At 41.5% G+C, this 271,315-nt stretch overlaps 16 protein-coding genes across 27 annotated transcripts; 9 read left to right on the top strand and 7 right to left on the bottom strand.

Annotated features, from left to right (window-relative positions):
- Nucleotides 1-7,064: 7,064 nt before the first annotated feature.
- satb1a (SATB homeobox 1a) lies at nucleotides 7,065-20,821 on the top strand. The gene is given in 12 exon segments (XM_040121852.1): nucleotides 7,065-7,281; nucleotides 7,663-7,839; nucleotides 7,930-8,056; nucleotides 8,675-8,798; nucleotides 10,270-10,381; nucleotides 10,824-11,359; nucleotides 12,823-13,020; nucleotides 13,848-14,003; nucleotides 16,037-16,240; nucleotides 18,593-18,893; nucleotides 18,896-19,363; nucleotides 20,793-20,821. Coding segments are annotated over 12 exon segments (2,649 nt in total).
- Nucleotides 20,822-23,633: 2,812 nt separating this feature from the next.
- On the top strand, nucleotides 23,634-45,808 carry tbc1d5 (TBC1 domain family, member 5). Of its 2 annotated transcripts, XM_040121751.1 has the most exons (23): nucleotides 23,634-23,764; nucleotides 29,002-29,053; nucleotides 29,464-29,582; nucleotides 30,363-30,420; nucleotides 30,592-30,700; nucleotides 30,932-31,021; nucleotides 31,362-31,436; nucleotides 32,647-32,714; nucleotides 32,794-32,896; nucleotides 33,337-33,425; nucleotides 33,604-33,654; nucleotides 33,902-33,971; nucleotides 34,929-35,101; nucleotides 35,200-35,342; nucleotides 36,155-36,261; nucleotides 38,767-38,852; nucleotides 39,649-39,962; nucleotides 40,951-41,013; nucleotides 42,314-42,522; nucleotides 42,859-42,958; nucleotides 43,608-43,687; nucleotides 43,802-44,059; nucleotides 44,522-45,808. In XM_040121751.1, the coding sequence occupies exons 3-23, from the start codon at nucleotides 29,483-29,485 to the stop codon at nucleotides 44,819-44,821; spliced, it is 2,646 nt and encodes an 881-aa protein (XP_039977685.1). In that variant the 5' UTR covers nucleotides 23,634-23,764; nucleotides 29,002-29,053; nucleotides 29,464-29,482; the 3' UTR covers nucleotides 44,822-45,808. The 2 variants fall into 2 exon arrangements, with proteins under 2 accessions (XP_039977685.1, XP_039977686.1); XM_040121752.1 differs by lacking the exon at nucleotides 40,951-41,013.
- A 1,062-nt stretch (nucleotides 45,809-46,870) lies between these two features.
- On the bottom strand, nucleotides 46,871-72,205 carry LOC120786324 (inactive phospholipase C-like protein 2). Of its 2 annotated transcripts, XM_040121727.1 has the most exons (13): nucleotides 72,162-72,205; nucleotides 68,901-69,206; nucleotides 60,571-60,672; nucleotides 60,229-60,378; nucleotides 59,881-60,041; nucleotides 58,914-59,382; nucleotides 57,548-58,771; nucleotides 57,035-57,284; nucleotides 56,569-56,855; nucleotides 55,261-55,464; nucleotides 53,197-53,272; nucleotides 48,310-48,419; nucleotides 46,871-48,109 (listed from the first exon to the last, which is right to left on the bottom strand). In XM_040121727.1, exons 2-13 carry the CDS (start codon nucleotides 69,144-69,146, stop codon nucleotides 47,927-47,929), a joined length of 3,462 nt encoding a protein of 1,153 aa, XP_039977661.1. In that variant the 5' UTR covers nucleotides 69,147-69,206; nucleotides 72,162-72,205; the 3' UTR covers nucleotides 46,871-47,926. The 2 variants fall into 2 exon arrangements, with proteins under 2 accessions (XP_039977661.1, XP_039977662.1); XM_040121728.1 differs by lacking the exons at nucleotides 59,881-60,041; nucleotides 60,571-60,672; nucleotides 68,901-69,206; nucleotides 72,162-72,205 and having other exon boundaries at nucleotides 60,229-60,316.
- A 15,242-nt stretch (nucleotides 72,206-87,447) lies between these two features.
- Nucleotides 87,448-112,526, bottom strand: dnah3 (dynein axonemal heavy chain 3). Its single transcript, XM_040122265.1, has 63 exons — nucleotides 112,329-112,526; nucleotides 112,143-112,174; nucleotides 111,677-111,778; nucleotides 111,359-111,566; nucleotides 111,131-111,176; nucleotides 110,869-111,031; nucleotides 110,574-110,766; nucleotides 110,222-110,417; nucleotides 109,716-109,841; nucleotides 108,289-108,484; nucleotides 107,978-108,157; nucleotides 107,723-107,853; nucleotides 107,518-107,623; nucleotides 107,229-107,407; nucleotides 106,946-107,130; nucleotides 106,603-106,726; nucleotides 106,265-106,418; nucleotides 105,919-106,063; nucleotides 105,555-105,766; nucleotides 105,305-105,396; nucleotides 105,072-105,186; nucleotides 104,697-104,813; nucleotides 103,540-103,719; nucleotides 103,309-103,445; nucleotides 102,780-102,981; nucleotides 102,505-102,597; nucleotides 102,186-102,296; nucleotides 101,940-102,054; nucleotides 101,642-101,840; nucleotides 101,371-101,479; nucleotides 101,156-101,269; nucleotides 99,933-100,109; nucleotides 99,699-99,790; nucleotides 99,365-99,584; nucleotides 99,118-99,252; nucleotides 98,899-99,010; nucleotides 98,495-98,736; nucleotides 98,218-98,318; nucleotides 97,991-98,096; nucleotides 97,732-97,861; nucleotides 97,404-97,640; nucleotides 97,198-97,301; nucleotides 96,832-97,126; nucleotides 96,529-96,708; nucleotides 96,308-96,431; nucleotides 96,055-96,211; nucleotides 95,820-95,963; nucleotides 94,535-95,201; nucleotides 94,288-94,453; nucleotides 93,974-94,190; nucleotides 93,693-93,875; nucleotides 93,378-93,576; nucleotides 92,770-93,283; nucleotides 91,039-92,666; nucleotides 90,723-90,948; nucleotides 90,390-90,634; nucleotides 90,102-90,218; nucleotides 89,532-89,689; nucleotides 89,074-89,241; nucleotides 88,801-88,943; nucleotides 88,482-88,686; nucleotides 87,977-88,114; nucleotides 87,448-87,869 (listed from the first exon to the last, which is right to left on the bottom strand). Exons 2-63 carry the CDS (start codon nucleotides 112,158-112,160, stop codon nucleotides 87,516-87,518), a joined length of 12,132 nt encoding a protein of 4,043 aa, XP_039978199.1. The 5' UTR covers nucleotides 112,161-112,174; nucleotides 112,329-112,526; the 3' UTR covers nucleotides 87,448-87,515.
- Nucleotides 112,527-113,880: 1,354 nt separating this feature from the next.
- On the top strand, nucleotides 113,881-120,449 carry dazl (deleted in azoospermia-like). Of its 2 annotated transcripts, XM_040120979.1 has the most exons (10): nucleotides 113,881-114,102; nucleotides 114,874-114,996; nucleotides 115,999-116,090; nucleotides 116,508-116,559; nucleotides 116,652-116,718; nucleotides 116,861-117,000; nucleotides 117,544-117,624; nucleotides 117,852-117,902; nucleotides 118,428-118,495; nucleotides 118,965-120,449. In XM_040120979.1, the coding sequence occupies exons 1-9, from the start codon at nucleotides 114,100-114,102 to the stop codon at nucleotides 118,470-118,472; spliced, it is 654 nt and encodes a 217-aa protein (XP_039976913.1). In that variant the 5' UTR covers nucleotides 113,881-114,099; the 3' UTR covers nucleotides 118,473-118,495; nucleotides 118,965-120,449. The 2 variants fall into 2 exon arrangements, with proteins under 2 accessions (XP_039976913.1, XP_039976914.1); XM_040120980.1 differs by lacking the exon at nucleotides 117,852-117,902 and having other exon boundaries at nucleotides 113,886-114,102.
- Nucleotides 120,450-121,259: 810 nt separating this feature from the next.
- Nucleotides 121,260-146,187, top strand: rftn1a (raftlin, lipid raft linker 1a). The gene is made up of 10 exons (XM_040121950.1): nucleotides 121,260-121,500; nucleotides 127,593-127,744; nucleotides 135,197-135,380; nucleotides 137,211-137,319; nucleotides 140,847-141,594; nucleotides 141,695-141,898; nucleotides 142,957-143,066; nucleotides 143,352-143,455; nucleotides 143,924-143,999; nucleotides 144,301-146,187. Exons 2-10 carry the CDS (start codon nucleotides 127,597-127,599, stop codon nucleotides 144,724-144,726), a joined length of 2,109 nt encoding a protein of 702 aa, XP_039977884.1. The 5' UTR covers nucleotides 121,260-121,500; nucleotides 127,593-127,596; the 3' UTR covers nucleotides 144,727-146,187.
- Nucleotides 146,188-146,195: 8 nt separating this feature from the next.
- oxnad1 (oxidoreductase NAD-binding domain containing 1) lies at nucleotides 146,196-154,301 on the bottom strand. 2 transcript variants are annotated; one of them, XM_040121952.1, is made up of 8 exons: nucleotides 154,125-154,301; nucleotides 153,383-153,495; nucleotides 152,688-152,754; nucleotides 152,464-152,567; nucleotides 150,311-150,452; nucleotides 148,541-148,786; nucleotides 148,223-148,331; nucleotides 146,196-147,999 (listed from the first exon to the last, which is right to left on the bottom strand). In XM_040121952.1, exons 2-8 carry the CDS (start codon nucleotides 153,487-153,489, stop codon nucleotides 147,842-147,844), a joined length of 933 nt encoding a protein of 310 aa, XP_039977886.1. In that variant the 5' UTR covers nucleotides 153,490-153,495; nucleotides 154,125-154,301; the 3' UTR covers nucleotides 146,196-147,841. The 2 variants fall into 2 exon arrangements, with proteins under 2 accessions (XP_039977886.1, XP_039977885.1); XM_040121951.1 differs by having other exon boundaries at nucleotides 152,688-152,784; nucleotides 154,125-154,300.
- An 8,621-nt stretch (nucleotides 154,302-162,922) lies between these two features.
- Nucleotides 162,923-164,902, top strand: LOC120786698 (proline-rich protein 15). The gene is made up of 2 exons (XM_040122259.1): nucleotides 162,923-163,241; nucleotides 163,660-164,902. The coding sequence occupies exon 2, from the start codon at nucleotides 163,680-163,682 to the stop codon at nucleotides 164,070-164,072; it is 393 nt and encodes a 130-aa protein (XP_039978193.1). The 5' UTR covers nucleotides 162,923-163,241; nucleotides 163,660-163,679; the 3' UTR covers nucleotides 164,073-164,902.
- A 1,075-nt stretch (nucleotides 164,903-165,977) lies between these two features.
- Nucleotides 165,978-173,456, top strand: wipf3 (WAS/WASL interacting protein family member 3). Of its 4 annotated transcripts, none has more exons than XM_040121850.1 (9): nucleotides 165,978-166,257; nucleotides 167,290-167,366; nucleotides 168,564-168,661; nucleotides 169,491-169,626; nucleotides 170,573-170,725; nucleotides 170,832-171,533; nucleotides 172,402-172,539; nucleotides 172,664-172,765; nucleotides 172,862-173,456. In XM_040121850.1, the coding sequence occupies exons 3-9, from the start codon at nucleotides 168,581-168,583 to the stop codon at nucleotides 172,900-172,902; spliced, it is 1,353 nt and encodes a 450-aa protein (XP_039977784.1). In that variant the 5' UTR covers nucleotides 165,978-166,257; nucleotides 167,290-167,366; nucleotides 168,564-168,580; the 3' UTR covers nucleotides 172,903-173,456. The 4 variants fall into 4 exon arrangements, 3 of the variants coding, with proteins under 3 accessions (XP_039977784.1, XP_039977782.1, XP_039977783.1); XM_040121848.1 differs by having other exon boundaries at nucleotides 172,357-172,539; XR_005706720.1 differs by lacking the exon at nucleotides 172,862-173,456 and having other exon boundaries at nucleotides 172,305-172,539.
- A 1,238-nt stretch (nucleotides 173,457-174,694) lies between these two features.
- LOC120786408 (peptidyl-prolyl cis-trans isomerase FKBP14-like) lies at nucleotides 174,695-177,516 on the bottom strand. The gene is made up of 4 exons (XM_040121851.1): nucleotides 177,204-177,516; nucleotides 176,197-176,348; nucleotides 175,589-175,716; nucleotides 174,695-175,294 (listed from the first exon to the last, which is right to left on the bottom strand). The coding sequence occupies exons 1-4, from the start codon at nucleotides 177,395-177,397 to the stop codon at nucleotides 175,136-175,138; spliced, it is 633 nt and encodes a 210-aa protein (XP_039977785.1). The 5' UTR covers nucleotides 177,398-177,516; the 3' UTR covers nucleotides 174,695-175,135.
- Nucleotides 177,517-178,466: 950 nt separating this feature from the next.
- On the bottom strand, nucleotides 178,467-185,521 carry wu:fc38h03 (acetylcholinesterase collagenic tail peptide). Its single transcript, XM_040122102.1, has 17 exons — nucleotides 185,419-185,521; nucleotides 185,186-185,295; nucleotides 184,957-185,076; nucleotides 184,643-184,687; nucleotides 184,501-184,527; nucleotides 183,443-183,514; nucleotides 183,207-183,269; nucleotides 183,082-183,108; nucleotides 182,935-182,979; nucleotides 182,544-182,579; nucleotides 182,386-182,466; nucleotides 181,671-181,767; nucleotides 181,407-181,546; nucleotides 181,173-181,292; nucleotides 180,569-180,698; nucleotides 179,920-180,022; nucleotides 178,467-178,566 (listed from the first exon to the last, which is right to left on the bottom strand). Exons 1-17 carry the CDS (start codon nucleotides 185,519-185,521, stop codon nucleotides 178,497-178,499), a joined length of 1,389 nt encoding a protein of 462 aa, XP_039978036.1. The 3' UTR covers nucleotides 178,467-178,496.
- Nucleotides 185,522-187,044: 1,523 nt separating this feature from the next.
- Nucleotides 187,045-190,718, bottom strand: LOC120785943 (cytochrome c iso-1/iso-2-like). 2 transcript variants are annotated; one of them, XR_005706648.1, is made up of 4 exons: nucleotides 190,452-190,718; nucleotides 189,819-189,996; nucleotides 187,908-188,778; nucleotides 187,045-187,767 (listed from the first exon to the last, which is right to left on the bottom strand). XR_005706648.1 is itself a non-coding variant. In XM_040120958.1 (3 exons), the coding sequence occupies exons 2-3, from the start codon at nucleotides 189,985-189,987 to the stop codon at nucleotides 188,633-188,635; spliced, it is 315 nt and encodes a 104-aa protein (XP_039976892.1). In that variant the 5' UTR covers nucleotides 189,988-189,996; nucleotides 190,452-190,718; the 3' UTR covers nucleotides 187,045-188,632. The 2 variants fall into 2 exon arrangements, 1 of the variants encoding a protein (XP_039976892.1); XM_040120958.1 differs by having other exon boundaries at nucleotides 187,045-188,778.
- A 1,998-nt stretch (nucleotides 190,719-192,716) lies between these two features.
- npvf (neuropeptide VF precursor) lies at nucleotides 192,717-194,212 on the bottom strand. The gene is made up of 3 exons (XM_040122424.1): nucleotides 194,051-194,212; nucleotides 193,001-193,377; nucleotides 192,717-192,786 (listed from the first exon to the last, which is right to left on the bottom strand). The coding sequence occupies exons 1-3, from the start codon at nucleotides 194,210-194,212 to the stop codon at nucleotides 192,717-192,719; spliced, it is 609 nt and encodes a 202-aa protein (XP_039978358.1).
- Nucleotides 194,213-240,243: 46,031 nt separating this feature from the next.
- On the top strand, nucleotides 240,244-246,017 carry nfe2l3 (nuclear factor, erythroid 2-like 3). Its single transcript, XM_040122273.1, has 5 exons — nucleotides 240,244-241,160; nucleotides 242,914-242,994; nucleotides 243,581-243,694; nucleotides 243,890-244,349; nucleotides 244,467-246,017. The coding sequence occupies exons 1-5, from the start codon at nucleotides 240,645-240,647 to the stop codon at nucleotides 245,234-245,236; spliced, it is 1,941 nt and encodes a 646-aa protein (XP_039978207.1). The 5' UTR covers nucleotides 240,244-240,644; the 3' UTR covers nucleotides 245,237-246,017.
- A 757-nt stretch (nucleotides 246,018-246,774) lies between these two features.
- Nucleotides 246,775-249,902, top strand: cbx3a (chromobox homolog 3a (HP1 gamma homolog, Drosophila)). 3 transcript variants are annotated; one of them, XM_040120896.1, is made up of 5 exons: nucleotides 246,775-246,904; nucleotides 247,960-248,113; nucleotides 248,333-248,489; nucleotides 248,891-248,985; nucleotides 249,248-249,902. In XM_040120896.1, exons 1-5 carry the CDS (start codon nucleotides 246,892-246,894, stop codon nucleotides 249,372-249,374), a joined length of 546 nt encoding a protein of 181 aa, XP_039976830.1. In that variant the 5' UTR covers nucleotides 246,775-246,891; the 3' UTR covers nucleotides 249,375-249,902. The 3 variants fall into 3 exon arrangements, with proteins under 3 accessions (XP_039976830.1, XP_039976832.1, XP_039976831.1); XM_040120898.1 differs by lacking the exon at nucleotides 246,775-246,904 and adding an exon at nucleotides 246,911-247,024; XM_040120897.1 differs by lacking the exon at nucleotides 246,775-246,904 and adding an exon at nucleotides 246,929-247,066.
- A 3,846-nt stretch (nucleotides 249,903-253,748) lies between these two features.
- snx10a (sorting nexin 10a) lies at nucleotides 253,749-258,163 on the top strand. Of its 2 annotated transcripts, none has more exons than XM_040120900.1 (7): nucleotides 253,749-253,983; nucleotides 255,382-255,429; nucleotides 255,661-255,747; nucleotides 255,856-255,956; nucleotides 256,534-256,632; nucleotides 256,859-257,053; nucleotides 257,152-258,163. In XM_040120900.1, the coding sequence occupies exons 2-7, from the start codon at nucleotides 255,397-255,399 to the stop codon at nucleotides 257,282-257,284; spliced, it is 648 nt and encodes a 215-aa protein (XP_039976834.1). In that variant the 5' UTR covers nucleotides 253,749-253,983; nucleotides 255,382-255,396; the 3' UTR covers nucleotides 257,285-258,163. The 2 variants fall into 2 exon arrangements, with proteins under 2 accessions (XP_039976834.1, XP_039976833.1); XM_040120899.1 differs by having other exon boundaries at nucleotides 253,750-253,983; nucleotides 257,149-258,163.
- Nucleotides 258,164-271,315: the final 13,152 nt, after the last annotated feature.

Here is a 271,315-nt window from a genome sequence, read left to right as displayed (position 1 = left end):
GATTCCAGTTTCTTTTGATAGCATTACATTTCGTAAACAACTTGACGGTGGCGGAGACGGAAAAGAAAGACAAACTCTGGGAACTCAGAACATGTTTTCATTCGTTCAGAGAGAAATGCCTATATTATATTTATAAAGGCCATATTGGAAAAAATTTGACAGTTGTGCAATTATTATCATGATATACAGAATACTGTTATGGGGCTACATAAGCAAACAACGCTGCAAATGAACCCTTAGTTGTTCTGTATATTTGTTCAGACAAATATAGAAGCTCTGCTCCCAACTAGGGCCAACATTGCTAAAACATATAAAATTTGAAAACACTTAAATTTCGGCATCAGAGCCCATCCTGTAACAAAGAAATGCTAAAAAATTTTTTTAAATATTTGGTCTTCACATGGTAAAGACTATTAATGAATTAATTCTCCCGAAATGATGGATAGCTTTTTTGCAAATGAACACTTCGAAATTCTGCACCATGAAATCATAACTAATCATATAATCCTAATTTGCAAACCCAGACTCTCTTCTGTAAATCCATAAATGGGAGTGCATCCAAGGTTTTTCCATTAAAAGCCTTATGTTACACTTACAACACACCTCAAGCAAAAAACAACAAACCTGGAGTACATTCAAACACATACACCTAGAGTATGCAGGCAAAACATAACAGATGCAACTCAACTCCAATCTAGGTCAATCCCATTACCAAGAGTGCTGCAGCATCGGACCAAACACCAGAAGTCAAGCACTGTGCCTCCTACTCAGATCCTCCACAAAAGTGAAGCAACTGTTACAGCTGTTATATCATTTGGACCAAGTGAAGTCATCAGGTGCTCCAAGGCTGACTGCTGTGAATCATATATCACCTCACTGGCATCAAACAAGCAAAGAAACTGTGTATGCATACATACACCCATACACACATACAGGATACACGTAAGGAAACAAATGAATCATGACCCTGAGGTGAGAGGTGTGAAGTAGTTAAACACAGACAGATACCTCCATAAACATGTCAGCTAATAAAATGAAAACAGACAGCCAGCACACAGTGATGCTTCACCTGAGTAATGAAGTGCCTAATGCATCATTTAAGCCTGATCACCGCTGCAAACACAAATTTTATGTATGTATGTATGTGTGTGTGTGTGTGTGTGTGTGTGTGTGTGCGTGTGTGCGTGTGTGTGTGTGTGTGTGTGTGTGTGTGTGTGCATAGTTAAGTTCATAGTGAAGTGACAGTTAAGTCAAAGTGAGTCATTGTTGCTCAGGGTGCTGCCTCACGAGAGGCTCTATTACACCTCCACAAATTAGAGTCTTTTTACTCACATCACTCCATTTAATGTTCAGGAGTCATGCAATCATCACTCAGTTATTTAATGCACTGACTGAAAGGCAAAAGCTAAAAGCTTTATGTCTTTGAAAGCTGGTGTGAAGACAGTATAGGCAATATTTTAAAACCAGGGAAAGGAAATAAATATAGTTTAGGAAGTAATCTAACACCCTAATAAAATTTTAGAAACAGAATAGAAAATTTAAGTAGACTTTAGAAGAAAGTGTTAATAAAACTAACACTCACATCTTTATTTATATAGCACTTTTCTAGTAAAGATTACAAAGTGCTTTTCGAAACATTTCAAGAGTGAAATGCAGTTTTAAAAAAATAACAAGAAGCTAAAGAACTATGATTGAAATTTTCAGCATTTGTTAAAATAGTCAATAAATGAAAATAGAGACAAAAGAAGCTGTAAATACAAGAATAGACTACAAAGTCAAACTGTAAGCTACACCATGTCCTTAAAAGCTCTTAATATAATTGTGAAAGCTATTCACATAATTTTTAAACGCATTATTACACTCACAAGTAACCAGTTAAGAAGCTATCAGAGTGTAACGCGTTGTCATCTTCTGGAGTAAGTTAAAAGCTTGTATTCTAGATCACTGGGTCTGATGTCTTTTTTGATGCCACCACGAGGGGTCGCCAGAGTTGACGTACAAAGATGCGTGTTCACGTATGAAAGAAAATCATGTGCACATTTCATATCTGTTTTAAATTTCACCAAAGAACTTCGAATAATAGTCCATAACTGCATTGGATTTTGGATGAGTGATGTGCTTCTCTACGGTAATTTCAACTCCACTCCTCTGTCTCTCTTTTTCTTTGGTTTCGTTATGAATGGTCCTAGTTAAACTCTAATAAGATCTGGCCTTGTGCCTGTATAGCATACAGTTGTGCATTAATGCTTAAAAATACCCTTGCTGCGTTGCAAAGGCTACACTGTGCTGACATTTTTAACTTAATGGTTTTTATGATGCCCTCTGGTGCTATACAGGAAATGAGCATGGCAGTTTAAAGATACGGTATAAGTTCATTTTACATCCATACTTTGACAAAGCTAATAGCCCATACTGTATGTGCAGTATGTACACAGACATTTTCACATTCACAAAAGCATACTGTTGCAATGGCTCACAAATCACACTGCACAAACCCTTCCAATACAAGAGGATATAGGAATCTCACATGACATAGGCCCATTTGCACTCTTCTAACCCAATGCTTCCACCTTCTATCTTTTGTCCTTTATTCCATCTTGTCATCCGTGTCTCCCCACGAAACAAACCCATCAGTTTTTAAATCTAGTGTGTAAGGGGGGCACTGCCTGAGCTCACAATCTTATCTGAAATCTGGAGGTCCCTGTATTCAAACTTGAACGTCTTTTGTCAAAGACTTTCTGGCTTTTATCCATGCATCAAAACCAGCTTAACCTCAGGGTATGTTTTTCTCAACCAATATTTGATACTTGTACTGGTATGTTCACAGGCCCGTGAGCCTGTACACAACCCAGATAAGAAGAAATCTGAGGAGACACATCTGCCTTCAAGCTTGGCTCTAGCTCAATGTCAGTGTTAAGATGATTGTATGGATATCTAATATTTTTGAAGAGAGAGATTTCTGGATTAGGATGTTTCAGATTACAAGTATGACAAGGACAGTGATGGAAGCAGTAATCCTTAATTTACAGCAATGTAAAAATGTTCTAAGTAAAAGTCCTGCATTCAAAATCCTACTTGAGTAAAAGTAAAGCATCATCAATGAAATGTACTTGAAAGATCAAAATTAAAAGTACTGTCTCTGCAGAAAAACGATTGATAAATGATAGTATACTGTATCTGACGCTATGTTATCCTACATGACATTACTAGATTGTTAATAATGATGCATCGAGGTGCAAGCAGCATTTTATTGCTGTAGTTGGTAAACCTGGAGCTAGTTCTTTTTTATGTAAAATCTTAATCTGTAGGGTAAAAAGTAACTATATCTGCCAGATAAATGTAGTGGAGCAAAACGTACAGTATTTTTCTTGCAATGTAGTGCGGTAGAAGTACAGTATAAAGTGTCATAAAATGGAAATTCCCAACTAGAATACAAGTATCTCAAAATTGTATGTAAGAACGGTTATTTTCCACCACTGGACAAGGAGATGAGGATTTACATTTTGAGATGGCAGATCATTTGGGGTAAGTTTGTATGATGAATGTGTCACGGTTAGGTGTTTGTATCTGCTTATCCCTCTGCACAATCACATACATCCATTTGTCAGTGTCTCTGTGTGTTTTGCATTAAATTTTGTACATACGATTGTAAGCATTTGTGTGTATCTGCAAACATACTTCAGATCAAGGAGTATGCATGAGCAAGAGAAACAGAGATGTGCAAATACTGAGTGTTAGCAATCCATTTCCCCTTTAACACGCCAACATGATGCCTCCACCCATCTAACGGCAGCAGGCTCACTAACCATATCATGAGTTTATAATAACCACATCACATCCATGGCGAATGAGGTGGAATAAAAATCTAACCTAATTTGGAGAGATACACGACTGTGTGAGTACTAGGGTGTCCCCTGAGATGAGGCTCCGATTGAGGGAGCCTCTGTGAGCGTGTAATGGTCTTAATTATCATTTAGCATCCCAGCCTCATTGACGACGTATCAAGCAGAGGGTGACAGAGAGAAATGTTAGCATATGAACAGTTAAAGGCACACGCACAAAATTGTAGTAGATATCACTAAAATACACACACACAAAAGAATAAACTTATGGGGGATGAGGCAAACACACACCCATGTACACACACATTTCCACCCAGCTGAGTGACATCTCTCTCTCTGAATTAGTCACGATGAATGATGTGTAACCAGCCATGAATCACTCTGGCTGGGGAGATAGCTAATTCACTTTGTTTAATTAGTCAAAAGTAGTAGAGCATGCTCTCTCTCCCCAAACATACGCTCCCATTGCACAACATCCACCCATCTACGTGGCTGAAGAACAGGCAGACCTGTAACCACACCAGGGTAACATTTCATTAGGGCAATCCTTAACTCTTGTCTGCCAGAATGAAGGATCTCTGACTCTTCCTCTCTCTTTCTGTCACAGACAGACAAAAAAATACACACACACACACACACACACACACACACACACACACACACACACACACACACACACACACACACACACACACACACACACACACACACACACACACACACACACCTGCCACCTTTTGCTTTGTGATACCTTCACAAGATTTCATGTACCATTCTGCGCGGGACTGCCTGGGGGAGGTCCGCTGATAGTTTGCTGCAACTTGAGGTTTCTACAAACAAGGCAGAGGATAAGCTGTTGTCTATGCTAATTGACTCAGCTGCATCAAAACCTTGAGGTATAGTGATGAAAGTTTGTCTTTTTTTGAGCTTTGGGTGGTTTTGGTGGTCCTACTAGGTATTTTACAATGTGATTTAGCTAGCAGTGTCAGAGATAAATGGTTAGACTAGAGTAGTATAGTGTAGTATAGTGTAGTATTATGCATAGCCTATTATAGTAGAGTATAGTAATAGTATATATATATCATTTAGTATAGTAAGGGCAACAATATTGTTCTACTACAATATTTTCCCATATATACTATACTCTACTTTACTATACTGGCAGTACTATGTATGCTCATACTAATATATATAACCTACTACACTGTAGTTTATAATATAGTATAACAAAATTTAGTGTAGTATAATAGTTTAGTATAGTATATCTAAGGAATGCTGTACCACTACAGTATACTGTACTATAGACAAACCTTACTGCTGTTTACTATACTTTACTATACTACACTACACTATACTATACTATAGTGTTCTTGTAGTATTATAGGTCCCATTAAATCATGCATTGCCTATTACACAATGGTCCAGTCTAGTCTAGTCAATTATAGTATAGTAGAGTAGAGAAGAGTAGAGTAGAGTAAAGAATACCATGCTGTATTACGGTAATTGTAATGAGATAAAGAGCACATTCGTGGCTGCATGGAGTAAAAATTGTAATTATCTACATATTAAACACAAGCTATGATCATGTGACAATAAATCATCGCCGTTCAAAAGTTAATATCAGTCAGCCACTTCCACCTTGCCCGGCTCCACTTTGTTACCATGGAGAGCTCCAGTACCCTAAAGACAATAATAAGTGCGTGCACAGCATGCGGCAGAAAATAATAAATAGATTTATGCGCAATTGTCACATTTAATACATTTACGGAGCGCGCTAGTGAATTCATTATTACACCATATGCTAATGCAGCTGGGTCCGTGTATTTATGAGTCTCTGTGTGTGTGAGAGAGAGAGAGAGAGAGAGTGTGTGTGTGTGTTGGGGGGTTAAAGGGGGGGGGGGTCTCTCTCTCTCTCTCTCTCTCTCTCTCTCTCTCTCTCCCTCTCCACCTCTCTGTCTCTCCGCGTGCGCACAGGGCTTTGAAGTGTAACCAACAACTGCTGCCCCGGCGCCAGTGCTGTAGCCCAACACATGAGAGGGAATGTACTCCGGGAGGTCCAAGCCGAGCATTGTTCCCTCTACAGCTTGATCCACGGTAGCAGCATGTCCCGGCGCTCTGGATGGGAGGTCGCTCCGAACTTGCACTAAGGCCAATTGGTCGTTACGCCGAAAGCTAAGCGCGGCCGGTGAACGGCGTAACAAGGAGGGATAGGGGCAGAACTACTTGGACAGTAAACGCGAGACAATCTCGACGTTAAACAGCCGATTAATGTGAGTACAAGGGGGCATCAGCATAGGAGCGTACAGTCCGACAGCCGAGGGAAGCGGGTCCGTTCCTCGACCGGGGATCAATGGAAGCGAGGATAACCTATGGATGCAGTCGATGTCTACAGGAATGGGCTGCTGATGTATGATGGCAGGTCGGGGATGCACGTTGTGTCGCCTGAAACAGGTTGGTTGCGCCTCGATCAAACTTCAGGAGAATCGGACGTGGGACGATTAGCGCGCATTTAGGTGCTGAAGATGAACTGAATCACTGTCACTTGCAGCGGCGCGCCTGGAGATGACAGCAGGCTTATTAGGAAAAACTGCGCTGTAGCATTCACTGGACTTTTAGTGGATTTAGAGGGTTACCCCAATCGCTGCATCTGAGTGAAGGTCACCCCCTAATACTGCTCCGGATATCCTTCAGATCTGAGTGTGTGTTTGTTTGTGTACGTGCGTGTCAAAACTGTGCTTTCTAATTCTCTTATACAGACCTGTAAATGACTGACACAGGTCTCTCTCACCCACCACATATCAGATATACCTCTACTATATATATATATATATAGTACAACTATATATATATATAGTACATATATATATATATATATATATATATATATATATATATATATATATACATACAGATGTACCTCTTGGTGTACTTTGTATTCTATTATGTGATTACTGGAAATTCTGGGCGCATGTAACCTATTCTGTCCAGATGAAAATATTTTTGCAAGGACACTACCTATGTCATTGAAAGAGTTACTTTAAAATATATGTAAATTATTTGCTTGGAACATAATAGGTTAAGCTACCAAAGGGTCGCCATTAACTCACTGCTGGCCACCCCGCAGATATACTATCAATATAATATTAGAGATTTTCATTAGGTTACCTTGCACAGTCTTTGATTTTTAAGCATCTGTGTCTCTCTATTAGTGTGAGACCACAGATGGATGCCCTGTGTAATGGAGTCAAGAAACCCGAGGGCAGTGATACCATAGTAGACCCCAGGCCCCCTCCTGCCAAGCTGGCTCGACTGGAGCAAAACGGAGCGGGACCCTCAGCCCAGGAGAGGAGCAGGCAGGGGAGTCCTGTGGCCAAAAACCACTGCCTGGTCCAGAAGCCCACCGCAGTGAGGCCCCAGGGCAAAAGCTGGCACAGCAGAGGTACATGGGCTGATGCGGGAAAGGGTTTCAGAGGTTACATGCAAAGGAGGAGCCCAGTGGGTTTTTTGCTTCTAAAAGATTGTTGTAGTTACACTTACAGTGAATATGACTCCTATGTGTCATATGAGGTGTCAAATTATTGTCACAGGTTCACTGGGGGAGAAGTCCCGCCATTACAGTGAACGATTAGGATTGGGTCTGATGAGATTAGATTTTGGAGAGGATTACAAGCTTGGAAATTCAAAAACTTTAATTTGGTTAAAAAACAAACAATATATGGCTTGATAATGAAAAACTCATTACTTTGTAAGTTTTTGAACTACCTATGATTACATTCTCAAATGTCATGCTGTATGAAATCGTTTGTCTCCATTACCACAGGGAGCCTGCTGCCGGTGTTCTGCGTGGTGGAGCACAGGGAAAGCCCAATGGAGGGAGAGAGAAGAGAAGAACATGCGGAGTTTGTGTTGGTCAAGAGAGATCTGCTGTTTAACCAGCTGATAGAAATGGCCCTGCTGACACTGGGCTACTCTCACAGCTCGGCCGCACAGGCTAAAGGTACACAACACACACATGCACAGAGAGTCAGGGACAAAAGTAAGTCCATTTTTAAGTTTTCTCACAAATTTCACATGTGTGCATGTTCAGGTCTGATCCAGGTAGGCAGGTGGAACCCGGTACCGCTGTCCTGCGTAACGGATGCTCCTGACGCCACAGTGGCTGATATGCTGCAGGATGTTCACCATGTAATCACCCTTAAAATACAGCTGCACAGGTAGAGAGCAGACATTACATCTATAAATCCATCTTTTTAAAGTCAGTCAGGTTCTACGGTTCTACTCCTTGTCCATTCTGTGTGGAGTCTATGGACTCTAAACTATCTGTAGGTGTGAATGTGAGCTTGAGTGTGGCTGTTTGTTTGACCTCTGATGGACTCAAGACTTGTTTAGTATTTCTCAGCCTTTCAAAGCTTCTGGAAAAGACTCCAGCCAGCCTCCATCCCTGGTTTGAATAAAGAAAAGAAAATAACCAAAGGGCATGGACCAAATCAGACCCGTACAAAATCGGTTTTCATAGACAATCTCCAGCAGAGAGTGATAAAACTTTTCTTCATAATCATCATCCTTTTTTTTTTTCTTTTGCCATTTTAACGTCATTACATGCTGGGTAAAGAACTTTTAGAAACATCTTTTTTTTAAAGAGGCACTCCAAACCGCTGTATAATGTCTGCTGTGGCTCTGAAAGGAGCTTTCTAAAGTCTGAAAAAATTACATTACATTATGGGACTTTATTTATTTATGGAAGTGTAGTACTAAATTGCTGGAGTACCCCTTTGAACCGTAATATATGGAAATGCTGCTCTTCAAGTCTTTTTACTTTGCTCTTTGTCTAGCTGTCCCAAACTGGAAGACTTGCCAGCCGAGCAGTGGAGTCACTCCACAGTGAGAAACGCTCTGAAGGAGCTCCTCAAGGACATGAACCAGAGCTCCCTGGCCAAGGAGTGTCCACTGTCCCAGGTATAAGACACACACATATACGCACACACACATATATATATACCTGTAATTCTTTCTTTGTGAGGACACTCAGTGACATAATGCATTCTCCTCCATCACAACTAAATGCCTAATCCCAACCCTCACTCTAACCTAAAGCTAAAACCAAGTCTAAGCCCTCAAAAAGCACTGTGAAGGTGTCAGGATCGGCCAAAATGTCCTCACTTTCCGAAAATGTCCCCACGGTCAATAACTCAACTATAATATAACTGGTCCTCACAAAGATAGAAGTACAAGTACACACACACACACACACTTGTGCAGGACATGGAAGGGTACAGACATTACATGCACACTTGGAACTTCAGTCCTATTTCTCATCTTCTCTCTTCTTGTATGCATGTGTGCGTGCGTTTGTGTGTGTTTGTGCCTACTTTGGTGCATGAGGAAGAGTAAGCGTGTGGTCCAATAGTTATACAGGAAGTCAGGATGCAGAGGTAGATAAGGTGTGGGGGCAGAGCGCAGGAGAGAGAAACAGATAACGAGAGATGGCTATCTCTTAAAAAGCCACACTGCCTTGGCTGCTGCCTATCTTGATTCTGACGACTGCCGACCTGTCTGCCTGTCACCCTATCTGTCTGTCAGCCTCACCCACCATCTTACTCTCACACAGTCTATTTGTCCATCACCCTCACTCTTTGCTGTTTAGCTTTTTCCGCACCCTTTACTGATTCAGCAGTAACGTTGAAATCGGGGTTTAAGATCTCATTCAATTCGTGTGTGCTTAATTAAGCAAATACAGACACAACTGCAGAGATAATTTTTCATTAATCTTGCAGTATTTGGGGATGGCCTCTTTATGAATATTCATAATTATCAACTTAGTCTATCTGGTATTTTGCCTAAGGGGGCTTAGGACATCTACAGTTTGATGAAGAGAAATTGCTCACTATCTCTCTCTTTTTCAGATTCTTTCCTTCTTTGCAATGTTAAGATCTTATACAGGCCAATCCCCCCTCCCCCACCTTTCCTCCACCATCTCTCGCTTTCCTATCACTCCCTTTACCCCCTCTCTTGTTTGTGAGAAGCAGATTAAAATAAATATGAGAAGATGAAAGGTGTAATCAGATGTAAAGATTGCACAGGACGGTCTTCGGGGGAAAACTGTGTGTGTGTGTGTGTGTAAGTGTGTGTGTGAGTAAGAGACAGTGAGGCATAGTCTCTGATGACCTCTAGTGTTTTGTTTGATTACGCACACACACCCACACATACATGCATGCATGCATACACATGCTGTACATTTACATGCATACACACACAAACAGCTCACTTACTGACACACTCATCTGTCTTTATTATCCTATTTACCTGGGGGTCTTTTTAATAACACAGATCTGAGTTCATTAATATCAGATGTGTGAACAGCTGAGACACTCAGGCAGGAGCTTGGAAAATGTAATGAATTTCTATTGTCTTTCCCCCTCTGTTTCAGAGTATGATATCATCTATTGTAAATAGCACTTACTATGCAAATGTCTCAGCTGCCAAGTGTCACGAGTTTGGTCGATGGTACAAGCACTTCAAGAAGACCAAATGCTTCAAGGGTGAGGGATTTCAATCAAGCCTGCAAACGTTAAGTGTGCACGATAAGTCTTACAGCAAGTCCCGAGTCCATACTTGATACTAATTCTACACAGTATATACTGCATACTAATAGTATACTGTTTCAGCTGGCCAAAAAATCAACACGTTACCATTTTATATCGACAAGAAATTATACAAAAAGTGCAACGTCAGCAAAAGTGCAATTCGGAATTTAAAAATTAAAGAAAAAAGCAAAATGTCTCTCTGAAGATGTAATACTTTATTTGTTTTGTTCTCCAAGATGCTTCTGGAGGTGTTAATTTTGCCACTTTTCTGGTGTTAATACATGACAAACGAAAAAATTGCTTGGAATTAGTAAGTAGTATGGATTTAGGGTTCCCCTTTAGTATTTAATGTGTTAATAATTGTACTTCTATCTTTGCTTTCCTTTTCCTTCACCAGAGATTGACAGCTTTTCTGAGCAGTCAGCACATATTACCCTCAGCCAGCAGCCAATCACAGGTAGCCCTGCTGAGCAGAGCTCGACGCTTCTTTTCCCTCGTGGAGGAGTAGCCAACATGTGTGGTCGCTCGCCTCTCGGTCTGTGCCCTCCCGGGCTGGTAACCCAACCACTCAGCTCCCAAATGGTTAACCAGCAGCTGGTGATGGCCCAGTTTCTCAACCAGCAGTATGCTGTTAGCCGTATGCTAGCTGGCCAGGGTCTCTCACCGTCCCCACAGCAGTATCTCAACCATCCCCCTGTAGGGAGGGCTCCTGCCAAGGTCTTCTCCAAAGCCGCTGATTCCCAAGCCCCACAGCAGGCACAGTGTGGCCCAGGGGGAAGCCCTGCAGCTGGGCCGCAAAACCAGACATCGGCTGGGTCTTCTGTGGGGCCGTGTGACGTGCCAAGTGACATCTACCAGTGTGTGAGGGAGGAACTGAAGAGAGCAGGCATCTCACAAGCCATTTTTGCCCGGGTTGCCTTTAACAGGACCCAGGTATGGAAGGAGCAGGGGGAGCAACCAGTGTCTATGATCTGAGTCAAAGGTGTTAAAATTCATAAGAGGTGACCGCTGTTTTCTGGTGATTATCTGTTGGAAAGTGTTTTGTGGTGTTGCAGTGTTAGGTAAGTGTCTTGTGTGAGAAGGTGTGTTTGGTGGTTGGCACATTGGCATGTCCTTTGCCGCAGTGGCCCACCCCCCCCCCCATGCATGTGTGTATGTATGTGCGTGTGTGTTTGTGCCAGCTCTCTGCAGCACAAAAGCTGGTGCCAGCTCTGAAGCAGCTGCTGGGCCAACTAATCACAACCCCTTGGAGAAATACTGTCTCCCTCTCTACCTCTCCTTCTATCTCACTGTCTCTCCATCTTGCCACCTTTCACTCTGGCAGCCCTTCTATTCATTTAAAATCTACCTCTTATTGTCAGTGCATCTTTTTTTTTAATCTCACCCTTTCTCTGCCTAATTGTCCCCTAATTTCGTATCCATGTCTCCCTCTACCATTGCCACTAACACTAAAATGCTACGTTATCTGTGTCCATCATCGTACATTCACCACCACACCCACAGAAATGGAGCTCAAAGGACAGGCTAAGCCCATTGTTGTTATTATTATTACTGTCATCAGTTATTATCCACCCCCATGTTTCCCCGTTGCCAAATCCAAGGTGCTCTGGTGCCAGCCATTCAAGTTGGGCATGATGCCAAAATGCCATCTAGAAGTGAGGGAAGCATTTGTCATTTGGCGATTCATGTAAAGCCTCCATCTATTTGGAAGACGGAGTTTGCTGGGTAGATTCAAAGATGATCCAGGATTTGAATAAGAATGCTGTTTCCTCTCATGTCATTTCACTGCCAGCTTGAAATCTGAGATATTTTCAGGAAGGAAACCCTACAATCTATGTGTGACATTTGAACGCTTTCCTGCATAGAGAGATACTCGCAGAATAATGTTAGCACTACAGGCGAGTAGTGTGCTTTAGCAGGGACTGGGAATTGGCTCTATATCATCAAAAGCTGTGAAACACTTTAGTGCAGGAGCTTGTCAAGGGGCCTGTTTGAATGAGATCCAGAGTGGGATATTAGCAGCTTTAGCAAAATTCTTTCTGGTGCATAAGAAATGTTATACTTGCAGTCTTTAAACAAACATACTGGAAAAAGATGATAATACAAGATGTATCATGATATCAGCTGTATGTGTGATGTCCAAGTGTCAAGACACACTGGTCAAGCAGTCACTATTTGAAAGACTGCTTGTGTTTTTGAACTACATAATACTGAACCCTCTGTATGCCTAAATGTTGATTTTAATATAAGATATGCCTGAAACCAATATACGGCAATATGCCCGAATGAATTTGAGATTGCGTACATGTGTCATTTTGTATCCATATACATGTGTGCGCTTGCTTGTACCAGTCGGTAAGTGTTGATTTGTGTGTGTTTGTGCATGCCCTTACCAGGGCCTGCTGTCAGAGATCCTGCGTAAGGAGGAGGACCCCAAACACGCCTCCCAGTCTCTACTGGTCAACCTGCGTGCCATGTACAGCTTCCTGCAGCTCCCCGAGACGGAGAGGGAGCGCGTCTACCAGGAGGAGAAAGAGAGAAGCCTGACTGGATTCACATCCAGCTGCAACAACACACCACCAAGATCCACACAGGTTAGCCAGCAGACAGCTACATAAACTCAAACGTCAGTGTCTCAAAGCTTCTCTGAAATGGGTGTGTCTTTGGGGTAGAGCAGTGAAATATTGACGTGAGAGTAGTGTTGTTGAGCTGAATTTTTACTCAAGGAGAATTCAAATCACTGCTGTAAAACTATATCTTAGCGAAAGAAAAGTGTTGCTGATTATAAACATGTTCTGCTATAAACAACAATCTTTCACATATATTGTATGAATGGTGAGAGAACACAGAAATAGCTAGGTTATTTTAACAGAGACATTTAAAACGTGAAGGAAACAAACAACAACAATAACATGAATCATAATTTTAGGCGTTGTGAAGCTTACTGATTTTGGTGATCTCCTAAACTTTCCTGGATTTCCAAGAAATTTATGCTCCCCTTAGGATGAACTGTAATACATTTGGTGATCCCTTAACGCCATTGTTTTTTGGGTTTTTTTTGATACAAAAAATACAAAACCATGGACATTTAAATCAGCCTCAGCTGTAATTGGTGTTTAGTGCTAGTTGGCAAATGTTAGCATGATTTTTTTGACTGTGTTGGTTTTTTCCTCGTTTTCTCCCAGTACGGTATGGCCAAATTCAGGCAACTTTAGGGCCGCATAAAGAATGTGATCCCTCCCTGGCTTTTTAAAATGTTTGACGGATTGCCTGGCCAAGCCGGACTTGTCTGTGCTTTGTTTTAGATTCATCTCGCTCAAGAAATGGGCATGCTGCAAATGCTCATTACTCTGTGTTTACTGTAGCTTGCATTTAAACCCAATCTCTTTGTCTTTCTGGCTTCCTGTCCATCTCTTTTTAGGCGAGACTGTCTCCAGTTACAGCAGACAGAGGGCTGAGGACAGAAAGTTGTGTTCTCAATGTCAGTTCTTCTATCTATGAGGAGATCCAGCACGAGATGAAGAGAGCCAAGGTCTCTCAGGCCTTGTTTGCAAAGGTGGCCGCCTCCAAGAGTCAGGTACTTGCTTGATTGCTGGTGTGAATCTGATGAAGATGTCCAATTTTAAACACACATACTGCACCCAACCGTTTCTATTGCTTGATTGCCCAAATTGAGCATCCATGATGAATCCCTCTCTCCAGTTAAAGCAGGGATGGCTAGTGTGTGTGGAGCAAAGCCTAGATAATCAACCAGCAGCTGTACTCTGTGGAGGACTATCATCAGTGCATCAGACTGCTATTGTGTCCTAAATTATCGCTTTAATAGTCGCCATACACACATGCATACATATACACCACTTATTTGTGCACATAGGCATACTGTATGAGCACATGCAAGTCCACGCATTCACACAAATGCACTAATGGACATACACACAAGCATGATTTGAGTGTTTATTGTTCTCATTTTTATAGCAGCCCCATAAGCCTGTTATTGCCTTTTGTTTTGAGGATAATTTCCCTTCATGGAATGGGAGGATTTTAGCTGTCTCATTTTCTCTTCCTCTCGTGCATGTCTCCATTTTCTTTCTTTCTTTCTTTCTTTCTTTCTTTCTTTCTTTCCTTTTTTCCCCCTGTAACTTACCACTCTATCTACTCATCATCAAGGTATTCAGAGGTCATCCAGCGGTCACGACAGTACAGACAGGTGGTCCAAAACCCCTGAATTTCTTTTTCTATCTCTTCACTGGCCTCCGTCTTTACCTTACTTTCTCTATGTTCTCTTTACCTCTCTCTTTCTCTCTCCCTTTTTCTCTTTCTCCCTCTCTCTCTGTCTCTATCCCTCTCTCTTTCTCTGTATTACCCGGTTGTTTGGCAGGCAGAACCATGCTGGATCTCTCTGTTCTATCTGCACTGTGCATCTGGATGGCATTGTGTGCTAGAGTTGGGCTGCAGCCAGGTGTGTGTGCGTCTATGTGTGACTGTGTGTGCATCTATGCTGGTGTGTTTGTGTGAATCTATGTGTGCACATCAGCCTGCTTGCAAACGTAATCATGCTCTAGTTCATGATTCTGAAACTAGCTTGGCTTCATGTTCCTCAATCTGCCACTCACAGGTCTATTCCCTCGCCATGCAGAAAGAATTTCTAGCTAATAAGAAAATTTCACCATGACCTTCCAGCTTTGCCGTTAGAGCATCTTTGACCATAGCAAACAAGACACAGACAAGAAGTTTTACAATATCAACCCATTCTGAATAAACGTGAAAAGTAAATTATTGTGGTTTATAGGTTTGTAAACCAAGAAAAAGCGGAACACTCTCATTTGTTGTTTGTTTCTGAATTCAGACCTTCAACTTTGCAGTTATCACCACTTATATCTGCTTAAATTTTAATTAGTCACAAAACATATAAGAGAGTGGGTGTAGGGGGGTGACATGAATCAAAACTCATTATATACATGTCCATGATGTTGCCATGGCAATTTTTTCCCAGCACAATTTTGGCCTTACACCAGAGGTTCACAGTACAAAAGAGATCAAATGATTACATTCTGATTACACATTTTCCTTTTTGCCTACTAACCTAGTGTCACACAAATTTAGAAATGCCATTTTGTCTGTGCATGCAGTTTGAAGGTATACTGAGCTTAGCTTCGCTTAGCTCTATAATCAATTGTGGGATCAAGATAGTACAATATTGATATCTGAGTTATATAAGATGACCTTGTTGATGTGGGAATATTCACTAATTAATGAACTAATTAACAGGATTATTGACTTGATTAACATGGCTAATGGATATGTTTATTACATTATGGCAGGACATTAGGCAACTGAACAGCTTTTTTTTAAACATTATAGCTGATCACCAAATAGACTTTTTCTCCTTTTTTTCTCTTTAGCTACAGAGTTATCAGATCAGGTCAGATAATTCTGACCCACAGGAGCTCACTGGGTGTCAGGGTATTTTTTAATGACTCCTCAATATATATAATTGTGTACTGACAAAGAGTCTTGACCTCTGGGTGAAGGACAGAACATTTCATCATTGTGGGTTCAGTCTGACAGAGTGGGTTAGCTGGTCATCTCATGTGTGTGTTCCTCCTCTAGGGCTGGCTGTGTGAGCTGCTACGCTGGAAGGAGGATCCCAGTCCAGAAAACCGGACCCTTTGGGAGAACCTGTGCATGATCCGCCGATTCCTCAGCCTGTCCCAGACTGAACGGGATGCCATCTACGAACAGGAGAGCAGCAACCCAGCGGCACAGCAGCACTGCTCTGACAGGCTCACACTGCTCAGCAACGACAATACACAGGTGAGACTATGAAAACAAGATAATCATTACACACCGACTGCCGTTCTAAACACTCGGTAGGTCTCTGGTAGATGTTGCTCGACAAAAAATCTCCCGTTGAACAGAGTTTGTTTTTTTTATTATTACTTAATTTTACCAGCTATAGAAATAACTGTTTGTAATTAATTTGGAAAACATTTAGAATTAAAGCTGCAAGCAGCGTTGAACGGGCACTCGAAATTTGAGCCCGTGGGGGAAGTGGTATATATATGACATGAATTTGCATGATCGTCGTAGACAAAACCAATGAGTTTAACAAAACTTACTGTGTCCACCAGTTGCAAATTTGTATCATGCATATAGGCAGGGACATGCAAAGACAGACCCTAAAAGGGACCAGAGCCCCTGTCTTTTGACGTTAGACTTGACAAGCTTCACAATATAGCATAATTTAGGTCTTAAAGCTGTTAAGCTTAGAGCAGTTCTTTCTGAGCTAATGTGACATGGATTTGGTCAACCTGCTAGGAGGAGTACATGAAAGTGTAACACGCTATGTCATAATGCCAGTAGGTGGCGATATGACTATGGCTGAATGTTTGGCACGTACTTGTCTTCAGAAACATTGAAATTCACCATGCCGCCAAGGACACGCCGCTAAATGGAAAGTCAAAAGCTTGGCAATTTAGCATTGCAGAGGTCTTAAGACTTCACTGACCAAATCTGAAGTCAATCTGATAAATTCTCTAGGAGGAGTTTGTTAAAGTACAACACCTGTAACTGACAAAAACTGTGCAAAAATTGCACAGTAAATTCAAAATGGCTGACTTCCCGTTGGGTTTAGGTTATGGCTCCAAGAGGCTTTTTTGTAAGTCTTTGGACATTTCATGTGCCTACCAAATTTTGTACATGTAGGTGAAACATACCGCGAGGGCTACCCCATTGAAATTTTGTTGGGGGCGCTATTGAGCCATTTTTCCACACCCATATGCCATACCCATACAATATGTAAAGTTTCACCAAGTCTGACGCATGTGCAAAGTTTTGTGAGTTTTCGAGCACCTTTAGTCCCTCAAAAATGTGATTCATTTTTCCTACTAATAATAATAATAGTATTCATAATAATGATAATAATAATAATAAACATAGAATTTTCAATAGGGTCCTCATACCTTTCTGTGCCTGGACCCTAATAAATAAGCAGCAAAGGCTACCAGGTAAATAAGCTTTGAATCAACATTTTCTCAGTGGGATGGCAACTTGACTTTCTTTTTTGTAAAGCAGTTAAAAACATCTAGAATGTGCAATGGAAAAGCAGCACAGTAATGACAGCTAAATGCCAAAGATGTCAGAGAAAAAAGATGATTACCACATTAAGCAATGATCCGTGAGGCTAATTAGCTATTTTTCTTCACTTCCATAGCTAGAGCATGGATTGATGGCTTGATTATAGCGCAGACTCACAGTTAACACGTGAAAAAAAATGGATGTGCATCCCTCTGTTTGTGAATGTACAGTATGTTGCATGTAATAGAAGTGCATTAATAACAAGACAAGAAGACTTCATAAGCACTGGTTCAGCCCTGATCAGTTCTGTAGAAATGAGCCCTGGATGGTTGCACTGCAATCTACATTTACATGTGCTAGCAGATCCAGATCACACAATCTACACTACCTTTGATTTCTTTCCAAATCCAACCAGCATGCCCTGTGCATTTGCACATCTTGCTACCCAGACATTATCTACACACTGCAGATTTGGGTGGATACTGTAAAAACCGAGTGGTAAAAAACCCCATTGACATCGCCAGTGTTAAGGTTAAAAATTACCATATCAAGAAAAACATGACATGGTTAGATAGGAATCAATCTCTACATGTTCTGCAAAGTCATCATTTAAACTGAGGTAAAATGAAGGACAGAACTCTCACTAATTTATATATTCAGATTATTTACAGCTCTCATGAGAAACATGACCACATATTTGAAGTCAAACATAACCAGCCAATAATAAAAAGTCAAGTATGTTTAGTCTCGGGTAATATATAAGAGCAAGTCAAATACTAGTGATACAAAATCTGTAATTTAAAGCTGGAAATTTGCTGCCAGTTCTCTTTAACACATTACTGCCAATCCAAAATGAAAGCAGCACATTTCTTTAAGCAAACATATCTATTATTTTAGCTACTATTTGCACATTTTTATATACATATCTTTCTAGACTGATTTCACTTCACATCATCTACCATTAAAATGACACACAGTAATATCCACATTTACACAATGTAAATTAGTTGGTGTTGAAAATATAAAATCCAAAAGATCAAGTATGGTTTTTTACTCTGATTGCTTCTAATTTCTCTTTTCTTTCATTAGTACCAACGCAACTCCCCTCTGCCACAGCAACACCATCTTCAACCCCATCAACCCCTGCAGCCTGAGGCAGGACCTCACCTGTCTCCACGGCAACCATGCGCCGCATCGCCAGCCGAGTCAGAGGTTGGGGTCAACTGGGGGCACTGGAGAGTACGTGTCCAGAGCAGGGGCAGTAGCAATGGCGAGAGAGGGGACAGTAAGGACTGGGTTGAGGGTGGACGAGGAGAGAGGGGCAGTTTGGGAGGGGACTGGGGTTGCACTGGAAGGGTGAGGGATAAGGGCACAGAAAGCAAGGAGCAGGCGGGGATGGAAATGTGGGTGAGGAAGGCATAAATGAGATCACTGGAGACAGCAAAGAGGCCAGGGTTAAGGAGAAGCTGTCTGTGAAGTGGCCTAGCGTGAAGAATGAGAACCAAGGGAGGGCTGGGTATTGTTCAGAGGCAGATAATAATGAGGCTGAAGGTGGAGACGAGGTGCAAGGTGAGGGGTTAAGCGTGTCCCACGAAGCCCTGGGAATCCTGCAGAGCTTCATCCAGGATGTAGGCCTCAACCCAGATGAGGAGGCGGTCCACACTCTGTCAGCTCAGCTGGGCCTACCCAAACACATCATCCGCAGCTTCTTCAACAGCCAGAACCAAGGACAGAGTCATGAACACAACCAGTATCAACACCAGAACCAGAGCCCAAAACAGAGTCGAGACAACCAGCAAGGCTGTACAGACACACACCTCTTCCAGGCAGACATATCTACAGAGAAACAGGAGGAGGAAAGTGATGGAAAGACTGAAACAGAACAAAAGGAGGAGGAGAAGCAAAGAGGGGGAAATGAAGCAAGCGAGATAATTGTTTTGAAAGAACTGGATGCTGGCACTCAAACCATTCCCCCTATGAAGGAAGAGCAGGAGCACTACATCTAACCCAAATACATCCAAAGCTTGGATGAGCCATATCTTCCCTGTGAGCTATGAGGTGCTTACACTACATCGTTGGTCCACTTGTAACTCAGCCACTGTTACATACTGTACATGTACTGACTCATAGTGTTTTGGTCTCAGAGCGTTATATAGGCGTTTGTCCTAAAACTCTGAGGAAAGGCTTAAAGTTGACTCATTGTATGTGTTTATACCACAACTTTCATTACCAGAGACTTACATTATGTATTTACTTTGAAAGCTGTTCTGTGATTTGAGGATCCCTAATGCACTTGAGACAGAAAATAACTGTGACTGTATGTACAGATGATGTTAGTACACGGGTTCTGTGTGTAAATACATACGTCTGGATTAATAGGAACCAATACAATGAGCCTCAGATTACATATCACTGTTTAAAAAGAATAATTGTAGTTGGGTGACTGATGTGAATTTAGATATGTTCATGCCAGAAATGCCTTGTAGACAGTAGCACTGCCAGTTTGCTTTTCTATGATCAATACCTCCATCTTTCTGTTTGTTTTTTTACTTAGTTTTTAAGAGTGCTTTTGTGTTTTGAATCAGAATTCGGTCATTTAAACGTTAAACAGTTGCCGTCAGGAATCTCACTGTTATTTCCTACTGTGTTCTTGTCCATGCTTGTTGTTCACGTGGTATTAAATATCAGGTTTCTGTTGTTTTTTTTAGAATAAATGTTTATTAGGAAGGGAAAAAAATCACACATAATATAGTGCAATTTTACTGCAGTGCTGAATGAATCAATAAATGAAACAATGGATGAGTTATCAAACTGATCAACATAATGACATCTAAAATATCCCTACTGCAAATTCCTGTTCATATTTCTCAAATGTGTTCACAGTATCAAGTTTGTTATTCTTATCAAAGAACAAATTTAATTCTGAACACATCATAGTTTACATACAGTATTTCTATTGATGCATGAATTTGTAAATGTCTCAAAACAGCTATAAGTGTCACATTTACATATCTTGTGGTTTTTCTATTGCACAGATCTATCACCATGCAGAGCAAAAGGCAGACAATACAAAGATAAAGGATTAAGTTTGCTTTTACACTCAATTGTTCTCATTTTGAGGTTCACACACTGTGCTGTATGGAGCTGAATGCACAAAGACTGTGGACTACAAATGTAAGACTGAGGCTGTGCAGTGTGTACATGAAACATTTAAACAAGATGTTAGCACTTTTATTTGCAAAAATTAAGACATTAATTCTGTCATAATTGTATGTTTGTGTTACGTCAGTCTGTTCTAACTATCTGATCTTCCAGTAGAAAATCATTTTTTCACAAACAATCTGAGTTAGATTAATAAAGATTTATGTGTTTTGAGAGTAAGGCTGGACTGAAAACGTTTCACATTTAAAAAATTCAGTTAACCGCACGTAATTCCTTCCATGTTGTTTGACAGACATTTCACAGATCCCTTTCACTGTATATATTAATATTCAGATTGAAAGTGGAAACTTTTCTCACCAATACAAACTGTGACGCACGATTTTTCTCACCAGCAAACTCAAGTTTAAATCCTCATGTGATAAAAACTGCAGGAGCACACATAGGCTGAGATAGCTGGGAGGGCATTGTGCTATTTCTGTATTCTGAAAGATAAAAAGATGGTTTTAGATTACTTTTCCTAAGTAGCATAATATGCGCAGATTTACACTTTGAAAATATTTAGTTGGGATGATTTAGCAATGTATAGAACTGAGAACCGTCTATGAGAAAAGACTCAAGCAGAGGAGTGACAAAAAAAAAGGGAAGAAGCTGCTCTTTTAAAACGAGCAGAGGCCTGCTGCTGTAAAAGACCCATTAAAGATTTAATCAATGGTTCGAATGTCCACTGTCTGTATTAGTGCTATAGACTTAGGACTGGTGATTTCCTCTTATATGACTGTGTCTGTGTTGGTGAATTGCTGTCATTGTTTTCTAGCCATCAGACAGTATTCCTCTGTGCTGATCACCAGGAATCTCTGTACCAGTGGATCTGTGTCTCTCTGCAATCACATGCCCCTTCAGTGCTGCCACTGTGTTTTCTGTCCTCTGTCTCTTTTCTTTCTCCTTTTATCTGCCTCAACTGCTATTTCTATCTGTGTTTTTGTCTCTCCCTCTCTGCCCCTCACTCTCATCTGTCTCACCTCAGGACTTTTCACGTTGCTGTTCCCTGCTCAGACAGTGCAACATTCAAGCCCCATTTGGTCAGAACAGCTTTACAGAGTAATTCAATAAAGCTATGTTCTATTCTGTCGTCTGTTTCCATGACGATACCTTAGTTAGAGCCAACAAGAGACCGTGAACGCCTCAGCATCAGTAATATTAGCTATAATAATGACGATAATAGCGCTCTTGAAATGCCATGCCTGTGATGATGATGGTGATGTAATGGTAATGAAGACCATTATAACTGCTTTGTGTTAACCCTCACCGCCACACAAATACAAACCGATGCACACATTAGACTCATTAATGCTATTAAATGTCACCACCTGCCTATATTTTCACGTGGACTCCTGCCTTTTCCCATCATGCCCGTCATGCTTGTAGAGTTTAGTTTGTTTTTGGCCTTGCTTTTGTCTGTGGGAAGCACTTTATGGTAAAGGTGTTGGTTAAAAGCACTCTACAGATAAACTTGACTCGTCTGACCTCAGAAATTGCTGCAATTAAGTCTCCATAAAACTGTCTTAATTAACCCTCACGCTGAAGAGCTCCTTCAGTATTCTTGTTTATTCATGATGTGCTTTTCTCCTTGGTGGTGCGGTCCACCACAACCTTGTGCTCTAACAATGCAGTAAGATTCGTTTTTAGGCTCATTTTTCGCTCAGTTTCCACTGCATCTCCTCTTTTTCCTTTCTCTTTCTTTCTTATTTTTGATTCTTTATTTCTTCGCGATCTGACCATCTTTTGTTGTTTGTTGTTGTTTTTTGAACTAGGAAATATCTTTCCTCTTTTATGGTGTAGATTAAGACACAGAAATCTATGCATTTGTGTGCTGATACATTTGCAACTGAATTTGAAATCTCCTATGCAATATTTTCTTAGGTAGTTGGACACCCAGAAATCTCAGAGTTGTTTTTCAACCTGTCTGATGGGATTGGCACCAGATGGAGAAGGACGGTGAAAATCCAAGTGTAGGGCTAGAGTAAGCAGCGCAGGGTGCATGCGTGATGCTTGCCATGGATCTCGCAAGGGACTATCTGGGCAAAGATATGAGTCCAGTTTGTGGTATGTAATACTATGGAATCCTTGCTACGCCTGCCAGGAGTGGAAGTACAAATATCAATTATTTGAAATATTACCAACTCCATATGTTTGTATGTCTCGTTTTTGTTTTTTGTTTATTTTACCCTGTTTGCAAATTACCAACCATAATCATAATTCTCTCAATCAGCAGTTACATCTGACAGCAAAGTACAATTTAATTTTGGCTTACACAAGAATAGCTCCACAGTTTGTTTGTTTTTTCAACATAGGCAGGCCCATGTGCTTATTTGGTATTTCAAGAAAGCAGTGGTGGCAGAAGTATTTAGATTACTTAACTACAAACCTAATAATCCCGTGTACAAATACTGTTACAATCCTGCATTTAAAAACGATAAAATAAATAAATGTTTAAATATTGATAGTGAAAGTGCCCGGTATGCAGTGACATTATTATGTAATGTATATGTTCCACGACATTAGTGGATATCATTGATACATTACCATGTAAGCAACATTGAAGGTGGTTTAGATGTAGCATTTATTTAAAAAAATCTTAATTTGCGAAGTAATTAGTAACTAGCTGCCAAATAAGGGCAAAAGTACTATATTTCTCTACGAAATATAATGTAGTAGCATGAAATGGAAATAACTCAGTAAAGTACTGAACACAGACTGCCAAAAATGTTGACTGAACTTTTAGGCCAAAACCAAAACCCCAGAGAACATTTTGAAAATACACACCAAAATTAAATAGACCACTAAACACACTTTTTGTCCGTTTGGGACGGAGGCCTGCATGAGTGAAAGCTCAGGAGGTGCTAGTTCGACTCGACGCACACTGAACTACGGAGCAGCTACCTGCAGACAGAGGACACCATCGGCTTCAGCTCCCCCGGTCATGTGATCAGTCAGCTGGTCTTCAGCACATCCGCCTGACCCGCTACTGTTTACAAATCAGCAGAGAGTCCGGCACAGCAGAATGAGGCGTCCTGCATGAACACTGAGACCCCATAACTGGTAACGGATTTTTCTGTGCCACTAGTCATAGTTGTGTCAACCTGTGTGTGTGTGTGTTACACTTTGTCTCGTGGTCTTACAGTAGCTGTGTGTGTGTGTGTGTGTGTGTGTGTGTGTATCGGAAGTAACGACAGGCCCGTGCATCGGCTCGGTTACAGCTTGCTAACAGCCAGGCTAACGTTACATTAGCTTATCTGCTTCCTGTCAGCTCAAGTCATATTCAGTCAACGCAGACCTGCAGCATGTCGCTGTAAGTTTATTCAATTAGTTTAGCCTTCATCTACCGTTGCTAGCCGACACACGATGCAAGCTATCCTAGCTGTTGTTTGGCGTTGTGCCCCCCCCGGATCGATAATCCCTCTGCCTGTCACCAATCGTCGTGCATCACAGACGGACACTGTGTGCATTTTTTTGTCAAATTATAGTTACTTTCAGCGATGGCTATAAATTATAAAGTTAAAAACTGAAGGGAAAAAAAAATATGGCTTCTGCGGTGGTTTGCTTGTGCAGTGTGCCTTCAACCCATTTCCCCGGGCTGGGCCACCCTGCATGACAGATTTAGTGATGGGTTCGGGGGCAGTGCAGAGGGTTGGCAACAGCCAGCACCGCCTGCCTGCACGGTTTAATGCGTTTTCACACACCTCTCCACACTGCCAAGAACTAGTACACAGTTTTAAAAAAAAAGAAAGAAAGGAAAGGGTGCTAGGAGACTACAGTCTGACTGTCTAGAGGCTATTTTGGACTAGTGAGACGCCCACGGGCTGTGTTGTTGACCCTTAAAAGTCTAGAAAGGGACACATTTAGTGCATACACCAGCAGTGACAGTGAGGGGAAATAGGTTGTGGATCAGTAATGGGGAAAATTTGTTAAACTCCAGAGTCTGTTTCTGCAAATCACAGAGGGCTCCTTGATGTTAAACTGTTTCTTCCTTGTTGTTGTTGTACCGCAAGTCGCCTTTAGTGCAGTAGTTCCTGACCTTTTTGGCTTGTGACTTTTTTAAAACAAAGCTCCTTCCCACTCCTCGGCCCGAGTTGCATAAGTCAGTGAGTTTGAGCACTTACACCAGACTAACCCCCCCCCCCCTTTTTTTTTTTTTTTTTTTTTTTTTTTTTAATAGTTTTGAGAGTCCCCAGGGGGTAAAATTATTCATTAATTCACACCCTTCATTTATCTTGTGACTTCTTGTGGGTGTCCTGACCCCCAGTTTGGGAACCACTGCTCTGGTTCTTGTATACAGACAGATGCCTGTAGGATTTCATCTCTCTTCATCTATTTGGTAATTGAATCAGTCAAGACCCAGCAAGTTCACGGTATTTTGCCAAGGTTAAGGTCCCAAGCATGTTCTCAGCGTTTTTTGGAGCATGTGACTGTGAAGGCTCCTGGGCTCTCGCTGTGTGCTGAAGGAGAGGCATGTGAGGTTGTTTAGCTGAAGTGTTTCACATTTGAATAAACTGCAATCTGCCGCTCCGACTGTAGCCGTTAGTGACAGCTTTTCTCATCGCCGTTTTCTGAATTCTTTTTCAATTTTCATCCTCTGGAGAGCCCATGCGCTGCTTCTTTTCCTGAATCTACTTTGCATTAGACTGCTCTGGTAATGGTTAAGATGAAATGAGGACTAGTGGAATCGTTCAGCTGATGAATAATGTCATAAGTACATTTGTAAAAGTCTGGACTTGTTTGAGAAATAGTGGAAAGCATTTTCCAGAACTGAAAACATGGCTGCAGCCTATTCATTTCAGTGGAGCTACAGTTGTAATCCAGTCAGATGTCTCTAAATGGAAATCCTGCAGGCACTTCAGCAAAACATTTAGTACAATTGACTAATCTGGGTTTAGTTTCAGAATAGTTTAGCCCCTGTGCCTTTTGGCCAATGAGCTTGGAGCACGCTGAAGCTTTTCCTTGTGTTTTTTTCATGACACCTCAACTTGAAAATGAGATCTTTAGCTTGTGGTTGTCCAGCCAATATGTGACCAAAACCTGCTTCTACGTCCTGAGGAGTTGAAGTGAATTTTACTTTGTCAACTTGGCAGCAAAATTGAGGTGAACTCCTTGCCCCTGTTGCCGTTCAGATTAAATGCGGCTCTGAAAATATTCTCACGACACTAAAGAATGTGAAGTGGAGTTTTAGGCTCAAATCCAGTAATAACTGTGGTCCCTTCCTGATTGAATGTGTGTTAGAGTAAAGGGAAGGTGAAGTACAATGTAGTGCACATTAATAAGGATTATTGAAGGAAGAGGCTTGGAGTGAGGCTGTCTGACTTGACATTGGTATGCTTTCAGAGTGCTTTACACAATCCAAAACGTTGAAATTGCTCCTTTGAAATCATGCTTGAGGCGATAACTTTGAAAAGAAAATGGTTGAAAAGTATTAATGTTTGTAACTCGATAACATAATGGCTACAGTTTGGATTTAGCCTCATGAGCTGGTTGTTGTAAATCCCAGGAACAGATCCTCTAACTCAGAACAGATGGACGCAGTGTTATTTGTCTGTTGATTTATTTATGCATTTCATTATGTATTGATTTGATTATTTAATGAAAGATTCGTGTTTTGAATTATTGAGGTGTCTCCAGGTGCTGTGGAGTAAATTATGCAGAAGCTAATTTGCCTTGATTATTATGTAGTAAAGTTAGGGTGTCATTTCACGTTCGACTCTGGGAAGAAGTAATGAAGGCAGCAGAAGGCTAAGAGAAGACTTGCTTCAGGCAAGCTTGTGCTAACATGGCGAGGCCTCCAGTCTTCTACCCACATCATCTTCCACTCACTCACTCACAAAGGCTTAGACACACACAAGTCATACCTCCTCAAAGCACAGTGAGTGATCTATGAAGGCCTCTTTGGAAAGTTTAGAATTACTCTTTATTTTTGGAAAAAAGGGACAAAGCACTGGATGTGTTTGCAGGCCTTTAGGGAAAAATGTGCCTTAAAATATCTTCTGACACTTTGTGCATTAGACAGATAGTGATAATATGAATTATTATTCTGTGTGAGGTGACTAGTGTTATATTTTCGGTTGCTCGGGAGACTTTAAATCTTTGATGCCAATCTTTTAAAGTAAAACTAACAGAACAGGCTATTATTGGACGTACCTATTCACAACATTCCTCTGTTTTTCCCTATAGTTCTGGATTAGTTACGATTATTTAATGGTATAATGTCATTTTTATGAGGGAAAGGAGGAAAACCGCGCTGACTTAAGGAGAGCATTAGTCTTTGAGGAGAACAGATGCTTCCTAAGAAAACAGGCACATACATTATGCATATAAAATAATTTCTATTTTGATGGCATGTGTAGCTGATTTATCGAGCACTGTTCCATTCACATGGTTAATAGGTTTAAGAGATGCCTTTGTGTTTATTTCCACAATTAATAAGCGAAAAAAAAAACATAATGCTCTGTGGAAGCGTGCTATTCTGTAGGCCTGTGTATTAGGCTACCCATATTCATAAACATGGGAATAATCCCAAGCCGGATAAAGAGTGGAGGCAGAATTGGTTAACCTAGATTGTGATGTCTCACAGAGAAAGTTAAACTTTTCTCAGAACTGGGATGGTTGGCAGGGAGAAGTTGGCTCAGGGTTTACCTGGTGAGAATTCTAGGTATATTTTACTTTTAATGTTTTGTTGTGTTCATTTTAAACATTAGTATTTGTGGTTAGCACATAATTTTTCACTAATAACGAAGACACTCAGATTATTACAATATTGATTTTTACATGAAGACTGCTTTGTCTGCTGCTCAACTGGACTATTTGACCCAAAATCATTATAAATTGACACATATACTGACCAACGGTCTAAAACCCAGAGATATTCATTCTACATTGATATAAAGCAGAGAAAAGTAGTTTGGAGTCACTTTAACCAGAGAATGTTTGGAATTCTTGTTTTGAAAAATATCTGAAACGATTAATCATTTATCAGAAAAGTAGCAGATTAATTTTCTGCTAAAAGTGATTTAATTAACTGGCTGTTCCAGCCCTATAATTAATTAATGGTTTAGTCTATACAATGTCAGAAAATATTGAAAAAAGCCCATTGGGATTTCTCACAGCACACAGTGACGTCTTCACAGTGCCTGTTTTGTCCAACCAACAGTATGTATCATGTATCATGGGGGATACATACATTTTAAATGTTGCTGAATAGCACCACAAACACCATTAGACCATTTTTAATTCATCAGCGTATTAAGACAGTAGTCATAATTAGTTTTATGAATTTATATTATGATCTACTGAAAGTAACTCTTTCTGACATATAATTACTTACCACCTGGTCACCATGTCCTGCGCCAGTGTTGGCCATGATGATTTCTGATCAGGCTGACTAAACAATGACACATAGCCTGAACCAAGTCATGTGAACCAGATACTAACACCAAACAAGACTTTGGATAAATGATAACTTGATCAGGTGAAAACCTTCAGTCCTGTCCTCTACATGATGTTAAAGAGTTTGTATCTCCTGGTGCACTTCTGGTTAGATGTCATTGGTTGTTGTAGCTGTTACCTTTTGTAAAGGTTTCAGAGCACTTATTTAAACTATTATGTGCGTAAATGTAGCATTGTGTTTATACTGTATACAACAGATTTTCTGGAAACTGTTCAAAGTTCCTTAATCATTTTAGATACTCTGTACTGTTTATATGTTATGTGAAGTCTGTCGACATCAGAAAATTTAATTAATGCATTAATTTGCCCACTTAATGACCTCATTAGCATTACTGCTTGTGTTTAATATATCACAGTGAGCATGGTGGAGCATCAGGCAGCTCAAGTGCTTCTTGTTAATTTAAGCCATTCTTCACTGACTGTAATCAGTGTCAGTGTTTTGTTTTATGCTGTGAAGTTCCGTTAAATGCAAAAGGTGAGTAAACTGTAGCCTTCTGTTTAATCGTCACATTGTAAAAAAATCGCAAGTGTAACCAAAGTTCTGTGAAAAGTAATAATTCATTATTCATGCATTATTTAGCCCAATCTGATCCGTTTTACTACGTTGTATAGTGAATGTGATGTTCAAATGGTTGATTCACTATCTCCCTGATTCTAGAGCTACATTGTGTTTAAAGGCCTCTGAGGTCACTATGGACACATTTGTTTTTAAGCTGCTCTAAGGTTCTTTTTCTGCTGACTTTAATGATAAGGAATCCTATTTTGACCCTTTAAGAGTCTTCTTCTCCATTTCTCCTCGTGCTGAAAGTGTTTACTTTCATTATTGTACCTTCTTCTTGCAGAATCATCGTTCTCTTCTGAGTCTTGGCTGTGGAGAATCACAAGGCTGTGACGGTAAGTTTTGAGATAACAGTTCGAGGGTGATTAGTTGATCGTTAGTAGTAGGGAAACTTTACTGAGGTCAGAGGTCGGGGTCAGCTAGAGAACTGCTCTCTTGCTGGAGAGGACTTAAACCGGAAAGATACCTGTCAGCAAACTCTCTGATCGAAAGTCAGTCTCCTTATCAGTAGAGCCAGTTTAGAGGAAACCTATTGCTCTTTATCACTGGGTCTTTTGGGATGAGACTTTTGGGAGTTCAAAGGTCATTTACAACATAACACAAGATACCCAACGTTTGTTTTTCTAGTTCTTTTAGTCTCTTGATTATCTGTTATCTATTGTTATCTATTGTTTTACTTACCTGTGATTTAATTGTTTTTTTTTGTTTTTCTGTTTTCTCTCTACCTTACTATCTCATTCTCCAGGTCCGGCTGGGTCGCAGTCATGCAGCATCCCAATTTCGAGACTCGCCACCCGCTCCAGACAGATGAGCAGCAGGAGACGGGGTTTGACCCACTGCATAATTTCAACAAGAACCGCACTAGTATGTCAACTCTCATTGACATTTCTCAGGGTTAAACTTTTTCATACAACCTCCAACCTATACGACTGTACAACCAAAAATAAGACCTATAATTACATCTTGTAGGACTTAGACCGTAACATACTAGTGCTTCCTCTGTATTGGGACTGTTCTTAATTGGGTCCTTGTTGTGTTTTGTGTACATTTTAGAGAGCCAGGGGCCGTAACAGAGGCTCCTACCAGTGGACAAGGCATAGAGTATAGGAGACAGTCATGATAAGTTGAAGTACTTGACATGAAGAGATAATAAAAAAAGAAATTTTTGAGTTGACTGTGAAGTGAGTCACAGATGTGGCTGGCGACACCCCCGGGCAGAGGTGTTTTTATGTTTACACGTGAGAGAGAGAAAATGTTGAGGGTTGGCATGTTGTGGAACTGATGAATATTCATGCTGAGTGTCCCTGTGGAATGATCTACTCCTGTAACTAATGTTGATAGACAGCTCTCTGACTTGAACGCGTGTTCACCTGCAGGCCAAATTAGACATATTACCACCAATAAAGACAAAGAGAAGTACTTTCTGTCATCGCTATGCCTGCTTCTGGCTCTTTCCCATCCCCTACATGACTTGAAAAAGAAACACCAAAAATAACTTATGGGTCATTAGGAAGCAGTGAGCAGGCCAGTTATTATGGTAGTTGTTTGTTTATGATCACAAGCTTTAAGAAATAATAAAGGGGGTGATCTAAACTGGTTGTTTACATCACCCCCTTGTGGTAATGTCTGTGCCTGTTTTAACAGGAGGATCTCTTGACAGCAGCAGTTACTCACAGTCTCAGTCAACCTTCCTATCATACAGGTGCGTATGTCCAGCATTTTCTTGTGTGAGTGTATCATAAACTCTTGGCCCAACCCGCTGCTCTGGCCTCCCGGTTTACTGCCGGATGACACATTAGATGGAATACCGTGCCCATTTTGGGTTGAGAAGCTCATAAATCTCCTCTACCTCTGCCTCCTCTCCTCGGTGCAGGAAAGAATGGGACGACTTGTTCCTCAACAGTAATTACCTGGCCAGGATCCGGCAGGCAGGCATCAACGGTCGACTGAGGAGCAGCCGCTTTCGGAGCGTATGCTGGAAGGTAAGTGCCAAATGGATCAAGCAGCCCTATCCAGTTTGATTTAAGGGGCTTTGCCAATTTCCCTGCCTCAGAAAAGTCAGCAATTCTGGAAGCTTGCAGTCCTTTTTTGGTGGAAACAGCGGCTTAGAGTTTAGTTTTGAAAGTGTCAAATTTCTGCATGTTTGTGACTTCTGAGAGAGGGAAATTTTTGTTAAGGTAACATGAAGTAACCTGTGTACTGTGTGTCTGCAGTTGTACCTGGAGGTTCTTCCCGAAGACAAGGGGCAGTGGATCAACAAGACCAAGGAGCTCCGAGCCCAGTATGAGAAGATCAAAGAGACGGTGAGAGCGCCACTCTGTGGCCATTTCCCTCAGCATGAAAAGAAAATGGCCAAAAGTTGCAGTAGCTTTCATTGTTTCTGGAGAAATTTGTGAAGCAATAGATGTTAATAATCTTCTAAATTATTTTTCTTGGTTTGGTGGTCAAATTGCATTTCTAATTGTATTGAATTATTTATTTTATCCATTATTTTTGAGGAACTAAGTCACCTCACACTTTCTCAACTATCAAAGACCTTAACTAAATATAACTTATAGCTCCCTATATGCTGCTATACTTAAGGAAACTCCGATCACAATGTTGACTGTAATTAACGGCAGTGCATTCTGTTTTTTGTCTCAGCACATCACTAACCCTCGCAAGGCTGCAGGCCAGCAAGACCTGGTGGTCAACAACCCGCTGTCCCAGGATGAGGGGGTAAGTGTGTTTGTAGTGTTCAGTCACCGTCTTTCTGTCAATCCTACAGTTGTTTTAAATTTAGATGTAAAATGTGACTGTGTCATTACAATAATTATAGGCTGTTTCAGTGATTCATCATCATTGAGTAATTAACAGATTTATATTATAAAGCCATTGAACTGATGTTGGATTAAATAAAAAGGTTTAAAATGACCAAAAAGCTAATGCCCTTTTTTCCCTAAAAAATTGTTGTTGTTTTTTAAATTTACCACTCCCAGTTTCTGGTTGAGTGATGGCATGCACCCAGAAAGCCACACTGATAATAACAATGAGACAACAAGACATGACAGTAACACACCGTAGATGGTATAAGGGCGTTTGCTGCAAAGAACTATGCACTTTGGTACTAACCACAGAGAAAATAGTGCCTTTTTTTTTTAATTTTTTTTTTTAGATGGTACACTTACAATCAGTTAGTTAAATTAAGAAATCTTTTAGTCAGTGTTGTGAAGGAAAAGGTGGTTTATCATTTATTCACTTTCGGTGATGTTCCTATAGAATGTTCAGGGTGTCTCCCAGGGGCCTTAGACAGAAGTTTTATAAGTCAAGGGGGGCTTAGCTATGAAGCCTCACTAAAAATGGAAATAACCCAAGCTAAGCTTTGTCCAAGCATCAATTTATGGCCAGTGCATGTGCGGCGCGTGGACATTATATATATGTTTCTGTCTTATTGGATGATGTGTTTGGTTGAAGGAAACATAACCAATTGGGATTTAGTTCTTTGTCTCAAGAAACACTATAAAGATGATTGTAAGACTCTTTCTATTGAGAGACAAACTGCTCTGACTTCTTGTGATAAGGTTTGTTTGTCTCCTATATTGTAACTTACAATATATTTCACTTTAACCTTATCAATGTTTTGTGTGTTTAATTGGGTTCAGAGTCTTTTGTAGAAAGACGTAGTATACAGCAGGTCTTCTTTAAAACAACATGCAAAAATGTCAAATTTCTCTTCATACAAGCATACAGTTCAGTAAGAATAAAGCTTCCAATAATTAATGAGTATTTCCTTTACTTTTTTAAATGACGATTCTTTAAAGAAAGTTTTCTAGTTATAAACCCAACACAACTACCAAGACTCGAATGCCTCGTCTCTTTGTTACTCTTCTTAATTGATGCGGCAGCACTCGGTTTATGACTCTGTCTTATTTTTTCCTCTCCAATCCAGAGCCTATGGAACAAGTTCTTCCAGGATAAAGAGCTGAAGGGGATGGTCAAACAGGACGTTCTGAGAACGTGAGTATCATTATCTTTCTGTTTATTTATTTGTTTTCTGCTGTCAGCATGACCGTAAACCCCTTTTCTCTTTTTAAAGGTTCCCTGAGATCCGTTACTTCCAGGATGAGGATGTGAGGACCAAGCTGACGGACATTCTCTTCTGTTATGCCAGAGAAAACGAACAGTTACTGTATAAACAGGTACTGACACATTGTCCCTACAACTCATTCACATAACTTAAAGGTAAAAGTCTGAACATCATTGTATTTTTGAAAAGTGATCCTTTAATGCCTCTGGGTGTTGATAGTCTACGCATGTGTGTGTGTGCGTGGGCTTGTCAGTGCCCAGTTAGCTCAGACAAAAGAACAAAACGCCTTTGTGACCTAATCATTATCAGTGTCTGTAACAGGTGCCAGCAAATGAATAGACGGCAAGTGCAGCATCTTTTTTGCAAACTGGAAGTGACATATGGCTGGGCAGCAGCTAACAATATCTAAATTAAACCTGTCATCGCAGATTAGAAACCTCGTGCATCACTATTAACGAAAGACTGACCACAAATGAACCATATTTTTTTTCTCCCCCTGCCCTCTTACGTCCTACACTCCCTCTACCTCCCTCTCTTCCTGTCTTTCTGCAGGGGATGCACGAGGTGCTGGCTCCCATCGTGTTTGTGCTGCACTGTGACCATCAAGCCTTCCAGCATGCGAGCGAGACGGCCAGCCCCAGGTCAGTTCCTCACAGCTGTGAAACTGAAACTTTCACCCTTTCGTTACCATAAACACCCTCAGACCTGCCTGGCCTTCAGTAGCTTGTGCTCTAGTCCGAAGCCAAAATAGCTCTGCGTTTATTTGGGGAAAGATCAATCTATAGCGTCTCTCTTTTTTTTTTTTTTTTTTCTCTACAGTGAAGAGATGAAGTGTCTGCTGAACCCAGTGTACCTTGAGCACGATGCATAGTGAGTAATGTCTTAATAATGGACGAATAGTTGATGATATGATATGAATAGGAATAAGAATAATATGCTCAGATTGAGAAATTTCATTAATTTTCAAATGATTAGAATTGGTTTACATGTCTATTTCCACCTCACACTGTGTCCCTTTTGTGTTTTCTCATTATTTACTGTCTCCCCACACACGCACACACGCACACACACACACACACACACACACACACACACACTCATACACCTCTCTCTATAGTGCCATGTTCTCACAGCTAATGGAGACAGCAGAGCCGTGGTTCTCCAGCTTTGAGAGGGAAGTGAGGAAGGTCAGTTTGATCTGAAGAACTGCTTTTGAGATTGTAATTGCAAAAATTGTTTGTGCATTGCACCACAACATCAGCTGACTGCACTATCATGACGACATGACATTATACTTGATATGCCCGTGTAAGGCTATTAAACCTTTAAATTAATCCTCAAGATTTCACTTCTGTTTGATTTGATAACAGCTGCGGTTACCGTAGTAACAGAAAGTGTGGTTTAATACTACAACGAACACTAACGGAGGCTCCACCTCCTTGGTCTGTTACTCCCTGCAGTATTTAAAACTGATCAGCTGTCAAACAAATGCTGAAAATGACCGTCGTCTTGTTTTGTAAATGCACTGTTGATGAACTACCATTGTCAGCCCTAACTTTTCTGACAAATACATTGTGTTCCCTGTGACTGTTTCACAATAAAAGCCACCTTGTGTTTCTAATCGGATGCCTGTAATTTGAACTAACAGCAGAAGTAAATGTTGGGTTTGCATTAGCAGCAAACAGTGAACAGTGAGGCTGTTGTTCATTAGAAAATTGAGCTGGATTGTGAGCATGCATCGTTTCCTGTGAATCCCTCGTGCCTGGGTATTAATTTGAATCCAGCATGGGAATGCTGGACTCTGCCACTGACATTGAGAACTATTACACAGAGTAATTATTGAATATAAATACATTGAATGACTGTTGCAGAAAAATGCTGCCCATAAATAGTATCATAAATTGGATTTGATTTCATACAAATTTAAGGATTATAACTTGGGGATGTAGTATCTAAAAAACAAAATCTGCATAAAGTAAACTTTTGTTCAAACCCAGACAATTGTATGCCCTCCTTGAGAGAAACCCTGTATTCACCACTATTGCTTCTTTTATGTGGTAAATTTTTTTATCAAATTGCCCCTGATGCTGCTAATTCATGTTTACATAATGAATTGCTAATTACATAATGATCTACTCCTCAAGGGTAAGGAAGAGATGCTGACCAGCATCCCGTTCGCTCGGCCCCAGGACTCTGGGCCATCTGTTGCCATAGTGACCAAAGTCAACCGCATCCAGGACCAGCTGGTGAAGAAGCACGACGTGGAACTGCACATGCACCTCAACCGGCTGGAGATCGCGCCGCAAATCTACGGCATGTGAGTTATTAACACCTTCAGTTCAGTGTGCCCCATCCTTTTCTTGACCCCTCAGCTGTACACACACGCAGTACCCTGTTTATCTTTCTGTCCTTCAGCCGGTGGGTGCGCCTGCTGTTTGGTCGTGAGTTTCCGCTCCAGGACTTGCTGGTGGTGTGGGACGCCCTGTTTGCTGACAGCATCACTCTGGACCTGGTGGACTATATCTTTGTAGCCATGCTGCTTTACATCCGAGACGCTCGTACGCTCCATTTATTAATGAAATAATCCAATAACGCCATGTGTTGTCTTTGTAGCATGTAATTTCACTAGAAACGCTTAACTGGAAGAATGTGATTTCCTCCACCTCACTTAATCAGATGGAGTCATATTGCTTTAAATAGAATACAGTAGTAAATCTTTGCTGCCATGTGTACAGGCAGGATATGGGTTTGAACTCTTGTGGGCAAACCTCGTCCCTTCTCAAGTGTCTTTTTATAAGACACTCAGTCCCTGCTGCTTTAGAAAAGACGCCAAGGAAACAAATACACATGAATACAGCATTTCAGAAGACTTTTCAATCAATCTGCTCTTTCAAATTCATGTCTGAGCGTACTTTGAGAGGGATACCCTAGATAGAAATTCCAAGTTTCCAGTATTGAACACAAGAGGGCTGATTTTGTTGACCTGCAGAATTGTAGTGCCGTTATAACCAAATGTTCTCGGAACAAAGAGGAAGCTGTTCATCAGAAAGGGGCATTTCCGAAGAGATGCAGGTAGAACAGGTGCAAGGACGGATAAGAACACTTAGAGAAATCATTTTTGACACACTTGATTGTGTGCTGGATCCTTGATGAAGTTTTTGTTTGCATTCTCTAATACTGTACAGGAGCTGAATTGGGAACTTAGTGTTTGAGTGGGAGGACTGTCCCCATACTGGAAAGCTCTGAGGTTTAATCCTAACAACGTGTGTCCATATACCATATAATATGTGCTTCACTTGGGTTCTTTGGTAAGATTGTTCATCAGTTTTCAGCATCACTAATACTGCATTTATTCATTTTCCTGTTTCAGTCATTGCTAGTAACTTCCAGACCTGCCTGGGCTTGCTAATGCACTACCCTCCAATAGGAGACATCAATGCTCTGCTCCAAAAGGCTCTGTTTCTTCGAGATCCCAAAGTAAGCAACACACTAGCATAATTAATTTAAAAAGCAGTATACATGTTGATTTTTTTTTTTTTTTTTGATTTTTCAGTCGTATGGTTAAGTGATACTGTTTGTGTTTGTTTTTACAATTCAGTTTCCCCTGAAAGTCCCGGTGTGGTATTATAAGCACTTTCATTATGCCTGAGTGGTCACAAGTTAATATGGAGAGAAGAAAAGGAGAACTGTTATAAATAAATACATACAGTGTCCAAAAGTCTGTGCCCACTTTGCCATTCACTTGAATGGGGAAGTGGTCTCAGATTTTTTGACCCCTTTGTACATTTTCCTGGAACCTGACTTTGGAATCACTCTGCCAACTCATGCTTTTCATATTCAGTAATTACAGCAGAGGAGACACGATACTAACAGAACGATTTCCCTTGCTTTCTGTTGAGGTGAAACACATACCCAAACACGAACCAGTGGGCGGAAATTCTCGAAAAGCAGTCATGTAGTCAAGACCAAAAAGTCTTGCAGCTTTAATGATCTGTGAAAAAGTGCTTAGGTGTAAAAAGTAGAATTAAAATTAGCAGCAAATGTTTCAGTTCCTCACACTTCAGCGGTTACATGTTAATGAATTTTAGCGATTTACAGTAAATACATGAAGCACAGATGGAATCAATGAACCGGTCGTTGTTAATAAGAGGGATCATAGTTAATGGGAAGAAGTTTCACAGATAAAGTACATACATGTTTAACATTTACATGTAATGAGAGGGCCTCTATATACACTATGTAATACATGAATAGAGGTAGTTAAGACCTGAAACATTTAAACACTACTCAAGATTATCGTTGTGACAGTCACAGATGTCTAGTACTGTTTTACCAATAATGCCTTGCATATATTAACCAACAATTAACTAATTCTGCAGAATTGCTTAGAAAAAATACTTCACAGCTCTGCACAGAAAATGTGGGAAAAGTAAGAAGTGTTGTTGATGTGTGTCTAAAGGAAAAAAGACCGGTTTAGATGTTCATTTAGGCCCAGTGGTTGTTCAATCAGTTCACAAAAACTAAATCCATTTACACTCTTGTTGAAGAGGCTGTGTCTTATAAGACACTGTATCTTAACAGTGTCACTTTACAAGTCAGCTGCATCTAAATTTTTAGAATTTCCTTTTCTCACAGCAGACTTAAGTACCCTCCAATTGATTATTCTCCCATGTTTAGTAATTTGGTCTCTGAGCTGACAGCTAGTGTCAAGAGGCCCCTCAAATTTGGACACTTATAGCGGTATAATAGATACAGTTAGGACAAAATTTTTAAGAACGCAGCCTAGTCAATTCCGAACTGCTCAAACCGCCAGCAGAAGGATATACAGTTTAGTGGCTTCACTTGCAAAATCCTCTTTCGTTTTACAGATTTGTTTCAGATGCATGGATTTGCATGTAGTTGAATTTGCAATTGTGGGCAGGTAAGATTTTCAGCGCACCATCTCTGAACATTATACACCATCTTTGCAAAAACATGTATATGACCCGAGTGGAAAACAGTGTAGTGGCCCTGTGTTAGAGAGAAAAAGCTCTGTTCTGATTTTGAACATGAAAACATTTTACTTCCTAAAAGCGTTATTGACTAATTGTGGAGGCTGCTTCCTTGTGCGATGATGTAATTATTATTTATGATGTTAGATCGTTGTGACTGCAAGATAGTGAGGGTGAAAACACGACTAGGTGCTGCTACCTAAAGAACTTCCACTTGGTTAATGTGAAATATACTAAGTTACTAAGTGCAAAGACTTGGTTTTATTCCTGAAATTTGAAACGTATTCAGGATGTAGCAGTCTAAATGAGGATTGTAATTTTTTTTGCCTTTACCTTGAAGCCCTCAGTGTATTCTTCTGTTGCACACTTGCTTCACTCGCTCTTTCTCTTTTGCAATCACACACTCGCACACAGTCGAAGGCCTTGTTCTCTGTCACTCTCTTACTTCTCCTCACACACAGAGGATTTATATGAAAACCGGTCGTTGACGTGTGTGCACGTTAAATCCGACATTACCAGTTCTTTGACCTTAGCTAACACCTCACGGTCCCAGTACAAACCATCTTCTGTTCCTCCTCCCAATTCAATGACCCATAAACCCAAACACAACAACTCGCCACACTCCTGTCCACTGCTTTCCCGGGATGAAACTCCAGGAAGGTACTGATCCAACATGACAGTGTTTCCCTCAGGTGAACAACCATGTCACACCACGTCCGCATCACAGTCACACCTGGGGGGTTATCATCCCTAATTACAGAGGGAGGGGAGGGGGGGGTCAGGAAGGAGGCTTGTTGCTCATATGTACTGACTCAGAAACATCAGGGGCACACGAGTTTGCTTGTTTACGTAGTCAGGCATAGACACAGATTTTAAGTTCACCTGTTTACTCTCCTATGGTACTTGTTTATCACACACAGCAGGGACATTTTTTCTGACTTGTAAATGTGCTGACACAAAAAATGTGTCTATTGTATCCCTCATATTGTAGAGCTATCCACGACCTGTCAACTACCAGTTTCAACAGAACCTGGATTACTACAAAACAAGAGGAGCTGATCTGATGAACAAGACACGGTAAAGTACACACACATCTTTTCTTCCCCCTAACCCACACAAACACTGGGTGCATCAAAAGGTAGTGCCTCCTTTCAAATTGTTGACTTTTATCGTACATTAACAGAATTTGGGTGCAGTTTCAAGATGGGCTTATTTCACAGCGGCCACAAGAGATTTCAATATACATCTATTTTCACATTGTGCAAAAAAGGTACCAAAATGTTCATAGAAATTTCTAAAACCACTCCTGCAGTATAGTCAGCTTTTCCACTGTACATCCATTGGTTCCAGTGTAGCATATATCATTGACAAAGTATGGCCCAAAATTCACTGCTCATACAGGCTTCCATTCTCCTGCAGCTTTGGGTTTGCACTGACTAGCCTACAGCTTGTTTGCATGTCAGTCAAACAGTTAATTAGTCAGTACATTACCATTTTTAAGACAGCTAGTCTTTATTAGTCATTGTGTTATAGAAATTAACTTACAGAGACTTGAAAGTTGCTTAAGATGGGCAGTGAGCACTTTGACATAAAACATTGCAGGGTAACGCTATTGCAAGTAGGGACTGTTGAAAACAGTCTTCTTCTCGTTAGCGCATTTGAAGGACAGAACACTGACATTCAGGACTTGAGAGCACAAAACAGCAAGCTTTTTAAAGCAAATAAATCAAAAAATTAATAAATAAATCCGCACCTTGGAAAGAGGTCAGCAGTAGTGAAGGTAAAGGTTTAAAACATGAAAAAAACACCACTATTGTTCATCTGTAGGCCTTTGTTTTTCTTATCCATATCAAATTAAATTTGTTTTTATCAGTTCGAGCTCCAGTACAAAAACAGCTTCCCTCAACATCAACAAGGTCTCCAACAGCCTGCTGAGCTTCGGTAGGAAGCTCATCGCTCCGGCCATGTCGGGAGGGTCCGGCGGCATCTCGCCAATCAACAGCGAGGTACACTCCTCCTCTTCGTCCTCCCCCTCCACGTCCCCTGCCTCAGCCCCTGTGCCCACCCTGCCTCACCCACTGGCTGAGCCCCCATCAGGACATGCGCCGGTGCAGACCCAGAGCCACGCCCAGAATCAGCACTATCGCCTGCTCAAGTCTGAGAGCATGCCTGTGCACCTCAGCAAAGGTGAGTGACAGGAGATGCGCACAACGGTGAATGGTTCCAGTTTGCTTCAGACTCCCTACTAATTTGCTAATTTTTGTTGGCAGTTGTGTAACTGGTTAATTAGCTGCATCTTCACATTAACATCAGTACAGATTATCAGAATATCCATTAAAGGTTTAATATGTAACATTTCCTCATTTAAAATGTCAAAAAACAACTAGACCAATGTTATATATTTTGTTGACTTGTGTACTTACATTATCCCAAATGTTTCCAACAATGTTCAAACCCAGAGAAATCCATAGTTTTATTCAATATAACTGTGTGTTTCATTTTTGTCGCCTGTCAATCCCGTCATATCCCCTTTACCCCCTCTAGTTGCTAATTTCTATAGTTGCACATGCCCTAGGATCAGTGTAAATCATACAATGTCACAGAATTACACTTAGTAACAGTAGAACAGCATTTTTTCTGCCACACACCTTATTTTTTCATAGTAATCCAGTAGAGAGCTAATTTTATTGATATGATATTTCAATATTGATATAGCTTGCTATGATATGCGCCAAGTGGCTCATGGAGATAATGCACACAGTAACATTGTAACATTACAACAACGTTCAACATGCTCATAAAGTTATTTTTTTTATGATTGTTTTGACCGCGGAAAACAGCGCTGGGCTACCCCATGATTGAATTCGCCACATAACGTTAGTTGACATTACCTGCGGCTATTTCATCAGAATGAAATGACATAACGTTAAGAAAACTTAAATACATAACCTCGGCTGTGATGGGATTTCTGCCCGAGTCATGTCAGTTTTTCATTAGCAGTGGTGGTGAAGATAACAACTCCCATTATCCAATGTTACTTCACAGTTTCACTAAACTATATCTTTTGTTATTGTTCTGATAGACAGAAATTACATACTGTGCGTTTTTTTTTTTTTTTTTAAATGCTGGTTTGTATGGTTGTGGCAACATCGGCTTTGACTCTGCTGTATGATAGATGTAGTTTCAGGTGGAGTGTCTCAGGTCTCTCTCCCAGGCCAGACTCACACTGACACACAAGGTAACCGCTGCCATGGCAACCGCTTGTGTGATTTAACCCCCCCAATCATCTGCATTTGTTTCACTGCCGTTGCACGTCTGCACACTAAGTTTGTCATCCACTGTTTGTCATCTGTTCCTGCTGCTTGATTAGCTGTTATTAAGGCACATATTACAGTAAATGGACACAGCATGTTATAGTGAACTGTGACCAGCAGAGGGAGATCACAGCTTGATCTTGAACATTTGCTCAAGAGCTTCTATGTGCTTTGTTTTTTTTCATAACACAGTGGCTGTAAAGATTGTTGTTGTTGCCTGTCACGTGTTTGCAAGTTTGCCTGTGTCCTTTTGCATTTACAAAGAAGTTCACAGACAATGGTTTCCTCTTGTGTTTCTTCTATGGAGTCTAGAATAATTATAGACCCCCAGTTTTTAATTAAAAATCATTTAATACATAAATAAAAGGAAAAGGGTATTAAAAATGTATTGGTTGAATTTGCATTTAAATGATGGATAATTAACAGAATTCAATCTACACATGACTAACACACAACAGCTGGCCAATCACCCACTCTGTGGGTTGGACGTAATTTGATTATTAGGTAGCACACTGTTTATCTTTACATTAGTCAAATGGAAAAAGTTAAAGCAGGAAACAAAAATAATTGTGAAAGGGAATGTAACATACTGTATAAGCAGCCTTAATATGGAATAACGAAAAATAAAAGTCAAATAATAATTGTGCTACACCATTTTAAAATTAATTTGTTAATTCATCATTTAAAGACAGAATAAGAAATCAGAATTATCAATTGGCAAATGTAATGATCCTTTTTTTAATTTATTTTTTCTTTGAGTTGACTTATGCATCATCTAAATTAAAATTTAATTTATGCTTTTTTTTTGCGTTTAACAATAATTAACAATTAAACACTGAAAAAGTCTATATATTATTACTATGACTCAATCCATGTTTCGCATTCTTATCATACCCTTCTACTCTTTAATTAAATATTAAAAGAAGGGAACCATAACATCTCATTATTTCTATAGGCACACAGATATTTTTAGCATTGTGCCTCTTCTTTTAACCTTCGCGAACAAGATCCACACACTAACTTTTTCCAACTTTTCAACCAGATCTTAGGATTTCATCAGGAAAGGACTGACAAAGCTAGTAGTAGTATTATTCTATCAGAAATTCAGATCACACAGTCAGGAATAAAAAGTCCATCCTCATGCAGTATTATTCGGTTGTAAAAGCGGAAAGGGTTTTTAGATCATCCATTGACATTTCCTTCTGCCTCCTGTCCCTATCTCAGGGCAAGGCTCCAGGACAGTCAGCTCCTCTCCCAGCATAGAAAGTCTCTCTGGTGGGCGGGGTCAATCCACCGCCTCCCCGCCCCTTCCCCCCTCCAGAGGCAGTGATGTCAGCACTTCCTCACCGCCGCTTTCCGCCACCAAGAAAGAATCTTTCTTCAACATCACTCGCTCTCGCTCCCATAGCAAGACCATGGGCAAGAAGGAGACGGTGAGCTATCCGACCTGCTGTCTGTTCCAGTAATCTTTCTTTTTTTTCGCTCTGTCAGACTGCCCACATGACTTTGTGTCCCTCTTACTCTCTGTTTGTCAAACTTTCTCATCTTCTCTCAAAAGTTTCAACCCTAATCCCTGCTCTGTGGTTTTCCTGTCCTTCTCTTTGCCGCCTGTTATCAAGATCCTTTTTGTCCCCCTCCACTTTTGCTTTATACCTCTAATCTGTGTGTGTGTGTGTGTGTGTGTGTGTGTGTGTGTGTGTGTGTGTGTGTGTGTGTGTGTGTGTGTGTGTGTGTGTGTGTGTGTGTGTGTGTGTGTGTGTTATCAACAGGAGGAGGACCTGGAAGCCCAGGTATCTTTCCTCCAGGGCCAGATCAACGATCTGGAGGCCATGAGCAAATACTGTGCTAAGATGATGAACACACACATATGTGAGTTCAGCTGTAGATGGTCAAATCTCCATAAACATTTTCAGTCTCTAAAACAGTAGCCAGTTCAAATGGTATTAAACCTGGACATGCCTCTGTTTTTAAAATGCACTGGGTAATATAATGCCTATTGCGTGTTAGTGTCTGAAAAAGGTCAGTCCAGCATTTTATTTAAATAAATGTATTTAGATTTATGTGGAAAAATAGATTGAATGAATTGGATGGACGGCTTAAATGTGTTTATAAAATCCAAGCTTTAATTCATTTATTGTTCCATTTTATGTTAGTTCAGTTTTCTATCTTTGCTTAGAAATACTTACAAGGTATTTATTTGTTTAGACTGTAAATTCATTTTTTTTTAATGCCATTGTTAATGCCAATAATTGCACCTGCTTTGAACAGTACAGCATATTGCTCCATTGTGGGGATTTTTTGAATTTCATCTATAGACTCTGGACAACAAATTGGAGAATGTAGTGCACCATGTTGCAAGTAGGGAAAGATTTTGGACATGGAAATTTTATGTTCCAAAACATTAAAAAAAATTCATTTTGTTCAGATTATGTAGTAAAGCGGTTTAGAGAAGTTTCAATTTTACACAGATGGATATTTGTGTGGCTGATTGCATAGCTCATTTATTATATCTCCACAGGTAAAATCCAAGAAGTGATTCTCCAAGAACACCTGGAGAAAGAGGATGAGGTCCTGGTGTCACTGGCTGGACTGAAACAGGTGAGCGTCACCTAGTACGAGTATGCACACTGATCACTAATGTTTATGGTATGCTTTTGTAATCGTGCTCCTCTTACATGGGCACCTTTTCTGGTTGTCTGGTCATCTTGTCAGATCAAAGACATCCTGAAGGGGGCACTGCGCTTCAACCAAAGCCAGCTGGAGGCTGAGGAGAACGAGGAGATCACCATCGCTGACGATCACTACACCTCCACGGCAGCCGCTGAGACCACTCTGAGCGCCAACAATCACCACAGTGACCACCAACAGCATAGAAACAGCAGGAAGAGCCGGGACTGCGATCTGGACGGGAGCGTGAGCACGGACGAGAAAGAAGAGGAGGAGCAGACGATGACCCCACCTGAGCAACAGGTTAATAAACGATCAGTCCTCTTCCCGGCTACCAAATTAAGAGCCATGCATTTACTGTAGCTGCATTGGTATTAACTACAGGCTAAAGCTCAGTTCAGACAAGATTAGTTTTCAGTTCCATTTTCAGATCCAGTATTCAATCCCTTTTTAAATCTGATCATTTTCGTGCCAACAAATTGCACCGTGTGGAAAAAATGATCCAGTGTTTGTACCAGAATATTATTCTTTGCAGGATTAGACCACGTGACACTAAATCTGTCCCATTAGAAATGGATCAAAGCAAGAATGATGCTTCATAATACAATAGCTGCTTAACGAAATGACTCACGTCACATGTTCCCGTGAGTCAGAGTTTTGTTGCATTTGAATACATTGAGCTTTAGGGTCAAACGGGCTGCAGATAGTGATTATACAGCCTTTGGTCATGCACACAACTTTTAGCTATGTCCATTTTGTGTGCAGGTGGCATCTTCCCTCGGCTCAGAGGGTAAAAACTGGGACGACTACATCCTTGTATCCCAGGATGGAGATTTGCAGGCCGCTGAGGGAGGAGGAGGGGGAGGAGGAGGAAGGGCGGCAGCTGAGCACACCCCCCCACTTAGGCGAGGGCGCGGCCTGGTGCGAATGGAACCTGAGGGAGCAGCCGGGACCTTCCACGACCCACTGATGGCTGGTACCGCCTCGGGCTCCTCCAGCCCGGACGAGGGCTCCACCCACAGCAAGGACTCTGACTTCACCATCGTCAACCCGAACGACCTATAAACGAGCAAATCACCCCTCTCCTCTTCCTCCTCTTATACCTGTATCATATCCCATTCTGAGGGTATGATAAAAGAACACTGACTTGGGATCAGAGGGGCGAAACTGCAGTTTTTGGTGGAGCACCGCTGGAGCTACTGTTGGCTAGAAAATTGCACATGTGGACTGTGACACTTTGAGTCACAAAAACCTTATACTCTGTCTCTTTAACTGTCATGTGCCACTCGAGTCCTGTCTGAGCTGATGCTGTATGCTGTCTCATCTGCCTAATGTCTGTCTCCACATTATGTTGTTTCCTGTCACTCATTTAATTGTAGTGCTCTGCTCTACAGAGAGATGGCACCATTGAACTGCTTACCCTGTCTTTACATGATTACTCTGAAAAGTTGGACCTCAAACTGCAATTTACTTTCAGGGAAGGACTCTCTCCCCCTGAGCCTGCTGTACTGATTGAGAGTGTGATACTGTTTCTTCTGAATGTGGAGACCATACCCCTAACTAAGTTATGTTTGTCTGTCTATGTCCTTACAGTGGACGTTCTCTTCTCTGATAATCAAAAGGAAAGGATGATGTCCTCCTGTCAGTTATCGAGGGCAGCTTTCTCCCCCTCCTAAACCAGTGCCTCTGACTATTAATTTTCTCTCAACCAAACAAAACCTGACTCTCTGATCTTATTCTTTTTGTTAGCTGTTTATTTTTATTTTTAAGACAATATTTTTAACCCTTAGACCTTTTAGTTTCCTGGATAAAAATGATTAAATTATGGAATAAGTCTGTTTTTTCCTTTGTTTTTAAAATTGATTCCAATGTGGACATTTTAATGTGGTAAAAGACACTTCTCATTTCTCACATTACAGCTGAGTTGTTCTCGTGTCCTGTGGAAACCATGTAAAGCGGTGCACACACAGAATGTCCCTCTAGCTGCCCATAGAGCATAATTAACTCTAGACCAATAAAATTACATCGCTCTTGCTACATACTGAAGTTAACGTGTTTGTTTGGGGAATGCTTTTTTTTGCTTTTAAGACACTGATGTAAACCTTTTATGTGTAAGTATCGGGGCTACACAGTTAGTACACAATCATATTAATAATCATATTATTGTTTCACTTGTACCATTACCATCAAAGGAAGTCCTGAAGTGCTCAGAAGAAAGACTGGTTAGCAGCTCTTTGAGGTGGTACTTAGCTAACATTAGCATGCTAATATGCTGTTTTCTTTTAATGTTTACCATGTTCACCATCATAGTTTAGCATGTTAGCATGCTAACATTTGCTAATTAGTACTAAACCCAAAGGCTGTTGGGAGTGTCATTAGTTTTGCAGGTAATTAGTCATAAACCAAAGTACTGGACATTTAAAATTATGACATAATGTTGGTGCTTGAGTTCATCCTGAGGGGAACACAAATGTCTACTAAATGATGGAAATTCATCCCATAGTCGTTAAGAACTTTTACTCAAAACCACAAATTTGAACCTCATGGAAAAATAGGGATCACAAAAGTCAGTAGGATTCATTTTCTGGGGAACATAAATGTCTGTACAAAATTTAATGGCAATCCTTCCAGTAGTTGTTGAGATATTTTAGTCTGGACTAAAGTGGTGGACCCTCTAACAACACAACGGAAATCGCTATCTCAGCCATGCCACTAGCATGGCTAAAATTGGAAAAGTGAACATCAACAATTCCATGACAACTTGGCAAACTGGACTTCATGGTGAGACTGTTTTCTCAAAGTTGAAGATACTAACTGTAGGATCAAATGTGCTGTAAAACCTTATTTTGGTTGAGATTTTGTCTAATCATCTGTCAGCCTGAGTGAGCATTGAAGCTATAAATTGAAGCTTACTGGAGGCTATTTTCACTGCATATTACAGCACCATAGGTCTGTTTCCGATATACAGTGGATGAGCGTCTCCAGCTGTCATCTCAGCACTACACAGAACTTGTGTCAGTATGAATAAGTGCCCATTTAAAGTAAGGCTCTTGCAGCAAAACAACAACAGACACGAGAATCAGTCATTTAAAAACTAGTTTATTTCCATCCTGATTGTTACGGAAGGTAATCATGAACTGCAACCTTACAGAGTTGAACATGTTTAGCCTCATCTACTGCACCAATAACGTCTTTATGGAATGTTTTCATTCAGGATCAATAACTTATTTAAAATATTCTTTACAGTAAAAGGATAGAATTACATAATAAAATACTGTACAGTGTTTTGAACACAAATTAAGCACTTTCAACAAAACAGTATTTGTTCCTAGAGGCAGACATTTACAGCAATGGAGTTGATCATTATGGCAGGTAGCAGTGGTTTAATTACCACAAGGGTTTGAGGAAAATACAAAAATATACAATACTGTATGTAAGACAATAGTTAGAGGGTGAAGTGGAGAATTGTGTGGCAAGACAAAGGACCTCATGGTGACTGGATGAAGATCAGCGATCCAGGACCTAAAAATGCTTCATGGAAAAACTGGAGAGAGCATATAGGGGTTGCACTGGTCCAAGACATTTGAATTTAAAATACCTTCCTTACTTGATATTGCTAGGTACTATAGCAGCTTAGTGAAGTACAAACCACCAGCACGTGGAGGTGGCTGATTTCCAAAAGATTTCAAAAGGTTTTTAACATCTTTTGACTAAAGTCATTCCAGACCGTGCTAGAAAAATGACATTTTTTCCTCCCTGTTTATGACACAGTTCAAACCTCAAAAACATTGCACATAAGATAATAAACATTTGGTATATTTACAGTTTAATACAGTACAAACAGTGGAACCTTGGCTTCAAAACAAACTACATTTAACTCTCAATTTTTATTTGTATCTTTTGTCTCCTCACAGCAGCGCTCTGACGTCCACAGCTCCCAAGTGTTCAGCAACAGGTGGGTGGAAAGTGGCAGCTTTTTGAAGACTTTTACATTCATCAACTCTTCTGTTCTTCTTTCTTATAAACGGGGTACTTGCTATTGTACTCCCACAACATTATGAAACTCTCCCACTGTGGCAGACTAATACGTTGGAACAAATAGACGACAGTAGGAGGGTCTGTCACAGCATCTAAAATGGCAATTTGGTTGTGTCCTCTCTCATTTGCTTGTTATGCAGAGGTTCCTCTAGCATTCGTGGCGGGTCTGTCATCCTGGCCTCGTCGTATTTGGGAGCGGACTCTTGTCACTCCTGGACTCTCCTTGGTGAGGTTTCCAGTCAAAGCCGCATCATGGACCTGCTTCATGTTCTCCTGGACTTCAGCCTTGGCATGCTTCAGTAGGTCAGCCTGGCCCTGGATGTGAAAAGGGAGGTGAAAAGGGGAAATTAGGGAGGGAAAGGAGGGAGGACATGGGGTGGCAGGGTGAGATGTGGATGGAGGGAGGTTGAAAGAGAGCAAAGAAATGAGCAACTAGCTTAAGGCCAAAACATGATCTAATGGTCTACCCCTTAGGCTGTTTGGGTTTTATGACTGCATGAGTGTGTGTTGCTGACCTTAAGGATCGTGATGTTCCAGCTGAAGCTCTCCAGCGCTCGACTGACCTTGCGACCTTTCAGCCCCTCCTTCGCTGCCAGGCTCTGCAGCTTCTCATGAAACTCCATTGCTAGAGCCGAAAACACACACAACCACAACAGATTAGAGGTCCACGCTTTGTACTTTAGAATTCAAAGATTTACAGGAACGAACTGTATTGTTCACCTTGTGTAAATTTGACTTGTTGTAATTCTTGACCACATATAATCTGACTTCAAAAGTTGTGACCTAAAAGTCACTATAGTCACTTAACAACAGTGAATGTTCAAGAGTTAGCAATAGAGTACAGAGCTGGACGTTGTCAGTGTAGCAGTGGAAATGGAGCAGAAACAGGACTGAAATGGTCTGAACATATCATTGAAGATGAGGTGGGCTTTGAGTTAGGAGGCGAAAACCAGTATTTTTGACAGAAAGAGGTTTATGCCAGGTTTCAGTGAGATATAGGAAATCTGGATTACTGTCCCTTATAAATTCATTTAGAATGAGGCTTTTCTTGTTGAGTGAACAGATGTTGAGCAAAGCCAGTTTCAGGTGGAGTTGCTTTTTGATTGATTGTGAGGATCAAGGCATGGGATAGAGACGGAAAGATTGACCACTCCGGTAGCAGGACAACAAAGTCAGACAGTAAATCAGTCCTGGAGTCCTGGAACTAGCAGGAGAGGGAACTTCTTAGAGGGCAAAATAATGATGTGATCTGGAGATGCTAATCCAGTGAAAGTGTTTATCTGAATTAGAAGGTAATTGGTATCATGTGGCCAGAAACTCATGACATTACAACATTACCAGCCAAGTTATAGCGTCAAAGGCCTAGATTAAACGGCAGAGCTTAGATTCAGAGGTGGAGCGGCAGCCAAAATGTGCCAGTGTCTGCCATCTTTGAAATACACTTCCAAAATTGGTAAGGTATTTCTCTCTTAACCTTAGTATTGTTATATGCTTATAATTAATCTCTCTTTATTGAAATTCAAACTGAAGCCAAGACTGGATCTCTACAAACCTAACACCAAAAGACAACTGGGGAGGAGCATGCCCCTTAAAAAATGAGTTAACCATTGGACTAAAAATGCCATTTTAGCCATCCTGTAACCAGTAGATACCATAGAGAGAGAAACAAAGAAACAAGGAAAGCGCATTGAACGATGCTGTAAAGTCGATGGAAAATCTGAGAGACAGATGAAAAAAGATAGAGCGAGAGAAAGAGAGACAGTGTCATTGAAGTCAGGCCGCCGGCTAGTTATAGCGCGTGCAATGAGTTGTATTGTGTGTCTGTTTTCCTCTGGCCGCCCCAGGCCACTGTCCCACTGTTACCATGGAAACCCGGAAGTGGGTTAACACGGGGCACACATTACTGGGAGCCATCAACCAGTGCCCAGACATTAAAAAATGCCAAGTTGTGGACCTCACACACAAACTGAAGAAAGAGTAAACAGATTGGGTGCGAGTATAATTTACAAGTTCCTCACACATGGATACACACCTGCACACACATATGTTGTCACTGCTCCACATTCACACACACCTACAGAAGTTGCCTTAATAACAACGTTTACTGTGTAGTTGCTAGGCAACTCAAAGCCAACGTGCCAATGTAGTGTGTGCCTCTGTGTGTATGTGTGTGTGTGTGTGTGTGTGTGTGTGTGTGTGTGTGTGTGTGTGTGTGTGTGTGTGTGTTCATGCGTGTGTATCTATTTTCCTGTGAAACCAAGCAAAGCCAATGGAGCAAACACTATTTCCAAGCCAGCACTGGGACAGTGTGCATATACAGACAAACACACACAGAAAAACAGGGTCCCGACCCAGGGGCCAAAACAACTTCCAGGGCCAGCAAATCAGGACGTAGCAGGAAGTGCATCACCTTCACTTCCAGTCCTCTATCTGGACTCTGAGCAAATTTGATAAGAAAGAGAAAACCGACAGATCCGACTTCCATTCTGATGTCAATAAGAAACAACCAGGCCAGGAGCATCTCATGAGGTGTAAAACCTACACTTCCAGTTGTGAGTCTCACCACTATACAGTCAGGGCCCTGGAGGAAAAGCAAATGCCCAACTGAGGTTCTTAAAGGGCCAGTTCACCCAAATTACAAAAAAAAAAAAAAAGAAAGAAAGAAACATACTAGAAAGACGAACAGCATTCTTCCATAGGGTATCACCATTTTGGTGATATTGGTAGAGAGTGCTGTCTGACACTTTGCACGTACATCTCCCATAGGTGCTCAACTGGGCTGAGATCTGGTGGGTGTGAAGGCCATGGCATATGATTAGCATAATTTTCTTACTTATCAAATCATTAACTGAGCCCTTGTAGCCTGTATATATGAAAGCATCTCCATGTTATGTTTTTACACTCAGTTATTTAGGCTTTCTTTACATCACTGACAAGTTTACTTTTCAAATATAAAATGTCCCTTTCAGCACATATGGCATTTACAATTCTTTAACAGCCAATATTAAGGGGACCTTATCAAAAACGTTTGAATGTCATGAGTCTTTTTTTAAAAAAATGAACATTTCTCAGTATATTTTAAATAGATTTTTTAAACTCTGAAATATCAGTATCAATATCTCCCTAAAAATCTAGTAATAATGGGGTTCTATCTGTCAAACTCTAGTGGTCATCAAGCTAGACAGATAGTATTCATGTCAAGATATGTCTCAAGGGTGAGGTGAATGTAATTTTGCGGTGAACACAGCATTGAAACATTCAGCAGCAACCTTTCTTTCCAGAAACAGTGTCCGTGTTACTCCGAATAATGCATAGACTCATTGTAATTGCTTTTCATGATATATTTTCTACTGAGAACTGGTCCCAAAGAAAACTATAAACAGTGTCTTCTGTGAATTCCCATGATGAGGACATTGTTTCTAGGAAGACACCAGGTGTCACTGAAAAAAACCCCTCCAGGGTGTAAGTGTACTCCAGGGTGCAACAGAGCACACGTGTGACCAAATCCACACTGATGCTGGCTGGTAAAAATAGACGTGAGACTTTGTTACTCTTTAAAAACAAATTTTCATTTAGAAAAAGCTATAAAGAGACAAATATCTCAAAACCTGGCAAAATAAAACCAACACTATCTGAATGGCTATATGCCACTACAAGTGAGTTTAGTTTTAGTAAAAACAATAAGTGTTTTTGCAATTTCGGAGAACCACCCCTTTAACACACCAGCACACCATGGTGTTCTTGTCTTCCTCTCAGCGTTGCATCCAGCCATCTATCTCTGCCATTCATCTTCCCACGGCTTTCTTCTCCCTCTGCATTTCATCTCTCTGCTCTGATGTAACTTCCAGACATCCATCCCTGCCACCAGCTGTCCCATGGCTGACTCCAAGTGACCTGTTTATGCTTTATTCGCTGATCACTCCCTCTTTCCAGACTGAGGGGTGGATCTCCGCCTTGGGATCACCTGATCGCAGTCTTTACTCTATACACACAGGAAGAGCTGTGGTCATGAGATCAGGCCTCGGGCTCTGCAGCAGTTCTTTATCAGATGAACATACTGGCACCAGGACAACAGCACGGGGCTGAACACTTATAAATCTCACTCTGTTTATTAATAATACTACATGTGATCACATTTAAAATAAAGTACCCAAGATAGAGTATAAGATAGTAATACAGTGCCTCAGCAGCAGTTAGCCTGCACTACAGCCTTAGTTATAAAATGGATGATTATGTCACAGATTATTTGATCAGCGAGTGGAGCTTTGGCTCCTAAAAACCGAAAATAAGTTCAGTCGAGGATGAGTTGTCTGGGTGCAGAGTGGAGCAGTCTGCAAATTTGTAAACAATATTCATTTCTGTCAAACACTCTTTCTCCACAGTGGCCCACAACTGAACTATCATCATCGTCTTGCAATATGATTCAGATCAGGTTTATCTAAATTTCTCCTTCATTTCCTCTTTCCTATTTGCACATCTCTCGAGGGTGGTATTGAAAAGCTGATGAGTTTGCGCACATTTCAGCTCAAATATATCCCCAAAGAGTTCTTCTTAAAGAAAAAACTTCCGTAACTGCTGCTTTTTAAAATCCAGCACCTAGAAAAACACATAAATAATGTCAATCATACTGTCTCCTGGGTGACAGTTGAAGACTGAACATGATGTGGCTAATGTTTGTGTGTACTAGTGTGTTTGTTAGGTTGTTTATTGCCACAATGACGACAGTCTCGCTGACTTATGTCTGAGGAACCAAAGGGGCAGGTTGAAGTAAACAAACCTCTGCCTATGATCACAGAAATGATATAAGCAGGTCGGATACGGTGCCCTTCGCTTAAGAGACTAAAGGGTGAGCTGTGCCAATTTCAACCCCCTCCATCCAAATCATACAGATGAGCCAGGGCAGTAAAAAGATTAATCTAACCTTGTGTAACACTAACACGGATGTTTGCAGAAGATGGACAGGAAAAAATATGGTGGGAGAGGAGAGGAGGAGAGGAGAGGAAATAGAATAATAAAATAAAAAGAGAGATATGGTAAGAAAATGAAAGGAAAGAAAGAGAGGAAGGGAAAGGACAGGAAAGAGGATACAAGGAGAGGTGAAGAGAGGACAGGGGATACAAGGAGAAGCAAGGAAGGGAAAGGAAAAGAAAGGAAAGGAAAGGAAATAGGAGAGGAGAGGAAGGGAAAGAAAGGGATTTAAGTTAATGACAAAAGCAGCCACTGCAGTATGGATAACAGCACTGCTAAAGAGGCTGTGTGGGAGTTGTCACGAGTGGACTAGGAATATGGGCACAGCCTGGTTTCCTCTCATTACACACAACATAACACACGCTCTAAATAGCAGCATCTCTTATACACACTCACACAAGTAAACCGACACACACACACACACGCCTACACACCCGTTGTTTGTATATGCAGGATCCTGTCGTAGATTCCATCGGAGAGCTCGATCACTGGTCTGCTCGCCTGGACCATCTGCAGACAGGGAAACATCTATTAGCATGAAACACATACACACACAGTTGTGGTGCAGCCTTAACTCATTTTACCATCTTGTTTTTTTTGGTGAGTAAATCCCACTGTCATGATCATATACAGTCTGTTTTATTATCTGCTGTAAAAGAACACTGTATTTTACAAGTTAAGAGTGAGAACAGGTTGGTGTAAATCAAATGGGAGGTGAACATTTACAAACAAATAAAACACTATTGTGATGTTTTCCATACATTGGTGGTTGTTAAAATTATGGAAATAGCCAGTGGAGTTTGCAGTGTAGGCAGCCATAAAATACACAGTAGACACAAACATATATACACATGCATGTAAGCGAAGGCACCCTTAGAGACTAATGTGAAAGCTCTATTAATGACCACACAAAACACACACTCACACACACACACACACACACACACACACACACAGGAATGGCATGAGTATCCTCTGCCTGATTAATTCCGCACCTCCTCTCACAAACCCTGCTGGGACATGACCCTGCTGTGTGTGTGTGTGTGGGGGGGGGCTGTTCGACATATAAGGGATAAAATACAATTCAACAACACACACACACACACACACTCATCCCCATTTCCTGTCACTACCTCCAGGCATCAGGATTGAGGCGTGGAATCCATTTAGCCAAACGATGTTCAAATGTACGCTAATGATATTCAGCACCAGGGTGAGCTTTTTCAATTCTGATCCGCTTGGCTGGAAATGGAAGTGGCTAAACATGCACACATAGAGACACACAAGTTCTTACTTAAACACTAATTCAAAAACACACTTTCACAGGTCTGTGCAGTTGCTAGTTGCATGGCAGTGACAAACAACCTCAGCTAAATTAAAGTGTCACAGCTTATACACCGAAACCTTGATCATTACTTAATAAGAGTACAAACAGATCAATTTATCTCCACTAAAGTCAGTTTCTGGCTACAAACTTGAGTGACTCTCTCCCTCACTACAATGAACATACAATCGCACACATCACATATGCTCTCTCCACAGTTTCACTAAATTGGCAATTCATACTGACTGTCCATCATCCCACCCAAGAGACTCCTGGGGAACATCTATTATGAAACACAAAGAAGTGCACTGTGAGCAAATATCAATTTTAAAAGTATTGCAGCAGCCAGACAGATGGAGAGGCTACCACTCTGACAAATGCAGGACCACAGCTGTATGGACACCGCTTATATTGGGCAGCCACAGTCCTACAAGGCCCAGAGGGAAAAAGAGGAGGAGGCGTGAACTGGGAGAGATGAATGAGTAAAAGAAGGAATGAGGCTGAAAGACGCAGATAGAGACCAAAGGGAAATGTGTTGAAAATGAGATATGAAAAAGAGGACAGAAAGAAAAACTGACATTGTGTCCTTGCAGCAAGCCTGAGCAGCCTAATCCCACTCAGACACACTGATTCATCCCGCTTTATTGACCGGCTGATGAGTTAACTAGGGGGCCAATTGACCCCTCTCCTGCCCTTGTCCTCTCTTTGTGTTTATTTTCACAAGGGAGTTTTTCTCGAGGGCTGGATTCATTTTTTGACATCATTACATAAATTAAGTAATTTAAATAACTTTCTGCTTGGTCAATGAAAGTCTGCATTTTTTTGGGGTGGAAACACACAGTGGATTCAGGCCAAGGTGAGGATGTTGCTAATGTGTTTACGAGCCCTGTTACGGCTAGACCAAAAGGGGATGTTGTCTGCTACATAACAATGAGAGCTCACTTTGTGTTTGAGGGCATATCAGATAAAAAGGAAAGCTTTTGTCTGGGAGGGGGATTTTCATTGTTAGGTCAAGTGCACAGGAGATGGGAGGTTGCCGACTGATCCATGATCTCTTTTGCTTTTGTTTGGTCTTTCCTTCCTTTTGATGAATTCCAGAGTTAAGTACCATGTATAGCCTTTTATACATGCAAGGCAAGAAGCATATTAACTGTTTAGTCTCTTCTCTCCTCACCATTTCATAGGTGGAGACGACACGGCGAAGGACATCAGGCAGGGGCCCCTGAGGCTCCAGGGTGGGGTAGTGGTCCCGGAGGTCAAACAGTACCAAAGGCGTCCCGTCTGGTCCTGACACTCTAGAGCTCAGAGCCAGTACGCACTGCATAAGGTTAGCCACAGCCGACACCCCACACAGCTCCCTGAACACTGCTACAGAGTTCTGTTTAAAGAAAAAGGAGGACGGACAAATTAAATCTGCAGATTTAAACATGAACACTCCTTTCCCCTTCTTTCTCTCTCTTATTTCTGGGCCTGGTGGAAAAACAGTACAGAGTCACTGAATGATATCAAAACCAAAATGATCAAAAAAATCTGGGAAATCTCTTCCTCACTCTGTCTCCAGTTTGATTTGCTTTCACTCTCCCCCCTCTCTTTCTCTCTCTCTCTCTCTCTCTCTCACACACACCCACACACACACACACACACACACACACACACACACACACACACACACACACACACACACACAAAGAGGTAATCAAAAGCGACCCCTGCAACAGAGGTATTTGTCTTTTCTTTCAACTACTGATTTGCTCTCCTGCACTTCTGCTTTTGCTGTAGTTTGGACTTAAATGGAAGAAATCAAGAGATGTGGATCTTACCACCACTACTGACTGAACATATAAGTACTGTTTTATTTCCACAGGGTGACAAAAGCAACCGCAGTCCGGTCTCTTAAGTTGTATAGACAATCATAACTGCTAAAATTTTAATCGGCTGATAGGTAATAATCAGCAGAAATTAGATTCACTATTCACTAATAATTTTTAATTTGTGTATAAACTGTATAGAAAATTTTAAAAAACTACCCATCAAATTTTCTAGAATCCAATGTAACATTGTTAAAATGCTAGATTTGTCAAGTTAACAGCCCAAAAGACAATGGGATTCAATTTACAATGATATAAAACAGATAAAAGCAACAACTTCTTCCATATGAGAAGCTGGAAACAGGGAATGTTCGGCTTATTTTGCATAAATGACTTCAATATAATAAATTATCAGAATAGCTGTTGTGTAACCTAAAACTATATAGTTATTTCAGCACAACAATATATTCTATGTATTCTTTAAATTGTGCTAAACATTCATTGTGCCTTTGTTTGGAGTAGAATAGCTATTAGAACAGAATCATGTTTATTAATGACACATTTTTCATTAAACATGGTTCCGAATACATCTCATTGTTCTGTGCTATGATAAAGTGTCCACTATATGAATATTCAGCCAAAGTCCCACTCCCACCCTCTACGATCTTCCTCACCTGCATGTTTTCCCTCAGGTCAGTGGCCTCTCTAAGCAGTGGAGCAGCCATCTTGAAAACCTCGTCCACAGCCCGGACTCCCAAGTCCCTCAGAGCTGTGTAGTCCCTCCCCTTCCTAGCCTTCCGCACAGACAGGCCCCGTTTGTGAGGCTTTCCCCCTCCTCTACGATTAGTGAGGGCCACGTGCACAAATAGTTTGGCGTGGGGAAGTTCCTCTCCTGTCAGAGACTGAAGTGGTACATGTCGGTAACCCGGCTGAAGACACTCTAAAGAGATGGTATACTGACCTGTTGTGGTAGGAAAATCACATTTAATTTTAAAGCATTTCAAAGGAATAAGAAAACCTGTGTGGTAATAGCATTTAATAGTCTAATCCACTATTTTAAGAACTTAAACTATGAAATTTTTGTGTTCGAGTTATGTGTTGAGTTCATTTACAGTAACCCATTTGATCTCTGACTCTGACCTATAAACTCATCCCCTATGAAGTCATCATCCAGCACCACGAAGCGAACCATAGCAAGCTCTGGCAGGTTGATCTGGAACTCAAAGCTCTCATCAAAGATAGGGTTGTCCCCGTTCTGGGTCACTGTCCTGGTGCGGCGCTCTGTGCAGTCAGCTGGAATGCCGTGGATCTCCACATACACGTATGGGTCCACCACATCCCCTTTGGCCCCAGAACCCCTTGGCTTGGGCAGGTTCTGGCCACTTATCACCTGGAAGAAGGATCAGCTTTTTTGGCTTTTAGAACATAATCATGAGTTTAGAGGATTACTCGTGTTTATTAAAACTTTATTACAACTCTCAGATGTTATCTTTACTCAAGAGAATGATGGCCAAAACTACAAATTAAGACCCCATCACAAATATATTAGAATTACTGTTTAAGTTTCAGGAGAAATGTGTCCCAAGCATGAACAAAGATAGGGCTCCCTAGCAGGGACACATTTCTCAGAGTGTATACATTATCCTGCCCCACCTTCACATGAAGCAGCTGCGGAGACACACCGGGCACTGTGTCTCTGGTGTCGGCACTGAAATAAGACACTTCCTGCCGCATGATAGCTGGCCGAAGAACGTAACCACAGTTCCCATTCTGCCGGAACCAAGCTGTGTTCAGGTCCATCATCAGTCCTGCTGTCTGAAAATTCATAGACACAATTTGGCACCCACACTTCCACAGGTCCTGAGGGTTCATATTGCTTGAGTCGATACGCATGGGGCTTGGGTACACCCGTGACAGGAAATGCTTGTTATGATTGACAAAGTCCCCAGGGCTCTCCCCTGCAAGATGCACAGCCAGAGACTCATGAAAGGAACACAGTTCCCAAGGTCTTTGCGTTTTGGAAGATGTTGGAAAGTCAGTGAAGCGCACTGAGTGGCAAAGAGTTACTACATCAGACAGCTCCTTCAAGAGCTGGAACCGTTTGGAAGGAAGATGAGGAGGATTAGAATGACTGACGGCTGTGAAAAGGACGATTTTCTGCAACATGTCCTTCTCACTTCCTCCAGGCGCTGCCCCTCCACTATTAGCTGCTTTCATCCTTTGACACATCTCCGCCCCTTCATCCTCCTCACTTACTTCCCCATCCTCCCCATCACTACCTGGCCCCAGCTTCTTACCCTTCAGTAGGATTCGATGCCTTAGGCCATGTGGCGATGGTAAAAACAAGTCCCCTTCATGTGGGGGATTTGTGTATAACATCTCTCCTAGTATATCCATGAGATGTTGCTGCATCACTTTCTGCTGTCGCAGTGAACAGTGGTTCTCAATACATAAAATTAAGGGATACTCTGATGCCACAAATGCAAATCTTCCAATTGCTTCTAACACACTCAGCAGGGCCAGTGGTGGGGAAAGGGTGTGACCGGTGCACACCACTGGCTCCTCATCAGGGCCGTCCCAAACATCCACCTCCACACATCGACAACCCATTTTGAGGGCGCGAATGTAGCCAGAGATGTCGGAGGGACCTTTAAACTGGTCTTCAATGAGGTATGTGTTGTGGGAGGAGTTGATGTAGTAGTGGGACAAAGGCTGGGACATGTCCTGGCACACAGTGTCATGCTCCCTGTCGAAGAGGTGGCACTCTGCCGAAGTGAGGTAGCTGGTGAAGCCATCCAAAGACAGGTATCCTTGCTGCCGGCCCTCCTCCGATGGCTCGTGGGACTGGATGAGTTTCAAGCTGGTCTCCTCACTCACCTACAAGACACAGTGAGAGAGGAAGCCTGAGAGATGAAGGAAAAATTAGACCCTTAGAAAGGGAACACTGGGATTGCATCTGTCCATGTACACCTTACTTGTTTTCTGCTATCTGTATGTGGAATTAATTTGTGGTACCCACTTGAGCCATGCCCTGCTCAGCCTCAAGGAACCGCATCAGGTCTTTGCAGTCCAGGAACTCCTTGTTGCTAGAAAACTGCACCAACAGAAAGTAGATCTCCGGACGAGTGCAAAAGTCATGGAAAGCCTCGATGAACTCCTGCTTGGTGACTCGCTCATTTCTTCCCATTATTCTTTTGGTTTCATTGTGATCTTTAACTCCAGATCCATTATCTAGGGTAAGCCCACGCATCCTCTCCCTAACTCTTTGAAGCTCTTTAAACCTGTGCTCTACTTTGCCACTGCTCACCCCAGGGTTCACACTCTGTATCAATTTAATGGCTGACTGCAAGTGAATCCCTTCTTCACCATCTTCCTGTCTGTCCGAATCAGCAGCAGAGGAAAACAACTGCTCCAGCCAGCCGAGGCGAAGACTGTTCTGACTGCTAGCAAGCATGTCCAGGGTATGTTTCCCATACTGCATTAGATACCTGGAGGCAGATGAGAGAAGAATAGACAAGGTTGATGCAATAAGACAGAATGTTTCCTTACAATGCTGCATCACAAACATTTCCATTTCCATCTCATCAGTCAGTTTAAAGACAAATCTTTTACTTGTATAGCCTTTGATAACAAAGAGGTCTCAAAGGACTATAAGAGCAATCGGCCCACCAATATCTCACTGTTCATCATAATCAAATTTGGAAAAAAAATAAGGAAAAGACTCAGGATATATTGTTGGACTGACATAAAAGGATGAATCAGTCAGTCAGAACATCAGATTGTAAGTAGACAAAACACACACAAAAGTACACTAGAACAGCTAGTTATTTTTTTTGTACTGTCTTCAGTATACAGTACTGCTGTAGGACAATGCTGATGAAATGTTACGTGAGAAGGAGCTGTGAGAAGAAGAAAAACAATTGTTTAATATGTTTCTGGTAGATTTATTAAGTACAGGTGTACAGCACTTCTTTGTTGTGTCACACCTTAGTCCAGTCACCCAAATGTTAGCCACTTCAGCAGAGTTGGCCACCAGGTCCAAGTTTTCATATATCTGTCCATAGATGATGGAGAATGCACAGTCCTCTGAAATCTGCTCATAAACTCCACTGGTACGGAAGGTTTCTGTATTACGACCTGTCCGTACCTAGAATTTGAGACCACAAGAGATGCAATAAACCCATGTCTGATACAATGAAAACAAATCAACTGTTATCTTCCATATTGTTCAAAGTTCTAAATATATCCATGGCCTTATTCTAAAAGTATCAGGTAAGTCATAAAGCAATGGCCATGGAGGGTTCATTTAGAAAGCTTTTCTTCTGGAGACTGACCTCTCGTATGGATGCGAGAGCGATCCGGGCTTTGTCTGACTCCTTCTTGGATGGCTCCCAGCACAGAGCCTGGAGGCCTGTGTCCAGCATGTAGTAGCGCTGGTAAACACGTGAGTTGGGCCGGATTTTCTTCAGCTCACTCCCCTCAACCTGGAAGCAAGATATGGATGAAGTTGTCACACACTGACTTTCAGTGTAGAGCTCAGTCCATCTCACTTCTGAACATGTTTCACGGGCTCAAAAGCCTGTGATCTACCAGTAACCCTCAATGTATGCATTTCACATGCACAGGTATGTTAAGCTTATATTCTAAGTAAAAGGGCCACATTGTTGCTGACCCACCATGGAGTGGATACAGTCAGCAGCACTGCTTATCTTCTTCTCTGACAGGCTGCTGCTGAAAGACACCGTCTTCTTCCTTTCCCGACCCACACGTGACCCATCCTGATGAGGAGGGAGAGAAGGAAGGATGAAAGGACGGGACAGATAAAAAGAGGAGGAGGGTGTATAATGAACAGAAGCAAAATTAATTAAAAGACAGACAGACAGACAGTGATCCCTCTGAAACGTATTCTTTGCTTAAGCATGACATTTTTGCCATCCAGAATGGATCCCAAAGGTTTAAAAGGCATATCATCTTATATAACTATACACAAACACGGATTATTTGGTCTAACATATAGCACTTCCTCTTCCCAGTCTGTTATTGTTTTCCTGATACCATGCTAAAAGCCTTTGCTTGCCCTTGCCCTTCACCATTACACCATTAATCATACCTGCCTAGACAGAGGCAGCAGGCTGCAGCATTCTGATTATGCCCCTCCACAACAACACTGGCAGAACAAATTAGTTTATCTGAGCTCACCATCATAGCTCATCCATCTGATTTACTGACCAATCAGATGTCCCCCCAACAGACGTCCTTTGACTAATAGATAAGAGCATAAATGTGGGCGAAGTTATTCAATTATGAATATATTAAAGTCCTGATAAAATCAAATCAAAGACTTAATTGAAGCTAATCTAAAGCAGAATAAGCAGTATAACATAATTGTAGTTGATTCAGTCCAAAGTACAGTGATTGAAGGCGAAAAAACCCCACATACTCAACATATTACTGTCATACTTACATCCCGTATGTATCAAAGGGAGGGAAGCAAAATCTAAAATCTGCAAGTGATGATTACTTTATTATAGAATATTTTGCAACGTATTTTTTCAATTAATTGATTGTTTAGTCAATAGAATGTCTACAAATGTCTCATAACAATTTGTCAGAGCCCAAGGGTCATTTTCAAATTGTTTGTTTTATCCTAACAAATGTCAAACACCTAAAGAAATGTAATTATTACATGCAATATAATAATATATATGTTAAATGTTCTAATACAAATGAACAGTTTTTTAAAGGATTTATTACAAGAATAATATCACGGTCTATTTTTATTTCTGTCTGGAAGTTGTTTTGAAATGATGACTAAATCAAATCATGTTTTAGAAAAATAAGTGCACGTATGTTTTTCAGTGGAAGACCAAATCCAGTAGCCTGTTGCTCTGAGGTTGACAAATACATAAAACTCATATTTTTATCTCTCAAAACTGTAAAAATATGAGCATTTAAGAGGTCCAATTGATCATCAGTAGGCTGATGAACATTTTCACATTTATAGTGAACATCTGCAAATACTGATTTGTGGCTGATGAATCTCTACTCATCTGATTTCATTCATATAATCCTCAAGAGCACTTAGATCTTTTGAGAAAAGAGAGGAGGGAACCCTTCATATGAAATAAATCTGTTGGATATGAAAGGCAAAAACAGAGAAGAAAGAGAAAAAAAGGACCTGACCACGTGAAAGAGAGGAGGCATAATTCACAGAGGATGAAAGGGTTTCCCTCAGAGGGAAGGGCTGGCATCTAACCATCACAAATCCTCATAGAATCGCCTCAGTAAAATGGGGAAGTGTTTCCAATGGCGACAAATTTTTTTGAGCTAGCGTAGTAAGGGAGGGAGGCAGTGCTCTAAAACTACCCCTGTGCCTTGGGGCATGAGAGGGGGAGTGTGTGTGTGCGTGCGTGTGCGTGTGTGTGTGTGTGTGTGTGTGTGTGTGTGTGTGGTGGTGGTGGGGGGGGGGGGGGGTGACACGGGATGAGGAAGATAGTAAGCCTTTCTTTTAAGACCCCCCTTCCAATCCAATCTATTAACAAAAGAAAATACTGACTTGTAATTGAGCTAATTGATTTTGTGTTCTCATTAAAAACTTGCCCCCACTGGGACGCTACAGCAACACCTCAAAATTTAACTCTCAGATGCAACTTTAGCTGGGAGAAAATGTGAAAATAAAAACAGGCTTCTCTCTCTTTCTCTCTTTGAAATAATTTATTTTGAAAGCAGCACCCAATTTGAAATGTTTTTAAAAGCTAATTCTCCTGTGACCCAGAATAAGGCACAATACCAAAGCTAACTGACTTAACTCATAAATACAGATACATGCACCTTTACACAGAAGCATGTAGTACCATCTTATCATTCACACTATCCTTTTCTTTCATGCAGTGTAGCCAAAAGCACCGGATATTAACATTGGCCTCAGTCTATATCTCTTCCTCTGCGTGTGACATTAGCAGTAATGGTCCCTCTGTGGCTGTATCAGCACCAATCCCTGTCCACACCTTACCTAATTAGGCAACTCCACATAAATAACACGACCAGTAACAAACATCCCGGCCATCCCTGATTAATAGACAAGCAATGAACAGAAATCATATTGAAGCAATGGATACCTTCCCGTAAAAACTAATGAAGCTCACAAGGTGTACGCCTATCAAAAGCTGTGTTGGAAGCCGGGGAAATACCAGGATTCTCCTGCACTTTCATGTCTGTTAGCCTAAAACATAAATAGCTGCTAGAGACGGAGATAGAGTTCCAACACCCGACCAAACAACGCTGACATCACTCTTGACCCTGAATAAATTATCCTGACAAGATTTTAAAAAAAGAGGGCACAAAGCAACCTGCAAGTAGATGAACACCTGAATAAAATACAAAAGGTAAATGTATTGATTTTTCCATTCAAAAAGGCACAGTGTTCTGACAGATTAGAGTAGCTACACACATAGCAAAACAAAACAGGCCCAACCCCCAGCCCCTAATGAAATTTAAATTCCGATGTACTTAATCTATTAGAATGCACTGTATATGTCACCGTCGAAATAACCCTTTTTTTGTTTTTCTCACAAAGAGGAGGACTAGTCTCCAAAACCACCACTGCACTTCAAAACAGGAAGCAGTCTGACAGCCCATCACAGAGAGCTTCCTGTGTCTCCACTGAGAGCTGAGTGGAGTGACAGCACAGAAAAGAAAGAAAGAAAGAAAGGATTCTTGATACGGTGATACAGTATGTGCGGATGTCACTGTTGTGAGAAAACTTTATCACTTGTAACACTCCTAACACACTGTTTTCAGGTTTGACACTTTGTGACCCCAACAAGTGACTAACATATACACCATGAAAACTTTGCAAGCCCCTTTTTATAGTTAATTTACTATAGTAGCCATGTAGAAAAAAAATATTGTCTTAATTAATAAATACTTTTTTTGTTGTTTTCTGTCTTTTTTTTAAATTAAAACTCACTGTAACGGTATTTTACAGAGGTCAGGTATTTAAAATAAAAAATAAATAAAAAAGGCTAAAATAATTCAACAATGTCTAAACATTCATTATTATCTGCTAGTTTTCATCTGCTGGAGATATACAAAAGATGATGATTTTGTGACTGTGAGATTAATGATGTTCTTGATAGGACATCTACACTGCTTGAACAGATGGACAGATATCAGGATGGATGGAGGGCGAGAAAAATGGGGGTGGCATGGGTGGCAGAACAGATCAGATAAACTGATCAGAGTAGGACACACAAGATGATAGAGAGACATTACAGAAAGTTTCAACTTTTTGTAATGTGGAAATAATGTGGAAATAGATAAACAAAGTAGCCAAAAAAATGTGAGCTAGGGGAAGGATGGAGAGAAATAAATAAAGAAGCTCTTTGGGAGATTACTGCCCATCTCTTATGTGGATAGTTAGAGCTTCTGCCCCTGTAGGCATCCGCATGGCCTTACGCTTTCATTAGCCAGCTTACATGCATGCTTGGTATGATGTATGAGAACGTATGGTTATATGGATACAACATGCCTGTATCACTAATTACAGCATCTCCGAGTCAGCAGAATGAAGATGTAGGTCATTTGTTGGGGGTCGTCTTTGATGCACTAATGAAGACATATAGAAAATCAGAGAAAGAGAGATGGTTGTTAGGTGAGAGAGAATAAAGAATAGAGGGAAAATTGCTAGGAAGGCTGAGCTGTCTTGCCCGTGGCCTGTTTGACAGCAGATGATGAACAATTAATGGTATGGTTTCACCCTGGAGCTCAACACCACTTTGGGGAAAGGGGTGGGGGATTTACTGGGAATTGTGAGATGATGTTTGGAATGTGCAAAAAAAAAAAGGCAGTCAAAAGAGAAAGTTAGGGACTTTACCATCAAGATTCACCAAAATAATGCATCGCTAGTAAAAATGTTTCACATTTGCTAATTGTATAATTCTAGTTTTTCTAATGTAATGGTTTGCTGTGTCTCTCTTTTTTATGTCACTGTATATGATACAAAATGTTACACCTTTGTGTTTTTCATAGTTGGTCAGATAAAATAAGGAATTTTAAGATGTCACCTTGGGCTCAGGGAACATCTGATGGGCTTTCTTTTTTTTTTCTTTTTTTTTTTTTACCATTTTCTGACAATAACTGTCAGATGAATTGATTGTGATACTACTTGTTATTTGCAACCCTAATCAGGACATCTTCATGCGTTATTACTTACTAATCACAAAGTGTGCCATGCTCACACACTGTGTCTTGGGAAGGAAACTGGGGTAAAATAGGGCACAGGAAGCACTACGTGGTCAAGTTACTCTGTCAGCAGCTCAATGTACAATATATGAATAATATTCAACAGAAAATATGGTAAGTCTAACTGTAAACCCCTGCCCTTGTGGCAAGTAGAGCAGCAGATGCTCTTTTACGCTTGAAACCTTTGAAGTCCCATGTGCACACAAGCACTCACATGCGCAAACACACACACAATCAACTCACACACCACCAAAGTAAAAGGTTGAATTGAAAATGTCATCTCGTCGGAGAGCTAACCACAATTTCAGCTGACAAACGTCACAGATGCGTTTCCTGAAGATCGGAGGGCAACTAAAACCAAGAACAGGCGGTTGGAGCCTTGAGTTAGGCATCAACTGTGAGCATGAACTTAGCGATTAGCGTGCCGAGCAGAGTTTCCACACGCATCACTGATGACTTTACTTAGGCTAAAAAACAGGCACACACTCAGATATCCATGCACAAACGCACACACACACATGTCTCTGTAAAGCCCCACACAAACATGGCTGGATGTATATCACGAATGTGGATTGTATATGTGAAACGACTCAAGCACCAGAGTAGTAGTATTTCCTGTGTCCTCATCACAGTCACTGAGAGGGTTTATCCAGTCTCTGTGCTCTGCAGGGCTGTGGTCTAAAGTGGTTTAAAGCAGTCTAAAGATGTTGATTTGAACTGCAGGAGGTGCTCAGGGCTGCTCTGACTCAAACAACTCCCATCCCCAGCTGTTTGCTAACGCCTCTGGCTAATGCTACTCACGCGGTCTGAAAAACACACACATCCAAGACATCCAAAATGCTCACACACACACACACACACACAAACCCATTAGACATGCATAATGACAGGGGTAAATGCAGACACAAAAACACACACAAGATTTACACTCAAGCACACTTGTGTAAATACGTTCTGAAATATACAGCTGTCCAGTTAAAAACATGATGACCGTTAAAGAAATAGTACAACTTTTTGTACCCTTATGTGCTTTCTTGCTGAGACTTAAGATGAAAGTATCGATACCCCTCTCATATCTGTCAAAATATAATATTAAATATAATTTCTGGGGCAGGAGATGGTTAGCTTAGCTTAACATAAAGACTGGAAGCATTGGGGGAACAGCTTACCTGGCTCTCCATACACTTTGTTTTAGTATGAATTCAAACAAACAAGATATAACGTATGATTTCGTGAATTGTTATTTTTGGACAGATCCAGGGAAGCTGTGTCCCCGGTTTCCAGTCTATGTGCTAAACTAAGCTAACCTGGTACTCCATACTGAACGGACAGATACAAGAGTGATATTAATCTCCTCATAAAAAGGTTTTTCCCCAAAATGAAAGACTACTCCTATAAGTATTCAGCTAGGTATAAGTATTACCGTCTCCCTTATGAGGTGAAACACCCCTTTAAAAACTCATTGGATTGTATAAAAATTGTGTTATCTGCCCTGTTTTTCTTGGCTAATGAACAGCTGAGATTATTGAGATGGGTGCTTTTCACAGGACAGCAGTGTGCATACACATACACATTCCAACCATGTGTGTTTTATGTTGGCGTGAGTAATGAGAGAGATTGGAGGCAGTTATGTGTTGTGCTTAGCTGTACTTTCCTAGAAGGCAGGTCTGTGCAAGTGTGTGTGTGTGTGTGTGTGTGTGTGTGTGTGTGTGTGTGTGTGTGTGTGTGTGTGTGTGTGTACTTTAAACTAGAAAGAGAGAAAGAGAGCAGAGGTTATGTAGCTCAACTTGAAACCGACCTAAACTGAGTGGGCACCTGATTCTCCAACTCCTTTGCGCACACAAGACCAAGACAGAATAAATGAGAGGAGAATGGACAACACCAAGTACATACTGATGAAATATAGTTAAGGTTACTCTCATTACCTCAGCTGAAGTGAGCAGGAGCGCACACACACATACAGACACATATTGCACATAAATCCCCTGACTCCTGTTAAAACCGGTCTGGAATGTCATGTTTCCCGTTCATCTGCCTACATACCATCCCAAATCCTATTGTGAGCAATCCTGAGTTTAACCATAGGGGTAGTTTAGCAAACAGCAAAACAAACTATTATGTTGACAGGTGGACTCATAACTCCCAGGCTCTGAGACTGACCTCTGTCTATCTAAAGCCTCAGGAGTTTACAATTCAAAACACAAGCACGTTTATGGTGAAAGAGCGAATGTATGTGCACTGCTGCGCTACTCGGTTCGTTGATAACTGAACATTTCAGCATTAACTGTGCCCACTGAACATACAACAGTCAAACACATCACTGTACTACCAATGCATGCCAATTTCTGCTTCAATACATGGGATACATGTGCAGCGAGCAGCATGTTTTCCCACGCTGTCCTGCATTACCACTCTTTAAAGTAAAGGCAGTGCCCAGGGAACGGGGGATGTTCTGGAGCCATTAAACGTCACGCATCAAACACGGCACTGCATATCAGGCGCCGCCTTTGGCAGGAGTTATTCAGTGCCATTTCTGGACCCAGCACGAGACGCCAGATCTGCACTGAAGCAAACAGAATGTTTTTAAATCCCCAGTGTCAGGCTCACTGCACTGCTGAAACTAACAGAAGAAAGACAAGAGCAGGCCTGTGTGTGGGCAAGGAGGTGAGAAATGTTTGTGTGTGAGTGTTCCAGTGAAAGGGAGGGCCACGGAGAAAGTGACGTGTCATCACCAACTGCTCATAACTTAATAGCAATATTGCAACATGAAGAGTGTGCAAGGAAATTGGCCAACTGGCCAGCTTCCTGTCTTGCCATATTGGGGCCAATCACACACGGATGAAGCCATGTTCAAATGTCTTTGCAGGCAGTAGCCCTTGAGACAAACAGCAACTACAGATCAATATAAAACTTTCCATATGCCTAAAGGCAGAAACTATAAAAGGCCAAAGTCAGAGGGTGAGTTATTGATTAGATGTCAATGATATGAAGCTCCTTTAAATGCCTTTTGGTTCCTAAACCAATATAAATTGGGAATAAGTGTGATATTTCAATCAAGGATTATATACCAATACACTTGACATTTGCTCACATGTGAGCTCAGATCAGTGTAGGCAGTGGAGTTAATTGGACAGGGGTATTCAACTGTGAGGCACAGAGGGCAGAGTGAATGCATTTTCTCATTCTAACCAAACACTACAGCAGGTGGTGGCACTTATTAGTTCCTCCTCCTCCTGCTAAAAAGTGACATCGCCTGCTGTAGTCTGGCTGGAACAAAACCTTGCCTGCTCATGAGGCTCTGAAACTATTATTCCAGACTGTTTTTAAGTCCTGTAGGCTGAGTAGGTCACTATCATCTTAAGTATGACATCATCAGACTCGACCTCTAGATTGCAACAGGTGAGGTGGGATGAGGTGACTGATAATTCTGATATTCCACATGTCACATCTGTATATGCTTGACTCAGTAGTGAATTTGTATTGACTTAACTGTATTTTGATGGCCTGCTTTTTTTTTTTTTTGGTTTTTTAATTTCCCATCAGCATCACATTCCTTCAGGGGCTTATAGTGTTGCTGTGTAATTCAAGTATTTTTTGAGTAACCATGTCCTCATTAATGTCATATTTGATCTAACTAGTACACGGGATTGTTTTTTTGAGGTCTACTCTGGACTTGCAACAGTTTGCATGCATTTTTAAATTTTCCTATGATTTATAGAAACAAGGTAAGATGTTTTTTGTCTTGAGGGAAATTACGGCCTACCTTGATCAGACTGCTGCGTCGCGGGATTGGTTTGGAGGCTGAATCTGAACCTGTGCTCTCCCACGTTGGGGACTCGCAGCTGGATTCGTTTTGGACCCTCTTCGCGGTGTCTGACACGCTGCAGTTTCCGTTTGACACCGACTCTCCCCGGTGCGTCTCCAGGCTCGTACCGGCTCCTCCTGACGCAGCTTTCCAGACAGCAACCGGTGGGCCGACGGCGCTCTTTTTCTCTCCGAATTCAGCCATGGTGACTCTTGTAGATTTCTTAGTTCTCCTGAAAGCGGCGGGGCTCCCAATGCAACAGAGCTGCACACGGATACAGACGTGCCATCGTGTGAAGGGAGTGATCGGCGACCGTGCGCCAGGAGCGGTGGAAACTTCTCTCTCTCTCTCTCTCTCTCGTAGCTTCTTCCGCCCCCCCACCCCCACCCTCACACACACACACACACACACACACACACACACACACACACACAGACACTCACTCACTCACTGAGGGGGCTGACAGGCGGGGAGACAGCAGAGACCGACACACCTTCCAGACCTCCGCCGCCAGCACTCAGCACATCAGCCCCGCGACAGCTGGGTGTGCGCTTGCGTTCGGGGAATTTAGATGCTACGGAGACTGACTGCTCTGCCGCAGCCGCCGTCCAAATCTAGGTCCTCACCACACTGTGCCACAGATTTGTGTAGACCATGATGATTTTTACGTTTTGCCCACCTCTTGCTGTCGTCCCCCCCCAGTCTGCCTCGCTCCCAGCCTTCATCCAGCGCCACTAGGTCTCTGAGTGCAGCAACAGCGGGCTAATACAGTCATCACCTGTCACCAGTCTGTTAGACAGACGGAGGGGTGGTTATGCCTTTGCGTCCCTCCAAGAACTAAGTGCACACCCACGATGGGATTTTTGTACCACTTTGAAATGAGGCACCCTTTTTAAAGGAGTTACAAATTGTAATGGCATTATTGGCCAATTGTTATTAAATGCTTTACATATAAGTTATAAGCCACTAGTAAGAAGAACTTTTGGATTGCCAGGTTATGAAAGTTCCCTTTGACTGGTTGAAGTTTAACAATTTACGTCGTTTCCCCATCACATTATAAGAGGAAACATAGCTGCTCAGAATAGTTGCTGTAGTTTCCTGTAGCCTTGTGTAGTTTAAAAGAATGCAAACATGCAGTCTGAACGTATGTGTGCATGTAGGTGACAATGCTTTCATTTGAAATGATTACATCCAACAATATGCTATATCACTGATAGCCTGTTGTCCTACACTGTCAACAGGTTACTGTGTATTGATACATTTCTTATGTAGAAATCATGGTTAAGATGTTCTTTCATATATTTTGACAAAACAAGCTATTGTCACTATGTGATATTTATAGGGTAATTTTGAAGTTCAGACTTGCACTCTACGGTGGCCTTGATCGTCAAATAACAACAACATTTCGCAATATGCTACTTCTCGTTGACTGCAGTACCAGGCTGCTGCAAACAGCTTGTTCAAACAAGAAGCCAGCCCATGCCAGGGGCTGGGAAGGGTGGAGGGGAATGGGAATAGGTGAAAAGTAGAAGGGGTAAAAGGGATGAGAAATAATCTCAAATATTAAACATTCGGCAGATACCGACATGGACAGGCAACTTAAGAGCAGGAAGACGGAGATGCCTAAGGGGGGAGAAGAGTTCAAGGTGCGTTTTAAAGTAAAGGATGGATGTGCAGGTTTTGGATCAGTAAGTCTACTCAAGCTGTCAAGCACCATAAAACGAGAGTTTAGGAGATACCTGACATGCTAAAACCCTAGTAAAAGGAATGTTAATGGAGCACTGCAAGTCAGCCAATCAACAAACCAAAGCCTGTAAAGTGAGGAACTTAAGTGGTAAGAGTGTAGAGGATTTTATTCCCCGGACGTCAGTGACGTTAAAGGAATTATCTATAATGTGTCTTCAGAAATCTCAGAGGAGGAGTTAAAAGTCAATTCGAAAGGAGGGAAAGTGCTTAAAGGTACTCGCCTGAGAAAAAACGTAGCGGAGAAAGGCTAGAAAGCTCAGCTATGTTACTGACGTTCCAAGGAGATGAGCTCCTGGAGAAAGTTATGCTAGTCTATTTGTGTTTCGAAAGTAAAGAAGTATGAAAGACCAACCACAAGGTGTTATAAATGTCAGAGATTCAGCCACATAGCAGCACTATGTAAAGGAAAATGTAGATATGGCAAATGCTGTGAAGATCATGACATTGAACATGTTGAATGCTGTAATTGTGGGGGAAACCGTGTGGTGGCATTTCAGGGATGCCCGTGTCATGCAAAGGCTGAACTAGCACAGAAGGTCAGGGATGAAAGTAAGGTTTCATAATCAGACGCACTGAGAGGAGGACGCACACAACCAAGCCAATTAAAAAATGATTATCAAAGAAGGAGTGGGTTGGCAGTGGGTTGTCCACACTAACTGACCCCTGGCCTTCAGCAAGTCGGTTTGCGGTGCCACTACAGTAGAAAAACTCTAACAGAAACAATGGTAATACCCCACCATCTCCAGAAACCTCATATGCTCCTTTTTAAAGGCAGGCTGCAGAAACTGCTCAACTGCCAACACTTTGGAACACACAGGAGCCAAACGCCCCTGTCCAACCAACCCAGCCCAGGTGAGTCACAGCCACATGAGCAAACACACTTTGGAAGACCACAGCAATGTTTATTTTAGAAAGAGAAACAAATATTGTTCATTGTATTTAGAACATTTCAATTGGTTTGTTTTTGTTTTGTTTTTTAAAGTAACCTTTTACAACATTCTTATTTTGCCTTATATGTAAATACTTCTCACACATCCATTGTTGAAAATACAAAGTCCATCTTTGCCTGAACGAAGACAGAAACTGTTTTGTTTTTGTTATTTTTTTTTTTTTGTTGTTGTTTGTTTTACTGTTTTTCTTCCTACCACAAGGAAAAATAAAAAGCGTGTAAAAGGTTTCTGTTTGGAAAACAAGGACCAAATCAACTGAAATGTTCCAAATGTTCCAAAGGCAATGAACAATACTTGTTTTTCTTTCTCAAAAAAGCAAGAAAAAAACATTGTTGCGTTCAATAAATGGTCATAAATGTCTAATTTATGTTGTACTTGGCATTGTGGTAGGTATAACGCGGATTGCATAATGAAATGCAATACAATGACGATTGAGGGATTTACAGATAAATTACCTTATATACCTGCCTTTTCATATTTGATACGCACATTTTCAACACGATTTTACTATAAAATGAAATACCTTTCAGAACTTCTTCAAAACTAGCAAAGATTTCCCTGCTAAACATGTCACTACATGACGGCAGCCATGTTGGATATGGCAATTAAAGGCCCTCTACTGCCTGCAGTGCACGGATAATCCACCAGAGGGCAGAAGACACGTGTCAGATTGTATACAACAGGTTTTTCAGGAAAGTATTGATCATGTTGATCTGGCCAAGGTCTCAGAAACCCATGTAGCAAATATGATTAAGCTGGCGTGATGTTTTATTTCCTGCAATGGATTGCTGGGACTCCAACAGCCAATGGTCAGGAATTTAAAAGGTTTATTGATGCATTTTTTGAGAAACCTCATTTGATATGTGTACAGGAGACTTAGCTTAAGACATGGTGAAATTTTGTAATTCCAGGATATGAATACAAACAGAGTTGGGGGAGGGCATGCCACATTTCTTAAGAAAGGCGTACAATACAGAAAAGTCGAGATCAGCACTGAGCTTGAATGTGTGCTTGTTAAAGTGTGGTCAGCACAGGGAAAGATTTCTGTCGTTAACTTCTGTAAACCTGGTCTACAGTTGGAGGAGGAGAAAACTGGAAGGTATAATTGATAAATTCGAGGTAAAAGTAATATGGGCTGGGGATTTTAATGCACATAGTGCAGTTTTGGGGGACTAAAACACAAGACAGAAGAGGAACTGCGCTGGAGGATTTTCAAAGCAGACACAGCAGAGGTTGGAAATGCAAGTAGTGAGGATGTGGATAGGTGGAATAGATCATTTTGCAAAATGCTAACGCTGGCTGCAGACCAGTTCATACCAAAAACACAAGGTCCAAAAGAGCGTCAAATTGTACCATGGTGTAACGATGCATGATATCTTGTTGTGCGTGCTCAAAATAAAGCATACGGGCGATGGAGGGACAGTCCACTGGAAAGCAATGCAATCAAATATAAGAAACTCAGGGCAAAGGCCAGGAGGGTTATAAAGTAAGCAAAGAGAGAAAGTTGGCACAAAATTTTGAAGTATTTTAGGACCGCAAATAGAGGTTAGGAGCTTATGGGCTTTGTTGCATTGAGAGGCAGGGGTGTACAGGAAAATTATGGAATATGTGGTGGGGCTTTTAGAACAACACCTATTAATGCTCTTTTAATTGAAATGGGGGAAACTACTTTAGAGCTGAGAAGGAACAAATTGTCTCTGAACTATTGGTCTAAGCTACAGAGTTATAAGTCCTTAATACCTGCTAAGTGTTTGTTGGGGGAGCACTGGGAGCTTTCAGGGAAGGGGTGGAAAGTAAGGAGGGGGAGTCTATTAAATTTGATGGGTGAGAGAGCAATGGAAGTGGGAGTGAAAGATTTGTTGATGAGCCCGGCAGTGTGCTGGCCACCTGTTCCACCATGGCTTTTGGCATAACCCAATGTTTACTTTTACGTATTAGACCAAATAAAGAAGAAGCTTGCAGGTGATCCTGTGACTTTAGTTAATGGACGACATAAAGAAAAATAGGTAAATTTCATACAGCTTTACACGGATAACACCAAGACTCTGAACAGTGGAAAAGCTGGAATAGGAACAAGCATTCCGCAACTACAAATAGAACATGGAAAGAGGATATCAAATCCTGTGTCAGTCTTCACTACAGAGCTTGTAGCAATCTTGTGGGCACTTGAGTGGGTGAAGGATGTTAGACCAGGAAACAAAACTATATGCTCATATTCTACTGCAGCACTAATGGCACCGAAGGGCGGGAAAAGTGGTGCCAGACCAGATCTAAGAGTTGAAATTTTGACCGTGTTATATCGGGTATGTAAGTCTGGGAACACCGTTAGGTTTCTTTGGGTCCCAGCGCACGGAGGAGTACAGGGGAATGAAGAAGCTGATAGAAGTGTTGAGTGTAAGAGCTTAATAAAACAATGAATATCGAAATTATGGCAAAAAGAATGGGTGAAGTGAAACAAAGGCAGATTTTATTTTTCAATTCAGCCCAGACTGAAACACACACAAGAATGGGCAGAAGGGACAGTGTGGTAATAATTAGGTTGAGACTGGGTCACTGAGCACTAAACCATGGGCTGGCAATGGAAAATGCATCTGTGGAGAGGCAGAAAGTGAATATCACGCCTCGATGGAATGCGCCAATTATCACACAGAGAGAAGCATCATGCAGCCAGAGCTGTCAGAAATTGGAGGATCAGATCATTCATTGAAACCAATACTCATCGCGGAAAGTTTTGTAATAACAAGACCCTGGCGTACGATGGTCCTTCCTATGTAGAAAATCACTTCCTGCTCGCTCCTTCTTCTTCTTCGTACGTTGAAATTTACTGCAGACTAGCCGCAGCAAAGGCGTATTTCTACCCCCCACTGGTCATTTGCAGAATACCATGGAATATTGAGTCCTTACGTTGAGCGCAGTACGATGGAGAAAATTAATCACAAAGTGCCTCTGGTTTGCGTCGTTTACGGTTGATCAAATCGATCAGACCGAGAAACCACGAGGAGCTTTTATCGAGTGCCAAAAGTTGTTGTTCATAGGTGGAAAATGACGAAAACTGGCTGAAAAGCGCCGGCAAAAAATGGCCCCGTTCCCCCCGACCGGTCGAGGGTGCAGTGACCTTTTCGTCAAAGATAATGTAACTTATGAAGCGACGTTTATGTAGATAACTCTTTCCTTACTTTGTAACAATAAAGTCATTGGTTTTTTTTCTTTTCATTGTTGGAGTTTGTATCTCTGTAACTGAACAACAAATCGTAGCAACGATAGCTAGGGCTAGATAACTTCAGGGTGTTTTGCAGGGTGCAATCTTGTTGCTGCAAGCGTTAAATTTCGGTTTTGTTCTTGTTAGGCTGCCCTGTTGAGTCTGTAGACCGGGATCCTACGGGGAACGTCGGTTATCCTAAATACGAGGAAAGCAGAGGATGAAGTCCAGAGACGATCAGCGCAATGAAGGTGCAGAGGCTACGCTGGATCTCCATGAGTCAGCTGACCAGAGGACATGACTGAGATGTTACATGGTCGACGGGGTAAATTAATTGGATTAATAGATGTAGCCAGTATCAGAGATTATAGATGGATAAGGCAGACGTGATTCTGACAACAAATAATGTATGTAATTTAGGTTTACACAAGTTCTCAACAGTGGAAGGAGTATTCTGAATCCTTTACTTAAGTGAAAGTACCAATACAGAAATGTAAAAATACGTCTCTGACATATTTCTTCCTGCCTGGGGATGGAGAGTTAGCGATAAACAGATTACTGAAGAGAGTGTCCTCCTATAAAACCTGTAACCCGGAGATGTTGTTCTAGCAGACCGTGGGGGGGGTTAATGTTTGGGATAGTGTAATATTCTACTGTGCTTCACTGCAGACAGCTGCATTAACTAATGGGATAAGACAGTTTACGACAGTTATGAGTCGTAACAAACTACAAAAATAGAGACGGGTGACAAATTTAAGGAACAACCCTAAAAAATAAGTGAGAAACAGGATGACAATGCCCCCGTCCAGAGGGCAGAAGGGGTCACGGAATGGCTTGATGAGTATGAAAATCATGTCGCTCATATGCTATGGTCTTCGAAGTCACTAGGTCTCAACCCAGTTGAACACCTATGGAAGATTTTGGAACGATATGTTAGACAACACTCTTCACCACCATCATCAAAACACCAAATGAGGTAATATCTTTTGGAAGAATGGTGTTCATCCCTCCAGTAGAGTTCCAGAGACTTCTAGGATCTAAGCCAAGGGGCATTGAAGCTGTTCTGGTGGCACGTGGTGGCCCAATACCTTACTAAGACACTTTATGTTGGTTTTTCCTGTAATTTGTCTCCCATCTGTATCTAATGAGCATATTCACGTCAAAAGGGTTATAGCATTAGTCGTAAGGAAATATCAGATTCTGCAAAGTAGGGCCATGCCCATCGAGCACATGGCAACAGAACCAATCTGAGTCTGTTGTCCCACTGGAGTAAGAAATTATGAGAATTAGAGGAACACAGCCTAAAGACTAGTCAGGGTTTGTAAAAGTAAAGTTGTACTAAGTGGTTGATCTGTCATTTCAAGGTGAAAGTAACAAAGCAAAGTAGTGCAAGCTAATCCAATAATTGCTGACAAAAGCTATGAAATAAATCAACTTCTGATCATTAGCAATGATAAATGACTTTTTCGGTCTAAGAACACATGCCTGAGCGGTTGAGATTTCATTTCATAGTAAAAAAAAAAAAAATTCATAACAGTTATGAACTTAAAAAAACGTTGGATCATTACCTGCTGTTAATATGACATAAATATATGATATAAAAAAATTGGTTTACTAACAGAATAATAGCGTTCTAACTATATATTGTATTTTAATTAATGTTATATATAGGTGCTAAATTCAAAGGTACTGCAGAGTCCTGCAAAGTTTCCTGCGTGGAAATAAACCTAAAATTAGCTATAATCAGTTAAACTGGGTGGACGGTTGATCTAGCTATTCACAATTCCAAATCAGTGTGAACACAGGAAGATAAAAAAGTGCAAAGCTCTGCCATACTCCGTAGTACCTTTGATTAAATTTTGCCCTAGGTTTGAAAAGTTCAGACTTTGATGAAACTGAATCCAATTGATAGTTGTACATTTTTTTAGTTCTTGTAAATAAGAAACCACTAATACCTTTGTTTGATTAATTTATCTCAATAAACATCTGATTGCCAAAAAAAAAAGGTCCATTCTTGTTAGTCATGTGTTTTACATTTGCAAAATATGACTGAGCTGATGTCAGCTAGTGCCAATGCTGTTTTGTGGGGTGTCCCTGGTACCCCATTTGACACACAGCCTTCTTGAGCCATGTTTCAAGATGGGTCAGGTGTGTTGCCGACATTGCAGCAAACCTCTGACACCTTTTTCTGGTGTATGGGGGCGAAAGACCAATCGAACAACCTAGTAGCTGGTTCCCTTCAAAGTTTCACCCAGGGTAGACGTCTTTCAGAGCCTCGCAGTTCTATCTGGTAAAGCAAATGATTAGAAGTCTTTTGGCTGAAACAATCAGACCGAAATCTCCCATAGGTATTCAACTGGGTTGAGATCTGTTGACTGTGAGGGCCATAGCATATGATTTACATCGTCCTCATACTCATCAAACCATTCAGTCTTGCCTCAAGCCCTATGGATGGGGACTTTGTCATCCTGTTTCTCCACTCATTATTCATGTTTTTCCTTTACATTGTCACCCGTCTGATCCATTTTGCCTACATCAAAGAAATATACCGTAACATCCCAAATGAAATATATCCATCCAAAGAATACATTTATAATTAGATTTAACTTAGATGTAAATAACCTTTTTTGTGCCTTTTTTGTAAATCTGACACTGAAACATCTAAACACTTATTTTAAAACTGTCAATTTATCAAGTCGTAGTCAGCAGATGTTCATCAGTGGTTCAATTCTAAAGAAAAATACAGTATCTAGAAAAGTTTACATTTAAGAATATTCAATATGGGATAATTGTGGACTACAAAGAAACTGAATTTTTTGCATAGGTTGGCCTTCTGGTCTAATGTGGCCAAATTCTAGTTAGCTTCTTTAGCCTTTCAAGATACGAGGAGCAAAAGGAGAAACTTGAAAGCATTTTTCTTCATTGTTTCAGCAGAAGTTTTGGACTGCTAAGTATTTATGGATTTGTGAAAGAACTTAAGTAAATCTGTATTAACTTACTGTGTCTATGTGAAGATCTGCTGTTTATCTTTTCTTCTGTCTTGTCTGCAGTAGTCCTTGTCTTACAGACAATGTAAGAATTGTGCTAGTCAATAATGAGCAAAGTGGAAATTCTGTGACTTATCAAAGCAAGGAGACTCAGTTCAGAGGAATCTGGATGTGATGTCATGGGTGACCCTGACTGGAGTTTGAAGTGTACTTTGTAGTTTTAGATATCAATCTTATTTTACTGTTTACTGATCAGTCGAATTAGAACTTGCAGGGGCTTTTGCTTTGTCACTTAACATCTGAATAGCTTAGCTGCACTTTAGAATGGGACCAGCCAAACAGGAAGCTGCAGGGGTTTAAAACATGTACGCGTGCTAAAATAGACCTGATGCTGTGTCAAAATGAGCACAGGTTTAGCTGAATAGGAGCTTAACTGCCACTAAACTGGCTGTTTGAGCCATGCAGCACAGGTGAGCCAGAAAACTTCATCACTGTGTAGTGTATTGGGAGTGAGCTAGTCTGATGGCTTACCATCAGGTTTGAAGGAATTTTTCCTTCTTTAGGTCTTAAATTAGTACTAGGCTTATAAGTCTTATATAGTATGTAGGCCCTTAAAAAAGGTTCTCTTGTTTGTCTCCAGGATAGCTGTCTGATAGAATTCAGCTGGCTCATGCCCATCAGCAGTGGCCAGAGCAACCAAGCTTATAGTGGGGGCCCTCAGAAGATAAGATGTAAATAGCCATAACAAACAGCATCTCAGTGTCTCTGTGTCTCATGGTCAGTTAGTTACATAAGTTCTTTCTTAAGAGGTATTGAGACATTGCATTTTGGTACAGAAGTATTTGCACACTGACACAATTTCCAGAATTTCGCCACTGTACGCACCACAGTGGATTTGAAACGAAACCTTCAAGATGTGATTGAAGTCATCACACAAACCTCCTGGCTGAATTTCTCTGGGAACGTTGCTCAGGATGTATGTGCCATACTAACATCCAAGTGGATATTCAATCAAAATTCATAAGTTTGAAGTAAGCAAAAAGAGAGAGAAGTCAAGTGGGCTGAAGTGTGGTTGGACTGATTGCGCATTTAATCTTATGCATGTTATGTTTAAACTTAAATGCATGAAGTGTTTATGTCAGTGGTTGGTTAGTAAATTTGAGAGAAACGACTTTGGTTTGTGTTATTTTTTAACCCCGACACCACCAACAAAACGGTGGTTGCACTTGACCCAAATAAGACCTACACTGAGGTTATGCCCTGGGGAAGTGGTTCTGAGGTAGCTGAAAAATGCTTATCTCTTTGTAATCATGACCGGTGGTGAGTCTGTATCCATCAGGAAAATAAGGTTATGTTTTACTTTGATAGTCTCAGAAGCAGAAGCGCTGAATGGCAGAATGTACACTCCGTGGAAATACTTTCTGAGTTTTCGTCTTATAGTCTGTAATTGCCACCACTGATAGACAGTGGCAGGAAAAGTTTGGGCACCCCTGGTAAAAATTTCTTTTAATGTGAATAGTTAAGTGATGGACTGAACCCCAAATGCATAAAGTTAAAGATAAAACATTCTTTAAACATTTTCAGGAAGATTGGTGTTGGTTATTTTTGTTTTGTACAATGTTAGAGTGAGGAGAAGGAAAGGAGCGCTATACAAAAGTTTGGGCACCCCAAGATATTTGAGCTCTCAGATAACTTTTAACAAGGTCTCAGACCTTATTTAGCTTGTTAGGGCTATTGCTTGTTCACAATCATCATTAGGAAAGGCCACAGGATGCACATTCCAAAGCTTTATAAATACTCTTGACTCCCCAAACCTTGTCTTAAAAATCAGCAGCCAAGGGCTCCTCTAAGCAGCTGCATATTTATCTGAAAATCAAAATAATTGATGCCCACAAAGCAGGAGAAGGCTGTAAGAAGATAGCAAAGCATTTTCAGGTAGTCATTTCCTCAGTTCATAATGTAATAAAGATATGGCAGTTACCAGGAACAGTGGAGGTCAAGTTGAGTTCTGGAATACCAAGAAAAACTTTCAGAGAGAGCTGCTTGTAGGATTACTCGGAAGGCAAATCAAAATCCCCTTTTGACAGCAAAAGACCTTCAGAAAGATTTAGCAGAATAGTAAGTAGGCAAAGAAGTGTATGTGTGTGTATGTGTTCCCTTTCACAGTGCTCGTGTGATAGTGTGGAGCGAAGTTTCTTCCCAGCAACAAGGAATGTTTGGTATGAATGTGGGAGTGAATGAAAGGTGCTGTGATGTTGTAAGTTCTGAGGAACTGAGAAAGTGGCGCTAACTGTTTTGCTGCACATCACATGCCTTTGCTGGAAACTCTGCTGCAAACTAAAGCTGACAAAATTTAAAGTTAAAAAAAAAAAAAATTAAAGACTCAGTAAGTAATCAATAAATGAGCAGTAGTGAGGTTGAGGATAGCAGAAATTGCCAAGTTTCCCTCTATTCAAAGCTGTCAGATGAGTCAGGTTCAGAAAGAAACAGGCAGATGAAGACTTTCTTTTGCATGGTACAGCTGCTCTGTCTCAGAGATGGCAAGCTGCTGAGAGACAGGCAGAGGCCCAGAGACAGCGACATGAATGGGTCGGAAACACAGATGCTTCTGGCTCAGATTCAGAGACTGAGCCACACAAGGAGGAGCCACAGCAGTTAGGAGAGACACACACACACTTACAGACACAGGGAGCATCATCATCACAGGCAGCTCCTGCCTGCAACAGGACAGTGCAGCACCCCACCCGCTCTCTTTCTCCTCTAAATACTGTAAGTCTCAAGAGAAACATAAAAAGGATGGCATACATGTAACAATAGCCCCTAAAATCATGATTAGAGAAGTGCCTGTTTGCAAACCTTGGACGCCATCTGAAATTATAGACATGGTTAGGAGGGTTGCCAAATCCAATTAGTTTCCCAGATGGGTAACTGACAGGGCTTAAACGAGTGTGTACTGTTTACAACTGTCTAGTACCTGATGTGAAGCAACTGATCGCATTTACATATGGTACTGAGTGGGTTTTGTGTAAGGAGGCTTTTACTTTCCCCGAGACTGAAGAAAATAGCCAATGGCCTACAAACAAAACACTGACTGATTGGTTACCCAGTGATGCAAAAAAGGAAATTACAGATTGTTCATGATACCACAGGGATTTTTCACAAGTTATACAGAGTCATACATGCTTATCAGGCTTAGGGAGGCCATGGAGGGTTTGGAACACAGCAACCTCCTAAATTACAAGCAGCATCGATTTCATACCACATTTATCTTACCACACATTCCTTGACACTTTTCTACAAATCCCTCTGAAGATCCACTAAGCCAGCTGAGGATAATGGTGTACTGCTGTTGATATTCTGATAGATAGTGGAGCTACTATTTCAGCAGGTAAAGCTAACAGTAACAATAACAGTTAAAGATTCAGAGATCCAACATTCCTTCCTTGTCTCTGAGAAAAGGTGAATCAATTTAATGGGACAGGATTTGTTTTGCAAACTGCCTGCTATCATTCACTGTACTTCAAATGAACAGAGCACCCTGCTACATTATGCTGATGACTTGTTGATAGCTTCTCCAACAAAAGAAGCTTGTCTTTTTGGCTCTATCTTGCTCCTGCTGAGTGTTGTCACAGAGCTTCTTTTGCTAAGCTGCAGTTTTGTCTGCCTGAAGTAACATACTTGGGAAATGTTCTGAAGAAATGACAGTGTCTCCTGTCACCACAGAGAGTGAAAGTCTTGAACGACCTTAAAAAAGAGATGCTTTCATTTCTGGGGATGGCAAATTACTGTAGACATTGGTTTTATGATTATGCTGCTATGGACTGTTTTGTGAGCAGCCACATTGCAAACTGCCCCTCCTACTGTGAAATAGACAGAGGATATGTACAAGGCCTTACATGAACTGGAGCATGCCCTCACCACAGCACCAGCATTGGGCCTGCCAGATTATCATCAGCCATTTCATATGAGCAGGATGGCTGTGCTACAGGCATCCTGGTGCAGAAACATGGGTCACATTACCGGCCTGCTGCGAATTACTTGTCTCGACTTTCACCAGTTGTCCTTGGTATGGCAGGCTGCCTTAGATCTGTAGCCACAGTTGCCATCATGATTGAGAAATCTTCACCCATTGTACTGGCTCATGATCGTGTTGTTCACGTTCCTCATGCAGACATTGCGCATGATTGTATCGCTAGCATGGAGACATGCACGTGTCAAACACCAAGATTGTTGCAGACAATAGTACCAAATTCTGACATGATTCTTTACACTGACAGTTCAGCTTGTAGACCATCTCACAACAAACACCTTGCTGGCTATGCAGCAGTGAATGACTGGGAAGTGTCAGAAGCACGAACATTACCTAATGGTACTTCAGCTCAAGCAGCAGGATTGTATGCTCTCACAAGAGGTTGTATTCCAGCTAAAGACAAAGTTGCAACTATTTACACTGATTCCAGATATGCTTTTGGTGTTGCTCATGACTGGTCAGTTATGGAAGATGAGAGGTTTTCTGACATCCTCTGGACAACAAACTCAACATCATACTTTGGTTTCTAACTTGTTAGGGGCCATTTTGCTCCCATCTCAACTTGCAATTGTCAAATGTGTTTATCACACTATGGGCTCTGATCCTGTAACATGGGGAAGTTCTCTGGCTAAATCTGTAGCCAAACAAGCTGTTATTTCCTCCTCCTCTATGGTACATCAATGTACTTCTTCACAACCCACTGATCCAATTTGTGCAATCTGTGTTCCTTTAATGATGTGGTAATGCAAAACAGCACTGATGCTAGGGAGCAAAACATTTGGTTGCGTAAAGGTTGTACACGTGATCGGGAGTCTGGCTTGTGGCTCCACACCGATGGTCAGCCTGTTTGTTCCCATTCTCTACTCCATGTGCTTGCACATGTTACACATGTGGCCACACACATGTAAGAAAAGGGGCGATAAATGAGGTAATTTATTCACAATGGTTTGCACCAGGCATTACACAAGTCTCAAACACACTAGTGAACAGATACATGACATGTCAGCAAACCAGGTGAAAAGAACCATCATCAGGTCACTTTGTAAATATGCAAAGAGATTTTGTACATATGCCAAGTTGCCAAGGTTATAAATATTTGTTGTTAATGGTAGATATGTCCTCCAAATTAGTAGAATATCCCACTAGGAGAGAATATGCAAAAAATGTTTGTTAAATTCCTGCCTAAAGAAGTGATTCCAAAATTTGGGGTAAAATAGGGAATAAACAGCGACAGAGGCCCAACTTTTGTGGCAAAGATATCTCAGAATCTTGCAACAGTGCTAGGATTTCAGTGGCAGTTTCATATATGTGATTTATCTTCCTCTTCCTGCTGGGTGCATTAGTGCAAGGGACAGAGCAAGGAGATCCAGCAGATCCACAGCACAAGTGCACCCGATCTCATATGCTCAACACCAACACAGATAGAGATTTTGAACCACACACGGAAAGACGCTCTTTGCAGTGCGTTCCAAATGAACTGGTGAAGAGAACTAATGAAGACAAGGTCATTTTTGTAATTAGAAAACATAAAAAGAACAATTCAGAAAAGACTGATGGACATGCTCTTCCAGATCTCATTCAGACAAAGAGAGAAGTGGATCCTATTGTGTTTGAGTATTCCACAGACAGATGTAAGATAGAGGACTGTTTTGTCCCATATCCAAAGCACTATGCTAATGGAAAAATGGTGGTGGACTATACTTGCCCCAGTCTGTTGAAGTAGTACAACTTCCACCAAAAGTAATGGCAGTTCAGTACATCTATTCTACCCCAATGACTGACATTCCCCACTGACAGACTCTCCAGTTAGTCTCTTGACTGTTTGTGCCTGCTGTTTACCTCTAGGCACGTAGAGCAGAGCAGAGTTGGGGAGTAAATTGATAATGATTTTGCCACTATGAGGAATTCTTACCGGGGTAAATCAAAACTAACGATTAATGCAGGTTTAAAGGGATTTTACTTTTCACCAGTCTTGCATCACTTTTGCATCACTCCATTCATGCCTAATGATTGTCACATTGGTGGTAGTCATCATTTAATTGTATTGCTCTAATGTGATTTTTCACACTTGTAAAGACATGTTATCCACTTGTTTGCATCATCAATATTTGCAAACCCAGGTGTGAACCAGGCTTACATTTTAGAGAGTACAAATACACAAATTTTTTTTTTAAGAACATGAACAGTGTAAGTTAACCATTTAAATTAATACATTAAAGTTTGTATGTTTTTTGAATTGATTGTATGTGCACAACTTTACATAATATCTTCTATCCTAGGTATGAATAAAAGAAAATAAATTAAATCTAACTGCGATGAAGTTCAGCCATATGATTATTATCAAAAATTGCATCTGTACATGACAATACTGTTTTTCGGGGAGGGACATCTTTTAGAACAAATCAGCAACTTACTTACTTACTTAATAGATTATGCCCTTATTTAAAGCAGGTTAGAAAAAAATTCTATCCATGATTTCCATCATGAATCAAGGGATTTATTAGGCTTAAAGGTATAGTCAACGATTCTAATCCAATACACTTTTTGTCAAATTCAGTGAATATCTCCTCGCGGTCCACTGTGCGTGTGCACTGAAGAAAAGAAATCCTGTAAATGGGAAACATACAAAGTGGCTAGGATCGAGCCACAAAACACTATTCCAGCTAATCAGCAACAGGGGGCGTTCGTGCCCGTGCACAGGACAGGCTGCTGGAACCAGTTGCACGACTGCCTCTGCCGCCTACTCTCCTTTTTCCATTTCCATGCCCATGAGGAATGGAGCTATACCACGATAGTAATGAAACCTAAATAACATCAGAGAATATTACCTTGCCACGAGATCGCCTGTGTAATGTTACTCATCCTGACTATGTGGTCTTCTGTGGAACAAAATCTATGTAACGTCAGAGATATAACTCTGCCATCCTATGTTCTTCCTTGATGTTTTATAATTCACAGTAAACCAAATTGCTCCATGTATCACTGACAGTAGAGTATAAGTTGCTGTTACTGTTGAAGTTAGTAGCGATAATGTTCCCCATACACGGGCTGAACTACTCCTCAGCTTCGACTTTGGCTTAGACTAGTGTCCATATTCCCTTGGCTGCAGTGTCACTGTGACTCTACAAGACAAACACCCTGGTCCAAATAGCTGAAATGACTTTGCTTGTTGACACACAATTATTCCTATGCTTACACAAATCAAGGTCAGTGCAGCAGTCACTGACACAAAACCGATGTGGTGTGTGATTTATGTGATGAAGGTTCCCTCCATTTTCAGTGTAATTCACCCATATAAAACATACCGTGTCATATAGAGTTAAACATATAGGAGGAACCTTATCTGAAGAGACAGGAGGTCCATCCATTTCATTATCAGCTCAGCATTAACATAATGTAATGGCTGCCGTAAAAGCTGTTCACTGCCATGTCCTTGCTCAGAAAACTGAGGTGGAATTTTTGTAACACAATTCTGAGTAAATAGCAGTGTCTCACACTCATAATGTGTTGGAAGAGATGTCTTTCTTTTGCTCCTCTTGGCACGCACAGTTCAGTTCGGTGATTTTCATTAGAGGGAAATGATCATCTTATTCTCCGCGGGGGTCTTTCTGGAGGACATACGCACCATAGTTTAAGGCCCGAAGAAACTACACCGAGGAAAACACACAGCCGGGGTCTTTCTCCGATGTTCTCAAGAACTCTCTGATTCAACTTTAATTTAGCATAGGTGAAAGCTGGAGCTGGAGTCAGACTTAACTCCAAAGTTGTGGTTTTAGAGGTCCCCTTAGTTACAGATTGGATTCTGGAGGTGCGCAAGTATGGCTCCCACACACCCATAAACACACACTGAAGTTAAGAGCTTCTGCCCCAGGAACCTCCATCAGCTGCATTTTAGAATATATAGATTTAGTGCTGCAATATTTTATGCACTACAATCTAGAGTGGTTATTGATGCAGCAGCTGAATATAGATGAATTATATTTGAACCCACAACTGCTGACTATGGAGAACATCAAGCAATCTGTCATAAATAAAGCATCAGCCTGTCAGCACCACTCACCAGCCATCTGATATTAAGTTATAGGACTGAGTATATGAAACTATTCCGCCAGGATTTTAACAAAAACGTCTTCTTTTCCACAAAGGTCTGTTGACTGGGGCTCAGCGGCGATTTGTGGCATCCTGTGTTCTAATGTATATCGCCTGTATGGAGGGAACAGCTTTCATCCTGTACTGAATCTCAGCATTTCAGTAATCAAGTCATGAATTTGCTTGTCAGGACAGAAAATCGTTGTCATACTCCTGGCCAAACCTAAATCAAGGACGGTGAGGCAAGTACTTGGCATCATTCTCAAACTCATTCTAAACTGTAAATTGTTAAGTTAGTCTATGGATCTCTGACATTTCTTTGTTACCGTACTATAAATCAGCTGAAGATGTCATCAGCACAAGCAAAGGCTTAAAGTATTTGTTGGTATCATCAACCACTTTTTGCTCTTCACGTCAGGCCCCTATGGAATACTGGTTTGCCTTTGCTGCCATCTAGTGTTTGCCTTGAGAACACACGGCTGGTAGACCTGTGAGTTTACATTCTACTATATCAGGTGCTTTCATAGTGGAATTTGATTCTGACAATTGTGATTTTCACAATCAAAATAAATTTTGAACAGACATTATGGTACAGATTTAATCAGGAACATTGACGTGCACATGGACATCAAACAGGGATGTTTGGTCTGGACTGCAGCTGCTCTTAAAGGCGCAAAGTAAATGCTGAAATTTATCCAGTTGTTTTGGCATTATATTGACTTTATTAATAATATACTTCTAAGTCTTTATAATAACCCACCATCCATTGTAAAAAAAATAGGACCATATAGAAAATAAACTTGTGGGATCATAGTGGATCATATTGCAAACACACATCAGTACTGGCTGTTTTTATTATGCAATGCCACCAGTTACTTGTCCCTTTAACCAGGATATGTACAAAAACTTCCTCTTAGTGCCTCTAAGTTTTAAAATTAATTAAACACATCCACACAGCAAATCTAATACTTGCTGTGTACGACAGAGCTAAATAGTATATATTATGAACAGTGTTTGGTGTAAAATCTTGGGAGACGATTGTCCAGAAAAATCTGAAAAAAATCAGTTCCTAGTGTCAGTGTTAGTCATTGTAATGACTGACCTAAGTTATAGTCTGGATATTACTCTATGAACAATGAACTTAAGAGTGAATCTATGAAATCAAATGGATTTTACATACACTGCAGGTTATTACAGCTACAAGTATAACCTTCACCCCCAGTAAATCCTGCCAGATATGCTTAGTCACATTGTTTTGGATTCCAGACTCTATGGCAGCATCCAGTACACAGCAAACTAAAGGCAACAGCCAATTTTTTCTGTCTCTTTCTGGTTCAGTAATAAAAAATGTCCAAGGTCACACGGATAATAAACAGTATTTGCAGGCTGGAACCCAGTGATACTCTCCCATGAGAAGTATGGTTTCAATAGAAAACATACATAAAAACAACAGTGTCTTCTTCAAGATATTTTTATTTTAGTTTTGTATGTAAACACATCGGCATTTCTTTGGTATACACAATAGTTATATAGTTTAAGAGTTGTTGAAAAAAAATCAGCTGTTTCTAGCTCTTAGTCGTCCAGCTGGCAGAGGCATGCCACCCCGCGATTAATCCAGTGTTTCTGTGGCTTGTCAGAGGGCAGCTCGATGGACAAGACATAGTTTGTGGAGTGGCCTGTGGTGGACAAGGTCCCTCTGCGAGCGCTGGTCTTGTAAACGGGGCAAACATAGATGTTTTCATGTTTAAACTTGGTCATCTCTCCAGGTTTAAGTTTGACGATGGGCAAAGAGTCAAAGAGGATCTTTGGGAGGGACTCTCCAATGATCATTTTCTCCCTGTCCCAGCGTGCACCCTCCATGAAAAGGCCCCTAACATAGGCTCCATCCTCTGGCTTCTCATCCATGTGCATCTCCTCTTTGGTTACCTGGAACACAAATCAGAGCATGAATATTTACCCAAAATAAACCTATATTATTACATTATTATGATTGAATATGAGAAAAAACACAGAGGAAAGTTGGAATTTCGTACCTCAAATTCAAAGCCAATGTAGTCTATGGGGATGGTGTACTTCCTGGCAAAATTCTGGGACACTCCAGTGAGGAATGACTGGGTGAAGTAAAAGCCAGAAAGCCAGAAAACTGTAGGGGAGCCATTATCTATCCAATCCTGTCAAAAGAGACAACCAAGCACATTTATAGTTCTAAGCATATTGAAGCATATTGACAATGAATGTAGTTCACTCTCTACACATCATCAAGTGTCTATTCACAAAAATCCAATGAATTAGTTTGGTGTGATTTCACCTTTATTCAGTTTTTGCTCCATTTATATTAGAGATAAATTTATTAGTGTACATGTACAGTGGGGTCCAAAAATCTGAGACCACTTTCTCAGACTTTTGGACCCCACTCTACGTTATTGGACTTTAATACTAAAACTACATAGTATGTGCTTCATTCATCTTGCCAGTCATATTTCAAATGTGTTCCCTTCATTCAAGGTCTGTTTGACCTGAAACAACCATTACTCTTACTTGTAGGAACTGCAGCCTGGCTAACAGATCAATCATGTAGCTCCCCATTGGCTTAAGAGAGGGGTACGACTTGGCTGCCCACATAGCAGGCACCTTGCCCACCAGCACGCTGTTAAAGATGTTCTCAAGTTCAGCAGACATAACAATCTGGCCCTTCAAAGCTTTGCGGATGTTCACCAGGCTCAACCGCACCACATGTGTGAGTCTGACAAGAGGAGAGTTCGATTAAGAATTAATTGTAAAGGATTTCATGAGTGTATCCTTCAGAGAATCCTGATGAACATTTGTTCAATAGTTAATTACATAGCAACATAAGTACCTGTTGAAGCGGATTACTTCCTGCCTCAGAACAGTGTTCATAGAATCCTCATACATGACAGGGTATTTATCCATCACCGTTTGTATGTCAAAGTCTGCTGGCAACTTAGACAGGATGTCTTCTGCAAGTTCATCTACTACTTCCTACAATATAAACAGAAGACAACATGAAGCTTGCATATAAGACAACAAGTTTACAAATACTGCTTCCTCAGGGAAATAAGCCAAAATTTTAAAATAAAAGTCTGACAGTTTCAGACTGCAGACTGCAAACCTGGGGAGATTTAGCGCCGCCTCCCATTTGCCTGGGCAGAGTTAGCAGTACTCCATCCAGGAGCTGATTGGTCTCTTGATTATCCTTCGTGATGTCCGCGTTGCTGTGAAGTCCGAACACACAAGGATCGGCACAAATCGGTAGACTGCGAATGTATTTAACATACATCTGGAATAAAGAATATCATTTTAAAAAATAATTTCTGTATCACATAGGATGATTGTAGAATTACTTGATTTATAAAACTGATCTTCAACAGTGTGCCCTAAAGGCTGAAGATTATCTAGATTTCATTCCAGTCAAATATTTTAAACGGTCTTCTGGGTAAACTGTGAAATCAGTTGCCGTGTTTTTTGAAATGCAAGCCTATAATTATGTCATGTCATGACTGAAAATGATGGAAATGGTAGCCTTACACTGCAGCGTTAATTAGGAACTGACCAGCGCTCTGACAGTACCTGATAGGGGCCATGAGCTGGGACGTAATACAGATCTCCCTCACACAGGTGGTAGCGTTCCTGCTCTATCAGCTCCCAACAGTAGAAGATGGACAGGAGCGAGAGCAGCAGACGTCTGTCTTTATCATCTGTCACCCTGCCTCCATAGTTGCATTCCCCTGTGAAAAGAATAAAAGCAATTATTAAAACCAAGTAAGAAACGATATTCACGTGATGCTTAGTGAAAGGTTTTGTAAAAGTTTTGAATCATGTTAGACATATAATAACTCTATGTTGAGAGAGAACCTTTGTGAGACATAGGTCACTGCCCAGATTATATGTTGTGTCCCTAAGAGCTCTAAGTGGCTTGGACACCTACTATGAGAGTTCTTTTGAAAAATCTAATAAATACTAATGATATTGGTGCATTTCTTCAACTCTAAAAGGACCAAATATAACATAGGCATAAGTTATACAGCAGCATATATCAGTCTATTATTCAAGGGTGACCTACCCACTCAGAATATCACGCTGCCCATGTCAATGGGCCAAAGGAATCTCCTGCTGTGCTAACAGCTATGAAACTCTCACCTGTAAGGTATGTGAGGGCCTCCAGGGGAATCTCATCATACTCATCCAGGAACATCTGGATCTGCCTGATACTGATCCTCAGGTCAGACTCATTAAACTCATAGGGAATATTCCAACCTCGAGAGAGAATGGAGCAAAAAGCACATTTTAAATAAAATGACGGACTAAATGTACAAGAAGCAGAATCTAGAATCTCCAAAAAAATGCTTCAAAATGAAAAAAAGTGTAAAAATATGTTTCATCTCACACTGGTCAAATAGCAAATAAAAAATACATTATATGTCTCACCCAGCGGTCCAAAGTTCCTCCTTTCCTGTACTAGTGCATGGAAGAAGGTGAGACCAAACAGGAACTTCTGCCAAATGACTTGCTTCTTGGACCTGCCAAAGAAGGCAGGGTCAGAGATGGGGTGACTCAGGTAAGAGCGCAGCAGGTTGGCTCTTATTCCTTTAGGAGGCTCATTGGTCATCTTCAGCCCATTCTGCAGGATACTGACTGGGAACTTGTCGGACGGATAACTGGTTAACCACAACCTGGAAAGAAGAGCAAATATGCTTGCATTTTGCATTTTCATCATGCAAGAACATGTTTCAGTGAAGCTCATTGCTTAGAATCTGTTACCTAAAGTTAGTGTGTGTGTTCTCTGGGATGATGGTTTCCTCACAGATCATCTCAAGAGTGGGCATCCAGCTGGTGGCAAGGTGGCAGTTCTGCAGTACCACCCAGGTGCCCTCTTTGATGGCTTTGTCAATCATCTGAGCTGCTATGGGACCCTGTCCCTGCCCTAGGGAAATGGTTTGGGTCTTACTGCCCCCCATTTGTAGGTCATCAGCAAACTTCAGGAGACCTGAAGGAACACAGCAATGTTGTATGAAAGACTTTTGGCATTCAAAAATAAAATCAGGAGTACAGGGGGGAAAAGTCTTCGGTTAATCACCTGCAGTTGGATCAGATCCTGGTGACAACACAAAGATAAGAGGAGAGCAGCAGTTTGAGTCTTTGTAGCTCCCTGCCAGGTCAAAGGTAGGTGGTTCAATGTAAGCCTGACCCATGTTATCTACTATAAAATCCTGCACAGCTGGGACCAGTTTATCTGGCCTGAAGCACCTGATCACAACCATTCGGTCCATCCCCACCAACCCACTCCACTGGTCAGGCAGCTGGTCTTTATGGGGCTTTCCTGAATCATAAAGCTTCCTCCATTTTGAGATGTGGTCTAGGACATGTTCGAAGAAACCATTGAGGTGTGGAAGTTTGGAGGCCCTGACAATCTCAGACCAGGATTTGTCAGACAGCCACTCTGGAGCAGGGTTGGGATAAGGGTTATCCAAAGCAATGCCACCTGTTAGGAGGAAGCGCCACACTTGGTCATCAACCTGGCCCTTACCCTGCATGATGCCTACAGTGAGCAGCAGGGAGAAGAGCAGCTTATCCTTCTCAAAAAGTGAGCGGCAGACATTATTATAGATGCAGAGGGTAAAGTGGTCAACAATGTTGCTGATTCTTTCAGCCACATCATCACTTTTCATGCTCTCAGCGATTGAATACAGGTAGAGGTTGATGAACCAGGTCAGGGAGTACTGGTACATAGGCTCAATGTTGGCCAGCTCTGAGATGCAGAAAAATAAAATGGAGGAGTGCTCAGCCACAGGACGGTAGCCCATGCGAGTGTCATCAATCTCTTTCTCAGTGACACTTGCAATTTTTTGCTTCTCAGAGATCTCCTCAGAGAGGATCTTGGAAGAAGACAAGATCTTAATTGCGGTCTCATCCTCCAGGATGTTCCCTTCAGAAGAGGAGAGCACTTGCAGTATCTTATCCTCAATTTCCTTCAGTTGCTTGTTGTTGGCAGCACTCTCCAGAATGAGCTGGTTCTTCTTCTCTTCCAGCTCAGGTTTCTCTTTGGCTGCTACAAGTCCTAAAAGCTGGTCCTGTAAGCCTTGTGGAGTGATCATAAAGTTCAGCAGACAGACTTTAACAGCCACTTCAGGGAGGTAGTGAGGGTTCCTCAGTCCCGTGGTCATGTAAAACAAAAAGTCTTTAGAATATTCCACAATATTCTCTCCTATTTTCATGTACTCAACACCCTGCTGTTTGAAGGTCTGCTTCAGTAACACAGGTTCAAGTACAGGATCAAGTTCCTCTCCAACATTCTCCAAAAGAACAGGGTTACCAAACTGGATGCAATTCTCCAAGATTCTCACATAGTTTCCATCTGAGAGTTTGATGACAGCAAGCTTATTTGCCTTCTCCATGTTCTTGATCCACTTGTTGGCTTGACCTTGAGGGTCAATCATTAAGGGCCAACGACGAGAGTTGAACACAATGATACCGTTGTCTGTTGAGAAGGAGTCCACTGGCAGCCCAGCAATCTGCCATGCCCTGATGGCTACCTGGTTACCCAGAATGTTGCTGAGGGTAAAGTCTTCGGAGCAGGGGATTTTCTTCTCTCTGCACAGGATGTGCCACTTTTCCTGGCACTCTATACGGAAATCTACTGTAAATGCTCCAAGGTAAGAAGCAGTTCCTGAAGAGAGAAGTATGTCACCTGTCAGGTTGGTGTATCTGCAGAGGGAAAATATTGTATCAAGCTGATTAATATCAAACATCAGGCACACCCACACATGACTCACAGATTAATATAAAGTATATTTATATTTTGATATACCTAATCTCTAGTTGCCTTGCAGCCTCGGTCCACCTGTCCTTCTCTCCACCCAGTCCTCCAATCAGCTTCTCTGCCCTGATCAGCTTCTGAGAACACAATTCAATGTTGTCTTCCAGCTCTTTCTTCTTGTTAATCATGGCTGCCAAGTCATCATTCAGGTTCTGCAGTCTATCCTCTACTGTTTTCAGCTCAGCTCTCTTCACAGCCAACATTTCCATCTGTACAGCCAGCTCATCCTCAGCCAGCTTCAAACTCTCCTTCTTGGGAGCTACGACTTTGGCTACACGCTCATACACTTCCATTGCTCGCACCCATTTACAGAGACCCTCACAAGCAGAGGAGACATTTTTAATAACAGATGGCTGGAAGTCAGGGTTGTCGATAAACTTATCTCTGATTTTCTTAATGTAAGGGGCAGGAATGTTGTCTTTGTCATAGGTTTTGAGGCTTTCCAAAAACTTCAGGTCTCCGAGGAGCTTCTTAGAGGGGCCCCAGAATTCCTCAATCATCTTACCTGTAACACAAATACTTGATGCAATTAATCTTGCAAACCATACTCAGAATCTTGCATTATGAAGATCATTCTTTCAAAGCTTAAAAGATCTTACCTGAGCCGGTAGGATCAGGTTTTCTCTCAGGTTTCATGCCCTTCATTATACAGATTGACTCCATGACTAGTTTGACTGGACCAGGTGGGTTCTGCATAGACTTAACTACTGTAATGTCTGCAGGTTTTAAGGTGTCCAGGGCTGACAAGGCAGCTTCCAACGCAGGCATTGCTTCCGCTAGGTCTCCCTCACACTCATCCTGAAAGACAACCGGGATACCATAATCTGTGTCTAAATATGTTAAAGGCTGCAAACCGAAATACTGACAATACCTGACTAGCAAAATGTGCAATTGCTCCTGAAGTACATGTATACCTTAATGGCTTGGGCTGCAGCTGCTGCTTCATTAGCCACTTTTTCATCAGCAGAAACTAGTTCTTTCTTAGCGTCCACCTCCACTGTTTCCCCTTCTATCTTAACCATCATCTTATCTGTCTCAGCTGAGGTCTGAATGAGCTCTGGTTGCAAGGCTGTCAGCTCCTGCTGCATCACTGAAACCTGTAAACATAGTATGAAATAGGATGTATCAATATCATTCATTTGGTCGGAGAAACAAGTTAACATTCATGATAGTATTACTTCAAAGAGTGAATCACCTGGGATGCAGCAAACTCCAGTTTCTGGAGACCAATGATATAGCGGTTCCTTGCAGTATCAACTTCATTCCTCTTGACATTGAGCAGAGTCTTGAAGGTGAGGATGAGTTCAAGGTAGGAGGTGGGCGTGACATAGTTGTGTCTCTTTAATCTGGAGAAGTACCTTTGAGACATATCCACAACACTTGTCTGGAAGGTCTTGCACACCTCCACCACCCTGAGACACAGAAAAAAAAACAAAATATGGGGAAACTGCACAGTGTTAAGCAACTGGAACAAGTATTACTTCTTTTCATGAATATTTATGTCCTCACTCTTGTCTGATTTCACTATCCATTTCCACATCCTCTAGGAACTTGTGGGCCACCATCTCCAGAGCATCATTTGGCCATGCGTGAAACCAGTCAATGGTGCAGCAGTTGATAAGGGAGGGGAACATCCTAAGACGGTTCCTAAATGAATCACCAATGGGACTCATGGCTGTTGAATACAATGATTCCCAGTTACAACTACTAGTAAAACTTAAATCAAAAAAGAAAAAGGACATGTAATGGTGTCTACCTAGCACAATATGAAGGTTGGCTTTCACACGGTCAATAAAGAAGTTGAACACTGAGAGTGGAGTAGCATCAATCTTTCTGCCTTCCATCCGGGCAATTCCCTGCACTTTCTCAATAATGTCAGCACGTTCATCAGCAGCGAAGATGTTAGGCACATCACCAGTGTTAAGTAGCATGTTGATGTCTTCCAACATGGCCTCATCCTTAATTTGGCTGTCATTAAACAGGAACACTAAGCTCTTGCCTTCGATGCCTGCTTCAAGCATCATCTGCTTCAGGTCATCTCGCCAGTCTGACATGCTGTAGTTTTTGGTCAGCTCAATCTGAAACAAGACATAATCATTGATAAAGGTGCCCAGCTTAGTGGTGCTTTGACGCCCTGAGCCACCAATGCCAACGATTAGAAGGTGGCCGTTGTCTTGTTTCAGCACACGGCAGATGCGGGAAATGTGCTCGATAGCAAACTTGAACATTACAAGAGACATGGGTGCCTTGCTGCAGTTGTTGAACTCATCCAGGTAGAACTCCATCACTTTTTGCAAGGAATGCAAGTCTGTGATTTCATCGTAGGCCTTATTGTCAGAATCAGGCATGGCATAGTCACCGAAAAACAAGCTACGGATGCTCTCATCCGCTACTTTACCATCTGGGCTGAGATGGCTCAGGAGCTAGACAAAAAATGGAAGAGGTTTAGAATTAAACATAAGAGTTACAGTTTTAAATCTATTCTTCTCTAAACTGAACAAATTAGCAGCTTCTCATATGTATATATTTTTTATTGTTTATGTTTTGTGTCTGACTTTCCGAAAAAAACAAAAAACTAGCGACTGCAGTCCTTTTTAGCAGCTGACTTAGTTTAATTTATTATATTTTTTTTGTCACGGACCATGTACAAAAAACATTAATTTCATACAAAGAGAAAAGATGTATTGTACCCCCTTTAGCTACAGTACTAGCTAATTTCCATCTTTATATCATTTCCACTTGGAAGTCCTTAGATTTTAACTTTCTAACTAGATCATAAATACAGAAGTAGATCGTGAAGGACAAAATCTATCTAATAGCAGACACTGGAAACTGATTTCCGACTAAATCTACTAAACTGATCTTTTTGCATATTTGTTCATAATTTGTGAGATAATATACAAAATAACAGGGATGAAAAACTGTTGTTTTAACTTAACAAAAATATTCTGAATGTATTTATATGGCCCAAAATCACAAATTTGCCTCAAGGGGTTTAACAATCTGTAAATTTTTGAGTTTGTGTTTGTGTGTGCACTCACCTTTTCCACACTCTGCTTAAAGAAGTTCGAGGTACTCTCCTTGACAATGTTAAAGAACGTCTCCTTGTCCTTGTTGTCAATGAGTCGGTCATAGAAAACACGGTAGACTTCGTGGATCCACAGGCGGATCAGTTTGTCTCCATCCTGACATAAATGACCAAAATACATGAAGAAGAGATGTTAGAGCAATTCACAACAATTTATTTAAACATCTCACTATTGATTCCACTCTTACCTGCATGTGTGTGTGTGGAGCCAAGAGTACACCTCGTATCACTCGAGCAAAGTCTCGCAGGTTGAAGATGTAGTGAGATTTAGATGGAGTGGGGAGGAAGCTGTCTATGGCATCCTTATAGACTTCCATGGTGGCCTGGACCATGATGTTGCCTAGCCTAGAACATAAGACAAAATGTGCTCTTGTAACAAAGATAATTCATGGCATTTGTCTAATGTACAACATTCAAAAATATATTTTAAATATATTTTACCTGTAGAAAGAGGCATCAAACCCGTTGCTAAAGTGCCAATCAGTGATGGAACTGAATATCTTGGTCAGTGTTTCATCATCGAAGCAATCAATTGAGATGACATTCAAGTGACGAGTGAAGCGGCCTAGCAAGTTGATCAAAGTAAACTTTATACAGTAAGTGACGCTTTCTTCATTAAAGTCCCTAATATTACAGAAAAACAAGTAATTATTTCAACATACCTGTAATGTCATTCTTCCCACCACCAGGAGGCCCCATTGCCGACATAAACAGCACATCCACTATGTTCAATCTGGAGGTGTCCTTCTTATCATACCAGTGGTGGTGGTCAATCCACTGCCTCAGCAGTTCGATTGGGGGCTGGGCACCATAGATTTCTTTAGCTGGCATGTTAAGGTCATCTATGGATAAGAGATAACAATACCTGTACAATCTGTACATTAAAAACAAATAACCTTTAAACATCTCTTGATGTGTGATATCCTCTTTCAGTAATACTATTAAGTATGTGCGACCAGCTTTACCAACATAGACGACACACTTCCTTCCCACAGGAGGTCCAAACACACCCTTCCTTCTTCGGTCTAGCTTTGCCATGATGATATCTTGGGTCTGATTTGCTGAGGTACGGGCTGAGAAGTTGATACAGTTTGGTGTGTACTGCTCCTTAGGCAGGTTTACCAAGAAGCTTTTGTTGATGACAGATTTGCCAGTGCCAGTAGGCCCCACAAACAGCATGGGTATTTCATGTGCCAGGTAGGTACGCAGGAAAAAAAGCTGACGTGCTGTCTCCATGGTTGGAATGATGAGATCTGACACCTGGTAGGGAAAAACAGAGCTTCAGAAAACATGGCCAGCAGCGGTAGCCTCTGTGACCTCAACACACTCACATTGGCTGCAACTGGGATGACATTCTCTTCATTTGTGATTGAGTCAGTCCATACATTCCACTGTCCTTGTCCTTCCTTATGGAAGTAGTAGTCATAGACAGTGCCTTCAAAAAAACAAGTAATCATCATGCATTACTAATGTTTGAAAAGATATTTTTTAATTGATATAATAACTATTTACAAAATGATTGTGGACATTTTGTGACCTCTCTCAGGGAAGATGTTGTTCTTTTTGAGTTTAATACTCTTAGGCCGAGGGTGCTCATCGTCCATGCCCATGATCAGATTGCGGTAGAAGAAATCAAACTTCTTACGACTGTTCCCAGTGATGGTCCCACCCAAAGTCCATACAACTGCGAACAGAAAGAGGCCCTGCAGCCACGTGGTTATCTGCTGGCTGGACATATTCCGTGCGCAATCGGTTCCTGATGCAGAAATTTCATCTGGACATAGACAGGAAAGTTAACAAAAACACATAAAAAAAGAAATATGTATTGATTGATCAATGATTAATTAAATGTCATTCTTACTAACCCATTAGGCAGGTATACAGCTTCATGAGACTATAGGTCAAGTGGATGGGAGATGTTTGAACCACAAAGCGACACTCCCTGTCTATAAAGTCCAGACAGGGCTGAACTAACCAATCAAACAAGTCCATGATCTGTGGGATGTTTCGGCCAAACAAGCAGAAATAAGACACATCATATGAGATCTTTAAGGACATAAAAGTAACAAAAAACATAAAAGGCCATCAATGAGCCAATCAAGACATGTATGCTTGTAATTTCACCAGCTCTCTATGTTCAGTGCTCAGACTTTCAGGTAGTGTGTTCATATAAGAGTCTTTGAGTGGAGTCCAGCCCAGCTGCTGAGGTTCCATGTAGATCATTCCACACCTTCAGACATAAGGTGACATACAAAAACAACAATAAAGTAATTTTTTCTAAAACTTTCAAAACGTATGCTTTGGATTTATAGACCACATTTGCTGGTGCAGCTTCTGTCTGTGTTGCTTACCTACTGACGGTAGCCGGGGAGGCTTGCTCCAGGTCAGCAGATTCGAAGATCAGACTCATCTTGGGACTCATCTGGATGATCTCACCACTCATCAGACAAAGCTAGCAGAGAACAGAGTGAAGAAGACAGAGGCTTCTTGTTTGAGATGGTAAAGCAAATGGTAAATCCTTTACATACCATGAATAGCCACACCAAACATCACGATTATCTGGTTAGGAGTTGTTGAGATTAAAAAGAAAAAAAACAATAGCAAGAGAGACATCAAAATGACCAAGACCTTCTTGTTGTCATCCAGAACAGTATTCATGTTCTCAATCCAGACAGCATCAATGGGCCCATCAAAGATGATCCACTGTCGATTTTCTGAGGTGGAAATTGCCTGATCCCTGTAGGAGGTGGCCAGGACACCATCAGACCACTCATGGCTGACTGGATCAAAGCAGCCATACAGCTGGCCCATGGTGATGGCCTTGGGGTTGATGATGCAGTAGTTCACTGGAAACTCCTCCATCAGCTTGGCTAAATGAGGAGAAGTAGAGAGCATAAAAAGTTATACAGAATAATAGCAAAAATTTAAAACTGAAATTATATTATATCTATAAAATAAAAGTTGTTTCAATCAGTGTGTGACTGACTTGCTAGGGACAAGCAGGTGATTAGTAAATAAACTGAATAAGCAACCTTTGTAAAGGTCTCCAAGGGCAGCAGCAAGGACTTTATAAGCACAAGTTTTTCCTCCGAGAGGGTCCCCTATGATCATAAAGCCATGGCGTACCAACATCATCTCATACACCTATACACAATCACAATCAAAGTACAAGTATTTGGTTGAAGTATAACAACTAACCAAACAACTTTTATGAGTCTTAAGCATTACAAAACAATACTCCTCCTTGGTACCTGGATAATTTTACCAATGAACCACGGGACAGGTTGGAGGTTGAGCTTAGCTATGTTGTCATTGAGAGCCTTGAGGAGGAGATCATAGTCTGGTTTTGGAAGGACAACCCCAGGGAATAAATCAGAGATGATACCCTGTGGGCAGCAGCGGGACAATTTAATTGAATAATTAGTAAACCAACTGATGCATACATTGACAAGAAAAGCAAACATTAGCTGTACTTGGATTTGGTACAGAATTTGTCACCTGAAACAGAGGCACATCCTGTGCCAGAAACTTGGCCAAGTTTACGTCCATCAGTGCCCTAAGTAACAGCACACTCTCGTTCTCCTCTGGGTACTTCAGCTTCAAATTCCCTGCTGCAGTCAGCACAGACTTCACAGCTCGCATACCGTAGTCATAGTGGTGCTGGGAGGACAGCTGCTCGGAGCACAAACGGTAGGTGGCCACAATTTTCTGGGCCAGACTGTCAGTAAAATTGGAATAAGAGGTTTGGTTTGGTTTATGAATCAATCAATTTTTGCTTAGAAAACAATATACTCACTAAAAATAAAATACTTTTTTTTTTTTAAACTCATACCTGCGAGATTCAATGAAGCCCATGGAGTATAGTGAGATCTCTCCAATGAGACAATAGTCTGGAACCATCATAGCCACTGTGCGGAAAAGAGCCTGCAAGACATGATATATATATATATATCCAATTCCAGCATCTTATTGCCTACAGCATGATATTTTGAATCTTTACTAATTATATATTACTCATCAGGGATGTTTAACACCATACTACGGTGCTACAGGTGTACTAATGTACCTTCAGGTTGTCAGGGAGTTCGGCTCTGCCAGCATAACCAGGGTTCATGGTGATGAAGACGGAGCAGGTTGGGTTGAGTGACAGCTCTGTCCCCTCAAATACGAAGGTCTTCAGATTCTTCGCAATGGCCTGTTGTATGCAGAGGACCTGCTGAGCCACCACAGAAAGCACCTCCACCTGTGACATACACACAAACACAAAGTAACCAAGTTAACAAATTTGTCAATGAATATGTATTGCAATAAACTGTAATAAATAAACATAAATCAGTGCTTTGAGTATGAGTTAAGGCAATCGAGGCAATCTGACTGAGAAATAATAATAATATCATCGTCAGCCATAATCTTTATGAACTTCATTTCTATGTATATATCAAATTCAATTTCATAACATGGAACGGAAATGTCTCTCTCTCTCTCTTCTCTCACAAACTCACATTTAGCAGGCTAAACACTCCTCAAATTGTAAGTATTAGCTGTAAGTATATTTGTAGGTGTGTTTACTGAATAATGCTTGGATACAAAGAGTAGTCTGATGTGTATTTAGTTGAACATAAAACCTTTTCTGTGCAGGTAAATCATTGCAAAGTTCAGATGCACGCTCATTATATGATACATTTTTGTAGACAAAGATCAGAGAGTGCACGTCAGGTTATGCATGGACAGATACACTGACATAAAAAAGTTCAAATCCACAGAGCTTCAAAATCCAACAAAAAAAAAATCTAATCAATTCTATAAGAAAAATGAGCCAGTGCAATGCAGAAATGGCCGTTATATAAAGCTTTTTTCAAAATAAATCTCTAGCAGCAATGTTTTGTATGAGTTGTAATCTGTCAGTTACTCTCTTTGTTAAGCCAGTTTAACATAAAAGCAAAAGCAGCATCTCTACAGCCTGCTGGGTTGCAAATAATCCAAATTTGGCTAACTTTCAGAGTTGGAAAAAAACTGATTTTGTTAATTTTCCAAATCTATGATGGCTCACAGATCTTAAATCTTATCCTTTACATGAGGAATCAAACTGATAACTCAACTTCTTTTTAGTCAAATTTTTCTACTGTACTAAACCTAATATTAATGGGATATTTGTTTATTAATTTTAAACTATATATTTAATATATTTATTCTGACTATATATTTAATATATTTAAAATAAAAATGTTATTTGGGTCAAGTTCAACAGATATACACAGATTTGATCACTATAACGATGGTAGTGCCCACCTCAATACGATTGAACTCATCAAAGCAGGCCCAAGCTCCAGACTGAGCCAATCCTTTGAAGAACTTACTCATGGCCTTGTAGTCCAGACCATCGGAACAGTTAAAAACCACACACTAGAAACAAATAATAGCTTTAATGTCAGTACTGAAAAACCCCCAAATAAAACACAAATAAAATGCATATCAGTGTTTTACTGAAAACAGTTTTAGTGTACCTGTTTAGCCAAAGCTTTTGCCAGATCTTTTGTGGTCTCAGTCTTGCCAGTTCCTGCAGGACCCTCAGGAGCTCCTCCTAAGTTCAACTTCAAAGCCCCCATTAGAGTTCTGTGGTAATTGACCAAATGATATTATGAAAGAACTTTACGTCTTGGATAACTGAATTAACTTTAGAAGTTACAGTATGTTAGAATCTTCCTAATTTTTACCATGACATTGTATATTGTGGCTCTCCATCCATAGATAAAAGAACTAGTAACTGTAATTTACCTGTAGCAACGGTCTGTAAGTGGTGTGATGACCAGACGAGGGGAGTTGCCCAAATATTCATAGCCATATTTCAAGCATGTAGTGATCATGCGCAGCATCACATCTCCATCCTGCCAGAAGTAACGCAGCTGAGAAATCCATGCAAAGTCATTCAGAGAGGAGATGCTGTCTTCTGCCAGTTTTGCCACAACATCCCGAGCTACGAGAGGAAAAGAGTGGGATTTAATGAGGAGAATACACTTCATCCCTTTCAAATGTCTGATAAGGATTGACAGAATATTTGATATTTGGATATTACCATGAACATCAATCACAGTAAGGGCACCAAGGGTCATCCTTGCCCCTCCTGGGAGCTTCCCACGCACTAACTCCACAATTTCAGCAATCTGGGCATTACACTTCTGTACATAGGCCTTTGGAATTGAAAGTCAGCACACATATTAGACTACTGTGTAATAACTGCAGTATTTGGTCACCTTAGAAGCTGTCTTTCTACAGTGTGTGGCATTTAGCAGTAGATGTATGGGTGGATCTAAAGACTGACAGGCAGGGAGTTAGTCTGGATGGCTTCAGACACTTCACTCGTCCAAAAAATGGAGGAAGCACAAATGACAACTTGGCCTGGCCACTGCAACACCCACTTCTTCCTGGGCACCTGCAGCAAAATGATAAACATTCTGTCATTATCTTTTTTCACCCTACATTTTAATAGTCATCCAGAGGAGGTGATGGCTGGTTTCATAAAAAAAAATTCCTCATAAAATGATACCATTCTAGTCATAACTAGACTTCAGTGTTAGCTATGATTTGCCTAATTGTCTATTGTCAGTGAACCTAAGTTCATCAGTGATATCCCCAAATACCTCTGCATACTGAATAACTCCTTGATGGATGACACGTCGAACACTCCTGAGCATTAGGTTCTCCACCTGCAGCAGCCACTTCTCCACCATACCCTAAAATAAAATGGTAACAGTCCACCACATACAGTATATTCACCATGTTATGTGCAGTAAACGATTTCTAACAAAACAGAAATATAAGAATATAAAATAGATATGATACATACCTCAATTTAATATAAAAATATATAAAACAACTACTGACATAATTTACACAAACACTGTCTGTTCTGTACCTTGGCTTGGGCTGGGTAAATCTTTTCTATGAAGGGCACAGTCTCCTTCTCGGAGCTGATCATGCCAGTGATCTCCATGCCCTCAGTGAACTCCAGTTTGGCGATGCCCTCAAAGCACTTCTTCAGGTGAGGCTGCACACACAGGGGGTCTTTGGTCTGCGACAGAATCTCCAGCAGCTCGTCATTTGACAGAAAGAAGAACCTGGGAAAATGATGAAGATGAAGAAGACAGAGGAAACCGAAATAAACACTCAACAAGACCTTGAAAGATGTCATCTGAAAGTTATGTTTCAAAGCAGTCCATTTGAGCATTCCTATATACTCAGCTCATGAGTATATATAAACAGTTTCGCAATTTTACCACTGACTGACACACTATTACTTTTACTGCAGACCTCACTGATGGGTATATAATGTAATCTGAGAAACCTTGAGTAGATCCTTAATGTTCCCGAGTAGCAATTTGGCTTACAAACAAAATAGTCAAAAGTATCATTAGTTGTATTACTACTTGTACTAGTAGTAATACCTTGGGAAATAGAGCCTCTTCTTTTCCAGATAGGTATTCAGGCCTTTTTGGATGTCATCTAGGAACACATTGGACTCCTGCAGGCGTTCCAGCATGTTGGGCTGGCCTGTAGCCACCAGCACATGTGTATCTTTAACCTGGATCAGTATTATCACAAAGAAGTCAAAGCAAGGTGCATTAGATCCATTTATTAAACTAAAACAAGAAAATTATGTCTCAAGAGGGTCTTACAGCCTCCGCAATGATATTCTTCCAGTAGCTATCCACAATGGCAAACTTGCGTCCCTCCTCAGGCATCTGGGCAGTGATGTCCTCAGAGCTGAAGATGGGTTCGAGATAGAGCCAAGTAGCCTGACACTTCAACATGGAGTCTAGGATGTCCTGCATACTCACCAGCTTTTCTTCCCATTGCTAAGGAGAATAACCTGATTATAACAACTATCACATTATTGTTGTATCTTGTAGTTGTAGCATTTCTAAAGTAAAGTTTGCAAAATGCTTAATCAAACAAATGTAAACATACTCAATGATCAAAAATGTAAAATAAGAGAAAAGAGTAAAAATTATACAACACCCAAAAAACTGTGAAGAATGTTTGTAGGTAAATCACATAAAAGCAAGTGTATAAATAAATTTGGATTGAGAGGATTACTGTGTAATTATTCCATTAGCCTACAATCATCTTCAAGCCTTTTTTTTTAGTAATTTTATGGCTTTGAACAAAGCCACTTTTGGGTGGAATGGCAAAGCTGAGGTTGTGTTACACAGATCAGGCTATTTTGTTGCTTGTGGCATGAAAGTGTGCTTGCATTTCCTTCTGCTCAGACCATCTCTTATTGCATACACAAGTCCAAAGAGTTATTTGTTATTGCTTCATGTGGCAGAGGCAGACACAAAAACTTTGCCAAAATCACACAACCTCTAATATATGTTGGATTTTATTCATTTGACTTTGAAATACATTTTTAAAGCAGCATACATTTAAATGAAATATCATATATCATGTTAGAATGATCATTCTTACAAATACTGTCATCCATAGCTGCCAGTTGGATGCATCGAGTAAAACACCTGGATCCAATGTACAACAGCAAAAGTGATATGTGTGATTCATCTGCAGTGTCTCATTTGAAAGATTTGTGTAATTACACACAGGTCACCCTATTTTTGGATGTGGATTGACAGTGCAGTTTGAATAGCCAGTGCCACTGTTCCATTCTTTAAGCAAAGAAAGAAAGGAGACATCAACAGTGTCTTCTCAAAACCAAGTTCGCTATGGCTACATATAGTATTCAAACCTACTGACCTACAGAGAAAAAGCCTTATCCCTTTACTTATGTGTCACCTTCTTAAGTGAACTGAGCATGTTTTGTGTTGCCATGTCTTACCTTACATTCAGTCTCTATTGGCTTAATGAAAGGTGAACCTCGCATTGTCTGTGCCTTAATAATGTGGTCATCCAGAAGCACTTGGATGTCATCCACAGCTGATACAATATTGGTACCCTATGATAAAATATTAAGTGTATTTAGTACAACTTACTGTTGATGTACTGTATGACAATTCATGACAATTCAGTTTGAGTTAAGGATAGTGACGCCAACATAGCCAGCCTAACATGTCAATGTCTTGCAATAATTCAACATTCAAGATGTACTTCCTTGGAAGAAATTTCAATGACAGTGTTTCAGCATTTCAACATGGGAGATGTCTATTGTGAAAGTGCACTGTGTGATTATGTACAGTATGTGTGTTTATCTTACTGTATCTCTGTATGGAGTGAAAGAGAACCGGAGGTCAGCCCATTCATTTTTCATTTTCTCCATGGATTTTTCCAGAGAGTACTCCTTACTGGCTGATGCTCCAATCTCTTCCATCCTAAAGCAAAAAAAAATCCATCATTTTTTCTTACAAGCCATGGTTTTTTAATTATGGTGCTTTCATATTTCTCTGTATGTGTACTCCAATGTGCTATAATGAAAATAAAGTGTCTTACTTATCAGAGAACTTGGACAGCCCCAGGTCCAACATGTTCAGCAGTGAGCTGTTCATGTCTGGCTTGACTTCAAAGCCCACAATACTGTTGATCTGCAGGCAGACAAAAGTGTCATGAATTATTCACATCAGTTTCATGGATCACAGGAGATGCGGGACACTTGGTCCTTACAAAGTGAATCTGACACTGGATTCTATCAGTGTCAGATGATCTAATGAAGCAAAAAAAAAAAAAAACTGATTCAGCTGACCTTTTCCCAGTGGCGGTCTTTGATGCCGGGGTTACAGATGGTTGTCAGGATGGGTAGGTGCTGCTTGAAATGGTCTATCTTGCTTTTGAAGCTTTTGGCCACATGACAAGGCCCAGGAAGACTAGAGAAAGACTTGGTCAGTTTATGCATGGTCCTCCACATGTTATCCAGCTCATCAGAGATTTTCTCAGCATCCAGATGTAGGAAAGGACCTTTAATGATAAATGAAGTACATCGATGGGAAAATAACTGTGCATTCTGCTAGCACTTGTGTGTGCCAGTTGTCATAATTTGTGACATTTAGAGTTTTTAAAATGCAGTCACACTGTAGCTGTGAAAAAATAGAAGTGAGTGTGTTATCTACCATTCATCCACACTTCTGACATGCTCTGAAAGTTTAGCGCTGTGCTCCAGAGCTGTTCATATGGCTGTTTGTCAGCTATCAGAATTTGCAGCATTGGGAACTGGCTATGGTCCTTCTCCAGCAAAGTCTCCTCCTTGTTGATATCCTATAGAAATGATGGGGGTTTTATAATTTTCCAGCCACCATCAGATTCGATTTTCAGAATAAAAAAAGACCATGTTTTTCGTGGGTAGCGAAGCTATTTATACTGTTTCTGCGTTTTCAAAAAAAGGATAACCACATTGGTATTTGTGGTATCTAAAACATGTACTTTAGTTTTGCACCGCAGAAGTGCAGTGTCTCTTACCTCTAGTTCAGTGACAGCAGTCTCAAGGTTTGCAGTGATTTGAGAGAGATTTCCCACATTGTTCTTCAACTCCTCCATGTTCATCACTTCTTTTTTCTTAAAGGCCTGTATCTCCTTGTCCACATCCTGCAGCCTCTGGTCAAAGTCTAATATCCTGAGATAGTCAAATGGAAATATAGCAGTTGTCATTTCAGTTGTCAGCTTTTATGGTCAGTTCCATGTGTCAGGGAACACTGACTAACAATTTCTCCCATACATGCTAGTAACATCTATTCAGTTATGGTTGCTGGTTGCACTTTGTGTGAGCCCAAGGGTCTGAAAAGTGTTTATTCTTTTACCTATTTTGGAGATAGTCCTCAGCCTGTTCTCTCATGGTGGCCAGACGAGTCTTGCTGTGATCAAGCTCAGTCAGGATCTGATTGGGCCACTGAAAAACACGGGAGTTCAGCCTCAAATCATGAGCTGGAGAAAGAAAGAACAGACAGCCAGAAAGAGAGACAGATATATTAGCAATTGTTTTGTTCCAATAGTGGTACATATTATTAGATGGATAGGGCTTAGTTCTAGGTAAAAATATAAAGGAAAATTTAAAAAATATATTTCATCTATGGCAATATTTGTGTAGATTACACATCGTTTCTCTCAACTGTAATTGCAAATACAATGAAAGGTTTCACATACATGGCAATGTGGCATAGTCCAGGAGGAAGCTGAGGCGGTATCTTGCTTCATCAATCTCATCTATCAGCTTGTAAATGGTCACCTCACTGGTCTTTTTAATGTACTGGTTGAGGGCAACCAACTCCTCTGTGGTTTCTGGGGTGCTTCTGATGGTCTCGGTAATCTCCTCATACTTTTGACAGATGCTGGGAAAGAAAAATAGCTGTCAGGTGACATTTTGTTGCTTCTGATTTATTTAAAAAAAAATGCATACAATATGTTAAACCACAGAGTTTTTTCTTACCCCTTGTTAAGCTCTCGGTTCTCCTCCACTTCAAACATGATGATCTTGTCTTTCAGTCTCTCAACACGGTCACACAGGTCTTCATTCAGCTTGCCAGCATACAGACAAAACATGGACAGGGGCACTGTGACGGGCAGTGAGGCAATCTCCTTCCACAAGTGATTATTGCTCTCGATTGTCTGAAGATTGAGAGAGGGAGAGAGGACTTTGGTGAACCAAGTAGACAGAAAATGCCATTTGAAAAACAGAAAATGTTCAGTGTAGATTTTAGATGGAAGGGTTTATTTACCCAGGTAAATCTTTCTAATGAGTGTTTTTCTTTGAGGAACACTGATATCTCCTGCTTTGCTGTATTGTCCAGTAGATTGCTGTATTTTTGATACACATTCAAATACCTAAAGAATGAGATGTAGTATTAGCAGTTCATTTACACTTGCTGTTTCATCAAAACAACCCAAAGACACATACAGTAAGTACAGTTGATGTGTCATTACTTTTTAGGTCCAACAGTGTTCCTGTTGAAGACACCGTTAGCTTTGTTGATTAGGTTTGTAACCAATGATTCATCAGGACTGACGGTGCGCAGGTACAAGTTCTTGATATCAGGAAAGAGGTTACATTCCACCTGGCCAAACAAGTTTGTCAGTCATATATTATAGGCATGTGTGGTATATAAAAATTATTAAACATAGACAACATTTTGTAATATAAAATGGATAGAAATTTGTGGTGCTGAGGGAATACTATACCCTCGGCAGCTTTTCAGCACTCTTGACGATTTCCATGAAGGCTCTATGAATGACAACCCAACATTCCTGGAAGCTCGGACAAAAGTCAATGTCAGGCTCATCCACTTGTAGCTTAACCAGCAGGACCTGAGACTGAACATATTTCATCTCGTCAAACACCTCGCCAAAGTCATTGCCCTCCTGACAAACACAGAACACAGGGCAGATGATGATAAGGATCACAGTCAAATCAAAAGTGAAGTCTGAATTCTGAAAAGTAACAGCATCTTTGGGTACCACTTCGCATAATTTCAACAACCATTTTAACTAACCTCATGTATTGTGAAGTAATATAGCAGGTCCTGTAATGATTCTATGACCAGGCTTCGGAGCTGCAGTGACATTAGAGCAGCCATACAGTTGAATAACTCCTGGACGCCAACTGGAGACCCCTGCTCACTCTCGGGAATGAGGGGCAAACACAGGTCCTTGAATGTGTCAAACAGTGCTGCACAGCGAGGCAGCCACCTGGAAGATGTTTGCGATAAGTTTAGTTGAAGCAATTTTTTGTGTTTAATATCAAAGCATAAGAGAAATGGAAAGTTCATATCAACAAAAATGAACACATTAATACGGTTGCAAGTTATATGGGTATAGGAATATCCAGAAATGTGTCAATATTCATGTAAAATTTTTCCAAAAAATTTTGGAAACTCGATTAAAGACACCCATAACAAAACAGTTTTACTGAAAAACAAATTTAGAAAAAAATTGCAATGTAACATCTCTGTACATTCATTATTTCTTGTTTTTTTACATACGTAAAATATTACATACAATCATTTTTTGGAGTGTTTTCTCAACATTGTGTCTTAGTATTACTTTATATTACAGTTGTTGCAGTAGAGCTTCATTTATTGTAAAGTTTAAAGCGGGAAAAATCACAAATATTGGTAAATTAAAATCAGAGTGAAAACTGGCTTTAAACCAATCTGGGTTATTTCTGGGTTATTTTTTAATGAAAACTCAAATTCACAAATCCAAACCAAATGTGTGCTAGACTGGATTTTTTTATGTTACATAAGACTGGGGGTCATGATTTTGTTTTTTATAATCCCTTTCCAAGAGCACGTATGGCAACAGAATACCTGAAGCACTCTCTGCACAGTTTTCTGTTTCGAATCCTACCAAATGATGTCTACTCAATAAATATCTCCTGACTGTACTAGTCACTGCAATTGTTTTACTTATTCCCAGGTGCGTATTGACATTTATCCAGCCCCATAAAAACTCATTATGTCCCCTGGATTGAATATGGCTGGCATGGGAAACTGAGCTACAGCAGAATAATGGTATCAAAGCAGGTACAAATTACAAACATGAATATAAACAATCAGCAGCTAGTTTCTACAAATTACAGTGGCTCATTATTCATTCATGCAGCCAGACATTCAACAGGGTTGCTACATGTTCTAACAGGCTATACAACAGGCATGCAACAAAGGATGCAATGCAATCTTCAAGTGAGTGACTATGTAAAGTAATCCCCTGAAAGGCAGCCTGACATGGGTCTCGCAAAGTGGACAAGGTGGAAACATGAGCCTGCACCTACAACCGCATTAGCTGTATTGGCTGTGTACATACTGCAGACCTATACACCAATGAGAAGACTCTACAATGATTAAGTCTGGACATCAGCTTATGGTCTCACTGACAGACTGGCTGTTTCAAAACTGTCTGGTAAGGTGGCATTACTCACTCTTGGATCAGTTCTTCTCTGGTGGTTTGGCACTGTCTCTGGACAAACTCTTCAAACTCAGATGGCAGGAGGGGGAGGTTAGTGGAGACAAGGTCCTCAAGTCTGACAAATCTCAAGGATGAGAAGCTGAAACAAGATTTAAAAAAAAATCAAAAAATGATGAGTTATTATTCAAAAAGTATTTGTTTTACTTCAAGATACTTTTTTACATCAAAACTGTGTTTTTGTTTGTCAAATATCACAAACTAATACAGAAATTCAACTTCACACCACCATGTCTATGTTGTGTATCGATACTACTTAGTGGTTGTATCTGACACCATATTCCATGTGTCAAAGAAGAGTCATAAACTCTAGTGATCTAGCTGTAAAGGAGTATGAGCAGTATTAGCTGGAGGGAGTATGCGTTTCCTGTGTTCCTGTGTCCATGCCATTTACTCATTCAGTTAAAATACAGTATAATCTAACATTCACTGAAGGGACACTACATTACACATCTGTATTACCTGTTTAGCCAGACATCTTGCAGTAGGATCATAATGTGACTGACAGTAAACAGATGTTGGCTTTGCCACACGTGGGCCTCCTTGTAACTAGTTGCCCATGGCACTGGCGCACGAATCACCCTCCTCGGTAAGGGCTTGGGGATGCTTGATATGGACAGTCGCTGACGCTCAGAGGGGTCCATCAGAATGTAGTCCACTGGAAAGGGACAAGATGGAAGACAAAACAGATTGAACAGATGGTCAGAATGTCTATAAAATCAATGCTAAAATTTCCAGCTGGTGTAGGCTTGGGACGTCTAAATAAAGCAATACTACCATTAACTGAAGAATTACTGTCACTATAGTTTTATACCTATGCTCCTCTTGAGACCGAAGTAATAATCTCTTTTGACCTCCTCTTCCATGTTAGCCCTCATAATCTGGATGTTTTTACTACTATCCTCAGTGTCAGGAGGCAGCTGGAGCAAAATGTTCATCATCTGCTGGCATGGCAGTGGGGCTAGCACAGAGGTGGGGACACCAGTGGTGATGTAGTACATATATCTCTGTGTGAGTAAAGTCCAGATCATCAACGTGTCAGAAAAATGAGACTCAAAAGATTCTAATCAACAACTGACTAGTTCATAACTGAATCCACTGATACTTGCTTCCAGGTCTCTCTCATTAGGTTCTGCCTGCATGGCCCTCATCTTCTCCTCTTGTCTGTGCATGATATCCAGCTGCTCGTTAGGACTCATTGGCCGGCTGCTGGGAGTGCGAAGGTTTCTCGATCTTTGTTGAGGTGAGAGTGAAGAACGAGAGGATGTATCCCTGGGAAAGCATGAACAGATCAGATCAAGTGCATCAAGAAAAGGAGCATCATAAAAGATCAGCTATTGCTGAAATGAGCTGCTTTAAGGGCACAACTACCTTCTCTTTGGTGTAATTGCTTGTCTCCTTCCAGGTGGGATAGACGCTAAAAGCCTCATTAAGATGAAAAATTTATTCCGAGAAGTTTCCAGAGCAGTATTAAGTGTTCACAATCTAAATTATAATCAGATACCAAAGTAAAGAACATTCCAATCTCAGATAGTTTCAGACAGGCTTCCCTTAGTTACACAGACCATGATTTGATATGAGAGGAACTTCAAAGGATACAAGTCCCTGCTGATTTTGCCAAGGTCTGACGGAGACTGTGTTGTCTCTGCTGGAGTTTAATAATTTTCAGGTCCCTGGCACGGGGGCTGTAGTTGTTTGCAATAGACTCACTGGGTGTACGGTGGTGACGCTGCTCTTTAAAAGGAACTGCCAGAGTCCATGAATTGGTCTGAAGGATGGGTGGGTGATGGCTGTGCTTCAAGACCATCTGAGGTCAAATAACAGACTGAATGTTAAAGTGGTGGCACAGGGGTTAACAAATTACCAAATATTTGAGCAAAAAAAGTTCATGTGTGATACAGTGATTGGCATTCTTACTTGATACAGCTCTGAGGGTTCTGCGTTAGAAGTCCTGGGCAAAGGAGGGGGAACAGGATATCCTCTGCTCTGACTCATATTATAGATAGAGTCATCCTCCATCTGTAGTTTAGACAAAAACACTGAGGGTGGCAAAAGGACCACTGACATTTTTATTTGCACATTGTATGAACTACCTCTTATGATCTCCCAACTGATGATTTTTTACACAAGCCTTATTGATTCAGAAGCTATACAAGATTTGGTTAAATGCCATATTAAAACACAATGCATTTTTTCATTGCAGTACCTAAAATGTAATATTTTATTTACTAAACACGATAAATACACATGCCTTTATTTCCCCTGCTTCTTCTCTTCTACAGTTTACTCTGGCCCATATATTAACATTGTTCGGGGAAATTGCAACTTTAATTTTTTCAACTGCAAACCTGACAAATACAAACACAAACTAGCTCAACGTTACCTGCTTCAGTCGTTCCATCTCGCTCGGCTTTTCTATCAGTATAAGGACGGAAAACAGACAAATAACTTGAATGCATGAATGGAAAAAAAAGATAGACATTTCTTTTTTTTTTTTTTTATCCATGTAACCTAACAAAGAAAGAGCAAGCAACACCGAGAACACGGTTGTACCGTTAATATCCGTTACCTTCTATCGGTCGCTGTAACGTTCTGCTGCCAGGATTTCATTCATTGCTGAGTGGCATTAATGTTTAATGGAAAAGTTCCCGTCAGCAGCAGAAGCTGAAGAGTGTGGAAGTATTAATCTGCCACTTACCTCTTGTACATTTAACAGAAGTTTTCGAAGCTATTGAGAGTTTGGGTTTGCCCTGCCAGCGCTTTGACTAAGGGAAAGGCATCACGTTGCCGTAAACTAAAACACCGATGTCTCCCGGGAACGTCTCCATGGTAACACCGACTACCTTGTTATTATCGCAGAAGCTGTGCTGGGCGGTGACCTGTGCGCCTGACTCCCGATACAGTTCGCACGCATTTCTGAGTGACATATAGTCACAACAAAAAAAACAATACTGCCACACTACCACTTTTATTTAAACGAAAGTTGTTCCGTTACATTCCATTGCGAGAACGGGGCTCTGGGTTGGGTTGGTGGGCTGTCTCAACCGCTTACCTGGGAGCAGCATCATCATCCGGCAGTTGTGTTCTGCCCTCTGCTGGCAGGCTCCTCACCTCTCCCTCGGGATTTGCCCTGAGATTGGGAGGGTTGGATGTATGAGGCCAACCATCTAGCCCCGAATATATATTTTCGTAGAAGAAATGCAGCATCAATACACTTGCATTATTGACTGGCCTGTCAAATGATTATGTACAGGAATTACACGACTTTAAATTTCAAATATACAATACTCAAATTATTTTCTTTGTGACGAAGATAGTTTCAGTTTTCAAGCATGAAAAGTTTAAAAAATAATAATAATAATATCACAATGGTTTGGTTAAGGTCAGGACTAGGGCCACCATAGCCAAGGTTAAGACAAGTCAAGTTCATTTATATGTCCTTAGTAATTCAGAACACCATATCTGTAGAATTTAAACAAATAAGCCGGCACTCCATTTGAACAGTGATTTTAGTCACTTGATGATTGATTATCATTCTTTTTAAATAATGGCGTTTTACCCTTTTTTCATTGTTTGACCACCAGCTGTACATTGAAAAAACATTTTTTTAGGTTCAAAACAATAACGAAGTACACGGTAGGAAAAAAATAGAGTGAATTACTGTTCACAGGCCGTGACATGTTTTTTGATTTATTAATTTTATTTCCAAGCATAGCATGGGAGAAGCAATTATTAAAACATTAAAAGATTATTCTAATGTCATTAGCTCGTTAAGGTGCAATGGGCTCTCACATTTTTTACAAACAAATCAATTTTAAATTCTAATCAAATTTACATAGACGCACTCTATGTCTATGGGCTTTTATATGATGATTTATGGGTCAACGACAGTACATAGGAGGAAGACTGTGATCTGATTAAAAAGACCCTCAGGGATATAAAATGTCACTCAGAAAAATGTTTCAGGGGTCGTGTAGGAACTAACCAGGTATTGTGCATTACATTAAATTACATTTACTCATTTGGCAGAAGCTTTTATCCAGAGCAACTTACAAGTGAGGGACAACACTAAAGCTTGTCCAGGACAATCAGTTGTTTTGCGGGGCTTTTTCTTGAGGCTTTTGTGATAAAACGCCATATAATTATGTACAGATGATTAAACCGGAGTTCGTAGCTAACCTTAGTTGAAATCTAACATTTGCTAGAGCGCTAGATTAGTCATGTGAACGGGGCGTGGTTTGGTTTTGGCTGAAGTGAGGTGGCTGTTGTCGGGCAGAACAAGTGCCGCGGGTCTCCTTTGAGTGTGTCTGGCTAATTTATTAGTTTTAATTGTTTTAGATATGGTGAGTTTTGGTGACAGTTTTATGTGTTCAACGACTTAACTGTTACATTTCCAGCCATACAGTTGCTATGTTTAGTTGAAGGGATTCCTTGCCTTGTTAATCAATATCCTAGCTAAGTGCTTTGCTAAAATTTTTTTAGCTAACTTCATATTTAGCCATCTTTACCTGAAGAACTGAAAAGGCGCACTGGCCGCTGGTAGCAACATTAGCTGGGGCCATCACAATTTAGCTAAATTTAACATTAGTAACAACTAGCTAATGTCGACGATAACTTATTACCGCGGTTCACCGCTGACTTTTTTGTCGATGTTAATTTCGTAACTTTGCAGCAGCACCACTGTTGGACAGATCCAAGATTGCTTGTTAAAGTCGATGTAAGTTAGTGTAAGACCAAGTTCATATTTAGCTCACAATGTAAACAAACAAAAAAAACATTTTTACCAAAGTGTTGTGTATCAAGGTTAACTTTAGTCATATAAAAGTTAAAAAAAAAACAAAAAAAAAAAAAACAATTTTTAGGTATAACGTTAACTTGATCCAATCTGAATTCAATGGTTACCTTGATCAATTATCACATAGAAGTGGAAGCATCGCCAGAATAAGTAATTCAAGGTCATAACATGCACAAGTCCTTTCAGTCTCATGAGCTTGTAGAGAATTGTATTTGACTGAGTATTCATTGAAATACTTGCCCTGTGAAAAAGTATGAAATTACAGACTGGTATTTTCCTGTCATGTAACTCAAGAATTCAAACCTTGTTTTATTGTAAGGATATTCACAAGTCCAGGAGCAGCAACCAGACTTCACCTTCCCTGAAGTTGTCCAATGGATACATTCTGCCTGAGGGAAAACTCACTCCCAATGCCCTCTTTGTTGGTGGGATAGACATGAAGGTAAGATCAGACCTATTTAGTTTGCATTTTCACTGCCTGCTTAAAATGTTTTTTTGCCCACATGTGGCAAAGAAGAAAAATATGATGAAGTAAAAAGAGGGAAAATTATCATTTCACCCAAATTTAGAAACAGTCGTGTGGAATTAAATTTGATAGTCACCAGATGTACACATCCAAATTTCCAGGCCATGGCTGAGGTCTGCTTACCTTTTTAGAAATGCAAACTCTGCAAAACTAAAACCAGCCAGATATTTTAATGATTTCTTGGTAGAATTGCTGTTTTAGATAGATTGTTAATAGCTATTCAAGGCACCAATGATCCTGGGCAATTGCACTTTTTCTCTCTGGTGTCTCGGATATAGTAGAAGGGGTTGCGCTAGTAGTGCCCTCTACCCAGCTAGCAATACATGCTGCAGCTGACATTTGATCTATAGCCCAAGCTCTTATGCAAGCTAAAGATTGTTATTTAGCTGTGCATTTGGGTTGGGCTTCTGGCTTGAGCTTTTTTTCTTTTTTTTTTTTTACCCACTAGTGTTTAACTGACTTCTTTCAAGCATATCTCTAGTGAAATCCTGTAGCTTTCCTTAATGTTCGCTGCCCACAAATTTATATGAATAACATATATTAATTTTAAATTTTTATACTGCTGTACATTTTCAATGTTATTGCACCTCTCAAGGTGTCACCACCTTACCCCAGCAGATTGATGCTTAGAATTGAATTTTAAATTATGTGAGGGGAACTTAGGCACTAAAATTATATATGCAGTTTCATAGTTTTGTGTAACTTCAACTTTGTGTGAACACTTTAGATTATATAAACAAATTATGTTTCCTGGGTGAAAAAGGTTGAATATCTGTGTTTTGGTGTCCTTGAATCATACCTAGTGGACATTGTACAAGTGCACTGCTTTGCTTTTCTTCTATAGTACATTATAGAGTGAAGATTGTCAAGTCAGCCACCAAAATCCAGTTTTTCACTTAAATTCATTTTAACCTTCAGGTGGATGAAAATGAAATGCGGGACTTCTTTGCAAGATATGGTGCTGTTAAGGAAGTAAAAATTATCACATACCGTGGAGGGATCTGCAAAGGGTGAGGTTTTGCCATTTTAGAGATGCTCAGGTTAAGATGCAAACTTTTGACTACTTTACTATACTGAGTGTCTTTTTTTATTATTATTTTCACAGTTGAATGTTTTTACTACAGTGTTAAATGTTAAAAACAAATGTTTTTACAGATCAGCATTTTTTTTTTAAATTCTGTAATTCAGTAATAGTTTTCTATCATTAAATTTCCTCCTTTAAAGATTATGATCTCTACATTTGTTTAACTTATCTGTAAGTGCATGTAAACTGGCAGATTGTTTATATTCATATCAGTTTTATGAATATTCATTAGCTTATTTCATAACTTGTTCTTAACTCTAATGTCTTTTTTCCATATTTTCCATTGGATATTGGTATTTAGTCAGTGCATTTTTGGATTCTGAGTTATTTTGTTGGTCCCTAGGTATGGCTTTGTGTACTTCAGTGAAGATGTCAACATTCAGTCAATCATTGAGGTGAGTGGATGTCTGTGTGTGGAACTCTGGTTCTATTATGTTTAATTTCCAACTGAGTAAAATATTCCCTCTGTTCATGTCTTTTGCCATAGCAACAGATCAGTTTTAAGGGCAGAAAACTCAAGCTGGGCCCTGCCATCATGAAAGAACGGAGCTCCCGTATGTATTCTGATACACTTCAGAAGAACTTAATTTGGATGTTTGGTTCCCAGTGAAAATGAAATATGTTGCCTCTAAATTTACGCTTGATATTGTCATACATACATTTTTTTTTTTTTTTTTTTTTTTCTTCTTCATCCAGGGTCCATGCCATCCCGTCTCGTTGGTCCAGCTCCTTGGATGAGCCCCACCCAATACTTCTACTGTGCTTGCTGTTCACCCATAGGAGGGGGTATGGCACAACCTTCGCCTGTCCTCAGTGGGGGCAGCCCCTACAATCAGGTAACACAAACACACGTAGACAAGCTATCAGTAATCTCATCTCATTAGGCAGGCAGACTAAATTAGAATAAACTAAGATGTCAATCAAATAAACATAATTAGTGGTGTGTGGCATTAGTAATGCTGCCACACAGACCTTCTTATTCTGTTACTCTAGGTAAAATATAATAACCTCATTTTCTCTAAGGGGAAGTGGTTCATTATCACAGCCAAGAATAGAGGTGCAAGGTGGAGAACAATGTATCAAATTACTTTTCAATTTACCAGAAAGGATAGAAAATAAAGTTGGCCACGGTATGATTAATGTCACTACTAATAATATCCAAGTTGTTGAATTATTCAGACAATACCAACTGTCAAAAACATCAGTAGTTACAGTACAGTCCTTGCAAAGACACTAAAATGAGAAAAAGAGAGCCTTGCTGGAGCCTTTCAGTCTTTTTCATAATTTTCAGTATTTATTTTAACATTTTCACAGCACTGTCTGCGATATAAACCTCTCTGTAGTGTGTTTTAATGTGTTCTTACTGGCTCTCTGTACAGTCGTACTCCTATTCCAACTTTGGAGGGGTGGTGATCCCACAGATGCCAATGAACTACCCACAGAACGTCTATGCCTACCAGGTACATGCACACACACGCCCACACACCAGTTGGTCAGCAGCATCCCATGCAGGGTCTCCCAGGCGCTGCACATATGCTCCTGCATATGAAATGAAGGGCTCAGCCTGGTGTAAGTCAATCTGTGCCTGCGTAGCCCACACTCCACACTCCCCGTCCCTCCTGTCGGGGTGAGTCTGGGTTTGCCTGTTGCCCTCTGTTTGACCGCTCACCCCTTTTCCCACACGCAGTACACTCCACCTCACTGGACGGCGGACCAGAGGACACGGCCTGTCAATCAGGTGACTCTGCAGTTACTGGGAATAAGAGTAGATGTCAGTATAATTTAGTTTCAAAGCAACTCAAATCACTTGTCATGTGAAATTCTCACATGACCTGTTTTCAGGCCAGTGGGCTGAAAACATTGCATGCACTTTGGAGAATTTCAAATTCCACTTGATTATGATAAATGTTTGTTATATGAATAATGTTTTAACCTTTTATTAATTTCTGAGTTTCTTATTAAATTGTTTACTCTTTTTTCTAGTGGTATTTGTGCCAACAAATTGTTCACAAACTGCAGTGTCTGGGGCTATCGCAGTCTAGTCTTTGCCACTAGATGGTGTTATCAGGCCTATTTTGACATCTTGAATGAAGTATGGGATATCGCAGTGAAATCATCTGTTTCATCTGATTGTGTACTTGACAACTTTTCGCAATTGCAGTGTTTTGGGGAGCTGGTTTTATGGCAGCCGTTCATGTTTTTTAAGCTTCTCTGTAAGATTGCTCTCAGTAAGCTCATTTTGTAATGTTCACTCTCTTTCCAGAGCTATGTGGACTGTGGAGTCCAGACTATGTTGACTGTGCTGTAGTCCACAACTAAGCCTCTTGCCAGGTAAAACAATACTCAAACAAAGTGCTATCATGCCAGGGATTCTGTAGGTAACGATGTGTCATGGAAGGCCAAGGGTTTTTGCAGGCTAGCAAACCTTTTCTCAAGAAGGAGGAGGGAAATTTGTACAGTCACTTTATGATGTAGTATTCGGTTAGGGAAAAAACTGCATACTGTTATTCCTCCATTTCACGTGGTTATCTATCCCTGTTTAACTGTTTCAGAACCACTTTACTCCTCTTGCATCTCTGATGTTTTGCAGTCGCGCCCAGCATTAGTAATATTCTGTCCTCAACTTTTCTTCTTCTCATTCTTTACTACAGTTATATAAACACACAGCAAATATCAGGAATTTGGTTGAAATGTTTTAACCAACACTTGTAAAAAGACTGTTATCCCGATTGGATGTGTAATTGAAGGAAGGAACGATTACTTGCGTGCGATTAGATTTTTCTGTCTTCTTCTCCCTCAGGTACATTCTACAGAGAGTCAAAATGCAGACAGGATGACATCTTGATTTTCCGGACAGCTGGAAGCAACCCAACTCCTTAGACTGTTTTCAGTATGCCCTCCTCTGTCCTCCCTTCCCTCAATTTCTGAGACCCATTTTAACACCAGACTGCAGGAGCTCTCCACTTTAACTGTATTAGTTTGATCACAGTCACTTTGACCACAATTGGTAGGGTGGACCTGTGGCCAGCTGCTTTTAACCCACATGGATCACTGTAAAAATCGCACAGGAAGAGCTCCCTCACCGTACCAGCTGATATATGGGCTCACGTTCTTCTTCTTTTTTGTTTTCCTTTGTTAATTATCCCAAACAAAAGATGGAAAAGACTTTTAAGCTCACCCTTTGTGCCTATTTATATTTTATGTTTTATTATTTATTTTTGGAATTATTTTAAATGTTTGTTTGGTTGGGGCTTTTTTTTTTAGCCTCTGCTGGGGCTCTCTGTACATAAAAGCTACGTTTATAGATCCCGTAACAATGTCTTGACAGCAATCTGGTTGTTTCAGCATAGAAGTATGCTTCTTTAAATCCAGCCCAGGTCTAATGCTTCTCCGATTACGAATTTGCATTAACTTGTCTACTACAGCATAAGAGCACGTGGTCATTCATTAATTTCAAGCACTCACATTTATTTTGTGCTCCATTTTTATTTCATAGGGTGTCGGTTGAGGTGGTAAATGAAAGGCAGTTTTATCACATTAAAGCGCCTCATCAATATCACTGATTTCTTGTCTCGGTCAAACACCAGACTTTTCTAGGTTAGTTCCACAGAGCATGTTTAGGCACACGGATCAACTGTGTTACATTTCTAAGCTGTCCCATCTTGTGACCGCTCTTTCTCAAATGATTCCAGGGGTTCACACTCGAGGACAATCACGGCATCAATTTTGTTTCCCATTACTCATCAATCAACTTTTATTTGGGGGAGAAAAAAAAAAAGGTGGAAAGTAGTTTTAATCCACACTCAAAATGAAGGACATGATTTAAAGTAAAGTGCTCTATTACATCTGTTTGGGGAAAACGTTCACTGTACATGGTTCCCTTTATACTGGTTTGTTGCAACATTTTGGGTTTTAATCTAGCTGCAGGTGATCTTACAGGTGAGACCAATACTTCTTTATACTTTTTTTTTTTTTTTTTCCAAAGTAAGTGCACATAATTTTTCTGAAGTTTAATTTTAGGAGCAGCTTTTTATGGTTGGAGATGCACGTTTGGTGTATGGTACACATGACAGCTGTTATCTTTTGACCCAGTTCTGTGTAGTTTTACATTGGCCTTGACCTCAGGGTCTCCTGTGTGCAGACATCTGATTGTATCTATAGAATTGTTTTGTTCAGAGAGCCTTGGCACCACACCTGTTAGGTTTGAGTTATTGTTAGTGTTCATGTTTTGCAGGGTTTGGATATTTTTTTGTTAAAATAAAAGTTGAAATGTGTTATCATTTAAGCTTGTGAAGGTCTTAAGTTTTCAATGCATCAATTTTAGCACTGGTTGTGTATTTTTAGAAATATTTATTTCCAAACTGACTCTATTTCATACTTTGAGTTAGCAGGTGATAATGTTGGCACATGGAGCTTTCAGACTGCAATGTGCCCACCGCTGCTGCCCCCAGCCTCCATAAGCCTGTCAGCCGGCTGCTGGTTTTCAGTCAGGGTTGGATTGCCCATCTTCCCTGGCAACAAGCCCATCATCTTTTGGTCACAGAGCGTTTTGTTTTTTGTCAGTCTAATGGTGTGACTGGGCTCCCCAGGGTGCCCTGTCCAGCCCGTGACCACCCACCTACCCCCTTGTCAGACATTTCTGAATAATGGATAAGTCTGGATAGCGTCTTATGAAATATGAATTTTCCAAAGGAGACTCTTGAAAAACACAAACACGCCCAACCCCGATAACCTTAATAAAATACACACATTGACCTGTGACTAACACACACAAAGAACCCTTTACCTTTTCACTACTGGGGCAAACATTTCTGGGAACAGTGCAAGTAGCACATCTCCATGTAGTTTGTTTACTTATCCGCCCTCATTGGTTCGTTTTCTGTCACTTTTATAAGAATTTTACTCTCACTGGGCTGGTCTTGTCAATGCAAAGTCTCTTAATACGATTCATATTGTTTTCCCGAGGTGTTACAGAGGATCCGGCTCGGTGAGCAGCGAGTGTGGAGCAGCCGGGAGGAGAGAGGATGAGAGTAAACCGCCCTCCTTACCTCTCTCCTCTCCACACGCGCGCCGCTGACAGAAAGAGGAGAGTCAGACGGAGCGGCTATCACGAGCTGCCCGTGAGATTCGGCAGCAGTCAGCTGTCATTTCTAAATGGAGGATTCATGTTTTTGTTTTCTTTCCTTCCCATTGGATCGCAGTATCACTCCTGCAGCCGTGACAGGGGACAGATCGTAAAGGCATCAGAGAGAGGAGGGACGCACACCGAAGGACTCAAGTGTGAGGAGGCTTTGGGTCCAGCGTACACTTCGTGCAGACTGGGAACGGTTTCATTGGTGAGCTTAACTCTTGGTTGCTCATTAATTTCGGGCATAAAAAAGAAAGAAATGCAAAGTCCGTTTTGAGAGATTTAGAGTTTAGAGATAGTTTACTCTTTACAATACGAGTGACCGGAACTCATTTTAATATTTCCAAAAAACATTCTGTCTCTTATTACGGCATGTGAATTTTCTCATAGTGGTATGAAATTTTAGAGTGATTTAGCTTTTAATAAAAAAAACTTTTTGCCCTTTAAAAAAAAAAAAAAAGGAGTCTTTGGAACCCTTTCACAATAAAACTCCCGTGATAGGGAGAAATCCCCATGGTTCAGCCCGTCGTTTGATTTGCGCGATGTTGTTTACCATTTTTATTGGTGACGGGACGAAATGAATAAGCCCTCTGCTCACTGTCACAGGCTGAAGTGGACTCAAGATACGCGTGACGGAGTAAATGTGCCGAGCGCAGATTGAAGAGGGGGGTGGAGTGTGTGTGTGTGTGTGTGTGTGTGTACACTTGTAGGGCTATGCATTATGAGGACCAGTTTGAGTTGTAGACCTTTTGGAGTGAGTACATTTTAGCTGGTCCTCACAACTTCAAAGTGCTGTTTCGAGGGTTAAGACCTGGTTTTAGGATCCAGGTTAGAATCAGGTTTAGGTTATGGTTAGGGTAAGGGTTGGGGTGCATTTAGTTGTGATACTAAAGGTTAGGGTAAGGGACCTAGGGAATGCATTATGTTCAAGAGTGTCCTCACAAAGATGTGTGTGTGTGTGTGTGTGTGTGTGTGTGTGTGTGTGTGTGTGTGTGTGTGTGTGTGTGCGCGTGCGCGCCCGCCCGCCCGCGTGTGTCGGACCAAGAAAGATTTGGTTCGTGAGCGACCTGTCATGCATCATTTCCCGTTCACTAAAATACCTCCGTTAACAGGCAGCAACTGCTAGCCACGTGTTGGGAGAGAGTGTGTGTGTGTGTGTGTGTGTGTGTGTGTGTGTGTGTGTGTGTGTGTGTGTTTGGCGAAAGGTTGATGTAGAACGCACCAAAGAAGTAAAAAGAAAACCAGAAACATGTAATTTCAAGCTAGGCTGCACCCACAAAATGCATGAGGCATCAATTAGTTACATGGCTATGTATGGTTGCTTTCCATATAGCGTGGAAATCTATTTGGAAGCATTTGAAAAAGCACTCATTAGTAGAGAGTGACATCCAGTTGATCATACTGGCCATGAAAACATTAGAATAATATTCATCACTTATTTTTACTTGTCAGAACTTGGGTTTACAATGTTAAATGATGGATTCAAGTACCTTAAGAGCCTGTACCTCAGGGTTAGTAAATCGGTACCCCAGTCTTTTTTTTTTCTCTCTCATAAACTTTTCTTTTTAGAGCAAAATAGGCTGTACAAGGAGCCACACGACAGCCCTATACATCAATGTCATAATTTGTTTTTATCCTCCACATGCAGCCTCATTAAAACACTGTTTGAGGTGACTATTTTGTTGCTTGGGGGAATCGCACCTCCCTCAAGGCAACTTGGCACACTCCCAGTCTGCTCTCTGTCTGTCTTTCTTGCATTGTCTGTCTCTACTGCCCCCTCCTTCTCTCATCCTCCTCATTCTGTTCTTGCACTCCTTCTCTTTCCCCATCATCAGCATCCCCCATCCCTAGATAGAGACGGAGTGTAGCTCCAACCCAGTGGGAGGGAATCCCACACCTCAAGGCTCAGTCTGTCACCTCTAATTTTGAAATTCATTGAAACACATACAATGCAACACAATATCGTAAATAATAATGCAGCAGCTTTCACTGGAATAGTTCTGTTTTTTTTGTTGCCAAACGACCATGCAACCATAAAAAGTAAATTAATTTAGATTTATTATTATTTAAGCATTATTAAAACACGGTTTTTGTTTCTTTTGGCAAAGTGCATTGGTCAAATTGTAATAATGAACTTTGAGGTGTCCTGACTTAGAACATATTGGAATTCGCTTTTACCTTGTCCATTATTTCACTATATCTGGACAACTCATCATGCATTAATGCGTAACTATTTCTCAGCATAACAGCTGGTGTAACCTGTAGCTAGTCAGCCCAGTTGTGGGATATGATTGGTGGGTTTAATTATTTATTTATCATGTACAGTGTAAATTTGTTTGTTTTTTTTAATAGTGGCAAGGGCAATATAAAACTAAAAATGTGAATTTTAACTTTGGAACTATTGGAGAGGCTCCTCAATGGTTATATCTATATTTACTCTGAATCTTCCTAAAGATATTTACTGTGAATCTTCCTGTGCCTGTCTGTAGTCTCTCTCCCTCTGCTGTAGATGAATACTACTTCTTGGAAAGAGGCATCCCCCCCTGAGTGGCGTGGGAGGTAGCAGAGCAGTGGCATAGCGCAAACGGATTATGCTCTCGCATAAATCCGCTGTCATTTCAAAACTCTCCGTTTCAAGAGATTCTCTAATGAGAAGCCCTCTGCTACTCCCGTCTAGCTCCCTCTTCACTCCATTCTCTCTTTTTCGCTTCTTTTATCTGTCTTTCTCTCCTGTCTCTCCATGTTTAATTGACGTTTTTTTTTTTCCTGTCAAGGCCCTTTTCTGCCTGTGTGTTTTTGTGAGAGCAAGTGTGAGATTCTGTTTGAAGTCAACATGTAGGGAAAAGGCCTCATATTAAGCAAAAAGGCCTCAAGTCTTGAACTCGCTGGAGTTTCCACCTTGGTTTTTTTCTTTTGACGTTGTGTCCAATTACAAAGTTCTGTTCCTAAACCTCAGTGACAGGAGTCCATCTGTTTAAGCGAGGCCTTTGTTTTGAAACAAAACTGTCAGTGTACAATGAAAAGGATGATGACATGTTGGATCAAACAGTAGAGTTGTAGGCTAGTCAAGACCAAGACTACAACCAGTCATGTTTTCTTTGAGAGCAGTGAATCCAACTGCCGCAAGCAAAATAAGCATTACAAATGGTTATAATTTTTTAGGACTGCATAATGCGTAGCCCATAAAGAAGAGTAAGGACAATAAATGAATATGATTTTTTTTTCTTTTAGAAAATTGAGGTAATTTGCATAGGAATAGGTTAGAAATTGTATTAAAGTACTAGAGATAAGGTGAAGGGCGAGAAAGTTGAGAAGTGGATATACGGAAAGTGATAGGATGAAAATTATTTTCCATGGACATTTCTTTCTTTCCCTACATGTTTCTCTTAATATCCTCGTTGTTGGAAAGTCATCACCATTATCATATTTTGACCACATCTTTCTCCTCTATCTTATGCTCCACCTTTTAACACCCTTTTACCTGACCAACCATTTTCACATTAGGGCTGTTATCTAAAGATTAACTTAATTCGCCAGAGTGCACTTAGTGCACTTTACCTGCCCATATTCATATGATTTCCGAACTATATCAACTGGTGAGTACAAGAACTATTGAGGAATATATACTCAAAGCCTCAAGCATTAAACAGGAAAGGTGACGGAGCATCCTAATGCAGACAAGTTAGCCTGCCGTTTTTAGATAGGCTGCGGTTTGCAAACTTTACAGTCAACTTTTTTGTCATCCGTTTAAACAAAATGCAGCCAGTCTGAAGACTTCTTGACATGGCGTCAATTAGTTTGGAGCCGACTGCGATGAAATGTTCGTAAACGTTAAATAAGTGAGACCTGGCCGTGGGCAAGTTCAAAGTTGTGAAAATGGGTGGGTGTTCTTAACCCCCCCGTTTTCACAGGTAGTCTTTTCCTCCGAATGCTGCAGTAAATAATGGATTAGGCTGTTGATGTAGTGCTTTTCTCCTTTTGAAAGTAACAACAGCGATTGTCCAACCGATGAGAATTTGGTCAGACGTGAGCAATATCAATCAACCAGTCAAACAGTTGACCGGGAGACTACAGCCCCACTTCACATTAACCTGCCTTTGTCCCCACAGCAGACAGCGCATATTAAAGCGCAGGCCTGGAGAGAAAATGTTTGGGAGTGGATCTACATGCTTTATCTTAGACATAACCCAGGGCCCACTTGGCTGACTGTCTGTCTGGAGACCTTGTAATAGTTTTATGGGACTTAACAGGCTCAGCAGGGGAGCACTTCCGCTGCAAAAACTCTTTGAGCTCCCAGACAGAATTACTGAATGGATGGAGGATGGAGAGGGTTGGAGGGCATGCCAAAAGGAAATGTTCTGTAGACATGCAGTGATAGAAAATAGTGTGGAAGAGTACAAGGTAACATTATAATGTAATGATAGGAAGGATCAAAGAGGGTAGAAATGGACGCCGTAATGGTGATGAATTAAAGGATAGAATGGAGGAGGGGAGAAGAGTTTGGGGAACAGATTGAATGCACAAGAGTGGAGGGAAGTTGACAAAGTGAAAGCAGAAGGATGGAGTGAAAGTCAGGATTAACTGATAATGAGAGAGGGAATGTTGGGAATTCTTGTAATCAGATGGACACAAAAAGAAATAATGACAAAAATGAATAGTTTTCTGTAAGACTAATGAAGGCCATTGTACATATATAAAGAAGGGAGTTGTCCTAATCAAGGATGGTGGACGGAAGCAGAGGAGAGGCCGAAGAGAAAAAGGGTAATTAAGGCATGGATCAGACAAGGAGAGAGGGTTTTGCATATCATGAACAAGACAAGTTGAAGAGCTAATGGTATGAGAGTTTAAGAGGAGAATAGACAGGTCAAGAGGAAAGAAAAGTATTCTGGAAGGAAGAAGAGAGGAAAGACAATCAGATAAGATATACGGTTGTCTTGCTCTGTGTCCTTCTCCAAAAGTCTCATCTGTCCATCTCTTCTCGTTTGTACTCATTATGAAAGAACATGTTGTATTGAAGGAATAATGACTCTTAATTGCTTGTTCATTGTAACATTTAAAATGACAGATTGTACTGTCTCAAGACAGCTGAGCTATGAAAATGTATCGAAAATGCTGCCTTATGCAACTTTCTGACCTTTGGACATGCATGTTCCACACATGCAAAGCTGTAAGTCACCAAACATACACACACACACACACACACAGACACAGACACACTAGGCTTAATGTAGTCTGTTAGGATCGTTAGCCGAGTTAACGTCCATGCACTTGGCCCAATGGGAGTTACTGTGTCATTCCGCATCCTCCCCAAACAGATGCAGATATAGACCTGCCTTTGGGGAAGACATGTGCACACACACACACACACACACACACACACACACACACACACACACACACACACACATACACATACACACACAGACATGCAGATGTGCACCTCATTGTGTGACACTTACAAGTCATGGCAGATGGGATATTAATTGTAACTGTGGTGATGGTTTGAGAGTACCAACACTGTCACATTAGATTAGCTTGATGATATTTAGCCACACGTTTCTTCTCTTGTCCCCTACCCATCTCACGTCCTCTCTTTTTACACCCTCTACCCATTTGTCATTCCTCTGCTTTCCATTCCCAATAATTTGTCACAGAAGCCACTTCAGTTTTTTTGTTTTGTTTAATGCAACTCAGATCTTTGGGTCTAAATTGCCTTGCTTAAAATGAAATTTCAAGCTCCCTTCAAATTGTTTTTCCAATCACCAATCCTGAACTTTATCGACTGGTCCTTTATACAGTTCTAAAATAACTGACTTCTTTGTACTCCAAGACTTTCCCTTTCCTCTCCTTTCCTCTCCTCTCCTCTCTTGTATTATGTTGCTCTGCTTGACAGGGCAGGAAATCAGTCTCATTTATGCTTTAATTCATCCTGATCAAACATGTCGCTCCCAATCAGCCCTATTTGATTAGGAGATGCCCGTATCACAGCCCACTAAGCAGGTAATGGCTGACACTCATATTTCAGTATTGTTGGTGTGTGTGTATTTGTGTGTGTGAGAGTTAGATGCACACATTCTTTCCCACAGCTCGAGCTTGCACGGGAGAAATAGCATTTAGGCTTGTGTGTGACTATCACGCATGCACTACTGGAAGTGATAATGCGTTCCATATATTTAGAAACTTTATCAGTTCCATGTCTCCCAGTCAAGTCTTTGTTAGCAACCTCTGTTATTTTTTTTTTTATCTCCCATAATTTTTTTTATTCTCCTCTCCTCTCCTCTCCTCTCCTCTCTATCACAGAGACATGGGGTGTAGGCTCCCTAAGCTGCGGAAGGCAGAAGAGACGCGAAGCCCGGGCAATATCTACTCCACCCTCCGACGGCCTCAGGTGGAGACTAAAGTGGGTGTGGCGTACACGTACCACTTCCTGGATTTCTTGTTGGGGAAAGAAGGTCAGGATACTGTAACGGTTGAGAATTTTATTCGATTCAACCATTGCTGGTGTCAGGTGAAAACCTCCAAATAAGTAGTCATCTTGAAAGGTTTTCATAAGCTCACAGGTAACGTAATAAGATTTATGTTGAAACATTAAAGCTGCACTAAACAATATTTATCGATATCAATATGTATTTACAATGGAGCAAATAACTGTAATGCAGTGACAAATCCGTAGATAATTATCACCCAACTAGACAGCTCCCTTTAATTTTGTGGAGCGTTTTTAGCATCTTTCAGCTTATTGTTTCACTCTCATATGTGTTGTTTCCACACACAGGAGGCAACTGTTTTCAGCAAAAAAGCTCTAAAAATCCACTGTACACCACCTGCCCAGAACCATACAGATAACAAGTTAAGCTGGTGAATACAGTAGAGTAGGGCTGCAATTAATGATGATTTTCATTTCTCTATTGATCGTTTGGGCTACAAAATGCCAAATAAATAGAGAAAGGAGCCCAAGATATTTTTCCAGGCTCCTTGTTGTTGTCTTTAAATGTCTTTATTCTGTCTGGCCAACACATTCTCTATATCAGCTTTATAAAGTAATAATACACTACCGATCAAAAGTTTTAGAACACCTCAATTTTCCAGCTGTTATTTAGAGTTACATAATTCAATGTCTACGTAATTCTGAAATTAAAGCTTAGAACCAATGAAGAACTAGAGATTTTAAAAACAAGGAATTATGAAATCTTATTGTTGAACTAATTTTAATCCAAATTTTGTGACTCATCCAGCAGCTGAACACATTTGTGGCATTCTTTTTACAATGGAAATCAAAAATTGTTTAGAAAGTTCATTCCAACACTGTTGCAGAAGTTCTCGTGTTTGCACTTGCAGGTTATTTTGCTTTTAACCTTTTGTCAAGTTCGTCCCAAACCAGCTCCATGGGGATTAAGACTGTAGATTGTTCTGGTCTTCCATCATGTGAAGCCATCGTCTGGTTCTTTTCTTCTAATGTTTTTTTAATCATGGTTAAACTTGAAAAACACAAGGTCATATAGTCAAATTTCCCTTTAAATAATATTATCTTATTCCCTTTACCTCTGAGATTGATTAACATTAACCTCCTTGCTTAAGTCATTCCAAAGGTTCCCTCACTAATTTAAAAATTGTAAAAATGAGGTAGTATTCATAGTAGTATGTATACTAGTTTATGCTAAAAATCTCTAGAAATGACTCACAGTATAGTACCTTATTTGAGTGTTTTATTAGGGACTGTAAGGAAACAGTGAATTAATGAGTGAGGGGGGGAGGCAGTTTGAGACACAGCTCAACTGAAAAGAACAAATCTTGGCCATCAAATGCAGCAGGCAAGCTTCATTCGGATCTGATTCACATTTGTCCCAGTTCCAGTCTGGAGGAGGGAACAGGCTCCAAGGAATGTATCTTCACTTTTGGTTAAAATCCAAGTTATTCAAAGGAATCCTTTTTACTGTGCACCTTGTTCTGTTTTGAAGTACAACGTGGTTGTTTACTTAAGTTTTCTGTTGAACTCTGCTCTGCTCTGTCATCCTGAACTCTGGCTACAGTGTTTGTATGTGTTTCACTCATAAAATAGCCACACTTGCTGTTCCAACTTTTAACAAGTTAAATGAAATGTTTAAGTCAGCAACTCTCTGGTGCTGTTTTTTTTTTTTTCCTCCTTCTTCCCTCATCATACTGTAAGTATCTCGAGGGCAGAAAGTGGCTTATAAACTGAAGTTGTGTCTGTTTGTGGCTCCTGTTGCAGGGAGTTCAAAGAGTTCTCTTCAGATTCAGCTATATTGTGCATGCTGTAGCCATGCCCTCCAACTTCCCCCTGCCTCTCCCTCACACAATGACAATATACTAAAGCTGATGTGTGTTTGCATGCTGTCTCGAGAACTGTGTGTGTGATTTTGTGTGTATCTGTTTGTGAATATGAAAAACTGTGGTTGTGTGTTTATGTCTGTGCAGGCTCACAGCGTCTTGAGAATGTTTGATGAGAATCCTCCAGAGGCATCTGGTTTCTAAAAATACTAATTCTGCCATTGTGTCGGTGTGGACTGTGAAGAGACAGAAGGGAGGGACGGAGCGAGGGAAGAGAGAGGCAAGGGGAAGAAACAGAGTTAAATTAGATATTTAAAAAAAAAAAAATCACCTCTTTTTCCCTATGGCTTAATGTTTCTACAAGCCGGCGCTGTGCACTCCAATCACCCGACAAGCTGAAGCTTTTTAGAAGCGTTTCCAATGCGGCACTGTAATAGACAGCAGGCACAGCACCACAGCCGAGTGGCAATGATCCGGTTACAAGTAAGCATCATTTTCAGCCAGTCCTGTTATGTTTGGCAAAAGGTTTAGGCTGTAGTGTTGGCTGAGATCTGGCAACCCAAAATGGTGGTGGTGACCAAAACAGACAACAGACATGAGGATTGCTCGTCTTTCTCGTTGCTGAAGGCAGCAGCAGATAAATTGTCTAATCGCACGGGCAACAGCAGCACCAGCATCACACATATAAATATGGAAAGACCACACACACACACACACATAGTGTTCATACAAGCAGCCATGGTGGCTCATTCACACTCACACAAAACACTTTATAGCACTTAGTCAACAGAGTTAGTGTTATCTTTCAATAGACAGGCAGGTCATTTATATGGTAAACTCAATGTTGCCACCTGAGCTGCTTAAGATGGGTGTACTCTATTTTAGGATAAACACAGCCACTATGAATTGAGTGTGTGTGTGTGTGGGGTTGTGAGTGGATGTATGCCTGCCTCTCTTCGTCTCTCTCCCTCGCTTCATTTGTGATAGAGAGACCAAGAGAAGTGAAGGATTCCTGAAGGATTATCTGATTGTTTGTGGAGATTGAGAGACCTCATTCCCAGCAAAGGGATTTATTTGTATTTGTGTGTCTTGGTGTGTGTCTCTCTCTCTCTCTCTCTCTCTCTCTCTCTCTCTCTGTGTGCGTGTGCGTGTGTTTGTGAGGCAGATAGAGGAATCTGTATGTCAGTCCATGACATTGAGGAAACCCACGGTCAAATCCATGCTTTAATTCAATTTGGCTTCCATTAATAATAATATTTCCTTGCCAGCGTGACATTATGACTCCTACACAGTAATGAAAAACAAATACCTTTGCTGGTGCCCCTTTTGAGATATGTGAGACTAGATGGCTGTGTATGAAACTAAGTTGTGTTGTCAGGAAGAGGAGCTTAATGATCAGACTGAAGAGGAGTGCAGATTGGTTTCTAACTTGACCTTTGACTGGTGAGTGATGAAACTCCCCAGACACAGTGTGGCCGATGATACAGTGTCAGTCTTGTTTTATGAGCTCTAGCAATGGTTGAGCTGAAATATATTTCCTTGTGACTAAGCCCAGCTCTCTCACACTGGCTCACAGCGACCCTGTGGTGGATTCAGGGGGGATGAGGAGAAAAATGTTCAATTTTTCAGGCATTCGGCCTGCGGTACATGCATGGACAATTTATTTGATTTTTCAGCTCCATCTCATCATATGACCTACAACCAATGTCTTACTCTACTGAGCGATCTCCAGTCTGTTTCACCATGACACATCGACCACCTTCACAAAAAGTGCCATGATCTCAATTATTCCCATTGTAGCATTGATTGGTTAACTTGACACGTCAGCATGAATGTACAGTATGAAATGTAACAGCCAGGTGTGACATTTTAACCCAGCCTCCTTTGTGTCGAAGCTGCGCACAGATAATGAGCAGAGGAAATGGAGAGAGCGGAGAACATGAACAGAAAAGATGTCGGAAGGAGAAGAAAGCAAAGTAGAAGGGAGGAAGAATAAAGTCAAGGAGGTGTAACGGAGAACTGTGGGTGAGGGGAATGAACAGCACATGAAAACAAAAGATATGGCGCGCGTTACTCAGGTCTGGAACGGGGAAGGAAATAAAGAGTCTTGAGAGCGAGGGGAGAGGAGATGTCGAGAGAAAAGAGAGTTGGAGGTGTAAGAATGAGCGAGCGGGAGTCAGGAATCTGTGTATGTGTGAGGATGGAAGTTAGGTGTGATGCTGTGTGACTAACGCTGGTCTCCGGAGCAGACAGTGAGGAGTTGAACTCTGCTAATGACATTTCTTCCGCCCTGCAGAGATGGAGACCCACTCGGCTCATTAAAATTTACAACATGTGTCTAATTCTCATATGTGTTCGGTGTGTGTTTGTGTGACGCTGGTTTTATACTGTACACCTGTGGGCAAGTTTAGTTTGCTCATGCGCATACACTATGTTTTTGTGTGTGTGTGTACGTAATCCATGCCTAAAATGTTATGATAGATATTTCCTCTGTTGACAAAGTTGATGCATTCCTTCTACCTTACATGATTTATCTTTGCTGTCGGAATCTGTGTGTGATGTATTTGGCTCAGAGAGCCGGCGAAGCACAAATCCATCAGTTTGTGACATCTGCACTGTCTGATGCACTTTTCCAGGTAAAATATTTTTTTTTTTTATGACAGATTGTTGAAAAATGCTGATCTGATATAGTTCACACCATTTTTCTGTGCAGTTTTTTTTTTTTTTTTTTTTTTAAATTTCGTTCCAGTCTTATTAGCAAAAAGCCTGTTGAGTATGCCAGCCAAGGTGGCAGAGAGCTGCTATGTTTCAAAAGTGAGCCAGACTAGAATTCACACCATCACAAGTACATGGTATGCGCCTTAAGCGCCACAGTATGTTCTCACCACAGCAAACCTTTTTTCTCCAGCCTGTACTTGTCAGCCATTTTTGTGAACCCAGCGCTCCTTCTGACACATTTATTGTAAAGCAGGCGCTCTGACGAGATCAGACCTGATTTCACAAAGCTCAGATGCTGACCAACAACAGTCATAGCCTGTGGCTGCATTCCCCAAACAGTGGGGAGCTCCTGGCTCCAGGAAGTTGATTATTTTATAGTCACTGTTTTGGCACCTATCCTCGCCTAAAACCTCTGCAAGTCATTAGAAGGCTATTTAAATAAACGTGAACCTCCACCAGGCAAACGGATAAGCCTTGAGGGTGGCTGTGAGTAGTAATCCCCATGCATCACCTAGCAGGCTTAGTGCAAACTCTTTCTCATGTGCACACACTCAGACAACACTGGCAAAAAGATGGCCCATACACACTCGCTAAGATACTGTGGCACACATAACCCCACAAAATATGCTTTACGGTCACATGCAGAAATTCAGGGATTTGTACAAGGAATTAATAAGCTCTTCCAAATGGCTACAGGGAGGGGTTAACTCTCATACTCTGCATACAGCTTGTGAAATCCAGGGTCAAAAAGTGAGTCGGCGCTCACAACGCACAGTGGCTGTCGTGGTCAAAGCTGGGGGTTGAGATGGAAATAGCAGAGCGGGAATCAACAGCTGAACAGCCACTCAGTCGCTTCTTTTGTCTGTTAAACAATGCACCCTTGGATGTGCGTGTCTGTATCTCTGACAAACACCTGTGCCCTCTCTATTATATACATGCACGCATGCGCATATGCACTCACATACACGTACTTTACCATGCCTCTCTCTCACCCTCAGAGTCACAATAACACTAATGTAGTTGCACACACACAAAACATACACAGCTACTCCATCACACACCTCAAACGCTCTTAAGCATGCATGCTTGTGCTCCTACACTCCTTTGCAGAGTCACACTCTTTACCACTACACCGCCGTGCCCTCCCGACCTGGCACTATAAAACTCCACACAGCTTTTCTGCCCTGAGCCGTTCCCCTGTTCCCATTTTGAAGCGGAATTGCATCCTCCCTCTTAAATCCCACAGTGGCAGGCCGTATAAATGAAGTTGCTTCCCAGCCTAAAGCGCTGCGTAACACCCTAATAACTTCTGCATGCCTTGCCTGAATTAGTTGCGATGCCTTGCCTGCGTCTTGGCGGTGGGTGAGTGCAAGCCGTGCAGAGCTAATGACAGCTAATGACTGTTTACAGTGACAGGATCGTTGTTATCCCCCCCACCCCACCCCAGGCTCCAGCTGTTGTTATTATTATCACTGTACTGCTTTTGATAAGTCCCCACAGACACCCGTTTAAGTGTTTGCTTGATGAAAGGCCCTCCTGCTTCCAAGCAGTCATGCCAAGATGATGTGATGGTCGGATTTTCTCAGGGAGTTTTTTTCTCCCATTGTTTAACTGAGATGGGGGTCAGGAGAGTGTGTGCTCGTGCTTGTATCCTACCATATTGGCCAGCCTCTCGTATGTGTGAACACGCCAGATGATGGAGAACAAATTGAAAATGAGATGGCTTGCACATCTTTTTTTTTTTTTTTTTTCCCCCCCTGCGCGTGTGTGTGTATATGTGTGTTTTGTGTGCGTCTAGTTAATTTATTCAGGTTATTTTCTCTTCTCCAGACCCATGCAAATGAGATTGAATGGGAAAGGATGACGAGCATTCAGGCACAGACAGCCTCATCTCTCTCCCCCCTCTCCAACACTGCTCTGCTAACTGCCTTTCTGTCTCCCTTTTCTTCACCTCTCTCATCTCTTTTTGCATCCTCCTCTCTCACACACACCTGGCTTCACTCAGACGCACACAGCACATACATGCATGTGCTGCCTTAAAAGCCGGAGAACAGAGAGAGCGCCTTACTACAATGCGCCAACCCTGAGAGGGCGGTTCTCGCAAACACTGTGCTCTCCCTGGTGGATTTGCCGTGACAGTTTGCTTCCATAAGATAAGCTTCGCTAAACATTTCCACCGAAGTGAAGGGGGTTTTCTTGCCATTGTGTTTGGTAATAAGGCGACCGGTTCTGTGTTGGCGATTGCTGCTAATACCACACACCCAAACAGGCAATGTGATGGCATTGTCTTTTAAACCTTTTGATGTATGTGTGTGTGCATTTTATTAAACTGTGTCTGATAGTGTTAGTAAAAATGTTTTAAGTCTGTGTCTGTTAATACAGATGAGTGGGTGTTCAAATGAGCACATCCCAGCATGCATATAAATGTGTCTTTGCACACTTGTTTGTGTGTGTGTGTGTGTGTGTGTGTGTGTGTGTGTGTGTGTGTGTGTGTGTGTGTGTGTGTGTGTGTGTGTGTGTGTGTGTGTGTGTGTGTGTGTGTGTGTGTGTGTTTTTTTCCAAAAGCCAGACTGTGCTGGTGACAGTGAGGACAGAGGCTAATAGTTCTGGTGTAATTAGTTTCAGATTTAGCGTGAAGATGCCACGTGTTGTTGTTCAGTGGGAATTATCATAATGAAACATGCTCTCTGTCTTTGTTCCTTCCCTTCCTTTGTCCCTTCTTCTCTTTTCCCCTCTTTTTTTTCCCTCCTCCTCTTTGTTCTAGCTTCTATCCACTTCCAATTACCTCTCTACTACTTTTCCCTTTCTCTCACATTCTTGTCTTGACCACTTCCCATTACCCCTTCTTTACGAAATTGCTTTTCTCCCTCTCCTCTCACCCGTTCCCCTCCCTGCAGAGGTGCCGGTGTCATCGGTGCTTTGTCTGTCCTCGGTCAGAGAGCTACCGGTTCAGGTCAGGGAACTCTACGCGCAGGGTTTCGTCCTGGTCGCCGTCCACCCATTTGTTCACCCCTGCGGCCCTCGCCATGCACACATTCAGCGCCAGCTTCACCGGGCCGTGCTGGTCCGGGAGATGCCAAGGTATACAAACTTGACACACCCTTGCCCTCAGCATCACTCTACTGAAGAAGACAGTTTTGACTATAAAGATCTACATTGCAGAGTGATTAGGATAAATGAGATGATTCATTTGCAGTCAGATGTAGAGAACAGTTATCAGGCTCAACAGCTTTTGTGACTTCATTGTTTGGAAGCCAATTGAATCTCATTATCACAAGCAAAATTATGCTCCTCACCTCCTACTCTTAGCTATTTCTTCTGTAACCCAGTTCTTCTTTTTTTAACCCTCTTCCTTTGGTGACACTAAAAACTACAATATTTGCCACCATATTTGAGCAGAGTATAGTTTTCATACCTCACCCCTCTCACATGACAACAGAGTTTTTTTTTTTCTCAATGTCTCATCATGGAAGTTAATGACAGATCGGATCCAAATATAAACCATATAGTACATACAGGCAGAAACCTCCTTAGACTGTTCATCAGTCATAAGGTCCTGTCGGTGGATTCATTTGTAGCTCCTTTGCGTTTTGAGTCATGAATAATCTCAAGATTTTTTCCCATTTTCTCCCAGTTTTGCTGCTTGTAGTCTCAAGTTATGCCAGTTTTTCTTTTAAGAAAATTTTCTTAATAATTACTACCCATTGGCACTTTACATACAATTTCCCAACACAAAGGTACCCTCTGACATTTTTGAAAAATCTACCATACATCAAATGATCAACGTTCCCTCCAGCATATAAGATTTCAGTTTAGTTTATGATAATTTGGATGAGGAAAATTTCTTGTATAGAGACGGGGACCCCTGTGGATCAGTCTTTGTGTCCTTTCACTCAGAGAACCATGGTTACATATATGAAACCTTTCATTTGTTGTCACTTACTCTTTGCAATTAATTTTGCTTATTCTAGAGTTTTAGACATCCTCCTGAGTTCAGTGCGCTCAATGTGAATTCATGGAATAGCGCATTATATTCAAACACACACAGAAAGACACACACACATTCTAGTGCACAGGCAGGTGCCGGGCTGCTCCTTTGATGCCCCTCCTGCCAAGTGGTCCTGCTGCTTCCTGGCACCTGTCACCGTGGAGATGGCTGATTGCATCATCAGCGCTCGCCAGAGGGGAACAGCACGCTGAAAGAGAGAAACCATCTCTCCATCCTTTCATCTGCTTTCTTCAGAGATGGCCACCTCCCCCTTTTCTTTTGTCCTCCTCGCCCTCTTCGTCCCCTTTACTCCGCCTTTTATCTCCCCATCACCACCATCCCCTTTCATCCAAAACCCTAAAAGTGAAAGAAGAAAAATCTGACAGATCTACTGTTTTAAATCTAGCTGGGAATGTCACTCATGCCTCAGAGCACAAGATATTACCATGGCCTTCCCACTGACCTCAATCCAAATCTGAAGAGGCGTATCTGAATACTCCTTTTATGATGGTGTCTTGCAGTGGGAGCAAGAGGAAATTCAGTCCCCTTTTCTGTCTAATAAGTCTATTGTGATTGTGGTGAATGTGTGCTCTCCTTAAATGGAAAATTCACCCTGTTCCAGAATTGACATTATGTTTCTGCTGCGATCGTTGTGGGTCAATGAGTGCTCATGAGCATGAGCATGTCTACCAGAAACTATAGAGTCCAGGCCTGTTTAGATTGTAATGTTACTGAGTGCTGGAACTGCTCTGGTGATAATGAACAGGAAAATGAACCTCAAGTACACAGTCCAGGGTAATGTTATAATAGTACAAGTACATTTAAGGCTTTCTGGTTCATAAGAACAGAATTGAACTGAAGAAAATCAAATATGATGTATAGACTGAATATTTGTTTCATTATTTTCATTGCTCACCCTGTAGTTCAGAGAAAAGTCAACTGAGGTGGGCAAGACATCGTCTGGAGACAGATGTGTGTGTGGCGGGTCACCAGGCTGCTGACCCAGACGTGATCCAGAGCTACGTCAAGAGGGTGAGTTCAAGGGAGCACAGAGTCATGCCAACAAAGGTAGTTTGGTCTCACATAATTCACTTTTCATGGATTTGTCTTCAAATAGTGATTCCTGAAGGTTGGGATAAAAATAAGGATTTTTGTTGTGTTATGCAAACAAAAGAGTCAGTATTCTTCAAATAGAATCTAGGGGCTGGTAATCACTCTTTGTCAGACTTTAATTTTCAGGGTTATTCAAATAGGATTTTGGTGATGAGAATAGATGCCACATTTTATTTTGAGGACAGCCATTGTGGCGAATACATGCGATGTCAACTGTAACTGAAGCACAATGAATGTTTCAGTTAAAAAAAGACAGGATTATTTTAAATCTACACATTTTATTTGTTTAATCCAGTGTGAGGGTATTAGGAAGGCACTGATCCATCTTTTTCCCTCCTGGTACTGATTCTTATGCCTCAACTAAGTATCTACAGATACAGAGTACACAACCCAACGCTAGTGCTATCTTTTTCCCAAATTTGAAATACGTATACCTCTCTGTGATTAGCATCATTTTTGTGTAAGGTAAAGAGTTCAAGGATTGCTGGGGCACTAAACACTGAGTTGGCAGTCAGGTCTTCTTGAAACATGTTTCATTAGTTTTGCATAGGCATACCCAGGTAGGTTCAAAATCACATGAGAAAACGTACCTGAAAAATATATTTCAAATAAAATATCAGTTCCAAGGGCAAAAATCCAAACATAAAGGAACCAATGTTCCCTAGCAACCCTAAACTCCCCAGAACCCTATCACAGGTCATCCCATAGACCTAAGAAGTCATCCACGAGGCTGAAAAAAATGGGATGGGGAGTAGGTAGAGGACACCACTAATAAATTAAATAAGACAATAGAATAAAATAAAAAACAACCACCACCTAGTCATCATCAAGTTGAAGAGAGGCTCCATTGAGATAATTTAGAAGATGGTTTAAATGTGATTCTAATGTAAACTCTTTTCTAATTTAATATTAAAAAGAATGTCTTTCAGCCAGCTAACATAGGAATGGGGGTGAAGAGTTTTTCCATTTAAGTAAGATAAAACAGCTGGCCAATAGGGTTGTAAGAACGGCACTGTAAGGCAAGTCATACAGTGTCCATTTGTGACTTAATGAATGTAACTGGTAGCAGAAACACTGAATTTTATAATGACAATGACCCAAAAAATGGATTGGTTACATCTTTGCTGATGCCCAATCTGCTTAATGTGGTCAGTATCTGCACTGATACTGATCTGACGTATTGGATCAGTGTATCCCTAGAGAGTATGTTGTGTTTGATAGCAATGTAGAGATCTGTTGAGAGGAAGAGGAGGTCACATACTACAGGCAGGTGGTCCGATGCTCCTTTAATTCAGTTATCTTTTTAAAGAGTCCTGTAACTTTTGTTGGAGGTTGCCCTTTTAATTTTGTATCTAAGCACCACAGCTGAGAAAATGCTGTTATTTGTTATCCTTATCCACCATATTCATGTCTGCACACTATACAAGGTGGAATGGTCAACTTAATAAAGTGGGTGATAGGTAATGTGCAGTCCTAATAGCAAACATGCTAGCAGTAAATCAGTGCAAAGACCATTTTTGTTTGTAGATTTTTTTAACGTAAATTTCTCTCTTTTCTCATAATTTCTAGGCACATTTTGATATTTTCAATGCCACTTTCCTCCTCCTCTTCTTCCTGGTTTCTTTCTCCTGAAGTGCAATGCTAAACTGGTGGAGTCCGCTTCTACCAGAAGTCATCTGAGTAGAATCCACCCCTCCTGCCATCTCTGTCTCCGTACTTGTTGCACTGTGTTTTCGTGTGTGCGTTTTGTGTTGGCGCAGCACTGCTGTGCCAGTGAAGCAAACATTATTGGGCTCAAAAGGCTGCAGGCAACTGCCTATAATTGCATGTCTGTGCCATATGGTAACCCTGCCTCTGGTCCTGGCAATGCAGAGCTTCTCCAATTCAAACGTAGCAATTGTGATAAGAGGTTTTCCATTTCAAAATTTTGCAAACTCACCTGATTGGAAGGAGTTTAAGAATTCATCGTGAGGGAAGCTGAGCAAGAATCAAGTCCAGTTTTAATATGCTGAACCCAAGTGGGCTATAATGAAAAAAAAAAAAAAGATGGGAAGAGTAAAAGAAACTAGTAAAACATACTGGATTCCAACTATTTGCATTTTCTGCAACAATGTTCATGCTCCTTTAACCCAGAAACAAAGGGAGGATCTATAAAATGAATGGAGGGTTACAGTAGTTGGGGTAAACTATAGTGAGAGTTAACTATAAGATAACCAACTGTCAACCACAAACCAGAGTCATCACTGGCATTTATCAGCTGTAAAACTCACCTTTAGTCTCTGCTCATGAATTTGCCAGGTCTTACAATGGGAAATGAAAATGTGCTCTGTTGAATAGATTTGCATCTGAACACCCAGAGAGCACAAAGGAAAACCTGATTGGATGGAAATGCACATCACTGAGTATAATGTGATAGGCTCCGGCAGCGTGACATGAATAACCAATCAGATCACAAGCTGCCAGAGAGATCGAGATAAGAACCCAGGAACAGTACCGGGGAGACAGAAAGTGTGTGTGTGTAAGAGTGTGTGAGAGTGTGTGTGTTTGAGAGTGTGTGTGTGTGTGTGTGTGTGTGTGTGTGTGTGTGGCCTGACTTAGGTTAGTTTTGGGGACAAATTTCAGACTAAAGACCAGTTAATTGTCCCCAACTTGTACAGTTGGGGACAAAAGCCCTGTCCCCACCTGGGGAAAAAGCTGATTTTTGGGTCAGTGGTTATGGTTACGATTTAAGGTATGTCTCCAGGAAATTAATGCAGTCTCTGTAGTTTCCCCAAAAGTGACAAAAGTAAACGTGTGTGTGCGTCCAGCTTTGAAATTCTATACTTCCATTTTTCCAGCACCCACTAGCCCACTCACTCTCAATCTGTCTCCGGACATACCCATCAGATAAAACTGCGTGAGTGTGTTGGATTTAACAGACAAACTGTTTATAAATGGGGTGTGTGTGTGTACAGACGAGTGAAGCGTCAAAGGTAGTGGATAATAGGGGAAGATATGTCTCATTATTGTTCAGTGGTAGTTTGCGATCTGATTTCCCTCCCGTTGAGCCTGTCTAAAACTGTCAAATATCAACTGACAATTAACCACCAGAGCTCCATGGGAGGGAGCGAGGCACACAAGCATGCACACAAATGCACAGACTGTCACACGTGTACACACAAGGATGCGTTGAGATAATGAGGTCCTTTTGTCATTTGAATATTTGATCTTTGGAGATGATTAAGTAGGTTGTTATTTTGCAGAATATCTACTCTGCATACATCAGTCTTTGTGTGTAAACGAGGCTTTGTTTGTCTGATTGTAATAGAAGAGACTCTGTAAATTTATATCCGGTGCTTTGAATGACGTCTTTTTATATTCATGTGTCACTCAAATTAGATTCTAATAGAGGTTGTGGGTGTGTATAAAGTGATAACATTGTGTATGTGTGTGTTTAACCCTTACAGATCCAGGATGTAGCAGAGCAAGGGGTGATGTTTGTAGGCTTTCTTCAACAGCCAGGGGGTGGACCCTGCTTCTTGGGGCACTGGGACCCTGAGGAGCTGTCGTCCTTACATTCAAGCCCTTCGCCCATACATCGACACCCCTTCAGCACAAACACCAGCCCAACTGATCCAACAGAGCCACATCAAAATGGCGTAGAACATGACCATCACCCCTTTGAACCTCAAGAGCTAGATCATGAAAATGTAGACTGTAACATGCAGCCTTTGGTGCCCAGAGAACCAGACTTCAGCCCTCTGAAACCCACCCAGAGTTCAGAGCTCAACACAGAGGAGTCTAATGAACAAAATCAGACTTCAGAGATCAATTTCAGAGAGTCACTAGAATCAACAAACCAACCTCAAAATCACAGTAAACCTGGTTTGGACACAGTTCAGTGGTGTCCAAGTCCAAACCTAGCAGATACCCCAGGGAGCCACCTGTGTCTAAGCCCTTCAAAAAGTACAGGTACAGTCAAACAGCAGGAGCGTAGTCTACCGGAACACCAAGAATCCCCAGAGAAACAGTTTAACATTCCAAATCAGAGAGAGAGACAAGATTCAAGCTCAGACAGCTGGCTCAGCTCTCCAGAACTTGATCGCAACCATGAAAAAAAGTCCAGCTCCAGTGTAACAACCCACAACAACAACCATATTCATCTTAAGAGTTCAGAGAAAGATAAGAATACACCTTCACCACCAGCGCAGGCTAGTAAGTAACCAGTACCCTTTTTGCTGCATAGTTTGACAAATCATCAGGTAGTGGATCTCTCTCCCCAGTTGTTGAATTTCCTATTTATTTGTGTCTGTAGGGATGCAGGTCTTTGCCCTGTACAACCACACAGGGGAGCTGAACACTTCTCTGAGGTTCTACTCGCTGAGGGTGCCACTTCGAGTACAAAAGGAAGCAGGGCTGATCACAGAAGTTGACGCGCACTGGCTTGACCACATGACTCAGCATTTCACCAGCGGTGCACACCTCATCGATGGGTTTTTCCACCTTGGCGATGGCAATGGTGTGTTTCAAGGGTATAGCAATAAAGAGTAGCAGACTGTCATTTTGGAGTTGCTTCCATCTCATGGTCAGACTACACGCAAAATCAGCAGATCGACCAAAATAGATTCAACTTTATTCAAAGGTAGCATGAGTGCACAACAGCACCAGAGAGTGGTACAGCAAAAAATGTTAGTGCATCCTTGCAGAATATGTGATGCTGGAAATTTGACAAAAGAGATACCGGGGAAGCTGTTTCTCCCTGCTTCCAGTCTTTATGCAAAGTTAATTGTTTCCTGGCTGTTGCTTCATATTTACCATACAGATATGAAAGTGTTATCAAACTTCTATCAGCAAAAAAGTAAATAAGGGTATTTTCCAAAATGACAAACTAATCCATTAAAGTTCACCAACATTGAACCTTAAAGTTCGAACTTTATGTCAAAGATGTTGGGATGGTAAAGATGGGATCACCAAAGTTAGGACAATTCATCTGGAGGGAGCTTGAATGCCTGTAGCAATATTCATGACAATCCTTCCAATAGTTGGCGAGGCATTTCACTTAAAAACAAGATTGTTAACAGCAAGGTGGCACTAGAGGAGAAGTCATGGGATCACCAAAGTCAGTAGGATTCATCCTCTGGAGACCATGAATGGACAACTTTCATTGCAAACCATTGTGGTGGACAGACAAACCAACATTCCCGTCCCTAGAGCCATGCTGCCAACATGGCTAAAAACAGCTGTCATTCCTCTTTTACTTGATGACTTCTTAAACGAATGGCTCAATCTCTTCGAGGTATCCCTTTGGTTTAGTTGCACCAGTGCTCGACAACAGGAAAAAGCTGCTCAGGCCGTAGATCTCTGCTTCACTGCTGGGTAATGGATGATATGCATGGCGTTATGTGGCATAAATCCACGGCTTACACCGTAAGTCACTGTTCAGTCACCCGTGGAATAAGCAGGCTTAAGCCATGAGAAAGGGGGATCAATAGTGAGAGATTGGAGAGTGGTTGAATCACATTACATCCTCCTCTGTTTATCTGACTCTGTCTCTGATTTTCCCCACTTTCTCTCTAGACAATGGGGTTTCATCCGTGGATAGTGTGTTCATCTTCCAGAGCTCTGCAGAGGAGACCACAAACACGTCCTATGATGCTATTGTGGTTGAGCAGTGGACCGTTGTTGATGTGGGTCTTTGAGTTTTTAATACTCTGGAGAAGATGTGCACTTTGAGAAATCCTTTGTGACTGAAGGCTTAAGCTGTTTTCTATCAAACGTTAAGTAAGAGTGGAGATGAAGGAAAGTAATGTGCATGTGCTTGTGGCTGAGCTTAAATTTGCCAACCTGCATGCATACTGTAATATGTTTGGGAATTTTTTTTCCTGTGTGTTTGCATACATATATGTATGATTATATACTATTGGTGTGAGTGATTTTTTTTTTTTTTTTTTCTGTCTTTTTTTCCTTCTCAGGGTGTGGTGGTGAAGACAGACTATATCCCATTGCTCCAGTCTTTAGCTCCGTATGGATGGAGACTAATGTGTGTGTTACCCACACCAATTGTCAAGACCAACAGGTACAGGACTACGCCCAAAGATATCACTGTTTTGCAACCATAAATCTCTACTAAACCTGTCGTCTTCTTTTTCTGTACATTTGATCACTGTGAATAACATCACCTAAAACCAGCAAAGACTAATTACTGCTTTGTTGGTTTCAGTCATTATTCTTTTTCTCCTAGATGTTGCCTTTCTCATTCTGTTTTGGGATTAGGAGTGACAGTGTAGGTTAGATACACAGGACAGATGGTTTGAGGTCTGACAAATCATGATCATATCCTCATCTCAACATGAAACGGCGTTTGAAATCCGCCGGAGCTGCGAACAAAAACACTTTCGCTGAAATACTCTTGTCTTGTAACCTGTCACTTTAAAAGCCGCGAAGAACAGAACCTGGATTTCAATACATGTAGCAATGTGCAGGCTCATCAGATAATAAAATAACAGGTAAAAGTAGTAAAAGTGCTGCTCTTTTCATTCTGCAGTGATGGGAGTTTGTCGACCAAGCAAATCCTCTTCCTTCAGAGACCCATTTTGCAACGCAAGAGAAAAGACTTCAAGGTTTGTTCCCCATCCATCCTTACAGCTAATCTGTCATTTGTCTATGATATGCCTTTAGGATACGTGACTTTGTCACAGAAGATGCCATTAAAAAGTTACGTTACTAAATATGGGATGTACAGCAAATATAAACCTGCTCAGGAAAAGCCTAATAATAGGCAAAAAGTTGCCCTCAAACTTTACAGAAAAGAGGCATCAATGAGAGAGGCTTTGTTGTGGTTTGTCAGGTGTCGGGAGAGGTAGAAAGAAAAAAGGCACAGCACAAAGCGCAAAACTGTCTGACGCATCTATTTGATTTCAGATGCTGAACCTCAGGGGTCGCAGCAAGGCAAAGAAAAATTCTACAGGAGAGGAGGAGAGAGAGGACAGGTCCCCCGTGATGGAGGCAGAGATGGACTGGTTGAGAAGAAACACAAAAGAGGAGGAAGAAGAAGCGGAGGCGAGGAAGAGCAGGGATGGTGGACGGAGCGAAAGGGCTAGCCCTCAGGAAGGTGGAAAGGAGAGGGAAGAGGATGCACGACATCAAAAGGGCTCCTTGTTCCTATCGGCGAGCAGGGTTTCTGTTGAAGACCAGGAGGAGGAAACTGACATTGACAAGACCACTATGTCCAACCAGGAGGAGTCGGTGAGATGGACAGATGCGTGTCAGAGAGATGTTGGAGGGGTCAAGGAGGAGGTGAAGACAGAAGAGCGGATCAAACAGCAGCTGTTTTCCGGCGTCTGTTGACACATTGGGCACAAAACAGGGAAAGGGAAGCTGACACCTGGTTTCTTTATCAAAAAAGTCTTTTAAGGGAATCTGTTGTTGATCTGGATGTTTAGTTCTTCTGTGGACATTCCAGATGTAGTCATATATTCTGTATTTATATCATGTACTGATGTTAACGCTTCAATCTGCTCTGTTTAGGACGCAAGTCTTTGAGTTCCCATAAATGGGAAAGTGTTGTGCAGTTTCTCTGCTTTGGGTCAGTGTCGCTATACGAAATGAAATGAGACTGTACAAGACTTTACAGTACAACCTAGAACAAGTCTCCAGTCTAAGCCTTAAGTATTATTTTCTAGCCCATTGTTGTATTTTACTACTTTCTTGTAATAGGACTGTTAAAAAAGGAGAATTGATTTCACTAGGCTCATTGTATTTTTATATGTAACATATATAAATTAAGATAGAAAAGAGACAGGGAAAACAGTATGACAAAGTTTGTAGTAAACTGCATGAAAGCCCAACTGATACATCTGCATTGGCCAATTTTAGCTTATTACAGACATCAGGCATCACCTTATATGTTGGCCAATAAACAACAAAAATTGTAGTACAGATTTGCCAAAGGTGTTTGAGGTAATTAATAAACAGTTGTCATTAGCTTATTTGGAAAACTTCACTCGGTACATAGCTTGGTCAGAATTTTTCCAATAACCAAATTTCGGGAACAAAAAAATTAGTCGAAAAAAATAAATATCAACCAATATGTAGTTATCAGATTTATTAAAATATTCAAATTTATTCGTCGCAGCCATAAAAAAAAAAATAAAAAAAATAATACAGTATCAGCCTGGCTCTACACTGCATTTAAGTATTATGTGGTTCATTTTACTGGGTCTCTAAATGTTAGAGGGTAAGTTCGTATAATTTACTAGTAGGAACTAGCTATGCTGAAAGTTTTGGTTCATTGTGGCCAGGTATTGAGATATGTGTCTGAGATTTACCTCAATGTGATGGAGGCGAATTTTTTTTGTGGTGCTCAAATAAGGCTTTAATAAAAAAAAAAAAAAAAAAAAATCAACATCTCTTTCCACAGGGGATTTGCCTGTTACTCGGGATTATACACGTTACATGCAATTGACTTTCCTTAGGGACTTAATCTTTGACACTTGGTTGTTCATTTTTTTAAATGCAATTTTTCAATGCTGGAGCATCACTAAATACTTCCATTCACCTCCATTGTGATGGGGTGGTCTCAGAACCTGGCCAAATCCAACCAAAATTGTGTATTTGGCAAGATACTACAAGTATTGTGTGAGAAAAAGCTTTTTAGTCATTTGACTGAACTGACCCTTTCAGGGTTTCCGCTACAGAAAACGTATACATCAGAAATCAGCTATTTATTATTTCCCAGACCACCTGTGTTGTGTGTAAGTTGTGTGATATGTAGGCCTTCATATAAAAGCAGAGGTCAATAAAGTGTTAAAAAAACAGACTGACTCAATTTTCTTTATTACCTTTACATCTCACATTACCAGCAACCCTTTTCCTCACATGAGGGAAAAAAAAACGCAGACACTCGAAAATGGTTCTCTACGGCGCAACCCCTACTGAGAGACAACAAGAAGAAGCTTGCAACCATCTCTGAGGGATGTTCAGTGATCCAAACAAATCAGACCACCTGGAGGTTCCATTATAGTGCACCATGGGATACTAACACCACTCTGGGATGAGAAACCGTTCATGGGTATGTGGATGTGTGTAATAGTGTAAGTGAGTAAACATGCAGGGACACTGGTCAATATGTGGGAGATTAAGTTCCTGACTAAAAATACACAGAGTGGTGTGAAGTTTGCATGTGAGTAGAATGTAGAAACAATCACTCCATTTTAGCTCAGTCAAACTCATCAGCCAAACAACTCTAAAATCTTCAGTTCTGCAAATAAATAGCTCTGAGATATTTCACTAAGTATATATACGCATGGTCTATGCTAGAAGAAAATGAGTCACTCAAACACTTATGTACAGTGTAAAATTACAGTACATGTTGCAATTGTTTGCACTGGTCCTCTAAGTTCTAGAGACTTTAAAGCAATAGTTTGGCAGTTTGGAAAATATGCTTATTTACTCTCTTGCTGAGAGTTAGAAGAGAAGCTAGCACAAAGACTGGAAAAGGGGGAACTGCTAGCCTGGTAATTCAACACAGTACACATCACATTATATTTCATCCATACAAAAACCAAAGTGTAAAAACAAAAAGTTGCAGTTTTAAGGGGGGGTTTATGTGCCAGACTACTTGGGTGCAGTGACTTCCTGGAAGTTCAGCAGATGCCCCCCCCAATAAAACCACAATGTGTTGGTTTCACACTTTGTTTTTATTTTAACAGATTAAACAAATGAGGTTTGACACGTTAATTAGTGAGTTTTAGAGGTGCTACTAGGCACATTTTGTCAGAGAGCCATATAAACTGTGTCCCCTGCAAACAGTCTGTATGCTAAGCTAAGATAACTGTATGCTGGCTGAGGCTTTATATTTAGCTGACAGTGGTATTCATCTTCTCATCTAACTCCTGGCAGGAAAGCGAATAAGTGCATTTCCCAAAATGTCAAACTATTCCTTTAAGACATGCTTGCATAGGTTACTTGGTGCGTAAACATTTAGGTGAAAATTGTGGGTCAAACTAAACATCACCTATTCATCTGTTTAAGCAGAACATTAGTCAAGCAAGTTCAGGCTGGAAATGAGATCGAATATGAGGGTGTGTAATATTTGCATCAGAATGTGTCCATCATACACATGAAGGGAACACTGAAGTTGCAGATTTGGTGCATCATTCAGCAAGGCAGTGAGCTGTAAAATGTCTTAAAAGCAATGATTTTACAGTTCGCTCAGTCTTCCTGTTAACATCATAAGACCTAAAACTCATTTCTAATGTCTTTATGAGGCAGCTGCTAGCTGAAGAGTGGGCAGTCCCAGCGGTCTATCACAGATCAGGTCGCAGCATCAGGGATTGGAGGATGAATTTCCTCAACTGCTTGAGCACTCATATTAATTTCCACATCACTGGAATACTTCAGTTGCTTTCCATTCTCGCCACACCCCATGCATCCTGTTGATTTCTGGGAACTGTTGGAGGTTCTACCACCACTTCTCATAGAGGATCCTGTCTTTTGGGAGGCCGAGGTCCATGAGAGTTTTTGAAATTGCTTCGATCATGGGCGGGGGCCCGCACAGGTAACACAAAGTCCTCTGCGGGTTCACGTGAGCCCGCAGCTCCTCCTCCGTGACTCTCCTGCCTGGGGAGACACAAGGGCAGTCAATCAATTCATCAAAACTATGTGCTGCGGCACCTATTCCCTCTGAGTCTGCCTCGATGAGCTTTGATAGTGCCTGTTCTACATGACGACACAGATAAATCAACAAAGACAGACTGTGCTACAATGTGACATTCACTCAGTCATTCCAGCTAAACAAAGAAAAGTATGTGTGTAGGAGTGTGTGTATATGGGCATTACTTACGGTTGATAAATGGCTGGAGTTGTGGGTCGACATCTGTGCTCTGTTGCGTGACATGAAAGTCACAGGAGAACTTGTCAGGGAACTCCCGACACGCCTCAATGATGGAACTCTGGGAACACAGAAGTTATGTAATAATACATTTGTTATATCCTTACATACTGCAACACACCTTCCCTTATATCACGGACATACATGTGAAGACTGCTGACGGCCTAACTCAGATATTCAGTTATAAAAATCGGCAAAAAAAAAAAAACAGGCCAAAAGTTTCCTAAATTTCCTCACAACGATTTCCCAAAACACAATACATTAACACACCTTGAAAAGCAGCTCCTGGGTGTTTTTGGCACTGTAGCATAGGTGAACAGAGCCTATGTTGTAGTCCCGACCGCCCGAGGCGTGGTTAAGATGCAGGAGATCTGTGGTGTGCAACAGGATGGAGTACAGAGGGTTGATGCCTACGCCGCCAGCCACCAGCAGCAAATCCAAGGAGGGTTCAGAAGGTGACGGGTCGAAGAAGAAGTCCCCGCCAACACGCATGGCCACCTGGGAACCCACTGCGCACTGAGATGAGGGAGAGAAGGGAAGCATTCAAAATATAGACAGAAATTGAAAAAGGTGATGGCAACAGACGGTGCTAAGATGGACGCTTGGACTTCCAACATTTCTTCGTGCTCAGCAGCTGAAATTCACTTTTTCTAAGACATGAAAAATAAATTCTGTGTCAAGTACAGTATTACTTTAACTACATTCAAGACAAGCCTCAGGAAACAGTAAAAAGACACTTTCAGATCAGCATGCATACACATAACAAACCTATGCCAAGGTGAAAGCGATTTCACAACTTGCACAGTGAAGTTCTTTTGAACTCAAAAGGATAATGCTCGCGCGCTTTATCTGCTGTCACGGCCCCAACACTTCTCCTGCCTCACAGAGAGGAGTCTGAGCACTATGTCAAACAAAAGGATCATCAAACGATCCCAGGGCTGAGAGCTGTAAGTCTCAGAATACTCAAAAACATCACACCGCTCTCTGTTACTTATTTACACACGGCATAATAGCTCAAAGATGTTTATTAGGACGCATCATCAAACACTGAAGCTGCCAAACAAACATGCAGAGTAGAGAGAGTGAAAGGCAAGCTGGAAGGAGACTTTGTTCATATTCATACAACAACTTGCACACAGTGGATGAATAAAGAAAAACATACTTGAATTACATGTTCTTGGTAAATACAATAGAATGTTACGCAGCTATTACATATTTTGCATGAAGAATCTATATTCTAATGGCCTTTTTTCTTTTTAATTTTTTATATACCCTGCGTAGACCTTAGCACAACTGCATTTTTCAGAACGTTCTACTCTACAGTTGCACGGATAAACGCCAGCTTCTATTACAGTTTTACATTAGACCTACCATACAAGCAGCTGCAAATTGATTACTCACTTTAACTCATCCTTGACTAGCAATTAGCAACCACTGAAACACATCAGGGGTCATATGGGTAAAAAAAAAACAATAATAAAAAAAAGCAAATTATGAAATGGAACGGAATCATTTCAGGGGTTGAATGAACTAAATGTTCGAGTAGAGTCAATTACGACTTTTTAATTTAGCCTTTTAGTACAGTTAGTGCTTCTGCAGGGTCAGACACAAAGAAAATAAATTAAACAGATTCTGAACATATCGTCTTATTTGGCATTTTTATTCTGACACTTCACTTTTAGAATAACCACGGGTGTGATTATGTAGCAGTGTTCATTTCCTAACTATATCACAACTCCCCTTCTCACCACCCTGATCCGTTTTCTCCACTCATTTGCTTTCTGAATCTCTTTTTTTGCGCCTTTCTTGCACACACACTAGCAGTTGCAATCTTCCAAGCCATTAGACAGACTTGTGGATGACCAAATCTACTTTTCAAGAACATTTCTACTCCTCTACTCCTTATCTTTCCAGGTAACTCTCAATAATTTTCCTGGGCAACTGACCACTCACAGTAACACTGAGAATTTCCAACATTATAATGAGATACTTATAATAATAACAACTGTAAATCGCACAGAGGGTGACTACCCCACTCACCATAGTGTGGATCCAGTGGGCCGGGGGGTGTTTGGTGTATTTTACGGCCAGTTCAATGACCCCTTCCCGCTGCAGCAAACCCGGGCTGGAGCACATGGAGAAACCTCCCACCTTCTCCACCCCGGGGATGAAGAAATCCACCCTGCAAACACAACCACAAAACATGATTGTCAGATGATGATCAGCTTGGGCTAAAACCCACTGGCTAAAAAATGTCTGTTCCCTGTAACATGACAGTACTAAGTCTGACTGTGGTTGTGCTGTTTTCAAATATAAATTGAATTGTATTATAAAAGGCATGCACATCGTTATAACCACCATGTTATTTGGGCTGGAGATGGAGCTGACTTTTCAGATTTCTACACAATAGTCGATTCAAGAGTCAAAATGTGCTGAACTGAGGGTCAAAGTGTGAATGAAGGTAGAGTGGTGACCTCTGACCTCAGTGAAGGGGAATGCATAGAGAACAAAACCAAACCAGATGGAAAGTTGCCTGCCAGTTAGTTTATTCAAAGTGTAACATCCCAGTCTTACACCCAACGTGGTCGCATCTGTCCATCAACAAGCAGAGCGGAGTAACCGCCCAAAAGGAAAACAGCAATGCTAAACAGTTGGGCTAATGTTCAACACAACCAACACAATGACCCACTGTAACTCTAGAGAGAGACACTTACTCCACAACCCTCAGAGGCATCATAAATGTGGATCTGCTGTGAAGACGCACACATATGTTCCACCCACCTCCTCCTCCTCCTCCTCCCCCTTCTCCTTCTCCTTCTCTGCCTCCTCCTCCTCCTCCTCCTCTCCCACCTGGAAACTAAATGGCCCTTTTTCCTCAGAAACACTGAAACTCAAAGATTTCCATCTATTTGCATTCATTATCAGTTGCCTCAGGTCAACTGGCTGCCGGTTTCGTATCTCACCACCGCCCACCTACAGTATGGCTGCATGTACATATTCTGCATGTGCACGGTGCACTAATTAACACTGGCAACACAGAGTGAAAGACACACCCTTGGGGAAAAACGCTCTGCAATCATCCAAAAAGTACTACATTTTCTATTATGATTATAAGAGAGTCACTGAAAGTTTTGCTTGAAAACATACCCTCCAGCAGAGCTCTGTTAAACAAATGCTTGAAATAGGATAGTTATGTCACTTTCACTTTGATGTACTTTGGAACATTATGTTGTTCACGGTCTGTCTTTAATTGAAATGTATTTACTTGTCTCACAATTGCCACAGATACAAAAGGAATTTCTGAAAGGATAATAAACAAAACTAACTAAGCTAAAACATTTTGCAGTGTTAGGCATCAGTCAAAAACAAGTCGCTGTGTCTCAAGCACCTTTCAAGTCAAAGCTGCAAATGTACATGCAACCCAGTACATACAAAAGTTCCCTACACGAATCTGTGCGGTAACTTGATCTTATGATGTCCCCAACAACTATTTGGTTTGTCCTTGTTAGACAACAAGCTTTGATCCTAAATTTCGTTGACGCGATACATTCCTTGAAAACAATTGTCTTCCTCTTTTCAAAAATAATCTTGAGCTGATCTACATGTTGACTGTGAGGTCAGATTGTAAACTGTACTGTAACAGTTTTGTATAAGAAAAGAAAACCACCAGGCCAATGGTAGGACAGATCAAGCACCAGACTACCACCTCGTGGTTACTATGAGCACTACAGGCACTACAAAAGGACTCAGATTGAAGTTTTACAAAGTGAGCTCAGGTAATCTATGTTTTTGGCAATTTCTGATGATCTCTGTTTTTATGAAGACCTTATTACTATGTTAACTTCTTTTTTAAACCTAACTGGTCAGAGACAAGTTTAAGGAGACTAATGTAGTATTCACACAATGTCAGCAGAATGGGAAAACCAGGAAAACCTCCTGTTAATCCTACTTGGGAGTGTTCATGCATTTTTCTACGATAGTTACCCTGACTGCTAGCCTTCTATTTTATCCATTTGTCCCAAGAAGAGAAGTCACAAATTAATTTAATAAAACACATCTAAGCCAGAGTAACTTTCTCATTTCTCTTGGTCTCCCCAGTGCAATACATAAAGGAGTCCCAACACAATGTGTTCCTTAACATGACAGAAAGTTTTTAGTGAGTTGGTGAACACTTAATGTTAGCATCTACTCACCACTGTCCGGCTTTGAAGCTGAAGTCTGCATGGACGGCTATCCTCAAACGTTTTACTGTCTCTGACTCACTTATGATTCCACATACTTGAGCTGGATACAGAGCCTGTTTGGAGTTTACGAAATGATTAATTGTCATGGGTTGTCAGTATCTGGATGCAGTCACAAAGGGACACAGTTGACATACAATCAAGGTGAACATATTTATTACAAAATATCAACTTACATTTTGTCTGGAGTTGCTTGCTGTCCTCTCTAGATGGTCCATTTGTCTCTTGGAGGACATATTTCTTCTAATAAAAGTGAAAGTTTTTGTCGCTTGCCTTGAATGACAAATATCCTCTTAGACAGTTGGTTCACGGGACAGTAGTCTTACATGACTGGAAGTTTTGAAAAAAGCAAGTGGACTTTGCCCTCATTGTCAGCAAGCTTGAAATAACTTAAAGGGCCAGTTCACACAAATTACCAAACAACATATTTTGTCACTAACACCTCGTTTCATCCAGCTGTGTGGATAGTTTTTTTTGTCATCTGTGTTTAAATTATGGGCTATTGGCCTCTACCACTTCAGACGCTGCTGCTGCTCTGACACAAATCGAGGTGAGAGCAATTTCATTTCTGGTGGTGCCCAAAGAACTGAAAAGTTAGATTTGAAAAACACCAAACACCACTCTAAAACTATCTGTCTATGTAGTCCTACAGTTAAGCGGAAATATCTATATTTGGTGATTTGGTTGAACTGACCCTTTAGGATAAATCACACTTGATACCTGAGAGGTAGATCCGGCTGAACTACCAACAAAACATTTCCCTGGATAGTGTCAAAATATAGTTCCTTTGTTGTCAGTCTCTACTCTGTCTTAGGAGTGAACAGCCAGGACAGCAGACCGCAAAAAACACAACAAACCAGATGAAACTCACCTGGTGACGGAGCTAGGGCCCAGTAGCCGGCAGCAGAGCAGACCGGCGACGGGACACCGCAGTCTGAAGCCTCGGGCAGCGGAGGACAAGAAACATGGGACGCTCATCGCGAACTGGGTTGATATCAGAGAAGAGCAGAGAACATCTGGCTTTAGCTGTCATTCACACTTAGCACCACATATGGAAACACTGGCAGTGCATTCATTCACATTGTTTCCTTTAAGTTCCTCCTCCGTTGACCCTGTGTACTTCAGCTACAGATTCAACAGCTGAGCCCCTCAACAATGTGCTTCGGCATAGCCAGACCTCTGTCCGCAGTGCTGTGTCAGCGCTGGGACATCACCCCTCCGGGTGGGAGGGCATCGCACACCAAACTCCGCTCACGGAATAATCTAGTATACCCTTACATTCATGTCAACTACATGCCCACCCAACTACACCAGAAAACGTGCCTTCAGACTCCGGCAAGAAGGACAACGCTCGCTGCCACCCACCGGGGATTCTTTTGATGGACGAGGATGAAGGGAATAAGAGGCGGGCCGATTGTAAAACTTTACACACTGATTAAAAATCGGTTAGGTGTAGTATCATCATTATTTTTTTTTTAAACGGAGTTTCGCGTCAACTCCTCCGTCATGCGGCTGATGCTTAGCCCACTAGCTTAAGCTGCTAGCAAGTCAATGCCGGTGTTTACAATTTGACAGAGTAATTTCACTATTGTAAAAAACAACTTTTTTCTTACCGAGATAAGATGAAACTCTTTTGGTCAAATGTCGTTCATACTTTTCTCCAATATCTTCGGCATAACCTTGGTCTTGTTATGATTACATGACACTACCTACGTCTTCGAGGTTGTACAGTAGCCGGCGTCTTCTTCTGCACACTGGGGCGATTTGCATTCAGTTTGTCGCAGGAGCGCCCTCTACTGGACGATTGGTCTATAGCTCCTAGGCCTCTAGGATGGAGTAAAGACCAGACTCCCATCGCTTTTCTACCATTTGCTGTATTTTCTTTGAAATACATCAGTATTCAACAAATACCTAAACACAGTAGGCTATTTATTCTTCACATGTTAACACATGTCTCCAAATTTTTCATGCTTGAAAGCTGCCGTGCTTCAATATAAAATACACAAATTCAAGATGTGTCAAACATTTTTTTTCTGGTAACTTCAGTAACTTGTCAGGACTCAGGAGTTAAAAAATCCTCACATTACTCTTAGTTTGCTACAAGAGATAAAAAATCAGTGGAAGAAATTTGTCACATTTATAAAAAAGATGAAAAAGTAATATTACAATACAGCATAAAACACAAAAAATATATGATTATCTAATTTGCCGTTTTTCCTTAAAGAATATCTTCATTATTTGAATTACAACTTCAGACAGTGGTTTGTCTGAAGTTGTCTGTTATGGTATGACACTGAACTTTTATTAATGCACTTTAGTGAAATACTTATATTTCTGCTCATGTTTTGTGCAGTTTCATGTCTGCCCTTTCAATAATGTAGATTTTTGATGTAATATATCTTTCTTCAGCAAGTGGCATGTCATTTTGTTCTATGAATATGCAGCAGCTTTCTTGTGAGTTTTGCCATTAAAATTTATTTTTTTTGTATCACTGCAACCTCTGCTTATTCAGCACATACTCATAGCTGTCATTAGATACATCTCTCTCAGAGATATATACAGCAATCTAATACATAGTCATTGAGTTTTGTTCAAAGTTTTATCTGAAGACGTGAGGTGGTGTAAGGCAGTGCGTCAGTCTGTCTCTGTCAGCACTAGATCTTTGGAGTGAGCTTGGTGTTTCTGGGTCCTAACTTTTCAGTACAAATGTTTAGTCAGACAGATGGTGTAAGGCAACAAAAAGACCAAGAGAGGGAGCGCTCACACTGATTAAACAAGGAGTGGTAGTAAGGCCAGGCACACCAGATGCACATGGAACAGTCAAGATACCCTGCATGTAAGATAGGGACAGAGGAGTTGTTGACATTCTTATGTGCGATGACCCCAGAAATGGCCACTATTAATGAAACAATAAATCGGTTATTCAAGCAGGCAAACAACTATGATACAACATTTTGTGTTTGTGATCCATTCTATTTGATTTAATCAAATTCATTTTGACATTTTAACCAAAAACCAAACGTAAAATAGAGATGGATTTATCTACAGTCTTTAGTGATAATACGCTCTAAATAGTTGCAATATAAATTCCCAAACATTACATTCTATTGAAGTATTTTCCACCCAAACTGAACTTTGCCTCTTAATCATTATTAAGTGATCATGGTCAACTGCCAAATTATTGTTATTTAAAGATTTACTATAAATAAGGATGAAAAAAAAATACACAGAATATACCTGTGATATAACTGGAATAATGCTGATTATGAAATTCAATATCAATAATAATCACCTAAATAACTGATGAGTAAAGCTTGTTGATGAAAAATCAACATATGTGTATCACTCAACAGATCATATTCTGCTTTTCTGCTGTATAAAAAATTGTGTTAATATTTTTAGGATAGTAAAAGGAGGTTAAAATTTTGTTTGGTTTTTTTGGTGAATTTTGTATTATTATTTTTTATTATTATTATTATTATTATTATTATTATTATTATTATTATTATTATTATCAGCTACTAAATGAATCAGCCTATCAATGAGCTGAAATGAACATTGAAATGTGATGAATGGTGAATGAATGTGAGCAGTGAATAAGACAGAAAATGAAATCTTGAAAGTGATCAATAGTTTCTGGTTCAAGAAGGATCCTGTGATGTCATTCTGAGTACAAACCATGTTGAGATCCATGTGTTCTTTTGCCTTGTTATCAATTGCTGCTTTGTTGCCTTGTTATAACTTCATAACCTACTTTATTATTTTTTGTATTTTTTTTTTGATTTTTTTGCACTTTTTTTTTCAAGTGCTGGTCTCTTCTCCCTCTGCTCCCGCCCCCCCCCCCTGCCCCCCCCCAGCCCCTCCCCCTGTCTGTGCTCTGTGCAGTCAGCAGTGACCTGGAGGAGGATGAGGAGGCATGCTGGCCAGAGAGGCTGAGGCTGCTCTGCTCCCTGGTGCTGGTGCTCACCTGGACCGGCAACAACCTCTGGCACCATGTCTGCACATGAATGCAGTAGAAATTTCTTGAGGTCCCCCAGTGTCCTGTCCTCCTCTGGACCTCCCTCCCCCTCACCCTCCTGCAACACATGGCATGCTGCTTGTGAGCAGCCTCACGAAAAGATTCAGCACATCGATCATCCAAGGTGAGCAGGAAGAGCAAGAAAGTCCTGAAAAGAATTCCATATTTAATCATGTAATCTGTAATGTCCTCACAACAAAACAAACACAAACAAACAAGGCCAATCAGACAACCCCCACCCCCCCCTCCAGATGAGAGCCGACGCTCTCAGTTTCTCCCTCAGTCTCAGTCTGAGAAAAAAAATTTGAAAAAAGTATGGATTGGATTGTGATGGATCCACAGCTTTCCTTCATGATTAAACGATGAGGAGATCCTGGAGCTCCAGCTCCTCCTGCTGTCTAAAAAAAAAATGTGCAATGGGTGGCAAAAAAAAAATTTAAAAGTATGATTTGAATGAGTGGAGGAGGGGAAAAACTGGGATAACATTCCTCCTCCTGAAAGGAAATGCTTATTATCAAAGTGGAGACCAGGGGCTTGTCTCCACCACAGAGGTGAAAAATCTTCAGTCTAATTCAAAGTCTCAAACTGCCTCAGCTCTGTTCTTCTCCAGCTTATGGCTGGTGACTCTGAAACAGAGAAGACAGACAGGGCTCCATCATCCGATGTGTCCTGGTGGCAGTGTTTCGGTGTTGGGATAAAAACATCTAAAAACCACAGCACCCAAAGAATATGGCCTCCTCACAAGGAGACTGTGGAGCACATCTACTTGTTCCTGAAATATGAGAAAAACTGAGTCTTCCTCCAAATCATTAAATGTCTTTATGACCCCAGGCAATAAATTAAACTGAGCCGGGAACTGTTCCAGCCATAGAGGGGCTGATGAATGAAGGTAAGAGGGCCTTTTTGGCCTGCAGCCTCATAGCTACAGAGTCATCTTTAGTTCATTTTTTGTGTTACATCGTTGCTTTTAATAACCATGTGTGTGTGTGAGTTAGAAGTTTGAAATTGATTCTGTATTGCATAGGGAGCCAAGGAAATGATTGAACTACTGGAGGACTATGTCCATGTTCAAACAAAGTTTGAACTCGACACTCGCTGGGACTCTGTGAGCATAGTGAGTAAATGGCTGCATTCGAGGTTAATACAATGGTGCATCAAACGTGCAGTCACACATTGTGGTGGAAATATTCAGATGTGGGAATATTTTGAATGTTTTGAAGTTGCTTACCTGCATAGGATCAACTACACTGTTGTGAAAAGGAAAGAACCAGATTCCGCTCTGGTTTAAAGTTGCATGGGAGGGAGTCAATGGTGCAGCATGACAACTGGTATCATGCAATGTAGCAAAATGTTGGGCCTTTATGAGAAATAGTGAGTGCTGACATCAAAGGCTGACCCCCTGCTCTCACCTAACTTGGTGACACAAGCTGACACACCTTGAGAGATGCTCTAAATGAGTGTTGGCATAATATAGCTTTCAAATCTGCAAAAAGTAATGCTTGTGTTTTACGCTCTGTAGCTTATAGTTTCATTTTACAGCTTCAATTATGTCTTGGATCAAAATATACAGTATAACATGCCAAGTTGTCAGTCACATTGATAAAATGTGTAACCTAATTTGGAACTACTTAAGGGGACTTGTGGCAAAATTTGAGGTTTTCAGTGGTCAAAATTCGTTCAGAAAGTCCCCAGAGGGGGTCAGGACTGAATATTTGATACAGGTCTTTGTGGTAGTGTTTCTTTACTTCAGCCATTACATGAAAATATTCTTGCACTTGAAAGTAGTAAAATGTTACTTGCAAATAGCCATAGCAATGGCCCTGCAACAGGTTAGTTTTGTTTTGGGACTTTTGGTTTAAAGTTAACCATGTAGTGGTGTGGGTCCTCATCAGTACAGTATCTAAATCTGTGCGTGTGTTCTTCTGTTCGTCTCTCTGTTATAAGATTAGCACTTAAGAGGAAACCCACAATAAATCCAAAGAAAATAACCAGTAGCCTAAGTGTTGGATTCCTTTCTGCATTCCTGAAGGTTTCCTCTTTGGCATCTGCGGAGCTAATAACAGCTGAAGCGCAGGTGAGTTTCAGCTGGGTCGGCCTGCTCCGCCCTAATGCCCTGGACAAGACAACCGTTTATTTGTCCAGTTTGTACAATTCTTCCACTATGTCTGACCCGTAAAACCCTCAGTCGTGAGCTGGAACACACACGTTTGTTTATCTGTGAGCCAACCAGTGTTTCAAGGGGCCCAAAAGGGTTTGTGTTGTCTGAGCAGTCCAGTATACCAGGTCTGCATTTGTGTGTCGTTACTATCCTTAGATACACTAGCCACTCACTTCCTTTGACTTTTTTTTTTTTTTTTCGTGAGCTGACTCCACCAGTCCAACTGGCTGCCTTCCTGTTCTCTCGCCCAGGGTTAGCACACCTAGGTTCAACCTGTTGTTCAATACTGCACAATGACAAAAAGAGATTTTCAGGTTTTTCATTTCACAATGACTTACTGGACTCATACGCACACACATCACATAAAAAAAAGACACGTGTAGACAGGCGCAGGTATTCTGAACTGTGTGCCTTTGAGTCAACATAAATATTTATACATGGTTGAATGAGCCACTTTCGTGTGTTCAGTGTGTCCGTAAAGGCAAATTTGGTGCTCTCTCATGGCTGCATGCAGTTGTCAGGGAAAAAAAAGTGACGATTTATGTGGTTTGTATTGGCAGAAGGTCAACCATTTCCCAGACAGAGAGAATACAGTTGCAGGGAATACCTTATGTAATCTCAGTCAATGTTTCAATATCTCTTGACAACGTTATTTAGCTTTCTACACACATTCTCTACATACCTCTCTGTCTCAATGGGCAAATACTCAGATTTCACCCTTAGGAAATCCTTCAGTTCAATCAACCATATTTTCTCAGGGTGGGGAAACTAACGTTTATGGTGCAGGTCTCGGACCAAAAAAAAAAAAAATCTCTAAATGGATGTTTTCTTTATCTGGTGTGGGTGAAGATAATGATCAACTTTCAGTGAGGCTATTGAGGTATTATGGAGAGGAAAGCAGATTTGGAGATATGGGAAAGCCAAAGCAAAACTGAGAGGTGATATAAACCTGTGATTATGATGTTGTGTAGACCACAAGAAGCTGTATCCATGTGGGCTGTGGGTCAGTGTGGAACTAGGCAGATATGATTAGCTGATTATTTCGACTCTTTTGATCGTTAATTTGTCAGCTAAAAATAGCATAAAGGAATAAATGTGAGGACTTAATTTATAAAATCATTTTAAATAGAAGAGCTCTGGGTTTTACGCCCTTGTCTGGAAAAAAAACAAGCAACCTAAAGATGTCATCTTGTGCTCTGGGAAATCGTGCATCTTTTCACAATTCTCTGACATTTTACAGACTAAACAATTGATCTATTAATTCGAAAAACAACCAGAAGATTAATCAATAATGAAAATAATTGTTAGTTGTGGCCCTATAATAATCTGCTTCTGCATCATCAATGTGGCTCTATATAGATCAACCCAACTTGCACTAATGTACAATGTATTATGGTGTATTAGATCACCATCATTGTACAGTATAATCAGCACATAATATGGCTATGGGTCTATTTTAAGTCTTGATTTTTTTATTATTTATATTTATCTTTTATTTTTATACTTTATTTAGACTATTCAGTTAGTGTATAGAATTAAGTCTTTAATTGCACTGTTTGTTATTTACCTCATTGTTTTTGTGATTTATGTGAAATGGCATCTGCAACACTGCAATTTAATATTATATAATTATATCTATCCATCTATCTATCTATCTATCAATCAATCAATCAATCAATCAATCAATCAATCTATCTATCTATCTATCTATCTATCTATCTATCTATCTATCTATCTATCTATCTATCTATATTGAAATTTGTGCACACTTCAGTGTCCATTGCGGACCTGTATGTGTTCGCAGGTAGAATAAAATACAATGAAGGACAGATTTCTGTCTAGTGGAGTGAGGAAATGACTCCGCAGAGTTTCGACTGGGATGGGAGATGGCAGGAGAGGGAGAGACAATAATGGAAAATATTCATGTTGTCACAATAACAACTTTCAGTCCAAAGTTCAGAGGAGGGAAACAAAAGGCATTCCCTATTTCCTCCCTCCTATCTCTGTTTCTGTTTCTGCTGCACAACCCAGACTTGGTCTTCCCTCTTGGCACAGAGCCATACAGAAACTATTTGGCCAGGGATTACAAAGTCATAACAGGAGAAACTGATTTTCTTTCATAACGTTGTTTCTCAAAGATGTAATTTTCTCAGTCACGAGGAACCAGTGACACTTTGTAACTTCGCTTTCACGCAAAAGAAAGATTAGGAATGAAAGATCAAAAATAACTTCTTCAGAAAAAACTTGCACACCTGTACTCTATATGGTGAACATTTCACTGATGAGAATGTTCATAGTTTTACAGCAGTTTTTTATTACTGAGATTTTTCAGATTTATAAACTGTACATATTTTGCCTTATATAGTGTTTTTGTCATAAAACCTTGTGCAAATTTTAATGAGAACAATAAAGTTTACTGGTGTATCGTATCATATTGTATTTTTTATTTTACCAGTACTCCTTTTCTTTTGAAAGACACATTTATCTTGTGATGTGAACCACCACTTAAAAGGTACCGGTAATGTCTAACTGGTAATTACTAATGTTTTACCAGTCAGTCATAAGGCACAACAACAACTGCATAACTCTTGCTTTGTCTTTTTAGCTCTGTAGTTCATCATGGAAACCCTCCCAATGGACCGTTTGATCACTTACTTTTTGGAATGGAGCTGCAGGGCATCCGGAGGGCCAATTTCCGTATACAAACAACTCACTAAAATTGGTGGATAAAGTATTCAGATTCTTTACTTAGGTGAAAGTAGCGATACAACGGTGTAAAAATACTCAATTACAAGTAAAAACCATGCATTACAATGTTTAAAATATTGAAGTAGTACTATTAAAGTATCAAAAGTAAATGTACTTATCATGCAGAAAGATGCCCCCTATAGTGTCATATTTTTAAATATTGCATTACTGGATTGTTACTACTGATGCATTGATGTGTAATTAGTATTTCACTCCTTTAGCTGCTCCAGGTGGCGCTAATTAGAAGTACAACATACTGCTTGGTTGTTACTCTATGAAAATGCGTCGCATTTCACAGGGTCATCATGGAGCAGAAAGTACAATATTCCACTGAAATGCAGTGGAATAAAAGTATTGTGTATAATGAAATTACTACTACTAATGACTACTTGAGTAAATGTCTGTACTGTTGCTTCCCACCACTGTAGACTGTTTATTGTAATGACGATGTATTCAGTACTTGTTAGCATATGGCTGTAAGAATGACAGCTTATTAGAGAGTGGGAAACTCCTGAGCCCTTATTACTGTGTCAACTATTGTGTCAACTAACTACTACGATTTTTTTTTCTCAATCTTGTGACCCTAACGTTAAATCTCATAACTGATCTATTGAGCATTGGTAAAGCATCTTGACAGTTAATTTAATCGACATTAACCCATAAGGATGATTTAAAACCTGTTATACGTTTTCCAACTGTGTCATTATACGCACAATTGAGTCTTGCCTTTTAAAAAACCTTTCAAAAATCTCACCTGATTGTCTACAGAGTATATTGGGTACATGTAACTCTACACATAGTGGGTTGCTGATGATGTGGCGTGTGCTGAACCAAAGCCCACCTGGGCCATGGATGAGTGCATGCATGCTGGTTGCGTGTAATTCTTTGAAATCGGGGACTCTTACAAACAGGCATGAAAACTACAAGAGACCTTAAAGAAACCAACTGTAGAGCTGGACTTGAAAGTAGGGAGGGAGGACAAGCGGAAGCGTTCGGAAGGAGCACAGGTGACGAGTACCCCGGCAGGTGAAACTGCCCCCCCTCCCCTCACTTAATGCGAGTTCGCAGCAGCAACAATTGCACGTCTGGTGCAGTAATGTCATTTCGGGAGGCTCCCGACTTCCTCCTGTCGCAGGCCCAAACCCAAATAATAAGCCATTTCAGGCCATGTAGCTTGACTGCATGCTGCTCAGCACAACTGGTTTTTGAATGAACACCTCGATACCCAGTCCCACCCCTTTGCATGACAAGTCATTGTAGCCTAAACTGCTGGGCGTCCAAAAAAGGGAGGATAATTTGGCTCCCTGGTTTGGGTTGGGTTCAGCTGATACAAAGGGCTCTTTTTTTTTTTTTTTTTTTAATCTGTTACCGAAGAGGTGTACGCGCTCATGGGACTTGTTGCCACGCAACCATAAACCCCACCTACCACTGCAGTGTTTTCACCTGAGCGGTGCTCACGTGACAGACTCTGGGCGTTCATCCAATCAGGAGTGAGGACAGGTGCTCCGGAGGTGAGGGTTTCGGAGGCGGAAACCTGCTGGTCCAGTAGACGGACTCTGCTCCTTATAAACGTGTGTTATGGTTTGTGGTTTTCTGGAGATTTTGCCGGTGAAGAGAGGAGACACTTGAGTTGAGGAGGAGAAGAAAAGCTCAAGTTTGTGGAGGCGGGAGATGTGAGGGGTCAGGACACCTGGCTGGCTCGTGCGTGAAATGGATTCTGCTGCGACCCTCTGAGGGACTGCTGTCACAGTTGTCACATTTCGATTTGGGTCGTTTAAAGTGTCCACACCAGCTGTTGTGTCCCAGGTAAGAGTTCGTGAGAGCTTTATTTGCGCATTGTTCTACTGTGAATCACGGCCTGGGTTTGTTTTTCTGTTCTCGCGACTGATGAAACCAGTTTTACAGAGAGGGTAAGCGTGGCTACACTGGTTATTCATAGGATTAGTTGGTAAGAAGTTTTCTCACCAGTGGAAAATTGGTATTAAATCAGAGTATTTTAGGACCGAAACATATTCAGATTTAGATCGAGCAAATCATCACATTCAAACAGACTGAGGATTTCTGAAGATATGAAGCACAATGAACGCTTTGGCAATGATGATCAACATGTTTTATAAATAATGCTCGGCAAATTATATGACCGTATTGCACACATTGTTTGAAATGGAACAATTTGATGTTTTCAGAGAGGTCACACACTTAAGCTTTCTGTTTTCTGTTCCAGTTTCCTCCTTCCAGTCAAAGATGACAGAGAGGACCCCATGGTGGAAGGCATTCCTGTCAAAGAGGAAGACTGTTGGCACCAAGGACGCAGGTTCACCCCACGCCTTGGGCCCGGACTTTGACCCCTTTGACCAACATCCAGAGAAGCAAAAAGACCCTGCCGCAGCAGCCTCCAAGACCGCCGGCGACCAGTCCCTGTCTCAGCAAGACTCCGGCAAGAACTCCAGCCTCCTTAGTGACGACACTTACGACGACTCCCACCTGCAGTCGGTCTTCAACGAGCAGACATGTCGCAGGAACATGAAAGTGTCACGCTCGGGTCGATTTAAAGAGAAGAGGAGAGTTCGCTCGAGCCTTCCTATACAGGAGAAAGGGACAGAGAACGTGGCGTCAGGGAAAGAGGACATGCGGTGACGAGGAAGGAGAGTGAGGAGGATGAAGGACTGCTTAATAAAGATGCTTGATGAGGGAGAGGAATTTGAGTACATGAGGATGCTTCAAACTCTTGAGGCATTCCAAGAGGTCTACTGTGTGTTGGTTATGATGGGGATGATGGAGATGATAAGGAGCGTTCAACTTTAGGCCCAGTACTGAAGGAATATGGTTATGTGGTGCAATAAATATTGAAAATTTGTTAATGGACTTGTGGCAGAGGGCCGCACAAATAATAATAAGTGGCATAAAAAGGGATTTTACTTGTTTATAATGGTTATTCAACCTTTTTGCCAAAAATATCCCACAATGAAAGCCCAAATGAGGAGATAGATTAGTAATGCAGTGAGCACTTAAAAGCCCAATATAGCTAAATAATTGAATGTAATTTTCTATCAGTGCTCAAGATAAAGTGTGATATGCTTCGTGACAGTTTTGTTGATGTTTACATTATTTCTGTAATAAGATTAATATATGTTTAAGAATGAAGGATAAGTATAATGCTCCTTTTACAATGCTTTTACAAAAACAGGTTGATTCTAAAGGGTTAGAAGGATGTTTATGAAGGTGTAAATGGTTTCATTATTTTGTGCAGAAAAAAAATCAGCTAGTTGAGGAAATTAAGGAATGCTTATGAGCAGCTTTTAGTCAGTCACTTGCCAGTAAAATGCATAAATATTTAAAATGAAGGATGAAGTCCGGCATGTTTAATTAAACATAATGGCTCCTAAACAAAGCTACTGATACTGAAGTAAGAAGTTAATGTTGTATCCAACTGAAGGAGATATGGCTGTGTAGCCATATCAGAAGTATGATCCAGCCGCTGATGAATTTTGCTTTACAGGACTACTGTATTTTGGATCGCCTGTGAAATAAATCTGATAACTGCTACAGTCAGTTGTATGAGCGTGTGTGTGTGTGTGTGTGTGTGTGTGTGTGTGTGTGCGTGTGTTAACATGCAGACCAGGGCAGTGAAAGGACACCTTTGTGTTATCCCCCTCGAGAAAATAGTCTTGAAACAGACGCTAATGCTAACAGACATTTTACAGCTCGTAATTTCACATAGTCACATACAAACAGAAGGAAATGCGCATTCGAGACAACGCATGAACCAGAAGTGCAAGATACAGTATTCACAAGAGTTATATCAGGTCTCTTGGCAGCTGTGTTGGTGCCTGATCATCAGTCACCTGGAAGAGGCGAGGAGAACAATTACAAGGAATTAGAGCTATTTATATATAGTGTCTGCGGTGTATGTCAAAGCCAGGCCTGAATTATACTGTTCTGTCACTTGAAGGTGTGTCACTGCATTCCTTTGTCACCGTCATGGTCCGAGGTGTGTGCGTGTGCGCCCGCACCGCTCGTGTTTACGCGAGAGGAGTTCCGACCGGCGCACACCCCACGACTATGAAAATCACACCCGCGTCGTCAAACGCAGCGCGTCGCTGCTGCCGTCTCGCCGCAGCTCCTGAAGTGCGGCGCAGCGGGCGAAACGCAGGCACCAGATTCTCCGAAACTGCACGACCAACGTTGGCCCGCAATATCATAGTTATAACACACGGGGGCGACAATGAGCCGTCGTGCAGCCGCAAAAATAGAGTTGGGTAGAACTAAAAGAAAAGGAAAATACAGCCGGTAAGAACGTGTTACAGAACCGCCGCTGTGCAGACGTCTTCACCACCCAGTCAGAACCAGTTCTCGTGCATGCAAGATGCGTCTTTTTTTTTCCACAGGTGTAATTCAAGGGGGTTGGAAACGATGTCACTGAGCCAAGTGTCCTGTCTCTACCCCCCCCTCTCTCTGCATTGGTCCAGTGCTCCGTGCGGGGGGCGGTGAGGTGTGGCCTCGCACTGTGCGAGCCTCCTGCAGCGCGCTCACAGGGGAGCGCGGGGTGAACAGGCAGCGCCATGGGGAGACCGTTGCGCGGAGCCACAGTGGCATGTTTTCAGAGTCCGCCGCGCGGACACGAGAAGCTTTCTGCGACTTTTTGAAATGTTCACAGGGGCTCCTCGAGGTGTAGTCACTGGAGTTGGAGAGGCGGTGTCCTCGTTTGACTAATAATAACTTGGAAACTTCTCCACCGGCCCGCTATGGGGAGCGCGCTATGAAGGCAGTTTAACGCTGAAGCTGTCCCTGCGAACAGGTGGATTACTGATATTTCCTGAGGGTAAGTCAAACGTAACCCTTACTATGGACTTATCAGCGAGCAGATACTAATAACCGCTTTTCTTTTTCCCCTAACCCTATCAAATACTACAAAGCCCCCTGAAATTTGGACTAACAACAGACATACACTACAGCGTTTTTTTTTAAAGAGATCTGTTAACAGCAGATGGACCGTGTTGGTTGGAGCACCTTGTCTTCTTACTGCCTGTCCAAAGGCAGGGCGCAAAATAGTATAGTATCATAACACAATACCTCTTCTCTGGAGTTTTTCCCGTAAATGTGTTTCACGAGTGGGTTTTAGTGGGGGCAAACAAAAACCAGTCATGCCAAGTAACAGATGAATTGTGGTATCATTTTTGTGCAAGTTGAGCAAAGCAAAAATACAGTATATCGGGAGGATTGTTGGGACTCTTGTGTTTTCTATTTGACACCGGCGTTACTTCTTCATTGCTCGGGATCCTACAGACCCCACTGCTGTATGTGTAACCAAACAAAAAAAAAAAAACAACCCAACAAAGCTGCAAATTAATAATAGCAAAATCAACCACTTTGTCCTTTAAACGCCTTTTTCTTCTTTCCACTTCTCTTTGCTAAAAACTGAGCTTCTACATTTGATGGACGCAAAAAATAAAGAAATGAGCATCAAGTGTTGTTACTGCATCAAAGGAGGGTATTGTAAGTTTGATATATTATATGGGCTATGCACAAATAAAAATATATATTATTTTATTTTCCAAATACTCATTCAGAGACAAGTAATGTACACTTTTTTTTCCAACACAGTGTTGTTACTTATGTATGGGGTCAGTTAACTCCCCGTTAGACAACTTATGAACAATGTGCTCAAAAACTCTGATAAGAGACGCAGAAATATACTTATTTTGGATTTGAGGGGGACATTGCTGTGTAGAAAGTGCTGTCAATACCAATCGCAGATACAGAGACAAATGAAAATCTGTTGTATTTCACCATGATTTACGGCTGGGGTCTGTGAGACCCCCCAACAGAAGTAATGTGTCAATTTCTGTTGCAGACTTCAGATACAAGGACCCCAGCCAGATGATTACAGTTACAACCTGTCCATTGATTGGTACTGGAGAGATCCTGCGGGTCCGTGGTCTCATGTTATCAACATTTTTGCATGTCCTTGACACAAAAAGTGTGAGAATCCCTTTACAAGGCTGCAACAGCTGCCAGTTCCAGCTGCCTCGCCTGTGTCACTTTAGATCGTCTGTGCTTCAGGGTGAACAAGGCCTATTACAGGTCAACGAAAACAACAACTGGTGGGAGAGCGGTGCATTTCCACTGTGTCCCACCTGCTCTGCAGGAGCTCAGCTAACCAGTGTCCCCCTTTAAAGATCTACACCGGCAGTGCCACAGCGTCTGCTTGACACAGATATGAAGATAGAAATAGCAACGGAGGACAGTCTGCCAGTTGCATAGAGGGGAACATAACGCATGAACTTTATAACAAATAGATGAAGACAAGGGAAACAGATACGTAGAGACTCAACAAAAACAGGTTCTGCTGTGTGTTTTATTAAATTGCAGAGGAGGATCATGTGCAAATTCCACAGAGAACTGAATTTGCACAAACCTCGGGCTGTTTTCGGTCTTTCAGCCATGGCGGACAGCTCGTGGAGAATTTATGATGTCAAGAAGTTGGGTGGAGATTTCAGTGACTGTCACTGAGGATCATTTACCAGCCAAGTTGCCAACAACGTGAAGAGATTGAAACCGCTTACATAATCCTGGAAAGTTGTTGTCGTGGCCTTTGGTGCTTATCACTTTGATTACTGAAGCAGCTGCTCTTGAAGACGTCCTCTACATAGTTGCATGTTCAGTACAAGTTGGAAAAAAGAACAATGTGTTTGCAGGCTGTAACATATTCCTGTGGCATTTCCTAAATGTGTTTTTCCATTCAGTTACTGAAGTGAAGGCCTTTTGTCATTGAGTAGCTCAAGGGTAGGGGTCTATTAGTTTTCACACAACACTCACCATTGTTCTTCTCCAAAGTCCTGCCGCAAAGCATTGTGGGAAGAAGAGGAGGATGGAACAGGGGGATGTGTCAGATTCTCTGGACAGGATGGAGCGCTTGCTGTTTCCTGTTTTGCACTGTATAGTGGTGAAAGCTCTTCCTGTTCAGGGAAGAGGGTAGGAGGTCATTGAGTGTGCCCCTTTGCACAGTAGCAGCTTCTGACATGGAGGAAGAAAAAAAATCCTAGAAGCTGGTCCAGCGGTGCAGTGCATGAATAGGACGGTGACTGTGTTTGTATCTAGTTATAGGATGTGCATTGTTTTCTGCAGGTATCTGAGGCCTAAGCATGCCAGCCCCCCCTCCTCCCCCTCCGCCTCCCCCGGCGGCCCCTCCACCCCCACTGCCGCCCAGTGCTGCCCTGCCACAGGTAAGACTGTGTGTTCTTCTCTCTGTCCTTCTCACAGACCATCAACCAAACACCTGGAGGTTAGTTGCATTATTAATTGAGGTAGTGTGTACACACACAGGCACGCACACACACACACACACACACACACACACACACACACAGTAAGGCAGACAGCAGACTCTCAGTAGCAGGAGAGTGTTATGTTTCCACAGCAGGCTCACAGCGTCCTCATGTTAAATGAAAATGAGTTCCTGCTGACAGCGAACGGGACAACACTGCAGATACTCAGTTTAGCAGCTTCTAAAGCTACAGCAATAATCTGAAGTCACAGTCACAGTATATGAGAGAAACAATAACCTCGCATGAATTTATCTGTGTGACTAAAGACTGCCCTCTTCCCTCCTGTTTCTCTTCTTCTTTCCTGACTTTCAATGTCTTCCTCTTCCTCTCTCATCCTTGTCTTTGCTTATTGTTTTCACAGCACATTCTTGCTTTCTTTGTTTGTATCTGCTTGTTAGAAGAGGTGAGGAGAAGTTGAGGAGCTGTTGATATACTGTATCCCTCCTTAAGTAAAAAGATTCTATCAAATAAAATAAAATGATAGTAAACAGAGAAATGAAGCAAATCTGCCCATTTGAGAAGTTGATATCAGCAAATGTTTGGCATTCTTGCTGCATAAATTATCAAAATAGTTGGTGATTAATCCTCTGTTGACCAACTAATACCTAGTATGGAGGTTTAATGATTGTGCTCTGGTGAACTGGTGAGATATAAAACATATGTTGTACCATAAAAACACTGGTCTAAGTTGTATAAAATTGCTGTTTTTTTTCTGTGTGTGTGACAGTGTCTGTCTGAGCCTCCGAAGATCCAGTCTGGTGGAGGAGGAGGTGGAAGGAATGCCCTGTTGGCCGACATCCAGAAAGGAGCCAGGCTCAGGAAAGTCACGCAGGTCAACGACCGCAGCGCCCCTGTTGTCGATAGTAAGAGAAACAACCTTACCGTCCTATCAGCACATATATGGACATGCTCAGTCTGTGTTCAGACACTGAATGGTACTCACGTGTTGCTACTATCACTGACTCATCCGTTCTCATGGTGGAAGTGGGGTTTAGTAGTGTGTTTGTAGGTTGAGAAGCAGTGTAGTTATTGTAGTGGAAATAAGAAGAAGGGATAAGAGATGAGAGAAAGATGGGAAAAAAAGACAGGAGACGATAAGACATTCAAAGCAAAACATTTTAAACGTGGTGTAATTTATTGTGTTTCAGGGACAAGACAAATTTCACCTCTGGGTTGAATAAACCTAAAACTGAAGTTCAAACCACGAGTCATTAAAACTGACCATCATGGACAGTGAAAATTTAGTCAGAAACATTCACATCCTACTAATTCACTGCTGTGGGAAATGGCTCACAACTCCCCAACTCTATTGTTTAGTGTTATCTATACACATTGACAGCAGACTAGATAGCTGACCTATGGGTGGCCAGTGTATTACAGAAACTTTTCGGGATATGTCTGTTCAGTTAGTCAGTGAATTAGCTTGACTTACACGGTTGAAGGCCTACAACGGTAACAATGTCAGTGTTACATGTATGGAGCCAGGCCAGTGGCAACAGACAGATCTGTTTTGTAAAACAGTATGTAGCTGGCCCTCAGGGAGATCAGGTGATTTGGGTAGTTTTGCCTGAACTATTGCTGTGATCTTAATGTTTCGCGATCATTAAAACACTGAGCACATACTGTACGTTTCTCCCAAGCCTATTTTCTGAATGAAGGAAATCAATAAGTGTGTGATTAAATCTATAAAATACTCTATCAAAAACTTCCATGATTAGAGTTTTGTGATTTTGACACGATTAATGTCTGCTTTTTGTCCTTGTTATTGATACTCACCCCTAATGTATTTGTATATTTGGTGTTCTTCAGAGCCCAAGACCAGCAGTGGAGATGTATCCAGCAGTGTTGGTGCTTCTCAGGGTTCATCAGGAGGGGTGGGAGCTTCTTTGGGTGGGCTCTTTGCTGGAGGGTTTCCCACTCTCAGGCCTATAGGACAGAGAGACCTAGCAAGCAAGTCAGCAGGTTGGTGCAAAATGTCTTCTTCTTATTAGATCTATGTATCTTCAGTAACCGTCTCTGGTTCTTTTGATCATCTCGATGACTCCTCTCATTCATGTCTGTGTCTAAGTGTCTCGATCGAGCTCATCAGCATCCCTCAAGCCGCTGTGGAACGCGCCCACGTCAGCGGACCCAGAGCCTCACAGGACGGCAGAGCTCCAAAGCTCCGTCCACCCCCACCACGCGCCTTCATCCTCTGCTCCTGCCTCCCCTTCTCACGGCAGCAAGCACCCACCTTCTTTCCCTGCTCCCTCTCCCCCTCCGACTCCTCCTGTCCCTCCCTCTGCTCCTCCCCCACCTCCCCCACCTCAAGCCTTCCAGGACCGTCCAGCCAACAAGCCTCCCCCTCTCCCCTCCTGCCCTCCCCCTCCACCCCCATCCCAAGTCACCAAGCCCACCTGGCTCCCCATCCAGTACTCCCACCACACCACCGTCTCGCAGCCCTCTACTCCTCCTCCTCCTCCTCCACCTTTCCAACCTCCCTCCACTTTCACAGGGGACCGCTCCTCAGGATGCTTCTACCCTCTGCCCCCCTCTCCAGTCCACTTGGAACCTTCTAGGTTCCCCATCCAGCGGGACAGCCCTCTTGGACCTCCTCCAACACCACCTCCTCCTCCTCTCCTGGCTTCTTTCACTCCCAACTGCCCATCCACCCTCCCTCCACCACCGCCCAAGATGGCCCCAGTTCCCTCCCCAGCCATGCGCTCTCTGCCGCCATCATACCCCTGCAATGCTCCCACCCGACGCCCACCTGCCGTGCCCAGAAATGCAGGTAGGTGGACACTTCTCCTTTTCTTGCCAATAACTTTTATAAGTTATGGCAGAAAGACAAGCTGCATGGAGGATGAAATAAGAACGCATATGATCTGTTTTTGACTCGTACTCATACACATAAGCATTGCTTGTAAGATAAGGTCAACCTGACATATAATGATGATTATGTAAAAATACAAAAACAACAACAGATAGCCCATTTAAGGGCACTGGATTTTGTTTTTTCATCTTATTTACAAGTTCGATAGCTGGCGAATATTTCAAAAATCATGCAAACATCTAACTTGTGATTAGGGGATTGTAAGGGGTCACAAGCAAAACAGGTTTGGGACCACTACCCTAAAACATTCAACCAAAATATAGTTGCTTGTTTTAAACCTGGAAAGAAACTTTTTTTTGAAATAACAGAAAGATTTTAAAAAAAATCTATGGTTCACATACATGTTGTAAAATCAGCAACTTGCATATTTATGACAAGTTTCAGTACATTAGCACATACAGTATGTAATGTATTTTTTCTTTCTGCTATAGGCAGAATGGATTCAGAAAGTCATGCGAAATGTACATATAAAATACTAAAGTATCAAATACCATATATATATGTATGTATGTATATATATATATATATACACACACACACACACACACACTGCAGCTGTTGAAAGTGGTTATTAAATCAAGTATGTGTCGTATAACTGTAGTTTTTTAGCAACATATAAAAATCCATGCTATGTTTCAAAGAAAAAAAAGCATTGTCTTGCTGTCTCAGTTGGTTTTAGAGACGAGCACATCCGATTTGGTTTTACTTTTTACGGTGTCAGTTCCATTGCTGATGTCGGACTCCTCTCAAACACCCCTGGTGACAGGTCTGGGTCGGCTGGCTCCTCCTCCAGCTCCTCCGGCACGTTCCCCCTCCACTGAGTTGTCCACACGCATTCCTCCCCCTCCACCACCACCTCCCCTGCCCCCATCCAGCCTCAGGAACGGACACCTACACAGCCTGGGTGAGGCTCAACACTATACAATGGTTCTTCTGCTGTTTCAGGGAATTAGTCACCACAACAAGACGTTTGTAAGATAATCCTAATTATCTAAGTATCTAAGTGAATATTCCCTCTGCCTTTGCAGATGACTTTGAATCCAAGTTCCAGTTCCACCCTGTAGAAGATTTACCTCCTCCTGATGAATTCAAGCCTTTCCCTCGGATCTACCCCAGCAGGGAAAGCAGAGGTAGCAGCCCAGCACTTGATATTCCTCAACTTTACCTACGACTTCAGTGTCACCTGTCAAGTTGTCTTTTTATTCTTCTTTCCTCTTCTCTTACAGCAAACCCCAAACCACCTGGGATCAGGACACACCTCAGATGAGTCAAGGCCTCATCCTGTTCTTCATTTCCCAAACATAGCAAAAAGACTCTATGTTCTTCCTCCTCCTCCTCCTTTCTCGTGACAGTAACATAATTGGACTTATTTGGATGCAAGCCCTGTGTGTGTGTTTTGTTTGTGTTTAATGTATCATTGTGTGTGTGTATATGTGAGTGTCAGACAGGCTTCCCGCCTTATACTGACTATGGGACCTCTGACCTTTTCCAGTGTGGAATGTTTTGAATGTGTGTGAGGAGGAGGACTCTCCCTACTCATTCTCATAAACTACATGCAGACTCTACACACACACATACACTCCTAGGAAAGTGTCGTCCAGTAGCTATATTTAACATGACTCTTGACACAGTTCGTAACAGCTTAAGCATTTCAAAATCTTCATACAGTATAGAATATTTTGATTTTATCTCTTGATATTTCAAGACAGAGATATTTTGTCACAATGTATGTACAGTATCACTTTTAAAGTCTGCATTTAACCCACAAACATTATTATTAAACACACAGTTTTAAGATAATGAAGCTGTTTTAAAGACAGATGTACAAATTTCAGGTGAACACTTTTCACTCTTCACTTGCACAGCAGGGTATGCTAACCTTGGGTGTTCATAAATCACTGTGTATACAGTATAGCGGTGCTCCCCTGTGTTTATGTGATTTTTTTCTAATTATCAAGATAATATGTAAAAATATTTTTTAAAAATGCGATGACATTGCCAGCAGCATTAGAATACATCTGTTTTAAGTTACACTGAGGCATTGTTTTTTTTATTTTTATGAACTGATAGTGAGTGAGGCATACTGTTTCCTGTCTCTCACTGTAGTAACCAATGGAAAAACCTGTGATGACAGTGCCACCTGCTGGTTCAATGAGTAAAGTATCACAAGTTGTGACCACCAAACACACCACAGCAATCTTGTTTAAAAAGTCGACAGTCACTTTATTGATCACACTTACTTGAAGATGTAAATCTGCCCAAGTCATTTACTTAGTGAGTTTAGGCTTGACGTGTTTACATGACAGAAGTCAACCCCGAAGCTGTAGAAACGGGACGGTCTGGATTCTAGTCAGTACTGTGGGAGCATTTTCTGGTTAGAGACTTGTGTGCAATATCTCAAAACAGCCTCCAGCACACTGTGGAAAAATAACAGGTACAGTCAATCCCCCCTTTTCCCTTCACATAATTCTTCTCTGGATCATATTATATAGAGAGATTTTTTTCTTTATCACCACAAAATTAAACATGCCAATTTTAATATCCATTTCAGGATATTTGTTTATGTGTACGTGAGTTTCAAGTAATGTAGCGGGACAGGGCTGAACAATATATTCTTTCAGCACTGACACTAATGTATGCATCTGCAATGTACCATTCTCACAGATATTCTGACTTGTCAAACACGGGTGCCTCTAATAACATTAATAATAATGGCTGGATTTATTTAGGTTTAACAGTACCAAAGTGAATTACTGGGAGCAATTATATAGAATGGGGCTTTAATGTTATTAGTTAAACCTGCTTATTGTGATGAAAAGTCATAATATCATGAAAAAAGTCAATTATACTCTAAAAAAACAAAACGTTTTTTGCTAAAAAAAAAAAAAAAAGGAAAATACCAAAGTTACATTTTTATACATTTTCATGATTAAACACACATAGTCTAGTCAGAATGATAAAACAAAAGCCCGATCAAGTACTTTTTCTTTCAAAATGGACCTACAAACATTAAAATGCATAAATCTGCAAACATTTTATAAAAGGAAACAAACATTAAATTACCTTTAAGCGGAATTTCACAGCAAAATTTAATTATATGCAAGATGGAGTGGAATATCCCATATTACCTGTTTCTTAAAGGGGGTTTTTTAGGGTTTTAAATGAGCAAAGTCAAGCTGACAGTTGTCTCAAAAGGAGAAAATTTGGTTGTTTGCCATTTGACAAAGTAAACACACAAAAAGGCAAAGATTTGCTGAGGTGACATATCACTGAAAGTAGCAAATTAACAGTCTCACTGGCTGAAAACCAACTACACACAGCTTTACACAGGGTGGGTTTAAGTGTCACACACCAAACAAACACAAAGCTTTTATAAAATACTTCAGGTAACCTGAGAGAGTCGTCGCAATAAACTCTGCACCAAAGTATTTCCACCATGAGCCGTGAGTGATTGAGTGAGTGAGTCAGTCAGTCAGTCAGTCGTGGGACTGGGAGAGACTTTAAAGTTCATCGTGTTTGTAAGTGAACTCTCTGGAGGATATAAAGCCATCTTTGTTCTCATCCTCTTTGGCAAAGATATCCTCCACCATGTTCTCATGTAGAGTGTCGTTGGGAGGGTAGCCATGACGCTCAAACTCCTTCCTCAGGTATTCTTTGACCTGGCAGATCAAGTAAGAGCAGGACAATTAGTGAGACCCGATAGGTAACAACAACAGAACATTTGTACTGTGTGGAGACTAATGCAGTTATATCCTTACAATACAGGATTAAAAAAACCTTTTATCGAATAGGCAATACAAAATTTTTAACTCAGGCAACTGCAGTTTGGTCCAAATTACTGTGTAAATTCAAAAAGTTTGCTTAATAGGTAGCCTATTGGAGGCGATGGCTAATTCATCTACTATAAGTCTGAGTGTTTGCTGAGGACATAACGATGCAAATCTTGTCTTCACCTCATGTTTGGAGAGTTTCCAGTCATCGTTGAGGTCCATCTCCTGGAAGGACTCATGTGATCTTGGTCCATGTCTGATCTCAAGCACCTCAATGATAAAGGTCAGTGTGCTTTCAGGTGGGATCTTACCTGTTTAAGGATAAGACCACAGGACAAGAGGTCAAATAAGACTGAGACAGGTATCTGTAAGCCTGCTCCAGTACTGAGAAGCAGATGGTTTGATCATTTGTTCTTAAATGTATAATATAATATGAGAGGCAAGCTTGAACTGTTGTTAGTAATGTTATAAGTCATTCAGTTTTTTATTGTCATAGCAAAGTTTACACAGGTGCAGAAGAGATGTGATGTTATTGGTTAGAGTGGTGTGTGATTACCAGGACAAGGCATGGTACAGTTCACATGCTCCGTGTTGAGAAAAAGTGGACTAATATTACTGGATGAAACCTTGATTCAGTGTGGGAGTCCTAGAAAGCCATTCAAAACAAGACAGTTTTACATACAAACTTGCATGATAAACCACAAGCATGTTCAAGAAGAGAGTGCAATGTCTAACATGCTGTATAACAGCATGCAGGGAAGCTTGCATGCATATGGACAAAGCTACAGTACCTTTTCCTTCCTTCCCATAGGCCAGGCCTGGAGGTACAACCAGTTTCCTCTTCTCTCCAGAGCACATGTCCTGCAGGCCTTTATCCCATCCTTGGATCACTTCTTTGATGCCCAGTGTAAACCATACTGGCTGCTTGTCACCCTGGGTTCGACTGGTGGACGGACACAGAGGCAGTGGACCGTTACAGGTCTAGAAAAAGTCAGACTGCAAAAAGATCTGGCAAAAACCTTTTAGAGATTATAACAGCGGGATTTACAGCTGAGGTATATATATATATATATATATATATATAATAAAAATACAAAGCTATAGTATGGTGGGATGCTTTTAATGGATTAATTGCTGGTGGAAACTTTTCATTCTGTTCTGTCAGTGTTGTTTTTTTATTACTACACTTGAGATGAAAGTCAAGAATTTGTACTGAGTAATTTTCTCACAATGTTGTTGCTAATTTATGTATTTCAAGTGCCACTGTGTCCCCATTATTTTGCATAATTCAAAGCTGTAAACAGTTTTCTTTGGGTGAAGTGGAAAAAGAAAAAAAAGACTTCCTAGCAAGTCATCTGGATTATCCCAAATAAAGGAGATGCTATTTATATATACAGTGGCTGTTGCTTATGAGTTTTTCAAATGTCATGTTAGAATTGTTTAAATGTTCAATGTCCAGTTTCGACTCAACAGTCATGCACCTCCATCGAATTGGGAGGGTAGAGGAAGGTTCAGAGGTGGATATCTCAAAACCTCAGCACATGAAACCAGAGCTGTCTACAAGGTTAGATGGATACCACCACAGGCAAGGGAGAAAACGTCTTCCGGTGATTTGGGTGAATTGACCCTTTATATTGTTGTTCCACGTGACCATAAGTAGACGTGTAACCAAGGAGATGTATTACACGCGCGCACTGATATGAAAAGGAGTAGTGACACTGAGAAAAAGAAATGTAATGTTTTAACTACGATGAACTTTTCAAACTGAGGAAGCAAACTGCTTCTCTGCCGAACCTACCTGGAGTGAAACATGGTCCCGTTCTCGTAGTAGCCCTCGTGATGCACCAGCAGAATGTCTCCATACTTCGACTTTCGGTGACAGAGAAAAGGTCTGTACATGACTTCTACTTTCACCTCGGCCTCGGGCAGCTTCCCCCCGCTGGCAGACAGCAGCAGGGAGGCGCAGAGCCAGCTCAGCACGGCCAGCAGCATGCCGCCTCGCTCGGCGTCCAGCGGAGACGGCGGGGCAAACGGACGGGGAGCCGGACGGGGAGCCGGACGGTTCGCCACGAACGCGCAAAGGCACGGACGAGACGCGCGGCTGGTCCTCGACGTGGCAGCGACGTCTCATCCTGCAAGTTGTTGCAGGAAGTTTCCCCCCGATTGGCTGCTTTTCCCCATAAACCCCACCCAAAGCCACTCCCTCTCACAGCCCCCAGTTGGCATCAACTGAATCAGGACTCTTTCAAGTGTTGGCCTAAACTTTATTAATGTACACTGTTTTATGAAATTTATAGTCATGCAGGCAGATTATCAATTAATCACATTTTACTGAATTCATTTTGATGTAATAGAGCAGTTTCCTCATGCTGCCGTTACAATCAAAAGTACTTTTTCTTTTTTTTTGTTGCTGTTGTTTCAGTATGACATTCATTTTCCTCCTGTCGGATTATTTGGACATTAATTTCTAGAGGGCCACACTTCGGCTTATACATTTACAGCCCTGGTTAAAGCAGTCTGCTGTGCATCGAAACACATTTACATGCAATATCTTATCGCAGCACTGCACCTCATAAATATATGTTTTCTAATACAGTACACAGAAATAAACATATTTACACACTCCTGATTTGCATACTACAGTACATACAGTATCAATAATATCATTGCCTCTTTTGAAAAAGGCTCTTTTTTTTCTCTTACTACAAAAGAAGTTCAGAACACAGCTTATTTCTGCATTAACAGTCTGCAAGTCATAAACATTGTAACTATCTAATATGTTAAAATTATTAAATGTTTTGTTAAATGTTTTCCACCATCAGTGTCCATAACAGTGCTGCAGCCAATGGTGTGACAGTAGCAAGGAGCTGCTCTCTGAGGCCAGTAAAAGAGTTAAACCTCCAGGAGGGACAGTCGATTCAAAGCTGACTCCCATGACTTTTCATGGTTCAGAGCAGGCACAAGAGCTTCCCTTAAGTTCTCTCTCAGTAGATCAGTAATTCTTTTAAGGGGTGAGACGCCAATAGAAAAAGTTATAATCCCTGTGGAATTGCAAAGTTGCAATGCGGCCATTTTTTTTAAACTTTTCAGTTCAGGTGAAGTACTTGCAGCCAGTGGAATCAATGAGGCAAGAGTCGGTGCATCTGAGCTGCCCAAAGGATCTGCGGAAGACATGGGAAATGATTTTTAACAAGCGCAACTGATTGCATTAAGAGTCTATGTATATTTACACTCAGTACCTACCCGGGTGATGCAGTAAGCCTCCCAGTTTCTACGATTTGTTCTTATTTGAAATAATAGCTCAACATTTGGGAAATATTCTTATTTGCTTTCTTGCCAAGAGTTAGGTAAGAAGATCGATACGACGCTCGTGTGTACGTTAAAGACATAGCGGATTAGCTTAATATAGCTTACAGTAAACACAGAAAACAGGGAGAAACAGCTAACTCAGCCTTGTCAGAGCAGCAACAAAATCCGCTAACCAGCACCTCTAAAGTCCATTAAATGTTCTATCTAGTGTGTTTAATTCAAGATTCCAGGAAGTTACTGGTCCTGGCCAAGACATAGTCTGGCACATAACCCCCTCGTAAAATGGGGAGTTGTCATTTTTACACTTTGGTTTTGTATAGAATAAACAAATAAGATATATTGTGTTAGTTATGCTAAGCTAAGCTAACTGGCTGTTGGCTCCAGCTTCATCCTCACAGTACAGACATGAGAGTGGAATTTTGCAAAATGTCAAGCCTGTCCCTTTAAAGGACAGCTTGACATTTTGGGAAATGTGATTAAATTGCGTATTCACTGTGTTTATTGTGATATGTGCTGAGAGTGCTTCTATCTGGGATCAGTGAGATATAACGTGTTAATAAGTGAGCTTTAGAGGGGCTGGAGGGCAGCCTAACTGTTCACCCCTGTTACAAATCCTTGTGCTAAACCAGTGGTTCTCAAACTGGGGGACGGGATGACCAGAGGAAAAATATGGAGTGAAACTAAGTTGAATGAGTATAATTTATGTAGGGAAAATAAACAAACAAGAATTGCTGACGCTATCGTGCGGACCTCGATTTGAGAAAAATTCAACTTGGATCTTTTTTTATTATCGGCTTCTCCTATCATTGTTATTGACTGATAAGAAGTGTAGGGTGGGGAGGTGTGAACTTTTTTTCAGGGTATGTCCCAAAGTGTCAAACAATGCTCTAGGCATGAGCTTAAAACATGCAGAGTTGCGTGGTTTAAACATCTAAAATATTGTACAGTAACTCGTGCTGGTACAATGCACCATCATCTCTGGATGGTTTCAGAGACATCACACCGAAAGTACAGTGGTTCGTTCAAGTGACCTTTACAATCAGCAGACGGCTGCAGTATAAATACACTGCTGAATAAAAGGGAACTGCATTGTGCTATCTTGGCATAGAAGATCTCTGCTGACCTACCGCAGCAAGATGTACCCAAGTAAATGGACACTTAGTTTATGTTTGTGTATCCATTCTGAAAGCTGTGACTGAGCATACCCAGGAAGATAGGATTTGCAGGTCTGATAACCAAAGTCCTTTCCATCGCACTCCTCCATGCCTTCATGTCGGTAGCCATCTCCACAGTAGGCCCACTTACAGTCTGAAGTGACCGAGGGAAGGAGATGAGGAGAGTGTTGTGGTAGACGTAAGAGAGAGCAAGGGAGAGAAGGGAGAGAGAAGACATTACTGATTGCTTTGGCACTCCTGTATGTTTCAGTGATGCCAATACAGCATTTTCCTGCTAATTTAATTGAATAGCCAAGTAGAGAGAAGTGAGAGGATGGCAGGAAAAGAGAAGGTGAGATTAATGAAAGATCAAGGAAAGATTTGCTGGTGCTGACTGCTTTTATCCTCTGTCACTTGGGCTCAGACTCTGAAGAGTACTGTGGTTAGACTCTGCAGGGCATCTCATGAGCAGCTGGGTACCTGACAACATGATGTTTTTGCAGCAAAAAGCCTAACCTACTTTGTACTTAGGGAGCAGTTCTGTTTTTTAAACTAACATATAATAGGGGCCTTAAGAAGCAATTCAAAATTGCTTGCATTATTAGAATCACAATCTGTAGATAATTTTTTAACCATCTGTCTTTATCTTTACAGCGCTGGGCAGGTGTTTATGGATGAGCAAGAGAAGCATGTAACTCACTGAGGCAGGTATCGGTGACAATCTGGTTGCCATCATCACACTCCTCTCCATGCTGGGCCTGCACCTTTCCGTCCCCACACACACCAACTCTGTCTGGGACTTTCTCTGTAGACTGGAACGGCTGGAAGGGCTAGGCAAATTGTAAAGGAGAAAACAAGCGTTGTCTTGACATTTCAGGTACTTAGAGACCTTAGACAGAGAGCTGAGGTTTTGTGGTTTGTGTGTGAAAAGATGTCAAGGCATCTAGACCAAAAATAGGCTTAATTAGGTGGAAAAAGTTTTATGCTACCTGGTACATAAAGTAGAAGTAGACACTTATTAGCTTTTTGGAGAATGTTCAACTCATGGTTCTCCTTAGCAGATAGGCTTTGCTCTGTTGCTGTGCCATAACCAAGACCATATGTGACTAGCTGTTTTTACAAGTGAAAATGTAGCTCAAATGTAGCGCATTTTTAGCCTTGATGCACAGTTGTAAGCTGTAAAGGATCAGTTGTGTGCTCACTGGCTACTTTTTGAAATATTACAGCTTCCAGCACCAGAAATGTGAATATATATAGTGTTAAAGCTCAGTACTGCAATCACATAACAGTCGCATAGGTGTTACCTGTATGCGCTTCCATCCATCTTTATCTTTAAAGTACAGCATCCTCTGATCCTTCCTGAATGCCATTGCATTGTCCAGATGAATATGGCCCATCTCCTCCTCACTAGTGACCACAAATATCTACAAGCGAACAAACACAGGACAAGGACGACTGATGAGTAATGATTTACTCAGTGATGACACATATTCAGGTTGGATGGTAAAGGATTGTTTTGTGAAGGGAAAGGGTCTTACTGCAGCGACTTTATTTGCGCCACCCTGTTGTGTGTAGCTTCCAAAAGGAGCATTATTAGCTCCAAGTGTGGTGTCACAGTCACAGCGACCTGGTGGACCTTGGAGACCCTTCTCTCCCTTTTCCCCCATTAGATAGAGACCTGCAAGAAAATCATACTGTATGACAAGGAGGTTGGGTAACAAACACATGCCTACGCCATACTTTTAGTATATTTGATTTGTAAATTGTGGCTGATTGTGTATGAATGTATGTGTATGAGTTGCCTGAGGCAGGTGGACCAGGTGGCCCAGGATGGCCGTTTGGACCCGGGGGACCTGGGGGGCCCATTACTCCTGCGGCTCCAGTGTGGCCCTTTATACCCTTTGAAAACCAGGAAACATCACAATAGTAGAAAATACACACACGCGTGCGCACACACACACACACACACACACACACACACACACACACACACACACACACACACACACACACACACACACACACACACACACAGATGGTGATCTACATGCCAGTGCCACCTGTGCATAACTGTGATAATCTAGTCCATGGGAAAATGCTGAGGGTGTATGTATGTGTGTGTGTGTGTGTGTGTGTGTGTGTGCATATTTGTGTGTGTAGATGTATATATAAATACGTAGACTGGGAAGATCTAAGATTCCACAGCCCCCACAGCCCCTGCAGTAGTCTAAACTTAGAGCTAGAAGTAAAGTTGAGTTGTCTCCGTGACAGAATTAGCTGGTGAAAGGACATAGCTCTCCTTTTACAGAAATGAGGAGTGTGTGTCCGTTCTCCACACGAAGTTTAAGTGAGATCATCAAGATGTGTTTAAAATGTGTGTAAAATCTGATGCCAACATGCATCTTACGTACCAACCCTGGCCTGTTACATGTCAAATACACACATACAGTAATATCATTTAGAGGGAGCCAAACACCTTGTTCACTTGTGTATTATTCTTCTCTGTCTTTCTCTCACCTGTTTGCCTCTCTTCCCAGGCCGCCCAGTCGGTCCTCTCTTCCCTGAGACTCCTGGCTCTCCTTTTGGTCCCTGCTCACCCTGGGAAAGGAGCAAGATTGAGGAATAATTAGATTAAATCAAATCTTCAAGTGTCCTCATTGTTTAATTATCCTCACCTTCTGGCCGAGCATCCCGGGCAAACCAATAGAACCCTAAATAGAGACAAAATGAGAGCTTGACGTGAGAGAAGCCATTCCCTCCGCAGAGCAGGGACTCACAAAGTCATTGAATCTGGCTCTGAGACTGGCAGCTTATTAGAACAGCTTGAAATGTAAAGACCTGAAAGACAGTGTCTCGTGAAACTACTTTGGATTCCAATCAACACTTGAAAAAGCTACTGTAGAGGATTTCACTGCCTACCTGAATTATTAGGACCATGATAACAGAGCATGAGTTGAGGTGCTCAATATCAAAGTCAGGCATAAATGGGCTGAATGTAGTTACCCAGCAGAAAAACTTTCCAAAACAATTTCATGACCTACAATGGAGGAAACATTTCTCTCAAACCTTATCGCCTTTTGGACCTGCTGACCCCGGGTCACCGTGACCTCCCTTTTAGAAAAGAAAAAGGAAAGGGAGAGAAAGGTGAAATGTAGGATATAATAGTTTAGTGGTAACAAACAGTTACTATGGAACATGTGGTTCTGAACTTACCTTCTCTCCACTGTAACCAGGTAAACCCTGAAAAGGCAGACGAGGAATGTGACAGCAGATTAGACAGAAAGAAATCCATGAGTCCAACATGCTTGTCTGCATGATGCTGTAAAGATGCGAATAACCTTTGTCCCTGGTGGTCCCCTCAATCCTGGTAATCCCATGAGTCCTGGATCCCCTTTCTCACCCTAATTAAAAAAAATATATATAATGTACATTACTGCCTGTGTCATATATTTGATTTGTGACATGCCATTTACATATAAAGTAAGTATGAAGAACATTAGGATGTTGCAATCACACCAGAAATGAGCCACTTTGCACAAAAATCTGTTTGTACTTGGAAAACCTTCAGACTTACCTTGGATCCCTCTGGACCAGGCCATCCTGGTAGTCCTAGTTTCCCTGGGAGGCCTGGAGCTCCTGTACGACCCTACAGAAACAAAAACCTGTACTTACTGAAACTGTTAGTGCTCCTTCAATGTATTCTTCTCTGCTCCCTTGACACGGAACCTGCTGCAAAAGTGGCGCTGAGCTGAAAGAGTTAGGATGGGTTTGCGGACTTCCGGGAGTTTCTTTTGGTGATTGATGAGCTGCAACTTTTATGCTCATCAAGATGCTTGTTTCATATCTCTGTTTCTCTGGTTTTAATAGGGACTAACCAGGTTTAAAAAGTGTCACAAACAAATATGCAGATCAAACTGACCTCATGTGATTTCCTAATGACAGAAGATTAAACCTAGCCTGCAAAGCTTTAACACTGCCACTGAGATATGCTATTAGCTTGTTCTGTAACCAGGTCCCTGCAAGCAGGAAGGCCAAATATATTACACAACAGCCTCACATCTTGGTGACACCTGGAGAAGTATCCCAGAGCTGCTGCCATGCTAGCAGTGTGCTCTCATTTAGCCGCCTGTCATTAAAGCAGCAGCCTGTAGAGACACTGTGGACCTGCTGCTGTGCGGAGTGATTTATCATGAAGAGCAAAAGCACTTAGGAAGATTAAAGTGCAGAAGTGGAGTGCTGGAGAGGCTGGATCAGCAGGACTGGAGTGGAGTACAGTACGAGGGAGACAGGCCAAGGAAAGGAAAAGAGAGAGGAGGAGGGAAGAAGAGAGGGAATGATAGAGAGGTGGGCAGCAGGAGGATGGACTGGAGACATCCAGGGATGTGATCATGCTTTGCTACACGGTTACTGCAGCTACTGAGACTAATGTAGCATGACCCATTTAGCAGCTGCAAAGGATATTCTGAGCACATCAACAGACAAATCACATCATAGAGATTGAGGATGCGTCGAGTGGACAACGGAGGCAGAGAGAGGGAAAAATCCAGATTGCATTATTCCAAGGACATGAGAGATTGACCAGAGAGAGATGAGCGAGTGAATGAGACATGCAGGAGAGGAGGAGTGGCTCACCTTTGACCCCGGGCGTCCAATTTCTCCCTGGAAGAGGACAAACGAGGGTAGAGGAGATGGAGCGCTTATTAGAGCAGAGAGGAACACAAGGACAAATACTTCTGTGGCAAAATACATTAGAGACATATTTCACAACACACACCTTCTCCCCTTTTGGACCGCTTATGCCGGGTAGTCCACTATGCCCCTGAAAAATGACATCAAATTTATAAACAGCTCACATATCCCCTATTGAGCATAGTACATTTGGAGAAAAATCAATACTGAAATTTATAATTCGGTTTTATTTCCATGCTTGTTTAACAATATTTCCATCATGTGTCGTAAAATGGCTGCAGCAGGCTGATTACACCACATGATAGATTGCGCTATGATTTAATCAGAGTGAAAAGTGCTGCAGCTTCCAATGAAGGTTTACAACATTCTGCAGTATTTTATTTTGAAGCAAGGCCTTACCTCCGGGCCCCGGGGTCCTGGAGGTCCTTGAGGTCCAGGTGAACACGTGGGTATTACAGGTTTTTCTCTCTGCTGCTCCTCTCCTCCAATTACACTTGGCTCTAACATGCTAATACCATCCTTCAAACACACACCCACAAAGTCCAAGAGAATAAGTTTTCAATAAATGTGTGTCAATGAGGGTGTATTATGCAAACCGGTGCGTGTGAGTGTGTTTGTGAAGACCTACGGGGCTGCTTCGCTTCCTCAGCTGAGGCGGCGGAGGGAAGAGCGGCGGCGGAGGCGGCGACATGAGACAACAGGGGTCAAACCTCGTCGGCTCATCCAGCAACCTGAGGGCTGAGAGGAAGACAAAGAGCAGCGTGCATCACTGACAGCTTGCTATGATGAATCACAGCGGTGACAGGTGCCTGCAACATGTGTCGGTCCTACAATACGCTCACACGCAGCTAGATATCTTACCTGACTGGGCTGAGAGGACGCTGTCCATGTGAGGGCGATGGGATAATGCCCATGCCGGACACAGAAGAATGTGGAAGGACACTGCAATTCTGACCAGGTCCATTCTGCTGCTTTACTCTCCCTAAAACACACAACGCAAGCTGTCTCACACACAATTTATGCTGCCTGAGCTAAATGCAGTTGTTGTCAGCTGTCACTTTTCCTTATTCCCTGTTGAGGGTGTCACTATTTCATCACTCCCTCACTCCAGTCCTCTGAAGCCTCTCTCTCTCTCTCTCTCTCTCTCTCTCCTCAGAGCATAATAAACTTGTTGCCGCTCCACACTGCAGCAGATGCAGCCACCGCTGTACTGCCAGCCGTGCACCAACCCCCGTTCAGCCCTGTGCCAGAATGAGACCACTCACTGACACAAGTCATGACGATCCCAGTAGTCATAATAGTCACAGGTTCATTCACACAAACATTCGTAGCATGCTTACGTTTCATTTGATAAACGGAGGTCAGTTATAGTGGAAGAATATGTCTTTAAAAAAAAGAAAAGCCCGTGCTGCACCACGTGCGTTTTTGCAGAGGGGATGCTGCATCGATTTCACTTCTTTAGACCTGTCTTCATTAATACGGCTCACACGCCTTCTCTTTTTACCTGATAAGCCTGAACGCACACCCTGTCTTCATGTCCTAATGATCCATAGAGGCAAAGTCGTCCGCCTCCACGGCTTTTAACGCACAAGACACCCCCCCCCCTTACCTCTCACTTCAAACTGTGCCGCACTTGCAGACGCGCCGTCTGTCTGGCGCTCCTCTCACCTAAATGCGACGCGCGGCGTGCAGTCCCGCGGACTGTGGCTCCTCCGACATTTGGCGTGCTCTGGCCAGTCCTTACCGCTAATAAATCTGATCCACTTATCGATCCTCTTCTTTCCCTCCGCCGCACAATAACAACGCGTTTCCTCCGGTCGCTGAATGCCCAGCAGAGGCCACTGAGTGGAGCCAACACAGCGGCTCCGGACCGGCGGTGCGGTCACAGTCGTGGGATCTGGATCGACTTCGGGACTGGGATGCTTCTGACACTTGAAGTCTACATGCTTACACTCATCTGACACGTTTTATGTCCATAGTGACGTTGATGGTCCGTGTACCAGTTAAATGGCGCCCTCCGCTGGATATTCTAGTCCATAGCAGAAGTAAAAACAATATTCTTTCACAACTTCGCTATCCGTTATGAACTCTTTATGAAAACGTTATATATATTTCTGGTAATAACGTGAAAGAAATCCATTACGCGTTTTCATATGAGGGTGGCTATAGCTGGATTCAACCGTCACTGCATTGCTGATAGATGTCACTTCCTGATTTGCTGACTAATCCGTGTCCATTCGCAGGCCTGCTGTATTAATTATTTCACTCTCCGTCTCGCTATTTATGTATTTTAGAATCACGTTCTCGATACTGGTCCTCAATGAGTGTATTGTATTAAGCCAAAGACCTTACAGACAACAAAGTTCTCATTTAAATTACTAAATTCATCAAGAAAACTAACTTAATACAGTTTTAACTGAATATGCCATTTCAAAGTGGACGGAAACTGTGGAAAGAAGTGACCCACTGAAATATTTTATTGCCACATCCGTTTATTCAAGTCAGGGTCAAGGTATTCTCTGGAAAGTAATTACAGAGTAAAACACTTAAGTCAGTAGAAAGAATATAATATAAAAAAGGTAAACACTTCACATAGTCCCTTATTCAACAGGTTGTTCTTAGATCAAGTTTAAGATTTTTACTTGAACTAAACTACAATTACTGCCTTGTGGTTTTATTCCTCCACCAACCAGTCAAGTTGCGGGTACATCCTTGTCTGTCCAGACTAATATAATATATGTAGTGAAGACTTTGAAGGAATTTAATAAATGGTATTAAGTATATTTTGTGATTGGTGATATAGGGATATATAAATAAAATTGATTTGACTTGACTTTGTTAAGCGTTGTTGTTCTTGTTCTGCTGCATGTCAACTGTATCAGTGTGTAAGTTCATTCAGAGAAACAGAAGAACAGTCATGTAGCCATGTCAGCAGACGATGCTAAAAAAATATGGATGTTGCTACAAAGAAGCTACTAATTCCAAATCGTGGATGCTTCACACACATCTTCAACCCGGCAGTGCAGACGATCTATAGGATCACCACAGTTTCAAGGTGGGCACCCAAGATTAGTGTCATCAATCCAGTGTCCGACCAAATGATAAATATGGTCAAAATCTCCCCATCTCTTCCTGAGTTATGGCGTTGAATTATGGCCAGAAAAGTGTTTTTTGGAGCAGTATGATGTCACAGTGAAGTTGACCTTTGACCTCTCAGATATAAAATGTCATCACATCATCGTATTATCCGATTAGACATTTGTGGGACATCTTTTCATAATTTTCATATGAATTCTTGAGTTACGGCCAAAAATATGTTTTGTAAGGCCACAGTGACCTTGACCTTTGACCTTTGACCAACAAATTCTAAATCGGTTCTTCCTCGAGTCAAAGAGGATGTTTGTGCCAGATGTAATGAAATTCCCTCGAGGCGTTCCTGATGTATCGCATTCACCAGAATGGAACGTACGTACGTACGTACGTATGGACAACCCCGACAACATACTGCCTCCCGCAGGAGGCATAAAGATGGCCGTTTTACTGTAAAAGACAAATCTATGTGACCTTACTGCTCTTCTATCAAAAACTAAAATGTATTCAGAAAATGTACATTGGTACAAAATATATACTCATTTTAAAGTGCAGGTTTATAACAATACAAGTATGAGAAAATACTCTGCTCAGCACCATTTAGCACAAAGGCTTTTTCAAAATTGACCCATTCTGAGACTGCAGAAGAAAACCACATATAAACAGAAAGAGACTTAACAAGTAGTAAACACAATATAATAGAAAAATAATCTTAAAACCAGTGATGGCTAGACGTAAAGTGGCGAAAATGCAAAGTGAGTGAAACCATAGTTTCTGAGCAAGTGGCGGTAAAACTTTATCTAAGCAACTCTGTTTTTAGACTAGCCCAGAGGAAGACTGCCTCTTTACTGAGCCCTGACTGGGAAGTGGCTGGAAAATACTTAATCTGGAGGAATGACAGGAATGACAGGAATGACGGTCTCCTGCACGCAATGTCGTAATGCCTCTGTCCACAGCTGTATGTGTGTGCTATGTTGTCAGTGAATTAGGAGGTGGCGTCCTTTAAATAAGCTATAAGATCCTGTCTTTCCTTTTTCTTTCTGATCCCGCCGAAGATCATCTTGGTGCCAGGGATGTACTTCTTTGGGTTTTCAAGGTAGACATTCAGAGTTTCCTCATCCCATATGATACCTGAAACAACAAGCAGGTTTGCAATCTGATTCCATGAATAATATCTTATTTGTCACGTATATGAAACATCTGCATTCTCACACAACTAATGACAGTGTTTAGGTTTTATTGCCTCATGTTGGAGCAAGGCTCAGAGTCAGAGCAGAGGTCTCAGTCACTGCTGCCCTGCATGTTCAGACCTGCTGCTCTTTTACTGCACATACTTGAATATTCAGAGGCACACTTCTATGTTAGATTCCATGGGTAGAATTAAAGGCAGTATTTGATATCATGTTAAAACCACTGGAAACCCGACAAATTAATAAGGATAATGTGATGATGACATGGTTTCTGCTGCCATGACTACGGGCAACAAAGCTGCGGGCACTGGCCCAATATATAGAGTAGCTCACCCATGGCAGCTGAGGCCAACGGATGAGTCAGATGGGCATCTTCAGTTGCGTGCACAAGTTTAACAATTGTTTGGTATGCACACAGCATGCGACTGCATACTGAAACTTGGACTATGCCACGTGCGTATATTGAGAATTGTAGTCTCTGATCAATTTCATGGTGTCACAAATGATGGTTTACTGGTTTTGATAACTCCATTTTCCACGAGGACATCCAGTAAAACCTTTTTCTTAGGCCTTCCAGGGTTCAAATGTCCGTGCGCACATGAGGAATCGGACACCATTTGGGGTAATGCAATATTTTCCCTCTCTATACTGTAAGTTGGCCATGCAGCAGAGGTTACTGTGGTGAACTGTAATACTTAACAGTTGGGCAGCTTTGTGAAAAGGGAAAGCCAGGGTTTTTGCCAAAATGAGTTATTTTACTAACACAAAAACCTTTGTAATGATTTAAGTCTTTAAGTTTTATGGTACTGTTGTTATGTACACTTGCACGATCCACAAGAAGGAAGCAGGTGCCCCGAACTGCTGCCAAATCCCAAAATATGGCCGATTGTTGCCCTTTGCACACTGCAAATGAAACATATTTGGTTGTCTTGCTTAATACTGAGGGGAACTGAGGTGTTCCCCTACAACAGCGATCCATACCTTTATCAATGTTGGCTTGTGTGTAGGAGAAGCAGGGTGCCTGCCCCGTCTTCCTCCCAAACAGACCCCACAGGTTGGGTCCCACCTTGTGGCGTCCCCCCTCTTCCACTGTGTGGCACTGGGAACATTTCTGGACAAACGCCTTCTTCCCTTTCTTGATGTCCCCCATGACCGGCAGCTGGGAGGAGACAAAATGATGACACATAATGGGTTCCACTCAGTCATACCAGTGTACAGTAATACAGGAGGTGAGTGGAAAAATACCAGCGAGACAAAACACAAAGCCGCCCAGGGCACTTGGGCACAGTCCGGATGGCTGTTAAAGAAGCCGTGAAACATGAACAGAGAGAACAAGAAAATGGAGCAGGTTTGAAAACAGATCTGAAGGGTCTGTTTGTGGTTTAAAGCATAGGCGGATCACCAAGTTGCTGTTTTTTTTTTTTTACCAGCCAGGATGAAAAAAGGTCGCTGTCACGTCTAAAACAGTACAGAACAATCCCACAATATCGACTGACTGGTCTACAATATAATTCAACGCAGATAGAGGGTATTAACACGATGTTTTCGTCTGAGGAAGACTTAAAAACACAACAAACGAGGGTAAAGCAACCCTTAACCTGAACTTAACCGTACCTGGCGGGATCGCGTAGTTCCAGAGACTCCCAAGTACAAGTCCTCCCCCCTTTCCACGGGCAGACTTCTGAGATTTGCGTTGCTGCTCGTCAGTTTGAAGTCTCCAGCTGCCCCTTCGCTGTCAACTCGCTGCTTCTGGGATGAGACCGGGTTTGGACCTCAGATGATTGAGGTGTCAATTTTTTTGGGAGGGAAGGGGTTGGGTCGGGTTGAATAAGCCGTGATATAAAACATTGCGCAACTCGGTGACGACGACGAGGACGCAATAAACAGTGCGTGGGTCACACCCATTTTCGAAGGCAGGTGAGGCGTGTTTGCGATGTCACGGGTTAAACTACTGCCGGAGCTGCAGCTCTGGAGTTTCCCCCCAGCCAGTTGCTCGATCTGGCGCACGCTTTGTCAGCAGTGCTAGAGTCACCTGTGTGGCCCATCCCTAGTCCCCCCCCAGCCTGGGAGCCCCAACACACACCTCTGTCTGTCAAGGAGCCACGTTCCCTTGGTTTTTTTTTTTTTTCCAGATGCGCAGAACCAATGATGATACCGGTTTTATACTTAAAATGTCCAAAACAGGTTGTTAAGATCTTCACGTGAATAACTACACAGAACATTGATAAGTATATAGCATAATGAAAATGCACCATATCCATCACATTTGAAGCAGTTGACAATAGACAATACTATAAATAAAATACAGTGTTTGTTCAAATACATGGAACTCACACACCTAAATGGACTGCAGCCATTATTAATGAGTGTTGACATGTCAAAATGTGTGGTGTGAAAAAGGCAGACGAGCAGATTCATTTGTTATTTTGTCGTTGTCATATTTGGACACTTGGTGAGCAGCACCCCATAAAACACACTGTCACTATTGACGGCAAATGACAAAATATCAAGATTTATCTCTTTCAGAGCTCTACTCTGTCATTATGTGGACTGTACTGAACCACCCTTTGAACTGGTGGATGTTTCCATCCACCAGTTTAAATGACTGATTTTGATATAAAGGCTTCATGGCACTTCAGGCGCACAAGCACAGACCACAGGAGATTTTTTTTTTTTTTAGAGGTATATACTTGGTGTTTTTCTCCCTCTAGTGGTGTATCGATGCGCTGAATAAGCCCTGCTCAAGGCTCTGTATTTCCTTCATGGCAATTACAGTATGTGATGCACTACTACTTACATTTTATGGCTGGGTTTAGTTGTTGGAACTGTGATACACTTTCATCCATTTGAGAACACACACAGAAATCCATGTAGAATTACATATAATTGTACTTTCCGAGGCTTATTGGGCATATTTCCTTTATATTATTTTATGCAATATGTTGGTGGGGTATTCATCACAGCATGGGCTAGTTGTTACATGTTGTTTTGTAATGACATAATGTAAAAGACACTAGTAGATCAACGGTCACAACAATGCAACTAAGCCTTGCTGTGTTAATAGTGTTTGATGGCGTATCAACAGGTTGCTGTTTAGACATGCTCAGTTTTCATGTGCAGTACATCTGCTGGTGTTTGATGGTTAATGTAGTGACCAAAACTAACCCAATAACCTGAAAAAAAAATCCAACGATCAGGTTTTTAGAATTAAAAAAAAAAAAAAAAAAAAATGATTTCATGGATGTTATCTTTGAAACTGAAGGAAAAGCGTTTTAAATCACTCACTGTGTGGCATAATCAAAGTAATTTGCTTAGGAATGCGTGCTTCTCTTCAAGGTGTTTATCCTGTATTACATCTGCCAGAATTAGATAATGGTTTTATCATAAAAGACACAGTAACAGGGGAAGAATGCGCTTTGGGTGATTCAGTATCCATTACAGAGGCACGGCTTCCTGCCACTTCCTTGTATCAGGGCCAGGCAGAGAGACAGTCTGTGATAGTAGTGGTGGTGGTTCAGCTAGATTCAACCTTTGCAACGCTGTTTATTGCTCACATATGAAATTTGAAGGATTGATACTGTCCATCTGTATGGGGCTGAGGTCAAGGTGGATTTAGGAAAAAAACTGATTTCATAAGTCAATTTTGTAAAACTCTAAAACGGTGCAAAATAAACACGAACCACTTGCTTGACATTTTTATTATTATTGTTTTCCATTGCAATAATATAACTTTAGATAAAGGGACTAAATAATTTGAATTGTCCAACTCACTAGGCTTTTTTAACATCTGACTTTAAACATTTGTCTTTACAGTGAAACCACTCTACGTTGATATTTACATGCTAAAGTAGACCTCATTGTAGGCCTGTGTAGCACCCTTCATCCTTTGAAGGTTTTTTCTTCCGTCTCCACTTCTTCTGAGCCGGTTGTAAAGTCAAAGTCTACAGCCCTATGGGAAGAGAATACACAGTTTGTGTTTTTCATAAAAAAAACTCACAGACAAGTATGAATGGATCATAAACTGAAGTGGAAATCAAGGTTAAAATTTGGATTTCAGAATAAGGACACCCACCCAGTGATAGTCAGGTGACCTGTCAAGGTCTTCAAACAAATGCATTATGGGACACCCACTTATGATGTCATTAAGGGCAAGAGTTCCCTACCAGTGCAAACCGGTGTTCAAGAACTGTTCATTGGCCAAAGTCCAAAGAAGGCTCCAGTAAAGACCATCTCTCCCAAGTCTCCGAAGCAGCACTGGGGTTGGTGCTTCTCGGACATCGGAACACTCCGCACACATTCGAATCACGTCTGAGGACCGGCCAAACCTCTGGGGCATGTTGGGGGTTGAGTTTGGTTTCTTGTCATCATCATGATTGCTCTCTCTTCCAGAGCGCATGGGCATATTGGCGTGCAGGTGGAGAGGTTTGGTGGGGGAGGGGTAGAGCTTGATGATGGACGGGCGGCTGATTTTGCTGGTGGTGGGGGTCACGTGCATGTTGGAGCTCTTGAGATCCAAACTCCTGCGGATTTCGTGTTTTGTCTAAGAACAGAAACATGTTGTTTAGACCAGTCTATATAAAGTTTCTTTTTATACATGTTTTCACCTTAGTTGATGATTATAATGGGCAATTTTTATTATTTCCTTTTTTTTTTTTACAGGTTACAGAAAACAATTAATTGATCAATCATTAATGAAAATAATCATGAGTTGCAGACTTCATTTTTTACTACTACTGCTCCTCTTTCGGTTAGGTTACATCATTTTATAGTCTTATTACATATAACATAAGAATAAATTGTATACATTTCAATAGCAAAATATAAATTATAAAATAAAAATGAATCTTGAATCTTGACAGTTGTAGTACAGAACACAAGGAAAGTAGGGCTGTAGATAAACAATATTTTCATTATTGATTTATTTTTGTCTGTTAAATATTGAATAATAGTGAAAAGGTCTTCAATTACTGACCAATGGTCCAACTCAACTTATTATCATACTCTATATGACAAAAGCATCAAATCCTCACTTTTGAAAAACTGGAATCTGACAATGTTTGGCATATTTACTGGAAAAAATGACTGAAACTATTAATTAATCAGTTAATTGATTAGTCAGCTAATCATTTCAGCTCTAAAGGAAAAGCTAATAAGATACATTAAGCAGCCCAGTGGAATAAATATCTCAGTCTGGTTTATTAAATGACTCTTACTTGTTGGTGCGGCTGTTCCCTCACAGTGTGTCTTCCGTTTTCGCTGCTCAGCAAAGCTTTATCGCTGTGGACTGACTTCCCATAGACCTGGAGGTCAGATACTTCTACCCCTCCGAGACCTCCCAGCATCAGGAGCGCTGACACAAACGTTGTGGGAGACATCTTCTCTCAGGACAGCACCAGGACACATTCCCGATTCCCGACCACATTGTCCCCTGCTATTAAAGACCCCTGAAAGCATACGTCACCTGTGCCGTGTGATAAAGACACCTACACACGTACATGTGTCCAAAACGACACATACATCAGCCTCAGCTTCATTTAGACTGAGCAAATTCCTGACTCAATAATCATCCAACTCTGAAGAATATATTTGAAAAGGTATGTATGTCCTAATTGGACTGCTGATTGAACCAGTCAGGATTTTTTTTATTAAAGCAGACACATGAGAGGAGATCACAGCAAAACTAAGCTAAAACAGGTGTTCAGGGGAAATAGTGAATGGCACCTACTGTTCATATTTAACATATGTGATATAACCAATCAACTGATTCAACCGATGTTGTTTTTCTCAAACTTAACTAATTATAGCAAGGATGGTTATGTAAATTAGGGACAAATTCTTGTCCACACTGATGAGCTGGGAAGATTATAAGGGTGTTTTGATGGGTTGATTGGCAAAAAACGAGACCAACAGCATTAAGGAGGATTGAAAGCGACAGTTACACACGTTGATGTTTTGCAGTCTTTCATTCAGCTTCTCATTTGAATGGAGCTGTACTTTTGTGCTCATCAGTGAAGTTTTATCAGTATGCTCTTGGACAGTGGCTACAGTTAACGAAAAGCTGCACATACGTATAATTTGCAAGGGTTACAGTGGGAAGGGGAAGAGTTACAAGAGGAACACGATAAGGATCTCAGGCTGTGAAGGCTAATATCATCATCGGACCTGCACTACAGAAAAACAAACTGAAAAGTTTGACATGTGCAAATAGGGAAAGTGCAGGATGTTTTAGGAGATGACCCTAATTAAGGTGGACTGAGGATGCATTAACAGTCTAGAGACAGATCGTTGGTTTTTGTCTTTTGATGTTGACAATAAGAAAAATGTATAATATCACAAGCATTGTTCTTTAAGTAATATGTCATCATGATTTTATTTTTACCTGTCATAAGGGGATTAATAACCAGGATCATTTATTGTCCAAGACAATTTCAGAATTGTCAAAACTGCATGGGCCTGCTCTAAATGCATGTCAGTGACGGATCTAGAAAATTTAACATCGGGTGGCAGGATAAGTATCAGAATGAGTAGGGACCAGTAGTACGGTTATTGTTAGCAAATTCCATTTAGGACCAAAACTATGCAGTAACCCATCGCTGGATAATCCAACCCCATTCGCTCCTATGAAGACCTAAATCTTTAGAAATGGATCACAAATATTTAGTTTAAAGTTCTAAAACAGCTAGGTATGACGGTTTTTTTAAAAATGTTACTGAAACAGGAGTAAATAGCGCATTTGTTGAGGACAATTTTTAGCGGTGGATGTTGTGTCTCTGTAGTCCCCAGTACTACCGAGGCAAAGAAAACATTATACAACAGTTTTTACAGGTTGTGAGGTACTGCCCATGAAATGTAAACTGTTCTTTATGTATATATATCCTACCTTTCAGTTGTGTGTTTTTGGTGTTTTAGGGGAAACCACTTTGGAAAAAGCACAGGCTAAACTCTTTACAGGTGAGCACAAGACAAGGTATTTTTCTTCCCCTCTTTGTTTCTGTTGCCTTTTATTCATTTAGTAGAGCGACTGCGTCTCGCAACCGTTGGACAGTTCAGCTTTGACAAGTATTTGCAACACAGTGGGAATGACGACAACCACCATTCCTTGTTTTGAAGGTGTCAATAGTGTGTCTAGATGCACGAGTGACTCATTGGAGTTGTATTTTCATCCCCGAGCAGACAGAATGTGAGGAATGCCTGGTGTGAGACACAGGGCGATAATGACAGTCATCAGGGAATTTTAATTTGATCCGTGCGTCATGACCCCGACATTACTGCCATTTGCCATGTTGCCATGTCCAGTCCCACCTCTGAGCACAGACAGCAGTTAACACAGCGGCTGAAAGTATCTCAGTGGAAAAGCATCTGAATCGCATCTGGTTTTAGTAATTCAGTATCAACCTTACGATTTTTTTTTTTTTATGGCTATGATTTCAGTCGATCTTTCTGTATCATCACCTCCCACCTCTCCTCAGGCCTTCTCTTTGTACTCTCCCTCTTTGACCCTGGCCCCAGCTCACAGACTATGGGGTTTGGGATTTACGATCCTGTCTCCGACACTTATCCAGAGTCTTATCCATAGAGGGCTTCCCTATACTTCAAGCTCTCCCTTTGTTCTTTCACCAGGCTCTCTGAGCACTCCCTCAAAGACCTTGTTCTCCGCCGATGTAATTCTCTCTTCTTAATGTTTTTAATGTGCATCCCCCGGCGGAATTTTCATCTTTCCATTTTCCTGCTTTTGGCCTCCTCTTCCTCCCCTCCTCTCTGCCTCTCCATGTAGTCCATTTGCTTGAAAACAGACGGTGTCTTCTTGACCCAAATACAGACCTGCAGGTTTGATTTAATACAATGCGACCTTCCACAAACAATAATGTTTTTTGATAATCTTTCATCCAGGTTTCATATACTTGCATATTCTGTACATGAGACATGTAGACATGTAGAACTTCCTGAAATGGTCGTCTGTCTGTCCTATAAATTATTTTCTGGGGACTCCAGGAAAGCTAATCAGGATGGAAAAACTGACAGAGGAAAAAACACTGTAAATAAAGGTAGATGCAAAGAAGAGTGAAAAAGGGTCAGAAACAGGAGCGAAACAGTCCGCAATGACACTGATGATCCTCGCCTGTCTCTCTGTGTCTGGGATCTGGCAGCGTTCCCAGAATTCCTCTCCAGGACTGGGACAGTCTCAGATTCTCAGGATGATTTGTGGGAATGTGCTGTAATCCCCCTGTTGAGCTGATTTATGTCCAGTTTTATCTTTCCCCTCACTTAGACATCAGCCAGGTCATCATCACAACACTTCACATGCCCATACACTCGGCATACACAAGACACATTCATCAAGCCCTTGTGATGGGTTATAGTTCTATCAATGATCAAATCCATTTCTGCGTGATCACTGCATTATGATGTATGGGAGGACGCTGACGCCAGGCAGACACACAGGCTTATAGTGCAGTACTGTACGTGTGGCCGGTGTAATTATGAGTTGTGTTGTTGTGATTGTGGCAAAAGACGACGGATCCTCATCTCTCACACGACCACATCCGATAAAAAAAAGTCTCAGACTAAAAAATTTGAAATTAGAGAAGGTCCAGGAGATGAAAATGGACACAGACAGGAAGAGGTATTTTTAAGTCTTTCCACAGAAAGACAGAAAGAGTTTTATGTTAAAGTATTTAACGTGTTACACATTCAGAAGCCTGAGCATTTTTGGGGCTGTAAACAGAATCTGACACTGAAATCAGCTCAGGAAAAGACAATAAATTGTCTTGTTTAGTTTCCTTCTTATGAAAGGTAGTAAAACTGTAGAAAAACAGGATGAGACATGATATTACTTAAGGGGCCAGGCTGGCAATGTTGTAAAATTTTGTTATTGCCAACAAGTCTCATGAAAAGACCAAAACCAGTTTCTCTTTCCAACTTTCCAGCTCACCTAGCCTCACAGTTGCTCTCAATCCCAACCCTATTGGCTACTACTGAAGACGTAAAAATTTGAAAATGGGTTGGACACTGTATATTCAGTATACAATATATGTACTGCCAGTTTTAGAAATGCCTCAGTCTTTTCCCAAAGCAGCTGGGCTCTGTAGTTTTTAGCAAATCTTATCCACACAGGAGTAAACAGTGCATTTGAAAGCGAGTATTTTTTACTGCTGTAATAAAAAAGAAATTTTAAAGGGAGCATTCAACAATCTCAATCACCTCTAGTCATGATTAAATCTGTGACTATATTAATTCTCCCAGGCTTTCATTTTCTTACATTTTCAGTTCTGAATTAGTGCCAGTTGTTGTTCAACAGTAAATACTGACAAGAATATTTTATTTTAATTCTTTGTCTTTTTGTTCATGCCCATATTGGACTCAGGATTTTCTGCAACTGTTGGGTAGTTTCATTATGAAACCACCAGAAGGCACTCTAGGTTTGAATGATCAAATCCAGAGTGTACAGATTTGTTTGTAGGAGCTGCTTGTCTATTTCTATATCTTAAACTGCCTTTTCTCAATTTAGCAATCATTCTTTTATCACTTCAGTTTAGGGTCTTTGGTTGCGGTGATTTATTTTGTGTTGTATTTTAGGAGAACAGTGTGAGTCGTTAAGCAGCGGGGAGCACAATGTCAGAGGTGTAGTCCACCAGGTGGCGCTCTAACACACCTGTTCTCTGTTTGTAGAGGAGGAGGAGCCCCTAAGCAGAGGTGGAGAGTCAGAGGAGGAGGCCATCCTCGAAGAAAGAAGGAGTGTCTCCAAAAGAGGGGAGGTGTTTTCAAGGCAGTTAAAAAGGGGAGGCACTGACAGCAGTGACCTATCAGATTCTAGCAGAAATTGACCAATCACAGATGCAATGGTGTAGGCAAAGAGCCAGGAGAGGCAGTCAGGAAACTGAGCAAATGACCCTTGATGAGAGAGTGGGGGTGGAGGATGGGAAGAATGAAGGGAGGAAGAGGGGCCCTAGGAGAGGAGTGTGTGAGCGTGTAAGATATGTCGGGTTGGTTGAAAAATATGCCAGAGCATATGTTTTATCTTAATTTTTTTATTAAAAGATATATTCCTGTGCTAAAAGTCCGCTCAAGTGTGAAGAGATAAACAGTACATGGATGATGGGGAATATGAGAGACTGAGTTTCAGCAATAAAATACAGCAAGAAGCAAAAATACGGTGATGAAAAATGACAAAGAGGTGAGAACGAGAAGATGTGTTAATGGAAAACAGAAATGAGTAAAATTAAGGAAGAAAATATGATTTGTCTGATAGTAAGACATTAATGTGGAGCAAGATTTAGAAATTCCAGCTGTTTTGGGTGGGGAAAAAAAACAACTCCCTGTCATTTTGTTGTTTTCCTTTCTCCTTCTTGATTTGAATGTTTTGCCTGTTGAGTGAGTTTCATGATCCTTGGGCCCTGGAAACCTCTTAAAACGCCTGGTGCATAAATTGCAAAGACATCTAAAATGGTGTCAATAAGGAAATAAGCCTCTTTTACTTCACTCTTGATGCTAAATTAAGGGCTTAGATTTTGTAAATAGTGTTTGTGCAGTTACATTGATGGGAGGATAAAGCGAAAAAGAGAAAAAGAAGCAGAAAATTAGGTTGTTAGTAGAAAAAGAGGCTGAGAAGACTCTTTTTCCCTCAGTGTTTCTCCTGACCTTTGCGGCTTCTCTCTGCTCCCAGTTAGATGACCAGTTGGGCTGCCGCTCAGCAGATCAGAGAAGGTCAAAAGTCATCTTAGACACCCACACGGAGAGCTCCACTGTGACCTCCGACCCCTCCCCACCATGCAGCTGAACCCCGCACAGTGCCGAAAGCTAAACGGAGTGAGGGAAGAGGGAGTAGGGAAGGCTGAATTTTTGAAAACACAAAAATCAGATTTGTTTTACTCCAAAAATCATATTTTTTGTTTTATCCAGGCCACTTGTAATTTGCCACATGGAAAAAGTCAGACTTAAGTAAAAGTAGGTTTTTCTTTTCAAGAATTCAGAAATTGTTGCCCCCAGTCTAACCATAATGATGGAGATGCAACTGTTCAACATTATCACTAATTGAATACATGATGATGACTTTCATACAGACACAGGAAGCATGTGTTGCCCTTCATTTATTTACTACTTTATATTGAGTGTTAGAAAGGTGGTAGGCTTAGCAAAAACATGACAGGAAGAAATACCAAAAGAAATACCAAAGAACAATACCAAAGAAATACCAATACAATTTGATTTCACAGGAATATTTCCCCCCTTAGTAGTAGTTATTTTGATTAGTTCTCAATGTGCCTGTGCTTATGTTTATCTGCAGAAACACTGAGTTGGAGACGTCGGACTTGACTGCTCAAAGAAAATGGCTTGGTTGAAAAGAAACATGAGGAGCCTCATATAGTGCGAGTTGACACTTTTTAATGGCCTGATTAGAGTTTTTGATTAAGATATGGAACTTTATTATGAGAAAACTGTATTTTTATTACACAAATAGTGTGTAAAGAAATCTATAAAAAAAATCTCTTGCTTACTTTGCCTAATTTGAAGATAATGAGCTTCTAACATTGAAATAACAAATGAGCAGATTTTACATTTTGGTTTTCTTTGTAGTTAGTACATCGACTCAGGCTCAATAAAATTATTGCAACGTTGCAAAGTTTGTGCTCTGTTGCTTGAGCTACACCACAGTGTTTGTCAGTATATGTGCGTCCTAGTGATGGGAGAAACACGCAAAACCCTTAATTAAATCGCAGCAGATATATCAGCCCTCTAAAAGTCCTCCGCTCAAAACGGCTTAAATACAAATATTGAAGTGCATGCACTTAGCTGTGTGCAGTTAGAGCTCGAACACTCATGTTTCACTTCCAGGAAGCTTTCAACCTTTGATGCGTTAACCTCCATAAATTAAGAGCATTAAGTAGTTATGCTATATTAAGTGTGCTGTTGTGCTGTTATGCTAATGTGTATCTATATTTAATAATATATAATTTTGTTAGAAATTTGAAAGATTTTTTAAAAATTATGTTACACTTTCTTTGAAAATATTTTTATACTACATAATAATAAGGGCTGACTGTAAGAAAAAATCATTTTCAAAAATATATATCCTATTCTAAAAGTTAAAGGCTATAACAGAAAAAGACAAATCGTGATCTCTGAAGATTTCTCCAACATTAATAGATGACCAGCCAGCTTTTAAAGGACACAGTATTGCCTGTAGAACGTGCATCAAATCATTAATGTCAGTGATGGTGGCAGATTATCTCTATTGTATGGATCATACCCACAGTCCAACACAGAAACTCGATCATTAGCGATTGTGCCAACAGAGCTTTAAAGGTAATTCTATTATATGTCCAAAAACCTTTCAGAGGTCAACTAACAAGGCTGCACAGTGGTGATGATTATCCAGGGCTTTTACAATGTTACTCTTCACTATGATTGTAGTAGTAGGACATAAGAGAGAAAACAGAACAGATACGGGTGAAAAGGGAGAAAGCTTTTAGCCTGTCTGTTTCCAATCTGGAATGATTTTTTATTAATCTAATTGATTCCTAAAACTTTGTAGATTTTACATTAGAACCAATGATTTAATTGAATTTTTTTTTAATTTACATTCTTTAAAGTAGAGGTGCAAATGTTTCGAAGCTGGCTGAATCCAGTCCAGTAAGTGGGAATGCCCACGCTTTATTCATTAGTTTAAACAGACAAATGTCCACAGAAACCCGAAGACTAAATCTATTTGGATCTATTTTTGATCAATTGAATCGTCTCAATTGTTTTCATATTGTAGATGTACAAAAGTTAAACAAAAAGATAAATGTATTTTAATTTTAAAAGGGATTTATCATCATGTAATTTATCACCATGATTGTAATTGAAATCATTTAGCCTCCTCTTTTTAAGGGGAGTACAAATAAATTGCTTTGAAACAGAGGAGAAAAGGTATTAAGTTTGACAAAACAGAATGAGAGAGGCACATGCATTCGGTTTCCCTCTATTTCCATATATGCACAGGATACAGTTATTTGTGAATAAAATACTATTATCCTCTGATGGTTTGTGATGGCTCTGCTGTAAAAGCATCCCCATTTCCCACTCGGTTCTCATGCCATTCCCGGCAGCTAGAATTAGAGTATACAGCGTGTGTGTGGGTGCGTGTTTGTGTGTATGTGTGTCTGTGTGTGTGCCACATACACACAGAGGGAACTTGATCCAGACCATAGCTTTCAGCACGGCCTGTGGGATCCCCAGAGTTTTCAAAGAAGAGAGGGAGACAGAGAGAGAGAGTCCAATTTGGCCCAAGGAGAGGTTTTCAAACACACACACTTACACACAAAAACACACACACACGCGCGCACACACGCGCGCACACACACACACACACACACACGCATGTTTGTAGTGTAGCACTGAGTGGTAGGGACAGCTGTGGGATAGTGACATCATTTTTAGTTGCCGACTGGTGTATTTGATCTGGTCTGAGGGCAAGATTGAAACTGAAACACCAGACTGCTCTCTGGACCCACATCCCCTGCCAGAAAACTCTGTGAGTGTCTGTGTGTGTGCTTGTATGCACGGCTGCATATGTGTGTGCGATGGTTTAAGAGCACCAATAAAACCACAACACTGAACCATACTCCTTTTTCTCTCTCTGTTTGCTTCCTGTTGTCTCCCTCCCTCCCTGCCTGCCTGCTGATTGATGTGTTGTATATTTCCTTGTGGTAATCAGATCCTTTTCTTCCAGAGGTTGCTGTAAATACAGTCTGCAGAAGTGCCAGCCTGCCAAGCAGACAGGCAGACTGTCTCTGGTGGGATTTAGCCAATGCTCTGAAGCCTGGCATTGTGCTGTGGATGCCCCTGAGGGCATAAAGAAATACATGATGCCTCCCTATGATGAGATCAGTGCACGCTAACGGTTGTATGTGTATGTGGGCTAGAGAGTGCGGGGTCATCCTGCTTCTGCGTTAGCGTAGCTGTGTAGATTCATTAGACATCTGACTTGATTTGAACAGTAAGTTAGCTGTTAAATGGAAATGAGTAGAGCAGCAAGCTGGTAAGCTGACGTGACTTTTTGCGGTTCAGTGAAGATGACACAAGAGGGAACAGATACACAGACACACACACACACACACACACACATGCATGTCATAGAATTTGAATGTCATCCCTCGCTCTCTAAGCTGATAGGTCCCTACAGAGCCAGATCACCACTATAAATTCTTCACCACCTAAACCATCCTCTATTGCTCTCAGAACACACAGCTGACCCAGCTAGCAAGAGATACGTGTACATGTTTGTGTATCTGCGTGTGTGTGTTGTTTTCGACATTAAATCTGAGCATGGGAAGAAGTGCAGCTGTTAACAGCAAAACAAGCGGACCCTACCACAAATACCGAATTTAACAAAATGCCTTAAATAAAACAACATGTTTAGACAGTTCTGCACGAACTACTACTCAGCAGAACATTTAAAAGTTAAATAATAAAACATTGAATGTGACTACTTTTTAAATAGGGATCTTCAATGGAAATTTAAATAGCATCAATAACAACTCAAATACAACAAAAAATATACAAAGAACGTCTGATGAGAAATATAAGACTCAAATATATAAAAACACACCACAACAAACCCTAAATTAAGTGTTGTGGGATCTAGGCAAGTATGTGGTATGGATATTTATTTTACTATACACCATAAGGCCAAAGGTATTTGGGAACCTTTGTCCACATACTTCTGTTTACTCGTGGGCTTGGGCTGTTTTTCATGGCTTGGATTATGCCCCTTAGTTCCAGTTAAGAGAAATCACAATGTTACAATACAGTATACAGTGATTATTATGGATTAGAACATAGTCTTCCCAGCTATGTCCCAACAGTTTGGGGAAAGAACCTTTTCTGTTTCAACATGACAACGCCCCTATGCACAGACCGAGGTTCACAAGGTTTTCTGAGTGTGTTGTGGAATAACCAGATTGGCCTGCACCTGTTGTAAATATGGGTTTAATGTTTAGGTGTCCACGTCTTAGTTGTATGAGTGTCCTCATACTTTTGGCCATATATGATAGTCTCAAAAAGTTGGGCCCTACTTGTAACATATATTTAAATGTTTATTTTGTTTTGGCAGTGTTTATTCACTGTCATGCCAATAAAGCTTGTTTTGAATTGACACGTTTAGAAGCAAGAGAGCAAGAGACAAAGACACGGAGAGAGAGAGACTAATGAAAGCGAGCAGAGGGCTACCACCCACTGGAGCAGACAGCGCACACTGTCTCACTCTACAGAAAGTCAGCATAGACACAAAAGGTACAAAAGCCATCTGGGCTAGGCGGCTACACTACATCCAGAGACAATAGGGGCTCATTCACGCAGTCCAGCCCAGCTAGAGCCATCTGCTCTTGTTGTGAGTGAGTGGGAGAGGGGATCCCCTGTACCTCCAGGACCCCCAGAGTCCCAAAATACAGCAGGATTTTAGTCTGAAGTCAGCATGATATTAGAATCAGGGTGCGAAAATATGAATGAAGATGAGGCAACGCACTAGAGGTAGCGACTGAATCAGGCGTGTGAGGCCACATAAACCTCCTACATTGGGAATGAGAACACGTGTGGTGTTTTTCTGCGCAACAATGGTGAAAGGAGAGCAACTGTTACAACAGCGGGGGACAGGATGGCAGAAAGGGAGTGTGGACGCATGCAAACATCTATACATACAGCACAGATGCACACACATTGCACCATAACAGTGGTCATTCATCATGCAGTGGAAATTGAAACAAAGAGAGGCGTGAGAGAAAAATAAAGAGACAATGGGAGCAGAGGCCTTTGACTGTTGTTTCATCTTGTGTATACCGCTTAGCAAACGTTTTCTGGCACCGTTTGAGCTCAGAAGTGTGGTAGAGATGAGATGCAGATCTCTTCCTTGCTAATACGAGTCTATACTTTAGCATGGTGAATATTCAAGCAATGAGGTCATGTCACGCCATAGCATAAGGACAGAGAATCTCAAGCATCTAAGTTTGGGGTGTGCAACTGGAGCGTTGAACCCACATAGAGGCAAACCCACATCGACACACATAAGCACGCAACCAGATATATATACAGTAGGCCTACATGCCACACATACACATTAGAAACATGCAATCATGCAATCCATGAGCAAACATCACGTTCATGCTTTAGCATCAAACCAGTGACAGACAAGGTTAGTAGCTAGCTAGCAGCTTGCCACACATCAAAGTCAAAGACACAATAATCTAGCCCAAGATAAACTGGTAGACCAACACTTGCCTGTTATCAGCGGCTGTTCTTAAACTGTATTCGATATAATGACAACATGTCAGTTGTCATTATAGGCTGACACAGCTCACCCCCGGGGCTTATGCACCTTTAAGTGGTCAGAGGTTATTGTTAACACAGGAACTGTGAACTAACAAATACATGCTGTGGAAAATAATGTTGTTTTTAAAATGAAACCTGATCCAGAGCTACAAATGAAATGGAGTTCCATCAGTCAGAGCAGATCAGCTGGTCTTTATGCCTGTAGTGTTTATTTTGTAATAAATTAATTTGCGAGCAAGAAATTTGATGCCATACAGTATATTGCATTCTGGATGGATTGTATATGTCGTGTTATTATGTATCTGCATCATATCTGATTAAGCATCTGCATCACATCACAATCTGTGAAGGGTGAACGATGATGTGATGATGAAGAGCACAGAGGAAAGAATAGTTGAGTGTTTCATTTCATTTCATTTCACTTCATTTTTCAAAGAAAATCATTACCCGAGGGACAAGTGATGACGGCAGCCGTAGAACAACACCAAACTCGTAACAATTCACGTCACTTGCGCTTAAAGGAGTCAAAACTACGCTGCGGAAGGGTCAAAAGGTTGATGTCAACTGGAAAACAATAGCTGTATCTTGTAACTGACAGTTAGTAAAGAATTTCAGTTTGTTTATATTACTTTCTTTCTCCAATGGAGACAGTGATCGTTTGATAGGTCACGTCCTTTCTGAGGACAAACCTCTGTGTTTCAAACCATGTGCAGGTGATTTCTATCAGTCACTGTGTGTCTCTGTTGCCAGTGTGTGTCTGGAATTTCTTTTCTGCATGGGAAAGTGAAGATGAGTCAACGTGGAAGCACTCAGAGAGAACTTTTCCAGCTTAACCAGGACGAATCCATCAGGACTCAATTTGCAGAATATATTTAATGTGTACTGAAAGCAGCAAGGCTGCCTACTTGCCTACTGTCTCAACAATATCCTGGTTTCCCAAATCTTGCTCATTAGAAGAATCCTTACTTGATTAGATGATTTGCTAGTTATCTATTGTATACATGTACATACATTCGGAAAAAGTATCTTCCTCTACCTCCATCTCTTTCTCTCTGTCTGTGTACTATGTGTGTGTGTGTGTGTGTGTGTGTGTGTGTGTGTGTGTGTGTGTGTGTGTGTGTGTGTGTGTGTGTGTGTGTGTGTGTGTGTGTGTGTGTGTGTGTATACCAGCAGGGCAAAAAGAGGTTCTTGACAGGCTTTGACAGGTACGGCATGGTGGCAGATCTCCCAGCTGTCAAACAAACAGACAAACCAAAGAAACCAGAGATAAAGAAACCAGAGATAAAGAGCGCCGATGCAAGCAGAGTGACGGGCTGATAGCTGAGCAGACTTGGATGGGTACATAGAAATGAATGAAAGACAAAACATTGGAATAATAAATTATCCTCAGCCACCCCCCATATTCCTATTCCCCCCATCCCACCTCTCTTTTCTTAACCTCCCTTTGCTGTATGATTTCTCACTTAGCTTTCTCATCTGTCAACACCAGGCCTTCACCTGGACAAATGGTAAAATTGCACCACCCGGTTGCTTTGTGCAGGCAAATCCAAATATACCTCAAGTGCTCTGAGTGTTGTAAACTTGCCTGAGCATGAGGGAAGTTGATCCATGAGTGCAAAGAGCTGCTACCGAGTATGAACTCGCAGTTGCATGCAATTTGGGGAAAAACACAGAATGAGCATTCTGGAAAAAGCAATACAGCATGGAGGGAATGAGCATGAAAGAGAGGGAGATCTGTGTGTGTGCGTGTGTATTTCCTTGGTGAAAGGCTGTTGACGGTTTAGTTGGAGTGTGCTGTGAGGGCCTGTCACCTTGACAACCAGGCCTGTATTTCACTCACTCTCTAAAGAGAGAGACCAAGAGCGGCCCCTGACTTCTAACCCCCTGTCAAACCAATGTATGCACTCCCGCACACATAGACTCTCTCTCTCTCTCTCTCTCACACACACACACACACACACACACACACACACACACACACACACACACACACACACACACACACACACACACACACACACACACACACACAAACTCTCTCACACACATAATAAATTCACCCCCCTATTCATTTAGCTCACCCAGTTAGCGATTCATTTCACAGATATTACACAACCTGTTTACTGAAAACCACCACAGTGTGAGTGAGACTGCAGTAGCTCACCTGGCATCTAAGGTGAAAACAGGCCCACAAGGTCATGGGAAACAGCATGTTTCTTTGTGTGTTTGTGTGTTGTGAGGCACACAGGTGTGTTTGGCCTTATACCAAAGCACGTGAGCGTATTGTCAGCTGAGCTATTTTCTACTTCAAATCTGTCATCATAACTCAGCCGAAAGAAGTCGAGATCACAGCGGCAGCCACAACAACGTCACCGCACACAAAAGACAGGATGGACAGATGAATGAATAAGGGATGCACAGAAACGCAGATGAGTGTGTAGGTTGAAAGATGGATCGTCTAATGGATGGGTGATTTAAGTGACAAGAGAAATGACAGATGCTGCCAGATAAATGGATGGATAGAGGGATAGAGGGAAGGGCAGACAGATGAATAAAGTGACAAAAAAGAGAAGAAAGAAAAATGAAAGCAACAGATAGATTATCTCTCGGGCAACAGCAGAAAGAAGACATCGTGTCTAATCAGTGAGTGACGAAAACAATGACCGCCATCCCTGACTGACTGCGTTGTAAGTAATTTATTTTTCAACCTGAGGCCCGAAGTGTTGACAGCTTCCGACGTAAAGAGAACCAACACCTAAACTAGTCTTGGCTCACTGTCTGAGAGTGGACTTCCGATTTTTTCCGCCTGACTGGACGGGCAGAAAGGCAGGATGGGATGGGATTAGGGGGGTGGGGACAGGGGGGCTGGCATTCCCTTGCTTCCTCTCAATAGAGCCATCTGATGCTGAAAAGGCTAGATTCCCTCTCTCGCTGCTTCAACCTGTCACATCTATCAATGCTGCGGCTGACGAGAGAGCTAACACAGAGCTCTCAGAGGCAAACACACACACACACACACACACACACACACACACACACACACACACACACACACACACACACACACACACACACACACACACACACACACACACACACTCTTCCCATCAAACACATAAGCGAGGGGAGGGCTGGGGAAGTTTGACTAATACATCTGTACTTCATAATTATGTTGTGTGGCTCCAACCCTCAAAAGGCTTTTGTCAGTGTTTTGCTGTGAGTGGTGATGTCTTACTATGTATGTTTCTCGTGTTGCCCATTTTGTCATCTTTGTTTACTGCCTTTTGTCATTTGAGACAAACTCTCTTGTAGCAGCTGTAATATTAATCAGCTGTAATGCGTATTTATTGTGGATACAGCACGCAACAGTCACATCAAAGAAAGACAACAAGCAGTACTTCATTTCTGGCTTGTAACTGTCAACACTTATGATCGTTTAAATTTCATATCCACAAAAGAAATTAGTTACAAATAAAATTAAAGGACAACTCCAGTATGACTAGAAATTTAGTTTTTTACATCCCTGCAGACTTTCTTCCAGTGCTTGTCCTTCCCCATCTAAATTGCTTTTCAAAGTAAGGACGTTTTTGTGGACCTGCATTATGCTTTTTCTTTCTACACTAGCTTATCTTAGTTGGGATTGACAGAGAGCTTATTCCCAAAGATTGATTAATAGTTCAACAATAGAGGGGAACGCCACTGATTTTAAACATCAAAATCTGTATATAGGTCTGAGGGAGTACTACTACATACTGTACGAGATAAAAGTTGGTATTAAGCCTTTTGTGGCTCCCCAACTGACACTTGAGTCAGTTTTGGTTGGGACACTAAAAAAACAAAAAAAACAGAAGTGATCTTATCAGGCCTCTGTAGCCCACTCCTCATCTTTGCTTGAGGATAGCAGCTCAAGGCTACATTAGCCGCTACTAGCATAACATAAATCTCTACTTTTTTCTGCGATGCACGTTCGTATGAGTATTCCAAGTCGGATTCACCAAACTCCCTTAACTGCACAGGCTTGTTGTAAATCGCTTGCTTCAGACTGATGAATACCACCTCTTCATGAGGAGTTGCGCATTTGTGAGAAAATTGCCACGTAAAGCTGCCTGTTCCGCTTTGTTTGTGGGGAAGTGTCATTCACAAAAATGTCATATGAGAGTAAAAAGAAGAATTTCACACTGCGGCGCTTCAAGCCTGCTATCAGAAATCAGCAAACAAAAACATAACGAAATTTAGCTGTCGGCAGCAGTCAGTAGTATTAATAGCACATCTGTCAATGATGTGTCATCAGAGCACTGTACTGTGATAGAAATAAAAAGGGAATGGTTTAAGCTACATGAAGTTAGATGCTATAAAACATCTTTCTATAGCAAGGCGGTTCATGACTGAAATGCAAGGTGGTCAAAGGGGCAGCAGTCACCATTAGACCAGAGAACGTTGCAGCCTACAGCAGGTGATGTTACACTGTCAGAAGCGACAGAGGACGATACTGGGCGGCGACCTGCATAAAGACCCTGAGGCAGATGTCGCAGTGAGAGGATTTTCCAACAACTACTGAAATGTATAAACTGATTTGACAAAATATGCCAATAGAAAGACTAAAAACTAGAAAACTGCTCAGTAAATTGGCAAGCCATAATGATATTTATATGGTGAAAAAAATATTAAGTTGCAGACTTAAGTTTTATATATATTATATATATTTATTATATTCATTCATCATATATATTTTTTAATTACATCAGTACTGGAATCCTAAATTAAACTCCAAATTCATTCAGATTAAGCCACCATCATTCTTAAGTCAAAGGAGTGTGTTTTCCCCCTATGAGGAAAGGCAGTCTGTCTGTTCATGACTCATACGACTATTGTGGACAACTTGAAAATTTCAATTGTACCTAACAGAAAATTCTAAGTATGAGAAAATTGGTGAAAGTCACCGATTCTCTTAAATTACTTCATGAAAAATCTGTTCCTACGACTGGGTCTTGCATGAGGCCCAATATCTGTAGTTCTGCTGCATCAGTTTTGATAGGGCAATGTCAGGTTAAAACCTGAAGCTGGCGTGAAAACCATCTAGTCAATTTTGGCTTTTTGTGTTTTCTCCAACAAGTTTTCAATGGAGATTACTGAGAACAGAGACAACGTGAAAAAGTTGAAGACTGACTGAGTAATCTGCTTCTTTTAGTAACACACGTCAAACAACCACATCTTCTCTGCTTACCGCAGTCACCGCTCTCTATCATCGTGAATCAAGGAGCATAAATATGGCACTGAATAGTGTATTCAGTACAAATGCAAACCCAACACTGAACGGGAAATCAAAATCTGCACTTTAGGTATCTATCTAAATGCAGCAGAGGTAAATATTTTTTTTTGGAAAGTTTTATTTTCAATAAGAAAACATGAAAATTAGCCCAGAAGTCGTATTTATCTTTAAACAAAGTGAAAGTAGAATGTCCTTCCTGTCTTGGCTCATGGCTCCTGATATTTAGCGCTCTGAGGCAGCTTTGCAAAATGTTATCATCAGCGTTTCATTCACAGCGATGGATTACCTCCATTAACCAATTTAGTTTCAGGGTTTCAGTTGCTTTTTCCATGCAAAAATATGAGGCATCAGTTTCAAAATCCTTAACAAAAGGCAGTTCGGCCATTGAGAAGTCTTTCTGCAGTTTCCTACTAGGACACTTGAGTAGGAATGGATGAGAACTTTGGGAAAGCGATTGTTAGTTGTGGTGCATGCATGTAAAAACTGTCACAATTAATCACTGATGTGGTGAATGTGCTGCAAAATACAGTAGCTACAGTAAATTACAGTGTCTGTAGTCCAAATCTCCATATGAAAGGCAATGGCAGCAACATTTGTAGTTCAAAGGTCAGAGGTCATGAAAATGTTTTGAATCTTGTGGTATCTGATCCAAAAACACAATTCTTTTATTTGTTATTGTTCCTTATAAAATGTCCCAACAGCACATTTTTGGTAGAGATGAAGTTTTACTATGTACTTACAGTTTATGCTCTTTGGCTTTGCAGAGCATCAGCGTTTTGCTTCCTTCGGGGGTGTATTTAGCATTATTTTGATTTACTGTTTGTTTAGAGCGACATCTGCCAGCAATATTGTGTAAAACCAGCGTGGCTGTAATTTCTTTTTTTTTTTTCGATGAAGGGACTGAGTCATTCTTTGAAAGGTGTAAATCACAGTTATAGCTACCGCTATCATTATCAATCTGAGGACAGGGAAACATGTTTTTTTTTCTTTGCTTGTTGATAGATGTGGAGGGGCTTACTTGTCAGTCAGTGAGGCTGATGTCGAAATTGTTACAAATGCACACATGCAAATAATCATCTCCTTTTTCTTCTTTTCATTTTACAGACAAACACACACACACACACACACACACCACATGCAGAAGAAAAGTAGACGCTTTGGACTTGTTGAATCGTGTGGTTACAGTGAAGCTTTGTGAGTTTCTCTCATGTCACTCTGCACCTCACAGCTGTGGGACAAGAGGTGGTGAAAACTTAAAAGATACAGTATAATCTGAGACACACACACACACACACACACAAACACATACTAATAAAACAGCACATACAGACACTGTATGTATACACAAGTTCAAGTTTGTACACTCTGTGACACAAGTCAACTTACTCTTCAGTCTCGTCTCCACACACACACACACACACACACACACACACACACACACACACACACACACACACACACACACACACACACACACACACACACACGCATTTAGGTCTCTTATTCATTAATCTTCATTTCAACACACACTCTGGCCGCTGTCAGCACATATGCTCCCAACAATCACTTGGCACTGTGCACTCTCTCTGTCTCTCCCACACACATATGGACAAACACACAAACAAGTTCTCAGAGGGTGAGATCTGATTGCTGACACTGATATCAGGTCCCCTTCTGCTGCTAAGCTGTCCATCTGGCTGCCCGATCAGAAGACAGAGTGGGGTCCTCACAGTGGGGATCCTGTCACTGTGCATTAGGAGGGGGCTGACGGCAGATCTGAGCTGACATTGAGGATAATATTGGCATCAACAGAATCCTTTGGTGCCGGTATCACAGTGGAATTATAGTGGAATATGATGACATCTGAGGGGGCCAGGTCGAGTCGTTTCGAGGGCACACCGTTCCCAGATGATCCGATGGATCTGTTTCTGGGTTTTACAGGAGTTTGGGCCACGTCCAGAGGACAAATCCACGTGGCCCACGTGGTGTGTGTGAGCTAAAACTGGATAAACTTTGAGAAGTTGGGACGTCCTACTTTCAGCCTTGTTGTCCAAAACTACACTTGAGAAGAAGTGCTAATTTATTTTTCTCCAACTTACGTGGTCTGATCAGGGAATTTTACTGAATCAAATCCAGACCTCATGAAACATGTCATGTTGGTAAAAAAATAAAAAATAAAAAAAATCATTTTGCCCACACAGATGGAGTGCCAATCCACTCAATTTTTACAATGTTGTTTACAAAGATCTCCAAATAGTGCATTAGTGCGTTTGTTTGAATTCTGTTTCAAACAGGATGACTGAATCCAGCCTTCTCCCAGGCTCTGATTCACTACAACAGAGACAAATAAACTCCAAGCCTGCGTTTGGCCAAGCAAATCAGCACTGCTGAATGATTCAATCCCACCGTTTATTATGGTTTTTACGCCATGCATTCCAAATGAAGGCCTGAGCACGGACAGGCATGTAGGAAAAACCAAGCACTTATGCTTTGTATATTTCTCTCTTGTCCACTTTCCGTGTGTAGCTCCCTCAATAAGCCTCTTGTTCTGAAAGATAAATTAAACTTTTTCGTCGTACCCCTGTAATAAATGCAAACAATGCTTGAAAAAAATGGGAAAAACTGTACCCCTTATTTTTACATCATTGACTGTTCATTCACAAATTGTGCTGAACAGAGAGGGCTGTGTGGGCTGTTGTATTTTACGCCAGTGTCCCCAGCTGTGACTTGGCTGTCAGTGAGACATTTGGGGTGCTGGCTGGGGGCGACAGGAAGGTTTAGGTGTTGTAATCAAACTCCCTTTATTCCCCCCTGGCTCGTTACAAGGCGCAAATTCTGCACTAATTGGCCAGCCAGTCACATGGCAGCCAGGGACCCCGTCTGCCCGGTAACCCCTAGAGAGAGACGAGAAGACGGGAGTTTTATTATTTTCAATTTGTAACAATATATAACCTTTAAGATGATTTTCTGGGCTCCTACAGAAGCATGGGTCATGTGAAATATAGCGGCGGAGGCAGGGAATACAACAGACTCCTATTATTGTGGTTCAAGTGTAAAAACACACATTGATTTGAAAATCTGTTCTCATGAAACGTGCTTCCAGTCAACAAAACTTCATTATTACACTGTAAAAAAAACAAACAAAAAAACCACTTACTGACTCAGGGCTTTGCTGTCATGTTCACAATAATTAATAACATGTGTTTTCATGTGAGATTTTTCAAGGATCTTGATGGATTTTGAAACTAAATTAATTCCTACATGCACAGGTACTAAAGATAATGAAGTGTAGAATAATAAAACTAGTTTTTAAATAATTGCAGGTGGAAGATAAACAATCTTCCTTTAGCTGCTCTTCTATCTCTGTAACCATCCCCTCCCTCGTCTGTCCTCCTTCAATCCTCCTCGTTCCCCAAGAGCCTCACTTTCTGAGGTTTATGGCTCGCAGTTCTTTGACTGCTGAACCATTACCCCGAAGAGCAACAAGCTGATCCGCGGTCACACTTTATAAGCTGTCAGGTGAACCATGCTCCTCTGCCGACAGGTGAGGAATGTTTTCATTCACCTCTCTGCCTCTCTGTGGGTGTCTCACACACACACACACACACACACACACACACACACACACACACACACACACACACACACACACACACACACACACATATACACACACTCACACACACAGTTACATGCATCTTTTTCTCTGCACCTGGGCTGAGCAATTTAAAGATGAAAGGAAAAGGACAGCAGAAAGCAGAAGATGAGAGGTGGAGGAGAGAGGGAAATGTGATCCATCATCAGACAGGTCTTCCTTTTTGGCTCCTGAGCTACATTCCCCCCTCGCTCCCTGAATCAGAGCAGACTTGAGGCCTTATCCACCTTCGAGTGCCTTTTACCAAACAAGTCCTCCTAACTACATGACAAAAGACGTTGTTCGTCCATTTTCTCCTGAATGACACATGTAAGCGTTTACTCACCTCATGCCACCAGCAACAGGACAACATCATTTGTCTGTGCCTTCCAAAACTGTTACAGTTCCCTGTCAAAAAAGTAAACCAGTCTTATGATCAGACAACGCAGTGATTAAAGTCTGGTTAGGGTTAGGCCCACAAGAAAAGTTGAAGCTCAAACCTCGGCTAAAATAAATGACCTTCCATAATTTTGGCTTGCCAGACAACTATAGGGCCTTAGCTCTTGTGTTGATCCATATTAACTGAGAATTTGTGTCTGTGTGGCTGATTAGTGCATGTTTGATGAAGGCTAGGGTTTCTCTCTCTGACTCGTTGCCCACCCAGCAGCCATAATGGGTAGCTGCTAACGGAAGAGAGGGCTTGTGGGAAAACACAGGGGCCTGGGGTTGGCGTGTCACCATCGCTCAGCATCCTTTGGCCTTGTTGCCAGTCTGCACACACAGACACACACACACACACACACACACACACACACACACACACACACACACACACACACACACACACACACACACACACACACACATATGAAAATGTCCCAACCATCAACTTGTATGTGACATCAGAGCTCTGACAAAGACAAGCTGGCCAGCAGTCTCGATTTTAACAAGCTCCAGCTGAGGGTGGACATAGGCCACTGTGGGTGTGTGTATAAGTGTCTGTGTGTGTGTGTGTGTGTGTGGTTGTGTGTGTGTGTGTGTGTGTGTGTGTGTGTGTGTGTGTGTGTGCTGGTACCCACAGTGACACAAAGCAGCCTGTGTATATGTCTACTCCTTCATTTCCTGCTCCTGTGAGGCAGACTTTCCTCTTAAAGAACATGGCAGCTCACCGTTGGGGGCAAATGTTCCTGTTGTGTGTGTGTGTGTGTGTGTGTTTTTTTCTCTTACCAGTGGGAATTAAAAGTTATGCACACAAAAAGGAATCAATCGCACTTGTTGCTGATAGAGCCACGACTCCACCCCCTTGCTCTCCTACCTCTGCCTCATCTCCCTCCTCCTCCTCGAGCTCTCCTCAGCTGTGAGTGATTAAACTGAGCCAGAGGGGCGGGTGGTGGTTGGGGGGGGGGGTGGATGGAAGGGTGAGAGGAGGGGACAGGGTACTCACTCAAGGGCTGAGTAATGGCTTCCAGAGACCACCGACTCCCTGGCTCTGTGCAGCACGAGGGCTAATCAGGAGTGACGGCTTGGCCCGTTTGGACAGTGTAAACGCAGCTCCGCTCCTGTCAGCCACAGACATGGACAGTCCACCCCTCACACCCTCTCCCTTCACGACGAGACCCCCACCACTAGGCCGCTAGTACCTGCCACAACCATCTGATTGGGAAATGTTGGGTACGAAGGAGGAGGGGACGGATCGAGAAAAGAGGAAAGGCAGAAATGAGAGAATAATTCAAGCAGATTTGAGGTTGAGAAAGAGAAAATGCAGCCAAAGAACAGTGCACAGGGAGATACATGCGAGGCCGATGTACAGTGGAGCAGTTGAAGCGCTGGGCTGGTTTCATGTTTGTGCATACTTGTGTGTCAGACTGACTGTGTGTGTATAATGGAACATATGAGCAGCTGGGGAAGCCCATCATGTTCACTTAACAGTGCAGATCTCAGGCAAAAGCAATACTGAGGTTACTATGCCTATGTGGGTGTGTGTTAGTGTGTGCGCACGGACTGTATGTGTGTGTTTGCGAGGGTTACGATGCGGTCTGCTGATTCGTGCTGTTTCCACGGTGATTGGTTTCCATCACGCGTCCAAGGGCTAAACCATCGACAGCGCTCCCTCCTTCCCCGCGACCCGACTTCTTTTCATTTTTCAATTTCACTTTCATCAACCGCTGCCGTCTGTTTTTTCATTTTTCTATTTTCAGCCGATGACAGAAAGTGTGTGAAGTGTGAAATTAGAAAGAGCGTGTGTAAATAATGGCGTGTAACACAGAGAACGCACACATGAACAAACGTGTATGAACACACACGTGTGCTATTGCATAAGCCAAGAGGCAAAACTCATTACCTTCAAACTGAGCGATGGTAAAATGTGAACAGAATAAATACACATGCCTCCAAATGACATAATTACAAACAGAATATGATAGTGGGCATTCTTCTTATTTGATTTTATCAAGTGGAAATTCAGAATATTGTGCAAAACATGCAAAAAGAGGCCTGTGTTACTTTAAGGCACTGGCTGAGACATTATGAGCAGAGTTTAAGTGTGTTATTTCTTCCTTTTGGGGTCTCTCTGTGAAGGAGCCCCTGTTCTATGTCACTCTTTGGCATGTACACACACACACACACACACAAAAAAAATACACATCTTGTCCCCCCACCTAGATTTAACTGTCTGACAGAGTGAGATGTTGGCGCGGTGGAGGGCTGGAGAAGGAGGTCAGGGGCGCAAGGGCAGTCAGGTCCCTCAGACGTCCATCAAAATGACAGGTACCCCTGCCTTAAAACTCCCTGACCCACCCCAAAACCTAGTTTCCCTCCTTTTTGCAGACACACACACATACACATGTGGAAACACACACACTGAAATACCAGGCCTAAAAAGTAGCCCCGCAGCGAAGGAGACCAGCTCTCCGCAATTAGGACATTCTGCGGCCATGAAATCATTCTGAAAATTAGCTCCAGGAAGCAAGAGGAGGGAGAAAAAGTCCTAAAGAGAGACAAAAAGAAAGGAAAAAAATGAGAGTGAAGAAGAGGGGTGAAGTTAGGAGAGGAAGAAAGTGTTCTGGATCTCCTCAGCAGTCAAACGGACGGGCCACATGTGCTGGCAAGACGAGAATGAAAAAATGTAGAATTATCCCAGATAATGACGGCTGTTAAGATTAACAATTAATCCTCTGGCCTCATGACATGTTAGATTTGGATCTGGGGAAATGGCTCTAAGAGGTGCGAAAGGGCTCCAACAAGGACCTGGTCATCTTAAATACTCTCGGTGAATGTGTGTGTGTGATGTTGCCTCCGGTGGCTGACAGTGTCCAGGCCCCAGGTCCTGACATGAGAAGGATCCAAGGTTCAGATCTCAGCTCATGACTGGAGAGACCTGCTCTATGTTCTCCATTCGTCCTCCACTTGGCTGCAACAACGTCTGCTCTATTTTCTGCAGATCTGCACCGCTCCTGTCACCCCCGGTTTACCCCGCTTTGACCTTCTGCCATTACACAAACAGCATCTGCCAGCGATCAGCCCCCGACAAGCCCTAAGTAACACTGGGACAACATTACCCAGTGCCACCTTAACCCTCAGGACATGCTGTCTCCTAAACTAAGCATTTAAGAGATTGTGGGACTTGGGGATCACTTGCTGCTGGCCAATTCTACTAACTTTAGAATAAATGGATGTGTGTCTAAGTGTGTGTGTGTGTGTGTGTGTGTGTGTGAGAGCCCAGCTGTGGGTTGTTAGTAGTGAACTCGGCTCAGTAGGGAAGGGGCACCAGATGGTTGGCGGGATGGAACGATTGAGAGTTGAAAGGAAGAGGTGTAAATCGCAATTAGAGAAGACGAAGAAAAGCCTTCGGAATGGGGGAAATTGCAGAGCACAGCACAGACATGAGCCAAAGCTAAACTTTTCCATCGCCTTAATCCAGTAGTATCCCGCTGAGACACACAAACGCTCACATCAACATAGACACACAGTTGCTATGTAATCAATACACAGCAGTTTCAAAAACTGAGGTAGTGTCTATGCCCGCATGTGGGCATGTGAGTGAGGGGGTGTGTGCCGGCTCATGCAACAGTGCAAATGAAAACACATCCCGCATAAATTTCTACCCTGACATGTTCTACAAATTCTACAAATTTTTTCACAAGTACTTCTGCTCATATGTGGAGGGAAATTGCTGTTGCATGCTGTTGAAAGGTTTTGTAATTCAGACCTTATATCGTTACAACATGTGTTTTTCTCGCCATGGGGAAACTCTGACAGTCAAGCAAAGATCACGCGATTGGGTGAGCTGCTAATCAAGCGATGGGAGAGGCTGAGAATTCTTTAGGAGGCAGACAATGGAGGCAGCGGGGTGTTTTTGTGGTATCCGGAGCAGCAGGCATTGGGAAATCAAGTTCAGCTGAACAACCGTACACGCGCACGCACACACACACACACACACACACACACACACACACACTCACACACTATTATTTGACAAACATTTGGCAAGAGAAGTACCCATCTTGATTAAAGGCTGTACATTTGTGTGATGTATGATTCTGCTGATGACATGTTTCTTTCCCAGTGTTGTCAGCGTGTATGGACATGTTAACTTTTCTTCTGTGTGAACTCGCTTGTGTGTGTTAGTGTGTATGTCTCCTGTCTGATTAGCTGCTGTTTCTTTCAGGTGTCCCTCGTTCCTCCTGCTCTTTAATCAGAGTTGAGGACCTTGTCGTAGCCGGAAGGAAACCCTGTTCTAGGAAATGGCTGTCTGGTACTCTGCAGCTGGCCTCGCTGTGGCCTCAGTGCCAATCGGACATCTATTCATCTGAGGAAAAGGAAAACTGCCATTCCCATCCTACGTCGTTCCCAAATCCAGTTACTGTACAATCCTGTCCTGAATGGGAGGTGTGGTCTTCAGTGTGTTTGTTTTGAGCTGAGTGACTGACATCTTGTTGATGGATGTGACAGAAATACACACCGGTTACAGTCCGTGACTCAACACCCCTGCATAAAATTTTCTAAGGAATGTTCTCTTTTTTTTAAAACAACTCAAACTCAAGTTGCATCTTAAGTGCACCGCGGGTCACCGAGCTCTCACTCAGGTGCTGAGTGATGATGTCATACTTAGGAAACCACCGCTGGGACAGCAGAAGGAAAATAAGAGTTGTAGCATAAAGAGGGGAAAAAGACAAAGATTAGAGGCGACGGTTGTGATGTGAAAGAGTGTTTCTGGGCGCCGTGGCTAAGAGTGTGTGGTGCGGTTGCTGGCCAGCTGAGGGTTTTTAATAAACTGCCTGTTGAAACATGACAGGAATATTGGGGGAAATCATGGTTACTTTACTGTGATGAGTGTAGTGATTCCCTGTACTTGGGAGACAGAGCAGATCAAGACAGGGTAAGAGCACGAATGTTGGTTTTTGTGATTGTCATTGGAGAGAAATTCTGTTCAACTACATTTTCACAAACTAGTGTGTTCATTTCTGACTAACAAAGACCCTTACAATCCTGATACCACCGAATAAGAGCTCCCCTTTGTCTACTAGTGACGGGTCACTTTGCTCCGGGCGAAGTGCTTGTCAGATCGCCGAACAGCATCTGAAACCCTCTACCACCACACTTTTCCAAAGTCAGAATTGTGGGCATTGTATCAATATTTGCACCTTCCATCACTCTTCGTAGAAATAAGCGATAAATCGTGAATGCCTTAGAAAAGCAACTGTATGAAAGTGTGTGTCGTTATCCCCATTTGAACAATGACTGAATTTTGCCCGTCTCTACGACAGCAGGCTTTTCACTTCGCCTTTGAGTATGAACACAGAGAACAGCTGTAAATACTGTTTCCTTCAGATGAGGTTGGATGACAACTCACACCTGCAAATATGTTTCAAGCATACCCTGGCCTTTAGTGACCCTTAAAGGCTAGTTGTGAAATTGTTGAGTTGGCTGAAGTGTGTTCAAATTGACCCAGAAGCTAATTGTTGCCTAAATTTCTTTGCTCAAATTTGGCTTTTTAATTGTTAGAACAGCCAAAATCCTGAAAGTACAGACTAGCTAGAAACGTATGGACTGATTCTGTATGTGGAATGAGAGAAGTCGCAGTTAAAAAATTCAAATTCTTTCTGATATCGTCCTCTCAGGCCCCTCTGATTATTTCTTTTGTTTCTATACATTCATGTACTGGAATCATAAAGCCCTCGAATGAACCCAATCTTTATGGCTCGAGTTGAAACATTGTCAACTCCTGCAGACGCATCTTTGGTTCAGTTCATGCCTTCTAGAGTCAGTCTGTGGCCGTTTGAGTCCACTCATGTTTTTCCATCAACAATCTGCGGTCACACCACCTCTAAAATTTGCCCTCTGTTCACTATGATCGCACTGTCAGGGTCTCAGTAGCATTACACAACAGGTTCCACAATTCATTTAGTTAGTGTAGGTGTCTCGGCCAAGCAAATGCTGCAACCATGGAAAACAGAACAAATCAGGGTATATAAACACCCGCCACTCAGCGTTTTCAAAGGCATTTTGGAGGACAGAGAGGATGCTGATACAAGCAGAAAGCCACCTTGCCTACCCTGATCCCTCAACAAATGTATTATGCTGCTGTTAGGGTGAAGGGTGAGAGGTTAGAGGTGAGGGGGAGGGTGTGGTGCTGCAGGGGATGGGGGCTTGTCTCTGAATGACGGGTCTTTCCCTCATCCGCAGACCAGCTGCCCCTGACGCGCACACACACACACACACACACACATATGCTGACATTCATGCGTAAACACACTCTATACATTAACCCACTCAACCTCTGTCCCCCAAGCTCCAATCACTTCTCCCTGTTTTCAACAAAGACTTTTTCAATGGTTGACGCCAGCATTATTCACCGCTTTTTCATGCAGGTGCTTCATGTCTTTTCCACATCTGTCTTGCGGTCATGGTTTGGCATTTACTCAGTCCGCTACTCTCTCTGTGATGGCTGACATTTTGTATTAAATGAGCACTGGTCCATGTTTGACGGTGATGCCACCACACTGAACCAGAATGGCACTTGAGTTGCAGCCGGTAAGGCCTGTTGTCGGTGCAACTTCAGGGCATCATGGAGCAGCAACGGGTGCTGAAAGGCTGTGAGAGGTACAGGCCTCTGGGGCAGATGTTAAACACACTGTGATAGAGGGGAGACAGAGCGAGAGACAGGGCTACTGTCAGAGCCCGACAGTAGCACAAAACTGAAAAAAAAAAACACACAAAGTCCCTGCCATGCAGAATAAGAGGATGGAAAAAGGAGAAATTATTTTGTTGTTTTAGTGAGAATGAGTTCATCTTTCAAGATCAGGCCTCAAAGTGTGAAACATCTGCACACTGACTCAAGTCTAATCAAGCTGTGATCAAAGATCTCACATTTCTGGGAAAGGAATTGCATATATTGTGTAAGGAGGCCATATTCTTGATTCCTTTCCCGGTGGTGCGGTGTAGGTCTGAGCCATCAAGGTGATGGAAATGAGCACAGGCGCTGATCCGTGGGACTGATCGACACGTGTGCTGGCCCGTGAGCACTCCGAAGATCTCCCCTTCTCCTCCTCCTTCTCCATCTCTGTCATCTCACCATCTCTCCCATGGTTTCCTCCTATGGTTTATTATTACGATGTAATCACTTCCATCTGCCTGTCAAGCCACCGGGTAGACTGAAATCAGGAAAAAAAGAAAGTGAGACTGAGAAAGAAAAAGAGGGCGGGAGGGATTTTTCTCTCCAATACAAACACATCTCCTCCCTCCCTTCTTCTCCTCTTAAAGTCCCTAGTCAGACCAAATCAAAATGCTGCAGAGTCACTTTTCTCTTTCTGTGCAGGATATTATAATTCAGCAAGACTTCTGGACAGCTTCATGCACAATTAGGAATTCAGCGACTCTGGGCAAGAAACTGTGATTCAAATTGGTGCTGTATTACATTACTGTTTACTTATGATCTCTCCTGGCATCACATACCCTCTCAGTTTTCTCTTTGAGGCTGTCTCGTGTGTGTGTGTGTGTTTGGATGCATTAATGCACTTGCACACATGATAGATACACTTACCCAGCAGGAATTTATTCCAATTTGAAAGTTGTTTTGTCAGGGAAGTTTTGGCAAACAACATAAACACATACAAACTTAGTGTAGTTTTACTCCCAAATCACACGGCAACGACCGGTAGCAATCAGCTGTGTTACAAACGAATACGTTTGATGTGTACATCTCGAGTCAGCAGAGGGGCGAGGGAATACTCACTCACAAACCACACAGGACCCCCAGTCCTCTGATCTCGAATCAGATTAGCCCATCGGCCCAATTACAGCCAATCAAAGCCAATTAAATCCAATTATGACCAATTATGGATAATTAGAATGCCCCGGAGATTGATAGCTCAGAGAGATGGGGCAGCAGGCTGTCACTTTCAAGAAACCATGACACTCATTGTTTTTTTTTTCAGTCTCTCACTCCATCTCTGTCCCAAACATAGTGCTGTTCTTCTTTTCAAAGGATGCCTGCTGACTTCAAAGAGACCTCATGATAACAAGGCAACCTAAAAATAAGTAATGTAGGACTAAGTCTCCCTTTTGCTAGCCCATCTGTGTTCTCTTCTCCATTACTTCCAAATTATGGAGGTTCCCACTGAAAACCTAAATACTGCAACGCTGAAATGAATGATCACTGATTTGCACGTCTGTCCAGCTCAAGATGGTTTTCCTTTGCTGCTTTTCTAGGGCATATGACCACTTTGATTGTCAGCCATTTACCACAAATGCCTGTCCGCTCATTCGACAGTTGGGTATTTTGGTAATGTGGTTTGCAAGCTTCAATTAAGAGGAGGAAAAAGGACCTGCTTTTATTCCCAACTCCATATCATTTCAAGAATAATGTTCTTAAAAATATAAAATGCCATACCCTTGCATTTTCTGGGGTTTCCCTATATGGTGAATGTTTTCGCAATAGTTCAAGCCCTCTCACTGGGTGCTATGGAATGTCTATGGGTTGTGTTATTGTATGGCTTTGAGTTTCGGACTGCCAGGGTGCTGATGTTTGACTTGGGTTGATACGAGGTATACGGACGCATATTTCCATCTTTTAGACATTGCACAGACATGGAGAAATGTGGAAAATGAAGCTGGTCTTCAGTTTAAACTCAAGCCGACATTCTTGAGCTCCACAGGTCCGTTGCGTTTGTCCATCAAACCGTGGGGCTCCTGTCAGTCAAAAGGTCAAACTCTGACCACGTCCCGTCCTGCCTCTTGTTATCGTTCAGTCCACTTAAGGTAGTTATAGCGTAGCCTTTCATTTCAACAATTCTGTTTTCCATTCCACAGAGCAATTGATGTTATCATTTTGATTAAAATCACTGCACAGATATTCGGCTCTAATGGCTGACAGAGAATAATGAGGCCTGTTCCAGAAAAAGTCCAGCCAAGATAAAGTGCATAAAGTGCGGAGCATAGTCTTTTGCTGTTTTGAGCATTTTGAAGATTGAAATAATTGCTACAAAATACTCACATAAAAGCTTCCTTCTGTTTCACTTCGTCAGATTTCCAAGATAGTACCTGCAGGGTTTTCTCTCTGGATGGGAGCTGAGCAGGACTGAAATAACCTCAGCCACAAAAGCTACATGGTGACCTAAGTTTGGATGAACCCCATCACTGGTCATCAGATGGAAGATTGGTTGTTTTGGTTGTCTTTTTAACCTTAATCATATTTCTGTGCATATCTCTTGTTCCCTGTCACACATAAACTTAACTCCCATCTGTGTTTCCTTCTTTCTTTTGGGTTATATAAGTTCATATATATCTGTGTGTGTTTGGGGTGGGGGGTTCAAAGGAAACATGGAGGATAAACAAACAGGCTTGCAGAACCGTAGAAGGCTCTGCACTGATTGCCCGGCTTAGATTGACTCTGCCCTGGTTTATTTGTCTATGTCACTGAGATAAACATCACAGTAACCCTTCGACAAGAAAAATGAACCCAAGAGAGGAAGAACGCTCACACTGGTGAGCCGAAACCGCTCACACATGTATATGTGGACATGCTCTGATGTAAAAATGCATGCAAACACATAGGCTCTCTCTATTTTACACAAACACACACACACACACACACACACACACACACACACACACACACACACACACACACACACACACACACACACACACACACACACACACACACACACACACACACACACACACACACACAGACACACACAGACACACACACACACACACATACACACAGACATTCCTTAGTGCCTTCCCCGGCCCCTGCGATGTAGAGAACTCTTTAAGAGCTGTCAGTCAATGCTGGTCACCATGGAAGTGACTCGACCTTGTAACAAAGACCCTTAGGAGTTTTTCACAAGGCGAAGGGGAAGGCACACAGAGAAAAACAACAAAGAAGACGACAGAAACAGACAGTGAGAGACTTTCCGGGAGACACATCAACGCTCGCACGGCACATGGAGATTGACTGACCGAGCGAGTGAGACGCCACGCAGATGAAGATGGACTGAAAGGATGTGATGGACAAATGAGACAGAAACATATTGAGATAAAGAGGTTGGGAGGCAGAGTTGAAGAAGAACTGGCAAAGAGGAGAGAGTGAGGAGAAGCAGATTTTCTTCTATCACCAGTCATCTGAACAAGCCTCATTAAACCCTGCTGGAAACCCCCTCCCCGCTAACACATATATACTATATGTACCCAAAATATCAAGTCAACACACAAATATATACAGTGCAAATGTACAAAACTAACTTTTCCTAGCTTTTCTGTACATTTTAGGGGTTGAAGGCTAGTGGGTCGTGGTGGTGGTGGTTGGCTGAGGCCGCAAAAGAGACAGAGGGAGCGTGGGACAGTAGGTCAAGAGGTGAGGGGTCAAGGGGTGCAAGGGGGGCCAGGGCAATGGGCCTGTGGCTACGGGGTCAGATGGGTGTGTGGGCCTTGGGCATAGTGCCAGGCTGAAAGGCACTTGGGTGGGCTCACTGCGGGTCTGAAAGGAGAGAAGGGCATGGAGCGGAGGGTGGACAGTCCAGAGGGTGAAGGTGGAGATACACGCTGGAGGATTTCCTAAAGCCAACTGAGCATCAAAGTAACCCATCTGTGTAATGTTTCCAAAATTTGATGCTCCAATAAAATCTCACCCAACAACCTTTGCCAAGAAACCATAGAATTGGGTTGGAACAACTTTACGTTGAGCAAAAAAAGAGTTTTAGGAGTGTTTTAATGTGAAAGTGCAGGTGGAGAGAAGAGAAGAGAAGAGAAGAGAAGAGAAGAGAAGAGAAGAGAAGAGAAGAGAAGAGTCCAGTTCTTTACATAAAGAGTACTGCCCCTGTAGCTAAACTGGCTCTCTCTTTTCCTCTTAAACACACACACAAACTGAGGTCCTTCTCACACAACCATGCGCCTATTTTCACTGAGTTTAAAACGCTTTTCATTCCAGTTTTGACTGAGAGGCAGAACTGAGAGGCCGTCTAACTGCTCCTTAAGTCTTGGTGACACAGTGCTAGGAAACAGCACTGAGCAGTAACGGACAGAGTGAAAGGGAGAAAGAGAGGGGAGGAGGAGAGATAGTGAAAATAGACAGAGGCCTTCAGTGCAAGTGAAAAATACCCATGGAGCGAGAAAAAAAGAGAGAGAGACTCGTTTGAAAAGAAGATGAGAGAGAGCCAAAGAGAGGAGAAGGAAGGAGGCCAAGAAGAAGGAGAAAGAGTGAAGAGCAATGCAGAAAAAGAGAAAGAGAGTGAGGTAAAGAGATTACTTTCAGGTTCAGAGACGCTCTTTTTGGCTGCTTACTGGCTGCCACTCAGTGCCTGGCTCATAGGGGGAGGGATGGCTGGCTCTCATTGGTGTCATTCACCTGTCAGTCGGCCTGACAGGCGGACCACAGGGCCCCATGTTGTGGTGCGGAAACTGTCCGTCAGCCACGCAGCAGCTGCATATGACATCATCCAAGATCAGGTTTGGAACATGCACACAATGCGTGTGTGACAAAGAACATACGCGCATACATGTTAAATTTGGAAATTTGGACTATGGAAATAAGACACCATCAACACCTTCTGCTGCCCAACAACACACATGTACATTCTGACACACAGCTTGAATCCCTGTGGACTGAACGTCACATTCTTGCCAGTCCCACGGCTTCTCCTCCCCTCCACTTTGCTCCCCAAAAGCCCTTGTTACTGGTAGGAAAAAAAACCCTCGGGACATCTGCACGCGAGAACAAAAATACACACAAACACACATACATCTAGCAATATGACAACTGGACAGTAGGACAGCCAAAAAGGAAAGGCAGATTAGCCACACGCACAAATGTAGAGGGAGATCAGTACATGAATAAACCCTCGCTTACCTACACACACACACACACACATATACATGCACAGGACACACACATAGCTCTCATAGAGACGGCTTGGCAACGAGACAGCACCCATCTGTTTTCAGCAAATTTAACATGGTCACTAAAACAAAAGAGACAAAGGCTCATCTTGTGAATAATGATGAAGTGACTAATAAAGTGAAAAAACACTTTTGGCACTCGTGTGAACGATTTACTCTGTCCGTCTCTATTGGTACACAATGCAGTGTTTTAGTTGGAACATGGGCACATATAAACCCAGTGAGATGTGAGTTCCTGTTGTGTAGTTGTCCTGTTAAAATGATCGCCACTTCAACCAAGTACTGCTTACATGTGAACGCATCAGTAATAATGATCCAATAAAATAACACTGACGGGGTATTCTCAATAATAAGTACTTTCACTTGTAATACTTTAAATACATTTTGTTTCCCGTACTTTTCTACTTTAACTTAAATAAGAGTTTGTATGCAGGACTGTTACTTGTATGGGACTGTACAGTATTTATTTTAAGTAAATGATCTTAAGACTTCTTCAACCACTGGTTATATGAATTAAGCAGTGCAGGAAAGTAACTTAGCACCCTTACTCAGTTGTTGTTCTTAAGTACATTTTCGAGTTACTGGTACTTTAAGTGTTTAAATTTTCTATACACATTTTTCCACTTTACACTTGATTGACTACATTTCAGGGCCAAATAGCATCTTGTCTCTGCCATTACATTTATTTGACAGCTAGTTAAAGGTTATACTACTGCTAGTTATATTCTTAAAAAGAATTTAATAACAAAACAAATAATCGGCTTATAAAATAAGATGTGAAGATATTTTAAAAAACTACCCAACTGTATAAAATTAGCTCCAATTTAACAAAGAAATTTCTGCTTATAGATAAATACATCAATAATAATAATAATCAGATAATTTAATAAATAATAATATACCACTTACATGGACTATTTTTCTGAATGTGAGTGCTTTCTTTGTGATACTTGAGGTACACAGTAAGTCTGCACTTTTACCTAAATAAGATGTTGAATGCAGGACTTTAAACAAAGTATTTCACATTTTTGTATGGCCAGTTTTACTTAATTAATAACGTACTTCTTTCAACACAAGAATTAAAGTACAAGTATTTTTATTACTGTATATGCCATGAGATCAGGTTTCCGTACATACACTCGTGTGTTCATGCAGGCTCACTTTGCACACACAAACAGGCACAGCAGATGAGGAAATGGGAACTGCTGAACCATATCATTGTGACAGCTATTGTGACGGATGACTGTATCATCTTAGAGGGGAAATCCCTCTCTCTCCTCAGTTGTATCTTCTGAGGTCTGATTACTCTCTCTCTCTGTCTCACTGGTTTGTGTCTGATTTTCTGTATTGGGGTCAAAAGGTGAGATTTGAAAGGTTGTGGAAAAAAATATAAGCACACTTACATAGAGCAACAAAGATTAAAGCCTAAATGTCATACATGCCTGGGTGATACTGCAGGGATTGAGTAGAGTCAGGTTATCATTTTATTGTTTTTTTATCAGATTTATTGTACTGAAATAGATCTTTGATATAAATTCAGCTAAAAGTTACATATATAAAAGTTTGTTTTTTTTTAAAGAAGAAACTTAATGAAAGGCTTCTTTGAAAAGCAATTTCTCTTCATAATCTCCATTGTGTTCCTAGATCTTGTGTTCATAGATCATAGTTTACCCAACTATTTATTTACACTGGTGATATTAGAGGAACATTTTTTATTGTCTCTTTATAACCCCACTGATCCTCAGTTTAGACCAATCAAACACAGGCATGCAGACATTCTTTGTAGAGAACACGCTGCTCTGCTGAATGTCCTCACCTCTGTCTGTGACACGTTGACTGCTGACAGTTTTGTCCATTGTTGAAAGCAGCCAGGAGGCTGCTCATACACCATGACAGTCCACAGATTCTTTGAGTGCCTCGTATGGATGCTCAGAGGGTTAAGAATGGTTGCCCGGACACTCTTGCTCACAGTTACATCTCCCTGGGATCACAGAAGGTTAATGCCCACAAAAGGACATCCTGCTATTCATATGCTATTATTAATGTAACTTTTGAAATTTTTTGCCTTGATGTATGAGCTGAATGTGATCAAGCTGATGACTGTAAATTTGTACTCTTATGGCAGGGACCTTTGGAGTAATAAAAATGATATACAGCATGGACAAAAGCAGCAATTTCTTGTAAGAACTCCTGAGTGGGAATGTTTAACCGCAGACACAAGCAGATAGCAGTGAGCCTTTTGTATAGTTTTCTGTTCTTTTCTTCTTCTCTTTTTCTTCCCTTCATCTGTTTTAACCTCCTTGGTTCTGCAGCTTAAAGTGATGTTGTTATTCCAGATGGCTTGGTGCTACATGAAGAACAGACAAGAGGAATACTTCATTGAAAATATGTCAGCATGCGGACATCATTATGTCAGCCTAGATCATTTAAGCACCCCCAAAATTACCTCCAGGCCTCATGGAGAAACATAATCAATGTGTGTGTGCATGCATGAACACTCACATGTATGCCTCTGCATTTGTACAGAACTCAGATGTGAAGATTTCAAACACATGTCTGCCTGTTTCTCAGAAACCTTGATAGCAAATCATATCTAGCGCTAACCCAGTTAGCTTTACATCTGGCTTAAAACGGAAATCACAGAGATAAACAAAAAGCACAAGAAAAACTGAGACACACAGTCTCCAAAGCAGAAATGAACTGCAAGAGCGAGATATGTGTTTTACATTCCTGTTCTGCTCACTGTTTTATATCACTCAGGTTGGTGGAGGGGAGCCGGTCTCTCCCTAAATCTGTCTCCAGTGGGTCCTGAAAGGGCCCCTGTGCCAAATGAGCAGCGTAAAGCATGCCCCAAAGCATGGCCCAAAACGACACCCAAACACCATAGCTGTCAGCCCATGAGCCAATGCACTAAAACATGAGTGCAGCCGAACCGTTGGGTTTTATGGCCTACAAGTCCTAGTCAAAAGCCCTCTAATGCCCCGTTTAACAAGCTGAAAATCCTCCATTTATTCCCCTTCTATCTCCCTTTAGGAGCTCCTCCATTACCATTCGCAAACAAAGACGGGCCGAAACACACTCCATGTAGCACATAGATGCTTGCGAAAATGGTGTTAATGCATGGCTGAGGTGTTGTAATAGATGCTGCTCTGTGTATGCACATTGGCATATTTGCATCCATGCATATAGTGCATGCGTGCAACAGTGTTTTCACAATAATTGAATCTTTGGCAACGAAGAAAAACCTCCTTAACAGCATTAAGATGATTAAGGCACACTAAAACTGCAATTAAATCTGTGGTGATGACAGCAATTGAGCAACTCTTTTAGGCTGGGTAGGTTTGTGAGCAGGCCATGTGCATACAGATACACCAACTGTACATGTGGATACACTGCTGGGTTAAAGCAGGAGGAGAAGGAACGGAGAGAGAAGAACAACGAAGAAAAAGAGATAGCGCTGTGGGGTCGAGAGGCCCAGGGAGGATAGGGGTCACTCTCCTTGCTCTCCTATCATGAAAACATCAGATTGGATGAAGTCTTCATCAGCGTTACACTCCACCAGTCACAGTCCTGTGAAACCAGCACCATTTGCCCTGCACACACGCATCCCTCCTCCCCCTCCAACAATGGTGTCACTCACGCCGGCTGAAGAGACACAGAGAGTGCTCCATCATGGGTATTAGCTATGGGGATCGGTTGCTTTGAACAAGAGAGGAGGGGTGTGCTTTTGCAGCCTATCATGTAACAACTGCAGATGAATACCTTTGAAGTTTTGTTTCTATTTATTAGATGTATTTTCCTTTCAAATTGGTTTGTAAGGGCAATAAAGTAGCAGCACAAATACTCTCAATTGCCTGGGCTTGTGAAACATCCCTTCCTATTTTTATACATTTAAATGATCTCCTAGTGTATATTATAATTTTGTTTTATTTTCATAGGTTTCATAGGTTTCACCATTTTCTACGGAAGTGGAAAGCGTTCTTTCCACTTCATTTCATTTTATAACACATACTGTGGGGTCCTGTTTTACCATCTCCGGGAGACGAAATTAAATCAAATTTGAATGCACGATACAAAATAGCAATGAAAGCCCTGTACTAAGCAGATCTCCCTGGCTAAGTGGTTATATTTTCCAATGAGGTTTTGTTTGCTTGTTTGTTTTGCCATTTTTCCACCCTGAAATACAGGCATTGGAAACATGCAAACTGTACTGTCTCAGTGGCCTAATGAACCAGTGGTCTTGGAGAGGGGAACATGCTCTGCAAGCCAAATTGTTTTTCCTTCATAACACCATCTGTTTTCTCCTAGTCAAGCATGGCAAATCAGGGGTCATCATCATTAATATGCGTACTTGCTAAGTCCCACTCCACAATCTCAACATAAGCCCCGGTCCATTTAAGGTTATGTGGATTTATCAACGCTGAAATTTAACTCACTGTATGCCCAACGTTCCCTCTGAATTTTAATACAGTCTCTCATAAGAACAAGTGTCATCGGAGGTGAAGATATGGAGTGAAGAAAGTAAAAGATGGCCCAGACGGCACTTTTAAATTTCAATCTCTTTGGCTGTTTGGCAATGATGAATCCCTGCACAATTTGTAAGGATGGCCAGCAACCCAAAGAACAGACTGGATTAGCCACACTGATCTTCACCAACACACCTTGAAACTATATTCTTTGAGCATGTGTCTATAGTTTTGGGAAGACATGTTTATGTTTGACGCCGTGACAGGATTAGAATCCTCATGAGTGCTATGAAGTGGATGGGAAACTCTGAATCTCTCTCCCTCACAAACATCATACACATTTTCCCTCTCCTCACCCAGTTCTCTAAAATAACAGCTTTGACACGATCTGCGCCAGGTTGCCAGTAACTCGAGAGCAGCCTGCTAGAACGCGGAGCTGTGAGGAATCTCGTGGCTGTGAAAGAGAGGCAGTCAACTAACCAGTCCAAACTGAGGTGCTCGGAAATCGATGGGATGGATGGTGTTGGGGGCCCACACAGGAACCACTAGGCCTGGGCCTCTGGTGAGATAGACCCAGGCCATCTGGAGAGGGTAGGCAGCCAAGGAGGCTGACAGGGGAGCCTAGTGTTTGGTTTTTTTGTGCCACAGCAAAGAGGAGCATTCACCACATGTACCTTACAGTGGAGATGGAGTGAACTGGGATTTTTTAGTGGTAGCGGTGGTCATGAGGTATAACACAAGCATTCACGTACACACACAAAATCCTACTCCCTTCTTATGGTCACAGAAGTGCAGTCAGGCCTCTGTAAACATCTGCCAGCCATTGCTTCCCTCATCCACCCCTCCTCCCCAGACCCCGCAATTCACTGTGCTCTTTCACCGTCAGCTGAAGAAAGAGCAACTGTGACTTTCTGCGAAAAAAAAGGAAAGGCCTCAATTCTTTGACAACAAAGGGGTCGACATATTTAGTTGCATGTCTGTATATGGATAAATCAGTGTTATCGTAACAGCCAATACTTGTTTGGCTCAGGGTTCATAGTCCAGTCCAAGAGTACATTACTGCAGAATGTAAGTGGAAAGCCCTCAGGTTATTTAGTCTTTTTAATGGTTTAAATACTTCGAATACATGAAAAACTATGAGAAGAATTCTATTCTCTATTCTTCTATCTAACACTATACCAAATAGCAGTTAAAAGACTTTTAATTTAATATGTTGGCAAGGAAATTCAAGCTGTTGTATATAATAGAGAGAACATTATTTTTGAATCGTAGGATATTTTGTTCTACATTTTTGTTTAGTTAACCGGTCGGTTCAACTTATAAGATTTGGCTGTAGTTTAGACAGTCAAATCTCTAATATACTCAGCCATACTCATCTCAGCCATTCTGCCTCCCTCGGGACCTAGACCAGTGCCATAGACCTGCGGACACAGACCAGAGCCCTCATCAGCTCTCCCACTCCTGCCTCTCTCTGGGGCCTCAGGTTTCCCCTCCATCCCTCCAACCCTCTCTGCTTCCAGCAGCCCCCACAGGCCTCCCTCCCGCCCCACATCAATTACAGCCTATCCCCTGTAGCGCCGGCCCCTCCCTCTGTGACCCCGGGGGTTACAGAGTCAGAGAGGTCAGCGGTCGTTCTCTCCACAGCTACCCCTGGCATCTCTCAGAAGTTTCCGGCCCTGTGTCTGAAGCCCTGCGGCCCTGCAGAGCGACACCCACGCGACTTTCAGGCAGCCATGGGAGACAGGGATCCCCCTCCTGGTTTTAGCGCTAAGACACTCATATGGCGCTCTGTAATGTGATCGCTCTCTAATATTACACTTCAACTTTACTTGCTCGGTAATCTCCCAAAAAACTGATATTTCAGTTTTCGCTGTACTATCGTGAGTGAATCACTACTGCAATGCCATTGGAAGTCCAAAGGGATTATTTAGTTTAGTTTCTGCCAATGTAATTTTATCGTTGGACATTCCACTGTGTAATTTTATGTTAAATGTTTTGTGTTTGCCTTTCAACTACTTTGTACCATGCTGAAAATATGTGCTTTCACGGTAACATGTCATCCTTTGATTCAGCGTGTTTTTTAGATCCAAAAATAAGTCATAAATACAACAGTGAGTATTCATGTATGTCACCATAGAAATACACATTTCATCTTTATCTTCTTATTGAAAAAAACCTAAAATTATTGAAGCCAACTGGTCTGTTTCAACGAAACAACCATATGAATATTGAAAAAGTGAGCTTATGACCATGAAAATCAATGGCTAATAGGATAAAAGGGTTTACACACGAGTTAAAAAAATTCTAAAATATCTCAGATACCTTGCTGTAATGGCTATGCACTAATTCTCCCAGGAGATGAATCTGAGCTATTCTCAATACTGAATGTATGTGTGCTGTAGCCATTTCTATACACTTTAAATCTCTTTAAATTTATAGTTAATTTTACCAAAGATATTGAAGAATAAGAAGAAATAGAACTGCTTTTGAAATTAGCTGGGCTGATTCAGTGGTAAATCTCATAGCGAATGGCCAACAATGAGAGGACGTAACACGCAGTGAACCTGGTTAAACAGCAAGTCGATGACTCAGGTTGCTTTGTTGACCACAGAGTTTTGACGTGGAACTTGGCCTCGCCGAGCAGAACTGTATTTCTGTCATAGTACAAAGACCTCGCAGTGTCAATACCAGACACATTATCTCTAATGGGAGAGTCTGAGGGTGGAGGGAAGAGGAAACGGGGAAAGAGAGAGACAGAGGGACACACACACACACACACACACACACACACACACACACACACACACACACACACACACACACAGAGTAGAAGGAGCGTATGTCTATTGATTAACTGGAAGAGGACCTCCACTCCACCCTCTCCTGTCCAGACATATGGGGTAATAAGGAGCACTCTTCTGCACTGCCAGCCCCCTCCCCATATCTCCTCTTCTCTCTCCTCTTTTCTCCCCTCACCCCAGCTAGAAAGCCTTTTAATCAGCCCCTGGGGGAATACATGGATATGATATGGCAGAAAAAGGAGGGGAAGAAAGAGGGAGGAAAAGGAGACAGAATGAGAGGAGTCCATTAGTGAAGTAGACACAATAGCTACAGGAACAGAGCGGACACAGGGAGGCTTCCTTCAAGCACAGAAAAAGGCATGAGTAATTATAGGCCTGAAAACACACACATCCAGGATGCTCGCACATGTTTAACATGCACAAAGATTAATATAAGTCTTAGTCCCCACAGTTTCTTCCTCAAAGTTACACATAAGGACTATTTTAACATCATTTTAACATCTGCAGCACTGCATAGGATGGTGTGCACATACAGTATGTGTGCTGCAGTCCAAGCCTGAGCTGATATCGTTCCAAAGTTACCAGGTCACATCATACAGGGCTGTTTTTCTGCTCGGCCAGGGCCATTTTCCTCTGTTTATGTAGGGCCTTTCTGTTTTCTTTTCCAGGGAGAAGGCTGCCAATCTCAGGGAGCCAGACCAACTTTATCAAGGCAGCCATCTCAGACTCTGACATCAAATCCACGACTGCTTCTCATGCTGAAAAAAAAAATGAAAAGGAAAAAAAACCAAAACAAAAACAAAATTGTCAGCACCTCTCCCCACTGGTGGCCCCTCAGCCTCTTGACTCTGGAAAGATGATGAGAGAAAGGGAAGAAGGGAGAAGAAAGTGAAGAAGAGATGTAAAATCTGGGTGTGATTAAAGCAGCTTTGATATGTTTTAATTCTGAGTGAGATGTTACTGATCATAATCATGTCTCCATGTAGTTAAACAGTACAGAGCCTTATGGGGCTGCAACTTTCAATTAGTCAAAACAGGCTCCAGTTGTGACTGGTAAATAACCTACAGGTAAAGCCACATGACTCAAAAAATTAGACATTCGCGCCCCCTTGTGTCCAGTGCTGGCAGTTGTTTTGCCCAGTTGGGGCCAAGATAGTATCACATGTAATAGACTGAAAATGGGAATAAAAATTGGGGATTATTGTGTTTTACGTGGCTCAGTGTGGCAATAAAAACAGCAGTCTTATACTAATACTGTCAGTGAGTGATGTATTGCTGCTGATGGACAAAAGCAGAAACACTGCTAACTGGACAAACACAAAGCAGTCAGTTTCTTGCGGAGCAGTGGGACACATAACGTAGAAAAGTCTGTTCGGTCCATCAGCCTTAAAACAAAAACTGCATTGAAAGGACAAAGAAATAAAGCCCTGAAAGGAGCAGTGCATTTCTCATGAATACAACTCAATTTGCAGAGAACGAGCCCGATGTAAAATTACTTCAATATGCCTCCGCTGCGGGGCGCCACAGATCCTGCCAGGACGGCTAGCATCATTTTTTGTCTTTTCTTTTTATGGTGATTTAGGCTTTGTGATTGGTTAGCGAGGCTTTCCCCGAGCTGGCTCGGTGAACCAATGGGAAGGCGGCATTGCGTTTCGGCCGTTTGAGTGGCTACACGCAGATGTCAATCAAGCAGCTGCGGCGTGTGGAGGCAGAGGGCGACCAGTCGGTTGTTTTGCTCTCTGGAGAACAGAGCTCCGCTGCTGAGCCCGTCCGTACACACACACACATACACACACACACACACACACACACACACACACAGAACTCCTCAAATACATTTACACTTGCGAGGTTAAAATAATTAAGTTAAATAGAATATTTTTATATTTTGAAATATTTCTATATTCAAATTAATTTAAAAGAAAAATAATTATATATTAGGGTATATTTAAGATTTAATTATGGTACACCGTTTCTATCATGTTGTATCTTCTATTCATCAAAATCCTAAATACGGACTAGGAATTAAGTACAAATACTTAAGAATTATATGTGTGTGTGGATATATATATGTATGTATATATGTATATATATATATATATATATATATATATACATATGTGTGTGTGTGTATATATGTATATATAGATATTTATGAAAAAAAGAGTAATTATAGTTATTATTATAATTTTAAAATTTTGCACGAATAACGTTTATCATAATGGCAATTTTTTCATTTGTATTTTACTTACTAATTAAGAGAACAAATGTTTAATCTAAAATTAATTACAAATTGAATTTTTTCTAACTACTAACACATAACTAAATAGGTAAATAGTTAGTAATTTCTTATTGACAACTGATTCAGAATAAGCTTATTCACATTGAATTTCTTTTAGAAATATATTTTCCAATAATAATAATAATAATTTTCTCAAATACAATGCCAAATACAATTCCTGCAAAATCACGGATTAAATATATTTAGAGTATTAATCTCTCTGCTTTGCTAATTCAAACCAGGTAGGTTGTCAATCAGTAAGTGCACGATCAAATTTAAAATTCTCAACCACTTTCCATGAACAGTAGAAGTGATGTCTGCCTCCAATAATTTTAAAAGAAATGCAGATAGCAATAGGCATAAATATATGAGACTGTCAATTTTGGATTGGCTTTGCAGTCATCATCCCCTACAATCTGACCCGAGGTCGGTGTTTGAGAATGGCTTTAAAAGCGAGTTTAAAACCACAGATCCCTCAGTAAAAACCAGAAAATAACAACAAAACAGTCCTTTGGAAGTCACCCCGATTTCCCTAAGGTTTCCCGTGAGTCTCTGCGGGGACCCGAATTTGGGCGCACGCGCACTAGCCTCCCGCACGTCACACGTAATTCCGCCAATCGGCTTCGTCCTCTGAGGAGTACGAGGGGGTTGATTTAAGAGCTCTCCCCCCATAAATCTGTCAGAACTTCACAAAGTTGATTTAAATGTGTTTCACATCGTTATGAAAATACTTGCGGATTAATCAAGTGACTACACGCTGGCACCAGATCAGTTGGAGCAGATCACTCTTCAAAGCGTTGTGAAAGCGACGCGATGTGGGGCGTTTAGACTCTGGATTTGTCGATCTGTAAAGCTTGCATGAGGCGGAACGCAGGGTCACTTGTTATTTTTAAGGGTTTTTTTTTTTTTTTTTTTTGGTGATAGCTTTGTAATGTATAAACAGCTCAGGACGCTATTGCACAACAACTGTTTCCACTGATGGACTGGGCTATAGAATTTGAAATAGCTAAGCTGTATCGGCCTGCAGTTGCTCACTGTGTGAACCTAACACTATTGCAGTTGGTCTGTAACAATGTGGCAGCTGCTTCCTAAATGCCGTGTGATGTCGCTCCACAGCACAGTCTGACCGGCCCGCACTAGATTGGGTTCCTATTCTGCAGGGGGGGCTCGACTGTCAGCCGGTGAGGCGGTCAAGCTGACATAGGCAATGTGAGTTGGACCTGTTGTTGTGTTGAACTAGACTGAACCAGACCTCTACATCCACTCAGTAGTGGTCCTATAATCGAATACGAGTCTCTAGATTTCTTAGCGATGCGCTGGCACATAAAAGTCTGCGTAGACTCTTTCCAAAAGGCTTACAGTGGATTTTCTTTGCACAGAAGAGCCCCCATTACGCCACCCACACTCCGACCTGTTTTTATCCATTTGGACTTTGACAGCTATTCTCACTTCCCATTCACAGGGTGAAGTATTGCAGTGTCTTGATAAATGTCTTTCTTTCTTTTTTTTATAGACGGTCCTAATATGAATGTCACGTCAACTAAAGAGATAAGAAAACGATATAAACTTGATATTTCTTAGCTGGTGTATCGTTATTTTATCAGCTGACATGGATGACACTTAAAAGCATCAAAAGAAATAACCCACGTAAAGACATGCAAATATTCACCATGCTTTTCCTGTTAAGAAAAGTTTACAAGTCTGCAAGGCCAAAGATAGTTTACAAAATATGAGTCACGTTTTTAAGCCAATTTGGATTTCATTTCAGTGGTGGGAAAAACTGCCTGAAGTGATGATGCGTTCACGTTACCGCTATTCGCCAGCAGGGGTCGCAATGGGCCCTGCTCGCTGACACAGTCGTGTGTCTCGGCCTTCAGCCACCCGGACTGACTAGAAGCAAGGAACCAGCTTCCTCTGACAAGTTCATGTCAACATGTATGTCAACATAAGAACATAGGAATGTCAAATTGGATTTGGCTGATCAGAGCCCACGCCATATACTTATTATACACAGCAGTGGAAGGTATCTAAGTACATTTACATACTTGTATTACTCTTTTATGCTTCCCTTTTGCTTCACCACATTTCTGACAATTATCTGACGTCTACAGTAATGACATGCAACATGATTTGTTGTAGATCGCCTTAGATTAAACCACCCCACACAAATATATAGCTCCACCTTGGCCCAGCTTCAACATTTAAATACTGCTTACACATTCAGACATCCCTAACAACAAAATATAAGAATAATAAACATCACAGTAGCACTCTGGCAGTGTTCATTCTGCATAATTTACCTGTGATACTTAAGTACATTTTGCGGGTATTACTTCGGCACTCTCAATTGAGTACATTTTTGAATGCAAAACTTTTACTTGTAACAAAGTGTTTTTACATTGTGGCATTTTTAGTTCCACTTAAGTAAAGGAATGCTTCTTCCACCACATGCTGCTCAGTGCGTACTGTATGTATTTTACTGTTTTCTTCCACAATCAAGTTATTCTAAAGGTGAAACCAGTGTCTGTGTTTAATTTTGTACGTCTTCTGGTTCTGTTCTTTTGATTTAACTCAAGGTTGTACACACCACTGACATTAGCCTGCATAGGCCTTGGATAACTAGATATCAGCAAACAACTTTTACTCTGTCTAAACAGACCCTGGATGTCAGTGTGTGACAGGCATTAATATTATCAAATCACCCATTTTGATATTGTCTTGATACAAGCATACTAGTTTATGCTTGAGAACTTGGATGAGGACAGACGGAGCTCCTTTAATGCAATTATTTTGTGTAATATTTATCATTTGTTTTGTGCACATCCTTCAGATAGCGATTGAAAAGTTGAAAAAACAAACGGGGCACAGAGGACTATAATACATAGCATTTTCCAGTTCTTATCTTTTTCAATCTGTGTCTCTGCTGCAGTAGAAGTTAACTGTGCAGGACCCATATACACAGTACCTATAGAGTAGGTATCAATCTTCCTCAGCTGGAGGGGACAACCTAAGAAAGTTATAAGGTGCAACTTCAACTCTTATGACCAGTTTGGGGATGAGGGAAAACATGCACGTACGTGAGCGATGTGAGCAATGAATATATAAAGCAGTCAATATAAATTAACAGGCCAGTAGTTCTGATTAAACATTATGATCCAGATTAGATGGACAGCATCCTGGACTATAAAACCACTGGCAAAGCACATCTTGAAATATCCCAGTGGATGGTTTATGGTCAAAGAAGATGACCTCATTACGTTATCAACAACATCATAAATCTGAATGCAATTGATCTGAGAGAGAGAAATGTTTCACTTTCTATTTAATAACAGGTATTGTAGTGATAATATTGTGTCCAGTCTAATAGTGTGTCCTATCTTGGACCCACCATACAGCGGTTACACAAATTCTATTCAAGATTGAACTTTTGAAGGTTGAAATTCCCTCCTTCTCCTTCCAACCTTCCCTTTCTAACATCATGAACCATGCTAGATTTATTGAGAGTATTGAGATCCTTTACTTAAGCAAGAGTGGAATGTAAATGTATGTGCTCTGTTTGAAATGTAAAAAAAAAAAAAATTCCTGCATTCAATACTTTCCTTAAAAGCATAGTTTAATCAGAAAAATGCACTAAAAGTATCTCATTAAGCAGAATAGCCACTTTATACCAACATATAATATATAATGGTAATATTATTATTATTACTGATGCTTTATAGGCAGCATTTTAATGTTGAAATTTGATAGAGACGGAGCTTAAAGTGTTCAAGTATATAGTATAAACTCGTTTTTTTTTAGATGTCCAGTGGGTAAGGTGTTTTGCCGATGCCAGGATTACGCCATTGATATTCCCCTTTGTTAGGGAGTTAGTCATACACAGTAGTTGAACAAGTTCAAACTGTAATTCGGTCACTTACCAGTAGGCCAAACATGGGACCAATGCAGGTCAGTAGCACAATCCCGGAATTGCAGCCTAACCATGTTCCCGAGGAATCCCTCAGGGATCAATGAATTGCTGGATGTGAGAAAATTGCTAGCAATACGGAAAAGTATGTCATATGTATATCAGAAGAGATATCAGGTTAATTTATGATATTATTCATGGATATAAGGTATGTAGTTCTAAATGGGGTGGGGGGCTGGCGGGTAGTTAACAATTGTCCCCTGCTCTCATTGGCCAAAATTATAACTGGCAATCTTGTTGTCCAATCACATTCTGTTGCGGTGAACTCTCTGGGCCAATCTTGCATGAGTTATGCAAATCTGAAACGAAGTTTCCCCAGTAGCAGCACACTAGGGTGACAGCATTTAGCTTTTCAGATGTTTCATTCTGTGTTTAAGTAGCAGCATCAGGAAGGTTCTAATAGCGAGGTATCGCCGACGAATAACTTCTCCACTGTAAGGGACTGAAGAGCAACGTATTCGCCATGTATGCGCCAAGAGATTCGCGTTAAGTGGTAATTAAAGCTGATAGCTAACTGCTAACAGCTAACATAGCTATCTAACCATTTCGCCGGTACAGGCGGACCTCTTTGTCTGACAGGGGAAGGCGTGCTCTTTTGTTAGGCTCTTCCCTTTGTCCAGTGGGGAAAGAGGAACTGTTGGGTCAGGATTTTGCAATTATCTGCAGTTCTGAAAGTATTTAGAAAATGCAAATCGCGAAAAAATACTTCACAGAAGGGCTGATTCAGTTAACGATCTTACTCAGTTTGATTGGAGTTCGTGTGGATATCGACAGCTACTTAAACGGCTATTATACGCCTCTGATAGAGATTAACTTGGGTCCTAGCTCAGCCTACATCCAGACACCCTTTCATAACCTCAGAGACACTCTTGACGGATACAGTGTGCATCCTAAATGTCCCGAGTTGGACTATTTCTTTGCAAGTCGCCGGCTACTAGACGAGGTGAGGAGCCTTGGCTCCCCGCGGTTCCCCACACAATTGAACGCATGGCTGGTGCACCAAGTGTCTGCCACTGACCAGGCTGACTGTGGGCCTTCAACCAGCAACAACACTGACGGCAGCTCAGGGTTAGAAAGCCCCGGGGACGGAGCCAGGGATGACAGTGAGCACCTGCCCGACAGAGGCCAAGAGGTGTGCCAAACAACCCCTGAACTCGGACATGGGCCTTGTAGCGTTGGAGCCTGCGGGTTTCTTAAAGAGGCAAGTGTGTGCGTGTGTGTGTCTGTGTGTGTGTGATGTAACAAAGTTAAGAAGACTCTGCCGCTAACTAAGCTAAATGAAAGTACTGACTAACGGAGGTGATGAACTACTGTTAAAACTTTCTCAGTAGTTAACTGGACAGCTAATGCTACCACTAGCTAACTAGCAGCACTGACCCATGTCACACAATGATGGGTGTCCATTCAACAAGTAACTTATTATGGTGTAACATCTCCTGGTGCATTGGGGAACAATGTGATAACCTTGTGGCAAAACTTGAAATGTAAATTTCACTTTCACATTTGTGTGGCATACAACCCCTTAACGAGAGTTTAGTTTGATGCACAGCATCACGAGTATTCAGCTCACTGTCTGCTGCGCCTGTCACCCTTCACTGTGGAACTTGTCACATTAAGCCCTCTCTGAATAGTTAGATAGGACAATAGAAATAAGACCAGTAATACCAGTGTATTGGGTGACCACACATTTATAAACCTACTCTTTGCCAAGAGGTTCACTCACTTGTTTTTATCATTAAAAACCTTTTAATTGAAAATATGTGTTGTTTCATATTCAGCGAGTGTGCCATCTGTAATATATGATTGCCGTTATGTGTTTTGAGGTTGTAATCACAGCCAGACCTTCATATTCAGTTCCTCCAGGATTCCAGTTTTTCCAGCTCAGGGTATAAACAGCTGCTTGGTGGAAGTTATGTCCTGAGAGCAGTTGATGTGTTTAATTGTGTAACTATATATCCCCTTTCTTCAGACTCAGCTGCCAGCTGTGAGCCTTGAGGAGTGAAGAAGTGAAGCTTAGATCCACACCCTTACACAAAAGCGGTGGTCCATACTTGAACACTGCCTCCTCCTAGGGTTCTCTTTCACATGGATAATGTGATGTTCACACATCTTGTTTATCTTTACCTTCTGTTTTTAAAAAAAAGGTGATGGCTTAACTGCTTGTAGGGAAAGATGTTGTGGTTTGTGGGAATACAGTATTCCAAAGGAGAGGACTACAGCTGTGATATTTGACATTAAAAAATCAATAACTGTCTGTATTCACCAGGTCAACTGAAGCTTGAAACGCTACCCCAGTAGAAGTCGACAAGCTCAGACAGGGCTTGGGCAGAACTGTGCTGGTGTAGTGTATTTTTGCCTCTAGCATTAACATAAAAACTGACTCAGCAGTCAGTCTTCTTTTGAAATGGGTGATAATCTTCTGCCTGTGTGTAGAGATATGATTTTGTGTCAGTGGTACCCAGCTGGTTACCTATATTTAAATGCTGTACGTGATCTAACAGAAATGTCTTACAACATCTGTAACAGGGTTAGGTGATCTCTGAGGATTATTAGGTGACCTCTGAGGATTATTAGCCCGGCTGTTATTAAAACAAACCACATTTTTATGTATAAAAACACCACCTCACACATTTCTCATGTGTCCCAAAAAGGAGAACGATGAAGGCAGCTGAAGTAATTGTTGAAAGGCAGTTCATTGGGGTTCAGTTCCTTCTTAAAACAAACCCTTTATCCGTCACAGCAGTACACCAATCAATGCTTAAGATATCCAGTTATCTGCAATGGCTGGACTGGGGTCACTGCTGCAGAAATTGAATGGTCTTTAGGACGTTTGTGGGCCAGCTAACAAACTGACGGTTTCTCTTTTCCTTCTCTTCTATCCTGAATCCTCTGACTCCCCTGTGGCCCAATTCTATCCCCCCTTCCTCTCCATCTGCCTTTCATTTTCCTACCAGGAAAATGACGCTAAAGTTAAAGAAGAGGAAGAACCTGCTCCACTCACTCAGCTGGCTCTCAGTTCTACACTGGAACAAGAGGTACGATCCTGTTTGTCTCAGTTGCCTTCCTTAGTAGCTTTGTACTGTTGAAAATGTTGCACATTGCACCAGTGTAAAAAAAAAAAAAAATTAAAAAGTTTTCTGAAAAGTACCTATACTGGTTTTGTTTCAAGAGTATACACAGCAGTGTTTGTCAGTGTGTCAGTTTAATAAAATTTACAGTCATGCAACGGTGTTGAAAATTACATTGTACTTGTTTTTAACCAGAAGATCACATTCTCACACGACTTCATCACTTAAATTGTACCATTCTGATCCCAGTGCAATTTCGGTAACACAGTACAAGATTATGGATGTTGAAGGACAGCAATTACCATCTCTCACAGGAAAAGGCTTACTGTTTCAGTTCTTTTACCCAATAATCTATAAAGGTCGCTTTTTAAAAGGATTTAAGAATACAGTTATTGCATTTGCAACAGTTTTCCTCCAGCATTTTAAGCCACTTTAAGTATATTCTTTGGTATTATTTTAAATTCTCACACACCTTGATTCACATTGGGACATAACTTCGCCAACAAAACGTATGTGTGATCACTGTATTCTGTGCACGTTTTGCCTATTTCAGAGTCTGCTCGAAGGTATTACTGCACTGTCCGATCCAGCACGCCACCATCCTCCTACCATTGATATTGACCAGCACTGGAGCAATTTACTCTGTCTGTCTGTGACTGACCTTGATGTAAGTTGTCCGCTCATGTTCATTACAGATCCCTGACAGTTAATTTTACTCTAGGCTTAATATCAGTTTTTAAATAGTAATTCAGTTTGTTACAACGAAGAGTTTTAGTGTTCCATGATGATCTACATGTCGTCTGAAAATGTTTTCAAAGTTGTGAAGAACAACATATAACTAAAATGTGTGTTTCATGTGTAGGACTTGGACTCTCTTGTTACGGACACAGACATCACCAGCGCCATCAGCCAGGATGTCAGTTTGCATGATGCTATGGTAGGCACTGCTGGAGCCTTTGGTGTGGCATCTGAAAGAGGTGAGGCCAGACCAGTCACCCAACAACAAGGAACCCTCTTCCAACTGGAATCCACATGCTCCTCACACTCAGACGCGTCACCAGGGATGGCCCTGGGCCTGGCTGCTCTCCCCTTTGCTTCAGTATGTAATTTAACTGGAAATGAGTCATCGCATAGTGCACTGGGTGGCTGTCTGGATGAGGCAGTATTTGACCAGATCAATCAGCTAGGTTTGGAAGGTCTAGACACTATGGACACCCAACTGATGGGCTGTCTGGAGAGCATAGACCCACAGGTCCTCGAGGACTTGGACTCGGACTCCGGTCTTTCCCTGGAGAGCAGCTCAGGAGGTCCAATCTCCCCAGGTTGGTTCAAATATTTAGAAATACTTGTAGATTAAATATATTTATACCCCTTGCTTGTGGAGCCAAGCAATTGTTGGTTATACATATTAACACATCATTAACTCCTCCCTTGTCCAGGCTCGTCTGAGATGTCATCGTCATCCAGTTCATACTGTGAGGATGAGTGTGGAGCAACCGGCTACAGCAGTGATGTAGATTCATTGCCTTCAAAAGGCATCGTGGACTACACCACAACATGGTCTCCCGTTGATCTGAGTGAGAGTGTGTGGCATGACCACAGCTACTCATCGCCTGCTCTCTTCAACCAGCCGTCAGTAGCACTCCCCCACAAAGGCATCAAGGAGGAGCCTCTCAGCGATGATGATGGGCCAAGGTTGGAAGAGAGGGAGCTGAGTCGTGATGAGCTGCGTGCCCGTGCCATGTGCATTCCGTTCTCTGTGCTGCAGATTGTCAATATGCCTGTGGAGGAGTTCCTGGAGGTTCTTGATGGTCACGGCTTCTCCCCTGAACAGGTGACTCTCCTGAGGGACATCCGCAGGCGGGGGAAGAATAAATTGGCTGCGCAAAACTGCCGCAAACGTAAACTAGATGCCATCACAGGGCTCCAGGAGGAGGTGGAAAGGCTGCAAGCTCAGAGAGACAGGCTACTGAGGGAGAAACAGCTTACAGCCAAGACAATGGGTGCTGTTGGCCAGCAGATTAAGCAGCTGACTAGAGATGTCCTGGCCCGGCTGAGGGATGATTCAGGACAGCCCCTGAACCCAGAAAGATTCACCCTGCAGTGCGGGGCTAACGGGAGGGTAGTAGTTCAGCCTGTAAGACGGCCTGCTGTCTCCACATCAACTGGCAACAAAACGGACAAGAGGAAGAAGGAAAAAAAGCAGTGATGCAGTATTGCCAGCTGACACTTGAGCTTTTAGGGTTTGGATATTTCTGAACTTACCTTGCCTGACTCTGGTTTTCAGATCTCCTTTTGTAAAAGTGTGTGTGGATTCACCGCTGTTGGGAGCCTAAATCGGCAAAAGTTGCAAAAAGAAAAGAAACTCAGAACATAAATACATAAAAATTCTCTGTAAATAAAATGTCTCATGGGAAAAATGTAGCTTACACACTGGAGATTTTCTGCTCAGTAAAGATGGACAAGGCACCAGGGGCGGTTTAAGGGAACAGCTAAACTGTAGGCGATGCAACCAGTCTCTTTGTGCCTGTTAACGTTGAAGTCCTTGAGTCTTGTTGTTTCTACAGATAAGTGTAGACAACCAGACATGCTAAAATTCAACATGGCCAGCATTGTGACAGTTACTGGATAGAAATCTAGGAGGAGGATTCTATTTGTTTGTTTGTTTCCATGTAATCTTGCCTCTCGATGTATACCTATTCAGTTTAAGAAGGAGGTTAAAGATTGTATTTATTAAAGTTTCGGAGGTTCCTGAAATGCTTATATACATCATTACACTGTCAAGTTTTTTTCACAGTGGAAACTTTATCTCAAAGTGCTAAGAATATTGGAACATTACCTAAAGTTTACAGATTTGTTTCAGATACTGGACGACATTTACTGTTCAGCAGAAATTTGAACTGAAACGTTTTAAAAAAATAGATTTGTTCTTTTATTTATATGTCTTGATGACGAACAGTATACCAATGATTAAACTCACAAGGCCTTAATTTGCATTTTATTAAGTATTTTGGTTACTGTGTTTACATGAGCCACAGATGAACATTATCATAGCAAAATGTTTCATGTCATGTTTTAAATTAATATAGAATAATTAGTTTGAAGCACAATTCTGCTTAACCCCTTTCATTTTAAGTACTTAAGAGTTTGGGCAAGATTACATTCTACCTCACACCTTAGTTTATGTTATAGATTTTGGCGACAAACCCTTTTTTAGGGGAGCGTAAGTTAACTCCAAATCCTTAATTATTAAAATGGCCCTGAATAGACATACAATTTCTGAAAAAAAACAACAACAAATACAATCACAAACTATTAAATAGGATTGAATGTCGTTTGGATGTTGCTTTTTATATATTTGAGATTATCTGCGAGTTGAATTAAGTATTTAGTAGACGCTTCCATGTTATTCATGGGCACACTGCTATATACAGTCAGAGTGAGTGAGTTTAATGGAGAAAAGTGCATAAAGTAGTTGATAGTGTGACTCATGAAGTATTTTTTCCCCCTAGTCCCTTGCAAATTTGTATTTAATTTCCTGGTTTGACTAAGAGTTTACTTTGCTGTTTGTATAAATGCTTAGGGAATTGCAATTTCTCTTGCAGGCGTTGTTCTTTCTGATTAAAAAAACAAACAAAAAACTAAACAAATAGTGTCTCTTTCTTGTGCCACGGCTTTGGGGACATGAATAGCGCCCCCCCTCCCCCGAAACACACATTGATGTCAGGTTTTCCCCAGGTTCAATTATGTTGTTTTCATGGGTCCTACAGTTAAGTCATATGCTGATAAATAACTTGGTCCAACCCACCACTGCGGTGGATTGCTCAGGGACAGGCCTTGCGGTCTGTGTAGCAGCGAAGAGCCATGGAGCGCAGAGGTAAGTAACGAAGCACGTTTTCCTTCCAGGCTCCCGTAGAAAACCAAAGATTATAACTGAGCTTTTGGCGCTCGTCCTGCGGCTCTGCAGACAAGAGATAAAGAGGTGGCTGACCGCGTGGTAAGAAGGCATCACTGAAGCGATTCCTGTTGTTTTTTTAGGGTGCGTATGCAGATTCATTTTAAACACTGCAACACTAGGCGTACATTTGACCCAAGCGACCTAACGAAATCTTTGTTTTCCAAGTTGGCCCAAGTAGCAGGTGACGCCATATGCGGGGAAAGAGTGAGCCGTAAGGGTACCCCTACAGCATTAGCTAGCTATGAAATTAAAGCTTGCTTACGCGAGTACATTCTCAGCGGATGCTAGCGTATCTATCTGTATATATATCACAGTATCCTGCAGCGGTTTGGCTAAATTAACGTCAGCTAGCTAAAAGTAGAAGTATCTATTCCAGGATTTAGTTGCATCCTCGGGCCTTTAAAATGATTTGAGCGTTTTTACCTTGGCGAGCCTGGCGTTATCGTTAATCTGCTTCATTGTAATTGCCAATGTAGAAAACACTCACCCGCGCTTTAGGTTGTTTCTACACACCACTCTTCTAACTTAACGTTGCAGCGCAGGTGGCAAAGTAAAGTCGAGGGAAATGTTCTCTACCAACCAGGCCTGAAATGATATCAGCTACAGTTAGCGCGCTGGCTAACCTGCATAATGTTATCTGAATATGAATTGGCTAGCTTTGAATGATCTTTTGCACTGCGCTCGTCCAACTAACTTGGTTCTCAATTTAACGTTATAGTAGTGTTGATGTGTACACGCTGCCACGTTCGTATACATTACCGGGTACTTCTTAGTGACAATAACATCAGTTATAACAATGGCTTGGTTTAAGGTTCCTTCATCTTCGGCGGATTTGGATCATGCTGGTCTCATGTGTTTATTTTTTTTTTTTTCAGAGCAGAATAAGAGCAGTACCTTTTTTATGCATATTCATATGTTGTGAGGCACTGCATGAACCTAAACCGTTTAAATTTCCACACTCCTTCTCCTTTAAGAGCACATCATGGGCAAGAAGCAGAATACCAAGGGAAAGAAGGATGCACAGGAGACACAGGAGGAACCGGAAGAATTTGTTGTGGAAAAAGTACTGGACCAGCGTATAGTCAATGGGAAAGTAGAATTCTACTTGAAGTGGAAAGGATTTACAGAGTGAGTTGCCTTGGACATCTGCCCCCCCCCTGCTGAGCTGGAAGTGCTTCCCTGGTATGGGGTTGTGCTATGCTTTTGTCCTTCATTGCATGAAGCTCTGCAGTTCTGCATACAAGCTAGTTTTAAAATTGAAATATATCGTTTGCATCTTCAATGCTGGGAGCCTGTGTTAAGGGATGTATTAAGATGCAAATGCTGACGATCTTCCTGCTCCTGTAGTGCTGACAATACCTGGGAGCCAGAGGAGAACCTGGATTGTCCGGAGCTGATTTCAGCGTTTTTGGAGTCGCAGAAGAACGTTGCAGAGAAGCCTGCTCCCGTTAAGAGGAAGGCCTCAACAGATGAGCCAGAGACGGAAGCAAAAAAGAAAGATGTGGTGAGTTCGCTAATAGTTTCGTGTGTCTTTCCAACCAGAACTTTACGTATGAGATGACACGAGGTGAATCTCGCAATGGGAATCCTTCACGAGGATCATTTCTCAAAATTTAGGAAAATATAATTGATAAAATACCACATGTAAACATTACCTTGTTGCACAGGCCACCAAAAAATTGTTTATAGCACTATTCTTACATGATATGTAGTAAGACATATCCAAGTAAGAGCTGTTATTGAAATGCTGCAGCTACTAAACTTATCCTGGAGTGGGCCTGGGATCAAACAGTCATTAGAGGCTCAGAATTAAAGTTCCCTTATGTGACCTGGGGGGGGGGGGTCCACGAATTCCTGCTCCAGGTTCTTGCACATGCTTATGTGTTCTGTTTTCACCACTTACAGGCTGAGAAACCGCGTGGCTTTGCTAGAAACCTTGACCCAGAACGGATCATTGGTGCAACAGACAGTAGCGGAGAGTTGATGTTCTTAATGAAATGGTGAGTACAGAAAGAAATAAATCCTTATTTAAGTCCAAACAGCTCAAACTGTCATTTTTTTTATTTGTTGCACTTGAGACATTCAATATTCCAGCTTTGTTGTATCCCTCAGAGATGCATGAAATGCACATCCACTTCTTTATTCTTGCTCTAACAGAATTTCCCGTCAGTTTAAGTATATATATATAAACATAATGGATTTGTAGAGGACAGGTTTCACAGTTACTGTAATGTGTCTCTCCCTCTTTGCCCTTTTCTTCAGGAAAGACTCAGACGAAGCGGATTTGGTCCCAGCACGTGAGGCGAACACTCGCTGCCCTCAGGTGGTCATTTCCTTCTACGAGGAGAGACTGACATGGCATTCCTGTCCGGAGGATGAAGCTCAGTAGTACTTTCTTATGATCCCTGCAGTCCTTTGCACCAACTACATCCTTTTCCTCAGGACTGATTTTTTTTCTTCTCTGGTTTGCCTTCTAGTTTTAGCTATCTTAGTTATTTTTGAAGATGTTTCAAGACTTGAATTGTATGGCAGTCGAGGAGAGCTATGTTGTTGTACATATTAGCTGAATTGATTGTGAGAAAACAGGTGATGGTGTTTTGATGTATAATGAAAGAAGTCTTCCGGTGTCATTTTATGATTTATCTGATGGCAGTTTAGAAACCATACTTTAATAGCACCCACCACTGCCTATATTCATACCCGGTCAAATTTTGTAAAAGGCTACTTTGTTTTGTTAAACTGTCAACCACCTCTTGTATTACCATCTCAATCTCATGTAAGATACAGATTTTTTTTTTGTTTTGTTTTGTTTTGTTCACACTAGCGCTGATGTTTTTTTTCTAAAAGTGCATTTTGTATACTTTGTCTGTAAATATTATTTGAAGTTCTAATAAAGGTTTTATGTGACCAAATTCCACTGCTTAGTTTGTGTGGTTCTAAGGAAATACTCGTTAAGAATTGAAAAGCAAAATACATATAGAGACTTAAGCTTAAATAGGAATTTTTTAATCTTTTTTTTAAGAGCTTGGCTTTGTTTTGCTCTAGACACATTGCTAAAAGCTGGAAAAGTTGACTAATTAGAGCTTTTATTTTGATAGTAATGTTTGGAAATTGGAACTTGGGTTGGTGCCAGAAAGCATAATGAAGCCTAAAGTAATGACGACTTTCCAAAATGTTTGTTTTTGACCACAGTTACAACCACATTTTTCAGCTAAGGAGTTTCCGGAGTTTCCTTATTCTTCCCTGCGCATGACAGGCCGAAGAGTCCTGAAGAGCCCAATCATACTCATCAAGTAATAGTCACTGTGGTGGGAACTCAGTGGACCTGAGACAGTACGAATGCTGTAGATTGGTAGCATCAACACACACTGTTTTCGTCCTTGGACATGTCCTGTTTTAACCCCACTTCCTGAATCTTTGACCGATCTGCAAATGTTGGAGTATTCTTCCTCAGTTATTGCACTTAAGCACAGTTTTGAGCAGCAGTACTTTGGCAGTAAGACTTGGGAGAGTTGACACATTTAGTGACACACTATGTTTAAGAGGGAAATACTGGTCTTTCTATTTAGTTTATCTGACGGTTTTACGAAAATTAGTTCATTAGTCATGACACACTGCTATAGTCTGAACTATCTACCAGTAGGACATAATTTCAACCATGTCTCTCTTTACCTTTACTCTTTACTTATTAGATTTTAAATATAGGACTTTTATTTTTGGCAGCATCTTTCCATTGTAGCACTTACGCTTACACTGGAGTATATCATTTCCACCCCCACCAATCCACGGTGACGCCTCTTAATATCATCAAAGCTCAGTACCTCACCACCTCTAACAAATAGCTGAGATCTGCAGTGATGGGCCCTGTCGCCAGATGGCATGGCTACCTCTGCTGAGTTGGGGAGAGGAGTCTCATGACTGGCATTAGGATATGGCAGATGGACTTTGGACCTTTGTGCATTAGTGCAGATGACATTTCTATGGCAACTCACACAATTGTCGGTTTCCATGGAAAAATCCCTCAGGACACATCCCTAAACAGCCAAAGTGATACCATTTTTTCCCCCCAGATCGGCAGCTTGCAATGAAATTCCTCCAAAATCTTGCAAAACAGGCTTCAAAGTGAACCTTTGTTATCCCATGTTCATGTGCTAAAAATGTCAATAAAGGAAAAGCTATTCAAACCCCTTTTTTTTCTACAATCAAGACCTATCACAATGAATCCTGTCAGGAAACAATCAAGAATGTCGACATGAAAGCAGACCTACAAGTGGCAAAATTACATTTGACCAAAAGCTGCTTCATATCATTCTGTTTGAAACAAAAACACCACATTCCAAAGGTGTAACAGCAGGTGTAACTGAGATGCAGGAACAGCAAGAGAGCAGGTTCGTGTGAACACTTTTTCTAAGTAAGAGACAAGACTTAAAAAAAAGCAAGTTTTCACACATTTCATGGGACAACTTAAATCTGGGATATCTTGATTAAATCAAACCTCTAATCAGCGCAGCACAGTCATCACTTATATGCAAATCTCCTCAGAGTATGTCATCACAAGTTTACAACACACACACACACATTATATCTACAGTGACAACAAGAGTCAACCCATTACTAACACTTTTAATTGTACATTTTCTGAAATTCTGAGTGGTTTTTCTTCATCTTGCTGCTTTGCATAATGGCCACAAAGTCGATGTCATAGCTTACAAATTACTTTATTTCACAATATATCATTTGGTAAATATGGGATGTTAATATAATGTCAAACAAATGTAAAACATGTTTCTTTAAACTGTCCATATGAGTGAAGAGAAGGACTTTGTGTGGACATCCCTTTGTGTCTATAGCACATGATGGTTGTCTATAGTCCAGATCATGGAGCAGTTTCCTGACTCAGCTTCTTCGTTCAGCACTTCTTGAATTGCATATGAGCTATCGGCCATATCTAGCCAATCAAATGATCTAGAGGCTTTAAACCGAAGGAAAATTGTTGTTCTATAGCCCCTAATCAGAGTTTGAAACTGAACTGCAGCAAGTGAAAGACTCTTTATTTGCTGATGTCACCCAAGATAAAGAGACCTCTATATGCAAATAAGCAAACCTTTGCCTCCCTTTAGTACTTTCACCTGATGTAGGGGAGTATTTATTTATTCAAGGTCACGTCTCGCTAGTTGTGTTCACCTCCATTCCTCGGCTGGACAGAATCTTGAAATCGACTTCCGAGGACATAGGTAAGAACTCTTTGATTTTACTCTTAAATCTAAACTGTAATCGTAGGCAATATGTGCATAGGGGGTGATATTATTCTTTCCACAGCGGTAGTACTGTGTGGTGTTGCCTGGAATTTACGGGGTGTATGCTGCATCAGGACATCAGGACAATGACTAATTTAGGGGTTAAATCTGATGCTTTGGCAACTTGAGAGAATACTGAGCTGAGAGTGAAAGAGTGAAAAAATTCTGGGTGTTGGTTTAAATGTACCATAATGCAGTGATTATAGAATATCCCTAAATAAGCTTTAGGCCTGTTGCTGCTATACTGTGTTGTTATTCAGTTGGCTATTTCTCTCCTTGGGAAATGCATATACTCTGTCTGTCCAGAGGTAAAAAAAAAACAAAACAAAACAAAAAACTATCTCAGCAACAGACTGCACCCTGCAAAATGTAATTAACTGTGAAAATCACCATGCATTACGAAATTCTATCCGGAAAGAATCACAGTAAAACGTGGCGGTCTGTGGGTGCACTGTGGGTTTTTCTTACAGTAACTTATGGATGGTTGACCTGTGCTGCACTCTTTTATTACGTGTTACACACCTCTCGGCCATTGGGCAGCAAAGTCTCGTTATCACTGTATCAAAGCGTCTACATGAAGAGATTCTTTCCTCTCGTGGTTGGATGTGAATGGACGTGTCACTCAAAGGAGGACTGAACCGGAAGAGGATTTGGTTAAAAAAAAAAATCCACATAGTGTGGATATTAGTAAGACAATTGTCCTTTAGGATTCAGCGTAAACTATACCCCCCCCCCCCAAAAAAAACAAAAAAAACAAAAATCGCCACAACCGCCAGACACCACAATTAAGGTCTGCAAAATAGCCACATGAATTATCCCTGTGTTTTATTCAGTTAAATGATTAGTTGGTCTGCAAATTGTATTTCCAAACATGAAGTCCCAAAGTGTTTACATTTGTTTCGAAAGGACTGCCCCACGATACAAATCTGGTTGACCCCAATTTAAAGATGCTGAGTCTAAAACATAGTGGACTCAGACCATGAGATATTCACCGAGTGGCAGATGTTGTTAAACTGTGACAATGTATACTTGAATACAGAAGGCTACTTAGAGTACTCATGTGCCAAAAAATTAAAGATTTCATTCCCTTTCTGCAATTCCTTTGTTATTAATAATAGGTAAACAACTTCACGTAAAAGAAGAAACGGGCTGACGTCAAGGCTAATTTCATTTTTTTTTTTGTTAAGAGGTTAGGCTATGGCACCTAAACTAGCAGTATAGGCAATAAGAACGCTCTGCAAACCCTAAGTTTTTTTTTTATCATTATCCCGGGGTTATTGGTGAATTAAATATCTTATCTTAGTCGTATTATTGGAGGTCTCCTCTCCCACCAGGTGAGACCATTTAAACTGATCCCAGCCAGTGGATTAGGGACAGGTGCGCCCTCAAGCCTGCACGCTACACGTTTCGCCGAAGAGGGATATTAGGTCATTGTCTGTGCGTGCTGCTTCGTCAAAAGATTGATTTTTTTTTTTTTTTTTTTTTATACCACTTTTTATTTCGTGTTTTGTGTATATTTTATTGCGGCGTGGCCTGCCCCGGGGCAAAAAAGACGTGAAACAAGCTTCGAGGCGGAGGTCGCACTGAGTAATTACAGCGGCAGTATAAGCAGTAGATCAGTCCCGGCAGAGCTGAGCCTCAAGCCAGACCACTGAGCTGCTCTTACATCGGATCACTGCCCGAGCCTTTAAGAAGGAAAAGGTAGGATCAAACTACAACTAAACTTTTTTTTTTCTTTTTTTTCTTTTTTTTTTGTTTTTGCAAAAGTTTATTATATTTTGTGCAGAAGTTGTCCAGTTTTAGTATCTTTTTCATTCTTTTTTTTCACCTGTGGATTTTGGTGCTTCATATCAACTTGACCGGGTCTGTTACCAATTTTTCAAAATGTCTTCAATGATTTGGGATGGACGGTGGAATACCTCCCCCTTTTTTTTTTTTTTTTTCATTTTTAATTTTGCTTTTATATAGTTTGCATGGAAGGGTAGTTATTTATGGGGTTGTATATTTAACTTAGCTCTAATACTTTTACAGTTAAAAGGATCAGCTTTTCAAGACATTAGGCTACATAGCCTGCTTGGGTTCTGCTGATGTGAATGCCCTTTTTCAGCCCTGCCGTATGATCCTGGCTCAGGGTTAGTAGATGGATATAATTTTTTGATCAGAAATCACTGCTTCATTGCGCAAACTGTGTGTAACTTGTGCCCAAGGCAAAGTACAGTGATTGTATTTAGTATCCCATATCTGTTAGAAATTAATGGAAGTTGCTATGTTGAGATTGCAAACAAGGCATCCTCTTGACCCCAGTTGGCCAGAGGAGATTGTGAGGAAATGTATTGATTTTTCCTTTTTAACAGTTCTTGTAAGTCTGGGACCTGGGAAATCACTGTACAGCACTGCTGCCATAAACCAGCACCAAATTGTCATGAACGAGAACATGCGGCGTCTAGGATACTCTACTACAGGGTATATTCAATAAGACTAGTCTACAATGGCATATGATTTCCTTTGATGTTTTGCATAGGGTACGCGGAGTTTGGTTCAGGGTCCCCCTCTGACATAACCTCAGGACTTTGATCTAACTGATTCACCCTGCTTGGACTTGAGACTTGTAAACGCACCCTAATGAGACATGTGTTAAAGGGGCAGACGATCCAGTGTGATGCTGAAGCCTTTGGATGCACCTGTCATATGAGCTCAGTGAATGGGCAAAGAATTGGATGTATTTCTGCGTGTTGCATGCCAGCAAAGGCTTTCTTACTGTTAGAAGTCTGTATTAAGGTGTTTGGAGCCAAGATTTCTGCCCCGCAAGCGGAATTCTCTTCCTTTGCCCTTTGTCCCCTTTTTGTGCTACATCAGCTCCAAATGTTTGTACTTTTGAGTTCTTAAAGTAGTAATTGCCAACCAGGCCTCTGCTTTACAAAACAAATGAAATGAAAAAGTGGACTCTGGCTGTTTCCTGTCTTAATGAAGTGTATCATAAAAGTTGAAATTACCTACTATTTTCAAATGCCCATTTGCTACCACAGGCTGTTGAAATAGTTGCAACAGATCAGTCTTTTTCTATGCAATAGACACTTTATTTGTTTCTGTTTCTTTCAGGTTTCTGTACCCATTATGGACAGTATGCTAGACAATCTCTCAAAAACTGTAAGTGGTCAAGCATGCTCCTTCACACTGTCTCCTGCGGTTTTTGTCTTCTAATTTTGCACTTAGAAGAATAAAAGTGTAACTTGTAGTTGACATTCTGATGTCCGAAAATTGAAGACCAGTGGGAAATAGTTCTGCTGAACCGCATCTTGATGTGATTTTCATTTAAAATGCATGCATCTTTTAAAACTCCTTTCTGAAGTAATGGAACCCTGGTTTTGAATCTTGCAGGAGTTTATCAGCATTTGTGTTCAGGATCCAAGGCTCCATAAAGATGACCTCTGGCACACACACGTCGACTACGAGATCTCTTTACATGTACGTGCCACTTTTTTTTTGGGGGGGGGTGCTTTAGATTTTCTATTTGGGTATTTTTTGTCTTTGAAGCTTATGCTTAAAGTCTATTGAATTGATGACTCTTTGCAGACCAATAGCATGTGTTTTCGGAAGAAGACTTCCTGTGTAAGGCGGCGTTACAGTGAGTTTGTTTGGCTGCGTCATTGTCTGGAACAGAATGCTCTGATCATGTATGTTCACAAGTATATACCCCAGATATTTATACACTCAGTTGGCAGTTTATTAGGTACGCCTGGCTAAAACTAATGCAGTCTAATAATACAACAGGCCTGCATTAAAATCCTACCCTCATAATGTTGTTTGTATTGAAATGGTTTTAGAGAGGTGTTGATTAAACTAAGTTTGGAGGTTGTAATTTGTGGTGCTGTTCATCTGTACTGCATATATAGAGGTATTTGTTATTTAGCCTAGCCTCACTGACACAAATGAGGGTGGACAAAATAATAAAAACACCTGTTCGTATAACACAATACAGTTCACCTTCAACAGCACCCTCCAAAATGACCATAAAGTTGAACACCCCTCAAGCTTTCAACACAAACTGAACGTCATGAAGGGAGGATTTATCGCAGGACTGACGTATTATTAAATTTCATCAGTTTTAGCTGGGTGTACCTAATAAACTGCCAACTGAGTGTATTGTTTGACATTTGGTAATGGACTTTAATGAGATTTCCATTGTATTTGACTTTGAACATGCAATAATTTTTTTTCCTAAATGTATTTTCTTTGATATTCTCTGTCCAGAGAATTACCAAAGTTGCCACCCTGGAACCCTTTTTTCAGTCTGAGGAACACAGAACAGGTCTCACAGAGGATGAAGGGCCTGCAAAAGTTTTTAGAAAGGTGAGTTGCTGTGCAGCTAAAGCAATAGCATCAATCAAATTATAGCATTGCCACCTAGTGGAAACCTTCTACACTCCCTCAGGTGTATTTATCAGGTGGAAGCTAGTGCTTTGCTTGAAACTGACCTTAAGTGTTTATCTCGGCACTATTTTAACTATCCTTTGTAATAGTTCCCTGTTTGGCATCGTCTCATTTATTCATTGGTTTCATGTCCTTTCTTCTCTAGTGTTCTTCATACACCATTATTGTTATCGGACAGCCGGCTCCATCTGTTCCTCCAGTCAGAACTCAGCATCACGAAGATGGAAAACTGTGCTCTTGGTAAGACGAGATATACAGTAGCCGAAGCCATACAGCGTTCCAGCAGGGTTTACATCAGTAGATCAGAGGACAAGGGCTCCTGTGACTCTGACTGTGAAAGGTACAAACTTTGACAGAATGGTTTACATTAAAGTTTAAAACAGTTTTAAGGCTGTAATGCTGAATTGAACCTTGCACCCCCTTTTCCTCTCACAGCAGCTCTTCATCGTCGGGCTTGGGACTAAGTGTGGACACTCCAATGCGAAGTAGCCCGCTCCCCTTCTTCAAGTCCTGTGACAGAGACCCAGAGCTGTTCAGCTGTCTTTCAGAATCCTCCACCACACTCATTTAGTCCTGACGCACAGCAGTTGCACTTCCATCTTCCTGTCTCTTTAGACATAGGTCATCAACGTATTAACCTGTTTGTGACTCACCATCAAGCTCTTTCTTTTCTTAGTTAACTTTCAAAGAGCAAAAAACTCTTATTTTTGTTAACTTCATCATTCTCAAACATTTGTTTTAATAATTTGCTTTAGTTTTCTCTTAAAGCAATACCTCAGTCATTTAATTTAGTGTGTACTTGGGGGAAAAAAAAATATCATTTTTAAAAATTGTACAGTAAACCTACATTTTGTAATTGTGAATTCTTAAACATTTCCTATGTATATATTTTTATCAGCACTGAAGCTGTACTGTGGTTAGCAAGGGATGTGTTTTGAAATTGTAGACAGGTTTTTTTTGTTTGTTTTTTTGTTTTTTGTTTTTTGTTTTAGAAAAATATTTGAATACTTTTATGATTTGTTAATGGATGAATAAATGGTCTTTTTTGAGGAAAAAAAAGTCTTGTCTTAAATATTCTTTGTCACTGAATTTGGCAAAAATTTGAAGTGCCAGAACATAGGTTTGGCTCTACCTTGTGACATGCAATTTATCTTGATGACTACAGTGCAACTGTTCTGTCATGCTCTGTTATAACAGCCCAGTAGAGGGAGTGTAGACTTTATAGGACCTGGAGCTCATGAGTGTATGCAGTAGTGGGATGTTGGTCCAAGATGCTGACAAAGTTGATTCAGACCTTTTTGCACTGTGGTTCATGTGCAAATTATTGATGTATGTAATTTGAAAGATTCGTGCATAGCGTGCATCCTAAAATTGTGCAATTTTAGTTTTCCCGAGTCGATGAAAAATTCACTGTCAAGCTGTACCGAAAACTGCACTTGAAAGAACATAGAGGAGAAAAAGTGAATCTGTTGTACCTGTGTTTTGTCGGGAAAGAAACTGAGTCTCAAATTTAATCATTGGGTGAATGAATAATGTAAAAAGTCGGGTGATGCTAGTTACATTCACATCAGTTACGACCATTCATTATGCACTCGTGTGCACACTATTTGGCACACCTGTTAAATCTAATACAACAGCTCAGCCATAAATTTTACTTTTAAGCAGATAATCTTGTTCAGTTTTGATTCACACCGTCAGAGAGGTATTAATAATTAATCATGTTTATTATTGAGGTTTTTGGTAGTGTTGAACTGGACTGCATCATATTGATGAGATGAGGGGGGAAGATTATCATCCGTGGGTAGAGCTAAAACTAGTGCAGCCTGATACAGCAGCCCTGCAATACATCCTACCTTCACGAAGGTTACAATGTTCTTTTGTTTTAACTGTTTAAGAAAGCTGGAATTTATTTTGCTACTGCAGATAGTTTTTAATGTGCCATCCCTGCTATCTACCGTACGTACATGTTAAATTTAAGCATCTTCAGAGTTGTGATATTGAAAAGAAGAGGTCTAGTGCAAGTCCCATTTCAGCCCTGTGTCACAGCTTTCCCAGGTTAGATGGTCTAATTAAAGAGAGACAGCAAATTAATTTAACTGTTACAGAGTGCTCTCGGGAATCGCCTGGAAGAAACAAGACAGTCTCAAACTGTGTGTGTGTGCATTACAGGGATGTGGGTGGGTGTGTAGATGGCGGGCAGCGCAGTAGTCCTGGACAGCCCTGTAAATTGAAAGCTGATGAAAGAAACAAAGACTCATTAAAGGAGACAGCAGCTGTCACCCCCCCCCCCCCCCAACCGCTGGACTGACGTGGGCCGGCCCCAACAGTAAACCTGGCCTGTCCTGTCCTGTGTCTCTGTCCTCTTCTCTCCTTCCCCTGGATGGTGCTGTCTCCCTGTGTGCACAAGCCATAATGAAGCTGTCAGTGACTTCACACACCAGTCACTGAGCTGTAGTCATATGGCGACCAGACCCAGATACATACAGTACACATGCACAGTGTCTGAAAACACAATGGTAGCTGTGAACACAACCACACACACATATTCAGTATATACCCTGGCTGGAAAGCTGTAGATGAGTGAACATTTTCTCTTGTCCTCATCCTCTGTCATTTTCCGAGTCCCACTGGTTTAAGGCTGGAGCTCTCCATCTCTGTTTGCTGTTAAGGCTGACCTTATCAACAAACCCCATGACAGGCATAAAGCACAACACACACACATACACACACGCCTTGTTTAGTTCAGAACCAGTCAATTTTCTGGCAAAATGAAATGCAACGGCAGGTGGTGGCATCTTGTGTTTTTGTGTGTGTGTACACGCACGCATCTTGCTTTTTGTAGGGGAGAGCATCTAGCATTTGGATATTGAGTATTCACGGTACATGTCTATTTCAGCTCAGTAATTTATAACTCAATTTCCAGTGTGCACTGATGCGCTTCATACCTCCAAAACACCAAACAAAGCCCAAACCCAATTGTATTTCAAAGCAATTAGGATGTCCACTGAGTTGTGAACGGACCACGTTGCAGTGGCTCTGGGCCCGTGTGATATTTTTAATTGTTAATTTTCTGTCACATTAGTCAACTTCAGTGCCTCTGGACAGGTGACTGAGCAACTGTAGGTAACACGTAAAATGACACAGAACATATTCTCGGCTTTTTAATGCAGCATAGTGGATGGTATTTTTATGTGTAAGGGGGCAAGGTTCTGCTGTATATGATGAGTTAAATATAAGATCTTAAATCATATTTACAGCCGTTTTATGGTAGGAATTTTTCTAATGCTTTTCAGTATATGTGGCGGCCATCAATATTAGTATTAGTTTATGAGTCTAAATTATTAGCTCATTTAGAGTTTCACCTGAAGCCACTGCAGGGAATGACTTCACCTCCTTGACCCTACAAAAGCCAACAATGGCAAAATCCATATGAGCAATTAGCCTGCGTAACTCTTACCCTGCTGCTGCGCTTATTTTGTACCTTTCCATCACTCTTCCTCTTTACGCTTGTTCATTCATTGTTTCTGTTTCTCTCTCTATGGCTGTTAAGCTAATTAGCTGTTCTCTTTTGTTGCTGGGTGTTTTTTTCTGCTGACGCTGCAGGCCTGGCTCACTGTACCTCAGCTGTCTAACTGCTGATGAAGGAGGCCTTAGTCTGGACCTCGCAGACGGCTCCCCTTTTCTCTACTCTTTTTTTTGTTGCACTGGGCGAGGAGAGGGTCAAAGGTTTTGACTTGCATTGTATTTGTGATTATTACCTCTAAAGTGCTATTGCACAGAGCATCATTAAAAGTCAATGCATCTCTCTCTCCCTTCGCCACCCTACCTTTGCACGCCTAAAACACACATACACACACTCATTCTCCACACACTCCGCACATCACCAGCCATTTAACAGCTAAAATACGACCCGTGAGCAGATAAATGTCACAGGGCCATCTATCTGCGAGTGTTAAAAGTTGGCTAATGGAGATGACATATTAGCGGCCCAAATGACTGCCATAAAAACTCCCACCATACCTTGCAGCGCCGCCCGTCCACTGTGACTGCAATAGGATACGGCACTGGCACTGCAACTATCTGTCTGCAGAAAGACGGAGAGAAATGGAGGGTGATGTCATCTGGATGGAGTTCTTTTGATTCAATAAATTCCACGGCTTCAGTTCTCTGAACAAGTGATTGGGGGAATAACGACTGTAAGATAAATGTAGCATATTTACTGGGGGCTACACAGCGTACTTCTGTATTACACACACTCTACATAAAACTAATGATGTAAAGATAATGACCTCTCACCTTTGACCTTTCATAGAGTAGTTGGTCAGAAATCATGAGCCAGGTCAGCCTTGTGTCGATGTTTGTACGTGTCCATAGCAAAGCTGCCTATATAATCAATATCCTGCTCCAATCTTACGTGAATATCCTCCACAGGTATGTGCTCACCTCCTCTCCTCCTCCTTCATTCCCCCTATCTCTTTATTAATTACCCTTCTCTATCCATGCGTGTCTTTCTCTCTCTGAGTGAATGGAGCAGTTGTAATTGCTTCTCTCTGGAGCAGTTAGAAGCGGCACAAAGGAACCGTATAGAAACCACATTTGCATTCAAGATGAGCTGAGATGGAGAGGAGGGAGGTAGCAGTGCCCTCCTGCCCTATACTGAGCAGCTCCACTTGCACACACTCTCTCTCTCTCTCTCTCTTTCTTTCCCTCCCTCCCTCCTTTATCCCATTTATTGTCGCCCTTTCTCCATCCCTCCCTCCACCTTATCTACTCCCACCACCCCCACCTCCTCCATTTCGCAGCATGGCTCCCCTTGCATTGTCTTTCCAGAGAGTTCCAAGGTCAACAGGAGCTTGTTCATCAGAGCAGGGTATTGTACACTTAGTGCTGGTACAGGCGAGCTAATTTGTGTGAGGGAGTGTGTGCATGATCCTGTATGTGTGCATGTGTGAGCGTATATTTGTAGAAATATTTGGGTGTACTTGGTGTTTATATGTGTGTGTTTGGCAGTATTTCTAATGGCTGGTAAAAAGGAGCAAAGGTGGGACGATGTAATTAATAACTCTAAACCTCAGAACTGCAGTTTTTTATAACCAGCAATACTCACCACCTTTCAGACCTATGTCATCACTCTCACTCGCGCCTGTGGAGCACACACATGCGCGCGCACACACACACACACACACACACACACACACACACACACACACACACACACACACACACACACACACACACACTCCAACTCCTCAGGGCTCTTCTTTTCCAGCTTGATAAGCATTTCTCGATTGTTTCAGCGTTTTGATCAATACAGTTAAAACACCAAACTAAGCATAATTAGGTCTGAGATGGCTCCCACTGTGACAGAATAGGTTTCACCTAGGGAGGTGCTCACCATTATCATCATCACACTATATGTGTGTATGTGCTTGTGTTCAAATAACACACAGTAAGATCTAATAGAATAGACAAAGTGCACATCGGGACGTAAATTAAAGGACAACTTGGAGCTATAGGTTGATTTCAGCAGGTGAAGGAATTGCCCATTCTGCGCACTTTCATTCGCCTCCATCTTCATTCCCGTAATCATTTAGACAACCTTTACAATGCATCTCTGCCAGCAGGCTCATTTCAATATGTTATAGACCACCTCATTCATTTTTTATTTGTTTATTTACTCAGAGGGATACATAGATGGAGACTGGTAAGGTCATAAATTGTCCACAATTACCATTATACACAGTGTAGTGACTCTCTTTTGTGCTATAATCCGGGCTGAAAACCTTTGTAAATTCCATCTTAGACAGTGAAGAAGGATGGCTTCAGGTGCTTGGTTCGCATTTACTCTCAGATACATTGCATTTACCCCTCATTAATACTTGAATAAACCTTAGAAGAACTCCCTATATATCACTTCTGTTAACAAAATTCATCATTTGATGCCCCCAAAATATGAAAGTCCCTGTCTGCAGAGGCATTATCCTTCTATCACCTGTGACTTCTAGTTTCTACGTCATTTGGCAAGGGCTGGTGTACACTTTTTCCAAATCTCAGATGTTTCATTTTTGTACAAAACTTATAGATCTTCATTCCTGTAGCAGTTACATAAATAATAACAAGAACTGAACCACTAAAAGTATCAAAGCTCCTCTTTCATCCTGCCTTTGCACATTTGAATCAATTGCAATTTACTGGTACCAATTTGTAGCTGACATTCCTATCATCCTTTATCTCTTTCTCCTCTTTCAGGGTGAGAAAAGAAGAGCAGTTTGTCTCCAGGGTCAAATGCTTAAAGAGAAATGTGAGCGAGGGCAGATGACAGAGACAGGGTTATATCAACACAGACTGGGGTTTTAGTTGAACTGTCCCCTTAAAGACGATGAGACGGTGAGGACGTCTCAGTTCTGATCACGGGTGTGTGTGTGTTCGGACGGTTGCACAGGTGTCTATGAGAAAGAGAGAGAGCGAGAGGGAGAGAGAGAAAGAGAGTGAGAGATCCAAATTCCTGCTGTTTGGGGGGATAATTCCAGAGTAGAGGTGTATGTTGTGCATGTGCATGTGCATGTGTCTACAAGCAATCTGTGTGTGTTTGTGTGTGTGGTTCGGGTGTGTGGGTATAGGGGAGAATGTGGGGCGGGAGGAGGATTTAGACCCATCATAAAGGAATTCTCCCCCTCAGCCCGTAGCTCATCCCGACACTTTTATGCCTTTTTATTTTCAGGCCCATTGCAGCCAAGCCCAGAGATGTGATTTATACTGCCTGGCAGCATGGGCACTGCAGCAAGAAAGACAGATGGAAGGAGGGAAGACAGGAGAGGAAAGAAGAGAAGGAGGGGGGAGAGGAGGAGCAGAGGGGTTGGCGGGAATTGCTGAGGGAAAGAGGGGAAGGGGTGCGTGTGGATGGTGGGGGGTAATAAAAAGGAGAGATGAGAAGGATAGGGTCAGTAGAAAAAGAAGAGAGACAGAGGGAAGGGGGTTGAAAAAGGCAAAAGGAGAGATGGAGGGAACAAAAAATCTCCTCACTTTTGTGTCTAGGAGCTCTCCTCTCATCTCCCTCTCCTCTTCACTTCCTTTCTGCCACATCTTCACCTCTATATCTCTCTCTATCTAATGAGTTATTGGCCCTGTCTGACTCAGGAAGAGAAGCCCCATCTCTCCACCACACTGGCGCCCTGACAGCCTATATCACACTCCTTCCCCGACCCCTCCACCACCATTCCCCCATTCCTCTATTTCTCCTCCCCCCCAGGCGACCGGGACACTCCCCCTCCCCCTCCTTCTCTTCCTCCCGCTTGCTTCACGCCTGCCTGAGGTGTGTGAAATATTCATGGCACTCCCATTGATTGGGATGGGGGGTATGGGGGGGGGGTAGCATTTGACAGGCTCAAGTCTGAGGCTACGAAGAGGACAAGGAGGCCGCCACCCACAAAGAGACAGCTCACTTATAGGATACATGGGGGGGGGTGCAGCAGGAGACAACTAGACACAGGTGGTGGACAGAGGTGGCAGGGTTGTGAAGTCGGAGGCAGGTGAAAGCCAGGAGAGAAAGAAGGGGATCTTGATGTTGCATGCAGGTGCATGCTTTGGATATGTGTGGTGTGTGTGTGTGTGTGTGTGTGTGTGTGTGTGTGTGTGTGTGTGTGTGTGTGTCTGACACCTGCCTGCCAGTGTGGCAGTTGTGCTGTCTCTGCGCTGTAACATCTCTCTTTGTCACCCAGCCGCCTGAGAGGAGATGAGCTGCCATGCCGACTGTCATTCATCCATCACAAAAGACAGAACACACCCTTACACTCAGACACACACACACACACACACACACACAAACACACAAACACACACACACATACATTCTCCCTGCGATGCAAGGCTAAACACGCTTTTCTGCCTTCATCTGAATTTCCACTTTTTGGTCTTTGTCAATACATTATTCTCTCCTATCCTCTTTCTGTCCCTACTTCTGACCATAAGTGTCACAAACACATTCGAGAGAAGAAAATGCCTCCAAAATTCAGCTCTAAATGAGAGCAGGGACTGCTGAAACGCCTTTGGTTTATTACCCCATTTATCTGTGGTTATTTAGCCCAGTGACTTCAAATTTGATACTGAACACTTACATCAGTCTGATTCAAAGCATCCTGTGTAATCTCAAAAGAGAAACGCACTGGTATCTAAAACAGAGGGGAACATTGGCATAATCTACTCCACAACTAGGGTCAGTTCTAACATCGGTTGGGGTTAATTGTAATGATCATAAAAAGTGCTCATTTTCTAATTAAACTCTAATTACTTTAGTCATTAATTTTAATGGGGTCGTGTATAATGTCTCAACAAAGGAACCATGTATGCTGCATGCCTCGTGCATTTTCTGAAAGCAGATATGGGGGTATGCATGCACGTGTCTATCCAGCTAAAATAAAAACAGCATGACACCAAATTAGAACCTCCGTCTCGGGTAACTGCTGTTCATCCCAGAATGCGGGGGCTCAGAACATGTCACTTTGTTTAATGTAAAGGGAAGTTGGAGACAGGCACGGCAGAAGGAATTTGTTTGTCAAAAAACAATGTTTATTTAGATTAGCACGTGGAGTTATGGTCTCATGAGTCTGCATTTCATGAACAACTGAACTGACATAAGGCTTCCTTGCATGAAAATAAAGCAAGTGTGGGTATTCTAGGATTCATCTTCATGGCTTTGCTTAGAAAATAGTCAGGATGCTTGGGATGGTATTATTTGAGGCTTTGAAAAATTGACTGATAGCTACATTTCATGATGCTGATTTTTTGAGTTTTTGAATGAAACCCTTCATGTTACAGGATAAGATTGGCATTATTCTATATTTTTAGTATTTTCCACAAATCCCATGAAAAGATCAAAAACAACAATGTGTGGGTCTGTCTCCCAATACTTTCAAACTTCCTGTGCCTGTTTGTGCACTCAGACTCATGCCTAGCTGTTCCTACTAAGGTCACAAGTCATTAAAAATGGGTCAAAAACATTTAGTTTCTTGTTTTAAAATAACTAAGTAATTTCCTAAAATAGCTGAACACTGTTGTCAGCAAAATACTCAAACAGGGGTAAATCATAAATTTGCTGGGGACTGTTTTCAGCAACTTTTTGAGTATTTGCAGCAGCAGGACAGGGCAAGTGGGATTGATTTAAAATACACTACAGTTCATGTGTTCACCGTAATAAAGGAGCATGTCATCTTGTGCAACGGTGTGGCTCACTGATGTGTTTTTAATAGTTCTTAGACAACAGTGGAGCTCTATGGCCCAGAGGAATAAGCTGGTTTTGGCCTTTTCATGGGAATCTGAGTATTAGTAAACGATACTAAAACTGCCCTGAAACACAGCTCTGTAAGACCCCTTTTGAAGTATCTCTGAGGGCTCTGAGGTTAACCCTGCATGTTACATCTGCTCCCTCTTGCTCAAAACCACATGCTGCCACCCTTATAGCAGCGGAAAATTAAACATTTATCTCCAGCTCCTGCCACCCCTCTGGAGGGAGGCACTTGTGATCTCAGAAAGGTCAAATGAGTCCGCTAGCTCTGTAACTGAGTGTTTTAGGTGGAAGCTGCCTGGCTGATGACAGGTCAATATTTTTGCTGCTGAGGAAAAACAAGAACGCAATTCATGAGGGGAAGGTACTGACTCTTTTCACAACGTCACCACAAGTTGAGTGTCAAGTACCTACCAAGGAGTCCCATATCTACTGAGTAAATGTGTTTTAATCGTAGTTTGTTGTTTCGGTAGAAAGTCTGACCAACTCCTTTTGAGCCGTCCGTATTTTTTTTTTTCTTATTTACAACAGACCAGCCCACGCATTGGGTTTTATTTAACCATAACAGTCAGTGTGTGCTGGAGTTGTTTCAGCTTGGCACAATTTATGATTACTCTAATTGTTCACAGCTCCTGTCTCATGGTGCGTATCTTTGAACGAACAAACACGTGCTGCGCTGTTTCTCCAACCACTCATCGTCTTAGGCCTAACCGGCCTTACTGGCACGATGAATTTGATAAATCCTCTTATCGCCCCGGGAGACAATTAAAGCACATGTGACAGGGGTCCCTATCTCCGCTCTCCTCCTGTAGCGCTTCATTTAGAAGCCATTTGTCTCCTCTATGGATTTCCTATTTTTAATGGCGTGCGTATGCAGGGGTCGGGGCCGTGCTGAATAATAGATGCCGTTCGCTCCCTCTCTTTCCCTTTCATTCCCTCTCGCACTCATTTCCTCATCTCCAGGCCCCATGGGAAGGTGTCGGTGTCACTCTGGAAACCAAGGTGCAGCGCTCCTGGTGCTCTCCAGACTCTGGCAGGAGGCCAGTCAATCTAGCGGAGGAGGCTTTTGGTAAAAGCCAGCAGCAGACAGTGAGCTGATATCAACGGGCACACGTTAACCCTCAGCCTCCCCCCTCCTTCCCCACATTCCCAGTAAAGGACGTTTATCACAGAAAGCGGGGCCGCTGCGCAGTGAGGTGATATATCGCCCTGGCCGAGCGCGAATGAATAGACTAGTAATTATCCCGTTAAAAGGGTGGCCAGACAAAGAGAGAGCCTCGCTATAATTTAAATTGTTTTGTTTCCCCCACAGCCGAATCCTTGCCCGCTGACTGACATCAGGGAATGGGAAAAGTGAGCCTATTTATAGCCTGAGACGTTTAGCTAATTGTAGAATTTAATAAGGTTTCTGGAAGAGTGGATTCTGTAAAAGCCAGAGGCCTGCTCTTATATATCTCCTCAACGTCTTTCTTTTGCTTTGCCGTTTTGCTTGCTCCCATATTTCTCTCGGCATCTCTCACTTGATCCTATCCTCCCATCTTGTCATCTTCTACCAACCATCTCCTCTTTTTGTGTACCCTGACCTCTCCCCCATGCCTCACCTCCCAGAAATCCCCCAATTTTTCTCCCTCTCCCTCAACCTGTTATCTCCTATCACACGAAATCTACCTTAGACTAATACTCCTCTCAGTTTGCTTTCGTGACTCTGATTGTGTGATTCTCGGCATGTCACAATGGCTTAAGGTGTGCATAGATATGTGTGCGAAGACACGTCCAAGTGTGTGTGCATTTGTGTGTGTGCGTGTGGTCTTGTCCGGTGTGTGTCAGACAGGGGTAATTGAGCTCAGAGGGTTTTCTGTCTTTGGTGGCAGAGGGGAAATTGGAATCTTCAGAATCCATTAGAGGGACCCTCTCACAGTGTGTGTGTATGTTTTTTGTGTTTTGTTGTGAATGTGTGTGTGCGTCACATCTGCATATTTTTGAAATAGAGGCATGTGTGTTGGGGGTAAAGGAGTAACAATGTAACAATGACAATGCAGACAATGGAGATTATAAATATGAAATATAAAGTCACAAATGAACTGAAACGGAAACCCTTTTGTTGGCTTTGTAGTGTATGTGCATCTGAGGTTGTGCGTGTGGTGTCCCCAGTGTGTGTACGCCAGGTCTCTGACACTAACTGACTGAGTTCCCTCATAGAGTGCAGGGGAAATGGGGAGAAAGAAGAGAGGGAAGGTGAGCAAAGAGAAAGGGGGAACAGTAGGTAGCCAATAGCAGATGGTCGTAAGGCTTCCTCCCTGCAGAGCTATCACTCTCCTTCTCTTTCTCTCTGCACTCCTGCATCATGTTCATTCCTGCATCGTGTGATGTATAATATATCATCTCACCTCAGCATCCTTGGCCATGTACAGTATTTACCTCATTTACTTCTTACGCTCAACTCATACCTGAACCACCTTCTGTTGGCTGGGTTTTGTAGGCTTACCTTGATTTTTTTTGTCACAGATGTGGTAATGTTAGACAAATATGTTTAAAGATAAGACTGATGACATTCAATATTTTCCTAAATGTCAAATCCTGTGAAAAAACAAAACTGTAAACAAAGTACTGTATAATATGGTACTTCTTGTCATTTAAAGTGATGAGTGAGGTTTTGGTTTTAAGACCAAAGTGTGTTGTTGAGGCAAACAAGTTTGGATCGATACAGTTACACGGTAAGCACTGTAGTTACAGCCTCTTAAGCTAACAGTCAGTGTGTGTGTGTGTGTGTGTGTGTTTGTGTTTGTTTTAAGACACACAATGTCTATAAAGTCTTGTTTTGTTGGTAACTGTGGTTAGATTGATACGAAACTGCATCCATGCAGTGCAGTAGGGACATATGCATATGTATGTTCTTCAGTGTGTGTATGTTCGTGTGTATGTGTGTGTGTGTGTGTGTGTGTGTGTGTGTGTGTGTGTGTATGTGTGTGCGTGTATGTGTGTGTATGTGTATGCCTGCGTGTGTGTGTGTGTGTGTGTGTGTGTAATGATTAGCCTTCTCTTAATGGGAAAATAACGTCAGAGCCACTGGGACATTTAATCCATCTGAGCTGATTCCGTTTCCATCACAGCTATTGATCAACTCCAGTGACAAATCAACAGGGGGCTACTTGTGTGTGTGTGTGTGTGTGTGTGTGTGTGTGGTGAGGGGAGCGCCTTACGCGGCATTTTACTAGGCTATGTCACAAACCAAACACGTAAAGCCACAGTAGACTCCAATAAGGTGCTTTCCTTTTTCTCTCTTCTTTCTTTCAGTCTTTCTCCCTCATTCCTTCATTTGGTTTTCATCTTTTTTTCTCCTCTTGTTTTGTCTCTGTTCTCACTCTGCTCACACTCATCTTCCCTCCTTCCCTCTCTCCAGTCGTTAAGTGGTATTGGCTTTAAAGGGGCAGCAAATCAGTTGCTGATTAATACTGAATTTTTGGGGCCATTTGTCTGCACAGTTGCCCCTGTCTGTGACACCCCCCCCCCCTTTCCCTCCCTCCCCTCCTTCTGTCTCTCTCGCTCTCTACCTCTCCTTCTCCTTCCCTCGGCGGTGATGAATGACCGGCTGATTGCCGAGGGATTAGAGTCGTCACGGTTACCTGTGCCTTGACAAAGTGGTCCTGATTGGTGACCAAGGCACTTCGGGGGGTGGGGGTAGGGGTTACATCTCAGAATGGACTAGTGTGTGTGTGTGTGGTCAGTTTCAGCTGAAGTTGTGTGTGGTCTGTATGTGTACAGGCAGGGTTAGTGTACACAGTTTATCGTGTTTGTTGCTGTGATTAGGGGCAGGGCTCTGCTGTTTAAGTGTGTGTGTGTGTGTGTGTGTGTGTGTGTGTGTGTTTGAGTGGGGCAGGGGTGAGCTCCTGCTCTCTCCGACGCTGATTATCCGCGACAGAGATTGGCGAGGTCCCGGCAGCGATGTGACCACACTGACACCCGAGAACCGGGTAAATGGGTGCTAGTGGACACTGATGAATCGGTACGCGGAGGAATCGAACACGAGCCCAATCAGCGCATGGATCCCCTTGCAGCAACATTTTTCAGTTTTGTCCTGCCTTATCAGGTGCAGGCCGTCTGCTCTGTCAGATCCCATTGGTCCGGCCCCTCTGTCACTCACACCCGTTGGTGATTAGGTGCATTACAAATTATCAAGCAGGGGCTGTGATTTCTGCAGTAGCCCTGAGTGTTCAAGGGTACGTGTGCATTTGTGTGTGCAAGTCTAGTTGAATTACTGACATGTTTATGACTTATCACATTTTTTTTTTTAAAAAGTGCTTTTGACATTTGGGTTGTGTGGACGTTTAGATCATCTTTGAGGGGTCATGTAAGTACATTTTTTTCTCGTTTTTTTTTTTTTTTTCTACATCATCTTTAACATCAGCTGGGAGAAGGCATGGTTTTTCAGGAAGGATGACCTGGATCCTGGCCGAAAAAAATCATGAGCATATGATGTAAACATATATAAAATACAGCTCAAAGAGCTACCAGGAACATGTTGTGGAGATGGGTGACAGCTCCCTCCACCTATATCATCAAAACACCAAATGAGGAATCTCGTGGACAAATTGCGTCCTATCCCTCCAGGAGACTTAACAAATTCGTAAAATCTGTGCCACAGTGGCCCAACACCTTATCAAGAAACTTTGTTGATTTTTTTCCCAATTAATTTGTCACCCATCCATAGATACTATGTGCATTTCACTGTTTTCTTCCACAACAAATGTCTTCCAAAGATGCAGTCACTGTCTGTCTTTTAAGATATCTGACTGCTGCTCAATGCTCCTCCTACTTCCGTCACTAACAAAGACCTAGCCTGCACCTGCCTCGGATGAGTGGATCTCAGGATTTTCCTTCTGGTCAGACCCTGGATGTCTTTTGATAGAGTGAACCTAGACATCGATGATATAAAATCACTTGTTTTTTATTATTGTCTTGATACATAGGGAGACTAGTTTATACCTGGTACCCTGTAGAAGGACAAACTGAGCTCCTCCAAAATAATGATTTTGTGTGACCTTTATCATTATTTTATGCTCATTGTTCTCAGTTGGATTGTGATTGTGTTTATGTTGTTGTTTTTTCCTTTGCTTTATAGTTTCTGAAGAGCAAAAGTCAGTATTATGAGAGGGGAAGCCCTCAGAGACTGTATTTCCACATGATGGGACAAATTATTCCAGGAAAAAACAGTGGATATGCAAAGCACCCAGAGAATCTACTTTTAAGTAGCTTGAAATGTATTTCCGCTAGAAGCCTACAGCAGTGAAGAATAAGTGCAAAATGGCCTAGTCAGTCACAGAA

The sequence above is a fragment of the Xiphias gladius genome, chromosome 24 (genome assembly GCF_016859285.1).
Source record: "Xiphias gladius isolate SHS-SW01 ecotype Sanya breed wild chromosome 24, ASM1685928v1, whole genome shotgun sequence".
In the NCBI taxonomy this organism is placed as follows: domain Eukaryota; kingdom Metazoa; phylum Chordata; class Actinopteri; order Istiophoriformes; family Xiphiidae; genus Xiphias; species Xiphias gladius.
This window is presented reverse-complemented; position numbering and strand designations above follow the sequence as displayed.

Bases quoted from the DNA above. Each gene is read 5' to 3' on its own strand.
- tbc1d5 (XM_040121751.1), top strand. From the start codon at position 29,483: ATGCAGCATCCCAATTTCGAGACTCGCCACCCGCTCCAGACAGATGAG. The intron at 33,972-34,928 runs GTCAGTTTGATC...CTACTCCTCAAG, and splicing joins TTGAGAGGGAAGTGAGGAAG to GGTAAGGAAGAGATGCTGAC. The intron at 38,853-39,648 runs GTAAAGTACACA...TGTTTTTATCAG, and splicing joins GATCTGATGAACAAGACACG to TTCGAGCTCCAGTACAAAAA.
- LOC120786324 (XM_040121727.1), bottom strand. From the start codon at position 69,146: ATGGCTGAATTCGGAGAGAAAAAGAGCGCCGTCGGCCCACCGGTTGCT. The intron at 55,465-56,568 runs GTGAGGAAGATC...TTCTTTAAACAG, and splicing joins ACCTGAGGGAAAACATGCAG to AACTCTGTAGCAGTGTTCAG. The intron at 48,110-48,309 runs GTCAGCAACACA...TTTCACATCCAG, and splicing joins GGAACATCACGATCCTTAAG to GGCCAGGCTGACCTACTGAA.
- dnah3 (XM_040122265.1), bottom strand. The intron at 99,585-99,698 runs GTATGAGTTTAA...TTTTACTGACAG, and splicing joins GGCTTCATTGAATCTCGCAG to TCTGGCCCAGAAAATTGTGG. The intron at 89,242-89,531 runs GTACTGTCAGAG...TCTTTATTCCAG, and splicing joins CAGCTCATGGCCCCTATCAG to ATGTATGTTAAATACATTCG.
- dazl (XM_040120979.1), top strand. The intron at 116,719-116,860 runs GTATGTATTCTG...TTCTTCATCCAG, and splicing joins CATGAAAGAACGGAGCTCCC to GGTCCATGCCATCCCGTCTC. The intron at 117,903-118,427 runs GTGACTCTGCAG...CTCTCTTTCCAG, and splicing joins GGACACGGCCTGTCAATCAG to AGCTATGTGGACTGTGGAGT.
- rftn1a (XM_040121950.1), top strand. From the start codon at position 127,597: ATGGGGTGTAGGCTCCCTAAGCTGCGGAAGGCAGAAGAGACGCGAAGC. The intron at 141,899-142,956 runs GTGTGTTTCAAG...CTTTCTCTCTAG, and splicing joins CCACCTTGGCGATGGCAATG to ACAATGGGGTTTCATCCGTG. The intron at 144,000-144,300 runs GTTTGTTCCCCA...ATTTGATTTCAG, and splicing joins GCAAGAGAAAAGACTTCAAG to ATGCTGAACCTCAGGGGTCG.
- oxnad1 (XM_040121951.1), bottom strand. From the start codon at position 153,489: ATGAGCGTCCCATGTTTCTTGTCCTCCGCTGCCCGAGGCTTCAGACTG. The intron at 152,785-153,382 runs GTGAGTTTCATC...TTGTCATTCAAG, and splicing joins GGCCCTAGCTCCGTCACCAG to GCAAGCGACAAAAACTTTCA. The intron at 148,332-148,540 runs GTGTGTTAATGT...CTGTGTTCCCAG, and splicing joins CCCAGGAGCTGCTTTTCAAG to AGTTCCATCATTGAGGCGTG.
- LOC120786698 (XM_040122259.1), top strand. From the start codon at position 163,680: ATGACAGAGAGGACCCCATGGTGGAAGGCATTCCTGTCAAAGAGGAAG.
- wipf3 (XM_040121849.1), top strand. From the start codon at position 168,581: ATGCCAGCCCCCCCTCCTCCCCCTCCGCCTCCCCCGGCGGCCCCTCCA. The intron at 171,534-172,356 runs GTAGGTGGACAC...TTACGGTGTCAG, and splicing joins TGCCGTGCCCAGAAATGCAG to TTCCATTGCTGATGTCGGAC. The intron at 172,540-172,663 runs GTGAGGCTCAAC...CTGCCTTTGCAG, and splicing joins CGGACACCTACACAGCCTGG to ATGACTTTGAATCCAAGTTC.
- LOC120786408 (XM_040121851.1), bottom strand. From the start codon at position 177,397: ATGCTGCTGGCCGTGCTGAGCTGGCTCTGCGCCTCCCTGCTGCTGTCT. The intron at 175,717-176,196 runs GTACTGTAGCTT...ATCCTTAAACAG, and splicing joins CTATGGGAAGGAAGGAAAAG to GTAAGATCCCACCTGAAAGC. The intron at 175,295-175,588 runs GTGAAGACAAGA...TTGATCTGCCAG, and splicing joins GGAAACTCTCCAAACATGAG to GTCAAAGAATACCTGAGGAA.
- wu:fc38h03 (XM_040122102.1), bottom strand. From the start codon at position 185,521: ATGGACCTGGTCAGAATTGCAGTGTCCTTCCACATTCTTCTGTGTCCG. The intron at 184,528-184,642 runs GTGTGTGTTGTG...GTCCTCTTCCAG, and splicing joins GCGGTCCAAAAGGGGAGAAG to GGAGAAATTGGACGCCCGGG. The intron at 182,580-182,934 runs GTTTGAGAGAAA...GTCTCTATTTAG, and splicing joins CAGGTCCAAAAGGCGATAAG to GGTTCTATTGGTTTGCCCGG.
- LOC120785943 (XM_040120958.1), bottom strand. From the start codon at position 189,987: ATGGGGGACATCAAGAAAGGGAAGAAGGCGTTTGTCCAGAAATGTTCC. The intron at 188,779-189,818 runs GTATGGATCGCT...TTGTTGTTTCAG, and splicing joins ACAAGCCAACATTGATAAAG to GTATCATATGGGATGAGGAA.
- npvf (XM_040122424.1), bottom strand. From the start codon at position 194,212: ATGTCTCCCACAACGTTTGTGTCAGCGCTCCTGATGCTGGGAGGTCTC. The intron at 193,378-194,050 runs GTAAGAGTCATT...TTCTGTTCTTAG, and splicing joins GGGAACAGCCGCACCAACAA to ACAAAACACGAAATCCGCAG. The intron at 192,787-193,000 runs GTAGGGAACTCT...CTCTTCCCATAG, and splicing joins TTGAACACCGGTTTGCACTG to GGCTGTAGACTTTGACTTTA.
- nfe2l3 (XM_040122273.1), top strand. From the start codon at position 240,645: ATGCAAATCGCGAAAAAATACTTCACAGAAGGGCTGATTCAGTTAACG. The intron at 241,161-242,913 runs GCAAGTGTGTGC...TTTTCCTACCAG, and splicing joins CCTGCGGGTTTCTTAAAGAG to GAAAATGACGCTAAAGTTAA. The intron at 242,995-243,580 runs GTACGATCCTGT...TGCCTATTTCAG, and splicing joins GTTCTACACTGGAACAAGAG to AGTCTGCTCGAAGGTATTAC.
- cbx3a (XM_040120896.1), top strand. The intron at 248,114-248,332 runs GTGAGTTGCCTT...CTGCTCCTGTAG, and splicing joins AAGTGGAAAGGATTTACAGA to TGCTGACAATACCTGGGAGC. The intron at 248,490-248,890 runs GTGAGTTCGCTA...CACCACTTACAG, and splicing joins AAGCAAAAAAGAAAGATGTG to GCTGAGAAACCGCGTGGCTT.
- snx10a (XM_040120899.1), top strand. From the start codon at position 255,397: ATGGACAGTATGCTAGACAATCTCTCAAAAACT. The intron at 255,748-255,855 runs GTACGTGCCACT...GACTCTTTGCAG, and splicing joins ACTACGAGATCTCTTTACAT to ACCAATAGCATGTGTTTTCG. The intron at 256,633-256,858 runs GTGAGTTGCTGT...TTTCTTCTCTAG, and splicing joins CTGCAAAAGTTTTTAGAAAG to TGTTCTTCATACACCATTAT.